Raw genomic sequence first — 288,358 nt, 5'->3', positions numbered from 1 at the left:
AAATAAAACATAACCCTTTTCTATTCAATCTATAAATAACCCCTCTATATTACACCCTTTTGTATGTAAAAAATGTATAAAAATTGTATTTTAAAAATACCTTTTTTTGAACCCACATGATACATACATATATTCATAAGTAACTTACCCGAGCTTGGAACAATATCTCTCATGCACCATCAACTACCATCAAAATGATTGGTTTGAGCTCTTGGCCTTTGTAGAGTTTTCTTATAATAATAGTATACATGCATCTACCAAGCAAACTCCTTTCTTTGAAAACTATGGCCAACATCCAAGAATGGATGTACATCTCTCTAATCAAGTAAAGAATCCTACTGCCAAAGATAAAGCTCAACACCTAGCAGATGCATACCAAGAACTCAATCAAGAAATCTAAAAAGCTTAAAATCGGTACAAACACTATGCGGACCACCATTGACTCCAACATCCAACATACAAAGTTAGTTATAAAGTATGATTACTCAAGCATAACCTCCAAACAACAAGGCTCTCCACCAAACTTATCATTATAGATTTGAACCCTTCACTATTGTAGACCAGATCAACTTAGTTGCTTACCAACTCCAACTCCCCAACACCATGAAGGTCCACCCAGTCTTCCATATTTCCTTGCTTGATCTATACCATAGTTGACCACTATGGAGGGAGATATCTAATTCCCCATCACCTGTCCAAATTGAATATCATGAAGAATCTGAGGTGAGCATGTCTTAGACTCAAGGATCTCCCAAGGTTGATTGGAATACCTTGTTCATTGGAAAGGATATGACATCAATAATCGCACTTGGGAACCTGTAGAATATCTCCAAAGAGCATCTCTCAAAGTCAAATAATTTCATTAGAGGAATCCAATGAAACTTGGACCAAACTATCAAGCCACTCCACATGGAAATCCCTAGAGGAGGGGGTGATGTCACGGTATTAGAGGGGTTTTAGTTGAAAGGTCCTATCCAGTGGGAATCAGAGAGAGAAGGAAGTAGAGAATAGGAAATATAAGAGAAGAAAAAGAATAGACAAGAGATACAAAAGATAAATACAAAGCTCAATGAATCAAAGCACTATGTATTGATAGAACCTTGAGAAGATAAACAAAATCCTTGTTTGGGACTACTCGGAAGCAATCTCCCAGCATTAGACCTCGTGGACCTTCCTAGTAGACCAAAAATGTGCATTAAAAACTAGCTTCTTCTCTACTACTCAGATGGAAAATCGAATGGTTCCATTGGCTTTGAAAGGGGGATAAAACCCCATGACACCTAGTAGGAATTCTTCAAGATCACTCCTTCTTATCCTCGTTTAGAGCGCTATTTGCTGCTTGTAAACTATGATCGTACATCATCCAAATTCGAAAGCCCCCTCTTTTTGCATGAGATCTTCTAAAATTGGCTGAAAAGCCACTTGCTTTTTGCATGTCACTCTATTTTAGAAAATTTCTATACATTTTTAGGATATTTACATGAAATAATATCCAAAATATCAAAAATAGACTAAACTTGTCCAAAAATCTCATGTTTTGAAACTAATCATACTATAGACACTAGTACTAATGACTAAGATGACATTGGCTCTCTAGATTCATAAGAAAATCGGATGATGATGCACTCCAAGTTTTTTCATAGTGTGTCAATGTATAGTGACACGACATCTACCCCCTCTAAACCTACACATCCTCCAATATATGCCACCGATGCACCACCCGGGTCAAATACCCATAGTGTCAACTTGTCACTCATCGTGCATATAAGAAGGCATCCCCCTAGATCATCGATCAAAATATCCGGCATTTGTACAACTCTTAAGCCACACCTAGTATCCCCTCTAGGGTTATAGGCCTTGGGTGCACACACTAGAGGTTGTGAAACCTCCATATACATGCTATCAATGCATCCATTAACAAATATATACTGACATCCTTGCTCTTTCAAAGTCCAACACATATTGGAAATCTACTTATACTAACAATTGTGTATCACATCAAACATAAACTAAGCCTCACTTGCATCCAACACATGATGTTGATCGTTACAAAAAATAGTGAAGAAGTCCATAACTTGAAGCATCTTTGAATTGCCTATCAAACCCTTTGACAAAGCATTTGAAACATTCTCCATTTGTGGAGCATCACATCTAACATCCTCTAAAGGCATATCCTTAAGCTCATGAATTGTCTTAGAACTAAGAACTCTATCATGAAAATCATGTGCACCCAACACTTCACCAATATCCAACTAAGTCCATGCATCAAGTAAAACATAAGCTTCATAAACCTCTTCAAATCCGTTAAGAAAATCTACAGATGCAATTCCTAACTCTTCCACTAACTCCAAGGCATTCGTGGTGGTTGTCTCAATACCAAACTGTAACTTATATCCCAACTATTTGTCCTTCGTTTTGGCCTCTTGTTTGCTATCTTGTTTCTGCTCTTGCCCAACCCCTTCCATAACATACTCAGGAGATAACTAATTTGCAACTTTAGGAGAATCCACACTTCTTCTTGTCACTCTCTTAGATATCCCTACATTATCTTCATCTCTTTTCTATTTCTCTTCCACAAGTTCATATGTGTCTTTCCCTTTTTCTAAATATGCATCCACTGAATATGCACCTACCAGTGATTCATAGCCAGTTATGTCACCAATGTCTTGCCTTACATGAGACATTTCACTATCAATAACTTTTCTCTTTTCAAGTGCATATAAAGCATGTGACCATATTGTAGCCTTCAGACCAACCATCACTTGGCTAGGCATTCTATCCAACTGTAGACCAAAAGTAGAAGCATGTACAACTGCATAAGCATTTCAGACTCTACGAAATCTTCTTGCAACTTTTGCATACCCACCTTTCCAAAATTCAAAGTAAGAGGTAATCCCATTTCTTATACGTGGATCTTGCCATCTTTTTAAAAAATGAGTTATCCTACCAAGGCCTCCTAATAAGCATCACAATCCTTCCTTTCATACTACAAACTATCACACCACATACATCTTTTTAGCTGCTCATCCCCTTTTCTCTTGTCCTTTTTCATCTGGTTTTGCAACCTTCAACTGAATATCCCGCATGCCTTTAACCAATTCACCTGATATATCTTCCTTAATAGTGGGAGCATTAGGTGTAACCATAGGGTTAGCCATAGAAGTGGGGGGCTTACTAGATACATCAACTATTTTTCCTATAATAGTGGGCAAGCTAGATACATGCAATCTTTATCTTCTTCAATGTTTTTTCACTAGTGCAATAATAACTTCCTTAACATGCCTCCACTCTTTTTTAAGCCCTCTCTCTGTAATATGATCCTCTAACAAATCATTAAGATTCTCTTGAAGCTCATGATCTACTGCTTGTAGAAACAATTCAATTTTCTGACTTGCAAGAGCTTGTTGTTCTGCAAGATCTAAGTGCTCAAACTGACTTTCAAATTCTCTTAATAACTCAGCAACCCTGGACCCTTATTGGGTTTTCGAACCCACTCCTAGAAAGTCTTGCGGGTAATCAAAGTAGTGTCTTGAGTGTAAAATTCTTCTTGGAGTATCTTCTTGGAAGCTACCTAGTCAGCATCCTACATGTACAATTTAGTAACTCCGGCTTTCAATTCATATACAATAACCTGTACGAAATACCACCGGCTCCATGCAAGTTGAGACACCCCAAAGAACTTCCATATTTTGAGCATAGGTATGTAAATATGCAAATACATTCCTCCCATTAAACAACTTCATCTCATACTCTATTGCCAACAGAGCATTTATCAATAGTTTCTATTTGAGTAAATGATTGCATCACCTATTATTTTTGTACCTGCATAAGCATGTTCATATTCTGCACTAACTATTACAAAACATCACTAGAAATTGTGCTTGAAGCTTCTCCCATCTTCTCTTTCCTTTCCACAACCTTTCACATTAGGTTCACCAATGTTGGAGGCATTTCAGTCGAAAGATCGTATCTACCGAGGATCAGATAGAGAAGGAAGTAGAGAATAGGAGATAGAAGAGAAGAAAAAGAATAGACAAGAAGTACACAAGATAAAGACAAAGCTCAATGAATCAAAGCACTATGTATTAATAGAATCTGAGAAGATAAACAAAATCCTTGTCTCGGACTACTCGGGAGCAATCTCCAAGTATTAGATCTCCTTGAGCTTCCATGTAGACAAAAAAGGCTCACCAAAAACTAGCTTCTTCTCTACTACTTAGACGACAAATCAGATAGTTTCGTTGGCTTCAAAGGGGGGGTCAAGCCACATGACACTTTCTCAGAAATCTTCTAGATCACTCCTCCTCCTCCCCATTCAGAGTGTTATTTGTTGCCTGTAAACTATGATTGCACACTGCATGAATTTGAAAGCCCCTTCTTTTTGTATGAGATCTCTCAAAATTGGCTAAATAGCCACTTTCTTTTTGCATGTCACTCTATTCTAGAAGGTTTTTTACACGTTTTAAAGATTTTTACAAGAAATAATATCCAAAATATCAAAAATAGGCTAAACTTATCCAAAAATCCCATATTTTGGAACTAACCATACTATGGACACCAGCACTAATGACTAAGATAACATTAACACTCTATATTCATAAGAAAGCCAGATGATGATGCACTCCAAGATTTTTCACGATGTGTTCGTGTGGTGATATGGCAATAGACATGTCATGATTAAGTGTATGGATTGATTCTTACTCATGCCATATGAATCCACACCCTATGCAAACACACAACCAACAATGTGAATCCACCCTTGCCATGTCATCAAAGAACCTTCTAGAATATGTGACCTATCGTTGCCTACATCATTGACGATGATATCATCATGGAACATTCTAGAAGACCTTTAGCCACTCTCCATTACATATAAAAGGAGGGGCTCACCATAGAGCTCCTCAATCTTACCTATGCCAATCTTGGGAGCTCAAGAAGTTGAGACATCCAAGTAAGTAACTTCGAGTTCCAGTTCTAGTTCTTATCTAGTCATGGTATCTAGTCTTGTCTTCTTTACCATTATACTCCTTTTATCTCATCATTTTGTCATCTCGTAGTACGAGATCTTGTCTAATACTATCTTGTATCTTGTTCATTCTCATTGAGGGATATCTTATGATTGTGATATCTTGTATCCATACCTATGGCCTCAGATTATGGGATTTTTCATATCTTGTTATCATTGTATGTTGTGCCTCCACATGGGATTATCTTGTAATTAGAATTCTTGTAACAAATCTTGCATCTAGTCCAGTCCCTCGAAAGTGCTCCCATAACAGAATGTTGATATAAAGGGTATACATATAGTGAACCCTCCAAGATATGTGGGCTTTATTATTGTGGGTGATCATGAGATAGAGATTAGAAGTGTAAAGTCTTCTCAAGGTCGATTTTGAAATGAAGGGTTTGCAAGAGATACACTATTTTCTCAGCATTGAGATAATTGAAACTCTAGAGGGGATATGACATGTCTCATATACACAATATGCTTTGGATATATTAAAAAGGTATGGTATGGCTAATTGCCAACATGTTCTGTCTTCATCAAATGTTATTGTTTAGTATACAAGGGTGATCTGATTGAGGGTGTCGCTACATATAGAAAGATTGTGAGGAGTGGCATCTATTTGATGATTATTAGGCTAAGGCTAAACTACGCAATTGGTTTGGAGAGTGGGTTTATGCAGCTTCCATGAAAGTCTCAGTTGGATTTACTAGGGTAAACATTGCACTATGTTAGGTCCACACTTATATGATAGTAAGGGTTTACATATATTAAACCCCCTACGTGGAGAATAAATAAGAATATGGAAGATAGGTGAAGCAACCACAGGCACCCACACACACAATAGAGACTTGAGCACATACATAAATACAACTAAAGACATCCTTTTTTCTTTTCCTTCCACAATAAAAGACCGAAAACATATGTACATGTGGTCTCTAATTGTGAACCTAATAAGAATAAATGATGTAGCATAAAGAACATGGTATAACCAAGAGTGGACTATGTGACTATGATCCAGGTATGGAATCACTAATATAACCTCTATGTTGATCACCTAATGTGCCAATAAATGAAGTTTTACCACATCACCAAAGTGTGCAGTGGGTACTAGCTCATGTGAAGCTTGATATCTTACCCCCCTCTCCCCCCCCCCCTTTTTTGTGCTCAACATGAGCTCATGGACTCCAAACATAGTCTACAATAGTCCTCAAGCTGCAAAGCTTCTCAACTCCCAATGCCTTGGTGAAAATATATGTAGTCTAATCCATTGCACTAAAACAAACCAAGTCGATATCACCTACCAGAACCCTCTCTCAAACAAAATGGTAGTGGACCTCTATGTGTATGCTCATGCATGATATATTAGTTTCCTAACTAACTAGATGCTAATCAAGGTGATCACTACAAATAATCTCTCGTTGCAAATCACCAAGAAGCTTGCATAGCAAAGCTACCTCTCATGCTGTTAGATCTCCTATGTCCAAAAAATACTTAATTTGCTAGTATAATCATACACTACATCATGAACCTTCATATCTTGCGTTTTATCAAATCTAGTAGTACGATTCATGAGCAACCCAAGACAAAAATTTAAGCAATATTAAATCCTTGGAATTTGAGATGAGTTTATTCTAGAGGAAACCTTTGTATACAACTGCTTGCATTTATTCCTTGGAATGAGCTCGTTGCAAAACTTATTTATGTTGTCATTATTACCACCGCCGCTGCCACCTTGCTATCACCTTGCCTCAGGACTATCTTCCACGGGGTCTTTATGACCCTAGAGAGATGGGATCAACAATGGACAATGCACCCAAAAAAGGACAGAATCACGGCCGCTTCTTTTTCAGCAAGTAAACCCATAAAGTATAGTAATCTCACTCCAATAAGTAAACCCAGCACGTTGAAAAATAGTGGATTTTTAGGAGTTACGCCGTGATTTTGGGGATAGTAAACCCAGTCAAGCTAGTAAACCCAACTAGCTGATGACCTCAAACTTTGTGGAACGGCCACATTTAAAATTTCATGGGCCCACATTGCCATTGAATGGTGTTGACGGTTGGGGTGTCCCTCTTAAAATCATAGATTCAGACCTTGACCAAAAGTAAACCCAACTTTTGTAGTAAACCCTACTTGCAAAGTGTGCAAATTCGATCAAGGATTGTGGGCGCCCTTTTTGCTCTCGGTATAACCAATAAAAATACCTTGCGAGCAAGGCATGCTAAGGGAACGACTCATGTTAAGATACAAGACCCATACTACAACAACACATTTGCTCGAGAAGTGGAAAATCCGCGGCCAAGGCAATGGAGGTTGCAACGTGGTTTAATGCAATACTTAAGAATGAAGGATCGGTGGATCATATCCATTATGAGGACAATGGTTTCTTCGAAGCCATATTCGCCAAGAAGGAAGCTGCATTGCCAAGGGTCTTGGGAAGCAACTATACATTTGCCCCCCTCGCTAGTCCATTTAGGATTTTTTTCTCCCTATTATGGGATACCAGTCTCTCAAGCAACAAAAATACATTAATATTGAGGTCCTATATGTGGGGGATGTCAGTTTCAAACCAACCCTTGTGGAACAAGGTCGCATGCTCCTACCACAGCTGTAGACTTTGGAGTCACCACTTCAAGGAATTCACAACCGCATGAAGAACAACCTCCTAGTGTTGCAAAGCCCTCGTGGGCAGAGGTAGCAAGACCAAGAAGACAGTCAGATGGGATACTTCCCCAAACTATCAAAGACAATGATACTCAGGAAGTTTGGCAAGTGGTCAAGAACTCTAGAGGAAAAGGCAAACAAGAGCTCGTCATCCCTAAGAGCACTTGGGCAAGGCCACCACAAAATTGCAACTTCTGGAATGGAGTAGTGATTCCTAAAGCAAGCTACAACAAAGTAAATGCATTTGCTAACATCAATAAAATTCCATTGGGTCAACTTCAAAAGAAATACCTAGGCATGGACACTAAATTCTGAATGCTTTCTTCTGGGTATGAGGATTCGAATATCCATAGCATCATGCGGGAGCATTGGTTCTCACCATAGACTATCTCCAACAAAACAGGAGAACTAGAGTGTCCCCAACTCATGGTTTAAGGATTAGGGCAGTATGGAAGCTAGCATGACAAGGGATTTGAATGTACTATAGATCACACGAATTAGTCTCCAAATTGTAATGGCATGATTCGGGTGGTATGGTCATTGCAAGAAGAGATAGGTCCCCTATGCTCAAGTTCAACTCACAGGATGGCAGGCTATTGCAAATCTCCATTAAATGGGAGGAAAATACTACATGCATTGTGAATATCCATGGCTACAATGAATTAAGTCTGAAGAAGAGACAATGGAGACAATTTTCCTATAAAGTGTTCACAGCCATGGGTTAATGCCCATCCTCCAAAGAACTATTCATTAGCGATAATATGGGCTCATTAAGGGAAGATCCTTGTTAGACAATGTGTTAAATATAATTGTGGCCACAAAAGGGGCTGTCACCTCCAAACAACAACTTGTCTTCTTATAGTTAGTAAGATTTAGAAAAGGTCTTTGATAGAGTCTCAAGGAGGTATATAGAAGAGGTCACGATCAGGATGGGTTTTGATAGGAGAGTTGCACACTTGCCAATCCTCTTAGGAGACTAAGCTGAAGCCCATATCTCTCTAAATGGTTCTTTGCTTGACCCTTCTGACTATCAAGAGGGGGGTTTGCCAAGGATTCCCTCTCAGCCCCTTATTGTTTGCACTGGCCACACATCCTCAATTTGTCTTATTAACTTGTGTGGAAAAAGGTCAACTTCAAGGGCTCAAGTATCATGATAAATATCTTATTGGGCAAGGTTTCACTGACAATTTGCTGATGATATTAAAAGTAGACCAAAGAAATCTAAAAAAGTGTGACAAAAGACTGTTTGAGAGGACTAGGATGGAAAGCAAAGACTGTTACCAAGGGCAATACTTTTATATATTTTGGCTTTTTAGTAGGACTAGGTTTTATGGAATCAAAACGTGTACGCTAGAAACTTGAGAAGGTAAGGAAAAAACTCACTTTTTGGTCTTCCAAGGCATGGCCTCTTCATGTCAGGCTTAAGATACTCAAGCTTTTTGTCTATCCTACACTAAATTTCTATTTGCCTCTAATTGCGTGGAGCTCCACTTCATAAAAAACTTGGGATTCCTTGATCAACAAATTCCTATGGAAAAAATCTCACAAGAACAAATACTTGGTGCCCATGGCTATGGAAAGCCTATAAAAAGAGCTTGAGCTAGGTGTTAAATCCATTATGGAGGCAAGATGCAATCAACTGTCTATTTCAACCACTGGCATCATGCAATACAAGCTAAGCAAAAAGCTCATCAAATCTGTGTTAACTCTTTACAAAGCATGGAAAGTCAAAATTTTAAAAAGGAAATTCAATGAAATCATGAGAGGAATATGGTCTTTGAAGCTACCATTGAAGGATAAAGTGCTAGCATGGAAAGTGCTGTTGGCATCTCTCATCACTGGGAGTAAACTCAAGAGTAGAGGCATGGGTCCTACTTTTGTCGTGAAGAGGACACTCTCAGGCATGCCTTATAGGATGGTTGTATTGCCAAAACCACCTAGCAAGACATCTTGCAAAGGCTTGGGATCCAAGGAAACAACCAAGATAGTTTGATGTTTTTGAGCTTGGTAACTTGGTGGCAAACCCACCATCTTTCGGCCACCAAATTGCGAGCTTTTTCACCCTCCAACTCATCTAAGAGGCCAGGTTAAGAGAGAGCTTGAAGCCAGTAATGCCAAAGTTCGATCAAAATGTGTCTTTTCCAAAGTAAAATGGTATCTTAGCATCTCATGTTCATTAGGAAAACTGGACAATAGAGACATGGCCAGAATCATGAATTCTATTGGCTAGTTCTCTTGTTTTGTAGGGAAGATATTTTTTACAATTTTTTGTTAATATTATAATATATTATTCAGTGTCTAATATCTTCTATATCTCCAAACTTGGTTATTCCCTTGCTTGGTGATGTGCCACGATGTCATTCACTTGAAACCTTCATTCTCTACCATTGGCTTTTGTTTGGTTTTTAACTTGTATGTGCCACGATGTTACTCACTTGAAACCTCGATTCTCTAATATTGGCTTTTGTTTGGTTTTTAACTTATATGACTTCGAACATTCATAGAAGAGTTTAAAGAGCATGTATAGTAACTCTTGTAATCTTAGTAGTAAATGTGTATTCATGCCATTGGCATTCCAAAGTGGACTATGTATAGATCTTGAGTTTGTTGTTCTACCTTGTAAACCTCTGAAGCATCTTAGAGGACATCAACATCACATGCGCAAGTATGCGCACACGCGCGCGCGCGCCCACACACACACACACACACACACACACACTCTCTCTCTCTCTCTCTCTCTCTCTCTCTCTCTCTCTCTCTCTCTCTCTCTCTCTCTCTCTCTCTCTCTCTCTCTCTCATATAAAAGCCAAGGCTATGCTTCTCATGTTCTACTAATAATACTATGTTTCACTCACACATTCCTAATACACACCTTTCCAATGCACTTTATGCCATCACTCTTTGATGAACTTCTAAAGCGAACAAAAGCTAGTGTATTCTGAGTGGTGAGAAAAATGCATGCTCCAATATGGCAAGAGTTCTGTACATGAAATAAACAAAATGATGTAACAAATATTCCAATACAAACTTGGTTCTTTGTAGTGCATACAAAGAGATGACTGTGCCATCAAGATCACCTAGAACTCATGTGGCCTTATCTCCAAGCAACTTGCAGCACAACTCCTTGATTATTCCTCAATAATATATGTGCATAACCTACTGGAGTCCTATTAATCAAGAGAAACCATTGTTACATGTAAGCAAAGAAATGGACTTTTTTCATGATCCCTTGCGAGACTAGCTACTAACAAAAACCACATGCCATCAAATCACCTATAACTTGCATTTTCCCTTCAATTACACAATATGGACCAAATTCATACTCTTTGCACAAGCACACCCACTTCAGAGTCGATCTCTTCCCAAGGCACTAGAAAGCCTGCCCCTCCTAAATGTGCATATGGAACCTTCTAATCCATCAACTCAACTCAGCAATCATAGTAGGCATGTTCACAATTATCCGCAGCAATGGTTTACCCACAATTTTGAGACTTGCACCTAAATTGGAGTCCCATAGCCTTACGTAGGTCATTTGCACCATTTTAGTTCTTCACTTGAGCAAACAATTTGAAATTTCAACAGAATCAAGGTTGCATAGCACATTACTATTCAAGCTAGTGCGGGCCTTGAAAAGCAACCCTTAATAAGCAACATACTATCTGATGTAGCTTTTTCTAATATCGACCTAGGTTGTACAATCTTGTCCAAAAAAAATTTAAGTGTCATCATAGAGTCTTGGAATAAGATTATATGCAAAGGCACAAACCTCCAAACAATGAGTAAAAGTCTGTAAAATGGTCCAATCAATTGCATTCTCAAAAACAAGTTACGACCAACATATGATTTCTAGTTCTACAAACAACAGCTTACTTAGATTAAAAGTAACTATAGCTCTCATTTAGGGAAAATTTGCTAATCAAATTGTTTCCCATGGAAGCTAGAGCAAATTTAGCTCAAACATTTTAGCTTCATGATTCCATTGACAAAACTCTTTATTACAAAGAATCAGCTCCATTTTACAACAAGATGGGACTTCCAAGGACAAACTAGCAATTGAGAACAAGTGCAGTATCTAATGTTAAGGGCAGTGGAATTTCATCCTGAAACCTTGATGTAATCAATGGCTTGGTTGCAAATTCTTGTCATGCTGGCCTCAAGACCATACACCTAAAATCAAGTCAACAAGAAATATATGAATTCAACTTCTTTAAAAGGTTGTGGAAAACACACGACATATTGAGATGCTAGTCACAAAGGCTTATACCTTGATGGGAACTTTTATTTCCTCACTCAAAGCCCGCATATTTGCCAAACCTTGCAAGTACACAAATTGAGTATGCATACCATCATCATGTAATGTATACCATCAACATGTAGCCCTTTCGGTTGAACGAGATGTACTTTGGTGAGGTAAAATTCAGTGGATTCAACCCAAAGCTACCACTTTCTCGTGGTGTTGTATCATTCTCTTCAACATAAGTATCATACATCTAATCCTCCTCGCTTGATGTTTCATTTAATGTTTCGTCATCGGTATTATCATCACCAATCTCAACATCGCTCTCTACTAGAATCCATTGCCATTGACTAAGCAAGCACACATCACCAATCTATTATCACAATATCACAATACATACATTATGAGCACAAGCGGAAGAGTGTGTGAAATGCACCTTGATGTAGAGGCCATCGTTGGAGAAATGCAAAGATTTTCACTTCTCGGGTAAATGTGTTATTGTAGTATGGGTCTTGTATCTTAACACGGGTCGTTCACTTAGCACGCCTTGCCCGTAAGGTATTTTTACTGGTTATACTGAGAGCAAAAAAAGCACCCACAATCCTTAATCGAATTTGCACACTTCGCAAGCAGGGTTTATTTTATTTTTTGGGTTTACTACAAAAGCTTGGTTTACTTCTCGTCAAGGTCTAAATCTACAATTTTGAGAGGGACCGACGCCAACACCATTCAATGGCAATGTAGGCCCACGAAATTTTAAATGCGACCTTTCACAAATCCCGAGGTCACTGACCAGTCGAGTTTACTAGCTTAACTAGATTTACTATTCCCAAAATCACGATGTAACTCCCAAAAATCCACTCTTTTCGGATGTGATGGGTTTAATAATTGGGTTGAGATTACTGTACTTTATTGGTTTACTTGCTGAAAAATGAGCGATCGAAATTCCATCCTTTTTTCGGATGCATCATCCACCGTCGATCCCATCTCTTTGGGGTCATAAAGACCCCGTGGGAGATAGTAATGAGGATCACCTTGTGACTATTCCAATTAATAGCATTTGTGATTACGATTTCATACCCAATATTTTCGTAAAAGCACGGCAGAGCTTCGTATGATGATGCGTGAAGACTAATCATCCTAAAAAAAAGAGACTCCGTAAAACCTTTCATTAAACGCCAAGACGAACACTATACCTGTACATTTCACAAGACGGGATTTGCCAAGGTTTTCTGTACATGCGTATACTAGTTGCCACAGTGGTAATGCATTGTAGACGTGTCTCAAGACGCAGTGCAGTGCTGGACCCAGGTCTACATGCGGTACCACCATCTAAAGTTTTGGGGGGAAAATAGATGTCAAATACACACATACATGTCACTTCTAAGTTCTATGCGCAAAAGCGCACGATCTTCATAGTGGGATTTAGCATATGGAACGGCGAGTGGTCACACTCCGAAGGGCCAAGTCTCAGGCAGCTCCCGATGAGGGTCATGGAAGTGATCGGCGCCGGCGAGGGGCTGCACAGCAGTGGATTCGTCTACGAACACAAACCAATCGTAGCGCCGAGCCAGAACAGTCGGCACGTAGTTGCCCCATCTCTCAAAAGCAGGGTCGTACACCACGCCGATAGCACGGTTCCCTCTCCACTCCTGCAAAGCCCCCGGTGCATCATCACCACCCTCATCAGATTGCACGTTTATATTAATACCGGCGCCATGCTTCTGCGTCTTCCGCATGAGCAAGTAGAACCCACGGTGAAGGCTACTATGCGGGCGGCGGCGATCAATGTCTGCTGCTGGCAGCTTGGGGACGAACCGCATAGCGTTGTGCAGAAGATCCTCATAGCTCCCTTCTTTTGCAGGGGGTACAGGCATGCGCTCCATGCGCGCCCCCCAAGCGTGAGCCGCAATCACGTGGCCCCTGTGCGTCCCGAACCCTACCAGCGACACACAGTCGTCCCCATACTTCTCCCGCGCCAGCCCGCCGATGTTCACACTCCCATCCCGGCCCATCTTGGTAAACCTGTAGTCCCCTATGTGCGTGTTGTGCGCCCACACTATCGCCTTACAGGATTCCACTCCCCCATAGTAACCCAAGAGCGTGTCCAGGGTCTCGATCATGTGCCTGTCTCTCACGTTCCAGGACTCCGAGCTCCGACCGAACATGACCTTGCGGTAGTAATTTTCCGCATCCACTGCGATCTTCGCATTCTGCTCTATGTCGAAAGCGATATCGTCGAAGTCCTCCTCGCCGTCCTCTCCTTCTCCCTTCCTCCGGCTGCGTAAATTGGACCTCCTCACATCCTGCAACACCTTGATGGCCTGCGTTTTGCACCCTTCCGGGCACTCCAGCAGCGCCTGCATGTATTCCTGCTCGCTCTTGTCATACGGATCGAAGCACGCGTAGTGCTTCTTGGCCCTCTCTGCCAGGGCCGGGTCGACCTTCTGAAGCTCTTCCAGAACCACCTCGATGGACTCGAACAGAGAATACAAGTCCAGGCCATAGAACCTCACAGGCTTCCAAGCAACAGCACTCACGCCGCCGGCCCTCTGCTTCTCGTTGAACCCCCGCACCCACTCGATGAATCCCTCGGCCTCGCGATTGGCCCACATCCAGGTAGGCCACCTGGTGAAAGCTTTCAGAAGGACGTGTCTGGAAGAGGGGGGCTTCCTGTTCTTGCTCGCAGGGAGGTTGAGGAGCTCTCGGTTTATGATCTGCGCGGCCGGCCAGTCGCCTTCCACAGCCACGAACTGGAAACCATGTTTGGCAATAAGCTGCTGCGAGATGAAGTTTCTCAGCTGGTAGAAATCGTGGGTGCCATGGGAGGCTTCACCCAGCATGACAATCCGGGCCTGGCTAACCTGCTCTATGAGGCCTGATAAGTTCTCCACATCATGCAAGGGCAGACCCCTCTTCCCCACTTCCTTGAGCACATTTATGCTTACTGCGCTTGGCATCTTCACTACACGCTAATCAGAAACAATGGCTTGCCTGTCAGCTGATAGACGCTGATCTCTGCTCTAGTCTCTGATAATATGTATATGGTATGAGCTTCTAGAGATACCCTCTGCTATATATATCAACTGCCATCTGGAGCAATCTAGATGCCACTTCTTTCCTTTTGGCGATTTCAAAGCCCGCGATTTCAAAGCCCGCGCCATGTCGGTTCAACATTTTGCATTAGATGTACAGTCTCTTTAGCCTAGCTGGCGCAATCTAGAATGTGAAGAGTACAAGTTTTGGAATAGTACACGCCACCTGCCTCGTTGTCTTTTACGAAAGGCGGTGAATATTTACTAAAGAAAAGGGTAATATGTCTTTCACAAAAGGCGGTAAAAATGTACTAAAGAAAAGGGTAATATGTAATAAAGAAAGGGCAACACTATTACAGTAGGCTTTTTAAGCATGGAAGCATAACCAAGTTCTGGGAGTTTAAGTACACGAGTTCCTTTTTTTTTTCAATGTGGAAATATATGTATTATCAAAATGCAAAATACTTACAAGTTACAAGCGTTGCTAAACAGCGCAATAGGAAAGACGCATTTTTCTTGAAAAAGGTCTAGAGGTCGACTAGGATCTACCTATTTGCTTTGCCAAGACTTTCTAGAGTCTCTAGTAATTCTTTCTTTCCATCCATTGGAGCACAGTTTGCTTCCATTCTAGTGACACTTCGTTTCTAATCTTCCAAATAAATCTAAGGACTACACCTCTAACGAAATTTACTAGCTTTAAAGTATGATCATCTAAGCATATGACATCACCAAGTAATGTAGTTTTAGGGTTAAGTGGTAGTCATTGAGATTAGTCATCTTCAAGCAGTGAGTGCTTCATAACTTTCCACATAGGACGGATTGCCATGCCATCCCAAAAAGATGCATCGGGGGTGGCAGGCCGGGGGGGGGGAAGGGGGGGGGTGTGGTGGGGTGGAGAGGCACCTTCAAAATCCTTGCTAGTTTTCTTCTAAGGTGGAGCTTATGATTTACAACCTTCCATAGGTGGAGGTTTAGCTTAGGTGACGTGGTAACCTTCTAAACATGGCATAGTCTCTTTTCTCATGTATTGATCCTTGCGGCCTAGGAAATTTGCTTCTTGCACTTACTCTAAACTGCCCTCACTCGAGGGCGTATAATGTATTTCTTTTTCTTGCAATTCCAATTTGTCTTCCCTCCTTCTAAAGCGAATATCAACAACTTCATATGAAGTTGCCAAGTTGGATTTGGCTTCAATTTGCACCAACTTCCTAATCCATATTGTTTCCTTTTCATTCAAGCTAAAGTGCTCCTAAATGGCTGCCAAATCCTCTCATATATTGGACATCCTTTTAGCTAACTTGGGACTCTTGGGTTGGAGCTTCTATGGGATCAAATGAAAAAGGCAAAAGCCAAATATGGGAAAGCAATGACGTGTCAAAATTCCAGCTCCGTTCCTTTGGCTTTTGTAGACATCAAAGTCTATGTGACTTTGAGATTGGCTTATTCTTATATTAGTTGAATTGACCAAGACAACTTGAAGTTGCACTTAACTTATGCTAATTTCTCAAACTAAGACTAAGGTAATTATGATGCATCACAAACCATCTTGACCTGAAAGTGTTTTGTTCTCAAAATAGATATATATATAGTATACAACGAAAGATCGTATTAATGTGGATCCATGTTGTGATCTTTACTGATCATATGCCATAAAAGAAACTCCTCAATGAACAAAAGTAGAGGTGAAGATAAAAATATGTAAATAGTCTATGCACTATTTGGGGGGGGGGGGGGGGGGGCTTCAACTAAAAGGCCTTACTCATAACGATTTGATTAGAAGAGTCACATTTAAAATTTCTATTTAAAAAATGCATTCTATAATTGAGAGAAAAGAAATATAAAAAACTAAGCTATATGAGATTCTTTGATTTAAATCTTATATAGCATATATGAACCCAATTTAGACAAGTTTGAGATGATAGCTCAACCTCAGATGATAGCTCAGAAATACTCTATATGCATTAATCTAATTGTTGTACACATGATCCAAAATCATGACATAGTCCCCTTTACCAATAATAAAACCTTGTATATGCATAGAGTTCATTCAAGACAAAGCAACTTGCATACATTCAAAAGCTTTGTGTTGGAGCTTTCAGAAGTGTGATTGTCAAAGCTATTGACTACAATATCCAACTTGTGTACCCTATACTATAGTAGTGATATGTTGTAGATTGGTCCATAAATGATCTCCAAGAAATCTCTCTCTTCAAGCTTTTCTCTCTCTTGGTGTTACCATATCATGAGCTTCTTCTCTTCTTGAACAAAGAGCATGAGATGTCTCTCTTTTCCTTCACATTTTGTTAATACATCTCCTAGAGATGGCGCCTTGCTCTCCTTGAAGTTGCATAAAATTCCTTTCCCTTACTCACGTCCAATTTCCACACAAAAAACCCCTTCCTAAAGTCCCCAAAATCCTACATTAAGGCTAGGTGGAACTCTTCATGTGTCAAGTGTCCTAGAGAGATCTAAACTTAAGCATGACCACATGAACTTGTCAAGTAACATACATACGACTAATGTTTCCACTAAGATTTTAAGACACTTATTAACTCTCCATGTCTGGTCATACTAAACTAAGTCCACTCCTCATGCAACAACCTAACAAGTGTTAGTAGGCATATAGGTAAACTCCCTGTAAATGTAAATTCTTATTGGACATGATACCACATAACATCCACCCACTCTAAACTTACACATCCTCCAACATCTATCACACTACTCAATCTCAAGGTTGGTTCTTTTCAATCAATGCCTTTCACCCACCATGATTAGTCACTCCATGCTCTCAAAAACTTGTGAATCAGGATAGCTCTATATAAAACTACTCATAACTTTTCAAACATAACTTAGAATCTTGCTTAGTTTTTTGAAGGAAACATTTAGTCCTAATTCAAAACTATATTTCTCTAAAGATACTAGAGTAAAATTTTGTAAGTTGCTACTTTGAAAAAACTCTTCACATCCTATCATCCTATTTTCTTACATATAATCTAATATAGACATCAACCTTCCAAACCATGTATCTTCCGCATGCTATCTATCCATATAAGATCCCTAATTAGCACCAATTTTTAGATCATTAAAACTATCTGAAAACTACTAATTGCAGTAATAGACTTTGTGACATGTATATATATTACTCATAGTATATTTCCATACCCATCCCCTAGGTTAACTGGCCCCACAATTTAATTCTCCATTTACATTCCATGAACTTAGGCAAATAAGATTTTGGCATTGGTAGCTTTTGGCATAGGTATCGGTCGTAAGTTCCACAAGTATTGATTGCAAGTTCCATGGTATATGCATGATAAAAAATATGACCATAGGGATCACAACCCCTAGATCTATGCAACCGGTTTTAGATTATTGAAATGCATTAGCTCTACACACCTAGATATAATCTCTTCAAAGCATTTCCTCTCTACATGTAAGAGAAACTCATTATAATCAATCTTCATCTCTTTAAGTGAATCCATAGTAAACTTGTGATGACCTATCTTCTTTGGATTACTTGAGCTTGACTGATGAGACACCAAATCATAAATTTCTTCACTATCTAGTGGCAATGGCATTGAAATTGGTTTTACTTTATTTTCCATAGTTTTATAAATTTTCTCAACTTTTATTTCAGCCCTTTCATTCAAGCATTATCCTTTTTGCTTTAGAAAATCCTCTAACATTGGATACATGTTTAACAAGCATACTCGTATCATGCTATTTTCAATTATAAGTTTAGATTTCATCATAGCTAAAATTTCAACTATTGTATCAACATAAATTAGTCCATCATATATGCCAAAGATGCTATCATCAACCAATAATCGATGCTTTTTCATGTCTTTGTTTAGCCGTTCAAACATAGTATCTTTCAACCCTAGTCTTGCCTTATAGTATTTCTTACTAAAAGCCCAATTCCCTAAGCTCTTTCAAATTTGGTGGCATTGGATACTCTTATCATGCCTCTATTTTTGGCTTGATTCACACATACAGTCAAGAAATTGATAACTTTATTTCCATGTCTATTTGATCTGACTCATGCATAGGTTGACCTATCATCCAACACCTTTGTTTTGGTGCAATTTCATATGACTAGACATCTAAGAGTTGAAATCATAAGAAGAGCCACTTCTTAAAGAACTCAGTGATATGCATGTGGGATATAGTGTATAGTAATTTATGAGGTACTTAATTTCTTCATGAAGTAATTTGTGTGTGGAAAATACAAGTGCTGAGCTTATCATGAAGAGGGCTAAGTATTAAGACATGCTAGAACTTGAGGTAAGTCAACTTTTCTTGTGACCTAGAGTATGAGACTTGAGTATTGACTTGAAGTGGCTTTGGAAATGCTTCATGGTGGCTAATTTGATTGTAAAGAAGAGAGTACATTGATGTGGAAATGGCAGGTGTAAATTGGATGATCTGGGGAGGCTTTCTTTGTGTGAAAAAAGGTTAGAGAAGGAAGGATATTGGAAGAAGAGACAAGAGGCACACACCAGGGGACCTTCTGTGACAAAAGGGTGAGCCATATCACTGATGTATATAGGGTTTTTGTGGGCTGAAAAATAGTAATCTACTATTGTAAATAGAATAAAATAGGGCAACATTACTGTTACCCACACTAATTCTAGAACTATAAGCTTTTCATGCTTGCTCTTAGGCAATTTTTGGTATCCAAGAAGAGAGTACGTTCATTTGGCTAGCAAGGAGTGTTGAGTGAGTCACATGCGAGTAGGTGTTTCAAAGGATTAGACAAGCATACCTTCTCAAAGAAAATGCCATGTGCTATGATCTACATAGTAGAAAGCACTCATAGAATGACCATCTGAGACCATTGGAATGCCCAAAAACATTGGAGAGCACTCAATGTTGGATATTAATGGCTAAGAAATAGGATAGACACCCTTGCAATTTGTGTGCCATACATAATCAATGATAGAAATCACTACTACATATTTCTTCACAAATTCAATAGCTCCAATATGACAAGATAATAAAAACACACAATTTTTCCTCATAAGTTAATGGACTTATGCATGCAACAAACATCACTTCCACTATCATTACAAAAGAGATAACAACAAACATATCACAAAAAGGTACAATATGAAGATAGAATATCATAGCATTATGATTATGTTTATACAAGATAGAAACTAAAGTGTCATCAAAATGTGTAAGAGGTATGCCTAATATGAAGGGGCACCATAACTACTATAGTTGGTGTGCAAATCCGATGCCGTATGCATATGTAGCAAGTGCCAGAAGGTCCCAAAGAACAAAGAACTCTTCTTTTTGCTCAAATTCCAAGAGAGAAGACTCGCACGACATGAAGCCCCTGGAGCTCACACACCCTTCTTTTTTGCTCACGTGATTTGTGTAGACATTTTCTATGTAGTAGTGATATCTTGCCATGATTGTACCAGTTACTTGCATTATGCGATCATGTATTTATTTCATGTATCAGTGCTATGATTTAAGTACACTTTGTCTTTATTTACACGAGCATTGTGCACAGTGCAAAAACTATTTTGTATGGCCCAAATAAAGCATATAGTGCTATATGCTACCCTGCCACAAAATTTTTTTTCCCTGTTACCGTCCTTATTAGCATCTCAAATTTACTGCACATGTAATTATTGACGTTGTTATTAGCATCACAAAGAGTCGTTATCAACGTCGTTATTTGCGTCGATATCAGCGTTGCATTTGTGATGCTGATACCGATGCAAATAGTGACGCTAATATCGACTGTTCTATGGCATCACCAATAACGACGCTTTTTGCGATGACGGGGGCAAATTTCTTTATTTACATTTTGGTCACTTTTAACGTCGGTATAAGGCCTATATCTTGTAATGAGCTTCTTTCCACATATGGGACCACCAAAAATCTCTTGGGCTCTAAGGTCTTATTGACTTTAAAGTGTCCTGATGTTGGATGCCATGGTGTTTTGTAGCGTTTTTGTGAGAAATGAAAACCCCTAGAAAAAATATAGATAAGTTCAAGTTTTGTTACCTCTTAGAGGTTTGTGTGACTCTTTGTGTCGTCATTTTGTAGTTAGACTTTTTGTGTTTGTCTAGCTTAGGAAAGGTTTTGCTATTTTGTTTGGATATTTTCATGTGGAAACTTGATAGCCTTGGTCTAGTTTGGTTTTTTTTTAAAAGCAGGTTGTAGCTAGAGATTACCGGTTAATTGTCAAACATCATGGAACAAGTATGTTTTCTTGTCTAGACTCTCACACATCACAGGGATAATGGGTTCACAAGCATTTCATGTTGCATTTATCTATGCACTGCACTCGGGGGCCATCTCCGAATTTTTTCAAATATTTCCATGCCAAGGGTTGGGTTGATGCACCATCATTGAGCACTTGCACGGCATGAGGCTAGCTGCAGCTATATACAATAAATTTTTATTGTATGCACACATGAGAGAGCACCTTCAATGAGCACACACTATTTCTTGCATGCACGAAGTTGGGAAATCCATCATCGAGTTAGGAACCTTTGTTGAATGGAAAAGGTGATTGAGTGAGTTAGAGTGCCTTGAAGCACACCACCAGTTGTGAGAATGGTTTTTTTTTTTGTCAACATCTTGAGGACCATCGTTTTTTTAGGTGACAGTGAGGTTCTGAATGGGAAGAGCGGAGTACAATGATTTCTTTGTTGAGTATTGAGGGGTAAGGTTAAGGACTAATTCTAATCAAGGAACTTTGTTTGCATTGTGCATGATGCATGAGCACATGTAGATAGGCTAGGCACAATTCTCCATAGTGTATCCATTATTTTCGTGTGAAAGCATCGTTTGGTTGATTGCATAGCATGGATTCAAATATGCATCTTTTCTCAAATTATGGATATTAGTTGAGCATGATATACATCTTTAATGGCATTTTCTTGCTAGGACACATTGTATTATGACAAACTAAGTATGCTTGAAGAGAAAAAAATGTTTTTGAAGGGCTACAAAATAAATGAAGGTCATATGTTCTTTAATGAAGTTATGGGGATTCCTAGAAGACCTCAATTGGAACATTTCGGTCTTTGTGTTGTTGAGGTACAAGCTAAAGAGCAGTTCACGAATTTTGGAGAGACATGAATGATAATAAATATTGATGATTGGACATAATAACAAGACTTATTTATCCAAAGGTCATGAAGGCACATCGAAGTTTGCCGCATACCTCAAAGATGAATGTGGAAATAGCTATGCTATAGAAGCAGCTCAATATCAACAATTTCAAGGCAAACACTCCTTGAAAAGAAAAGACAAGAGATCATTTGCAATGGAGTCAAGACAATGCTTGGAGACTTTAGTGGTTTTTGTGAGTTTAGCCTTGCTAATTCTAAGAGAAAAGGACTTGTAGTGGGGACATTCTATCATAAGGCTTCTACAAGTTTTCATGCAATGATGAGGAAGGTCTCATGTATGACTCTAAGAGGATATTGAAAAACTTTCAAATTCAGGTTGTCTTGGCAGATTATCTACTAAGCTCACAAGGATGGGTGATACTTATTGTTCATTCTATAAGGAGATGGTAAGAAGATCATGAAATCGGAAACACAGAAAAAGGTGGCTTGTTGGCATTTAAAAAAAACGGAAGTTTTAAGGATTAAATGGAGGCTTAGGATTTATATGCTTCTTGATGATCAGAAAGCAAATAAAATTGTTGCTACCACGGGTGTAACAGATGCATGGATATTTCTGATTATCTTTCTTCAAGATGAAATGACTGTTTGAGGCGTGGCGGACTCTACCATAAAGTATTTGTGACATAGATCAAAGACATTTCTGAAACATGAGCAAGTTGACGACAATCTGAACATAGAAGATTCAACGACAGTTTTGGATGAGTGGCGGGCAGATTCGGCGACTTCCTAATGACGCAGGAAAAGACGGCATCATTCAGAACGCAAGGTGGCATTTTAAAACGCAAAGAAATTAATAGCCTTTAAGGCTATTAGATTGGATTTGAAGCCCTTATGGTTTTTGTTTCTTGGCCAAAACGATAAAACGTTTTAGCTTAAGAAGAAAGCAAGAACATTAGAAGAAGCCTCTTATGCTTTTCAAAAAGTATCCTAAACATTTAAGCTTATGAGCATTTAGAAAGCAAAAGTTGTCAAAGAGCTCAACATATGTGTCAATAAAAAACTATATAAGGAAGGAGGGAGTGAGTGCTAGGGGCCCTATTCTTGAGAATACATGTTTGTAACTTGTGTAAGGAGAGTGGAGGGTAGCATATGCGAGAGTGGAGTCTTGATGTGTTGTATGAAGTGATGAAGAACTTGAATGCTAAAGAATCAAAGTGTTGTACAAGGTTTTATGAGGTATGAGAAATTAGTACAATTGCTTTTGTTTTCGAAGTTTGTGTTTTCGAACATTGCGCAAGGTATATGATGCTCCACCTGAATTGTGTTTTTGATATTTTTGAGCAACAAGAGGCACTCTGTGTTGTTTGGTTTTGTGTGTGGCTTGTGTGGTGTTTGTGAGACTTTAAAATTTTCTGTGTTGGGTTGTTCATCAATAAAGTCAATTACTCTAACCAGCACTCCTTAAAATCTCATTATCGGGTTGTGAATGAAGCTTGCTGATGCCAGGAGGCATATTTCACGGTGGATTCCGTGCCACGGTGGATTCTGTGAGGTTTTACGGTGGATTCCGTAAACTTAGATGACCGGGGCTCATACACAAAGAGGATTCTTTGTGCGAGAAGTTGATGGGGACACCTGTCCTTTTCGGGCGTTTCATTAATTTAGTGTGTACGTGGGTGATTCCATAGCGGGTGATTCCGCAAAATGCATATTAAATTAATAAACGTTTATGAGTTTAGAGTGCGCACTCGTAATAAATTAAGGTTAGGATTTATTTCTAACCAGTTGATTTATTTATGTAGCTGAAGACTGCTAGGTATTCACTTTTGTCGGTTTAATTGTATTATTTTACTAACAATTGTGAATGCTTCAGTTGATGTGTAGAGATAGCAGCAGTGGCGGAGGAAAGCATTGGAGTCTAGCGAGTATTCGACCTTTGGATTATATTTTGATAGGCACCACGCCTATATTTTGTTATGTCTATCGAGACATTGATTATTGATTATTATTTTGTATGCGCCTATGCGCACGGATATGTTATTTCTATTTGGGACATTGTGTTGGGCGTGCCAGATTCCATGGGCACCGTCCATTAGCTTTATTTCCTATTTTTGTAGAAAGCAAACTCAAAAGCTAAAAGCTTGTCATATTTTTGTAAATTGGGCTATTATTGAGCATGAAGATGGAAATATACATAAAATACATGCTTTGTGAAGCGCTCACACAAGGCATGGGGGGAGATTGAACCCAATTGGTCTCTTGCTTCTTGTCGTTCATGCTTTTACATTGTTTTTTGTGCAAAAAGGTAGAGTTCATTGTTCTTGGGGACCTTCCGGGATTCACTACGTGAGCATACTGCGACCGATCTGCGCACCACTTGCTCTCGATCATTGCTTATGTAACAATTTTATTGGGGAGTACCTGGAGTCTCGGCTCTCTTGGAGAGATGTAAAGTGGATCCTTATAGTGTAACAACCCATTAGTTTCGTAAAACTCACAAACTTCATTTCCTTTTTCCTCTTTATTTTGTCTATTGACATTGTTGGCCAAATCATCATGCGTTAGGGCTTTATGGATTAACGAGATTAAGGGAGGGTCATCTTGTTGACAACAACTGGAGATGGTTGCTAGCTAGAGGTGCTCTGGCTTGAGTAGTATTTCTCGTTGTTGATCAAAAGCTTTTTCACTCTTCTTAGGTGCCACGTAAAATCTTCTTGATAAAGCATCTTATTGGTATTATTGGCATCCTGGGCGATAGGTGATGATAAAGTTAAACCTAGATAAGAAGTTGCTCTAGTGGGATTGCCTTCGATTGAGGATGCATATTTTCATAAAGTATTCTAGATTTTTGTGATCTATATAGATGATAACTTTGTTGGCTACACCTCTAGATGATAATACCAAGTATCAAAGGAATCTACATGGCAAGAAGTTATGTGCCATGGATCTCATAGTTTATCTCTAGAGGGGAGAACTTCCTTGAGTGAAATGCCACTCCATGCATATGACCATCATCTCCGTGTTAGGAGAAAATGGCTCCGAAAGCATAGTCTAATGCATCGGTCTCCAAGAAAATTACTTGGTAGGATCTGGGTGGACTAGGATTGGGGCAATATTGAAAGTGATCTTTAGGGTTTGGAAGGCCTTCTCAGCTTCTAGGGTCCATAAGAACTTTGTGCTTCTTATGATTCTAGTGAGTGGTGTGACTATCTTTAAGTAATCCTTGATAAATATCCTAAAGAAGTTGGCAAAGCCAAGGAAACATTTGATATTGCACACACATGTGGGTTTCTGCTAGTCAAGAATAGTTTCGATCTTCCTGGGATCCATGAAGATTTCTCTTTGGGAGACATTGTATCCCAAGAATTTCACTACTGAAAAAACACTTCTCAAGTTTTGCATATAGTCCTTTTTCTCTGAGCTTTTGCAAAGCTAATTGTACATTGTGCTCATGCTCATTTGGATCTTTTGAGAATATCAAGATATCATCCAAGTATATAGCTACAAAATTTTCTAAATGCTCTTGGAAGATACCGTTCATTATATATTGAATCACTACAGGAGAGATGGTGAGATCAAATAACATAACAATATACTCAAATTGACCATACCTTGTGTGGAAGGCTATCTTCCATTCGTCTTATTCTTCGATCCATGCAAGATTGTAAGCCCCTCGTAGATCAATCTTCATGAAGATCTTGGCTTTTCCAAGGCATTCCAAGAGCTCTAGTATCAACGGCAAAGGGCATCAATTCTTGATTGTTATCTTCTTGAGTCCTTGATAATAAACACATTCGAAGTGACTAGTCTTTCTTCTTTATGAACAAAATTGGGGCTCTTGTACGAGACTTTGAGTGCCTAATGACATCTTTCAAGTGCCTAATCACGTTTGAAGTGACTTGAAAGAATGGGACCCCTTGGCTAAGTTTCGATCAATGTTCTTGCGTATTTCAGCAAGTTCATCAGGGACAAAAGGTGGTTGAGCCCCCTCATGAAGTTCTATAGTACACTCATATGTTTTGTGTTTGGGCAAGAGATGTGCATTATTTTTTTCAAAGATATATTGGAATTCTTGATACTAGCATGGTAGCTTGAGTCACTCATTCTTACTAGATTCTTGAGCTTGTATATGACATATCATGTAGGTTGGTTCTTTCCTTACAGTGTACACGAAGGTTTTAGCTACTAGATATACCAAGTTTCATGATGTGTAATCTTTCACTTAACCCAATCACTTTTCACGTTGTGTTTCTTTAGCCGAGGCATCCCAAGGATGATTTGATTTGTGGAACTTGATATCATATTAAAGCATACACAAGATTTGTGATCACTAAGAGTTATGAGCGGTCGGGTCTCCTTGGTAATATCTCCAAATGCTAGAGGTCTTCCATCCACAACTTTAGCTATTACACGATTGTCCTTTTGGAGTATTGGAACTAGTATCTACTTACAAAGCCATTATTAATGAAACATGTGGAGGCCCTTAAGTCAACTAGGGCTCAATTAGGGCTTTGAGAAAAAGGGTATTTCTTGATGATGGCAAGATCATTTTTGGACTATGACAAGGAAAGTTTCCATGGGTGTGGTTGGGATCAAGAGACCCTTTCTTATATCAAGGTCTAGTTCTACGGTCTCATTTACAACCGGACATCCTTGTTTTCTTGCTCGAGGATGGTTCGAACAACTCTTGAGATTCTTGCCCTCTTATTTGGGCAATTTAGGGTAATGTGTTGAGGGTTTCCACAATATAGGTATAGACAATTCTCTCTTCATCTTTTCTTTTCTTGTGGGGTCAAGGGGGGTTGAAATTTGATATTATCTATTTGCATTAGTTTGGGCTTGGTTTCTTCTTTGATTGGGTCTCTGATTGGGATTTGGTTCCGTTTTCAAGGCCTTAATTCTTCTTGCTTTTCTTGCTTCCTCTTGAACAATCTATTATCACACTAAATCACTTGCATGACATAATCATTGAGTGTTTTTGCCTCAGGTATAGTGAGCATGAGGTCCTTGATGTCAGCTTGAAGACCCCATTTGAATTAGCTAATAAAATACTCCTCATGCCAAGTGAGGTCATAGATTAATTGCCTAAATTCACATGTATAAGGAAAGGCATAGTAGTTACCTTGTTCTAGCTTCCAAAGTTTTGTTTTTTGCTACTCGACCAGTGTCTACATCTCCAAATGTGAAAGTGAACTTGCAAAGAAATGCCTCATAGTTATGAAATACTGGCATATTCTTTTCCAATATTGGGACCAACCAGGATAAATCTTGATCACAAAGTGAAGTCCCAATGAATCCCACCTTGCAAGCATCATCTCGATACCTATCCAGTTGCATGTATATATAGAGCTTTACTTGTTGCATGAATCCCCTAAACTGCGAACGGTCATCATCAAACCTCTCTAGCATGCTAATCTGCAAGTCTCCAATCTCATATTTCATCTCTTGAAGCAGGGGGCCTAGATGCATGGGGTGTTCTATTTGAAGTTTCACTTGTCGTTCATTCTAGTCTTGAGTTTGTTGTTAGAGTTCTTGAAGGGAGGCTAGGATTCTTTCAAGGGTTGCCTCCATGGTGCTCAGTAGAGCTAGAAAGTAGTCTTGCCAAACTATTATGGTAGTAGTAGATTGTGCTTGAGAGACTAGACTAGATCAAAGATATGTTATAAGAATTCTTATTATAAGATAATCCCATGTAGGGACACAATGCACAATGATAACTTAAAAATATATCGAAAATCACACAACCTAGGACCATAGGTATAGACAATATGACTCAATACGATATGAAGGATCCCACAACCCAGGATTGTAGGTATGGATATAAGATATTAGAATTACAAGTTCTTCCTCGATAGGGATGAACAAGATACAAGGCAATACTAGACAAGATCTCATACTACGAGACTACAAGGTGACAAGACAACAGGCCATAATGGAAGACAAGACAAGACTAGATACCATTACTAGACAAGAACCAGAAATAGAACTTGGAGGTCTTGACTCCTTGAGCTCCCAATACTGACATTGGCAAGATCGAGGAGCTCTAGGGCGAGCCCCTCCTTTTATAGGTGTGGAAGGACTGCTAAAGATCTTCTAGGATGTTCCATGATGGCATCATCGATGATACAAGTAATGACATCGCATATTTTCTAGAAGGTTCTATGATGACATGGAAAGGGTGGGTTTGCATTTTTGGCTCAAGGATGTCTTATTAAGGGTGCGTTCATATGGGGTGTGGATTCATATGGGATGAGCAAGAACTAATTTGTACACTTGATCATGGCATGTCCATGACTATATCATTATGACCCAATAAAGATACATCACGAATCAATGGAGTGTATCACACTTGAAAGCTTAATAATTTCTAAATCTATTTATGGAAAGGGATTCATCTAAAAATGTCTTGGAAAGATTTTGAAAGAACTACAAACAACATGTTCTCTCCACAAGTACAAGATATCTATTCAGAAGACATAGAGCATGAAAATGCAATATGTCCAATTGATGGGTATCAATATCCTTATTAGCATTAAGGCATAATTAAGGTACTTTTTTCTAATCATTATGAAAATGACAATGCACCACACTAAGTACCAAGCAAAATGAGCAGTCAATCTAACTGAAGGATCAATAGATTGATGATCTATCTGAGAAAACTACAAATAACTGATACGATTATGTAAGAGTCTTTCATTCCCCTGGAATGACATGGCAATTAAATCGGGGACCTGGCAACAATTTTGTATGATTCCATCCTTTGTGTCTAGGTGTCTATAAATCAAAAAGTGAGTGGCTACTAACCGAGGTGGATTAGAAAATGAAAGATATAGAAGAAGGAAGGGGAATGATCATTAAAGGATAAAGTGATGGATATGGAGAACTATGAAAATAAGAAAGACTTAAAGATAGAGATTCATGTAGTTTAATCGAATCTTAGAAGAAAGAAGTTAATAAGTATGCTAGAAAAGTAGAAAGAAGTTTAGCAGATGGTGAAGGACAAGGAGGAGGAGATGAAAAAATACAATTTAGGATGAAAGAATAATGAGTAAAAATAGGAATTTGGGGATCTAATTGAGGTTTAAAAAGAAGTGAAGGAATAACATGGGGAGTTGATCAAAGTATGGATAAATAAGAATCACATTTGTGAGCCATCTGTTTTGATAATAAACAAGTGAATGTACTAATGGGCCTAAAAAAGATAAATGATTGTAAGCTTCAAATTTGTAACATAATATCCTCCATATACCAAGACAAATACTCATCCTCTAGGATCACAAGATAACCTTGAATATATATGTAAGCCATCAACATGGTGTCAAGTGTAATAGAGGCTTCAAATACCACCCTCACCACTTCCATAAGGAGATAAGAGGGCCAAGCACCATTCCATCTATCCTTTGGAGAGGACACAAATCCATGTGGACAACTTCATATAAAAGGCTAGCTTTTAATGTTGTTGATGATGTACAAAAAAGGAATGATCTAGTAGGGTATATTCCATAAATTTCTCAAAATGGATCTAGATTGTAGCCTCTCTACCTTGTCTTGAAATTGAACCTATTTTAATATAATCTTCTATTATGAAGTGAACTAGGAGAGAGAATGATAGGAGAGAAAATATTACACTGAAGTAGAAAGAGAGAGAAAGAGTGACGAGGTTAGAGAAACACTAGGAGAAGAGAGAGAAACATAAGAAAATAAAGAAGTTAGTCATGAAAGTTGGAGGAGAGAGATGATTTAGGAAAGTGACTTGTATTGTTATTCAATTGGTAAAAAATGGCTGGTTTTTACACTTTTTATACCTACTATCTATTATTCCCTTTTTCATTATTTTCTACCCTATTTTCCATCCTTTACATTCCATCCTCATTCAAAAGAAATTTTCTTCCTAAAAAACAATTTGTGACTAAATCTAAAGACTAAAATGTAGGGAGTGTCCTTGGGAGGATCCACCTATAAGAAATACCCTTTCTTTCCATATTCATTATCGTTTTATCATTCTTCATATTGCTCTTCATACTACTCATTGTTCTCTTCTTAAATTTAATCAATAAAGAGTGTAGCATTGCATTTGTTTGATCCCCATAGACAAGCTATCAAAGTTTGTTGGAGTAATACTCTCCATCATGGCATGGTATAAAGTCTACATGCTTCCCACCCCTCTTCATACTACTCATTGTTCTCTTCTTAATCATCAATAAAGAGTTTAACATTCATCAATACCTTGAACAAATAAAGAGTTTAGCATTACATTTGTTTGATCCCCATAGACAGGTTGTCAAAGTGTGTTGGAGTAATACTCTCCATCATGACATGGTAGAAAGTATACATGCTTCCCACCCCTTTGCTCAAGTGTTTTTGGCCAAAATCCCTTGATATAATTGTAAAAAATTTCCAAAATCTATGTTATCAAACCCTCAACATAGGGCTCAAACCTTTGCTTTCTTTGTAGCGATTCCCATAATTTTAGTACAATGCCTTCTATAGAAAAATTCTTACAACGAACATGATCTATAATCTCTCCTTGAAAGACAGTAAGGATGGTGTGAGCACTAATAAACTAAGCATATTTGCACTTAGTTTCCAATAAGGCAAGCAATGGAGGTATGCATCCCCCAACTAGCACCTTCACTCTCCACTCATCTTCTTGACATACTATCGTTAATATGCTTGCGACATAAATTTTTTCTACCATTGTTCCTCACTTGAGTAATGTTATAATCAAAGTTATAGCTTGAGTGGTGTGAATACCAATGCCAATCCTAGCTTCCATTCCGATCCTTGTAAGCTCAAGAAGTTGCTTAGTGATAGATTCCTACTCATCAGGAGTTGATACATTTTCCCATAGTTTCCCAATACTTTGAACAAATTTTTTAATGGATTGATCTAGATCATCCAAATTTTTTGTTACACTCTAAAATCTAATTTTATTAGATTATGTCGGAAGTTGCTTTGGTTGTGATTCAATATCGATTATCCAAAAAGAGGTTGAAGAAGCACCTACAAATATTCTTCATTCTGATGCTTCATTGAATTTGTGAGCAATAAGTTGTGGTAATGGCATAAACACTACTCTACTCTTGTGCCTTGAACTAGAAAATCCAGCGAATGAATACTGTGGAATAGAAAATGATGTTTTGGATAAACCATTTTCAAAAAATGAGGTCTAAAATAAACCATCTTGAAGATTACTTTCATTGCATAATCGATCACTATATGTGCAATGGGCTTTGGAAAAAGTAGGTATTCAATTTCCATCACATTCAAGAGAAGTATGTAAACCATTTATCCTTCGAGACTGCATAGAATCCTCCAAGTCACATGCTTTTCTTCTGCTTATATTATAATTGCTAGTCATCTCCCTACTCATGATTAAGGGTGAAGAAACCTCATCATTTGCAGAATGGAAATTTTCTACTCCATCAAGTGTGTGTCAAGACCACATGATGCATTATATATAGGACTACATTATTGGTTGGATTGACAACTTATTACAAGCTACATAATGCATTGCATACCGCATTCACATCAATGCTTTAGTGAAATAAACTTAGACTATAGTTAATTAAAATACCAAGAAAATCAAGAAAACACAATATGAATCAACTACCCATAGCCATGCCATTGCTGAACATGTATTAACTATAGCACAAGGTATCCATAGCTAAGTTAAATCAATGTTCAATGAGAATAAAGATGAGAGGTTGCTGCAAGAAATCCACCCCTTGCAATGGTAGGTATTGAGTATCCACCCTCAATGTTGGTGGAGAAGGTAAGAAACCCCCAAGATCCAAGAAATGGAGAAGTTTACAAAATATGAAAAAGATGTGTTACACTAGTATCTTCTTACATTGTATCCTCCAGCCTAAAATATCTAACTGTCACAACTCTATAGAAACAGAATTTGTATCCTTTTTCATTAATTTGTCTATATAATGATTTATTAAATTTATTTCATTTGCACTAATTAGATATAAAGAAAAGTGCATTGGAGCTAGCCACTGATGAGTGGTCACAGGTTATGGTGGACCCACGCGGTGGGTTAGAGAAAAGATAGTTCACACTTCCACCTATATGACCCGATTGGGCGCCTGTGACTAGAACTCACGCATATCAGGGTTAGACTCGCACACAGAAAGGATTGATGCCTTGAAGTGTGGGCTAGATCCACCAGAACAAACAGTTACAATCAACAAGATGGCATGATCATGAAATGCTTGTATAATGTGCATGTGTGGGCTGAAAGCTTGAAATGCACATTTCTTTGCATAAGAAAGTCACATGAAGATTCGGATACCATTTTTGCGATGTACACGGAAAAAGCTTTCATATGACACCCATATTGGGGGGGTCCCTAAATTTTAGGAGGTCCCTAAAATTTAGGAGCCTCGAATTAGCCTAAAAATGCTAGTCCTAAAAAATAGGGATGTCATTCTAAAAATAGTAAGTTCTGTACTCTAACTGTGCTTACTAAATTTGGTTGTTTCTATTCTTGATAGTATTCAACCCAAAAAGGAAGGCCATAGAGAAGAGACAAGTGTCAAGACACTTGTCACACAAGTTTCCAAGTGTCCCACCACTTGTCACATCTCATGACATGTGGCTGGACACTTGTCTTGTGCTACTCCACTTTCCCCTTTTGTACTAGCTCTCCCCTCTCCTATAAATAAGAGCTCGTTTTTCTTCATTCAACATCATTTTTCTTTGCTGTAAACTCATGAACAGCACCCACAGATAGCCAGAAACTGGCCCCATCCATCCCCATCATCATCCCCCACTTCTCCATTATCAAATTCCTCCATATTCCCTCTTCTATCACTGTTTTTTTTACAAGACAGCAAGCCTGTAAATTCATTACAGCACCTCCTTCTTGAGCTCTTTCTTCCATTTTAGCTACAAGAAGCAAGCTCTATCCATGTACTGCTGATCAACGATGGAGAAAGGCTGAATTCCCCTTTTTCTTCTCTCATACTGTAAAGAAATTAGTTCTTATCATTGCATAATAGATAATGCATGTGTGTTTGTACATCTTTGCATGATCTTGTGAGAGTGAGAATTACTTCTTCTCACTCTCAGGTTGATTGTAACTGAGCTCTTCCCTAAGGGACTTGGGTTGAGCAGAAATACATTCCTTCGGGGGGGGGGGTTGCCCATCTTCAACCCTCAATCTTATCTCCATTACTTTTATATTTTCATGGCTGTAATTTTGTGAGTAATTTTCATTTTCAACTTTAAGTGTTCATTCTCTTTTATATTAAATCTCGAAAACAAGCAAATATCATAATTGTTAAGCATACTACGTTGTTCGGGGCGTTTACAGTGGTATCAGAGCTTTGGCTCGGTCCTCACCCCCAACACTGGTAGTGCTTACAACTATAAGTTTGTTTGTTTTCAGCCCTTGCATTGAGTGCTTGAGCATATTTTTTTTCTTTTTCTCAATGGATCAATCGAGTGCTATCCTTCAAGCCATTCAAAGTCTTAGAGAGGAGAATCGGCAAATTCGTGAGCAACTTCTCAAACTAGAAAAAGTTGAGAATCCCAAAGAATTCAAGGAAAGAAGCCCATCTACTTCAAGAAGACAAAGCCATACCAATGAAAGGAGCCGATCAAGAAGTCCAACTACTTCTAAGAGGCAGTCCCATTCTACTTCAAGACAAAGAAAGAGATCGCGTCGAAGCTCATCCTCTTCTTCAAAGTCATCTGGCGCCTATTCTGATGGATCCTCTTCTAGTAATGAAGAGTCACACCCTTCTCGTGGAAGACCTCATCATCGTCAAAGGCGTCGACATTCTTCACCCTCGTCTCCATCTTCATCCCCATCAAGCACTTCATCATCTTCAACCTCAAGATCCGAGCATGGACGAAAGAATAAGAAGAAGAAGAAGACTAAGTCACTATCTCAACTTGAAAAGAAGATCAAGTTCAGTATGTATGATGGTTCCCGAAATCCTGATCTTCTTCTGAAGTTTATTCGTCAATTTCAAATTTTGTATGGTCGTGACAAGTATAAAGAAAAAGAAAAGATTAAGTTTGCAGCTTTACATTTAACCGACTTAGCCCATACTTGGTGGATGGGGTTGGAATATGATCATGCTGCCCCAAAATCATGGCGGTCCTTTGTTCGCCTGATACAAAGCCAATTTCTTCCTGTTCATTTCAAAAGAGATGTAAAAATGGAATGGAATCGGCTTTGGCAAAGGAAAAATGAGTCACTTGGTGACTATACCAAGAGATTTTGGGAGCTACTTTTGAAGGTCCAACATTTCAAGAAGATCAGCAGTTCGGAAAAGCTTAGGAAGTTTCAAGGAGGTTTGCATTTTAAACTTCGTACTGCTCTTAATCATTATCATTGTTCTAGTCTCAGGGAACTCATTGACCATGCTGAGACATGGGAAATGGAGCACAATGGCAACAAATCATTCCAAAAGAATGATAAGAAGAGAGTAGCTGATGATGAGGAGTATTCAGCCCCAAATGAAGGACAAAAACAGTGGCAAAAGCAGCCACCATCAAATCAAAAGAAGATGAAGCCCTATGCACCTCCTAATGCTCCTCAATTTCGCTCCAATCTATACCCACAAGCAAAGCAACTTTCCGAAGAAGAAAAGCAACACTTCATGAAAGAAGGGAAGTGCTTTAAATGTGGACAAACAGGCCACATAGCGAAGCAATGTCCAAACAAGGGACAAAGCAAGGTTTCTGACAACAAGCCTAAGTCGCCAGTGAAAATCAATGCTATCAGTGATGTAGTTGCAAACACAACTCACACTCCAGAGACGCGCAAATTATTAAAATCTTGGGGACAGTTGCAAGGTAAGCAAGCACTATTCTTGATAGATCTTGGGGCGAATGAAAATATCATTTCCTTGCAATTAGCTAAAGAGCTTGGATTAAAGAACGAAGAGATGGACACTCCGGCAGAAGTTCGCCAAGCTTTAAATACTGATGAAGGTGACACAGTGAAGACTGTGACACCCTACATTGGCAAGCTCAAGTTTCAAATTCAAGGCTACAGTGACGAAGATACCTTCTGTATCGGAGACCTTGATGGTTGCGATGTGATTCTTGGCATGCCCTGGAATCATAGAGTAGATTCAACCATCTTCTCTCAGAAAAAGAAGGTAGAACTCACCAAAAAAGGCAAGAAGTACGAGATCCAAGCTGGAGTTTCTGGAGACACCATACCTATGGTAAGCCATATGCAAGTCTCTAGAGCAATTAAGGATTGTGTTCAATGTTGTCTGCTTTATGTCACTGATGTAAAAGATAATATGAATGCTGAAAACCAAGAGCAACTTCAGCTCTTGGAAAAGTATAAAGATTGTTTTTCGGAAGATCTTCCTTATCAGCTTCCCCCAGAAAGGCCAGAAGACCATCATATTGATATTATCCCGGGCAGTTCTCCTCCTAATATAGCACCATACCGTGTGAGCCGTCCTCAACAAGAAGAAATCAGAAAGCAAGTCGAAGACATACTCAATCGTGGGCTAATTAGGCCAAGTAGCTCACCATTTTGTTCACCGGTTCTTCTTGTTCAAAAGAAAGATGGCACATTCAGGATGTGCATTGATTATCGAGCCCTCAACAAAATCACCGTGAAGAATCGGTTTCCTATTCCCAGAATTGACGACATTTTGGATCGTCTAGGAGGCTCAAAGGTTTTCAGCCGCATTGATCTAAAGAGTGGTTATCATCAAATTAGGGTAATACCACAAGATGTACACAAAACTGCTTTCCGCACTTCATACGGTCTTTATGAATTCTTGGTGGTTCCTTTCGGATTAACCAATGCACCAGCCACCTTTAATCGAATGATGGAGCGCATCTTTAGAGAGCATCGACAATATGTCGATACTTTCTTTGATGATATTCTTGTCTTTAGCAAGAATGAAGAGGAGCATCATCAACACTTGGAAATTGTTCTACAATTACTACAACAAAATCAACTCTTGGAAAATGGTAAAAAGAGTGAATTTTTCATGCATAAAATAAATTACCTTGGGCATGTCATCTCTTCTGAAGGGATTCAGATGGATCCTGAAAAGATCAGGATAATCCAAGAATGGCCTCATCTTCGTGATGTACATGAGGTGCGATCATTTCTTGGCTTATGTTCTTATTACCGCCGCTTCATCAAGCATTTTGCACATATGGCTTCTCCACTTCATGACCTTACAAAGAAGAAGATCTCTTTCCAATGGAAGGAAAAAGAGAAGGCAGCCTTCACAAAGCTGAAAATAGCTCTTACTTCTGGACCTGTTCTTATCATTCCAGATCTGGTAAAACCATTTGTGGTGGAAGCAGATGCTTGTGGTGATTGTATTGGTGCAGTGCTAAATCAAGAAGGCCATGCCGTAGCCTTTGAAAGCCGCCGTCTAAATGATGTAGAGAAAAGGTATGACATTTATGAAAATGAGCTCTTAGCAGTGGTTCATGCTTTAAAGATATGGAAACATTATCTTTTAGGCAATGAATTCCTTATTAAAACCGATCATCAAAGCTTGAAGTATTTCAAGACTCAAAAGCATTTGCAGGAGAAACATGCAAGATGGGAAAATTTCTTGTCTATGTTTCATTTTCAAATTATGTACACTCCAGGAAAACAAAATGTAGTTGCTGATGCACTTTCTAGAGTGCCTCGCATTGCAACTATTACAGTGGCTCATCATGAAGATTTTCAAACGATGAAGAATACTTATGATGAAGATACTGATTTTGCAGCAGTTTGGTAAAATTTACAGCAAGGAGGTTCTCATCCAGATTATTCCATCAAAGACGGTTACCTTCTCATGAACAATCGCCTTTGTGTCACTCTTTCTGTTCGACAAAAGGTGCTTAAAGAAAGTCATGAACCCCCTTATGCAGGGCATAGAGGGAGGGCAGCCACTCTAAGTGCAATTGAGCGCTACTTTTATTGGCCAACATTACGAAAAGATACACATAACTTCATCGAGGCTTGTCTGGTATGCCAAAAATCCAAATATGATAGGCAGAAGATTCCAGGATTGTTGCAACCTCTTCCAGTTCCCAAAGATCCATGGGAATCTATCACAATGGATTTCATCTCAGGTATTCCAAGAACACCTCAAGGTCATGATATGATTTGGGTCATAATTAATAGATTCAGCAAACAATCACATTTTATTCCATGTCATAAAACATTGAAATCCGCACAAGCTGCAAGACTTTTCATTCAACATATCTTCAAATTACATGGTATGCCTTCTGAGATCATTTCAGATAGAGACTCCAAATTCACAAGTAACTTTTGGCGTGCTTTATTTGAGAATTTGGGAACCACTTTAAAGTTCTCCTCAGCTTTTCATCCTCAAATTGACGGCCAAACAGAGGTGATGAATCTCACTCTTTTGGATATGTTGAAAGCTTATGTTAGTGAACATAAGTCACAATGGGAGAAATATCTTCCATTATTGGAGTTTGCTTACAACAATACAATGCACTCATCCACAGGGAAAGCTCCAAATGAAATAGTACAGGGTAAAGTGATTCCTCCTCCAATTATTCGCACTAAAGATAAGATTTTTGCTGCCGATGAGTTTGCTTCAGATTTAAAAACCGCAATGGATCAAGTTCGAGCCACTATCAAAGTTGCCCAAGAGCGACAAAAGAAGCAAGCAGATAAACGAAGAAGACCTTTGGCTTTTGAAAAAGGTCAATATGTCTTGCTAAAGTTTGATAAAAGCAGGCTCAAACAAGGTTCTGGTCAAAATTCATCTTTTCCAAAGCTCTCCAGTAGATACTTTGGACCCTTCAAAGTGATTGAGAAAATAAATGAAGTTTCTTATCGACTTGAGCTTCCTACTCATTGGAAAATACACAATGCTTTTCATGTAAGTTTACTAAAACCTTACATAGGACCAGAACCAAAGGAACCCATTACTGAAGATCCCCCAGAAGTTGAAGAAACCAAGCAACTCTTGGAACCTGAAAAGATTTTGTTTCTCAAGGATCGAACCACGAGAAGTGGCCTTGTGACACGAAAATTCTTACTAAAATTCAAGAATCTACCCACAACAGATGCACAGTGGGTAGATGAAAAATTCATGAAGGATTACCCAAATATTCTACAGCAATATCAAGAAGCTTTTCAGCTGAGGACAGCTGAATAAAAGCCAGAGAGCTGTCACAACTCTATAGAAACAGAATTTGTATCCTTTTTCATTAATTTGTCTATATAATGATTTATTAAATTTATTTCATTTGCACTAATTAGATATAAAGAAAAGTGCATTGGAGCTGGCCATTGATGAGTGGTCACAGGTTATGGTGGACCCACGCGGTGGGTTAGAGAAAAGATAGTTCACACTTCCACCTATATGACCCGATTGGGCGCCTATGACTAGAACTCACGCATATCAGGGTTAGACTCGCACACAGAAAGGATTGATGCCTTGAAGTGTGGGCTAGATCCACCAGAACAAACAGTTACAATCAACAAGATGGCATGATCATGAAATGCTTGTATAATGTGCGTGTGGGCTGAAAGCTTGAAATGCACATTTCTTTGCATAAGAAAGTCACATGAAGATTCGGATACCATTTTTGCGATGTATACGGAAAAAGCTTTCATATGACACCCATATTGGGGGGGTCCCTAAATTTTAGGAGATCCCTAAATTTTAGGAGGTCCCTAAAATTTAGGAGCCTCGAATTAGCCTAAAAATGCTAGTCCTAAAAAATAGGGATGTCATTCTAAAAATAGTAAGTTCTGTACTCTAACTGTGCTTACTAAATTTGGTTGTTTCTATTCTTGACAGTATTCAACCCAAAAAGGAAGGCCATAGAGAAGAGACAAGTGTCAAGACACTTGTCACACAAGTTTCCAAGTGTCCCACCACTTGTCACATCTCATGACATGTGGCTGGACACTTGTCTTGTGCTACTCCACTTTCCCCTTTTGTACTAGCTCTCCCCTCTCCTATAAATAAGAGCTCGTTTTTCTTCATTCAACATCATTTTTCTTTGCTGTAAACTCATGAACAGCACCCACAGATAGCCAGAAACTGGCCCCATCCATCCCCATCATCATCCCCCACTTCTCCATTATCAAATTCCTCCATATTCCCTCTTCTATCACTGTTTTTTTTACAAGACAGCAAGCCTGTAAATTCATTACAGCACCTCCTTCTCGAGCTCTTTCTTCCATTTTAGCTACAAGAAGCAAGCTCTATCCATGTACTGCTGATCAACGATGGAGAAAGGCTGAATTCCCCTTTTTCTTCTCTCATACTGTAAAGAAATCAGTTCTTATCATTGCATAATAGATAATGCATGTGTGTTTGTACATCTTTGCATGATCTTGTGAGAGTGAGAATTACTTCTTCTCACTCTCAGGTTGATTGTAACTGAGCTCTTCCCTAAGGGACTTGGGTTGAGCAAAAATACATTCCTTCGGGGGGGGGGGGGGGGGGGGGTTGCCCATCTTCAACCCTCAATCTTGTCTCCATTACTTTTATATTTTCATGGCTGTAATTTTGTGAGTAATTTTCATTTTCAGCTTTAAGTGTTCATTCTCTTTTATATTAAATCTCGAAAACAAGCAAATATCATAATTGTTAAGCATACTACGTTGTTCGGGGCGTTTACACTAACTCCCTAAACTAAGGGTATGAAATTTTCTTTGTTATATAAATCAATTCCTATCCAACAAAAATTTCCTCAAAACTTTGAAGATTGAAATGGTAAATTGATGATAAAATGAAAAAATGAGAGGTCAAATGTGAAATAGGCTTGTAAAAGCATAATCAAGGATCAAACTATGGAAATCTAGCATGTTGTCATGAACAAGGTAGCTATAGAAAATGGCCCATAAATGTAGATACAAATGTTAGATTGATACATATGAGATACATAAATGAAGTATAATACTTCATAAGGCATAGATCCATAGCATCAAAAGTCAAATTTGATATCGATAGGCCTATTATTTTGAACATAAAAATTCAATATAGCAAGCTATCCATTTCTTAGTGAACTAAGTTCCTTCTCAAAGAAGCCATGGAAATTGTTCTAAATATGAAGCATGTTGCCAAGAAGACTCTTCCATGGGCAAATTGTCCTTCTATTTAACAAGTTATTCCATGACAATGCGATTCCTTAGAATGTTGAGCTTCTCTCTCTTGCAAACAATCCTTTCAGTCTCATAAATGATCAACATATCCTCATCAAGGGAAGATAATTCTTCAAGAAGTTGAATTTCAAGGACAATATACTTCTTGAGTTAGGTAACATAAAAAACATTGTGAATGCATATGGTTGAAGGAAAATAAAGTTGGTAAGTAAGATCTCAAATTTCCTTGTGATTTGATATGGACCATAATAGTAATGAGTAAGCTTATTATGTCCTTCCTTAAGAGATCAAAAGAGATTTAGGTACCTTCAAGAATATCCATCCTCCTTGTTCAAAGTCCACATGCCTTCATTTATCATAAACATATGATTTCATAGTCTCTTGACTTTTTAATATTTTCCTTTCATTGCTTCATTAAGGCTTTCATATTTTCTAACTCTTTCAATATTGAAGGTAGTTGGACCTTTTATCCATATAATGCCTTAAATGGTGACATGCCCATACCCATATGATTTGTATTATTGTAACAAAACTCTGTACTAAGATGAATACAATGATCCCGTGCATTTTATGTATCGCGGAAAAAGTGTCTCAAATAGACTTCTATGCATTTATTGACCCTTTTAGTTTGTCCATCTATTTGTGGATGATAGGTTGTGCTTGGAGTTAACTTCGGTTCCCATGGAAATGAAGAGACTTTTCAAAAATTTCCCTATTAATTTTGTATCCCTACCAGAAATACTATTCATCAGTAACCCATGAAGTCTCAAAATTCCTTCCATGAATCGATCTACCACTTGTTTGGCTAAATACGAAACTATGGTAGATATGAAATGGGTTGATCTCGTAAGATGACCAGCCACAAAAAAATTAGTACTCTAACCCTAATTAGTGGTAGGTAATCCTATAATAAAATCCATGCTTATATTAGTCCATTGACAATGTGGAATGGGTAATGGTTGAAGTAGACCACTAGGTAATAAATTGGAATCTTTATTCTGTTGACATAGTAAAAAGCAATGTATCACATAATCTTTGACATCTTTCCAAAGTCCTTTCTATTAAAAGTATTTATGGATCTTATCAAACTTCTTGAACAATATTATATGCAGTTCCACAAAGAAGAAGAGTGCATCTTCTATATAAGACACATTTCTTAATTAATATTTGAGGAGTCAAGTACACTCTCCCTTTGAATCAAAGAAGTCGATTTCGCCACATGAAATTGAAAAATTCAGATTCATTGCCTTGCTATAATTTCTTCATTAGATTAGCAATATGCTTATTCAAGACATATTTGTCATGAATATCTTAGATCCAATCTTTATGAATGGTAGAAATAGTAGAAATGGAATATGCCCACATCTTAGATAATTCATCTACCACCACATTATCCTTGCTTGCCATATAGGAAATCTCAAAGTTATAGCCTTGTAATGTAGCACATTCTTTACTTAGGAGAAAGATTAGGCTCTGTGAAATAAAATACATCACCACTTGGTGATCACTCTTGACTTTAAAATTGCTATCATAAAAATAGTGATGCCACTTCTTAATGGCATGATGGCTAACATTTCACGCTCATAAACATGGAGTTGTCTTTCTTTATCATTCATATTCCTACTTTCATAACGAATAATTGTTGAGAAATGACAAATGATGTATGCTCTAGGAAGAGAAGTCCTGAATCCCATACGCAGAGTTTGGAGAGTGGAAACAACCCAACTTCTATAAAGTATTGTACTTGACTATCACTTTCACAATGGAATGAGTGCAATATCATGATGCTTTTTACTTTCACTTAGTATCTTTGTCATTGTCAGTGTCCTACACAAGTTTGTTTTCATGAGTCCAAGCTAATCTATCTTGGAGCCTAATTCACTTGTGTAAATGTTGCTCTACATTGTTTATGTCAACATGAATCTAGCCTTCATCTTCCATCCTCCATAACTCTTGATGCCATGCTCTAGATCTGTACTTTTCACATGGTATCAGAGCCTAGTTGGGCATGGCCTAGCTCAAACTGGCTCTTCTCTTTGCTCTTCCAGATTCTTCTAGCCTGAGGTGAGCTAAAATCTAGCTTCTGGTTCCATTTCTCATTCCCATCTCCAGTTGACCTTGTGGTAGCCATAGCCAGGATTGCACCTACCTTGGATTGAGCTCCTAGATCTCCACATACATGCAATATCTTCTGAAGCTCTCTTCTAGGGAAACATTCCTCCACTCATGGCGCTCCCCCTTGACACCTTAATTGACAACGTTAACCCTTCTTTGATTCATCATTGCATTTTTTTGCAGTCGTTGTTGCCTGTTTACACATCCCTGTGTGGTCATACTGTTCATTCTCCTCCTATGCTACTCGAATCCATCATTGTTCATGGGTCAAATGAAGCCTATTACCAAATATTTATCCTCTCCAAATCTTGTTCAAAATAACTCACTATTTGCTGCAGCCGCAAAATCAGATGGACTAGAAAATTTAAACTTAGGACCTCCATAGCTAGCTTTCTTAAAGCTTACATATTACTTCATTTTCTTCATTTCCTCTCTCCTACCAATCAAATGCCACCTTGATTACACTGAATCTGAAGGTTTTAGCAAGGATTGGGGATATTTGAAGCCTTGAAGGCCTCAAGCCGTAGCATCAACACCAAATCTTCGTTCTTTGCTCTCTCCTGGCACTCAAATGCCATTGTGATTGCACTAAATGTGAAGGTTTTAGCAAGGATTTGCGATATTTTGAAGATTTTTTTTCAAGTCTTGAAGGTCTGAAGCGGTAGCATCAACACCAAAGCTTCTTTCTTTGCTTCATTCTTCCTCCATTTGGCAAGGCAAGTATTGTCACTCTCATCTGAGTGTTTACTCACTATTCAAAAAGATTTTACCAGCAAGGAGGGGACTCAAGTTGAAGGACAAGATAATCATCAAGAATCACCATCAAGCAAGAAGAAGATTCAAGCTTAAGATTGGACATAGTATCTCCTCTTGATACTATAGAGTGTGTCTTCACATTACTTGCACTTGTGTCACTTGACACATTGAAATACAACTCTTTTGCTGTTTAATTGAAGCTTATCAACATGCAAGAGCTTGAGCAAATAGCAAAGTTTAATGGAGAAGGTTTCCATGCCTCGAAGGAAAAGACCATGTACCACCTCATGAGGAATGACCTCTAGGATCTCTTTGAAGATGATGCAGATGATAGTGAAAAAGATTTAGAAAGTGGGATCCATGCACTAGCTCCACCAAGAACCAAAGAATGGAAGAAGATGAATAATAAGGCACTAGGTATCATTGCCTGGGGACTAAGTGATTATGTGATATATCATATCTCTAGCATTAGATATGCTAGAACTTCTTGGGAGGAACTTGACAGGATGTTTGGTACCCCAACATAGAATTCAAAGGTAAAATGACTCATGCAATTTTATAAACTAGATATAAAAGAGAGTGCTTCCATGACCATACACATTAACAAGTTCAAGAAACTAAAAACCTAGCTTGCAACTATTAACAAGAATATTGATGAAGATGAATCAATAGCCATACTACTTGCAAGTGTAAACAAGGATCCATATGAGAGTCTTGTGTCCACCCTAAGTAATGTTCCAAGTCTCTGACATAAAGATATTGAGCACTCTTTTCTTAATGAAGAGAAGAAATAGAAGAACAAGAATGCAAAAGATGGCATCCCATCATTTAGAAAAATTTCTTATACACCAAAGGAGCTATTGGACCCATAGGAAGAGGTCAAGGATTCAAAATTGACAAAAAAGATCGGATGACATGTCATTATTGTGGTAAGAATGGCCATATAGGCAGTGAATGTTTCCATTGTAAAAGAGCACAACAAATGCAGAATCCTAACCACTACAATCAGTTCATGAATGAAAGAGAAAAAGAAGAAGATGATGCTTCCACCATCAACAAAAACTCTAATAGATTATTTTGAAAAAATTATCTTTCCCATAGTGGATGTTTTTGTTTTCCTTACTAGATTTTCTTTGTAAAACAAAACTCTTACCAAATATGTAAAGTTTTGATCTTTAACTTGACTAGGTTGCCTATAAGCTAGTCTACCGGGCCATGTCATCATGAGGAGGGAAAAAAGCCATTAAGTTTAGGAACTCATCATTTGAGGGGGGGTGTTGAGAAATGAAAAATGATGTATGCTCGAAGAAGAGATGTCCTAAATTCCATACGTAGAGTGAGGAGAGTGGAAACAACCCAACTTCTATAAAGTATCGTACTTGATATCACTTTCACAATGGAATGAATGCAATATCATGATGCTTTGTACTTTCACTTAGTATCTTTGTCATTGTCAATGTCCTACAAAAGATTGTTTTCATGAGTCCAAGGTAATATATCTTGGAACCTAATTCACTTGCGTAAATAATGCTCTACATTTATATCAACATGAATCTAGCCTTCATCTTCCATCCTCTATAACTCTTGATGCCATGCTCTAGATCTGCACTTTTCACATGGTATCAGAGCCTAGTTGGGCATGGCCTAGCTCAAACTGGCTCTTCTCTTTGCTCTTCCAGCTTGTCCTAGATCTCCACATACATACAATATCTTCTGAAGCTCTCTTCTAGGGAAACATTCCTCCACTCATGGAGCTCTCCCTTGACACCTTAATTGACAACGTTAACCCTTCTCTGATTTAGCATTGCATTTTTTTGTATCGTTGTTGCCTATTTACACATCCCTATGTGGTCGCACTACTGTTCCGTTCTCCTCCTATGCTAGGTGAATCCGTCACTATTCACAGGGCAAATGAAGCCTATCACCCAATCTTTATCATTTTCAAATCTTCTTCAAAATAACTCACTATACGCTTTGGTGCAATTGCGAAATCAGATGGGCCAGAAACTTTTAAACTCAGAAGCTCCATAGGTAGCTTTCTTAAAGCTTACATATTACTATATTTTCTTCATTTTCTCTCTCTTGCCACTCAAATGCCACCTTGATTGCCCCAAATCTGAACATTTTAGCAAGGATTTGGATATTTTGAAGATGTTTTTTGAAGCATGAAGGCCTCAAGCAATAGCATCAACACGAGAGCTTCTTTCTTTGCTTCATTCTTCCTCCATTTGGCAAGGCAAGTACTGTCACTCTGATCTGAGTGTTTACTCACTGTTCAACAAGATTTTACAAGCAAGGAGGGGACTCAAGTTGAAGGACAAGATAATCATCAAGAATCACCATAAAGTAGAAAGAAGATTCGAGCTTAAGATCACACATAGTATCTCTTGATACTATAGAGTGTGTTTTCACATTACCTTGCACTTGCGTCACTTGACACATTCAAATACAACTCTTTTTCTGGTTAATTGAAGCTTATCAACATGATAGAGCTTGAGAAAATAGCAAAGTTTAATGGAGAAGGTTTTCATGCATGGAAGTAAAAGACCATGTACCACCTCATGAGGAATGACCTCTAGGATCTCTTTGAAGATGATGAAGGTGATGCAGATGATAGTGAAGAAGATTCAGAAAGTGGGATCCATGAACTAGCTCCACCAAAAACCAAAGAATGGAAGAAGATGAATAATAAGACACTAGGCATCATTGCCTGGGGACTAAGTGATGATGTGCCACATCATATCTCTAGCATTAGATATGCTAGAACTACTTGGGAAGAACTTGATAGGATGTTTGGTACCCAAGCATAGAATTCAAAGGTAAAATTACTCATGTAGTTTTATAAACTAGATATAAAAGAGAGTGCTTCCATGACCATACACATTAACAAGTTCAAGAGCGTAAAAACCTAGCTTGCAACTGTTAAGAAGAATATTGATGAAGATGAATCAATAGTCATACTACTTGCAAGTGTAAACACGGACCCATTTGAGAGTCTTATATCCACCCTAAGTGATGTTCCAAGTCTCTCACTTAAAGATATTGAGCACTCTCTTCTTGATGAAGAGAAAAAATAGAAGAACAAGAATCCAAAAGATGGTATCCCATCATCTAGAGAAAATATCTTATACACCAAAGGAGCTGCGGGACCCAAAGGAAGAGGTCGAGGATTCAACCTTGACAACAACCATTGGATGACATGTCATTATTGTGGTAAGACTGGCCATATAGGCAGTGAATGATTTCACCGTAAAAGAGCACAAAAAATGCAGAATCGTAACCACTATAATCATTTCATGAATGAAAGAGAAAAAGAAGAAGAGGATGCTTCCTCCATCAACAAAAACTCTAATAGATTGTTTTAAAGAAATTATCTTTCCTAAGAGAAAAGTGCAATTCTTAGGGTACAATGTCTCCTAGAGAGGAATCTTCATGGACCCCAAGAAGATTGAGATTATTCTTGACTAGAATACACCCACATGTATCCGCGATGTCCAATGTTTCCTTGGATTTGCCAACTTCTACATGATATTTATCAATGATTACTCAAAGATAGTCACACCACTCACCAGACTCACAAGAAACTCAAAGTTCTAATGGAGCCCAGCCCAAAAGCCGAGAAGGCCTTCCAAACCCTAAAAATTGCTTTCACCATGATCCCAATCCTAGTCCACCTAGATCCTACCAAGCCATTTTTCTTAAAGACTGATGCATCAAGCTATGCCTTAGGAGCCATCTTGTCCCAGCATGGAGATGATAGTCATATGCATCGAGTGGTATTCCACTCAAGGAAGTTCTCTCTGCTAGAGATAAACTATGAGACCCATGACAAATAACTCCTTGTTATTGTAGATACCTTTGATACTTGGCATCATCATCTAGAGGGTGCATCCTATAAAGTTATCATCTACACATATTACAAAAACATGGAATACTTTATGAAAACTTGGGTCCTCAATCAAAGATAATTCTGTTGGAGTAACTTCTTATTTAGGTTTGACTTTGTCATCAACTATAGCCTATGATGCCAAAAATGCCAATTAGATGCTTTTTCAAGAAGATCCTACCTGGCACCTAAGAAGGAAGAAGAAGCTTTTGATCAACAACAAGCAATACCACTCAAGCCAGAGCATCTCCAGCTAGTAGTCATCTCCAGTTGTGTCACCAAGAAAACCCTACCTTGATCCAATTAATCCATGAAGCCCTACGACATGATGATTTGGCCAACAATGTCAAGAGAAAAAATCAGGAGGGAAAAGGAAATAAATTTTGTGAGTTTCAGAAAACTAATGGATTATCATACTATAATGATCTACTTTACATCCCTCCAGGAAAGTCAAGACTCTAAGTACTCCAACAACACCATGACACCCCAACCAACAAGAGACTTAGGAGTTAATAAGACCTTAGAGCTTATTTCAAGAGATTTTTGGTGGCCCTAGATATGGAAAGAAATTAAGGAATATATAAAATCATGTGATACCTAGAATAGGGCCAATGTACCTTGTCAAACCACATGGCCTCCTGCAACCCTTGCCCATTCGAGTATGGCCATGGTCTTCTCTGTCATCCATGGATTTCACAATAGATGTTTCCAAATCAAAAAAATACGACTCTATTCTTGTTGTGGTAGATAGGTTCACAAAAATGGCACATTTCATATCTACCAGCAAGACCGTCACAAGCGCAGTTATTGCTAAACTCTTTCTCAAATACATTTTTCAGATTACATGAACTCCTAAATGACATAATTAGCAATTGGGGTTCCCAATTCATATCTAGTTTTTGGAAGATCCTCTGCAACCTACTCGGAGTCCAAGTTAAGTTATCCGCAGCCAATCATCCGGAGATTGATGATCAAACAGAATGAGTAAATCAAGTCTTGGAAAAATATATTTGCTACATCATCAACTACCATTAGAATGATTGGTTTGAGCTCTTTTCCTTTGTAGATTTTGCTTATAATAATAGTATCCATGCATCTATCAACAAAACTCATTTCTTGGAAAACTATGGACAACATCCAAGGATGGATGCACATATTTCCAATTAGTAAAGAACCGTGCCGCCCAAGATAAAGCTTAACACCTAGTAGATATACATGAAGAACTCAAGTAACAAATCGGAAAGGCTTAGAATCAGTACAAGCACTATGCAGACGAGCATCATCTCCAACATCCAACATACAAAGTTAGTGATAAAATATGGTTACTCAGACATTAACTCTAGATAATAAGGCCCACCACCAAGCTAGACCACTAGATATTTGGGCCCTTCACTATCATAGCCTAGATCAATCCAATTGCTTACCAATTCCAACTCCCAAGCACTATGGAAGATCCACCCAATCTTCCATGTTTCCTTGCTGAGCCATACCATAGCTCACCACTGATGTTGAGATGACAAGCTCAACACATGTGGACATGGATGATGGACCGCTTGGTTAGATGGGTCCACACGTCTACACTTAGCACGTCGGTGGTCATTATGACTCACACATGGCCACTGACTCGTTACTTATTATATTCAGGTTGTTACACCTATTTACAGCTAGCATAGTTATAGCGCCAGTTGACTAGTGTAGTCGGTTATGCATTGTTTGACTTAGTAGGCCACTTTCCTTTATGTTGTATCTTATCTATACTTTGTATACATTGTAAAGTGTGTGGAAGAAGAAGAAGAAACCAGCAAGAAAACGTTTTGGCCTCCATCTCTCTTCTTGTCTCTTGAGTGAGCTTCTCCTTATGCATTCTGTGTGTGTTCGGCGCATCATCTTGAGCAACTCCCTCGACCATGTGATTCTTGACATGATATCAGAGCTGCACCACTGAGAGAGGCTGATTTCGAAGGTTGAAGCAAAGGATAAGAAGTAAGGTTCGAGCAAGCAAGCCACGGGTAAGAAGCTCTCCCATCCTTCCACTCTTTCTCTTGGATAGTGCATGTGGAGGCACCGGAAGCAGGGTAGAGTAAAAATCTCAGATTGCAGTGAGATTTGGTGTGTGCGAAGAGCATTGTATATTCTGTAGATAAGCCCTTTAGAGCTATCCCGCGGTTATTTTGGGCATCTGAGGCCGTTTCAGGGCCCGTTTTAGAGCCGCAAGGTTGCGGACAACAGTTTCAGGGTACGCTGTGACTTCGGCTGTATTGGCCGAAAGTGGGTGCGCAGATTACAGATTTCAGATCTGTAAGTTTAAAGGTGTTTACCAGTGAGTAAACACAAGGTTTATCTGCAAACTGGTTGTAGATTGCATGTATTGTTGAGCAGACAGTGAAAAAGGTTGTCTGGTGTATTGCTATGCACTATAGGTCGAGGATTGCAGAAGATTTGCTTGCTGTTTGGTATTAGTTTTGTGATAATGGCAGAAAATAGTGGAAGCCCCATCATTGAGAAGCTTGACAAGAACAACTACCCTTCATGGAAGTTCCATGTCACGAATTTCCTTATTGGAAAAGGCCTCTACGAGTTTGTTTCAGGTGAAGAAAAGGAGCCAGAGGTGAGTGATCCTCCAACTGTAGAAGAGACAAAGGCACGGAAGGAATGGAATGCAAAAGACAAGAAGGTAATGTATTGGTTGTTTGCAGTAATTGACAATAATATGCTGGGATACATTAGGAATGCAGAGAATTCATATGCAGCTTGGACCATACTTGAAAGTATGTTTTCTGTAAATACAAAGGCATGAAAGATTCAACTCAAGCAAGAGTTGAATACATTGAAGAAAGGGAAGATGTCTATTAATGAGTATGCACTGAAGGTAAGAAGCATTGCATATGCATTGGCAGCGATTGATGCAATGCCCGATGATGATGATTTGGTGTCGTCTACCTTGGGTGGACTTAACAATGAAAGGGCTTGGAAGTCTTTTGTAACTTCTCTATATGTCAGAAAGCCATTTCTAGATTTCGATGAGTTGGTATCCCTTATGATCATTGAAGAGATCAACATGCAGAGTGAGACATCTGAAAGAAGTGGTGAACAGGTCCAGGCTTTCTACTCCAGTTCAGGAAGGGGACGTGGCAGGTTCTCTTCAAGAGGCCATGGTACAGGACGTGGTAGTGACAACCAGCAAAACAAATTGAATCACCAATTTGACGATATGCAGGTTTCAGGAGGTCGTGGTAACTTTAGAGGCAGGGGGAGCTTTAGAGGAAGAGGTGGATGAAAAAATAGAGGCTCTAACAATTCTGGTATTGTGTGTCACTACTGTAGCAAAACAGGTCATATTGCAGCCCAATGTTATGCTAAGAAAGATGATATTCGGAGTGGTAAGTTGCAGCAAGGAAACTATGCATCATCTTCACGAAATAATGAAGACAAAAATGAACGTTTGTTTGTTATGCAGCATATGCTGAATGCTGTTACAGGAAAGGAACACATGAAGATGTTTGGTATGTTGATTCAGGTGCATCCAATCATATGACCAGCCATGCAGAATGGTTTGGAGAGATGCAGGATTTGCAAAATGCAGGTTATGTGCAGACGGGTGATGATTCATGCCACCCAATTTCACACATTGGAAAAGTTCCCTTGTCCTTGCATGATGGTAAGACAAAGAGTCTTTCAGATGTATTACATGTGCCATCTATTACAAAGAACTTGGTGTCAGTGGGTCAGATGGTGGAGCAAGGGCTGCAAGTCATATTTAATGCAAAGGGCTGCTTTGTAGAAGACTTCAATGATAAGTGCAGGTTGGTAGCAAAGGGAAGTAGAGTTGGATGTATGTTTACTCTGGATGCTGGAATTCCTACTATGAATGCTGCTATGTATGCCAAAGGAAAAGGTGTTGTTGTAGACATTGAAATTTGGCACAAATGCATTGGACATGCAAATGTACAGAGGCTGAAATTAATGCAGTCCAAAGGGTTGGTTACAGGTTTGCCTACATTTAGAGTTGCAAAATTTCAGAAGATATGTGAAGCATGTTACTTTGGTAAGCAGGCAAGACAACCATTTTCACATGACAGAGATGTAAGCAGAAATATCCTTGATGTTGTGCATACAGACATTTGGGGGCCTACACAAAATATATCTCTTGGAGGTAGTTCATACTTTGTCACATTCATTGATGATTGTTCTAGAAAGCTGTGGGTATATTTTATGAAGGAAAAGAGTGAAGCTTTTGAGCACTTTAGAACTTTCAAGGCTGCAGTTGAAAGAGAAACAGGCTTGAAAGTAAAGTGCTTGAGGTCAGATGGAGGGGGAGAGTACCTCTCGAATGAGTTCAGTGATTTTCTGAGGTCTCATGGGATAAAGAGACAGTTCACATGCAGGTATACCCCACAGCAAAATGGGGTCGTAGAAAGGAAAAACAGGCATATTGCAGAGGTTGCACGTGCTTTGATGGCTGAAAAGAATATGCCTAAGCATTTTTGGTTTGAGGCTGTTCATACTACTATTTATATTATGAATAGAACTCCCACAGCTGCAGTTCATGGTATGACTCTCGAAGAATGTTTTACAGGTAAGAAGCCTGATGTTTCACACTTGAAAGTGTTTGGCTGCATTGCGTATGTTCATGTGCCAGATGAGTTGCGGAAGAAACTGGATCCAAAGGCTGAAAAGTGTGTCTTTATTGGATACTCTTTAGAGCAGAAAGGGTATCACTGTTACAACCCTGTCACATGTAAGTTCAGAGTGAGCAGGGATGTCATCTTTGATGAAATGAGTAGTTGGTATGCATCTAGTGGTGATGCATTGGATGATGATCATGATCATGACACTCATGTGCAAGCTGAAAAGCAAGAATCACGAACTCTTAGTGGACCAGAGACATCATCTGGTAGTCCTTGGTCTGGGAGACTAAGGAGTACCTCTACATCTTCAGGTGCATCTAGTAGCACTACAGGTAAAGACAAAGGAAAGAGTAAAGGGTCAGAAGGCATTGATGCAGTTCTTGATGGAGACTCCAGTGGCTCAGAGAGCTTGGATGATGAGCTTGGCATTCCTTCAGTGAGGACTCTAGGTGTGCAGAGAGCACGTGTTAATGCAAAGACTCCATTGAGTGATCCAGTGGTACGTAGGTCTAGCAGGGTGAGATACCATGTTAAAATATTTGGTTTTGAAGGTTATGCAGCTCACCATTATGCTTATATGGTGAAACTAGTTGAGGATGTTGAGCCCACATGTTTTGTGGAGGCTGTTGGTCATGGTCATTGGGATGCAGCAATGGATGAGGAGATGGCTGCATTAGAGGCCAATAAGACTTGGGATCTAGTATCATTGCCGAAGGGCAAGAAAGCTATTGGATGTAAGTGGGTTTATAAGATTAAGCACAATGCAGATGGTTCTATTAGTAGGTACAAAGCTAGGCTGGTTGCAAAAGGCTATGCCCAGACATATGGCATGGATTATGATGAAACCTTCGGTCCAGTTGCTAGGATGGTAACTGTCATATGTGTGATTGCTTTGGCAGAAGCCAAAGGTTGGAGGTTGTAGCAAATGGATGTGAAGAATGCCTTCTTGCATGGTGATTTGCAAGAAGAAGTGTATATGGATCAACCAGCAAGTTATGAAGATTTAGAGCATCCCACGTATGTGTGCAGGTTGAAGAAGGCACTCTATGGGCTCAAGCAAGCACCTAGAGCATGGTCTGACAAGATCAGAGAGTATCTTGTCAATATTGGCTTTTATGTTTCTGATGTTGATTACTCACTTTATGTCAGAAGGGGAGATGCAGGTTTGGTCATCATAGTCATCTATGTGGATGACTTGATTATTACAGGTGACAGTGATAGTGGGATTGCTGAAGTCAAGGATTTTTTGAAGAAGAAGTTTGAGATGAAGGATTTAGGTGAGCTAAGGTACTTCCTTGGCATTGAGGTGATTAGATGTGATGATGGTATATGGTTGTCCCAAAGACAGTATGGCTTGGATATGTTGTCCAAGTATGGTATGACAGCATGCAAACCACTTTCAGTCCCATTGGAGCAGAATGTAAAGTTGAGTGCTGATGTTGGGGATGAGATAGAAGACCCTACTATGTTCAGGAGGATAGTGGGGAGTTTGATCTACATGACCATTACAAGGCCAGACTTGAGCTACGTTGTTGGTCTTGTGAGTCAGTTTATGCAAGTACCTAGAAATCCACATTTGGATGCAGTCAGACGCATATTGAGATATGTGAAGTCCACATTACATTATGGACTTTTCTATGAGGCAGGTACAGATGTACAGGTGTTTGGATACACAGATGCAGATTGGGCTGGTAGTATGTCTGATAGAAGATCTACCAGCGGATACATGTTCTCTCTTGGTAGTGCAGCAGTTGCATGGAGCAGCAAAAAGCAATCTACAGTTGCTTTGTCGAGTACAGAGGCTGAATATAGAGGTGCTGCTATTACAGCATGTGAGGTAGTATGGCTACAAAAGTTAATGGCTGATTTGGATGTGTAGGTGGAAGGTCCAGTTGTCATTTATTGTGACAACATGAGCAGTATACAGTTGGCTAGGAACCCTGTGTTCCATGCCAGGACAAAACATATTGAGGTACACTACCACTTTGTGAGAGAGAAGGTACTAGCAGGTGAGATTGACTTGGTGTATGTCAACACATAGGATCAGATAGCTAACATCTTCACGAAGGCATTGGGTACAAAGAAGCTTCAAAAGTTTCGAAGCTTACTTGGAGTTGCAGAGATGCAGTTGAGCTTGAGGGGGAGTGTTGAGATGACAAGCTCAACACATGTGGACATGGATGATGGACCGCCTGGTTAGATGGGTCCACACATCTACAATTAGCACATCGGTGGTCATTATGACTCACACATGGCCACTGACTCGTTACTTATTATATTCAGGTTGTTGCACCTATTTACAACTGGCATAGTTATAGCGCCAGTCGACTAGTGTAGTCGGTTATGCATTGTTTGACTTAGTAGGCCACTTTCCTTTATGTTGTATCTTATCTATACTTTGTATACATTGTAAAGTGTGTGGAAGAAGAAGAAGAAACCAGCAAGAAAACGTTTTGGCCTCCATCTCTCTTTTTGTCTCTTGAGTGAGCTTCTCCTTGTGCATTCTGTGTGTGTTCGGCGCATCATCTTGAGCAACTCCCCCCACCATGCGATTCTTGACAACTGAGAGGGGAGAGATCTAACCCCCCACCACTTGTCCAAATTGAAGATCATAAAGAATTTGAGGTTGAGCATATCTTAGACTTGAGGATCTTCCGCGGTCGATTGGAATATCCTACTTGCTGGAAAGAAATGAGATCAATGATTGCACATAGGAACATGTAGAATATCTCCAAGTAGCACATCTTAAAGTTAAAGAATTTCACAAGAGAATACAACAAAACTTGGACGCAAACCACCAAGCCACTCCTTGTGAAACTTGTTCACGAGGAGGAGTGATGTCATGGATATGCCATGATCAAGTGTACAGATTAATTCTTGCTCATGCCATATGAATCCACATCCCATGTGAACGCACCCTTAACAGGGCATCCTCGAGCCAACCATGCAAATTGACTCTTGCCATGTCATCATTGAACCTTCTAGAAGATATGCCATGTTATCTCATGTATCATCGATGACATCATCATCATGAGACATTCTAGAATATCTTTAGCCACCCTCCAACACCTATAAAAGGAGGGGTTTGCCATAGAGCTCCTCAATCTTGCCAATGCTAATCTTGGGAGCTCAAGGAGTTGAAACTTCCAAGCAAGTAACTTTGAGTTCCAATTCTAGTTCTTGTCTAGTCATGGTATCTAGTGTTGTCTTATCTTCCATTATACTCATGTTATCTTGTCACCTTGTAATCTCGTAGTATGAGATCTTGTCTAGTACTACCTTGTATCGTGTTCATTCCCGTTGAGAGAGATCTTGTAATTCTCATATCTTGTATCCATGCCTAGGGTCCTAGGTTGTGGAATCCTTCATATCTTATCAAATCCTATTGTCTATAACTATGGTCCCAGGTTGTGGGATTTTCTGTATCTTGTTAAGTTATCGGTTTACCTTATGCCTCTAATGGGATTACCTTATAATTAGAATTCTTGCAACAAATCTTGCATCTAGTCTAGTTTCTCGAAGAAAATTTAATGCTCCCATACTAGATGCCATCGTCAATATTTCCCTCACCATCATTATTGCCACTTTCTTCATTCATAGAAGTGTCACTCTCATTGTTCTCTACTTATTTGTTGTCACATTCCACATCATCTCTTGCTTCTTTGACTTCAAAATGGTATTCTTGCTCTAAAGCTCTTTTCAAGGTCTTTAAGGTCGATGATCTAGGGAGTATTTTCAAGTCTTTGGATTGAGGGGGGAGGAAAGGATTGTAAGACAACAATATTATATTGCTGGTGGAGTTATTTTGCTAGCTAAAATTGGGATTCGTTTGCCTTGCCACAAAGAATATATGAATATTTTCCCTTGGCCTTGGCTTGGTAGTAGATGCCATTATGCAATTTGCTTGGTGAGGGCCATGAGGTGGATTAGAAGAGGAGAAGAAAAGACAACAATAGAAGTATGAAATAAAAAATAAACTAAAAGTTCTCTATTTATATAAAACTTAGTATTAGGTTGAAGGTTAGTTCACATATCCTTTTACATACGTGTCCATTTTGACACTTCCCTTCCCCTTATCATGTTGAGATGGAAAGCTCAACGTGTGCGGACATTGATGATAGATCACTTGGTTAGATGGGTCCACGCATCTACACTTAGCACGTTAGTGGTCATTATGATCCTCATATGACCATTGACTTATCACTTTTATATTAGTTTATTATATCTATCTACAACAGGCATAGTTATAGCACTAGTTGATTAGTAGTTCGTGAATGAGCTTCATCTTATGTGTATGATGTGTGTCTTTGGTGTAGAAGCTCAAGCAAGTACCCCCACCACGTGATTTGTGACATGGTATCAAAGCGACACCATTGAGAGAGGATGGTTTTGAAGGCTAAAGTGAAGAAGAAGATGCAAGGATTCGAGCAAGCAATTAGCAATAAGAAGCTCTCCCATTCTTCTGCTCTTTCTCTTGGATAGACCCTATGGAGGCATCGAAAGCAAGGCAAAGCAAAAATTTAGATTGCTATGAGATTTGATGTATGAGCAAGCATAATGTATTCTATAGATGAGTCCCTAAGGGATTATTCGCTACTTGTTTGGCCATATGAGGCCGTTTTCGGCCCCATTTTAGATCCACAAGGTTACGGACATGAATGTTAGGGTATAATACAATTTTAGCTCTATCAATTAAAAGTAGGTGCATAGGTTATAGATTTGAGATCTGTAAGTTTTGAGGTATTTTCTAGAAATCAAACACAAGTTTTATATATAAATAGGTTGCAAATTACATGTACTATTGAGCAGTTAGTGAACGATGCTATTCGGTGTGTTGATGTGTACTTATTGTAAAAGATTATAGAAGAATTATTATTTTACATCAATTTTGTGAAAATGGCAGAGAATAGTGTAAACCCCATCATTGAGAAACTAGACAAGAACAATTATCCATCATGGAAGTTTCATATGACAAACTTCCTTATTAGAAAATACCTTTACGAGTTCGTTTTAGGTAAAGAAAATGAGCTAGAGCTTAGTAATCCTATGACTACACAAGAATTAAAGGCATAGAAAGAATGTAATGCAAAAGATAAAAAGATGATGCATTTGGTATTTGCAGTCATTGACAACACTATGTTGGGACATGTCAAAAATGTAGAAACTTTACATGTAGGTTGGACACTCTTTGAGGATATATTTTCAGTAAATACAAAGGCACAAAAGATTCAAGTCAAGCAAGAGTTGAATACTTTGAAGAAAGGAAAGATGTCTATAAATGAGTTTTGAAAGTGAGAAGCATTGTACATGCCTTAAGAGCTATTGATACAGTGCTTGATGATGATGATTTAGTTTCATCTTCTTTGGGTTGCCTTAATAATGAGAAGGCCTTGAAATCATTTGTCACTTTTGTATATGTACGAAAGCCGTTTCCAGTTTTTTGATGAGTTAGTCTCTCTCATGATTACTAAAGAGATCAACATGGAGGGTGAATCATCTAAAAGAAGTGATGAATAGGTCCAAGCATTTTACTCAAGTTCAGGAAGGGGACATGGAAGACTCTCTTCAAGAGATTGTTGTATGGAACATATTGGTGATAACGAGCAAAAGATGTTAAATCAATAGTTTGGTGAAATGCACATTTTAGGTGGCCATGGAAACTTTAGAGGCAAGGAAAACTTTAGATGAAGAGGTGAATAACAAAACAGAGGTTCTAGCAATCCTAGTATTGTATGTCATTATTGTGGCAAGAAGGGTCATATTGCAGTCCATTGTAAACTATAGCAAGAAAACTATGCATAATCTTCATGACAGAATGAAGATAAAAATGAGTGTCTATTTGTTACGTAGTATATGATGAATACTATTACAAGAAAGGGGACATATGATGATGTATGGTATGTTGATTCAAGTGTATCTAATCATATAACCAACCATGTTGAATGCATTGGAGAGATGTAATATTTACGAAATCCAGGTTATATACAAATAGGTGATGATTCATGCCATCCAATTTCACACATTGAAAAAGTTCCCTTGTCCTTTATGATGGCTTGACAAAAGAGTCTTTGTCAGATTTATTACATGTGCCATCAATCACAAAGAATTTAGTGTTTGTTGGTCAAATAGTAGAGCAAGGATTACATGTTTAATTTAATGCAAAATGTTGCTTTATGAAAATTTTTAATAAGTAGAGGTTGGTCGCAAAAGGAAGTAGAGTTGGCCACATGTTCACTTTAGATATTGGCATTCCTATTATGAATGTTGCTATGTATGCTAAAGGTAAAGGAGTGGTTGTTGACATTGAAATATGACACAAGCCTATTGGACATGAAAATGTGCAAAGGCTAAAATTAATATAGTCCAAAGGGTTGGTTACAAGGTCGCTTGCTTTTAGACTTGTAGAATTTCATGAAGTGTGTAAACCATGTCAACTTGGTAAGCATGCAAGACAACCTTTTTCACATGATAGAGATGTGAGCAAAAATATACTTGATATTGTGCATACAAATGTTGGGGACCTACACAAGATATATCTCTTGTTGGCAGCAAAGATTTTATCACGTTTTTTTATGATTGTTCTAGAAAGTTGTGGATGTATTTCATGAAGAAAAATAGTGATGTGTTTGAGCACTTTAAAACTTTCAGAGCTGTTGTTGAAATAGAAATAGACTTGACAATTAAGTGCTTGAGGTCAGATGGAGGAAAAGAGTACCTCTCTTATGGTAAGTTCAAAGTGAGCAGAGATGTTGTTTTTTATGAGATGAGTAGTTGGTATGCATTGGATGATGATGATGATGATGATAGTTATATACAGAAAAAGAAGTAAGAATCACGGAGCCTTAGTGGACTAGAAACATAATCTAGTACTACATCTACAATTATGTTTGTGGTCTAGGAGACTTAGGAGCAACCCCACATCTTAAGGTGCATCTACTAGCATTGTAGGTAAAAACAAAGGAAACAAAAAGTATCAAATAGTAATGATACATCTGCTAGTCATTTGGGATTTGATAGAGATTTTAGTGGTTTTGAGAATTTGGATGATGCGCTTGGTATTCCTTTAGTCAAGACACTAGGTGTACAAAGAGCACATAGTAATGTAAATTGACATATGATTTTTTATGTTGAGAAGTGCTTAAAAATAGACAAAAAATCCAAATTTCAAGGAAAAAATAGACTTCGTTGAAGGCGGTAGCTGCAATCAGTACAATTTTAAGTGGCAAAGCCCCAAAAGTGCATTAAAGACCCACCGAGCGACAGTTGGGGTTTTTTCATAATTTCTTAGCATGTCAAATGAGACTCCAGGAGATGCATGATAGTGGGGGACTTTGAGACGGACGCCCATGAAATTTCGAAAGTCGATTTTTACGCCGGACAGTTGAATGGTAGTGCCCGGGAGGCCAAGCCTAGAAAATGCCAAGTATAAATGGACTTTGGTAATACCAAAGGGTGTGATCCTTGGGGGCTCCCTTTAGGGGGGGGGGGGGGGGGGAGGGGACTATTTTTTCGCCCGAAAAAAATGGCGATAGTATCCTCCTGTGCAGTCGACGATTTGGGAGGGGGGGCTAAGGAGCCTAAAAGCAATCCCTTGAACCAATTACATCCTTGACCTTGTGTTTCTCCACACTCTCCATCGTTAGTCTTCACACGCCAAATGGCTGCTTGGATGGCTTGATCATAATTTAGTCTTTCTCTCTCCTCCCTCTCTCTCTCCCCTTAAGGGATAGTTTATGCACAAGAAGAAGAATGAAGACCGGTTGAAGGATGCTTGTTCGACATGAACCGGATTGCTCCAAGATCAAGAGGAGCTAAGGGGAGATGTTCAGCATTGAAGATTTGCTATTGGTCGGTCTATTGACAACCCGAAAAAATAATCAAGAAACCCACAACACGCAAATAAGTGGTATGCGCTATTTTTACAAATGAATTTTTTTTGTTGTTGATATTTGATGGTTAAAATGGAATTCATATGAAATATAAAAAAATTAGGAGCTTGTTTGCATTATGATTGAAGGGTGTGTATTAAAAAATATAGATCTATTATAATAAATAGTTGCAATAATTAAATTATAGCCCGAAAAGCGTCTTTTTAGTGTAAAAATGAAGGTTTTATTGGTTTCGGGTGGGAAAAAGAGATGTGTGCGATGGGATAAAATTCTAAGAAAAAACATCTTTCAACTATCATAATCAGTCACTAATCATAAATTAAAAAATAATCTATTTTTATGTACAAATAAATAGAGAAAAATAGCTAAAAATGGAAAAAATAAGATTTTTGCATTATAAAAATCTAGAAAATTATGATTCGTGGTTGTGGTGATATAACAAAGCTGAGGCGTGAAGTTTGGCTTTGTTTATGTGTTATAGTTCATGTTTTTTTAATTTTATACGAAAAATACATACAAAATAACATCCTACACCTATGCAATGCAGCATAACCTAAACGTTAGAGAGAAAGGGTAAGGTTAAGAGATTAAGAGGGCTGAGAGGGTGTGAATATTTGGAATATTTGATTGTGCATTTCATTTAGAATTGTGATATTTCAGGTTAAGGGGCTAGTAGCACGAGGAATTGGTGCTAGTCTCCATACATTGAAGTATACGTTTATTGAAAATCATGAAAGGGCTGTTTTTTTCACATCACAAAAGGTTGATTTGATAAATATTGTTTGTGCACTAGGATCATATGCACTATGCATGACGCATGACATGGTATCAGTCCTGGATTGCATAGCAATTATCTTCCTAGGATATGACTTATACATTGAGTGGAAAGGAGCCTTTGCTGTAGGATAGTTGTACACTTTCTGTGGGTCTATTTGGTGAGGATCTATATATTTCTAGATCGTACAAAACAAGAAAAGAGTGGATTTTGTGCATTATGTTTTATATGTTGGAGCAACACATCTTGGGGCCAATCCCCAAGGTGTAGGAGAGTCACAATGGAGCCGTGACAATGAGCCAAGGGGAGCTTCTTGATGTTTGTGTTACGAGGCACTATGCCTATATGTTATGGGATCTCCATCTGAGGAGAAGGGAAGGTAAACATTGGACTACGTATCAGCTACAAATGCATAATTAAATCTATCTAGTATACATTGGTGTATTACAGACTCTCCTGGCCCGCGAGGCCGTGTGGGGTGGGGTTGTCTGTTTTGTGCATGAGATCGGGCCAATTCTATAGCCAGTGCCGGCCCATTTTAGGTCCCATCATAAATGCTCAATTGAGTGATCCAATGCTACGCAAGACTAGCAAGGTCACACACCATGTTAAAATATTGGTTTTGAAGATTATGCAACTCACCATTATGCTTACATGGTAAAGGTAGTTGAGGATGTTGAGTCCACTTGTATTAAAGATGCTGTTGGTCGTGCTCATTGGGATGCAACAATGGATAAGGAGATGGGTGCATTAGAACCCTATAAGATATGGGATCTAGTACCATTGCTTAAGGGCAAGAAAGGTATTGGTTGTAAGTGGGTTTACAAAATCAGGCATAAAGCAAATGATTCTATTTGTAGGTACAAGACTAGGCTTGTTACAAATGACTACGTTGAAGCATATGATATAGATTATGAAGAAATATTTATTCCAACTGCTGCTAGGATAGCAACTGTTAGATGTGTAATTTTTTGGCAGTAGCCAAAGATTGGAGTTTACAATAAATGGATATAAAGAATGCCTTCTTGCATGGCGAATTGTAGAAAGAGGTGTATATGGAGCAACCAACAGGTTACGAGGATTTAGAGTATCCCACATATGTGTGCAGATTAACACTAGTCTTGTAGCAACAAAGCCACATTTGTGGCAATGTGGACTCTCTATAAAAATTTGTATTTCTCATGAAGGAGAAAGACGAAGAAAAAATGGTTTTAGGAAAATGTGACTAACATAAGATAGTAGTTGAAAAAAATAGAAACAGTCAAAATAAGCTAGGAAGTATATCTATGTCCACCTTTGAGATTGTTTTTGTAAAAAATAAGAAAATTTTAGTATTTGTAATCAAACCATCTCAATATTATTTTAAACACACTAAAACTTTCATAAAAAATAATTTGCTATATATAGTATACATTCCCATTACAAGATTTGCAATTAGATGAAAACTCTCAACTTTTTAAAGAGCTCCAAATAGCATCATCGAGCTCCAAATGGCATTGTCGAGTGCTTTGCTATATATAGTATACATTCCCATTACAATATTTGCAATAAGGTGAAAACTCTCAACTTTTTAAATAGCTCCAAATAGCATCCTCGAGTGCTTTTTTGGCCCATTTTCAAATACTTTTTAAAACTTAAATTTTATAGAAAATTAAAATTCACTTGAAACTTGTTCCTAATATTTAATTCTACTATCTTACAATATTGATAAAGTCTCATCCAATTTTGGTATTATATGCACATGTTATTTCTAATATAATAAAATAGAACTTGAGTCACTAAAGTGGCTTGCTATCACTTTTGTAGCAAATTACAAGACTACTATTAAAGAAGGTGTTCTATGGGCTAAAGGAAGAACCTATAGTGTGGTCTAACAAGATTGGAGAGTATATTGTCAACATTGGCTTTTATGTTCGTGATACTAATCACTCACTTTATATGAGAAAGGGAGATACAAGTTTGGTTATCATAGTCATCTATGTGGATGACTTGATCATTATACGTAACAGTGATAGTGGAATTTCAAAAGTTAAGAACCATTTGAAGAAGAAGTTTGAAACGAAGGATTTGGGTGAGCTAAAGTACTTTCTTTGTATTGAGGTGATCAAATGTGATGATGGTATATGGCTGTCTCAAAGGCAGTATGACTTGGATATCTTGTCTAAGTATAGTATGATAGCATGTAAGCGTCTGTTAGTGCCATTGGAGAAAAATGTGAAGTTGAACACTAATATTGGGGATGAGATAAAAGTGTTAACCTATTTGATGCACATATATGGAAACTAATTCTAAGAGAATGGATAGATATTTGGATGGATTATGATGGATGAGTTGGTACCCAAAAGCGACTACCTACCCTGCATGGAATGTATCCCATAGGCAAAGAGAATAAAAAGTAGCATAGTTGAAAAGTTACAAAAAAATGTACTTGATTCACTAGCAAAAATCAAGTCTATTTGGTGGCATCATATTTCTTCAATTGTTCTTCTTCTTCCCCCCATAGCTCATCTTATCTTCTTGCTCAACCATGTTTTGTAACATGGTATTAGAACCTCTTTCCTTGAGGCTTTTGAGGTAGAAAGCATCCATTAGTGTGCACAAGGTAAAGAAGCTCACGACAAGGAGGTGGTACTTAAGAAATACAAGATTCAAGATTGAAGGTTTGCAAGGGTGTGGAATCCAATAAGTTTATGTGAAGAGGGCGTTGTTCAAATAAGATATCAAGGTATATCTATTTTATCTTGCTGATTTGTAGAGCTTAAATCCCATTGCTTGATGCTTAAGGGGTTAGCCTAAAGGCTATGGTTAAAGGGTTAGCCTAAAGACTATGGTTAAAGGGTTAGCCTAAAGGGTGTGCTCAAGTAGATCGGATTGGAAAGGGGTAGCTTGAGGAGAAAATCAAGAGGCATGCTTTCACAGAGAAGGGAAGGGAGATTGAAAGAGCTTAATGCTCTAAATTGCATCATGTAACACACTGACTGGTGCTGGCCTACAAATTGGCTACCTTGCTATTACTCTCTTTTTTAAGGCTTTACCTTAAGCCTTTCCAAGGCTCAAAAGGAAAAGTAAGCCCACTCAATATTTTCTTATCCATCATTCCAAATCAATCAACCAAAAGGGTGCTTCCACAATCCACCTCCATGCATACATCCTCTCCTTCCAAAGATCCAACAACGACTAGCAAACGGTCTGTTCTCGAGACTTGGAAAAAGTTATGGCATTCATTCCGAGTCATAGGTTGCAACATGTTAAGGATTGATAAGGTTTTTCAATAACCTTTGTTATTAAGGTTAAGACCTCTCTCTCAAATATCCTATGTTCACATCTCCTCTTCAAATGGGTTTACCTTTAGTTCTTTTATACACCTATCATTTCTAATTGGTTTAATCCATGTTCACATGGCTGTCAAAATTGATTATGAAGAGATTGTTTTGCACTTCTCTAAAGGGACTCCATTTATTTTATTAAGAAGCCTAAAGGGTTGTTTATATATGAGATCTCTATTGCCATTATCCATGAGAACCCAGTGTCATCACTCGAAAGCAAATCCAATGCCAATGTAATGGTAAGACTTTGTAATACCTCAAAAATCAATGAATCCTATGTATTTCATGTAGCCATTGAGCAATGCCCAAAGAAATGTAATGCCCATGTTGAACCAAAGTTCAAATTCCAAAATAAAAATATGAACCATGTAATGTTCCATCAACCTATATATGATATCAATAAGTGTTCATCAAGAAAAAGAAAAATATCATTATGTATCCAACTTATCAAGCAAAAACAAAAAATAAAAGAAGAAAAAAGGATTCAAGAATCAACAAAAGGAATGAGACCAAGACCCAGACAAAGGTAAAGACCATGAAGGAAAAGGACAAGCAAAAGCAAACAAAAGAAGAACCCAGGATTCAAGCATCAAGAAAATGAGACCAAGACCGAGACAAAGGTAAAGACCATGAAGGCATCCATGAAGACAAAATAAGCTAGAAGAGAAAAAGATTAGAGCCAAAGACAAGAGAAGAAGATTACCAAGACTAAGAGTCAAAGAATGATAAGCACCAAAGATGAAAAAGAAAGTTGTAAAGTCCACCATTGGTACCAATAATGTAGCCTAGGGAACAAACCTCTTATTCAATCAATGTCAATTGCTTCCATCTTGTTGTAGTCACACCACATACTTATGAGTGGGACCCAAGGGGGACAATCATGTTTTGTAACCACATCTTTGATGATCAGTAATGAGCAACCATGCATCAAGGGGGGGTATGAACATATTTCATGCACATATATGGAAACTAAGTCATCTAAGAGAATGGATAGATATTTGGATGGATAAGGATGGATGAGTTGGCACCCAACAGTAGCTACCTACCATGTATGGAATGCATCCCATAAGCAAAGAGAACAAAGAGTAGCATAGCTAAAAAGCTATAAAACTATGTACTTGATTCACTATAAAAAATCAAGTCTATTTAGTGGCAGAATGTTTCTTCACTTGTTCTTCTTCTTTCTCCCATAGCTCATATTATATTCTTTCTCAACCATACTTTGTAACAAGAACACCCTATATGTTTAGAAGGATAGTAGCGAGTATGATTTACATGACTATCACAAGGCCAAACTTGAGTTATGTTGTTGGCATTGTTAGTCAATTTATGCAGATACCTAGAGAGCCTCATTTGGATGCAGTTAGACATATATTGAGATATGTGAAGTCCACTTTGGATTATAGACTTTTTTGTTGGGGTTTTAGAAGGATATACAAGTGTTTCAATATATAGATGCAAATTGGGCTGGTAGCATGTCTAACAGAAGATCTACCCCCAGACTCATATTTTTCCTTGGTAGTGCAGTAGTTACATGGAGCAACAAAAAATAACTTATGGTTGCTTTATTGAGTACATAGATGTTGCTATGGTGGTAGCATGTGAGATAGTATGGCTGCAAAAGTTATTGGGTGATTTGGATGTGCAAGGAGATGGTCCAGTTGTCATTCATTGTGATAACATGAGCAATATACAATTAGTTAGGAACCTAATGCTCTATGCTAGGACAAAATGCATTGAGGTGCATTACCAGCACTATTTGACTTAGTAGGCTACTTTCCTTTATATTGTATCCTATCTATACTTTGTGTACATTGTATTGTATAAAAAAGAAAAAAAAATTAGTAAGAAAACATTTTGGCCTTCATCTCTCTTCATGTGTTCTTGAGTGAGCTTTCTCTCTCAAAATTCCAACCACATGCTTGCATAGAACACCTTCAAAAGCTCCATCTACTAACCTTCACCTTAGCATCTAGTATCATTTAAAAAAAAGATATATTTTTAGAAAATGTAGTAAATTTAGATTATATTTCAATAGGATATGATAAACTTAATGCTTGTATATGTCTTTTTTGTGATTCACCATTCAAGGATAGCGATACTATTGGTAAAAAGATATCTTTTTAGAAAATGTAGTAAATTTAGATTATATTTCAATAGGATATGACAAAATTAATGCTTGTATATGTCTTTTTTTTGCTTCACCATTCAAGGATAGTGATAGTATTGGTAGTAATTGACCTTTTTTTTTGTTATAACCCATGGGAGTTTTCTTGCACTTATAACTTTTCTTTTGTAATGTTCTTATCCTTTTCTATTTGCTCCGGTAGTGATTCTAATGAAGTGTTCTCCTCCTCCAATGTTTAATTTGTTTGTGTGTCCTCTACCATCTCTTCTCTCTTATCTTTACATTGCTTCAATTATTCTTCACGCTTCTACACTTTGATTTCTTGATCTTTATAGGGATTTTTGCAACACATTTAAATAACCTTACGATTGTAAGAAAGATAGACAAGTGCCATATAATATCGATTGATAATATTGACACATATGAATATTTTTATCTAAGCATTTACAATGATCTAGTAGACTATTTTCATAATCTCTAACAAAAGTGAGCAATGAAGAAGTGGAATTAAAAGGTGGATTTGACATAGTACTAGGGTCTTTAGAATACAAGAAATCATCTACCAAAATATTAATATTTTACTTTTTCTCTAAATGATATTGGGAAGTAGTTGTTGCATCTAGGCTACACTTGCTATAAGGAGACTTTATATAATCACATACTCTTTATCTACATGAACATGCAAATCCACCTTTCTCTTACAATTGCTTATGCCCTTAAGTGGTTCCATTAGGAAATGTAAGGTAGGAGAGAAGATGGAGTAGATTAAGTTTTTAGTATAATATTTATTTAGAGGGGTAATTAGAAGAAAAAAGAGAGCATGAAAAATACTTAGATGTATATATATAATATGGTTAAGCACCATTGGAGATGGAAGAGACCATGTTTTGAAAGTGGAGAAAACAAATCACTTTTTGGGATTATAATTAGTTCACTTTATTGATGTGGTATTTAGGAGAAGTAGTGGAGCATAAAATGGATATGTAACTACCTCTCCAAGTTCCCAAGCTTAAGGGGGTCATTCATGAATATATATGTATATCACGTAGATTCAAAATAAGAGATTTTAAAAATACTATATATATATATATATATATATATATATTTGTATATGTATTTTATTCAAAAAATCTCATAAATAAGGGTATTTATAAATAGGCATTGAATGCACATGATATAGAGGATATATGTATAGTAAACTCTCGATGCCACAAGTATCATGTCTATTTTTTTAAAAGTTTTTATTTAAATGGTATTTAATTTAAAAATATATTTAAAACGAGTATTTCAACTTGTAATATATTGGGTATCTTTTGAGAAAAATATATCTATTTTTAATGTGAAAATTAAAAAAGTTATTTATTAGTACAAAAATAGATTCGAGTTATAAATGTGGCACTTTTAGAAGGATGGTGGTCTCATCTTGAAGAATGAACTAATTTGGAGGATATTAATGCAAAAAAGTATATAAGAAATCAACATTTCAACTTGCAATATGATTGGATATCTTTTGAGAAAAAAAAAACCTATTTTTTGTGAAAATTTTAAAAGGTCATTTTTTGGGGAAAATTAAATCCCACTTGTTGATATGGCACTTTTGGAAGACTGGTGGTCCCATCTTCGAAGATAAAAAAGGCTAGTTACCAAGATAAAAAGAAAAGGAGACCCCTCTCCTTTCTACATAGGGTTTATCACAAGTAGAGTAGATCCTAAGAATGTATGGGGGTCAAGGGACAAAAAGGCATGCAATGATGACCACTGAAGAGAAATTCAAATTAAGGATTCCTAACCAATTTCTTACAAGGCCCTTTTTTAGTCCATATTCCCCCTTATGAAAAGGACATGAGTCTTGGTTATACCTTTGGAGCTACCAAAATAACTATTGGCTCTTAGAGAAATAACTTAAGAGAATCTTTAAATTATCCTTCTAACAGAGAGATGCAATCAATTCCAAAATCTAGTCTTTGCCATGGTTAATCCTTCATAAAGGACTCTAGACCAATGAGAGCCTTTAAGTTGAACATAAGAAATGGATTTCAGAGGACACCTTGAGAGACTCTCCCAATTATGAGATAATTTTTTTTTTTCTAAAGTAACATTGGAAATGGGATGTAAATCATTTCTAGAAGCACTATTCCACCTTTTCATAAGCTATTCAACCGTTTCATAAGCTATTCAACCAAAATTCTACATGGAATCTTTTGCACATACTCATATGTAAATGGAATGCATATCCAATATCTTGGAAAGAACTTTTACTTGTAGAAGCTAATACTATCGCCTCTTTATTTTAGAACTAGCACATGTGAATTCACTAAAGGAATGTTCTAAAAAGAGTATGATTTCCTATTTAAGTATCATAAATCTAATCTTTCTCCAAATTCAATTTGAGATTTTTTTCCAAGTATCATGACAAAAGGATACATTTGAGGTTGCAACAAAAAAAACCAACGAGAACATTCCAAAATAAAAAATCCTAACCTATTAATAGACCTCAACACTGCTTATGAAACAAACATGTAGTATTTGTGAGAGACGAAGGCCCAACGCATAGTTGAAGTTGATTTCTCTGATGCTAACTGCTCTACTAATCACTCTACTAGGTATTGTAATTGTTAATAAAGTTATTCCTCGATTATATACTATTTCTTTTTCTATATAAGCATGATACTTCCAAGCTATTATCTTCCTAGAACCTCATACATGGAACACATCCTTAGTCAATGGATAAAGCCTTACATTGCCTTTTTACTTTTCTTTTAGTACAATTAATGCTTTTCCTTTAAAAAAAGAAAACCTACCACTTTTCACAATCTTTGTGGGGTCTAGAGGAGCCCCTTATATTTAATTCCGAGCCTCCACTAGGGTCGCCTATGTGGGGTCTAGAGAAGCCCCTTATATTTGAATTTTGAGCCTCCACTAAGGCCAGTTACACGTAGGTCCTGATGGACAATTCGATGTGCAAACTCAAGGGGCATCAAGGTGACATGTTGGTGATTGGTTGGTTCCACATTACAAACGCAACGGATAGATCTCGGTAGGGAATCTGCCACACTCGAGGGTCAAATGCGCGCCCAAGCCAGAAGATGACAATACCCTTTTCGTTTTATTTGAAAATTTTCACAAAGTTTATGGCAAGTCTTAAACCCTTGACCTATCAGGTGGCATTATTGAGCCCTGACCAATGGGCCAGCCAACCACACCATTTTGATGGGATTTTTCGTACACATTATATAAGGAAATGCACGGACTCTGTATAACCAGCCTGACCCGTCGAATAGGAGTCGGGATGCCTATAAAATGTCTTGGGAAGAAAGGATGATGTAGGTGATGTCACGGTTCCGGGAGTTACGCTGATCGCCGCGCAGATATGAGAAGAAAGACGCCCCACAAACCAATCTCTCTCTCTCTCTCTCTCTCTCTCTCTCTCTCTCTCTCTCTCACGCGGCTGATGACAAATGAGGAGTCCAGTTGTAGGTACACCATGCCCGTTCCGGTGCCGATGCGTATCTTCCAGCCCAACCTCCCATCACATATGCAGCGTTGGAGCTTGCCTTTGCTACAACGACGCGGATCATGTGTGTGGCTGCCGCGCCAACATCTGCAGGCCGGGATGGGCACAACTCTCCCATGGAAATACGCACTGCATCAACAGGCCAACCAGCGCTTCAACCTGCGCTTCAACCTCATCTAGGTATGCTGCTAAATATTCCTCCGCCGAGGCGACTTCATGCACAGGTACTCGTGACACGAATATGCTAGAGTTCGCGAATCTGAACTTTGTTCTCAGAAGGCTTTCTCTGCTCAAGCAGAAGTTCGAGAGGGACAGAAGGTTGCAGGCCTTGGCAAGAGAGGAGTGTAATTCAGCTATGGAAGATTGCGCCAATAATGATCATGATGGCGACGACCACGACGACGATAAGTCTGATAATCATCGTGGAGATTATGATCATGCAGCCATGCAGGCAGCAGCCATGGCCGAGCTTGAGGAGATGAAGCTACCTATGTTCGACGAGCATATGCGGGGGTTTTGCACGTGCGAGAGAAAGCATGCGGCTCGCGCAGATAGTCGAAAGAAGGAGGACCAAGAAGAAGCTGGATATAGGCCAAGAAAGTATGCGGCTCATGGAGATGGTCGGGCCTCTAAGGAGGGCCAAGAAGACGGGGATTATTATGGGACCTCAATGGATGTTCAATCGAGGAGAGAGATGGATGAGCTGTGGGGCAGTTACAACTGCAGGATGCACCTCAAGAGGCTCGTCGAGAGGTCCCGAAAGGCTGTGGCATGCAGGGTGGTGGAGTCCACTGCGCACGTGCGGCTGACTACACACATGTGGGCCCACGTCCGGTCAACGGCTCAGGCCATCCCAGCTGGTGACCTGAGGACCAACTACCTCAGGACCTTTCACTGCATGAGCCGGAAGACACATGCAGGAACCAGAGCCGGCGACACGTGCGCGATGCTGGTGCTGCAGGAGCCGGCGACCTATGGTGACATGCTGAGGCTGCTGATGGCTGCGCAAAAGAGTTCAGAAGAGAGAGCAGGAGAGGAACAGGGGCACGAAGAGGATGAGGAGGACGTAGACGTGGAGGTGGAGGTGGTGGAGAAGGCCCTGGCCTCAGCTGAGGAGGGGCTCCTTGAGGAGGTTCGCTCGCTTGGCTTCCCTTCCTCTTCTCTTGGAGATATCCGACTGCAAATGAGCGCTCTTCTCTCGCAGCCACAAGTGAGCTCGCAAATCTCTCTCTCTCTCTCTCTCCACTACTTATAGTAACTTGAGAAATAGACATGATTGCATTCATACGTAGTATGAAAGAAAAAAAGCAAGCACGTTACACAATGTTCACGAAAAAACCAAGGTTTGATGTCGAATGGATTGCGAAAATTCGAAACGAGCCTTCAAAACTTACGAAAGAATGTACCTCAAAAGATGTATTTAACGAATATGGTTGCAGCTTGATGAGAGAAAGAGAAGAGGAACTGCCCATTAACGTTACATGTACTCTCATTAAGTAATCATTAAGGCGTAATCAAGAGGGGTAAGCCGAGAGATCGAGCCGGGTAGAAGATGATGTGCCAATGGAGGAAAGCTTTTAGGTCAATGAAGAGCTAATCAATGAGGATTGCTTATCTGCGACCATGCTTAAGAGAAAGACTGTGGAGTTGAGTCGAATGACTGAAAACAACGGAGTTTGTGGAAAAACAAGAGAGAAACCAGTCGATCGGTATCTCTGAAGACATCAAACTGCGTATGGAAGCCAATCTGCAGTTGGTTTCGGACCTGTTGGCAGAAATCATTCGTAGGAATATGGAAGATAAGAAGGTGTCGCTAAGAGACTGATATTGGACGCTGCTTAAGTCATTGTGAGCGTTCTTAGATTTAATGATAAGGTAGTATTTAATTTGGCGTTCTTGACAGGGAAGCCTCCCAAGGCAGTCGAAGTAGCAATATGGTTCAACATAACCTTGGGTGGAGCAGGATCTGTGGATCAGATCTCACTATGCGGGGAGAGGGTCCTTCAATATTTTCTCTAACAAAACTAAGGTAGCAAAGAATTTTTTGGATCAAAGAGTCTACTTCTAAGGGCTTGATCTGGTGTATATCATGCATTGGTAGTCAATTGGCAAAGATTGCCTCAAGAGGGAATACCTGCTATGGGTGGAGTTGCGTGAGCTACCCACATATTTGTGTCTTTTATGTGATATTGTGAAGGGGATTGGTAATTCTCTTTATGTTCCTCCTCTTGCTAGCCCTCATCACAATAAGGTGATCTTAAAATAGGATACTAATAAAGTCAAGCCTTAACTTATTGGACTTAGATATTCCCACTTTGGGCAATTTGCTAATCAGGCTAGTTTGGAGTAAATTCGTTGGTGCATGCTTTTAGTGGAGCCTATAGGGGCACTAATTGAGGGGTTTATATATGCAAGCTCTCTATATCATGAGCGCTCAAGGCCTATGTAAAAATACTATTATCTATGAATATTTCCAAAATAAAACACATCCCTTTATATGGTACAATGTTACATGTAAAAATTATATTTGAAATATCCTTTCTTTTGAACCCATGTGATACGCTTACATATTTATGAGTTCCACCCCCCCCCTCCCTGTTGGGCACTAGTACAATGCTTTTTCCTAATGAGCAAAGCAGTAGTAAGCTTATAGTTCTAATCAACACAAGGTCATAGGTAGAGGTCGTAGGGAATGCCATAGCTTAGATATCAATGGGCTGGTTAGAATAAATAAGCGACAAAGAAGTTGTTGATGGAGAATGGCAAGGGATAGGCCCCCAGTAAATGTGGAATTTCTAGAATAAGGCTACAATCTCAAATGCAATCGAAGGAAAGAGCTAGTGCATTCAACAATCTCAACAATTTCTCCATGGAGCAACTGGGTCAAGAGTATCTAGGATTGGATGCAAAGGATTTGAGAGCATGGAGAAAGATAATATATCCTCCAAGAATAATACAAGAGCAACTTAAGATGGTGACAAGTAATATTAAGGGTCTCAATGCTGAGCTCAAAAGACATTTTTTCTAGAATTACGTTTACACTAATAATTTTGATGTGGTCATGCTTCAAGAGCACAAACTCCACTCTTGAAGTGTATCAATATTCTCTTACAAAGAGTACACATGTAAAAATCAAGTATGGTCAATCTACATCCCTTTATATGGTACCATGTTATAATCAAGTACACATGCACTCTACTAATAGGAGCTTATGCTGAGCACTTTCATTCCATATATAAAGTGCATGGCTCTAATTAATGTAGATATACAAATATTCTAAAATAGTGTGTAGTCTACACCTAGTGTGGGCTCAAAATGGGGCATATCCCTCTAGTCTTCAATCAATTGGGCTTCTTAGAGGTGAGAAAACTTTTCCATGATAGGGGTTGAGCACCAAGGTGCTTCTTCCAAGGGCAAGCCCTGCCATTTGATGAGATATTTCTTGATAAATTGAGATCTCAAGTATTTATCTTGCTGCACAATGAATCCCTCATGAATATACTGAATGATACATTTCTTCATCTATGGGAGGAAGCTCTTCCACATAGTCTAGTGAGGTGCCAATGAAGGGCTTCAGCTGGCTGACATGAAACACATTGTGAATCTTGGTGGTGGGGGGAAGCTCTAAGTAGTAAGCCAAGTCACCGAATCTCTTGAAAATCTGGTAGGGACCATAGAAACAATGGGCCAACTTGTTACTGCTACCCTCCTTGAGAGTGGATTGATAGGACTTAGGCACTTTCAATGGAACCAAATCTTCATCTTGGAATTTCAAGTGCATTATTTTCTCATCAACATAAAGCTTCATGTGATCTTGTGCCTTCTAAAGATTCACTTTGCATTGTTGAAGCAAGGCATGTATGCACTCTAACTCCTCTTTACTTTAGGGACTGATCTTGTTATTTAATAGAACAATAGGGAGGGAAATCATATACCCATATAGTACATGAAAAGAAGACACTCCAATGCTAGAGTAGGTGGAGTTGTTATATGCAAATTCAACCAAGTGGAGCCACATATAACAATTGTGTTGTACATCATGGAAAAAGTACCTTAGATAGGTCTCAAGTCATTTATTTACCCTTTTGATTTGACCATCAATCTATAGGTGAAATGCCATGGATAGAGAAAGCTTGTTATCTATCCATAGGTGTGAAAATTGTCTACCAAAAATTACTCTTAAACTTGGCATTCCTATCATTCACTATGACTTGTGGTAATCCATGTAACTTAAACACATGCTCCATAAATTGGGTAGCAACTTGACATGCGGTATATTGAGTTTTAGTGGGAGTAAAGTGGATAACCTTAGTGAGGCAATCAACTATCACTTTCATACTATTATATCCTTTCTTAGTAATGGGCAAGCCAATTTTGGATTCCATGGTGATATTTGTCTATTTTCCTTTACAAATCGATAGGGCATATAAGAGACTAGGAGGTCTAAGAGTGCTATCCTTATTATGTTAGCATGGAACACAACTAACCACAAAATCCTTTGTATCCCTCCATAGTCCCTTTTAGTGAAAGCTCTTTGCAATCCTATCATATGTTTTGAAAACACCAAATAAGCAGCAATCAAGTAAGAATAAATCTCTTCCATGATCTTTTGTGTAAAGAGAGAAGTGTGGGGATGACAATCTTGTCATGGGACCATATAAGACCATTTTTAAGCTAATATTGAGAGTTTCAATCCATTGTAATTTCTAAAATATGTGGATAAAGTCCTCATTCAATAGATAGTCCTCTTGGAGCTCCTCAATCCAATCACTATGTAACTCTAAGATAAAGACACTTTGCATACCCACATCATTGATAGTGAATTAGCCACTACATGGTCTTTGCCCCTATTGTGAGAGATGTCAAAATCATAAATTTGAAAAGCTATCACCCAACTCCTCTACTTAGGAGTCAAAGTAGACCGAGTCAAGAAGTACTAGAGGACTCGATGATCACTCTTCACTCTAATCTGGTTGCCATACCAGTAATGGTGCCATTTCTTACATCATGAGGGATGGCTAATATCTCCTAGCCATAAACATTTATTTGCATCTCCTTTTCATTAAGCTTATAACCCTTAAAAGCAATCACACCATGCTCTTGTAACAAGATACCACCAAAACCTTGACCAGTAGTATCACACTAAATGGTAAACTCTTTTGAGAACTTAGGGCATACAAGGATGGGAACTAAATTAAGCATTTCCTTCAACTAGTTAAAGCTATGATTAGAAATACCATTCCAAAAGAATGATTCATTCTTTAACCGATTTGTCAAAGAGGCTGCTATGGTGGCATAATGCTTAATGAAACGTCTATAACATGAAGAGAGACCAAGGAAACCATGTAAAGGGTTCTGTTGGATAGTGTGGGCTAGTCCTTAACACATTGTATTTTTTTGGGATTAGATTGTATGCCATTTTCACTAACAATATGCCCCAAGTACTCTACTAATGTTTGCATGAAAAGACACTTGATTTCCTTAGCAAATAGCCTATACTTTCTCAAGACATCAAACCCCTTTTTGACATGTGCCAAGTGCTCCTTTTGTGATTTGCGGTAAATGAGAATGTCATCAAATGATACAATCAAAAACTTGAAAAGAAAGGGGTGTAAGATTTTATTTATGAGACTCTAAAATGTGGTGGAAGCGTTAGTCAATCCAAAAGGCATACCTAGAAAATAATAAAGCCGACAATCAATTCTAAAAGCCGTTTTGACCTCATCACTCTTCTGCATATATTTTTTATGATAGCTAGAGTGCAAATAAATCTTAGTGAAATATTGTGCCCCTTTCAATTCATCCAACAAGACATCAATCTGTGGGATAGGATACTGATTCTTGACTGTATTCTTATTTAAGTCCCTATAGTCAATGCACATGTGCAAAGAGCTATCTTTCTTTTTTACTAGCTAGTAGGATTGAAGATGCATAAGGTAAGAAACTCGATTTAATAAACCTCATATCAAGTAAGCTTTACAACTTTTTCATGTTCACACTTGGAGAGACTATAAGAGGACTTGTTCACTAGCTTAGAATGGGGCTCTAGATTGATTGGGTGGTCCACTTGCCTCTTATTAGAGAGAAGGGCTATATGCATCTGAAACAAATCATCATACTTCTCTAGTAAGGCTTTTAAGGCTAAATGTTTGGATACTTTGGAGGAATTATCTGAATTTTTAATATTCAAGTGCAAGAGGAAGATCTTTGAGCATTTCCTAAGCTTTTTTTTGAGTTTCTTTACTATAATTAGTTGAAAATTAACATATTCACGAACTCACTCGAAGCAAATGAGATGTCCATGCATCATAAACTCCATGTAAAGCTGAGAAAAGTCCATAGAAATTTTACCCATGCTACTTGAACTTTCAAGGGGTGCTGTAATTCCATAGGGGTGCATTTCAACCAATCAATGGATGATTTCAACATGGTATTAGTTGTCCATGCTACTTGAACTTTCAAGGGGTGCTATAATTCTATAGGGGTGCATTTCAACTGATCAATGGATGATTTATTAACAAAATTGTATATACTACCACTATCCACTAGGAGAAATATATGCTTTCCATTAATGCTTCCTTGAATATATAGTGTTGGGACTCCTAGAGCTAGTACATGAGTCCATTGAGATGGAGCAAAGGAAAGTGGTAGTTGGGGTGAGAGGGAAGTAATAAGGGTGATCAAACTAAGATCATGAGGTGGAAGCCACCAACATCAAAGGGAAACTAATCCTTTAGATCATAGGACTCCTCTTGGTCCAAGTCCTTCACATACTCCTCAATTTCAACATGTGTAAAGTTATTTACAATAAGCCATCTAATTCCTCATCATCATTATGTCAATCTTCCATTACATATATACTATAAATTTGACCTTGTCTTGTAGGGGTATTTTGAGGTATGGTCTACCATGTACTTATCACCATACTTAAAATATAGGCCTTTTCATTTTTTCTTCTTTACAACATCTAGAGAGAGGAAAATTTGAGCACTTAGATCACTCGGGACTATTGCAATTTAGAGTTTATTTTCAGCATATTTACCCTCACTAATAGAGCTAAGTACTATTCCAAAAGTACCTTGTTTTCTTTCAATATGAAAGGGGAGGTAAGTAGGTATTTGGAGATGTTAGTAGGCATGGGACTACCTAAAATAACATCCCCATAAGGGCCTAGACTTAATGGGGTGTGGGGCCGTCACAAACCTTGCTAAAAATTCTCATTTTTATAGTACTTCCTTGCATATCTTTCAGCCAATTTGATTGCATCAAATAAGGTAGAAGACTGTGAGCCATTATATCATCCAACAAGCTAGCCTCTCACCCATAGATGTACTTGTGTAATCTTGCATCATCACTAATAATTTCAACGTATATGGTTAAGTTCATGAAGTAATTTGTATACTCTTGCACTGTGAGATTACATTGGTTAATTTGATACCATACCATCGTCTTCCCAATCATTATTTTTTCACCAGGGATACAAAGACTTGAATCATGTGCATATTAAAGTACCGTGCCATTGACAAACAGATGATTCTCATGGCTAATTAGCACCACCATGTGTGGGCAAAACCTTGTAGATGGAGAGAGGTGAAGATAATTTTTTGATTATTAGTGTACTCATCATGACTGTGGGAGGGCCCACCAATCCTCAAATGTGGAAGGAGAGGGAATGCCTTTAGCTTCACAAATACCATGTGGACCATAATGTGGGTCCAATAGTGGAGGCCGTCGTGATTCACACTTGGAATCATTTGCCTTATCTTATGTTGAGGTCATGGCTCACTGGGATACAAGAGTGGTGAGGTGTTCCAAGGTCTATTATGTCCAAGAGTTATATAGGGCTATTTTCTTGATCGCAACATTGATTTTTTAGAGAATTTGACAATAATTGGAAACCATGTTTTTCTACCTTTCCATTGATAGATTTCATGCTGACAAAGGGTCCCAATATCGAGGTGTTCGTCATTCAACTGTCATGGAACAAAGAGTTCTAGAAGCACAAGATAAGAGATGAACAATGAAACTTCCAAGAATGAAAGAAGAAACCTAAGAACAATAAAATTTCTGTAAAAAAACAACATAAACTTGCTCAAGCGCTTATAATAAGCAGCTCAAGGCGCTCTAAACATGTAAAGAATTTGTTACAAAATCACTTTACGAGTGCCTTCCGGGCTAAGGCTCCCCATTTAGTAACTTCTCTTGTGTTCTTATTGCCAAGACACAAGATTACAATCACTCTAAATTTGCCCGTACTCATCCATTGATTCTCACTCTTTTTATAGAGATTGCAATCCTTTACTTAGATCTATTCTACCTATGGGATGCTTTTACTAAAAGCAAACACAAAACACACACTAGCTTTTGCTTTTCACTATTTTCGTTTTTTCTGCCCTGTGCATGTCTACAACTTGTTTGGATCATAACTTTGTTATATGAAATCGGAATATAATCATCCACATACTCAAAATAATCGGAATGAACGTAGTCAACAAGCCTACGCTAACAGAATTGTGAAAATCACGTCATTTTCTTCATCTTTTGTCTTGGATGACTTAGTCCCTTCAAAATAAGTAAGAGTATATATTTGGATCCATCTAAAGTAGGAATTAAGTCATCTAAACAAAGAGGGAATGCCCTTAGCTTTACAAATACCATGTGGACCATAATGTGGGTCCAATAGTGGAGGCCGTCGTGATTCACACTTGGAATCATTTGCCTTATCTTATATTGAGGTCATGGCTCACTGGGATACAAGAGTGGTGAGGTGTTCCAAGGTCTATTAAGTCCGAGAGTTAGATAGGGCAATTTTCTTGATCTCAAGATCGATTTTTTAGAGCATTTGACAATAATTGGCAACCATGTTTGTCTAGCTTTCCATTGACATATTTCATGCTGACAAAGGGTCCCAATGTTGAGGTGTTTGTCATTCAATTGTCGTGGAACAAGGAGTTCCAGAAGCACAAGACAAGAGATGAACAATGAAACTTCCAAGAATGAAAGAAGAAACCTAAGAATAATAAATTTTTTGTAAAACAACATAAAACTCCTCAAGCGCTTGTAATAAGCATCTCAAGGCACTCTCAAACATGCAAGGAATCTGTTACAAAATCACTTTACAGGTGCCTTCTGAGCTAAGGCTCCCCATTTAGTAACTTCTCTTGTGTTCTTATTGCCAAGACACAAGATTAAAATCACTCTAAAATTGCCCGTACTCATCCACTAATTCTCACTCCTTTTTATAGATATTACAATCCTTTACTTAGATCTATTCTACCTATGGGATGATTTTGCTAAAAGCAAACACAAAACACACACTAACTTTTGCTTTTCACTGCTTTTTACTATTTTCATTTTTTCTGCCTTGTGCATGTCTACAACTTGTTTGGATCATAACTTTGTTATATGAATTCAGAATATAATCATTTAGGTACTCAAAATAATTTGAATGAATCTGATCAACAACTCTACGTAAAAAGAATTGCAAAAATCACATCATTTTCTTCATCTTTTGTTTTAGATGACTTGTTCTCTTCAAAATAAGTCAGAGTATATATTTGGATCCATCTAAAGTAGGAACTAAGTAATATAAACATGATACTAGAGATTTCAGACTATTTTAGTAAACCAATCATGCTTCCTATAAATCTTGTAGAGATTTTGTAGTTTTTCCATGTGTGGACGTGCAACACCACAATATCTGCACCCTCCCAACTTGCACATCCTCTATCATGTGCCAACTTATTTACCACTCGCAACATTGTTCCCACTAGGATTATATGGGAAATCATCTGGGTAATATGACAAGTAGGTAAGTTGACATAGGATATCACAATATCCTCTTGGATCATATAGACAAATCAAAGCAGCTAAGTCTTTGTAGATCATCACAACATTTATTGGCTTGGTCTTCTCTCCTACAAAAATCTTCTACATAACATCTAGATCTTCTTTGGTTGGTTGAACTTTACAAAACTTTAGACAATTCCATGACTCCAAACTCTCTTTCCCCTTTCAATGGAACAAGTCTTGTTTGTGCCTTGTTCACATTGATGTTTATATCCATTTCCATCATAGACAAATCATCATCATTGTCCAAAGGTAATCTAACATTCTGGTCAACTGACTTATATTTTGTCTGTACTCTATCTTCTTTGCTATAACTTGCAAATTTCAGCTTTTGTTGTAAATACCCTAGTAAACACAAATTTTGTTGTGTATAAACAACATCCAACTATTTTTTCTACAAAATTTCAACAAAGAATACTTTTTGTTGAGAATTCTGAGCATCCAAATTTTCTTGCAGCATGAAATTAGCAATCTTGTAACTCTTTGCCAGAGAATTGACTTATAAGACATATGACAACTCTTGATTCTCAGTTTTCAGCAATGCTAAAAGATTCTTCATAGTGTTGGAGCATGATATCATGTCATAGAGATCATCAATAATCTTCTCATCAGAAGTATTCTCATTAATCTTCTTGAAGTCCATAGTCCTTTCAATGTCGAGAAGTAGCCTGAATCCAAGTTACTTTTCCGACTTTGGATCTTTTGTCTTCGAGGTTTTCTGATCTTTCCCTACTTTCGGCTTTTGAACATCAGTCATACTTTGCTCTAGTTCTGAAGAAGAAGTCTGGGAAATTGGATCATTATCTCTTTTACACTTTTCCTCAACAAGCACTTTGACTCCTTAAGAATTCGCCATCCTGGAAGAATTTGCAGGGATAGATAAAGTTGGGGCTGAAACTGGAGCTAGGTGTGCTGCTCTTTTCTAGCCATCTTGTTTTGTAGATCTTTTAAGTTCTTTAAAATCTCCTCCATCGTATCTTCAACAATTGGTTTTGTAGATGGTCTATTGACAACCGCAATAGGAATAGGCATAGGCATAGAAGTCGGCAAAGACATATGATAAGAAATAGGAGAAGTAGTGGATGGTGCAATAGGAGAAGTAGGAGAAATCGAGGTAGGAGAAGATATCGTTGGAGGTGATTGCAAGTCGTTCCACAAGCGAGACTTCCATCTCCACTTCTTTGTCAATGTAGAGCCCACATCAATAGTATCTTGCCCATCCGTCTTCAATCCCATAGGTTGCTGCATGCGGTCTTCAAAAACCTCTCCCAATGCATCCTGAACTGCAGGATTAACCGCATGAAATAATAACTCCACTTTCTCCCAATTCAAAGCTCTTCACTCTAGTGCATCCAGCTGGTTCTATCTCTCTTCAAACTCCTGCAACAACTCGGAAGTGACAAGTCCTTTGTTGGGCTGATAGATCCACTCTCTAAATGTCTTCCGTGTAGCAATACCATAATCCTCCAAAAAATATTCATCTTGGAGTGCTTTCTTGAAAACATTCAAGTTAGAGTCTTGCAAAAAAAAAATCAATCACTCTAATCGGTAAAGTAGGCATGACAAGTCGTAGAAAATAGTTGCTCCAATTGGACGAAACTCCGAAGAAGTGCATCTGGCTTTCAAAGGCTTTAAGATAGGTTGAAACATTCTAGCCATCAAATAATTTGTGCTCACTAATTATAGACTCGATCGCCTTGGTTAAACCATGCGTATGCTCTTGTTCTTGATGCACTGTTTATTGTTGATCCAATTGTTGCTAATGTAACTGCTCCTACTGCTGCATCGATAACTGTATCTGTTTATTTTGCATCATAATGGCTAAAGAAAGAGTTTGCAATAAAGTCTTCATCTCATTAATTGAAAAGGAAGAAGCAATTGATGAAGTGGGTGGATTATTCAAAGTGTCCTATCTCAACAATCAGAAGTGACACTTTCACGTTAGGTTCACTAGAAATGTGGAGGTATTCTTAATTCAACTGCCATGGAACATAGAATTCCAAAAGCACAAGACAAGAGACGAGAATAATGAAACTTCCAAGAATGAAATAAGAAACCTACGAATAATAATTTTTTGTAAAACAACAACACAAAACTCCTCAAGCGCTTGTAATAAGCAGCTCAAGGCGCTCTCAAACATGCAAGGAATCTGTTACAAAATCACTTTACGGGTGCCTTTTGGGCTAAAGCTCCCGATTTAGTAACTTCTCTCACGTTCTTGTTGCCAAGACACAAGATTACAATTACTCTAAATTTTCCTATACTCATCCATAGATTCTCACTCCTTTTTATAGAGATTACAATCCTTTACTTAGATCTATTCTATCTATGGGATGCTTTTGCTAAAAGCAAACACAAATCACAAAACACAAACTTTTACTTTTCACTGCCTTTCACTATTTTTGTTTTTTCTGCCCTATGCATGTCTGCAACTTTTTTGGATCATAACTTTGTCATATGCACTTTGAATACAGCATTCAGGTACTCAAATGATCGGAACACATCGAATCGATAAGCCAACGTAGATAAAATTATGAAAATCCATAAAAAATAGGAAAAAATAACAATTTTTGTAAATCACATTATTTTTCTCCATTTTTGTCTTGGAGCACTTATTCCCTTCAAAATAAGTCACAATATATGTTTGGATCTATCTTAAGTGGTAATTAATTCATCTAAAAATGATACTAGAAATTTCAAACTATTCTAGTAAACTAGTCATGCTTCCTATAAATCTTGTAGAGATTGTACAGTTTTTCCATATGTGGATGTGCAACACCATGACACCAGGTAATTCACTATATGTATATCCTCTATATCACCTGCATTCAAGGCTTATTTATAAATATCCTTATTTGTAAAATTTTCCTTAATAAAACATTATCCTTTTCTATTCAATATGTAAGTAATCCCTTTATATGTCCCTTCTGTATGTAAAAAATGTGTAAAAATTATACTTTAAAAATCCTTTATGTTGAACCCACGTGATACATACATATATTTATGACTGACCTCTCCAAGCAAAGGGTGTGATTGAACATCCTATAACGGTCCATATCGGTCACTTTCTCTTGTATATTACCATTATAATCCTATGGTGAGTTGGATTTTTCATTCATTGAGGCCGTGGAGTCTCTAATCTCCCTCTGAACCTCATCATGGGCCTTGCCTTTTCCTTTCTACCCTGCCATTTGAGTGTAGTCCATAGGATGCACTATGAGTAAAATGGGTGTAACTTCAAGTAGACTATCCACAGTGATAATGCACAAAAACGGCCATATTTGTTAGATCGTAACTCTGATTGGGGAGAATTTTTATTTAAATAAAAGGAAAATATACCCTATTCAAGATTAGCTATAGGATTCACTACAAGATGGGATGTAGAATTTATTATAGTAGATTTTCTATGACTTTCCCCACAATTAAAGTATTGCATGTCCCAGTACACATTCACACTGTATAAGTGGCTCAAGGACTGAGGAGCCTAAGCATCATAGTAATCAACATACATAGCATACTGAGTATGATTCCCAGTAGATTTAGCCATTAGTTTTCTATACCATTATTGCACGAGGAAGCCGCAATACCATACATCTTGCATTGACTACATACACATGAAGTGTCATATATGGATGACTTGATCAATGCAACTGCCTCATATCATAGGGTATTTTATAAAAAATGGACTATACTTACATCTACATACAAGTATTGAGCTCTGCATCACCAAGAGGTGGGCAAAGTTCCCCTTGGGCTAGGTTGTACACCCCTTGAGGGTCTTACGTGATAAGGGAGAGTCACCTCTCTTTAGGCTTGTCACCTCACTTGACATCATCCTTTACCTCATTCGGAGTATAGATGGTAGATATTTTTAAATATTCAACTAGCATGACATACAAGTGGAAAAATAAACATGAGCCCTTTTCATGAAATGCAAGAATTGGACGAGAGCTTGGGTAGGCCTTGGTAGTCCAATGACTCCCTAGCTATCTCTTATGGATAGAGTTATCATTGTGAATTGGAATATGGTTGGAAAGCAAGCAAGCCATTGATTCAATGTGGGCAATATGCATTCAATTAAGAACTCTACTTACAAGGTAATGTACATCCTTAATATCTCCAAAAAGAGGACTAGCACACAATATTAGTGAGTTTGGGAATATCCCAATTCCCATTTTTTGAATACTAAAACGGTGGCACACTGATAACATGCCCATAGGTTTCTCAAAACCATATGATATGACCTATCATTGGAAAGCACTTGGAAAATGGAATGTATTGAGCTATAGAGCACTTGATTTTGAGTTATAGTGTTCAAGTTATGATAAATCCAAAGATTTGACCACATATCCCAAACTTATGGGAAATTCCCATATTCCCCAATATGGTGTTCTAGGATCAATTGGATTAAAATGAGAGATTAAGATTGAATTAACATACATCTTCAATGTGCTTGAAGTAGATGGATGAAGCATGATCTAACAATGAATCAAAGCCTAATTCAGCTTGGGGTAAGCAAAATACATTCAATGGGTAGAATCTTCAAGATTTTGATGTTTTCTCTAATGGTGGGGGCTCCCGTGCTTGATCTCGAGCTTGCTCTTTAGGAGTTAAGCACTGAAAAATGTGGGGGTCTACTGAGAGGCCACACATTAGCTAAGGGACTTAAATCACTACTCAATGGTAAGCTTAGGATGCATAGAATCTACCTCTTATAGTCTTGGAAATCCTAAAGGAGTGGGGATGAAGATTTTGAGGATTCTTGGGGATGGTAGCCATGGTAATTTGTAAATGAAGAGAGAAGTTTTGAGCAAAAAGTAACTAGGGTTTTGCTCTCCTTTAACTCTTGAGCCTCCAAAATTTTCTTGAAATCCCTAAAAGTTTCATAAGAAAGAGTGATGAATTTCCAAATTAACCATTTTATCTCCAGATGTATTAAAAGCTCTAGTTATGGTCCCACTTGCCTTCAAGAAAGTTGCCACTAATTGTAGTCCTCCTTGCTATACTTGCACCTACTGCTTGAGTAACTAAGGTTTTCAAATTTGAAAAGGAAGCTAAATTTAGAAAAAGGAACGGAAAAAGGGACCAAATCTTGAAGCTCTAATGCCACTTGTAATGAATGAGGCTGAGAGGAGGGGGGGAGAATGAGCAAAAGAGATAGAAAGAGAGGAAGAAGAAGAGAGAAAACGACTAGGAGTGGAGAGAGAAATAAATGAAAGGAAGGAAGCCATGGAAGCTAAAGGAGAAGGTGAAGAGCCACTTCTTGATTATATCTGGATACCCTAAATTGGGTCTCTTATATCTTTTATACCTTGGTCAGTGTGACTAGGTCTCTAACCCCTGGTTCCCATGCACCTCATTCATTACAAATGATAAACCAGTAGTACTGGAAAAAAATTCATTACCTATCATGTGAGCAATGGCAAGGAAAATACCTCCAAATCTAGGGTCGACAGACCACAATTCAATGGTAAAAATGATTATTTAAAAATACATAAAGAAATTTCTAGATTGCAAGTTTAAAATTAGGTAGTATAAGTTTAGAGGAAAGGCCTACAACCATTGTCATGGCACACAAGTCATGATTCGGGCATTAATATGCTTGATGGATTTGTATCTTTATGTATATATATATGAGAATGGTGACACCATACCCATTCTACTAGATTTCATTGGAACCTTTACTTTAATTTTTAGGTTTCATTTTGGTACTTTGTCCTAGATCTATATGTGTCATTGGATGCCTAAACATGGCAATGATCTTGTTTGTTTGCATGTGTTGTGTTATAGCCTTTTGACACTATTTCCAATAGCTATCTGGTATATTATCATTTGATTATGCTTACTTGGTTTTACATCTTAAGTTGACTTTTTTATTGATCACTTTCCTACATATCAATGTTTGATTGTGTGCTAACTTGCTATGCTAATTACTGTGGATTTGGAACTCATTATTTGCATTTTTACTAGCATGGGTGATATCACCACTCAATCCTTTTCTCATCTGAAGCCAATTTCAAATTCGTTCACACATTGTGCCTATGTGATTTCTTCTAACCTTGCATTTGTCACATGCTTTGAGATCTTTACAAGTGATCACACTCCCTTTGCAATTATCTTCCTCCAAGGTAACTCTATGAATACTCTTTCTCTTTTCACATCATCATATCATCATGGCCTTGCATTAACAATGATGAAAACTCAAATGCCCTAATTATGCTCATTACAAGCTATGTATGAAGGCTTGGTTTGTGTCAAAAAGACCTTTCATAGGTTGTTGTTGGTTGTTTTGAGCCCAAGCCAGAGCATCCATCAAATCCCTTGGAGTGGATGAAGAGGAGCAATGAATATTTTCAAGAGGATCTTTCCAAATGGGAAGGTAAAGATGCCAAGCCCTTTACACCTTTGGTATGCTTGCTTCATCCAATAGTCTCTCCTACCATTCAAACCTTAGAGACATCTACCAAAGTTTGGGATAAGCCACAATAGCTTTATCAACAAAAAAATTCCACGAGGGCTATTGCTCTTCAAGGTCAATTCTATAACATCAAGTTTAACTATGGAGACTATACAAACATTTTTATTGAGGTTCAAGATTATCCATGAATAATTATTCACTTTGGGGGTAGCTTATACTTCCTTTTAGTTATTTACATTGGTTCTTATTGAGCTTCCTCCAGATTACGAGATATTGGCCCAAGCTATGAGGGTCTGAGTTTCCAATCTTTATCTTGACTTTGATGATTCCAATTCTCATTTTTAAAATGACGAATCTCTGCTAGAGGGATAAGGAAAGGTTCATGTAGATGGTGATAGTGTTGAGATAGGATTGGCATTATCTTCAAAGTCCATGAAGAAGCACATTTGTTATTATTATTGTGAAAAGACAATCATATGTCTAAAGAAGGATACCAAATCCAAAGAGAAGGATAGAGATAAGAATGACTCATCTTTGAGATTGATTCATAGAGGGCTAGTCCAACCATGGCAACCCACCCTCACATGCTCCAAGCCAGAAGGAGCAAGTGTAAGGATGGAGAGAGGGCATGCTTATGCTCTTTTGTTATTGGTGGATTTGATGTGTCATCAAGTTCATATGTTTTGGTGACCCAAATCTTGGACCAATGTTTCTAGCATCATTTTCATGATGGAACATGTGACATGATGCATTCATGTGGTCTCACATGAAGGGACTCAAAGGCCATGCATTTCCTCTATTAGAGGAAAGTTGGTATTATGGCGAGCTATCCATGGAACTTCTATCACTATAAAAGGTGGAAGTAGCTAGTTTGAGTACTTTGCTTTCAAAGATGAATCATAGCAGCATATGGAATTCTTCTTTGGAGTGCTTTCTTATCGAGGTGCATCGAGGGGGAGTACATGTTGCTTAAGCATCCATGATGTATCTAGGGTGTCCTTATTATTTGTGTGTCCACTTGTGGTCAGAGAGAGGACATTAGAACTTGTCATATTGTATGTTTAAAGAATCCCATGTCCTTATTTATGGATGGCCTATTTCTTTTTTATTTGATTATTAGCCAACCTATTTTATGGTTTTTCTTTATGAAAGGAGAGATTGTGATCACAATCATTCATTCATGTACTTGTAGATTCTTGGTGTTGTGAGAGGAAGAGCTTGTGGAGCATATGAGCTAGCCCTCACCCATTGTGATAGTGTTTCTTGGGGATTCCAAGTCTTGGTTACCTCTTGTGCATCATCTCTTTCATCGATGTTTTGTCATTTATTATGTTGCTTCTTTTTTGCTTTTCTAACACATACATCTTTATGGATGTGTGTGTGTGTGTGTATGTGTGCACGCATCTACACACTCACATATATATTTATTTTCAAATTTATAAGTACATGCACATGCATGCATGAATGTACACACATACACACACACACATAGTGTACATGTGTATACCCATGGATGTTTGCCTCTCTCTACTACTATATATCTGTGTCTATGTGTTTGTATGATAAGACTATACATAAAAGAAAAAGTGAAAATGAACCATATCTCCTTATTTGATAGTCATTTTATTTTCAAACTTTAATTATTGTAATTCAAGATATTCACCATTGGCTTTTGCATTTGCAGTCATGCATAGAGATTAAGGATGAAGAACTAACAACAGAGCTTGTCTTCGATATGATAAAAGGAATTGCTGAAGGAAAGCTAGAGAGTCTCCACCTTTCTCAGGAGCTTGTTAAGCTAGGATGTTTTATGTTTCTAAAGAAATTCAACTTGACAAACACTAACCAAATGATTAGCTTATAAATTAGTATGTGAAGTAGCTTACCTTTTATCAGTTGATTGGAAAAAAAATTAAAACAAGAATTAGATAAACAAGAATGGAATGTGTGGACCACAACTACACTTTCAATCTTGCCACAAACTATGGAAATTTGGATGTTACTAGTTTTTCTTTTACTATAAATAAAGCAATGTGTGGACCATAACTTCACTTTTAGTCTTAGCGTAAACTATGGAAATTTGGACATTACCAATTTGACTTTTACTATAAATGGACACAATAAATTCTCTCCAATTTTCTAATTAAATCCAAAGAATATTATTTTCTATATGAAATATTAATTACTTTAATTAGATGAAAGTTTATGCAACATTCATCAGCACGAGACTATCCTAGATTAGGTAGGAAATTTGGTTAAAGATCATGGATCTAGAGCATGGCAGTTATGGAGGTTGGAAGATGAAGACCAGATTCATAGTGACATGAACCAATTGTTACACACGTAAACTAGGTTCCAAGATGGAAGCTTGGACTCACAAACACAATCTTGTGTAAGACACTGACAATAACAATGACACTAACTGAAAGTACAAAGCATCATGATATTGCATTTCTCACCTTGTAAGTACAATGCTTTATAGTAGTTGGGTTGTTCTATTCCCCTCATTGTGCATATGGGATTTAGGAGATCTCTTCCTAGAGCATACATCATTTTCCATTTCTCAACACACCCCTCAAATGATGAGTTTGTACACTTGCTACCTTTTGCTCCCCCTACATAATGACATGGCTCAGGAAACTAGCTCATAGGCATCCTAGTCAAGTTAAAGCTTGAAACTTTACATATGTGGTAAGGGTTTTGTTTTACAAAACAAATCCACTCACTACAACATATACATGCTATAACGACGTTTATAACGACGTTTTCTTTATATATAAAAAATGTCCCCATCGTTGGTATTAGCGTCGGTATTAGCATCGCTAGAAAACCATCGCTATTTGCATCGCTATTTAGCGACGCACATACTGACGCTAATACCGATGAAAATACCGACGGTTACAATGAATTTCCGACACTAATACCGATGATTGCAGAATACTTTTTCGACGTGGATACCGACGGTTACAGAGAATAAAATTTTTTTGTGGCAGAGCTGCAGATGCAGCCCTGCCATAGTTAGAGCCACATAGGGCTAAGAGACAATTCCTGCTGTCAAACAAGTTAGACAATCGATCCCAAATAATTACAAGACTTTACAAACAAGTACTTTCATGACATTAATTAACAGAAATGTGCACTGCATTGATAAAGAAAATGACAGAACTTAAATTGAGAAGTGCTACTACGACAAAGCAAATATGGAGTCATGCTACAAGATAGAAGTCTAAATCATATATACTTTGCTATTACATATGGAGGATAGAGGCCATAATGCCATACATAATACAAGATGGGGAGTAATCCTATGTAGCCTAATCTGCTCTTTACGACTCATCCGCATTAGAAAACTCGTATCGCTATAGTGGCATATCGAAGGGAGTCTGCAACAGCAAATGCATATATAATTGTGAGTACCAAATACAAACTGACATATAATGATTGATTTCTCAAATTAGGAATGATATTTATTACTACTTACCGGTCCTCTGCGAGCATAGAGCTTCTCGATTAGGGCACTCAAACCATGCTTCTCCCCATATGTCACCTCCAGTGCAGTCGGGTCGCGATTCGTAAAACCTTCCTGTGGCACACAAACATTGAAAAAAAATGTACTTGAGATTCATGTTTAAAATACATACACCAACATGGATGTCATTAAATTAGAGTACTCTACCCTATTAATACTTACAAAATTTGCCATGAATGTTGCGTGGCCGCCGACCAAGGTGATGCATCGATCCTACGTCCAAGTGCGCCTTTGCTGCGTCCTTCTGCTGCTTCCACTTGTTTGGAGTGGATGTTGCCTCATCCTGGAGATTACTCTTGTCCTCTGTATCCAGCCACTCCGGCTTTGATTTGCCCTGCTTGACTACTTCGCGTGCATCAAACCGCCTATGCGACTGATAGTCACGCATACGCATCATCATCCACCCTCTCAAAAATCTATCATTGCTAGAGGGCTGAGGGAACTCTCGATACAATGTATCGATTATTTACTCCTTGCTGGCATCTAGGATCTCCTTCCACTTGTCTGTAATGTTGTGCCAAAATACTTGTTGGCACAACTCATGCATCCTAGAGATGACAACTTTTCCATCATCATTCATGTATAAATGGCCAGAGGCCTTATCTATGAGATATGAGTAACCTGCAAGATTTTGCAAACGGGTACTTTCAGGACATTAATACAAATGTGTCAAACACAATTTGAATTGATAAGTGCTACTGCGAAATTCTTCATGCGAAAATACATACCTGGAGGAGTGGGTTTTGTGTACTTCTTGTCAGCCCTGGGAGTGATCAGTGGGGTGCATGAAGGAGTGGGAGTGATCGGTGGGGTGCTTGAAGGAGTGGGAGCAGTAGACATCTGCCCACCACCGCCAGTGAAAGACGGTGTCAACTCCCTGGTGGCAGTGCGAGTGGGGGAGACTGCATCCGCGTCCCCACAATAGGAGCTACCTCCTCCTTGACCACGTGACTCTGAAGCAAAGCGAGGCCTGCGACTGCGTCTACTGGAGATCGACGCATCGGACCGTCTAGAGTCTGCCGATCGTGCTGAGGTGGAACGAAAAAGATGTGCATCGGCTCTATCTCCGACCCATGCTAGCTGCTTCGGTGAGAAACGCGCTAGCATCGCGTCGATGTCTTCATCTGTAAAATCTTAGCTCATCCTGCCGTCCATGCCCAAATCCTAAACTTGCACATACAAGGAAAAATAAGTCAATCTGATAATGAATTGCAAGACATAATAAAACTAAGACTTAATTTGCAAGACTTCATTTTAAAATAATTAAAAAATTAGATAATACAAAATACGATACTCCAAAAACATACAAACTGTCCTAACCGATTTGCAAAAAGTGGACATGATGTAGTGGGAGGAACGTTTTGATCGAGTCACTTTTGTTTAGGGTTCCACAATCTCATCTTGACATAGCTCAATATACACCGGAAGGTCTATACAAAATTCTCCATAAAATGAGGACTTTGCTTCATTTTCAAAAAACCCATCCTCTATCTCCATAGGTGAGATGTCTTGGTCCTCCAAGCATTTCATCCTAGTTTCTTGTATGCCTTCTGTCATTGCCGCTATTAAAGGTGTCTCTTCTACAATCGGTACGGGGGTTCTGGCAAACACTGGGATACTCCTAGATGTCATGGGAATGACATACCACCATTGAGGTTGTTGCGGATTAGGGAAAAAAACCGACCTGATCCATATTACGATTAGTATAAAAGTCCACTTTGAGATTGCTAAAGCGCATCAAGTATTAGGGACACTTACCTGCTCACAGTGATTTGGCAAAACAAATGTATCACTCAAATCGGTCCACTTCTTCGTTGAGTCAATCTCAACAAAGCCACTCGGCCCTCGCCGAACAATTGCACCTGCTCCTTCGAGAGTAACCTTGAACCATTGCACATCAAATATGGTAACGGAGAAACTTCGATAGTCCACTGCAAGGATACTCTGTAAACATCCGAAATACTCCATCTCTGCAACTACACGGTTTGGATCTATGGCACATCATCGGCTTTCCTACTCAAACATTGCCATCACTCCACAGTCCATTGTCGAGCGTAACTTGTCAATGTGCTCTACTCTGAAATGTCGTCCACGTGACCATGCTGCACTATGGACCTTATACTAGGAGAAGAACAAGTATATTAGTTGCGATTTGCAGTATAGATTGTAATTTCTTGGGATTGCATCCATACCTTGGGATTGCATCCATGTGAGAAGTCCCACTCTTCTTCAGTAACTATTTCTCCATCTTGAGATGCTTTGGTTAGGGCCTCATGTAGCCATCTAGTGGACATGAGTAGAGGCATCTCCTCTAAGCCCCTTTGGATATCGAATGGGCCGTTGCCACGTACTCCGTCGAAAGTCAGCCGTTGAAAGTCAGATCTTGCAGACTCTCACTCAGCGCGAGCATCCTCATACCGTTACAGCCACTTCTCCATCGTAGCGCTATGCAGCATACAAAATCAGTTCACCTTGGACTCTATGGATGCGTCCATCTTCTTCTCTATTCCGTTTCCCACTAGGACATCTCCATTCAGACGATCATGCTCCTTAAGTGACCATATCAAGCCTTTGTCTCGGTCCACAGTGGACAACCACTCAGAAATGTACACCAAGGCCTCCGACACTAACCAACCTTCAGCCATGCTACCCTCAAGATGAGCTCGTTGTCACACAAATCCCTTTAAGGTCTTCATGAACCGTTCAAGAAAAAACATCCATCAAGTATGGACTGGACCTGCAACCTGCAATTCATCTACAATATGCACTAGAAGATGGGTTTGTATCATGAGCATACTAGTGGGAAGATACTTCTCCAAAAGACAAGCAGTCTCTACTGCCATGAATTTTGCGGATTCAATCGATGATGTGTGAATATCTTTTTGGGAGACAAACTGAACCAACTCGGACAATTTGTAAATGGTTGTCCGTACCTCCCATGTCAGAGACCCCGCAATTGCAATCGGCAATAGGAACTGTGAAAACCATGATCTTAACATTGTGTATAAACAAATGGAGATTCTAAAATCTAATATGCAGAATCATGCCATATGCAGCCTCATACCGTACATACCTGACACATCTTATGCCAATCATGGGATTTGAGTCCTGTCAGTTGGTCATCCTTTGTGAATGCTGTCTTGAGAGAACGCATTAGGCCAGTCGGCCTGCGAAAGGACTTGATGTTTTCCTTTACTCGTCACACTTCATTGCCAGATAAAACCCAAAGGAGCGCGTGGCAATTGCACTCGATCGTAGACGCCACTTACAGGCCAATATGGTTCCATCTTTCCCACTGCTTTCAAATCCATCCTCTCTCCTAGTGTTTCTCGATGCCCAGTGAGGTGGTCCCATAGCAAGCTACCCACATTCTTAAAAATGTGCATGGGATCTAAAAGGTGGTTAATCTTCAATTTTTTCCAATAAGTCAGCTCATAGAAAATTGAGAAGTGTCGCATTCCACTAGGAAGCGAGTCTTGGTCCACCATCCTACGATCAAACTAGCTCAGTGCGTTCATTCTCGCAGGAGGGCGACCAAGAAATCTTTCTCTCATGACATGACCCTCTGGCAAAAAAGCCCGATGTCTCTCAAATACCATCTTCTTCATAGATTTTGACATACGAGAATCCAACCTTGGTCCACACAGAGGACATGCATAGTAATCTAATGTGACTAGCCATGCAGAACACACGTGTACAATGAGGCATGTCATAATACCAACATCGCTCAAAGAAAACTAGCAAAATAAGAAAACACTCTTTACCAGAGCATTCTCCATAACCTGGAAAGTCCTGCATGGTCCACATAAGAATTTCCCTTATAGTTGCAGATCACCTAGCAATATGTTTACTCATGTCCTCCACTACAATTCCCTCCCACAACTCCTTTAGCTCATCAATCAGTGGAGAGAGGTAGACATCCATATTCTTGACTTTGTATCATCCAGGCATAAGCAAGCTGAGCAAAAGATGTCCTTTCTTGGTGGAAAGCCATGGCAGTATATTGTAGTTAACAAGGACCACGGGCCATACACTATAGGAGGTGGAATGTAAACCAAAAGGATTTACCCCATCCATGGCAAGACCGAATCGTAGATTCCTCTCCTCCTTTGCAAAGTCAAAGAAATTCTCGTCAATGTGATGCCATGCTTCTGAGTCAGCTGGTGTACGTTGTACACCATCAGTGGATTGATTTTCTGCATGCCATGTAGTCAAATTTGCAAAAATATTGGTTCGAAAAATGTGACGAACACGCGGTATCAGCGGAAAGTGCCTCAAAACCTTCTACGGAACAGTCTGTCCTTGCAAGTCATTTTGATACTTGTCCGCACTACACTTGGGACATGTGGCCAACAATTCAAACTCTCCTCGAAAGAGAACACAATCATTGGGGCAAGCATGAATGCAATTATAATCCATGCCTAGCTTTCGCAACACTTGTCTTGCATCGTCACGAGGCTTGGCATTGTGTTTTGGATAGGCAAAATATAAGATTTCAACGTTCTACAAATTGCAATGAAGCACGTTATTAGAGTGCTATATAGCACATTTTAATGGCTTTCAATAAAGAATCATACACATCATAATATACCTGAATAGCTCTATCACACTTGCATGGCTCCATCCATACTTTGTTTGTATGCTCAACAATGCAAGAAGTGTCTTCAAACGGGATACTCGACTCCCATCATACAATGGAATGGCAGACTCCGCAATTAAAGGATCTTGGGATTCCGAGTCCGTCGAAAGAAATGATTTGATCATGTCCTCTAACTCGGGCTCCAAAAAAGCAGGAGGATTGTCCATGTCTCGAGCATTCTCACCCATAGAAGGGGGTTGAGAGTTATCACCTTCTATGAGACAGTTAGTTATCTCAGACGGCATTTGTATAGATCGCGGACGAACTCATCTTACTGGACGCAAGAGATCTGCGAACTGCAATGTATCGACATGGCCCTGACGCTGTAAAGGACATTAAGGAGCTAACTTCTAAGATAACCCCAAATTGTTATACTTAAATCAATTACATGTCATATAGTAATGATAGAGAACTTATTGCAATCTCGTAATTCAAGACTGCTTGGTCGATTATCTCAACTCGAAACTCTCCATACCATTGCACATGCTCTATGGACAAATGACGTTTCCGACAAATGGCCAATTTGCATTGCATGAATGGACAGGGGACACGTTGATTGAGCCAAGCCTCACAATCACCACCATGTTGGTCGTGAGTGCTAGACATCTTGACTGCGATGTAATGGAATGATAATTTAATAGCGATTCTATATTGTATATTGGGACCACTCCACTATATATATTTCACGTCTTTTTTTTTTAAATTTTCGTACCTATCTCTTTGAGTTCAGCTCTAAACTTATCTATCTCTGAGGTCGGCTCTAAACTTATCTATCTTTGAGGTCGGCTCTAAACTATGCTCACACATATACATTTTCGTACTACATTGTAGAGAATAAAAACCAACACAAGAAAATTTTTGAAAACACTCGCTTCCATTTCTCTCTCTTTTAATACTTCCTAACCTACATTGCAAAAAAACACAAAGCAACAAAAAGATCAAAGACAAACTAACACTTTCTAACCTACATTGCAAAGCAAAACAAAGATGGTAAAGAAACCAAAACAGGGCATACCATCGTGCTCTCTTCTTCCTCCACGACCTCTTCGTGCGGGCGACGCTCCTCTCCTCGTGTGCGGCTCGCAGCTTGCTTCCTTGCTCACCTACCTTGTTCACCTCTCTTGCTCACAATCCTTTCTTTCTCTCTGCCTTCGCGCGCTCAAATGATACAAATGTTCGGGTTTTGGCGAAATTTTGCCGCAGTAAGTCGTCGGTATCTGTGTCTTTAAAAACATCGGTATTTGCATTCGTCGGTATAATACCGACGTTTTTAAAGACGCAGATACCGACGCTAATACCGAGGCTAATACTGACGCTGAAAAAAAAAAACGTCGCAACTTAGCGTCGCTATATGTGTGTACCCTTGTAGTGACTAAGGGAAACAAAAATCCACTATGGGAAAACATAAGATCTTCAAAACAATCTATCAGAGTTGTTGTTGATGGAGGAAGCATCTTCTTCTCTTTCATTCATGAACTTATTCTAGCGATTGCCATTTTGCATCTATTGTGCTCTTTTACAGTGGAAACATTCACGGGCTATATGGCTAGTATAACCACAATAATGACATGTCATCCAATGTTTGTTGTTGATGTTGAATCGTCAACCTCTTCCTTTGGGTCTAGCAGCTCCTTTGGTGTATAAGAGATTTTCCCTAGATGATGGGACACCATCATTTGCATTCTTTTTATTCTGCTTATTCTCTTCATCAAGAAGAGAGTGCTCAATATCTTTAAGTGAGAGACTTGGAACATTACTTAGGGTGGATACAAGATTCTCATATGGATCCTTATTTATACTTGCAAGTAGTACATCTATTGCTTCATCTTCATCAATATTCTTCTTAAGAGTTGCAAGATCGATTTTTAGTGTTAATGTGTATGGTCATGGAAGTACTGTCTTTTATATCCAGTTTATAAAACTACATGAGTAATTTTACCTTTGATTTCTTTGCTTGGGTACCAAACATCCTGTCAAGTTCCTCCCAAGTAGTTCTAGCATCCCTTATGCCAGACATATGATGTAGCACATCATCACTTAGTCCCTAGGTAATGATTCCTAGAGCCTTGTTGTTCATCTTTTTCCACTCCTTTGTCTTGAGTTAGTCTTCTTCAACAAACCCGTCTTCATCATCTTTCTTTTTGCTAGCTGCATCATCCTAAAACAAGTCTCACAAATCCTTTCGCATAAGGTGGTACATGGTCTTCTCCTTCCAGGCATGAAATCCTTCTCCATTGAACTTGGATATTTTCTCAAGTTCAGACATTTTGAAGGAGGTATTACCACGAGTATATTCGGGCAGTGTTTATCCTTTTACAATGAGCTTGAGGCTTACAAGAAATTTAATCAATTGGGCATTCCACATTAAAAATATTCATGTTTTTCATTGCATAACTGAAGTAAAACCAGCAAATGAATTGTTCTTGGATGTGTCAAGAAACATAGGTGCCAAGAAACACTAGGTTAGTATCAAGAGATACTAGCTGGATTTCAGGCTGGATGTTGCCTAATTTCAGGTGGTCTTTTTGATCTTTAGGTGGACTGCTTGAGTTCATGCGAGATTGCTCTAGATCTTCTTCTTGAAGTTATACCTGCTGGAATTGATCAGATTTGAATGACAAGAACTCCAGTTGACTAAGAAGGATGAGAAATTGAAGAGAATTTTGAGTTTGAATTTCAAGGCTATGGAGTCTCTATTTTAGGGTTTCATGTAGATCTAATTTTTTTCTTGTAGTAGGAGCTACACTAAATCATTTGCTAGAATATTTATGTGGGATATATCTTATGTACAAGCCTTCAAAATCCCTATATGTGTAGGGTGAATCATGGCGCATAGAGGTAGATCAGGCTGTACGACAGGAATCTAGCATAGAATTACAGTGACAAAAAATCATGCAATGCTGGCTGCTCCATGCATCAATTGGTTCAATTTTTGTGATGAGATGAAGTGGCTTGAAGTGTAGAGAAACTTTCTAGAAGAAATTGAGTTGAGATATGGCCTATGGAGAGAGTTATAAATGATCTAAGTGTTGCAAGTCTAGTGTGGCTATGCTGCCAAACAATGAGTGTGAGATCCAAGTGAGGATTGAGGTCATGCTTTCAAACTGAGGCAACATGAGGTTGAGTAGAGTTGAGAGGAGAGTTGATCCATTCTTGACTAAGGTGTGATACCATGTTAAAGGTCATGGATCTAGAGCATGGCAACTTTGGAGGTTGGAAGATGAAGACTAGATTCATAGTGACATGAATAATGAATAGACCAACTATTACACAAGTGAATTAGGTTCCAAGATGGAAGCTTAGACTCATAAATACAATCTTTTGTAAGAGGTTGATAATAACAATGACAGTAACTAAAAGTACAAAGCATCATGATATTGCATTTCTCACCTTGCAAGTACAATGCTTTATAGTAGTTGGGTTGTTCCATTCTCCTCACTGTGTATATGGGATTCAAGAGATCTCTTCCTAGAGCATACATCATTTGTTATTTCTCAACAAATTTGCATTTCTATAATACACTTTTATATATTTAGGACATTCCTTATGCAAGTATATATACTTTGTAACATTTGAGAGTTATTTGATAATCATCTAATTTTTCTCTATTTTTTACTCCAAAATGAAAAGGACACATGTATATTTCTAGGTGGAGAATCAATCTATACCCATTCTATAGAAGGAAATAACGCAAGACTACCATTCAATAGTATCCTTGTACTACATATATTGAGATGTTCAGACTAGATTTATAATATTCTATCTTGGATGTTCTCTTTGACATATGTCCTAAAATTAATAAGCTAGTGAGAAAACTTGTGTAATGGGGAACTTTCTTGAACCATTGTACTAAACATACATAATATATTTAAGGAGAAGCTAAATCAAGAATAAAAGAATAGAGATGGAGGCCAAAATGTTTTTTGTTAGTTTTTTTTCTTTCTCATGTAATGTAATGCACATTAAGTATAGATAAGATACAACATAAAGAAAAGCAAGGTCTCCTAAGTCAAATAGTGCATAATTCACTATAGTAATCGATTGGCATTATGACTATGCTAGTTGTAAGTAGATGTGAGTAGTTAAACATAAGAAATGGTGAGTCAATGTCCATGTGAATGTCATGATAACCGCCAATATGCTAAAGTTTAGGCATGTAGATCCATCTAGCTAGGTCATCCATCAGCAATGTCCACATATGTTGAGCTTATAGCTCAAACTTTCACTCTCAATCTCAACATTAGACTAAAACATGTAAAAAATGACACTTTTCTTAATCATCACTAGATTAAAGAAATGGCCAACAAGAGTTTACCATGTGTCCAAGAATATGCTCTTGTTGTCTCCTTTGCTTTAGAGATAGTAGAGTCCATTTCATGGATTTTTCCTTCTTTTTAGCTTTTTACAAATATATAAAGGCAACGTAACTGTAGTGTAAATATACAAAAGAATAAATACAAGGCTATTCCTTGACTTTTGAATCTTTATTTTCTCCTTTCTTTGAACTTTTCCCTTCTTTGGTACAGTTTCAACTTCATCGCCCTCATTCATCATCACAAATTTCCTTACTAAAAGTTATTTTTTTCATTGCTAGAAGAATGATCTGAATTTCATAAGTACTCTCTTATCTTGAGGATTCAGAAGATATGGATCAAATTTCAAAGGAAAAAGCTTCTACATATCTTTCTTTGTAGAGGCAACATAAGCCTTTTTGGTGATTAACATGGTTGTACCTTTACACAAAGGAGAAAACTTCAACATACCTTTCTTTGTAGATGAAACATAAGTATGCCCTTGAAAGATTTAGGAGGAAGAGAGGAGTCAGCATCCCCTAGAGAAGACATCATTCACAAAGAAGTGTGGAAGGCAATTTTTTGTGGAAAACTTTTATGTATTAGATGTTGTGTGCTCTCTCTACCCAATAAAATATAGGCTTATGTTGAAGTTTGATGCATTCATTGTGAATATTCTTTTGAAGCATTCAATTAGATTTGATTGGCAATAGTTGGAGATAGTAAAATCATCTAGCTATTATCTACTCAAGGAGATGGAGGATAACAAGTATGTGGAGGACCAGGTTGACCATCAAATGAAGGCATCTATTGCAAAGAATCTAGATATTGCTCATTTCAAGGCTGAGACTATTATTGAAGAAAGCATTATTGAGGCCCTTGAAGTATTTGAGTCATCTTCAAGCTAAGGATATGTTGTTGGCATGGATGAAACTGATGAGCCTAATGTTTTTCTCAATGAGGATGCTATTGTGGATGAATTTCTTGGTTCTCTTACTAGTTTTGAGGAAGATTATGCAGCAAAGGAGTCAGATTTCACTGAAGAGGCTTTACAAGTACCTTAAATGCCACTAACTGTAGTACAAATCCATCATTTCAGGATGTATTTTTGCAAGATATATGTATTTACACCATGCTGACTACTATTCCGAGTCATCACTATTCAGCCTAAAGAAATTCAGCAAGTTACTGATCTTAACTCTCAACAAGTTAATTGCCTGTATGAGCAGTTTTCAAGACAACAAGCTTTAGGATAGGAAGTGATCAATTTTCAGCAAGTTTTTGGGTAGCAAATGAAAAGTTTTCAACAATGTCTAGGTTTACAACAACAGCCTAAAAGTCAAAAATTGCAGAGATCACTCAGTTTGTGTTGTTTCTATGATGATCTAAATGAGTTATGCTTTATGAATCAATCTTCAATTGAGATAATTCAATGGCTTTCTTCAGAGTTGGAAAATGAGAGGAATGCAACAAAAATTGTAGCAATTGATTATTCATCGATTTCAGGCAGAGAAAGCATTGCTTCAACAAGAGGTTTCTCATGTCAAGAATGCATTGGATTTGCAAGTTTCTCATTGTTCAGAGGTTATTGATGCTCTTGATAAAGTTGTTTTGCTTAAAGATAATGAAATTGCTAGCTTGTATACTCAGTTGGCTTATTCCCATATTCCAAGTTAAGATGTTATTCTTGGGGATCTGTATGCACAAATAGTCGATATGATTGATGAAATGGAACAAGATGAGGAATAATTATGCATGCAAGCAAATTTTTCTATAGTCCCTATCTTGGAGATAGATGTCGAGGGCATCATTCAAGAGAATCAGGGTTTTCCCATAATTGAAGGAAATGCAATTTTCCAATAGCAAACTATCCATTGTGCAGTCCAAAACCTATTAGGACAGCATACAAGCAATTGTCTTGAAGATCAGGAGTAGCCTGAATTTCAGTACATGTTAGGGAATGAGCAAAATGAATTAATTCATGACTCAAGAACAGGTTATCCTGAAAATAAACTCAATAGGAAACCTAAAAATTAGCATTTTACAGATTCTAAGTAGATGGATAACTTTGATATGCATGAAGAGGAAGGACAGAAGGTTATTCTTCAAGTTGAGCAGAGATATGAGCACACTATGAGAGGATCAGTAAGAGTAGTTGAAGATGAAGTTTGGAAGATAAACCTAAATGAGTAGAAAGAAGGCAAGCCTATTGCAATGAGTATTTATGAGAATGATTTTTTTCTTCAAGGAAATTTATCCATAGTGCTATTGTTTGGAGTGGATGTGGATATCATGATTCATAGGTATCATGAGCAACCCAACATGGTTGAAAATGAAGTTCCTACACAGCAAATTGCTCTTTCTACAATTTATGATGATTCAAGACAACATCTTGAAGACTTTCTGGTTGAGCAGGAGTTGTTTGAATTTCAGGGAAGTTTAGGGGCTGAATTGGATAAATTATTTCAGAATTTCGGACCTATACAACTTTATCGTGAGCAGTAAGCAAAATCTCCAGATTAGGATATGGAAGCATCTGAGTCTATAGTGAACAATGTAGATGTGAATGATCAAGATAAGAATCAGGTTGTTGATATCTCAATTCAATCTAATATTTTTGAAGTTTTTGAGTATTTTAATCAGTTTGGAGATGAGGTTGAAGTGAGTAGAATCATGCAAGTACCTACAATAGATGATATCTATGTAGTTGATGCTATAGAGGAAATGGTTGATATGGGTCATATTAATCGGTTTTTAAGCATGGCTACGAGGATATTGGATGAGTTAGATGACAATTTCAAAAGTATATTGTGGTTTTCTCCATCAGGAAGTGTTCAAATCCTTTACCCACAAGATTATTTTTTAGATTTGCTAAAATTTTCAGGTTTACTACAGATTTCAGCAACTTAGGATTATTCAAGTTTGCTAGTTATGGCAGAATTTCAATATGGGTTGCAGCAACCTGAATTCCTAGAACCTAAATTTTCACAACTTGAGTTCCTACACCAGCAACCTAATTTCCTACAATAAGAAATGGTATGGTAGAAGCCTAAAAAGCACGAAATGCAGAAGGAAGTGTTCTAGCAAGCTAGAAAATAGCAGGTACAGCAGCAACCTGAAGATCAAGTGTTTCAGAAACTTGAAAATCGAACTGAAAGTCAGGAGATATATGTTATATCAGTTAGGATTGATGCAAAGAAATATTGTTCAGATGATATAGTGCAAATTGAAGCTCTGAATGAGTATGATCTAGATGTAGATGCACTTCTATTTTGTTTTCTTTTACAAGTTTTCTTAGATTATCTTGCATATTTCTTTGGAGATGAAATGTCTTGTTTGAAATTCAAGTTGTGTGGTATATTGCCATACATTATTTATGATACAGATGCTGGAGTGCCATCGACATGTTTCTTGATTATTTTTTCTACTCTTTACCATTGGAGTAGTGATTTACCGATTTAGTCATGGTTCTATATCTTTATTCTCCATGATGTAGTATGGATGTCATTGTACTTAATGAGTTCTCTACCTTGGCATGCTTACTTAGTTGCTATTTTAATTTCACAGACACTTAGGACCAATTAGACAACTACACAAGAGGGCTATGAGAATCCTAGAGGGGCTCTACTCATGGTAGCTCAGTGTGGCTTGTTAAGAGGTGCAAGGCCTCTGGCAGGGTATAATTGTGTTCTTTGAGTTAGTTTTCATAATAGTTAGTTGTTTATCTTTTCTGTCGTTAGTTACATGCTTATGGGTTCAAGTCATGACTCTCGAGTCATTCACTGGGCTGTGCCCAGTGTTAGGGCTCCGATTCCACCATATATTTGCTATTTTATACCTTAGTATTTTTGTGCATGTAGGCTTGAAGGTTCAGGATATGTAAAACAGCCTTTAGCTTTCATATGATGTTTCACCTGAAAGTCAGGGCGCATGTCAAAAACGTCAGGCAGTTAGTTGTATTTGGACAATTGCTTTTTGATCATGAATGGAATATGAGGGAGAACATCACTAGATTCTTGGTTGCTTATGTCTGGTTCTATTATTGTGCACCTATTTCCTAAATATTGGTGGAGTCTACTTCAAGTTATTTGATTAGGAATGGCTGTGATGGTGTAAATTTGTGTGGTATCTTTCAAGACAACAATTCTATGCTGATGAATGTGATATGTATCTCATGTCTATGTATTTCTCTTGAATATTATGTGTATTTAATGGCCGTGAATTCGTTCAAGTAGTTTCCTGCAGCAATAGGATTGTTTTGGCGGACCGGTGTGTCTTGTGTTTTTGGTATGTCTCTGTGGAGGCATAATAGGACTGGCAGCAACCCTTAAACCATGGAAAAGATATATGTGGTGTGAAAGTTTGCAGCATGAAAAAAAGGATTGTATTTTTTTCAAAAGGTATTGGCACGACAACTCATCTTTTGGAAAGATGGCAAGATCCATGTATAAGAAACGAGATTGCCTCTTGCTTTGCATTTTGGAAAGGGAGGTATGCAAAAGTTGTTGGAAGACTTAGCTATCAAAAATGCTTATGCGGTTGTACATGCTTCTAATTTTGGTCTACAGCTAGATAGAATGATCGGTCAAGTGATCCAAAGGCTGCAATATGGACATATGCTTTGCATGCAACTGAAAAGACAAAAGTTAGTAATAGTGAAATGTCTTGTTCAGGGCAAGACATTCATGACATAATTGGCTGGGAATCACTAGTAGATGCATATTTAGTGTATGCATGTTTAACAAGACATTCGTGACATAATTGGCTGGGAATCACTAGTAGATGCATATTTAGTATATGCATGTTTAGCAAAGGTATAAAACACGAATGTACTTGTAGAAGAAAATGAAAGAGAGATGAAGATGATGTAGGGGCATCCAAGAGAGTGATAAGAAGAAGTGTGGATCAAGGAACTAATGGAGCTGGATATTCATCTGTTAACCCAATCTGTGAAAACATACAAGAAAGATGTATTGAAACCCACATGCACTTTATGGATAGAGCAAGAGAAATCTAGCAATTAAGTGGTAGGATGGTCAGCAAGATAGTCGACGATGATGAGATATTCACCACTAATTTAGAAAAAACTCAAAAGTTGGTCTAGTAGGTAAAGCATGGAGAAAAATCCTCTATAGTAGCAAAAGGATAATCAAGACAATAAAACCACATGAGAAATGAAAGAAAGCCATACTAAGATGAATTATCCACAATCTAGCTAGTAGGATGCACATACCCTATTGGCTTGGGGAATACAATAAGATAGGAAGATAAATCCACACCTCAAATGGAATCACCCAACCCCATAAATGGCTGGATATTCATGTGTTAACCCAATCTGCGAAAACATACAACAAAGATACATTGAAACTCACATGCACTTTATGGATAGAGCAAGAGAAAGCTAGCAATTGTGTGGTAGGATGGTCAGCAAGAGAGCCAACTGTGATGAGATATTCACGACTAATTTCGAAAAACTCAAGAGTTGGTCTAGTAGGTAAAGCATGGAGAAAAATCCTCTAAGTAGCAAAAGGATAATCAAGACAATAAAACCCCATGAGAAATGAAAGAAATCCATACTAAGATGAATTATCCACAATCTAGCTAGTAGTAGGATGCATATACCATATTGGCTTAGGAAATACAATACGATAGGAAGATAAATCCACACCTCAAATGGAATCACCCAGCCCCAAAAATGGATGGATATTCATGTGTTAACCCAATCTGTGAAAACATACAACAAAGATGCATTGAAACCCACATGCACTTTATGGATAGATAAAGAGAAAGCTGGCAATTAAGTGGTAGGATGGTTAGCAGGAGAGCTGACTGTGATGAGATATTCACCACTAATTTAGCAAAAACTCAAAAGTTGGTCTAGTAGGTAAAGCATGGAGTAAAATCCTCTACAGTAGCAAAATGATAAGCATGACAATAAAACCCATGAGAAACAAAAGAAATCCATACTAAGATGAATCATCCGTAATCTAGCTGGTAGTGGGATGCACATACCCTATTGGCTTAGGGAATACAATAAGATAGGAAGATAAATCCACACCTCAAATGGAATCACCCAATCCCAAAAACGGCTATAAGCCTAGAGTCTATGAAGTCAAAACCATAGCATGAATATGGATGGGAAGAACCAACCCCATAGGAAAGAGAAACAAGCAAGTTATGAGAGAGGGTCCGCAACCCAATGGAGTTAAGAACCTATATGGTCACCCTAGAATTCACAAAGGGAAGTTGCCAAAGGTTTATCATGGCAAATAGAAGAGTCATATACCAAATGATCATCTCGATGGGGAGCACAATAGGAATCTAAAAGATCACCTTGGATAGAGACATGGTAAAGACCCTAGGGGTTAATCTTGGAGGCACTAGAAGCAAAAAAAAAAGATAGTGAGCTTAGAGTACAAAAAGGAAACATGCTAGGAGTTGGCCATACTCTCTGTACTTCTGGAAATTGTTGCAATTCAATTCTTTGTTTCTTTAGTCAATGTGTTAATTATGGAGCATGTAAGTGAAGATTACTACCTACTATCTGGAAATCCTTGGGTCTACCAAGCAAGAGTAACCCATAATTGGGATAAAGACAAACTCACAATTCATAGGAATGAACATAAAGTGATTGTGTTGTTTAAAAATGTTATCCCTTCCTTACCACACTTTGTAGACCACAATAGTCTTGACATGGTAGAAGACTTGTGTGATGAGGAAGAGGAAGAATTTCCAAAGGCTAATGTAGATTTACAACCTTGGTGTGAAATTTATGTATTATAGATCAACAAATAGTATATGCAATCATAGAGCCTCCTTGATAAAACTTTGGAGAAGGAGGAGGAGAACATACTCCAAACTAATCTTGAATTTAGAACTCAAACTATGAGAAACAAGATGTTGATTCTGATGAGATTGCTTAAGCGGAGATAAACTAAGTATTGAGACATGAGCGAGAGTTTCATGTGCAAATAAAAAATGTCAAAAGAGTGAAGGAAGATGCATTATACACAATGTTTCTTGGTCCATACCAAATTACTAGAGATCAATGCCCAAACTAGAGCCACAATTCCACAAGAAACTCATCAATTTACTAACTGAGTTTAAAGATGTATTCACTTGGGAGAACTTAAATATAAAAGGAATGGATTTGAGATTCTACCAGCACCAAATTCCCTTGAAATTAGATGTTATTCCAATTTGGATGCATTGATACTAGATGAACCCTCACATGGACAAATAGGTCAAATAGTTCAAAGAGGAGTTAGAGTGACTATTATGAGTTGGCTTTATAGTCCTAGTAGATTGAGCAAAATGAATTTTCCTAATTGTCATCATTCCCAAGAAGAACATGAAGTGTGGATCTATGTTGACTGTATTGCAAGCTCAACGTAGCCACCGTTTTGGACTTGTTTAAAGTGGTTATCCATGATATTTACTCCTTTCTTGATGGCTTCATCAGTGGCTACAAACAAGTAGACTTACCTTAAAAAGTCAATCTAAAACAACTTTCATCAAAACATGGGATTTGTATGTCTATATGGTGATGTGATTTGGCCTAAAAAATGCTCCCATCTCTTTTTAAAGAGACATACAAGAGATATTTGGGCCTTATCTGAATGATGTTATAAGAGTATTTTTGGATGGCTTTAATGTGTTTGGAAAAGAAATGCTTCATTTGATGCACCTCTAGCTCTACATAACACACTGCCAAGAGGCAAGTTTAAATCCTTTGTAATATTTATTTGTTGTTCCTGGCAGTATGTAATTGGGCCACATTATTTCTCAAGATGGCATTGCTATTGACCTCATCGAGGTTGCAATAATCATGCAAATCATAGTGCTCGATTTGTTTAGATGGCAAGCTCAACATGCATAGACATTGATGATGGGCCACTTGGTTAGATGGATCTAGACATTTACACTATCACTTTAGTGATCATTATGATCCTCACATGGCCACAAACTTATCATTTATTATATTTAGTTTATTACACCTACCTAGAGCTGCCATAGTTATAGTGCTACTTTATTAGTATAGTTAGTTATACACTATTTGATGTAGTAGGCCACTTTTCTTTATGTTGTATTTTATCTATACTTTGTGTACATTGTACTATGTGTGGAATAAGAAGAAGAAACTAGTAAGAAAATGTTTTGGCCTACATTTGTCTTCTTATGTTCTTAAGTGAGCTTCCTCTTATGTGTATGGTGTGTGTTTAGTGCAGCAACTCAAGCAAGGTCTCCCACATGTGATTCTTGATAGGATATCAGAGTGGAGCCATTGAGAAAGGCTGGTTTTGAATATTGAAATCCTACCTCAAGTATTATAACTGTTGTTTTGTGGTGGATTTTCTTGCCATAATTCAATGTCAATTTGTGCTTGTGTTTTCCACGGTGTGTTGACTATGGGTGTCAAATGCTCTAGTCGGATCTCTCTCTCTTTCTCCTCTCTCTTCTCTCAACCCTTCTCTCCCTCAATCTTCCCTCTTTCTCTCTTCCTATACTCTCCCTAAATCCTTCTATCTCCCCCTATCTCTTTTCTCTCTCTATCTCTCTTTCTATTTCTACCTCTCTTACTTCTCTCCTCTTCTTCTCTAACTTTACTCTCTCCCTAACTCTTGTCTCTCTCTTCATCTCTATATAAGTAGTCGTAGTTGTAGTCATGGTCGTTGTCGTGGTCGTGGTCATGGTCATGGTTGTAGTCGTAGTCGTGGTCGTCGTGGTCGTGGTGTTCATTGTTGTGGTTGTGGTCGTGACATCGTGGTCGTGGTCATGGTTGTAGTCGTGATCGTGGTTGTCATAGTCATGGTCGTGGTCGTAGTCGTTGCCGTGCTGTTGCACATCCGAGCTGTAAACACCTCCATTTTTGTTGTGCATATGTGTTATCTTTTCGCGTGTGTTTCATTGTGTGTGATTGCTGCATTATCTTTCCGTCCTTTTCAGTACCCGCATCCAATGTGCATACTCCACTTGTGTGTTTGTGTGTGTTTCAGTTTGTATGCATGTTGTGTGTGTGTTAGAAAAATATGAAAAACTGATGCCAAATAATAATATTATGTTGTCAATTTCAATGATGAATTCCAACAAAAGTGCAGGATATCATGGAATCAAAGGAAGCTTTGTAGAAGCCGACATTTAAGCTATTAAGATAAAGGTTGCACGTGAACAAGGCCAACGTAATATGCGGGATAAAGTATTTTTGAAGAAGATACATTAGCACTACATGCCATGGAGAAGAAGGGTTCATATGCCTTTGCCTTTGATGGGAGGAATCACTGCAGCTGCTCCCATAGAACGTGTCAAGCTTCGACAAGGATGGCTATTGGGCCTAGTTTGCTGGTGTTATCTTCATGTGCAACAACCATACCAAGCAAGAGTGTTTTTGATATAAGGGTTTTGGTTTGCCACTTGCAAGAAGAGTCTGGTGGAGCAGGTTATCCCTAGCACGCTCTTGTTCTTATTCAATTTTGATACAAGGGAATTGTATGGAATCTACGAGGCTATTTCTCATGGTGGAATGGACCTTGAACCCAATGCATTTCGAAATTTCCAAGGGTCATATCCCACACAGGTTTAAAAACTTGTTCAATTATTTTGCCCGATGGAGCCACCACGAAAAAGGACGAGTTCAAAGACTTCCTAGGCTTTCTGCTTTCTCAGTGGATAGGGCTGGACATGCCTCTCTTCTTCCAAGAAAAGCGTATGTCTTTTTTAGAGTAGAGAAAGGAGGCTTAGCGCTTCGCCCTGTTCGGGGGGGGAGGGGATCCACTATTATTGGTGAAGTAGACGAAGATGCAAAATCTGACGGGTGGAGGAAGGAGGAAGGAGCCGATGTCGAGGGGTTCGACCTCCAGATGAAGTTGACAACTAGGAATATGAAATTGTGGTAGTAACGAGTCTTTGCAAGATGACGATAGGGGGGGCACGAATCCACAACCAAAAATAGATTGTGGACACCTCCGTTGAAGAGCTAATCGGATTCCATGAGAAGGATGTGATAAAGACCGCGTTAAAGCTACTGCAAAGTCGAGAATCTGAGGATGAAGCTGCTATTGAATGCAGGACAAAGATGAATGTTGTCTAGAGCTGCTGAAGGAGACGAATTTGACGAAGACACGATGAACGAGCTCTTCAGAAGATGAAGAAGGTGGAGTGTTGTGAAAACGGCAGACGGAGCTGAAGAGGTGGCGAACACTCTCTCTCTCGAATTCTGAGGACTTTGCCTCTGAATCTTCCACTGTTGCTGCCGCTTTTCATCCAGAGATTGGGATCACCATCATATTGCCTATCCTGGGAGCTTGCACCAGCTTGTTGTCCGAGTCCGACTATAGAAATGCAGTCTATGATTTATCGTTACATCATCTTCAAGATCAATCCTGCGGCACAGATCTTCACTGTGGAGAAGATTGGAGGCCCTGATGAGAGTTACAAGGATTTCTCCAGCTTCCTTAATTGATGAAACTTCTCAAAAGTACTTCCTAGTAGCTTAAACCAGGGAAAGTTTACAGGTTTTTAGAAGTTGATCTAAACTCAGAGCCACCATCTAACCTTCGTACTTCCATTTCAAATTACCCAAGGGAGGCTATAAATGTCACTTCAAGGCATGGAGCTTCTGGAGTTAGGAGGCACACTTCCTCAGAGACACTGTCAAGCTCCACGTCCAGCTCTAGAGTTTTTAGCTCCTCAGGCAGTTAGTCAAGGAGTAGTAAAACTTCAATCCTCTCATCTTCAGAAATTAGTATTGTAGACCACTCTTATTCAGCAAGCCAGTGTAATACAGCAACTCCAAACTTCCAGCGTAGGATTACCAAGAGCCCACTAAAACGGCAAATAAGGTCAACTGACACATCTACACATGTGGAAGCCCTCAAAAATGTGACTGCCAGGAAATCCTTGGAATTATCCATGGAACAAACTGTCAAATATGGCAGTTCAGAAGATATTCTGCAGCCAACTGCACATGATGGTCCTGAAAGCAGTGGTGGTACTGCAATGTCCCAGGCCAGTACTACTAGCACAGTGAGCAGTGCTGCCCGCAGAACTTCATTGTATTGACATTGTATGGATTTCTAAAAATTGTTCATAGGGATTGCTACCCAGCAAAACTTATCAAGTCTAAGTGCCAATGGCAGAACTGTCCTCGAACACCTGAATGCAAAACTGGTTGAGATACTACAGATTTTTCTGAACATGGACCTCATGTAATTTACTTGACAAGGAATATAGTAAACTTTGGTATCAAAAATTCGATTTCTTCTTGTTAGCTTCTTTCCTTGCTACAACTTGAACTCTGTGTTCAGCAGCTCTTACACGAAATCTACGACATTTCTGGTGAACCCGACGTGAAAGCGCTGCGTCAATTTTCAACAAGATGGGAGACTCGCAAGAAGAGATGACAAATGAGAATGTCATGAAGCATCTATTTCAATCATTTACAATGTATATGCAGCAGCAAGCTCACGCGAAATGTGATAGTGATGCCATGGATGCCTTGAAAGCTATCCAACAGGAGATGAAGCAGTTTAATGGCCAACAAGTTTCAACTTACCTGCATTTGTATGAAGAAAAGATGAAGTTTTTTGGGGTTTCTCAAGATGTTTGGAGCCACTACTTCTTGCGGATCGTGGTGCGCGCTCTTGAAGTCCGAATTTTAGAAATTCAAGGAACACATGCTAGTTGGACAGAGTTTAAGAAGGCATTAAAAGATGAATATTTCCTGGAGGATACAGGTCTTATGAATCGCAGGAATTTCTTAGCATGGGTTTCTATGCCTAATAAGGGACTTTCAGTTACCGCCCTTCTGCGAGAGTTTGAGAGCTGCTATGATCAGTTGGATGGAACTGAGCAGCAAGCTTTGGAGATGCAGAAAGTGGAATTATTTTTACAAGCTGCTGATGCTGATTTACAGGAAAAGTTGGATGATCTTTTGGAAGATCAAGCTACCGATTCAGGTTTAAAGACCGAATGGAGACATGTCATTGATGCTGTGAATGCGCTTGTTAAGAAGCAGCGCAGGAGGGTACGATTGCATCGTAATATAGGATCTGTTTCTGAAAAATCCTTGGAGACCTCTACTTCTACCCCCTGCTGCAAGTTCTATGCCTAAGCCTACTCCTCCTGTTGTAAATCCACCAGTTCCTGCTGCTCTAGTGTCCTTATCTGTAGATGATGTTATTAAAGGCTTGGCTGATTTGACGATAGAGGCAGTCAAAGCTAAAGTTGGGAAGTTAAAAGAGCAACTTATGTCAGTACCTGCTGTAGCACCTGCTCCAGTGTGACTGCTTTTCCAGCTGGCCAAAGAAAAGGGAGATGATGTATTTGGTGCGATAGTACAGAGCACCAACACTGCAGAGATTGTGATGCTTTTCAGGAAGCGCGTAAGAAGAACATAGTGTTTTGGGGACAAGATGGGAAGATATGGCTGACAGAGACTGGTGCTCCTCTTGACACGAACTTTGGTAAGGGAGGCATGAAGAAGCTTGTTGATGATATGGCTGTGCGATCAGCTTATGTAAGTGTTAGAGGAGATGCTTCAGCTTATGGAGTCCAGCTTGAGCAGAAATCAGATGGAGACTCAGCCTTATGGTCCTCTGCCTTGGAGATAGTGAGAAGAGGGAAAGTTCAGGCATCCACTATGACTTGTGTGGGCTCTAGCATCCGAGGAGAAATGGGATGGGATTCTCTTGTTGACAGGTATTCTATTTTTGCTTATATGGCAAAAACACAGGGTTTAGATGCCATGGTTGAGGAAAAGAGAAGAAGAGATGAGGAGGGTCTCAGCACCTCCAAAAAGACTAGAGGGGGTGACTTTGTTTCACCACCTGTTATAGCTCCACCTATGACGAGTTCTCCAGCTCAATTAGGTCCTGAACAACCTATGGCAGATAAGCATATGAAAGAAAAGAGACAGCCAAGAAAGGAGCCAGGATTCAAGCTCTTGTCAGACCTTGATATGCAGACTGATATGAGTAAGATTTTTCATGAAAGAATTTTGAATAGTGAAGTCACTTTTACTGTTGGAGAAGCTCTTGGGATTGCTAGAAGGGAAATACAGGATTAGATGCAAGATCTTTTGCAAAGGAAATGACATGCAATGGAAGGACTTGCTTTACAGGGGTTATGGCATGGAGCTCTTGGGGAAGAGCATGATGATGCAGTGATGGTTGAGAATGCTTCTGTCAATCCGCAGTTGGAGAAAATAGTTCAGCCTATGCAGTATGAAGATGATGATACCCCTACCCTCATTCCTTGCAGCCATTTTTCACGCAGTCATTGGGCTAGGCAACCACTGAGACGGTGGTAAGGATTGGAGAGAAACATATTCCTTTGGTTGCTTTAGTTGATCATGGTTCCGAGATTAATCTTATTGCTCGACGTGTTTATGAGAGTGGTAAGTGGCCTATGGATGCAGAGCATGGCTGGCGCATGAGAGCAGCCAATAATACTTCTGGTGATATGTATGCTGCTTGTCTGAGCATTAGAATTTCTATTGGTAATGTTGAAGAGGATTATCATTGCTTTGTTCAGGATTCTTGCTCTTATCCGATTATTCTTGGACAGCCTTTCATTACAGAAGCATGAATGGAGACGAAGGTGATGGATGATGGCTCAGCCTATGCACGGATACGCAGTAAGGATGGTATGCGAGCTGTTCAGTTTATGACTATTGGAGTGAATCATCCGAGAAACAGGGACTCCTTGCGTGAGGCACCACTACCTGCGAAGGAGTTGGATTTTCATTAGGTACCGCTGTCTTGCGAGACGCCAGTGGTACAAAGCGGAGAAAAGAGGAGATCTCGCCTCCTGGCAGCCAGTCTTTCTCCACTAACTTTGTTGGTTTTTCTTCAGATAGTTCAGTGAGTTATCAAAAAATTTTAGATTTGTCTAGAGCTGCCAGGCAGTACATTGGTCGTAAGGAGAAAGAGTTGAAGACTGCAGGTATTTTGCAAGCAGAAGAGCATGTGGATGGGCTGTATGAAGGAATGTCTTATGCAGATACATTGTCTGAGATGGAAAATATGCTGAAAACTGATGTACGTAAGGGTTCAAGGATTATACCTGTGCAAACCTTGGATATGTATCAGGAGATTTCTGATTTTATGCTGAAAACAGAGATAGAGGCTGAGAAAACTCAGCAAACAGAATCTATGGCTGATCTTGATCAGCTTTCAGAGTTGCAGAGGGCTGAAACCTTTCAGCCAGCAGAGTTAAATGCTGGAAAAATTCAGCATATAGAGTATGAGGCTGCATCATGGCAGTCCACAGAGCAGAGGGCTGAAACCATTCAGCCAACAGAGTTCAATGCTGAAAAATTTCAGCATACAGAGTTTCAAGCTGCAGCCGTGCAGTCCATAGAGCAAAGGGCTGAAATCTTTCAGCCAACAGAGTTGAGAGTTGCTGAAAAATTGCAGAAATTGTAGCAAAGAAGAGAGTGCCTGACTGATGCCAAGGTTGACACAAAGTATAAAACAGTTGATAAGAAGGTTAAGCCGGTTTGTAGGGCCGCTTCCTCCTGATAGTGATGAGCAGATAGAAAAAGCTATGAAGCAGCCTATGTTGAGAGATCCTGCAAATATTGGACATAAATTTACAGCTGAAACTCTTGCAGAATTGAAGATTGGAAATGATGATTTCTTGCTTCTAGTGGAAAAAGAATGTTTTAGAGAGATGCTTGGACGACATGGCAAGGCATTTGCTTTCTTTCCTCATGAAATTGGCTACATTAGTCCCGAATTGGTTGCATCTATGGTCATCTTCACTATCCCTCACGTGCCATGGAATATACGTCCTATACCTGTGCCTAGAGCACACTTGCCGAAGCTAATAGAGTTGCTGAATGAGAAGATTAAGATGGGAATTTTGGAACCCTCTTCTGCGCCCTATTCTAACAGGTGGTTTACTGTACCAAAGAAGAATGGAACCTTGAGATCTATTCAGGATATGCAGCCCATGAATAGAGTGACAATCAGGAATGTGGGAACATGTCCAGTTGTGGATGAGTTTGCCGAGGCTTTTGTAGGACGAGCCATCTATTCCCTAGGTGACTTGTATTCCGGTTATGACTAGTTTTAGCTTGCCTTGGAAAGCAGGGATATTACCACTATGCGGACACCTATTGTCTTGTGAGGATGTGTACCTTGCCTCAAGGTGCCACCAATTCAGTTGCTCATATGATGAATGCTATGCATAGAGTTTTGCGAGACTATATTCCGCAGTATACCATGCCTTTCTTAGATGATGTGCCTATTAAGGGTTGTGCAGAAGAAGAAAAGAATGAGAGTCTTGATTTGCGAGGATGTAGACAGTTTGTGGCTGAACACTTGGTTGCTTGTGAGAAAATATTGACACGATTAGAGGAGGTGAATTTGACTCTTTCAGGGCTGAAATCTGTCTTTGGTGTTAATGAAGTTATCATAGTTGGGCATATGGTTGGTTATTATGGCAGGAAGCCTTCACCTACAAAGGTGGATGCCATAAGCAGGATTGCAGAGTATTGCTCGATTACTTTAGAGGTGCAGAGATTTGTGGGAGCTTGTGTATTTTACATGATTTGGATTCCTCATTTTGCATTGCAAATGTTCTCTATCAGCTGCTTCGAAAGGGGCAGAAATTTCATTGGGATGAGAAGCATTCAAAAGCCATGCATAAACTTAAGAACCTGTTGCAGTCAGCTCCTACTCTTCGCAAGGCAGATTATCAGTGTGGACGGCCAATCATGTTGACAGTTGATACCAGCCCTATTGGCATAGGATGGGCAGTGGGACAGGATGATGGTGATGGAAACAGATATGCAATCCGCTTTGGAGCTAAAGTTCTTAATGAGCGACAGAGGAGATATCCGCAGATTAAAAGAGAGTTGTGGGGAGTAGTCACTGCACTGAAGTGTGATAAATGATATTTTATTGGTGCTTCAGTTGTCGTGGAAACAGATTGCTTGCCTTTGCTTGGCATGATTACTAGCTATTCGACTCCAGATATAGCGATGCTTCGGTGGATTGCTTACATCAAATCATTGAATCCAAAATTTCGACACATAGCAGGAAAAGATAATCCAGTTTGCTGACATGCTATCTAGAGCGAGATATGAGGATGAGGAGTCAATGCTTGCAGAAGATGATGAGACAGAGTTTGCAGCTTTTGTCCTTGTTCATGATTGTCATGTATCTACTGTTGAAGCCTTTACTGAAGAACTCTATGTTGGCGAGTGGCTGCAAATTGGTCAGTATCTGAGTTCATTGACTCGAAGAGCTGATTGGACAGATGATGTATTCAAGAAAATTAGAAGAAAGGCTTATGAGTATTTCTTGAAAGATGGTTTTCTTTGGAAGCACCCAAAGAAGAGAGGCGGCCTACCCTTGAGAGTAGTTTGTGAGGCAGCGATGTAGATACAGATTATGCAAGAGTTTCATGATAGTTCTTGGGCTGGACATAGAGGTGTGTGGGCTACCTATGAAAAAATCAAAGAAAGATACTAGTGGAAAGGGATATATAAAGATGTTTTCCACTTTGTGGAGACTTGCAGGGACTGTCAGCTTTACTCTTTAGTGCGGCCGACCTATCCACTATGTATGCATTATAACTGGGTGGTAGACTTGGTTACTTTGCTAGTGGGACTTTGGCAGATGAGATATCTTGTCTTGGCTAGGGAGGATCTTACAAACTATGTTGAAGGCAGATCTTTGCGGACGAAGACCACCACTACAGTATGTAAATTCTTGTTGGAAGAAATATTTTGCAGGTATGGATGTATAAGCAAGATTACAGCTGATCGTGGAGAGCTAGATGCAGATGAAGCTAGAGATTTTTTCTCATGGCTTGGGATTAAGTTGGCTCTTACTACTTCCTATAATCCAGAGGGGAATGGAAAGAGAGAAAGAGGACATCCGCTGATAGTTAAGGCATTGGCAAAAGCTTGTAGAGGTCGGATTGGAGATTGGCCAAGATTATTACCTTTTGCATTATGGGCAGATCGCTCTACACATAGCGTGACTACTGGATATATGCCTGCAGAGTTGATGTATGGGCAAAAACCTGTCATGCTGAAATTTGTGCTCTCACATGGAGTGCTCTTCCATGGCATGAGAATTTATCAAGAGAGGAGCTTCTAGCTCTTCGGATTCCTCAATTAGAGAGAAGGACAGAAGATGTGCAGTTAGAAATTGATCGTTTGAAGGCAGCCCGACTCAGAAACAAGGACAGGTTTGATTTCAGGCATCACTTGTGGCCTAAAGCCATAAAAGAGGGAGATTGGGTTCTAGTCTACGACAATAGCCTAGAGAATCAGCATAGCAGCATGAGAAAAATGGTTCAAAGATGGTTTGGACCATATGAGGTAAAACAAGTTTTTGACAATGCTACCTATGAGTTGGCTGAATTGGATGGGATGATATTGAGGGTGCCCATTGCTGGAAAATGAGTCAAGATTTTCAAGAGAAGAGAAGATGAAGAGTATGCACTTGAAGCATTGGCAGAAGAAGAGCAGTCAGAAGAAATTCTAGCAGAAGAAGCAGAGAATATGGATGATGAAGCTGATGGAGAAACAGGTCTACTGGAAACTGATGAAGGACTGGACCTGTTTGTGGACTTGGATGATCCTGGATAGTTGGCTCATCCGGAGGATGCGCAGGTTTAGAGGGGGTGGATGTCGTGCTGCTGCGCATCCAAGCCATAAACACCTCCATTTTTGTTGTGCATCTGTGTAATCTTTTCGCGTGTGTTTCATTGTGTGTGATTGCTGCATTATCTTTCCGTCCTTTTCAGTACCCGCATCCAATGTACATACTCCACTTGTGTGTTTGTGTGTGTTTTAGCTTGTATGCATGTTGTGTGTGTGTCACAAAAATATGAAAAACTGATGCCAAAGAGTAATATTATGTTGTCAATTTCAATGATGAATTCCAAGAAAAGTGCAGGATATCGTGGAATCAAAGGAAGCTTTGTAGAAGCCGACATTTAAGCTATGAAGATAAAGGTTGCATGTGAACAAGGCCAATGTAATATGCGGGATAAAGTATTTTTGAAGAAGATACATTGGCACTACATGCCATGGAGAAGAAGGGTTCATATGCCTTTGCCTTTGATGGGAGGAATCACTGCAGCTGCTCCCATAGAACGTGTCAAGCTTTGACAAGGATGGATATTGGGCCTGGTTTGCTGGTGTTATCTTCATGTGCAACAACCATACCAAGCAAGAGTGTTTTTGATATAAGGGTTTTGGTTTGCCACTTGCAAGAAGAGATCTGGTGGAGCAGTTATCCCTGGCACGCTCTTGTTCTTATTCAATTTTGATACAAGGGAATTGTATGGAATCTACGAGGCTATTTCTCATGGTGCAATGGACCTTGAACCCAATGCATTTCGAAATTTCCAAGGGTCATATCCCACACAGGTTTAAAAACTTGTTCAATTATTTTGCCCGATGGAGCCACCACGAAAAAGGACGAGTTCAAAGACTTCCTCGGCTTTCTGCTTTCTCAGTGGATAGGGCTGGACATGCCTCTCTTCTTCCAAGAAAAGCGTATGTTTTTTTTAGAGTAGAGAAAGGAGGCTTAGCGCTTCGCCCTGTTCGGGGGGGGAGGGGATCCACTATTATTGGTGAAGTAGACGAAGATGCAAAATCTGATGGGTGGAGGAAGGAGGAAGGAGCCGATGTCGAGGGGTTCGACCTCCAGATGAAGTTGACAACTAGGAAGATGAAATTGTGGTAGTAACGAGTCTTTGCAAGATGACGATAGGGGGGGCACGAATCCACAACCAAAAATAGATTGTGGACACCTCCGTTGAAGAGCTAATCGGATTCCATGAGAAGGATGTGATAAAGACCGCGTTAAAGCTACTGCAAAGTCGAGAATCGGAGGATGAAGCTGCTATTGAATGCAGGATGAAGATGAATGTTGTCTAGAGCTACTGAAGGAGACGAATTTGACGAAGACACGATGAACGAGCTCTTCAGAAGATGAAGAAGGTGGAGTGTTGTGAAAACGGCAGACGGAGCTGAAGAGGTGGCGAACACTTTCTCTCTCGAATTCTGAGGACTTTGCCTCTGAATCTTCCACTGTTGCTGCCACTTTTCATCCAGAGATTGGGATCACCATCATATTGCCTATCCTGGGAGCTTGCACCAGTTTGTTGTCCGAGTCCGACTATAGAAATGCAGTCTATGATCTATCGTTACATCATCTTCAAGATCAATCCTGCGGCACAGATATTCACTGTGGAGAAGATTGGAGGCCGTGATGAGAGTTACAAGGATTTCTCCAGCTTCCTTAATTGATGAAACTTCTCAAAAGTACTTCCTAGTAGCTTAAACCAGGGAAAGTTTACAGGTTTTTAGAAGTTGATCTGAACTCAGAGCCACCATCTAACCTTCGTACTTCCATTTCAAATTACCCAAGGGAGGCTATAAATGTCACTTCAAGGCATGGAGCTTCTGGAGTTAGGAGGCACACTTCCTCAGAGACACTGTCAAGCTCCACGTCCAGCTCTTGAGTTTTTAGCTCCTCATGCAGTCAGTCAAGGAGTAGTAAAACTTCAATCCTCTCATCTTCAGAAATTAGTATTGTAGACCACTCTTATTCAGCAAGTCAGCGTAATACAGCAACTCCAAACTTCCAGCGTAGGATTACCAAGAGCCCACTAAAACGGCAAATAAGGTCAACTGACACATCTACACATGTGGAAGCCCTCAGAAATGTGACTGCAAGGAAATCCTTGGAATTATCCATGGAACAAGCTGTCAAATATGGCAGTTCAGAAGATATTTTGCAGCCAACTACACATGATAGTCCTCAAAGCAGTGTTGGTACCGCAATGTCCCAGGCCAGTACTACTAGCACAGTGAGCAGTGCTGCCCACAGAACTTCATTGTATTGACATTGTATGGATTTCTGAAAATTGCTCATAGGGATTGCTACCCAGCAAAACTTATCAAGTCTATGTGCCAATGGCAAAACTGTCCTCGAACACCTGAATGCAAAACTGGTTATGAGATACTACAGATTTTTCTGAACATGGACCTCATGTAATTTACTTGACAAGGAATATAGTGAACTTTGACATCAAAAATTCGATTTATTCTTGTTAGCTTCTTTCCTTGCTACAACTTGAACTCCGTGTTCAGCAGCTCTTACACGAAATCTATGACATCGTGGTCGTGGTCATGGTCGTGGTCGTAGTCATGGTTGTGGTCATAGTCGTATTTGTAGTTGTAGTCATGGTCGTGGTCGTGGTCATGGTCGTGGTCGTGGTCATGGTCGTAGTCATAGTCGTAGTCGTGGTTGTGGTTATGGTCATGGTCATGGTTGTGATGTTCGTGGTTGTGGTCATGGTCGTGGTCGTGACATCTTGGTCGTGGTCATGGTCGTAGTCGTGATCACGGTCATCATGGTTGTGGTTATGGTTGTGGTCATAGTTGTAGTCATATTTGTAGTCGTAGCCGTGGTCGTCGTGGTCGTGGTCATGGTCATCGTAGTCATGGTCATGTCCGTGGGTCGTGGTCGTGGTCATCATAGTTGTAGTCATAGTCATAGTCATAGTCGTGGTCATGGTCATGGTCGTGGTCGTAGTCGTAGTCGTGGTCGTAGTCATGGTCATTGTGGTCGTGGTGGTTGTGGTCGTGGTCATCGTCATGGTCATAGTCATGGTCGTAGTCATGGTCGTGGTCGTAGTCGTGGTCATTGTGGTCGTGATGGTTGTGGTCGTGGTCATCGTCATGGTCGTAGTCATGATCGTGGTCGTGGTCGTGGTCGTGGTCGTGGTTGTGGTCGTGGTTGTGGTCATGGTCATAGTCGTGGTCATCATGGTCATGGTCGTGGTCGTGGTCGTGGTCGTGGTCGTGGTCGTGGTCGTGGTCGTGGTCGTGGTCATGGTCATGGTCATGGTCATGGTCGTGGTTGTGGTCATAGTCATAGTCATTGTCGGGTCATAGTCGTAACGTAGAAAAAGAGAGAGAGATGGAAGGAGAGGATAACAATTTAAGAAAGAAAAAAAAAGAGAGAGATGGAAGGAGAGGATAACAATTTAAGAAAGAAAAAAAAAGAGAGAGATGGAAGAAGAGGAGAACAATTTAAGAAAGAAAAAAAGAATGATAACAAAAACAAATTGTTTGTCGTAACGTAGACAAAATGGAAAACGATGAAGGTCTTGTTGTTCAAGATCGTGAGACGTATCTTAATCAGCATGTCCCGTGTCCTTGCTCTCAATGCAAGCTTGTAATTAGACGAAAACGTCGATTGTCTATAGAACAGGTACGACCATTTGGCAAGTTTCAATCTAAGATCATTGATTAGGTGATTGCGGATTTTCAGCAAACAGTAAGAAAAGTTAATATCAATCATTCATTGTACTCGCAAGCTAATTGAATACCATATACAATAAGATTGGGTCTGGCTAGCAAATTTTCTATCCAAGGAGGTGACGTCTCGTCCCAAGGAGGAGTGCACCCTTTGCGGCCAATTAGAAGAGTTCGTGGGTGTGCGATGGATGGAGTGCATGAGCCAATCCACCATTTGCAAGGCCAATCTATACTGTCAATGCCAAAGGAGACAGGCAGCCTCCTAAACCTACCTAAAATCTTGGAGCCTAAGATGGAGGCAATGATCGATGCATTGATTCCCATGGATGTTGAGACTTTTGATCCGCTTAGAGAGGAAGCATCCATACCATTATATGATGGGTGCCGAGTATCTCACCTGAAGACACTGCTTGCACTCTTATGTGTGCAAGCAAAATACGGGTGGAGAAATGCAAGTGTGACCGAGTTGTTCAAATACCTTGTACATACGCTTCGTTGATTTTTTTTTGCACTATTATTAAAAATATTTATCATTCTTCAAGGTGTTTTATGATTTTTTTTAGATTATTAAAATATCATATATTACCACCTGCAAATACCATACCTGAGTCTCGTGATGATGCATGACATGTTTTACGAAAGCTTGGCATGGACTACAACAACATCCATGCATGTATCAATGATCTCATACTGTTTCGAGGAGAATATGAGACTATGGAGACATGGACTACAACAATATCCATGCATGTATCAACTATTGCATACTGTTTCGAGGAGAATACGAGACTATGGAGACATGTCCAAAGTGTGGTGCTCACAGGTACCGACAGGACCTGCAAGGGCAAACCATCCCTCAAAAAGTTCTCAGACACTTTTCACTTATCCCTCGCATAAACCACTGTTTCATACGTCTGGCATGGCGAGCTTGACAACGTGGCATGTGCAGAATAGGTCCACGGATGGAGTTCAACGAATATCAGCAGATTCACGTGCATGGAGCCACATTGACTCTACCTTCCCAAGCTTTGCCCGAGAGCCAAAGAATCTTCAACTCGGTCTTGCAATGGATGGCGTGAACCCATTCAGTCCTTAGCTTACTTGTCCCGGGCCGCTACAAAGTAAAAAATATGGACTTGCATCTTCGTCCATTAGTGGATGAGCTTAAGATTTTGTGGGAGGAGGGGATCACCGTGCAAGATATGAGCAAGCGCGATGGTCAACGGTCTGCCAATATTCGAGCCATTCTCATGTGGACGATGCATGACTTTTCAGGATTCAGAGAGTGCTCAGGTAAATAGGCTTCCGTTCTTGTTGGTAATATCTATATTTTATCTCGTGCAAGCTTGTATTCATTGGGTCGTGGTGTTGGAACAGGTCTCGTTACCTCAGGTTATCATGCATGTCCATTGTGCGAGCCACAGTTAGACTCCCGAAGGTCACGAACCATGAAGAAGATGGTATATCAAGGACACACCGCTTTCTTGCTAGAGGGTCATGAACTCATGGAAGGTTTTCTTGGACGACCTCCAACATATATAAATGCCGCAAGCTGGTATGAGCTAAAAAAGGTCCACGCGGAGTCACATCCAAACGGAATGTGGTAGTTCTCATTTTTCTATGAGTTGCCATATTAGACCCACTTACAGGTGGATCCCATGCATATTTTCAAGAATGTGGGTAGCTTGCTATGGGACCACATCATAGGAAAGAGAGACACTATAGGGGCATGAATGGATTTGAAGGAGGTGCCAATATACTTTATTTTTGTTTACACGAGCATTGTACACAGTGCAGAAACTATTTTGTATGGCCCAAATAAAGCACACAGTGCTACAAATTTTTTTTCCCTATTACCGTCGCTATTAGCGTCGCAAATTTACTGCTCACATCATTATTGGCATCATTATTAGCATCGCAGAGTATTGATATCAATGTCGTTATTGGCATCGATAATCAGTATTTGCGAAGCTGATACCGATGCCAATAACGATGTGATACCGATGATGATACCAGCTGTTCTATGGCGTCACCAATAACGACGCATTTTGTGACGACGGGGGAAATTTTTATTATTTACATTTTCGTCGCTTTTAACATCGGCATAAGGCCTATATCTTGTAGTGAGTGATGTTTGACAAACTTCCTAATTGGAAAAGGCCTTTATGAGTTTGTTTCAAGTGAAGAAAAGGAGTTAGAGTTGAGTAACCCTATGATTGCAGATAAATTAAAGGGATGGAAAGAATGGAATACAAAGGACAAAAAGATGGTGTATTGGCTATCAACAATCATTGATAATACTATACTAGGGTATATTAGGAATGCAAAAACTTCACATGTAGCTTGGATAATTTTTACAAACATGTTTTTAGTAAATATAAAGGTACGAAAGATTCAACTAAAGCAATTGTTGAATACTTTGAAGAAAGGAAAAATGTCTATCAATGAGAATGTTTTGAAGGTGAGAGGCATTTCAGATGCTTTAGCAGCGATTGATGCAATGCTTGATAATGATGATCCGATCTTATCTACTTTGAATGGTCTTAATAATGATAAGACTTGAAAATCATTTGTAACTTCTATATATGTATGGAAGCCATTCCCAGATTTTGATAAGTTGGTTTGTCTCATTATTACTAAAAAGATCAATATGCAAGGTGACTCAGCTAAAAGAAATGGTGAACATATACAAGTATTTTACTCAAGTTCAGGAAAGGAATACGATAGATCCTTTTTGAGAAGCCATGGTATGGTACGTGCTATTAATAACCAGCCAAATCGGTTTAAATTGTAGGTTTCAAGAGGTCATCAAAACATTAGAGGTAGGGGGAGCTCTAGACAAAGAGATGGATGGTAGAATAGAGATTTTGGAAATTTTATTATTGTTTGCCATTATTATGGCAAAATACATCACATTGCAATAAGGATAATATATGCAGTCATAAATTATAGCAACGAATGTATGTATCATCTTCTAGATAGAATGAAAATAGAAATGAGTGTATGTTTGTTATGCACCATATGATGAATGTTGTTACAAGAAAAGAGACACATGATGATGTATGGTATGTTGATTTAGATGCATCTAATCATTTGATCAGTCATGCTGAATGCTTTGAAGAGATGTGGGATCTACAAAATCCAAGTTATGTGCAGATGAGTAATGATTGATGCGAACCAAATTCACACATTGGAAAGGTTTCCTTGTCATTTCATGATGGCTAAAAAAAGTCAGCAGTCAGATGTATTACATGTGCCATCACAATCACAAAGAATTTAGTGTCTATTGACCAAATGGTGGAGCAAGGGTTGCAGGTTTGATATATTACAAAATGCTATTTTCTAGAAGACTTTAATGATAAGTGTAGTGCCACTACATAGGCATAGTGTGAAAAACCCTGGAGTGCATCATCATGCAGCTTTCTTATTAATCTAAAGATTCAATGTCATCTTAGTCATTAGTGCTAGTATCCATAGTATGGCTAGTTCCAAAATACGAGATTTCTGAACAAGTTTAGCCTATTTTTTATATTATTTCTTATAAGTGTCCTAAAAAGCTATAGAAAAACTCTGGAATAGGGTGATATTTAAAAAAATCTATTTTTAAAACCAATTTTTGAAGATCTCATGCAAAAAGAAGGGGTTTCTGAAATCATGCAGGTGCGATCGTAGTTTATAAGCAGTAAATAACACTCCAAACTGGGAGAAGAAGGAGTGATCTAGGAGAGTTCTGAGTGGGTATCCTACAGTTTTACCCCATTTCACAATCAATGGAACCATATGATTTATGATCTGAGCAATGAGAAAGAAGTTAATGTTTGGTGCACTTTTTTGTCGACCAGGGAGCTCCAGGAGATCTAATGCTTGGAGAATGCTTCCGAGTGGTCCCAGACGTGGTCCTAGACAAGGATTTTGTTCGTCTTCTTAGGTATTGATTTGATTCATTAAGATTTGTCTTTATCTTGTTCATATCTTATCTATTCTTTTTCTTGTACTCTATTTCCTATTGTTTGCTTCCTTGTCTCTCTTATCCTTGGTGGATATGGCCTTTCGACTAAAACTCCTTTGACATTGGTGAAGCCCATGTGATAGGTCACTACAAGGAAAGAAAGAATGTGAGAACTTTCAAGCACAAATTCTAGTGATGTTTTGCAATGATTAGTGCAAATATATATAAACATGCTTATGTAAGTATGTCAACAACAAGTGATACAAGCTTTTGCTCAAACAAAATATATTGTGATGAATGCTCTACAAGCAACAATAGAGCATGAGATGAAGTTGTTTAACAATAGGAATGTGATGGGACCTAAAATGGGCTAGCACTAGCTATGGCACTAGCCAGACCTCATACACAAAATAGACAACCCCACCACATGGCCTCGCGGGCCAGGAGTGTCTATAATACACCGATGTATCCTAGATAGACTTAAATATGCATTTGTAGTGAATGTGTAGTCCAAATTTTACATTCCCTTCTCCTTAGAGGGAGATCCCATAACATGTAGGCATAGTGCCTCATCACACAAACATCAGGAAACCCCCCTCGGCTGATTGGCGCAGCTCCACTACGACTCTCTTACACCTCAGGGATTGGCCCCAAGATGGGTCACTCGAACACATAAAACATAATACAAAAACTCCCCTCTTTCCTTGCTTTGCACGATCCAAGAATATATAAATCCTCACCAAACAGTCCCAAGGAAAGCGTACAACTGACCTATAGCAAAGGCTCCTTTTCACTCAACATATAAGTCATGTCGTAGAAAGACAATTGCTATGCAGTCCAGGACAGAAACCATGCCATGCGTCATGCATAGTGCATATGATCCTAGTGCACAAACAATATTTATCAAATCAGCATTTTGTGATGCAGACAAAATAGCCCTTTCATGATTTTCACCAAATGTATGCTTCGATGTATGGAGACTAGCACCGATTTCTCATACTACTAGCCCCTTAAACTCAATTATTGCAATTCTAAATAGAATGCACAATCAAATGTTTCAAAAATTCAAACCCTCTCAGCCCTCTTAATCTCTTAATCTCACCCTTTCCCTCTAACGTTTAGGTTATGCTGCATTGGATAGGTGTAGGGTATTATTTTGTATGTATTTTTTGCATAAAACGGAAAAAACATGAACTATGATACATAAATAAAGCAAGTGACGCCAAAATTCATGCCTCAGCTTTGTTATATAGTCACAACCATGAATCATAATTTTCTAGATTTTTATAACATGAAAATCCTATTTTTTCCTATTTTTAGTATTTTTCTCTATTTATTTGTGTAAAAAATAGGTTATTTTTTATTTGTGACTATGGATTGATCATGACATCTGAAATATGTTTTGTCTCAAAATTTTATCCCATTCGCATCTCTTTTTTCCACCTGAAACCAATAAAATCTTCACTTTTACACTAAAAAGGTACTTCTCGAGCTATAATTTGATTATTGCGACTATTTATTATTATGGATCTACAACTTTTTTATGCATGGCCCTCAATCATAATGAAAAAAAGGTCCAATTTTTTTTGTTTCATATGAACTCCATTTCAACCATTAAACATCAACAAGAAGCAAATTTCGTTTATAAAAATGAGGCATACCACTTATTTGCGTGTTGTGGGTTTTGTAATTATTATTTTTGGGTTGCCAACAGATCGACCAGCAGCCAATCTTCAATGCTAAACATCTACCCTTAGCCTCCTCTTAATCTCGGAGCAATTCGGTTCATGCGAAGCAAGTATCCTTCAACTAGTCTTCATTCTTCTTCTTGTGCACAAAACTGCCCCTAAGGGGAGAGAGAGGGAGGAGAGAAAAATATTGAAATTGTATCTCCTCATTTGAGGAGCAAATTTCAAAGGAGAGGGTGGTGATAGGGAGCGTGGAGAACCAACATCAGCTTGATGTAATCGGTTAATATGGGTATATTGAGGTGGGAGATGGCCTATGCCTCCCCTCCTCCATTTTTGCATTGTTTTTTTGCCGCCATCTCTTTTTTTTCTCCCAACAAAAAAAATGCCCCCCCTCTCCCCCCCCCCATCTTGTGAGAATTTGGGGGGTGGGAGACCCCAAGGAGCACCCCCTTCGCCCCCCAAAGTCATTTTCACGCTACTTCTCTTTTGTCTTTGGCCTCGGGCACCCCCATTCGATCATCGGGCCTCCGATTCATGATTTGAAAAATCTTGGTCATCTATCTCGAAGTCCCCCACTACCGAGCATCTCTCAGAGTCTTATACGATAGTCAAAAAATCTATGAAAATTCTCCAACCGTCGCTCGGTGGGACTTTAAAGCACTTTTGGGGCTTTGCTGCTAAAAATCCTACTGACTGTAGCTATCGCCTTCGATGAAGTCTATTTTTCCCCTGAAATTCAAAAATTTTGGCTATTTTCAAGAACTTATCGACATAAAAAATTATATGTTATTGGTGACCATGGGATAGGGCGACTCAGCCCATCGAATCCCACAAATAAAGTTGCACATAAACACAACTACAAAGAGAATCAAGCTGATACAAAATAGATACATAACAAAACACACTAGAGCTCTCACCTTACCCTTGGACAAAACCAAGGCATGAAATCCACGAGGAGTAGGCCAAGCACAATCTGATAGAAAGCCTAAAGCTAATCGCTAACCGACTGCTCCAACACAGCTAAGCGAAAAAGAACTATCAGAGAGGTAATCCTAAGTGGTGGTCTAAACTACCTACCTAACGAAGGACAACTCAACTACGAGCTCCTACTAAGCGAAAACTCTTATAGCTTGATTAATAGATTGTGTCTTTTAGCACATCCCCCTTGTGGCCCCAAATTTTCCATAGGCATGTAAAAAGGAGGGAGCTGAGTGTAGTGACCCAAGGAGAACAAGGCATCCGTCTTAGGTCCTGTATTGGTACCCAAGAACCTACCAAGCCCACGCAAGGCGACACTTAATCCTTTTCTAACGCTCACTTTTATTTTTGCTCCAACCTTCTTTTATTTACCTTGTTGTTCTAGCTAGTTGCCACCCCCATGAAGACAAGGCATCAGCCCTAGGTCTTGGCTCATCCCCAAGAACCTACCAGGCCTTCGCAAGGTGATAAACGATTGCTTAAAGATTTTTCTTTCTTCTCTATTTTTATAGAGAATAGAACCCCTTTTTACACACCTCTGTATTTCATAGATTTTCTTTTAGAGATTTAGGTTTTTTCCTTTTGGTTATTTTTAGTAGGGTTCTCTAACTGCCCCACACTAACAAGACCTCCTAGAATAGCCGCCTAGCAGGTCAGCAAAACATGGCCACTAGAACTTTCATCTAAAATAGGCCTTTCAGTGCTTGACAATGCCTTTGCAGGAGGCAATCACTACTCAGACCTCCCCCCAGACATACATAACCTAAACCTGGGACTTCATGCCTTGATTGACAGTCCCGAAGAAACAGAAAGAAAGCACCCTTACACACACATGTATAATTATTTACTTAAGGGAAAAAGACTCAAAAGGGGGACAAAACCACCTGGAATGACCACAAGAAGCTTCTTCGTAGTAAGGCTCCCTCCAACAACTTTGTCAACCTGTATGGTGCAATCACTAAAAAAACAAACCATTAAATATACCTGCACCAAACAGACATAGGGCACTCTTGGCCTGAAGAAATTAGACATTAAAACCTTAAAGAAACTAGCCCTCTTGGCCTAAAGAAATCAAGCAAACCAGCTCGTATAGATCACTCCTTGGAAGAAGGCAAATATACAAAAATACGCTCTATTCCAAGGGGAAAAATAGGGCTTTCAGCCCTAGAATAAATGCATCAAGTTGTGACCCATCCCTACTGCATATATAGCAAGAGGCGTGTACATAACATGTCGTCTAACCAACCTTTAGGTCCAAGATAGTAGTGGTAGATGGGTCTCAACTACTCTTCGCATTACCCATATCAACCATCACATGTTATATAATGCATGATCTGATAAAACCCCCCACAAGCGACCAGGTCCCATCTCATTATCAATGAAAACATCCGGACTAGGACCACAATTGAAGAAGAGGTCCTCCTCATAAGAAAAATTTGTGAAGGAATCTGCAAACTGATTCCAATAACATGGGATCAGTTGAAGAGAGACACTCTCTAATTCATTAAGTAGGGTCATAGTAGCTCGATGATACATACAAAGGATAGGATTTCAAACCGGGTATGTCCTATTTAATTGATTTAAGATCAGCTGGGAATCCCCTTTTACTAATAACTGCCAAATACAACCTTTCTTGGAAATATTTAGTCCCACAATCAAGGCTTTATACTCTGCCATATTGTTAGTGAATCCTACCCCGAGATAAACAGCTAATTTCATTATAACTCTACATTGGGGATCTCAAATAACTACTCCAACACTCCCTTTTTTATTAAGGCCCCTAAACGCTCCATCAAAGTACAATGTGTACATCCACAATGGGTTTACAAAACTAGCCATCAAGAACTCCCCCTATTCGTAATGATGATAATCAATATTCAACATATTTAGAGGATGGACTGACGGCTCCATTCCACCTTCTTCATTAAACTCAACATGGATGCTTGTCAGGATTTGTAAATAGTGATGGGAAAAAACTTTAATCTCCCACACAAAGGTACCGTCTTCTTGCTCTATCACTTTGTATCCTTTGCTCCACCATATAAGATTCCCCTAGTGATACCTTTTCTTTAGATACATATAAGGGATTAACTACCCCATCAACTAATTTAAGATCTCTTGCAAGTCTCAAATCAACCCCAGCATGGACCTGAAATGCATTTAGCGCATTAGCATAATAAAAAATAATAAGGTTTAATCTTATTAAGATTAATCTTATTTTTAAATTCAAGTCCATGTAGATTAGCTAATAAAGCCATGGACTTATTTTTACATATCCTAACTATCTTGTAAGGGCCATTCCATCTAGGTTCCAGCTTTCCTGGGAATAGCTCCCTGCACGCATCATAATATAGAACTAACTATCCTTTCTTAAAGGTATATTGCTTCACTTTTAGATCATGCAACTGCTTCATCCGACACTTAGCTATCTTCTGGTGCAACAGACTATGTAATTTTATCTCGTCCAAGTGGATTATAGTCGTAAACTGCTCGAATAAGGCATCTTCATCACCCAAAGAATGATTGATTGTGAATCTTATGGTCAGAAACTTAATTTCCAAGGGCAAGACACACTCCTCTCCATAAACTAATTTAAATGGGGTGTGGCTAGTGGCTCGTTTAAACATTGTATTATACGCCCAAACTGCCACATATAATTTTGTATGCTAATCTCGTTTCTTTTTAGAGACTATCTTAGATAGGATACCCACAAGCTACTTGTTGGTACTTTCAACTTGTCCATTTACCTACGGATTATAGGGGATAGTCTTGTTATGCTTAATTTTCCAAGTTTTAGTCACCTTATTCAAAAAATGGGTTCCATGGTCCGATACTGCCTTGTAAAAGTTTTAGTCGTGTGACATGTAAAAATGAAGTTCGTTGAGGATACTTTCAGCTCAGGTAGGTCAGGCATGGGTGCATTTAATGTAGGCTCAAAATTGTTTGAAAATAGATGGCTGTCTACTCCAAGACATGCCCAAATCGAGTCGTCTTCATCCAAGGTTGCCTCTCAAGGTGAGGGGACTACACCGGGGGAGTGCTGATGTAGATAGAGCTTTCTTTCAACCCCCGGGATCAAATGGATAACTTGCATGGTAAAAATCACCAGCATACAGGTCATCCATGCAAGCGTGGGTCTCTGCACTACCACCGGGGTCAAATGGAAAGTGGTTATCCTTTCCATGCATTGGATTACCATCCACAAGTAAAGCTAGAATGGTCAGTACCACTAGCTATTGCATCGAGTCTGCCATAAGCATCATATGATGAAGCTTGATCTGTGCTTGCACGCTGTCAATAACACATGGGGTTGCATAAGCTGAGAAGTTTACTTCATCAATGCTTATATGTGACATGTGTACAGACTGAAGGGTCTCCTGAAAGGACATGTTTTATTGATCCGTAATATGAGCATGATCTTTAAGATCTATATGATCTTCTTTCTTGAATGAAAGTTCGTCTTGCTTTGGACCCACATCAAAATGGTCTTCAGCAAGATCTATCCTATCCTTGGCATAATGATATTCGAATACAAATAGGAGTTTTGCATTCTGTGCTCTACATTTTTCTTGATGATCACAAGATATCGGCTTAGCACATCGATAGCATAAGCCCGTAGCATGCAGTTCCTGTATCATATCACTAGTAAGGTGTCTAATGCATTTAGCCTTAGATAGCAATCTACACACATGCTCATCACAATTGGTTAGCTTAGTAATAGTTTTGACATGCTGTCATAGTCATCTTGCTACTCATGTACAACAGATGGCTGCCCATGACCATAATGCTCATACTATCCATATGAAGGGTCATGCCAATGTGGCTACTGCTCATAATGATACTCATGCTATCCACACATATGCTCATCACCATTGGTCAGCTCAGTAATAGTTCTGACATGCTGCTCATAGTCATCTTGCTACTCATGTACAATAGATGGTTGCCCATGACCATAATGCTCATGCTGTCCATATGGAGGGTCATACCAACATGGTTGCTGCTCATAATGATACTCATGTGGTTCATATTGCATATGGTGATAGCAGCCCTGCTGCTCATTTACATCTATTTGCTGTTGACTATTACCAAAACTTTGGCCATATTGTTGCCCATAAACATGCTGCCCAAGATTGCATGATGATTGTCCAACATGACTATAATGGTGTCCTTGCATCCTAGGCTGACCATAAATAGGATGAGTAGCAAGTCCACGAGCATAGGTATCGGCATGATGCTGGTCATAATCACTGGCTTGCTGCTCATGCATCGCATAAGAATCTTCATATGCATGCTGCTGACTAATGTTGTATGAGCTACAATATACATATCCATGATCATGACTTGCATAAGAACTATGTTGTTGCATAAAGGAGTGCTTGAAAGTGTAATCATGATGTCCATATTGGCCATATTGTTGATCAAATCCATTGGAGCATGATCCACCCTCATGACAAGGTACATAGCCTAGGTGTTGTCCAAAGTTGTATTGTACAATACTTTGGTTATCAAAATTGCCCATATGTGATTTAGCTTAGCACCGGCAATTGACCTATATTTTTTGCCACATTAGAGCATCAAAAGATCCCTAGTGTTACTACTGAAAATCAGATGTGCACACTGTTGTTCTCTATTATATGTTGCTCACTCTATCAAAACATCTCTGACAATAAGTATTTAGAATATTCTGCAATTGAGTTTTCACGACTGTACAGAAAGTTATTGATGTCTATCCCATAGGACCCTTGGTGACAAAAACGGTTGTGTGGAGATGGCCGCATTACTAGACCCTATAAGCCATTATATTATGATGGAATTTATTTGATGGAAGTTGAAGTGCAGTTTTGAATTCTCTGATTTCATCAAAATCTATTGTCCTCTGACATTAGAAGCCTTCTCAGAAGTTGCATTCAGCAGAAAGTCAAGTAGTTCTGTAATTATGCCAGTACAACAATTGCATGTAGTGCATCCTTAGTCAATGCAGTGTGATTCTAGACAAAGGCATCAGTCTCAGCACTCTTCTATAATTATGCCACACAACAATTTCCTGTAATGTATCCTTTGGCACCACTAGCTGAAGAATTGTTAGCCATGTAACTTGTACAATATGTTTCGTTAGCCAAGATACTTCAAACTGACAAAATCCACCAGCATGCTTGAGAGCTTGTTGCTTTAGACAGTAGGTAAGGATACAAGATACTATTAGGCACTTATGAATCCAAATGCTTTCCGTGGTTCTGATAGAAGGAATTATGCATGAAATTTTGCATGTCCTGTTCCTTTGTCTATTTTGTGTAAAAGTCCCTTCCAACTATGCTTTCGAATACCAAGAATTTGCTCAAAATCTTGTCAATCATCTGCACAGGAATAGCTTGATTTCTTGGCATAAGAAACTTTACTTATCTGCAGAGTTCTGAGGGAATTGTACTTCTAAATATCTACACATTCAGATTGTTCTTACACTTCAAACTTTTCAATAGTGTCCTCACCGAACTCATGATGGTTGGAAGTGGCTTGAACAACAGTCACTTTGTTGCCTTTTGAAGACTCAGGCCACAATCCACAATAGTATGAGGAATGTCCTTCCTTTAAGTAGGATTGCCTCCTATCTTTTGGAGATTATCTATGAGTTGAGCTATAGAATGCATGCATTACTGGAAAGCCCAGTGCCCAGTTGTTGGCGACTTCTTTAGCTAAGCTTTGAAGCTCCATCATTCAGTGTTGTAAAGCACATTGGAATCAGCTGCAGGCTTTGTATTCTCTTGAAGCACCTCGAAAGAACTTCTATCTTATGTGTCTTTGCTCTAGCTTTGTCATTGAGCCAACTACTACTACTTTCTGTTGGACAAAGGAAAAGGTCCAAATGTAGTGGTAGAGGATCTCCTCTTGACATCGGCCTTCACATTTTCTGATCCTAATGTACGATCAAGCTCATTCAGTGAATTGCATTGCATCACTTCTTGGCTAATTTTGTCATATCGTAGGAAGGCAGAGCTAAAGTCAGGTGTACATCCTTCCATCTTTATCATCTCCAACCTTCTCTCAACTTAGCATCATATTTGCAAAACAATGGATAGGATTTCATCCCCTGTATTCACATGAAAAATTTTAGTTATTGATGTGAGCCGAAGTGCATTTTTCTTGCTCCATTTCTACATCAGACATTTCCTTCCTAAGCTTAGCTACCTCGTCCTAGTGGCAAGCAGCAGCATAGATGTTAATAGAGAGCACGACGTGTGTCCCCAAACATTTCAAGTCTTGTTCAAAATCATGTCTCTACATGTCTATACTTTGATGCTTCCTACAAGCGCTAAGTAAGGAAAGCCACATTGAAGCACCATGCTGACCGCTTACTCCCATAACTTTGTCATTGGCTTCATTTAGAAGTCCTGCCCAACCCAAAAAGGTCAGCCATACAACAAAAATCTTGGGGTCTCAGTGTGGTGCGATGATCTCAGCACATTAGCACTGAAATAATGGTGACCTTATGATTAACCAAGGACATTGAATGCAGAGAGAACACACTTATTTGTCATTTAGTTTCAAGACACCACATAGCATTCCTTTGAAGAATTGGAGAACCTTGTTACAAGCCCTTGCTGAGAAGCCATTGTTGCAATTCCAAGTGGTGATGGTGTCTCATCAAAGGACTTGATTATAATTTTTTATGCAACCTCCATGTGCCGCATTTTGCATACATCCCAACCACTGCATTACACACATCAGTATATCAGAACCAAAAGCCATGCTTCATCATATCTGCGTGGATCCTTTTGCACTACTCAAGCGTTGTTGACTTTGCACAATCATTCAAGACACCATGTGCCACATTTCACATACATCCCAACCAGTGCAATTTCATTCCTTGTCTTCTTCTCTCTTCACATTCAGCTCAAGAAGCTCAGCCTTTTGGCTTCCATTTCAGAGTAGCTCTACTCGGAGGCTTTCATCAATAGGCTTTTCACAGTGATTTTCCAAGTTATGGATGGTCACATATAGGCTTCTATTTGAATGGAGAACAACATTAGTAGCTGTACCAACAATGGCTTCAAGACGTATATATTAAGCACCAACTTTGTGCCTTCTGACCGGACGGCGGGGCAGGGACTTGACCTGGCATTCTCAAATGGGGACTAACAAGGGGAAAGATGGCAAAGCCATGATGGATTGTAACAAGTACGCATGCTATACCTCGGAGCAGGTGGAGATTCTTGAGAGGGTGTACAATGACTGCCCCAAGCCCATCTCAACACATCGGCAGTAGCTCATCCGCGAATGCCCCATCCTTGCAAACATTGGTCAGAAGCAACTCAAAGAGTGTTTTCAAAATAGAAGATGCAGGGAGAAACAAAGAAAAGAGACAAACAGACTGTAGAATTGGAATTCCAAGCTGAATGCCATGAATCAAATCCTGTTGGAGGAGAATGAGCGGCTGCAAAAGCAAGCTGCTCAACTGAGCTCTGAAAATCAGTACCTGCGCCAATAGCTAATGCCTCACTCATCGTTTGCAAGACTTGTGGCAAGAAAGGAGATCACTGGACCTCCAAATGTCCCCTCAAGGATCTCATGGGACCAAGGGTTTCACACTTGATGAGAAGCCTCTAGAATATGATGGGCTTGGATTGGCTGCTCCTCGTGCTAGATCTACCACAACAGGCAAGAGCTCATACCTCCCTCCCAGCATGAGAGGCGGCACACTAGAAAGGATGGTGATAGCATGTGCAGAGGTAGAGTTCGGGTTATCACCAGCTTCTTTACAAAGCTCGGCTCCTATTGGAGGTCCTGGTATGCCCTTTTCTCCTACTATTGGTGCTCCATCACTATTTCTTACACATCCTGTGTGTCTTCCAAGAAAGCTGCCATCTCTGGCTGTGTACCTAAAAAGTAGGGTTTATTGTTGGAAAATGAGTCTAGATTTGAGGGAAAGGAGAGAGAAAGGAAGGATCTAAAAACTAAGCTATGATACCAACTATAATGAAGGAGACCTAGGAGAGAGAAGGAGAGAAGGGAGAGACTGCATAGAGGAGAGAGAAAGATGAAGAAGATGAGAGAAGAAGAGAGAGAAAGACTAGCAGAAGAGAGAGAAAGATAGAAAAAGAGAGCGAAAGAGGAGGGAAGCCATGAAAGCTAGGAGGAAGGAGAAAAGAGAGACTTGATTATTGATAACTAATGTCCTAATTGGGTCTCTCAACACCTTATATACCTTGTCAGTATAACTTGGTATTCCCATGCTAATCCGTGTCCTACCCATCTATCCCCACTCTTTTACAAGATGCCATATCAATCTTGAACAAAGTTTCCATATCACTTCCTTCAGTCAAGACCTCTCTTGGTTCTCCGAAATCCACAAGGCATTCTACAATGCCCTGTAGCCTCGGTGGCTTGCTCTTGATCTCGTAGTCAAACTCTTGCAAAGTGATTAACCACTTTGCTAAACGATCTGGCGGCTGTAACTTGTTTAGCAACAATCGAAGCCCTTCCTCCTTCATGTATAGAAAACCACCTTCTCATAGAGAATGTAGTGCTTGAACTTTTTGGTCGCAAATACCATCTCAAGGCACAACTTCTCCATATAGGTATAGTTAATTTCCAATATGCCCAACTTTCAACTAGCAAAAGCTATCGGATAGTACAACTTTTCCTCCCAAATTTGGGATAAGCAGAGTTATGTACTTCCTTTGGAGTACATGGAGGACTCATGGCGACTATGACCTTGATCTTTTTAGGGTCAGTCACAATCCGTACTGAACTGACCACATGGCCTAACAATAGCCCATAAGGTACTCTAAAGACACACTTCTGTGGGTTAAGAGCTATGCAGAATTGTCTGCAACGCTCAAAACACTTCCACAAAATGATCAATTTCCTTTCTCTTGCTGTGGTGGTTGCCCCTAGGTCATCAATGAATACTTTCAAATCCTCTAGGGAGATGTCACCAAAAGTTCTTGTCGGTTGATCTTTGCCACGAACTAGATGCATTACATAAACCAAATGCCAACACATGGTATGCAAAGGTACCAAAGACAGTAATAAATGTCGTTTTAAGCTTGTCTTGCTCACCAATTGCCATTTGATTGTATCCCACAAAGCAATCCATGAATGAATATACTTCCCTACCTGCTAATTGATCCAAAGTTTGGTCAATAAAGGTCGATGGATATTCGTCCTTGATTTTTTGCTTATTTAGCTCTCGAAAATCTACACAAAGTTGGATTTGATTGTTCTTCTTCTTTCTAATCACAAGTGGTGAACACCATTCAGTATGCTGAACATGGAAGATCAAACCCGCTTTTCGCAACTTCTATAGCTTCTCAAATAGCCCATCTCTTAATTCAAAAGGCATACGCCTTACTATTTGACGTAGAGGGCATGTACCTTCCTTTACAGGAATAGTATGCACAGCTAGACTGGGGGGGAATGCCCCTAAGTTTGTCATAGCTCCAAGCGAAGATGTGAGGGAACTCTTGAATCAAGGACACATGGTCCTCTCTCTCTTTTGAAGTGAGCATGGAACCTAATTTAATTAGCTGTGAATCATTAGGTGTACCAAGGTCCAACTCAATTATATCCGCGTCTCTTATTTCATCTCGAGGCTCTATTGGCTCATTCAATGTTATCTGATAAATGACCTCTATAGTGGACCCTTCTTTAGATCCATTGCTCAATGAAGTCTCACTACCAGATGGATCTTCTACTATTTCTAGTTGGATAGAAGATAAAGGAGACCTCTCACTCTGAGGCGACTCAAGGTAAGCATCCACTATTACACGATTGGCACCTCTACCTAGAATCACTTGACTAGTGGGTATATCGACTTGGCACTTTGTTCGTAAGATCCATGGCCTACCTAGCAAAACTCGATAGCTAGGATGTCCTACTACAAACCTTATCACCCTAAAGTCCAAATATCATTGCATGCTCGCAATTGTAACGTGGACTTTAGTGATGCAACCTTCTGGTTGTCTTAGACTTTCATCCGCCATTTTAAGAAGTATGGAGCTGTCTTTTTGAATTTCTAGACCTAGCCTTGGAGCCCCAAGAGGAACACCAAGGAAAAGGGAATTCTCTTGCAATAAAATCTATCTTGTAACATCAACAATCTTGTTTATTAGGTTTTATATGATCACAATGAAGAAAAGAACACCAGGCACAACAAATCTTCATGCAGCATCATGTAGATCTCCCACGGATTTGATACAATCAACCATATTCTTCAATATCTTCACAAAATCCATCAATATTACAAAGAAAGCAAAGGAATACACCATCTTTGAATGGAAATACATCACATAGTATTCATCTTCAATATCTTCATAGTCTTCTCTCTCAATCTCTCACATACAGCCACTCTGTTCAGTAGAATTGACTATCTCTGACTCTCTCTCTCTCTCTCTCTATCAATAGTACATATTATCCTAACTAGAATCTCTCATAATCACTCTCAATAATCCTTCTTAGGTCGTGGATACCGCTCCCAAGAGGTATGTCTGATATGAAGAGTCACCAGAGCACTACAATGTCTTTTCATAGCTCACTACTGTCACTTCACTCCACTCTTTACTTGAGTCTTCAGCAGCTACTTCTTTCACTTCTTTTAGCTCTTTTGCACTTGTATTCACCTCTTTCCAAGGCTAGAAAACTTTCCCAAGCTACACATACATTCTACAGAACACATACAGAAGGTCTACTGAACAGTCACAGTACAGTACCACAACAGCTACAATACAGTTACAGTACAGAGATAGAAGCTCTACAGAAGATCTACAGAAGGTTACAGAAGGTCATCAAAACCTCATAACTCATACTCAAACCATTCCAAACTCTCAAAAATCATTCAATAAGCTTTCACAATATCTCAATCTTCAGCAATCATCAATCCATGCTTCATACAGAAAGAAAACAGAACAAAACAGAAGGTATATAGAACCAATCATAACCTATCAGAACCTATCAGAACATCACATCTCCACTAATAAACATCATGAACTTCCAAACCATAATCAATATCATCCAAAATACTCTCAAACCACTTCCAAACCAATCAATCATCTCATAAAATCAACCATTCAGCTCTCAAAAACAACAAAAATCAGCCAAAAAACAAGTCATTTCAACACTCAACATATCCCCACACTTAATAAGGAAGCGTCCTCGCGACCCAGGAAAAAGGGAATACAAGTTCAGTCAAAAGCTCAACTTTGATCTTCAATAAATCTTCAAAAACAGTCCATCCAACCACAACCCCAACTTATCACCTGTATCTGATATAAAAAATACAATGAAAGGAAAACCCTTTATACATTAACACTTCATATCAAACTGGAAATCACAACAAACTTGTAAAGGATATAAGAGGTTTCTTCTTCTTCTGCATCAGCATCTTCAACTATCCAACCACGACCCCAACACCATAATTCTTCAAAATGTAGCTCGCACGAAAGTCACGAAAGTCAATCCAATAGGCAACCACCACAATCTTATTACATAAATTAACCCACAACACAAACACTACACACAACACAACCATCTGAATGACTCCTCCAAAAAGAGAGATTTTCATTAAAAATCATCCACCATACATTGGAAAAGGTATCAATGAAGATGATCCCTCTTGAAAGATTGATGATTTCGGAAACGATCCATAGACAAAGATTCATCTACAAATGTCTTGGGAGGATTCTGAAAAAATTGAAGGCAGTACATCCTTTCCAACAAGACAAGGTATCTGCTAGGCAAACAGAGGGCATGAAAGTACAATATATCCAGCTACTGGGAATCAATGCTCACATTGACATTCATACACAACTTTGGAATAGGCTTTGAATCATTATGAGAATGCCTATGAATGTACGCCAGATACCAAGCAAAATGAGCAGTTAATCTCACTAAAGGATCCAGAGACTGTGAATACTGCTGAGTAAAATGAATATAGTTCTGGTATGCTTGACTGACAGCTGTCCAATCTCCTGGGATTATTGGCCAGTTTATCTGAGGTCCTGTAAGGGAATCATTTGAGCTCCATCCCCTTCTTCTGGAAATCTGATGATCAAACCCGTTAGTCACTAACCAACTGAGGTGGATTAGGAATAGAAGTAGCAGGAGATGGAAGTGGAATAAGGAAAAGTGGATGAAGAGATGAATAGGCAAAATCATAAAAGGAGGAATAATTTAAAGAATGAGTGGCTGAAAATTTTAGGGAATCACTTAAGAAGGGTGTTAACTAATAAATAGGAAAGGTAGAAGGTACATGAATGGATAGAGAAGGACATGGTGGAGAAGGGGAAAATACTCTATCCTCGATAAAAGAACAGTATGTAAATATGGGAATTTGAGGAAAGGATTGAGATTGGAAATGAAGGGGTAAGATGGTTGTGGAATTGGTTTTATAGAGGGAAAGATATATATCATATCGGTGAGCCATTTGTTGGTAATAGAGTAGGGTAGGAACAGAAGGTCCTAAGAGAGATCTTCTCTGATAGGCATCAAAAAAGGTAGAATCAAATGGATTATGCTTGGAAAGATAAGCTAAGAGATCCACCCTCAGTTGATTAGTGCTCTGGGCATAGGTAGGGGTTGTGTTTTGTCTTTGATTCAGGACCACAGAATCAATCAAGGTATGCCAGGAATTATCAGGGCAAGTAGCCACTTTGGAGGAGTAACTCTGAAACATGTCATCTATGCGCAACTCCAAATGGTTGACATACAAAACTACTTGTAAAACCATGTCTCCCACATACCAAGCCATATCCATTTCATTTGGAATCAACAAGTCTCCTCGTAGATACATATATGACATCAACATGGTATTAGTCGTGACAGAATCTTCAAACACCATCCTTACCACCTCTATCAACAACTCAGCAGACCAAGCCCCACTCCAACCATCCTCTGGAAGAGGAAGATCCATCGTGGAAAGCTTCATGTAGAAGACCAACTTCTGTAATTGGTAGTGGACAAAGAAAGAATGGTCTGGAGGAACATATTCTTGGATTTGCTCAAATGTAGACCATAATAAATCCATTCTGGATTGTAATCTTTCCACCTTATCTTGGAAGAGAGGACACAAGGTAGCGTGTCTCTGAAGAGTTGCCAAGTCCTGCTGTGAGAGAGAAGAGATCAAGGGAACATGAGGGCTTGGAGGAACAGACCGTGACTTTGCCAGTTGATCTTGCAACTGCTTGATTTGGGAAGCTTGTGAGTCCATTGTATCATTAGCAGTCTGTAAGGCTGAAAGTTTGACATCTAAAAGAGTTTGGAACTCCTGCACTTCTTTGGACATCCTCTCCTTCTCCTCTGAAATTCTAGTGCTCTGATTAAGCCTCTATTAACTAGATCTTCAAAGAAGATATCTCATCTCTTTGGGTTGCAACTAGGTGGATTTGTTGCTCCATGTGCTTAAACAAATCTGCTTGGGTATCCTTTGCAAAGGCTAACTCGGATGTTGCCTTATGCAACTGGTCCTTAGACTGCATCAGTTCTTCATAAAAGGAAGCATACAGTTGTTGAACACAGGCTATCACTGACAATTCAATGGAACTTTGAATGTTTTTACATAGGAAAGGAATGGCATCTCCCGAGACTAGACTGTTCAGTGAGGAGACTGATATATCCAACGAACCTTCTCGATGTGCTCTGAACAGGTTATTACATGTGAGATAAGCAGGGAGATCACTGCCAGAGGTAGCAAGAATGGGCACTGAAGGAAGAACTGAAGGAGTATTATCCGCTACCCGCTTCAAGTGTTTGCGCTGTATGACCAGGGGAGGTGGAGAATCCAAATCCTCTATATCAATTGGTTCTGACTCATCTGAAGGTGGAGAAGGAGGTACTGGATCAGATGGAGCAGGTGGAGGCACACTCTTCCGTAAACCTGAGTAGGTCAAGAAGGTAGACAAGTACGATCCATAGGTGACATTGGTAACATTGCCCGTGGTGACTTTGACAAAATGTTGATCCATCTTAGTGAGTAGGTAAGTGCTCCAATCAATAGCTACTCCTTTCAACACCATCCTTGAAGTTGTAAAAAGCTCTTTGGACAAGTAATGGGATGGCGTTTTTGTAGGCATAAACCTGTCTTGGAGAAACTGACAGACCAACTTCCACACAGGATCAGTGATCATGGAAAAGGAAACTCCTGAAGAGTTGATCACCTTCTTAACATCCAGAATTTCCCTTGTCTGCTTTTGTAACAGCTTCAAAATCTCTTCATTAGAGAAAAGCTGGTGAGTGATAACAAAGGGTTCACCTTTGGAGGAAAAACACAGAGCCTTCCCGAGGCCTCGAGTTATCAAAGGCATGGAAGTGCCCTCGACAAGTCCCGACTTCTTACTGTAGGAGGCCAGAAACTCAACACACATCGATGGATCCTCTGGAAGCAATGGAAAGGAGGCAGCCACAAAAGCAGCGAGTCCCAGCTTCATGAGAGGCTCAAAACTGAGTAGGGAAGAGTAATCCCTCTACTGACTAGTGGGACATACTGGATAGGGGGAGGAGCGTGAGAAGGCGCCATTCAGATGGTTACACACACACCACAAACACAGACAAACAAGGAGAATGCCTGCAAAGCAACAGACAAAAACCAAGGACAAGATAGCAACCAAAACGAGAAAATGTGACTCGACCAACTATCCCCAAGCAAACCACAGCCTAGAAAAAATTCGACATGATCTCTAGACATATGCGACCGAAAGCTTCATGCTATGCATCATGCAAACACCCAAATCCCTGTATCAGGCAATAAAGAAACCTACACACCGTACCCTTAACCGTAACAAAGAAACTGAACCAAAACATAACAACAACCCACACATATCAAGACCACAACTTTGATAATCAGGTTTGACCATGGAGACAACTCCAAAGACTTCGCATACCCATCCCACGAAACGAGTTTATTAAAAAGGGAAATAAGTGTAGTGAGGGGGAATTAATTTAAATGAAAGGTTCATTTTAATAAATTATTAAGAAATGGGTGAATTTTTATTAAGTGATAAACCTTATCAATAAAACGGCGGTTCCTTCTTAAAATTTTAATTACCAATTATGAGGTTAAAGCGGTGCTTTAATCTGAATCCCGGACTTCGATACCCAGACTGGGTCTCTAAATGCAAGTTCATTTATTAAAAACTAAGGTGATGTGGAGCGCTTTTTTGCCAGCGCGTACTCTTGTGAGTGACGGCTGGTTCATTTTGAATTAAAAATATTAAAGTGCCTCCTAAGCGCACTTAGCGCGTGCTAAGTGAACAGCTAGTTTATTTTTATTAAAAAAAATTGGTGGGTTGAGCGTGAACGCGCGTGCCATGGTGGTGTTTAGGGTTCATTTTAATAATTAACTGTGAGTTTTGGGGTAGCGAGAAAAAAATTTAAAAATGAAAAATACCTGGTAGTGGGTGTATGTGAATGCAAAGAATGCGCTCTCCTCAATCCAAAAATGTATCTAGATTTGTTCTAGATATTTAGTTGGTGTTTGGATGAAAAATGATTATTTGTTTTTTTTTTATGAATTTAGGTATTTGATGTAGTAGTTTTACAGCTTAGAAAACAGTCCACAAATAAGTAAAAATGTTAATGGAATTTTTAGGAATTTTTTGGAAATTAATTTGGAATTGTTTAGTATTTTTTATGAATTATTTTTCATTTTTTGGGCATTTTTAAAAGAATTTTGAATTTTAAAATGGTCTGAATTTTTTTTTTAAATTGAAATTTTAGTTTAGAAAAATATGGCAATGGGTTGCAGAAATAGTGGGAATTTTCTGAAATTTTTTTGTATTTTTTTGTGAATTTTGAAGTGTCTTTTAATGATTTTTTTTAATTTTTCAATGTTTTTTTTAAAAGTGTTTGCGGGTTTTTGAATTAAAAATCTAGGAAAATGTCCAAAAAGAGACTACGTGGAAGCTGCGTGTTAGCAACCAGCTAACAATCTCCCGCACCCGCTCACGATCAATCACCAACAATCACCCACACGCTCATACGCACCCTTTGCGGGTGATCACGGATTGAAAATGGGGTGGCAGGTTGCTGCGGGTGTCGACGGGTGACAAGGGGGTATGAAGGGTGTCGACGGTTCAACGGTTCGGCAGGGTAGGACAGGGGGCTTACGGGGGGTAAGGGTGGTTTCTTGCGGTTCTGCTGGGGAACAAGGGCTGGGAAAGGGGGTACTTTTCGGCGATTCTGCTTGGGGGGAACATGGGTTAGGGAGGGGGGGTAGGGTTTTGTTGTGCTTGGGTGGGGGTAGGGAATAGGTGTGACTGTAGGGGGGGAAAGTGTGTTTTTGGGCCTTGGGGGGGGAAGGGGGGCTTAGAGAGAGGGGTTAGGTGTGTAATGGGAGGGAAGGGGGCCTTAGGGGGGTTAGTGGGAGGGGTTAGGTGTGTAATGGGGGGGAAGGGGGGCTTAGGGGGGTTAGTGACACGTGGAGGAGGGTAGGGCAACGGTGGATGGTGGCGGGAGCAGAGAACGACAGCGTGCAGGCGGGACGGCGGGCTTCACGAGTTGGAAGGCGGGCGTCAACGAGGACACGAGGGAAGCGTCAGGCGAGGGCAGGGTGGGCCACGAGGGCTGGAGGCGGGCGGCGAACAGGGCGGCACCCGGCTGTAGAGGCGCAGGCACCAGGCGCCAAAGGGCGGCGCGGCAGGAGTCGACGAGGAGGCACGTCAGGCGGCCGGCAGCGTGAGAGGTAGGGCGCAGGCGGCATCACGATGGCGCAGGCGTCACCCGCGCAGGGCGCTGTCGGGAGGGGAAGGAGGGTAGGAGAGGAGGAGAAGGGTAGGAGAGGGAGAAGAGCAGGCGATAGAGGAGGGAAGAGGAGGAGAAGAGGAGGGAAGGAGAAGAGATGGAGGGGAGGAAGAAGAAAATGGAGGTGGAGAAAATGGAGGAGGAGGGGAGGGGAGGGAGCATGCAGGGAAGGGAGAAGGAGAGGTAGTTGGGGGAGGGAAGGGATTCGGGAGAGAGAAGGGTAAGGGTAGGGGGATAGGAAAGGGCATGGGGGGAAAGGGTGGGAGGGTATGGGCAGGGGCCCATGGGATGGGGGGTGCCTAGGGAAGGGTTGGGTAGGGGAGCCCATGGGTTAGGGTGCCCAAGGGATGGGACGCCCAAGGGGAAAGAATCGGCGGGGGGGCCATGAGGGAAAGGCATACCCACGTCCAGCGCACGTGCGCAGGGCGGGGTAAAAAAAATTTGCCGTGATGGGATCGAAATAGCACCGGGAGGACGGTACGGGACACGCGAGCGCGACCGGGGCGTGTGGAGACTCGTAAAAGTGAAAACGAGCACGTTCACGCACGGGATGAGCCGCGCGAAAACACATAAAAATAAAGAAAAATTAATATCTCCCAATCCGGATGTCAAAATAAAATGTCGTAAAAACAAAAAGTGGGCAAGACGGTAGGGGGAAGACAGGGAAAACATGCAACGGGGGTTCCAGGGGGGTAAAGGGCGTTCACATGCAAAAAACGCAAAAAAAGGGTCCAAAAACGCAATTAAAAATTAATATCGAAAGATCCGTGCATCGGAACGAGGTGCTGGAAAAAGGAAAAATGTGCAGAAAGACGTGCCCGACAATCTTATCACATCAAAACGTAGTTCGGAATAAGATAAGACGCGTTCACGTGGGAAAAACCCAAAAAAACCCGAAAATGGGATAGGAAATTAATATTGGACGAACCGTTCGTCGGAATGTCATGCAGTAACAAGGAAAAATGTCCGCAAGAAGGGGTGGCATAGGGTTGTCATGTCAAAACGCAGTTCCAGCGGAAGTAGGAGGGGTTCATATGCGAAACACACCAAAAATACGTCCGAAAACACATTTAAAAATTAATAATTAAAAATCCAGAAGTCGAAAGAGGGTGAAGGAAAAAGGAAAAAGGTGGGGGAAGGCGCGGGGGACACGGCTCTAAAATAAAATTGGAATTTCGATGCAAACAAGGCAGGTTCACATGGAAAAATGTCAAAAAGACGCACGAAAAAGTCTCGAGAAACCGCAAAATTAATATTGGACAAACCGTGCATCGAAAGGACACGGAGTAAAAAGGAAAAATGCCAAGAGAAAGTTTTTGTCAGGGCTATGATGTCAGATCACGGTTCCGAAGCAAGCAAAGCGCGTTCACATGGAAAACTGGCTAATGTGCGCAAAATGCTTCAAAAATTAATAACTCAAAAACCGTGCACCGGAACAAAAGTAGGTAAAAAGGAAAAATGGTCAAGTCAAAGGGAGGAACAGGTTTGTAAAGTCAGATTGGAAGTCCCCTAAACATAGGGTGCGTTCACATAAAAACACAACAAAATAGGAGAAAAAGAGAAACGAAGGAGGAACAGTCCCAACGGAGGGGTGACAGTGGACGGGTGGGTGGGAAGGGACCCCAGCAGGGTAAAAGCAAGGCATGGCATAGAGGCATGAGTAGGTGGACACAGATGCAAAGGGATAGGCAATGTAGACGTGCAAGGACGCGTCCCCACACTTAAAACCTTAACAAATAGGGTGAACTGAGCAACAGAGACCTAGGACCACACAACAGACCATCCACTAACGTCCCCACACTTAAAACATGACCGTCACGGAGAAACAGAAGGTGTAGGGTTAGAAAAACTTGGATCATGTTGTTGAGAATCAAGGGTGATTGTCGATGGCACATCCGGTGTTGTTGTCGGCTGCAGGAGGTACTAAGGCATCTTCTCAGCACACATCCGTCATGGCACGGACCACGCGGTAGCAACCAGGGAGGTAGCTGGTTGAAGGAATCGCATCGAGTCGATGTCGAGGGATATTACACTCAACTCACAGTTACTCAAATGGAATGAAAGAACAGTCACTCGCTCCATGACTAATATCACTCGAGGAAGAATGATTGAAACCCATATCTCGTACCCGGTTTAGAAATCGACAGGGGAATGATACAGAGGGATTATGCCAGGGTGCACAGTTGATGGTGCATTAGTGTGCTCAACCCGTCTGGCATAAGTGCAAGGAGGAAGGCAAGGGAGCCTTACAGTGTAGTGTATAGAACAGGGTGACGTGTCCTGTGATGATGGCATAGACCCATCCCGTGGGTGCATAGGGAAACGGAAACATACCTGACTCCAAGTGTCGTAACGTCCCTCAATCTCACCTCTTGGTAATTGATTGAAGAAACTCCAGTCACACTCAGCCCACCCTCTGTCTCACGCTCTGCTGATAGATACAGGAGGGCAGCCCTTTCCTGAAACCCATTGATGTAATCCTCACGGTCACTTGTGTAAAGGTTGTATGCCTTGTGTGCATTTGATGGTGCAACTGTGCATCCCGCCCTGTGCCGGCATACGGTGCGAGAAGAAAGGCCAAGGAGCCTTATAGTGCAGTGCACAGAAACAAATTGTGCTTTGTGCATTGAGAGGCCCCTCCTGTGCGTGCAACACTTCATTCACACTTCTCACCTCTCATTTGATTTGAAGGGAAAGACTAGTCACTCGCCCCACCCTCTGTCTCACTCTCTGATAGATACAGAGGGCAACCATACGCACTTCCCCATCTGGTTAGGATGAAAGCTCGCATCACTCGATTGTTTGTCGATGAAGATCGCGTCATCAGTTGTTGAAGAGGCATACCCAGGGAGGTAGCCATCAAATCGAACGTTGTGTTATATAGAACATGCCGTCTGCTAGAGGACAGTTAGACGTTTTGCAGAAAGACCCAGGACACAGCATACCAAGAGAGGCAGCTTTGGAACGGGATCCTGGGGATTTCAATTGATGAATCCACTTTCTGGACTACTGGGTGTTGCCACCTTTTCCATAGCCAGCTTCTCACCCAAGGGTGTTTGCCACCTTTTCTTGGAGCGAGGCCTGCTATGACAGGGAATTGCTTCCTTTTCTCCCATAACAGTTTTGTTTTTTCTTCTTCTTTTTTCTTATTGTTTTTTTTTCTTTCTTTTTTTTTCTTGTTTTCCCCTATTCCCGAGGGTGTCTCCACCTTTTCTCGAAGAATAGATCGGTATGATAGGGACCTAAGTCCTTTTCTCCCATGATCGATATGTTTTTTTTTCTCTCTTTTTTTTGTTTCAAATTAAGCAAGGTAATGGTAGAAATGCCATTTGTCAGAACCCAGTGCGCCACTGCCGGCTGGTGGAAAATAGAGGATAAGATATCAAAGCTGGAGGATGAGGTTGAGGGGATAGAGGGTTGCGTCCACCTCATCAGGGGTGGCTGAAGAACGGCTATCAGAAGTAGCATGATAAGAGTAAGAGTGCCACGCCAACGAGGGAAAGGATCAAGTGACCGTGATTGTCAAGATCCCCAAGGAGGGAAGTACTTCTTCAGGCGATATCCATTGATCAGGAAGGGATCATCAGAGGCATCAACGGTCTGCACTTGGATAGAGCCATTAGGGTTGACAGGAAGTACCTTATATGGGCCCATCCACCGCTGTTGAAGCTTGCCAGGAAACTTGCCAAATCGTGAATCATAGGCTAGGACCAAATCACCTTCGTTGAACTCCTTGTGCTTGATGAAGCTGTTATTGTAAGCCTTGTGTCGAGCTTGCGTGGCTTTCATGCACTGTAGAGCCATCCTACGAGTTTCATCCAAACATTCCAGATGCAGGAGATAGCGTTGCAGTGAATCATCATCCCCCAAATGCTCTTTGATAGCCACTCGCAAAGAGGGCAATTCCAATTCAACAGGGAAAACAGCTTCTGTACCATACACCAGCTCGAAGGGTGTCTGTCCTGTTGCTGCTTTATGGGAGGTTCTGTACGCCCAGAGGGCCTCTGTAAGTCGATCATCCCAATCTCGACGATATGCGGCAATCGTTCTTGTCAAGATCAAGCAGAGGATGCGATTGGTAACTTCAACTTGGCCATTGGCTCTGGGGTAGCAAGGAGTGGACTTGCGATGGCGAATCTTATACAGCTCTGTTAACTCTTCCATGACTTTATTAATGAAATGAGTGCCTCTGTCACTTACCAGCTCTAAGGGACTGCCAAAACGGGTGATGATATTCTCGTACATGAACAGGGCCACGCTATTACCATCGTCCCGCTTTAGGGCTTTAGCTTCACACCACTTTGTGACATAATCCGTACATACGAGGATGTATCGATTTTGTTTCCTTCTGGTGGGAGGATTGATTGGGCCTACGAAGTCGATGCCCTACTTCTCGAACGGATTCAAAGGAAGGATAGGTTGCAGTGGCACGGCACTTGTCTTGGTAGGTTTCCCCATTCTCTGACAAGCATCACATCTTTTACAGTAATCATAGGCATCCTTGTGAATGGTAGGCCACCAGTATCCTTCTAGTAGAGCCTTCCTGGCTATGGCTTCTCCTACAAAGTGGCCTCCACATGGCTCATCATGGCAAGCCTTCAGAACAATCCCAATCTCATCTCATGCAACACATCTTCTGAGCACTTCATCTTTGCCTTTCTTGTACAGTGCACCGCCTAACAGGGTATAGGGGGTTGATTCTAACATAAGCTTCTTCCTTTCCCGACTAGAAATACCAGGAGGGTACTGTTGGGTTGCCAACAGATTGGCAATGTCTGCATACCAGGGGGTTACAGTTTCTACCAGGAATAGGGAAGCATCAGGGAGGTCTAGATCATCCTGCTCTTCGTTTGCAGTCTGTGGGATACGCGACAGATGATCAACCAGAACATGGGAACGACCAGGTTTGGTAATCACCTCAAATTCAAACTCCTGGAATAGAAGGAGCCATCTCATCATTCATCCTTTCATGTCTGCTTTGTTCATCAGGAAGGATAGGGCCTCGTGATCCACATAAAATTTAAAGTGGGTAGACAGCAGATAGTGGCGGAACTTCTCTAGGGCAAACACCATTGCCAAGCACTCCAGCTCTGTCAATGTATAGTTTCGTTCCCTATCAGTGACTTTTCGGCTTGCATAATAGATGGGTTGATCCAGCTTCGAGGAGCCCTTCTAGCATGGAACTACGCCTAAGCCTTCAATTGATGCATCAGTGTGTACATGAAACTCTTTCGTCCAATCAGGAGGTTGCAGAATGGGTGCCTCAATCAGACACTGCTTCAAAGTGTTGAAGGCTTTGTCACATTCTTCTGTCCAAGTAAACTCTGCATCTTTCCTTAGAAGCTTGTGCAAGGAGGTTTCCTTTGTTGCAAAATGGGCTATGAACCTTTTGGAGTGACCCACATGGCCTAGGAATCCCCTCAACTGTTTGAGGTTGGTGGGTGCTGTCAGAGCTGCAATCTTTTCGATCTTTGCAAGGTCTATTGATATCCCTTGTGGAGAGACAATGTGGCCCAACAGAACTCCAGAAGAGACCCCAAAGATGCATTTGTCAGGGTTGAGGGAAATCCCATACTCCCGACATCGATCAAAGCATTGTTCCAAATGTCCCCAATGTTCACAGATCAAACTATAGACACAGAAGTCATCCAAATATACCTCAATAAAGTCGTGCAGATGATTTTGGAATGCGGCCATCATGACTCGTTGAAAAGTAGCAGGGGCATTGCAGAGCCCAAACGGCATCACTCGGTAAGCGTAGGTCCCCCATTTTGTGGTGACGGTTGTTTTGGATTGGTCCTCCTCTGCTATCTGCACTTGGTTATATCCACTGAATCCATCTAGAAGGGAATAAAGCTCATGTCCTGCCACTGTGTTCAACAGTTGGTCTGTGAAAGGGATCGGAAAGTGATCCTTCTTCATCTTGGAATTCAACTTGCGGAAATCCACACATATTCGAAATTTGCCACTTCTTAGGTACCACCACGATGGGTGAAACCCATTCACTATTTGCCACTGGATAGATGAACTCGGCTTCCAGAAGCTTCAGCAGCTCTACTTTCACCAATGTGGAATAATTCCAGCTCATTCGCCTCTGTCATTGCCGTACTGGCTTGGCATCAGGCTCCAAGTCAATATGATGCTAACATATTGTGGGATCAATCCCCTTTAGGTCTTTGTAGGACCATGCAAACACGTCCAAATTCTCTTTCAACAAGTTATACAAGGTTGACAACTCCTCTTCTGGTATGTTTCTACCCACCTTCAAATGGCGTTCAGTGCCATCTGCATCCACAAAAGTTAACTGCCTTTCACCTTCTACTTCATGGATAAAGGTCTTGCGGACTGCTTTTGGGTACAGATCCGACTCCTTCGAGGGAGTGGTGTCCTCTTTCGATGTCCCACTAAAACGAAGTTTTTCTTTTGGTGGAGACTTAGGTTGCTCCTTGAGATGTTGAAATGGGATTAGAGCCGTTTCGGGTTTGGTTTCACGATAAATTACCTCTTGGCTTGAAGACTCATCTTCTGATGACGCATCCAGGAATGTCACATAACATGGACCCTCTGATGCTTGTTGGAATTGTGGGACTGGTGCTTGTTGGCATGGTGCATCATCATCATCTTTTCTTGGCAAAGGTGGTTGAGGACGGCATGAGCCACTGCTGAAAGACGGCTTGTTCTTCTTCAACCATTTCTTATAAAGATTTTGCATATGAGAAGATCCATTTACCAGACCAAATGGTACCATCGCCATTCTGTCCCACAGCATGAGCTCGTCTGCTTATGATGCTTTTGGAACTTCTTCTTCATATGTAACCTCTGCGGGTGGGATAGACTCTTCCATCTCGCTTTCATAACCTTCTTCTTCCATATCATCTTCATCCTCTTCTGTCTCTGTCTCTAGCTCTGTAGGAGCTCTGTAAGAGAAGAACAGGTTCTCTATTTCATCTTCTGCCTCTGTCTCTGGCTCTGCTATGGCCATGTAACAGGGAGAGCATTACATCCATGCTTCTATCTCACTATCAGAAGTGATTTTGAAAATCGTTTCTGGTTCAGGCAGGAAGTATTCACCCATTGACAATGGCTTTGCATCTTTTGGGAGTTGGCTTACAGTATCCACTGTTAAGGAACGTGCCACTGTTTTCTTGGGAAGGATCTGTTTGACAGCGTCTTCGTCTGCTAATGTTCCATCTATAGCCTCATTAGTGGGGTCAAAAGATAATTCCAAGAAGGTGGATCCATGTCCTTTTTGAAAGCCATATAGCTTTAGCACCACTTTATTAGGTCCTCTACCCAAGGTCAAGGTTCCTTTGAACCAATTCGTCCTGGCTTCAAAAAGCCATGGTCTGCCCAGTAACAGAGGGTAGTATGTACCGTAAGAGTTTGGCTTCACCACCAGATAGGTTAGCCAATAATCTTTTCCGGCTACTGTAGTCTTCACATATGGGAGAATGCCCAAAGGATTGATTCTACTCTGATCCGCCAGTCTGATGAGCCATTGGGTTGGTTGCACACCTTGTAGGCCTAGATCCTTCATTGTCACATCTATCATAATGTTCACTGATGAGCCACCATCAATCAGTGCATTTGCAATAAAGCAGCCTTCTATCCACATGCCAGTCTCTGGGGTACCCGGATCTAGGAAGGCGTTAGCCACATCCACTTCTTTTATTGGCTCTGAAGCTTTGTTGGACTTTGTTGCTGTTGAGGGAGCAATCCTTAAGCCACGTCTTCTTGTTAGTATACTTTTGAACCTTTTTCTGCAACTGGGAGACAACATCAATAATTGTCGGAATGTGAGGTTTGGTTTAAAGGTATCTAGATCTCTGACCAGATCGTATTCCTTAATAGGATCCACTGGCTTCTCTAACCGGTTAGGAAATGGGGCAACACCCATTTTCATTTTCCTTCTTTCTTCCAACAGGGGCATCATGGGGACTTCTTCTGCCACCTGTGGCACTTCCTCCTCTTCTATCTCTTGGACCTCTAGTCCTGTCTCTGGAACTGTCTCTGTGACTCTCTATGGCACTGTAGTGCTCTGTACGACACTGTTAGGCTCTGTTTTGTTCTGTTCTTCTGGTGGAAGATTGAACTTCACTGTTTTGGCAGGAGGATTATTTGCTTTTTGGATAGGTAGTTTCTTCTTCTTTGCACGCGTGATGGTAGCAACTTCCAATTCCACTAAATTGGAGGTAGGCTCTTGGGCCTTGGTCGGACTATCAGTAGCACTGTTTTTCACTTGGGCTAGGCTTGGACAGTCTTTTGCAGTGTGGCCTTCTCCTTTGCATCAACTGCATAAGGGCTTATAATCCACTGACCTTCTGGGATTTGGACAATTTGGTGAAATGTGTTTCTTTTCTCCTCATCTGTAACACTCCACTTTTGATCTCTGACCACCGCCAGACTGTCTTCCTCTGTAACTTTGTGATGGAAATCTTCTGGGTCCGAAATTAGGACCAAACTCTCTAGGCTTAGGTCCAATATCCTGTGTTGTCATTTTGGATTCCAGTAAGTTGAATCTTGCGTCTTCTTCCTTCCTTCTCCTATCATGCATCTCCTTCAGAGAGCAAATATCCTCTGTATGGTTCTTTCGCAAACAGTAGGAATAGAAAGCTCCAGGAATGGTTGGTTTTCGTGTCCATTCAGTGGCTAAATGGCCTGCTTGATGACACTTACCACACCAAGTATTTGACCGCATCACACCTCTTCCTGCTCCTGCCACATTAGATATGCTGGCAGTATTCACTTTCAGCATCTGTAGCTGCTCTGTAATCACATCCATCAACTCCTTTTTGATATTTGCAACTGAGTTGGATAAATAATCCTTCAAGCTTTGTCCTCCTGAGGTACTGGCAGTAGGGTTTTGAGGAGTCTCTGTAATCACTACACAAATAGGTTGGGCTGGTGCAGAGGAATCTCTGTTCTGATTCTGATTCAGAGCTCCTGTTTGAATTGTTGGCTGTTGGCTCCAGTTGGTAAGGTTCCACTGTTGCTGCTGATTTGGCATTGGGGAAATTGGTTGGCACCATTGTTGTTATGGTTGAACCATCATTTGAGGCATTGATTGTGGCCACTATGGATTTGGTGCATTGTATTGTGATATTGGAGGCATCTGTTGATAGGGGTAGGGGACTGTCCCTGGGACTGCATTTGGTGGGTACATCATTCCTAGAATCAGAGGAGGTAGGACTCCTCTTCCTAGATTCATCGTCAATCTAGCTTCCACTTCATCGTACAGTCTTGCACCTTCTGTTGCAGCTTGTAGTGTGGCTGGTCTTTACAGCTCCACAAACTTACGGACTTCTGGTTGTAATGCTCTGAGAAACACCCCCTTCTGAATGCCATCATCTAGATTATGGTTAGTCCATCCTTCAGGATGGATTCCATTTGTGAGACATAAGCTTCTACTCTTTCTCTAGAGGACTGACTTAAATTCATAAATTCCTCTCGCATTCGCTTTTAAAACCTTCACGCCTGAATTTAGTGAGAAAGGCCAACTTCAGGTCGTCCCATGTGCCAAAAGTTCCTGCTACTTGTCTCTCATACCACTCAAAACACCGCGCCCTTGAATGTTGCGAGGAATATTGCTAAGCAATGCTCAGGGGTTCTGGCATTGTTAGCCACACATGCTACCATAAACTCTGCTACATGAAGATCGGGGTCTTCATTGTACTCTCCCTTAAAAAATGGCAATGGGACTATATTCGCTGGCCTGTCATCAATATTTCCAAGACGGATCTGGCTTGGAAGTGGACCTCCAGCAGGAGGAGGAAGGGCTTGATGTACCATTGGGACTTCTGTAAAGAGTTCCGCAAGGGCGTCAAAGGCGGCTTCTGCTGCCAACTCGTTCTTAGCTTTGATTTTTGCTTTCTCTCTTCTCACGTACCTCTGGACTCGTTCTAACGCTTACCTCTTTATTGCGTCATTCATCAGGGGGTTGGCTCTACTATGTTGTTAGTGCTCCACAGAGGGATAACAGAAGGCTTCAGTCTCTGGAGGACTGTCTTGCCAACATTTCCTCTACTTGTTCCTTTTCAATGTCTTTGAATTCTGCTTTCATGCCACTGCACAGAGGAAGGTATTCGGTTCTGAAGGTGTCAAAATGCATACGTCTAAGCATTGCGGTGGTGCCATCATCATAGTAATGCCAGCTTCTGATGGTTTCAATAGTGTATGTTGTAAAGAACACGCTGTCTACCAACTTCCAGTGGGTTGCTAATTAAGCAAATAGAAGATTATCAGTGCACCAAGCATCCCACGTATCTTGCTGTTGAGCATCCACGAACAAATTCCAACTCTTTTCCTTCTTGTCTTTGTGAACCTCTACAAACCAAGACTCCTGAAGCTTCTTCGCAATCTCCCACTTGATGATGTCTGGAAACTTCTCAATGAATGCCAAATCTTCCATGTATGGTCATTCTCTCTGTTTCTGCTCTTCAGTTTGTTCCCAAACAGTTTGCCACCAAGATGCAAGTTTCTGCTGCTTCAACAGGAAGAGGAAACTGTCCACCACTTAGAGCATGCATCATGATGGTGATGTGTTTCCGTCATTGTGGGATGAACTTCTTGTGGAAAGTGGCTTTGATTATGAGAAATTCCAACTCTTCAGTGGAAGAATGAACTTTACAAGCATCCATTGAATTCTTATATTCTTGCCAATGCCATTTCCTTCATTTTCAGCCTCTTCTAGTGCTTGTTGATGGCAAGTTTCCTCGGCTATGCACCAAAAACATGGAGCCCCAAGAGGAACACCAAGGAAAAGGGAATTATCTTGCAATAAAATCTATCTTGTAACATCAACAAGCTTGTTTATTAGGTTTTATATGATCACAATGAAGATAAGAACACCAGGCACAACAAATCTTCATGCAGCATCATGTAGATCTCCCACGGATTTGATACAATCAACCATATTCTTCAATATCTTCACAAAATCCATCAATATAACAAAGAAAGCAAAGGAATACACCATCTTTGAATGGAAATACATCACATAGTATTCATCTTCAATATCTTCATAGTCTTCTCTCTCAATCTCTCACATACAATCACTCTGTTCAGTAGAATTGACTATCTTTGACTCTCTCTCTCTCTCTCTCTCCATCAATAGTACATCTTATCCTCACTAGAATCTCTCATAATCACTCTCAATAATCCTTTTTAGTTCATGGATACCCCTCCCAAGAGGTATGTCTGATATGAAGAGTCACCAAAGCCACTACAGTGTCTTTTCATAGCTCACTACTTTCACTTCACTCCACTCTTTACTTGAGTCTTCAGCAGCTACTTCTTTCACTTCTTTTAGCTCTTTTGCACTTGTATTCACCTCTTTCCAAGGCTAAAAAACTTTCCCAAGCTACATATACATTCTACAGAACACATACAAAAGGTCTACAGAACAGTCACAGTACAGTACCAGAACAGCTACAATACAGTTACAGTACAGAGACAAAAGTTCTACAGAAGATCTACAGAAGGTTATAGAAGGTCATCAAAACCTCATAACTCATACGCAAACCATTCCAAACTCTCAAAAATCATTCAATAAGCTTTTAAATATCTCAATCTTTAGCAATCATCAATCCATGCTTCATACAGAAAGAAAACAAAACAAAACAGAACAAAACAGAAGGTATACAGAACCAATCATAACCTATCAAAACCTATCCGAACATCACATCTCCATTAATAAACATCATGAACTTCCAAAAAATAATCAATATCATCCAAAACACTCTCAAACCACTTCCAAACCAATCAATCATCTCATAAAATCAATCATTCAGCTCTCAAAAACAACAAAAATTAGCTAAAAAACAAGTAATTTCAACACTCAACATATCCCCACACTTAATAAGGAAGCATCCTCGCGACCCAGGAAAAAGGGAATACAAGTTCAGTCAAAATCTCAACTTTGATCTTCAATAAATCTTCAAAAATAGTCCATCCAACCACGACCCCAACTTATCACCTGTATCTGATATAAAAAATACAATGAAAGGAAAACCCTTTATACAATAACACTTCGTATCAAATTGGAAATCACAACAAACTTGTAAAGGATATAAGAGCTTTCTTCTTCTTCTTTTGCATCAGCATCTTCAACTATCCAACCACGACTCCAACACCACAATTCTTCAAAATGTAGCTCGCACGAAAGCCAATCCAATAGGCAACCACCACAATCTTATTACATAAATTAACCCACAACACAAACACAAACACAACACAACCATCTGAATGACTCCTCCAAAAAGAGAGATTTTCATTAAAAATCATCCACCATACATTGGAAAAGGTATCAATGAAGATGATCCCTCTTGAAAGATTGATGATTTCGGAAACGATCCATAGACAAAGATTCATCTACAAATGTCTTGGGAGGATTCTGAAAAAACTGAAGGCAGCACATCCTTTCCAACAAGACAAGGTATCTGCTAGGCAAACAGAGGGCATGAAAGTACAATATATCGAGCTACTGGGAATCAATGCTCACATTGACATTCATACACAACTTTGGAATAGGCTTTGAATCATTATGATAATGCCTATGCATGTACGCCAGATACCAAGCAAAATGAGCAGTTAATCTCACTAAAGGATCCAGAGACTGTGAATACTGCTGAGCAAAATGAATATAGTTCTGGTATGCTTGACTGGCTACTGTCCAATCTCCTAGGATTATTGGCTAGTTTATCTGAGGTCGTGTAAGGGAATCATTCGAGCTCCATCCCCTTCTTCTAGAAATCTGATGATCAAACCTGTCATAGTCACTAACCAACTGAGGTGGATTAGAAATAGAAGTGGCAGGAGATGGAAGTGGAATAAGGAAAAGTGGATGAAGAGATGGATAGGCAAAATTATAAAAGGAGGAATAATTTAAAGAATGAGTGGCTGAAAATTTTAGGGAATCACTTAAGAAGGGTGTTAACTGATAAATAGGAAAGGTAGAAGATACATGAATGGATGGAGAAGGACATGGTGGAGAAGGGGAAAATACTCTATCCTTGATAAAAGAACAGTATGTAAATATGGGAATTTGAGGAAAGGATTGAGGTTGGAAAAGAAGGGGTAAGATGGTTGTGGAATTGGTTTTATAGAGGGAAAGATATATATCATATCGGTGAGCCATTTTTTGTAATAGAGTAAGGTAGAAACAGAAGGTCCTAAGAGAGATCTTCTCTGATAGGCATCAAAAAAGGTAGAATCAAATGGATTATGCTTGGAAAGATAAGCTAAGAGATCCACCCTCAGTTGATTAGTGCTTTGGGCATAGGTAGGGGTTGTGTTCTGTCTTTGATTCAGGACCACAGAATCAATTATGGTATGCCAAGAATTATCAGGGCAAGTAGCCACTTTGGAGGAGTAACTCTAAAACATGTCATCTATGTGCAACTCCAAATGGTTGACATACAAAACTTCTTGTAAAACCATGTCTCCTACATACCAAGCCATATCCACTTCATCTGGAATCAACAAGTCTCCTCATAGATACATATATGACATCAACATGGTATCGGTCGTAACAGAATCTTCAAACACCATCCTTACTACCTCTGTCAGCAACTCAGCAGACCAAGCCCCACTCCAACCATCCTCTGGAAGAGGAAGATCCATCGTGGAAATTTTCATGTAGAAGGCCAACTTCTGTAATTGGTAGTGGACAAAGAAAGAATGGTCTGGAGGAACATATTCCTGAAATTGCTCAAATGCAGACCATAACAAATCCATTCTGGATTGTAATCTTTTCACCTTATCTTGGAAGAGAGGACACAAGGTAGCATGTCTCTAAAGAGTTGCCAAGTCCTGCTGTGAGAGAGAAGAGATCAAGGGAACATGAGGGCTTGGAGGAACAGACCGTGACTTTGCCAGTTGATCTTGCAACTGCTTGATTTGGGAAGCTTGTGAGTCCATTGTGTCATTAGCAGTCTGTAAGGCTGAAAGTTTGACATCTAAAAGAGTTTGGAACTCTTGCGCTTCTTTGGACATCCTCTCCTTCTCCTCTGAAATTCTAGCGACCTCTGATTGAGCCTCTATTAACTGGATCTTCAAAGAAGATATCTCATCTCTTTGGGTTGCAACCAGGTGGGTTTGTTGCTCCATCTGCTTAAAAAATCTGCTAGGGTATCCTTAGCAAAGGTAACTCGGATGTTGCCTTATGCAACTGGTCCTTAGACTGCATCAATTCTTCATAAAAGGAAGCGTACAGCTGTTGAACACAGGTTGTCATTGACAATTCAATGGAACTCTGAATGTCTTTACATATGAAATGAATGGCATCCCCCGAGACTAGACTGTTCACAGGGGACTGATATATCCAAAGAACCTTCTCGATGTGCTCTGAATAGGTTATTACATGTGAGATAAGTAAGGAGATCACTGCTAGAGGTAGCAAGAATGGGCACTGAAGGAAGAACTGAAGGAGCTTTATCCGCTACCCGCTTCAAGCGTTTGTGATGTATGACCAGGGGAGGCAGAGAATCCAAATCCTCTGTATCAATTGGTTTTGACTCATCTGAAGGTGGAGGAGGAGGTACTGGATCAGATGGAGGAGGTGGAGGCACACTCTTCTGTAAACCTGAGTAGGTCAAGAAGGTAGACAAGTACGATCCATAGGTGACATTGGTAACATTGTCCCTGGTGACTTTGACGAAATGTTGATCCATCTTAGTGAGTAGGTAAGTGCTCCAATCAATAGCTACTCCTTTCAACACCATCCTTGAAGCTGTGAAAAGCTCTTTGGACAAGTAATGGGATGGCGTTTTTGCAGGCATAAACCTGTCTTGGAGAAACTGACAGACTAACTTCCACACAAGATCAGTGATCATGGAAAAGGAAACTCCTGAAGAGTTGATCACCTTCTTAACATCCATAATTTCCCTTGTCTGCTTTTGTAACAGCTTCAAAATCTCTTCATTAGAGAAAAGCTGGCGAGTGGTAATAAAGGGTTCACATTTGGAGGGAAAACACAGAGCCTTCCCGAGGCCTCGAGGTGTCAAAGGCATGGAAGTACCCTGGACCAATCCCGACTTCTTACTGTAGGAGGCCAGAAACTCATCACACATTGATGGATCCTCTGGAAGCAATGGAAAGGAGGCAGCCACAAAAGCAGCGAGTCCCGCCTTCGTGAGAGGCTCAAAAGTGAGTAGGGAAGAGTAATCCCTACTGACTAGTGGGACATACTGGATAGGGGGAGGAGCGTGAGAAGGTGCCATTCAGATGGTTACACACACACCACAAACACAGACAAACAAGGAGAATGCCTGCAAAGCAACAGACAAAAACCAAGGACAAGATAGCAACCAAAATGAGAAAACGTGACTCGATCAACTATCCCCAAGCAAACCACAGCCTAGAAAAAATTCGACATGATCTCTAGACATATGCGACCGAAAGCTTCATGCTATGCATCATGCAAACACCCAAATCCCCGTATCAGGCAATAAAGAAAACTACACACTGTACCCTTAACCGTAACAAAGAAACTGAACCAAAACATAACAACAATCCACACATAACAAGCCCACAACTTTGATAATCAGGTTTGACCATGGAGACAACACCGAAGACTTCGCGTACCCATCCCACGAAACGAGTTTATTAAAAAGGGAAATAAGTGTAGTGAGGGGGAATTAATTTAAATGAAAGGTTCATTTTAATAAATTATTAAGAAATGGGTGAGTTTTTATTAAGTGATAAACCTTATCAAGAAAATGGTGGTTCCTTCTTAAAATTTAAATTACCAATTATGAGGTTAAAGCGGTACTTTAATCTGAATCCCAGACTTCGATACCCAGACTGGGTCTCTAAATGCAAGTTCATTTATTAAAAATTAAGGTGATGTGGAGCGCTTTTTTGCCAATGCGTGCTCTTGTGACGACTGGTTTATTTTTAATTAAAAATATTAAAGTGCCTCTTAAGCGCACTTAGCACGTGCTAAGTGAATGGCTGGTTTATTTTTATTAAAAAAAATTGGTGGGTTGGGCGCGAACGCGCGTGCCATGGTGGTGTTTAGTGTTCATTTTAATAATTAACTGTGAGTTTTGGGGTAGTGAAAAAAAATAAAAAAAGAAAAAATACCTGGTAGTGGGTGTATGTTAATGCTAAGAATGCGCTCTCCTCAATCCAAAAAGGTATCTGGATTTGTTTTAGATGTTTAGTTGGTGTTTGGATGAAAAAGGATTGTTTGTTTTTTTTAATGAATTTAGGTGTTTAATGTAGTAGTTTTACAGCTTAGAAAATAGTCCACAAATAAGTAAAAATGTTAATGGAATTTTTAGGAATTTTTTGGAAATTAATTTGGAATTGTTTAGTATTTTTTATGAATTGTTTTTCATTTTTTGGGCATTTTAAAAAGAATATGGAATTTTAAAATGGTCTGAATTTTTTTCTTTTATTGAAATTTCAGTTTAGAAAAATATGGCAATTGGTTGCAGAAATAGTGGGAAATTTTCTAGATTTTTCTGTATTTTTTTGTGAATTTTGAAGTGTCTTATATTATTTTTTTTAAATTTTCAATGTTTTTTAAAAAAGGGTTTGCGGGTTTTTGAATTAAAAATCTGGGAAAATGCCCAAAAAGAGGCTGCGTGGCAGCTGCGTGTCAGCAACCAGCTAACAATCTCCCGCACGCGCTCACGATCAATCACGAACAATCACCCACACGCGCGTACACATTCTTTGTGGGTGATCACGGATTGAAAATGGGGCGGCAGGTTGCTGCGGGTGTCGACAGGTGACAAGGGCGTATGAAGGGTGTCGACGGTTCAGTGGTTCGGCAAGGTAGGACAGGGGGCTTATAGGGGGGGTAGGGTTGTTTCCTACGATTCTGCTGGGGAACAAGGGCTGGAAAAGGGGGTACTTTTCGGCGGTTCTGCTGGGGGGAACATGGGTTAGGGAGGGGGGGGTAGGGTTTTGCTGTGCTTGGGTGGGGGTAGGGGATAGGTGTGACTGTGGGGGGGAAAGTGTGTTTTTGGGCCTTGGGGGGGGAAGGGGGGCTTAGAGGGAGGGGTTAGGTTTGTAATGGGGGGGAAGGGGGGCTTAAGGGGGTTAGTGGGAGGGGTTAGGTGTGTAATGGGGGGGAAGGGGGGCTTAGGGGGGTTAGTGACACGTGGAGGAGGGTAGGGCAACGGTGGATGGCGGCGGGAGTAGAGAACGACGGCGTGCAGGCAGGGCGGCGGGCTTCACGGGTTGGAGGGCGGGTGTTAGCGAGGACAGGAGGGAAGCGTCAGGCGAGGGCAGGGTGGGCCACGAGGGCTGGAGGCGGGCGGCGAACAGGGCGGCACCCGGCTGTAGAGGCGCAGGAACCAGCCGCCAAAGGGCGGCGCGGCAGGCGTCGATGAGGAGGCACGTCAGGCGGCCGGCGGCGTGAGAGGTAGGGCGCGGGCGGTGTCACGATGGCCCATGCGTCACAGGCACAGGGCGCTGTCGGGAGGGGAAGGAGGGTAGGAGAGGAGGAGAAGGGTAGGAGAGGGAGAAGAGCAGGCGGTAGAGGAGGGAAGAAGAGGAGAAGAGGAGGGAAGGAGAAGAGATGGAGGGTAGGAAGAAGAAAATGGAGGTGGAGAAAATGGAGGAGGAGGGGAGGGGAGGGAGCACGCAGGGAAGGGAGAAGGAGAGGTAGTTGGGGGAGGGAAGGGATTCGGGAGAGAGAAGGGTAAGGGTAGGGGGATAGGAAAGGGCATGGGGTGAAAGGGTGGGAGGGTATGGGCAGGGGCCCATGGGATGGGGGGTTCCCAGGGAAGGGTAGGGGTAGGGTTGGGTAGGGGAGCCCATGGGTTAGGGTGCGCAAGGGATGGGGCGCCTAAGGGGAAAGAATGGGCGGGGGGCCCATGAGGGAAAGGCGTACCCCCAAATTTGCAGTGACGGGATCGAAATAGCACCGGGAGGGCGGTACGGGACACGCGGACGTGACCGGGGTGCGTGGAGATGCGTAAAAGTGAAAACGGGCACGTTTATGCGCGGGACGAGGCGCCCGAAAACACATAAAAATAAAGAAAAATTAATATCTCCCAATCCGGATGTCAAAATAAAATGTTGTAAAAATAAAAAGTGGGCAGGACGGTAGGGGAAAGACAAGGAAAACATGCAACGGGGGTTCCGGGGGGATAAAGGGCGTTCACATGCAAAAAACGCAAAAAAACGAGTCCAAAAATGTAATTAAAAATTAATATCAGAAGATCCGTGCATCGAAACTAGGTGTAGGAAAAAGAAAAAATGTGTAGAAAGACATGCCCGACCATCTTATCATATCAAAACATAGTTCCGACTAAGATAAGACGCGTTCACGTGGGAAAAACCCAAAAACAGACCCGAAAATGGGATCAAAAATTAATATTGGACGAACCGTTTGCCGGAATCTCATGCAGTAAGACGAAAAAATGTCCGCAGGAAGAAGTGGCACAGGGTTGTCATGTCAAAATGCAGTTTCGGTGGAATTCGGAGGGGTTCATATGCGAAACACACCAAAAAATACGTCCGAAAACACACTTAAAAATTAATAATTAAAAATCCAGAAGTCGAAAGAGGGTGGAGGAAAAAGAAAAAAGGTGGGGGAAGGCGCGGGGGACACGACTGTCAAATAAAATTGGAATTCTGATGCAAACAGGGCAGGTTCACATGGAAAAATGTCAAAAAGACGCTCGAAAAAGTCTTGAGAAACCGCAAAATTAATATTGGACAAACCGTGCATCGGAAGGACACGGAGTAAAAAGGAAAAATATTAGGGAGAAAGTTCTTGTTAGGGCTTTGACGTCAGATCACGGTTCCGAAGCAAGCAAAGCGCGTTCACATGAAAAACTGGCTACTATGCAAAATGCTTCAAAAATTAATAACTCGAAAATCGTGCACCGGAACATGGGTAGGTAAAAAGGAAAAATGGTCAGGTCAAAGGGAGGAACAGGTTTTGTAAAGTCAGATTGGAGGTCCGCTAAACGTAGGGTGCGTTCACATAAAAACACAACAAAATAGGAGAAAAAGAGAAACGGAGGAGGAACAGCCCCAAGGGAGGGGTGACAGTGGACGGGTGGGTGGGAAGGGACCCCAGCAGGGTAAAAGCAAGGCATGGCATAGAGGCATGAGCATGTGGAGGCATATGCAAAGGGATAGGCAATGTAGACGCAGGGATGCGTCCCCACACTTAAAACCTTAACGGATAGGGAGAACCGAGCAACAGAGACCTAGGACCACACAACAGACCATCCACTAATGTCCCCACACTTAAAACATGACCGTCACGGAGAAACAGAAGGTGTAGGGTTAGAAAAACTTGGACCATGTTGTTGAGGATCAAGGGTGATTGTCGATGGCACGTCCGGTGTTGTTGTCGGCTGCAGGAGGTACCAAGGCATCTTCTCAGCACACATCCTTCATGGCACGGACCACGCGGTAGCAGCCAAGGAGGTAGCTGGTTGAAGGAATCGCATCGAGTCGATGTCGAGGGATATTGCACTCAACTCACAGTCACTCAAATGGAATGAAAGAACAGTCACTCGCTCCATGACTAATATCACTCGAGGAAGAATGATTGAAACCCATATCTCGTACCCGGTTTAGAAATCGACAGGGGAATGGTGCAGAGGGATTATGCCAGGGTGCACAGTTGATGGTGCATTAGTGTGCTCAACCCGTCTGGCATAAGTGCAAGGAGGAAGGCAAGGGAGCCTTACAGTGTAGTGTACAGAATAGGGTGACGTGTCCTGTGATGATGGCATAGACCCATCCCGTGGGTGCATAGGGAAACGGAAACATACCTGACTCCAAGTGTCGTAACGTCCCTCAATCTCACCTCTTGGTAATTGATTGAAGAAACTCCAGTCACACTCAGCCCACCCTCTGTCTCACGCTCTGCTGATAGATACAGGAGGGCAGCCCTTTCCTGAAACCCATTGATGTAATCCTCACGGTCACTTGTGTAAAGGTTATATGCCTTGTGCGCATTTGATGGTGCAACTGTGCATCCCGCCCTGTGCCGGCATACGGTACGAGAAGAAAGGTAGGGAGCCTTATAGTGCAGTGCACAGAAACAAATTGTGCTTTGTGCATTGAGAGGCCCTCCCATGCATGCAACACTTCATTCACACTTCTCACCTCTCATTTGATTTGAAGGCAAAGACTGGTCGCTCGCCCCACCCTCTGTCTCACTCTCTGATAGATACAGAGGGCAACCATACGCACTTCCCCATCCGGTTAGGATGAAAGCTCGCATCACTCGATTGTTTGTCGATGAAGATCGCGTCGTCAGTTGTTGAAGAGGCATACCCAGGGAGGTAGCCATCAAATCGAACGTTGTGTTACATAGAACATGTCGCCTGCTAGAGGACAGTTAGATGTTCTGCAGAAAGACCCAGGACACAGCGTACCAAGGGAGGCAGCTTTGGAACGGGATCCTGGGGATTCCAATTGATGAATCCACTTTCTGGACTGCTGGGTGTTGCCACCTTTTCCACAGCCAGCTTCTAGCCCAAGGGTGTTTGCCACCTTTTCTTGGAGCGAGGCCTGCTATGACAGGGAATTACTTCCTTTTCTCCCATAAAAGTTTTGTTTTTTCTTCTTTTTTTTTCTTATTGTTTTTTTTTCTTTCTTTTTTTTCTTGTTTTCCCCTATTCCCGAGGGTGTCTCCACCTTTTCTCGAAGAATAGGTCGGTATGACAGGGACCTAAGTCCTTTTCTCCCATGACCGATATGTTTTTTTTTCTCTCTTTTTTTTTTGTTTCGAATTAAGCAAGGTAATGGTAGAAATGCCATTTGTCAGAACCTACCGCGCCATTGCCGCTGGTGGAAAATAGAGGATAAGAGATCAAAGCTGGAGGATGAGATTGAGGGGATAGAGGGTTGCGTCCACCTCATCAGGAGTGGCTGAAGAACGGCTATCAGAAGTAGCATGATAAGAGTAAGAGTGCCACGCCAACGAGGGAAAGGATCAAGTGACCGTGATTGTCAAGATCCCCAAGGAGGGAAGTACTTCTTCAGGCGATATCCATTGATCAGGAAGGGATCATCAGAGGCATCAACGGTCTGCACTTGGACAGAGCCATTAGGGTTGACAACAAGTACCTTATATGGGCCCATCCACTGCTATTGAAGCTTGCCACGAAACTTGCCAAATCGTGAATCATAGGCTAGGACCAAATCACCTTCGTTGAACTCCTTGTGCTTGATGAAGCTGTTATTGTAAGCCTTGTGTCGAGCTTGCGTGGCTTTCATGCACTGTAGAGCCATCCTACGAGTTTCATCCAAACATTCCAGGTGCAGGAGACGGCGTTGCAGTGAATCATCATCTCCCAAATGCTCTTTGATAGCCACTCGCAAAGAGGGCAATTCCAGTTCAATAGGGAAAACAACTTCTGTACCATACACCAGCTGGAAGGGTGTCTGTCCTGTTGCTGCTTTATGGGAGGTTCTATACGCCCAGAGGGCCTCTGTAAGTCGATCATCCCAGTCACGACGATGTGCGGCAATCGTTCTTGTCAAGATCGAGCAGAGGATGCGATTGGTAACTTTGACTTGGCCGTTGGCTCTGGAGTAGGAAGGAGTGGACTTGCGATAGCGGATCTTATACAGCTCTGTCAACTCTTCCATGACTTTATTAATGAAATGAGTGCCTTTGTCACTTACCAGCTCTAAGGGATTGCCAAAACGGGTGATGATATTCTCGTGCATGAACAGGGCCATGCTGTTACCATCGTCCCACTTTAGGGCTTTAACTTCACACCACTTTGTGACATAATCCGTACATACGAGGATGTATCGGTTCTCTTTCCTTCTGGTGGGAGGATCGATTGGGCCTACGAAGTGAATGCCCCACTTCTCAAACGGCTTTAAAGGAAGGATAGGTTGCAGTGGCATGGCACTTGTCTTGGTAGGTTTCCCCATTCTCTGACAAGCATCACATCTTTTACAGTAATCATAGGCATCCTTGTGAATGGTAGTCCACCAGTATCCTACTAGTAGAGCCTTCCTGGCTATGGCTTCTCCTACAAAGTGGCCTCCACATGGCTCATCATGGCAAGCCTTCAAAAAAATCCCAATCTCATCTCCTGCAACACATCTTCTGAGCACTTCATCTTTGCCTTTCTTGTACAGTGCACCGCCTAACAGGGTATAGGGGGCTGATTCTAACATAAGCTTCTTCCTTTCCCGACTAGAAATACCAGGAGGGTACTGTTGGGTTGCCAACAGATTGGCAATGTTTGCATACCAGGGGGTTACAGTTTCTACGAGGAATAGGGAAGCATCAGGGAGGTCTGGATCATCGTGCTCTTCGTCTACAGTCTGTGGGATATGCGACAGATGATGAACCAGAACATGGGAATGACCAAGTTTGGTAATCACCTCAAATTCAAACTCCTGGAATAGAAGGAGCCATCTCATCATTCGTACTTTCATGTCCGCTTTGTTCATCAGGAAGGATAGGGCCTCGTGATTCACATAAAATTTAAAGTGGGTAGACAGCAGATAGTGGCGAAACTTCTCTAGGGCAAACACCATTGCCAAGCACTCCAGCTTTGTCACTGTATAGTTTCGTACCCTATCAGTGACTTTTTGGCTTGCGTAATAGATGGGTTGATCCAGCTTCGAGGAGCCCTTCCGGCATAGAACTACGCCTAAGCCTTCAATTGATGCATCAGTGTGTACATGAAACTCTTTCGTCCAATCAGGAGGTTGCAGAATGGGTGCCTCAATCAGACACTGCTTCAGAGTGTTGAAGGCTTTGTCACATTCTTCTGTCCAAGTAAACTCTGCATCTTTCCTTAGAAGCTTGTGCAAGGAGGTTGCCTTTGTTGCAAAATGGGCTATGAACCTTCTGGAGTAACCCACATGGCCTAGAAATCCCCTCAACTATTTGAGGTTGGTGGGTGCTGTCAGAGCTGCAATCTTTTCGATCTTTGCAAGGTCTGTTGATATCCCTTGTGGAGAGACAATGTGGCCCAACAGAACTCCAGAAGAGACCCCAAAGATGCATTTGTCAGGGTTGAGGGAAATCCCATACTCCCGACATCGATCAAAGCATTGTTCCAAATGTCCCCAATGTTCACAGATCAAACTATAGACACAGAAGTCATCCAAATATACCTCAATAAAGTCGTGCAGATGATTTTGGAATGCGGCCATCATGACTCGCTGAAAAGTAGCAGCGGCATTGTAGAGCCCAAACGGCATCACTTGGTAAGCGTAGGTCCCCCATTCTGTGGTGAAGGTTGTTTTGGATTGGTCCTCTTCTGCTATCTGCACTTGGTTATATCCACTGAATCCATCTAGAAGGGAATAAAGCTCATGTCCTGCGACTGTGTCCAATAGTTGGTCTGTGAAAGGGATCGGAAAGTGATCCTTCTTCATCTTGGAATTCAACTTACGAAAATCCACACATATTTGAAATTTGCCACTTCTTAGGTACCACCACGATGGGTGAAACCCATTCACTATTTGCCACTGGATAGATGAACTCGGCTTCCAGAAGCTTCAGCAGCTCTGCTTTCACCAATGTGGAATAATTCGGGTTCATTCGCCTCTGTCATTTCCGTATTGGCTTGGCATCAGGCTCCAAGTCAATATGATGCTGACATATTGTGGGATCAATCCCCTTTAGGTCTTTGTAGGACCATGCAAACACGTCCAAATTCTCTTTCAACAAGTTATACAAGGTTGACAACTCCTCTTTTGGTAGGTTTCTACCCACCTTCAAATGGCGTTCAGTGCCATCTGCATCCACAAAAGTTAACTGCCTTTCACCTTCTACTTCATGGATAAAGGTCTTGCGGACTGCTTCTGGGTACAGATCCGACTCGTTCGAGGGAGCGGTGTCCTCTTTCGATGTCCCACTAAAACCAACTTCTTCTTTTGGTGGAGACTTAGGTTGCTCCTTAAGATGTTGAAATGGGATTAGAGCCGTTTCGGGTTTGGTTTCACAATAAATTACCTCTTGGCTTGAAGATTCATCTTCTGATGACGCATCCGGGAACGTCACATAACATGGACCCTCTGATGCCTGTTGGAATTGTGGGACTAGTGCTTGTTGGCACGGTGCATCATCATCATCTTTTCTTGGCAAAGGTGGTTGAGGACTGCATGAGCCATTGCTGAAAGACGGCTTGTTCTTCTTCAACCATTTCTTATAAAGATTTTGCATATGAGAAGATCCATTTACCAGACCAAATGGTACCATCGCCATTCTGTCCCACAGCATGAGCTCATCTGCTTCTGATGCTTTTGGAACTTCTTCTTCATATGTAACCTCTGCGGGTGGGATAAACTCTTCCATCTCGCTTTCATAACCTTCTTCTTCCATATCATCTTCATCCTCTTCTGTCTCTGTCTCTGGCTCTGTCTCTGTCTCTGGCTCTGTAGGAGCTCTGTAATAGAAGAACATGTTCTCTATTTCATCTTGTGCCTCTGTCTCTGGCTCTGCTATGGCCATGTAACAGGGAGAGCAGTACATCCATGCTTCTAGCTCACTGTCAGAAGTGATTTCGAAAATCGTTCCTGGTTCAGGCAAGAAGTATTCACGCATTGACAATGGCTTTGCATCTTTTGGGAGTTGGCTTACAGTGTTCACTGTTAAGGAACGTGCCACTGTTTTCTTGGGAAGGATCTGTTTGACAACGTCTTCGTCTGCTGATGTTCCATCTGTAGCCTCATTAGGGGAGTCAGAAGATAATTCCAAGGAGGTGGATCCATGTCCTTTTTGAGAGCCATATAGCTTTAGCACCACTTTATTAGGTCCTCTACCCAAGGTCAAGGTTCCTTTGAACCAATCCATCCTGTCTTCAAAAAGCCATGGTCTGCCCAGTAACAGAGGGTAGTATGTACCGTAAGAGTTTGGCTTCACCACCAGATAGGTTAGCCAATAATCTTTTCCAGCTACTGTAGTGTTCACATATGGGAGAATTCCCAAAGGCTTTATTCTACTCTGATCCACCAGTCTGATGAGCCATTGGGTTGGTTGCACACCTTGTAGGCCTAGATCCTTCATTGTCACATTTTTCATAATGTTCACTGATGAGCCACCATCAATCAGTGCATTTGCAATAAAGCAGCCTTCTATCCACACGCCAGTCTCTGGGGTACCCGGATCTAGGAAGGCGTTAGCCACATCCACTTCTTTTATAGGCTCTGAAGCTTTGTTGGACTTTGTTGCTGTTGAGGGAGCAATCCTTAAGCCACGTCTTCTTGTCAGTATACTTTTGAACATTTTTCTGCAACTGGGAGACAACATCAATAAATGTCATAATGTGAGGTTTGGTTTAAAGGTATCTAGATCTCTGACCAGATCGTATTCCTTAATAGGATCCACTCGCTTCTCTAACCGGTTAAGAAATGGGGCAACACCCATTTTCATTTTCCTTCTTTCTTCCAACAAGGGCATCATGGGGACTTCTTTTGCCACCTGTGGCACTTCCTCCTCTTCTATCTCTTGGACCTCTGGTCTTGTCTCTGGAACTGTCTCTGTGACTCTCTGTGGCACTGTAGTGCTCTGTACGGCACTGTCAGGCTCTGTTTTGTTCTGTTCTTCTGGTGGAAGATTGAACTTCACTGTTCTAGAAGGAGGATTATTTGCTTTCTGGATAGGTGGTTCCTTCTTCTTTGCACGCGTGATGGCAGCAACTTCCAATTCCACTAAATTGGAGGTAGGCTCTTGGGCCTGGGCCGGACTATCAGTAGCACTGTTTTTCATTGGGGCTGGGCTTGGACAGTCTTTTGCAGTGTGACCTTCTCCTTTGCATCGATTGCATAAGGGCTTATAATCCACTGACCTTCTGGGATTTGGACAATTTGGTGAAATGTGTCCCTTTTCTCCGCATCTGTAACACTCCATTTTTTATCTCTGACCACCGCTAGACTGTCTTCCTCTGTAACTTTGTGATGGAAATCTTATCGGTCCGAAATTAGGACCAAACTCTCTAGGCTTGGGTCCAATATCCTGTGTTGTCATTTTGGATTCCAACAAGTTGAATCTTGCGTCTTCTTCCTTCCTTCTCCTGTCATGCATCTCCTTCAGAGAGCAAATATCCTCTGTATGGTTCTTTCGCAAACAGTAGGAACAGAAAGCTCCAGGAATGGTTGGTTTTCGTGTACATTCAGTGGCTAAATGGCCTGCTTGATGACACTTACCACACCAAGTATTTGACCGCATCACATCTCTTCCTGCTCCTGCCACATTGGATATGCTGGCGGTATTCACTTTCAGCGTCTGTAGTTGCTCTGTAATCACATCCATCAACTCCTTTTTGATATTTGCAATTGAGTTGGATAAATAATCCTTCAAGCTTTGTCCTCCTGAGGTACTGGCAGTAGGGTTTTGAGGAGTCTCTGTAATCACTACATAAACAGGTTGGGCTGGTGCAGAGGAATCTCTGTTTTGATTCTGATTCAGAGCTCCTGTTTGAACTATTGGGTGTCAGCTCCAGTTGGTAGGGTTCCACTGTTGCTGCTGATTTGGCATTGGGGAAGTTGGTTGGGACCATTGTTGTGGTTGAACCATCATTTGAGGCATTGATTGTGGCCACTGTGGATTTGGTGTATTGTACTGTGATATTGGGGGCATCTGTTGGTAGGGGTAGGGGACTGTCCCTGGGACTGCATTTGGTGGGTACATCATTCCTGGCATCAGAGGAGGTAGGACTCCTCTTCCTGGATTCATCGCCAATCTAGCTTCCACTTCATCGTAGAGTCTTGCACCTTCTGTTGCAGCTTGCAGTGTGGCTGGTCTTTGCAGCTCCACAAACTTACGGACTTCTGGTTGTAATCCTCTGAGAAACACCCCCTTATGAATGCCATCATCTAGATGATGGTTAGTCCATCTCTTCAGGATGGATTCCATTCGTGAGACATAAGCTTCTACTCTTTCTCTAGAGGACTGATTTAAATTCATAAATTCCTCTCGCATCCGCTCTTCAAAATCTTCACACTTGAATTTAGTGAGGAAGGCCAACTTCAGGTCTCCCATATGCCTGAAGTTCCTGCTGCTTGTCTCTCATACCACTGAAACGCCGCGCCCTTGAAAGTGGCAGGGAATATTGCTAACCAATGCTCAGGGGTTCTGGCATTGTTAGCCACACATGCTACCATAAACTCTGCTACATGAAGATCGGGGTCTTCATTGTACTCTCCCTTAAAAACTGGCAATGGGACTACATTTGCTGGCCTGTCATCAATATTTCCAGGACGGATCTGGCTTGGAAGTGGACCTCCAGCAGGAGGAGGAAGGGCTTGATGTGCCATTGGGACTTCTGTAAAGAGTTCCGCAAGGGCGTCAAAGGCGGCTTCTGTTGCCAGGTCGTTCTCAGCTTTGATTTTTGTTTTCTCTCTTCTCACGTACCTCTGGACTCGTTCTAACGCTTGCCTCTTTATTGCGTCATTCATCAGGGCGTTGGCTCCACTATGTTGTTAGTGCTCCACAGAGGGATAACAGAAGGCTTCAGTCTCTGGAGGACTATCTTGCCAACATTTCTTCTACTTATTCATTTTCAACGTCTCTGAATTCTGCTTTCATGCCACTGCACAGAGGAAGGTATTCGGTTCTGAAGGTGTCAAAATGCATACGTCTAAGCATTGTGGTGGTGCCATCATTATAGTAATGCCAGCTTCTGATCGTTTCAACAGTGTATGTTGTAAAGAACACTCTGTCTACCAACTTCCAGTGGGTTGCTAATTGAACAAACAGAAGATTATCAGTGTACCAAGCATCCCACATATCTTGCTGTTGAGCATCCACAAACAAATTCCAACTCTTTTCCTTCTTGTCTTTGTGAACCTCTACAAACCAAGACTCCTGAAGCTTCTTCACAATCTCCCACTTGATGATGTCTGGAAACTTCTCAATGAATGCCAAATCTTCCATGTATGGTCATTCTCTCTGTTTCTGCTCTTCAGTTTGTTCCCAAACAGTTTGCCACCAAGATGCAAGTATCTGCTGCTTCAACAGCAAGAGGAAACTATCCACCACATAGAGCATGCATCATGATGGTGATGTGTTTCCGCCATTGTGGGATGAACTTCTTGTGGAAAGTGGCTTTGATTATGAGAAATTCCAACTCTTCAGTGGAAGAAGGAACTTTACAAGCATCCATTGAAATCTTCTCTTCTTGGCAATGCCATTTCCTTCATTTTCAGCCTCTTCTGGTGCTTGTTGATGGCAAGTTTCCCCGGCTGCGCACCAAAAACATGGAGCCCCAAGAGGAACACCAAGGAGAAGGGAATTCTCTTGCAATAAAATCTATCTTGTAACATCAACAAGCTTGTTTATTAGGTTTTATATGATCACAATGAAGAAAAGAACACCAGGCACAACAAATCTTCATGCAACATCATGTAGATCTCCCACGGATTTGATAGAATCAACCATATTCTTCAATATCTTCACAAAATCCATCAATATAACAAAGAAAGCAAAGGAATACACCATCTTTGAATGGAAATACATCACATAGTATTCATCTTCAATATCTTCATAGTCTTCTCTCTCAATCTCTCACATACAATCACTCTGTTTAGTAGAATTGACTATCTCTGACTCTCTCTCTCTCTCTCCATCAATAGTACATCTTATCCTCACTAAAATCTCTCATAATCACTCTCAATAATTCTTCTTAGGTCGTGAATACCTCTCCCAAGAGATATGTCTAATATGAAGAGTCACCAGAGCCACTACAGTGTCTTTTCATAGCTCACTACTGTCACTTCACTCCAGTCTTTACTTGAGTCTTCAGCAGCTACTTCTTCAACTTCTTTTAGCTCTTTTGCACTTGTATTCACCTCTTTCCAAGGCTAGAAAACTTTCTCAAGATACACATACATTCTACAGAACACATACAGAAGGTCTACAAGACAGTCACAGTACAGTACTAGAACAGCTACAATACAGTTATAGTACAGAGACAGAAGCTCTACAGAAGATCTACAGAAGGTTACAGAAGGTCATCAAAACCTCATAACTCATACTCAAACCATTCCAAACTCTCAAAAATCATTCAATAAGCTTTCACAATATCTCAATCTTCAGCAATCATCAATCCATGCTTCATACAGAAAGAAAACAGAACAAAACAGAGGGTATACAGAACCAATCATAACCTATCAGAACATCACATCTCCACTAATAAACATCATGAACTTCCAAAACATAATCAATATCATCCAAAAAACTCTCAAACCACTTCCAAACCAATCAATCATCTCATAAAATCAACCATTCAGCTCTCAAAAACAACAAAAATAAGCCAAAAAACAAGTCATTTCAACACTCAACAAGCCTCTCCGTCAAGTCTGAACTCATGATATTGACGGATGATCCAGTGTCCACGATAGCTTGCTCTACTAATATTCCATCCACGTATACTAGAACCCTAGTAAAATGCTTTTCAACATGATTGAGCCAATCTTCTCCCACTTGTGCGATGCCCAAAGGTTCTACGATATACCCAATATGTAGGATTTTCTTGAATTCTTTGCGTAATCCTGGAAAAAGTTAAATCAATTGCATGAGGTTCACGTCTAGTTTAACTTCGCAAAGAGAACTTTCTAGATTAAAGTCGTGTTAGTTAGCTAGTGTTCTCTTCTCATTCCAAACCATTCTCTCCTTTGGTCTTTGGACCCAACTTTAGTGCCTCTTTGTTAACTTTTACCTTCTTTCTTGGCAATCATTTATCCTTCTCAGGATCAACTTTTCTATCAACAGGCCTTAGAGGTCAACCTTTCATATTAGGATTCGGAACTTGCTTTCCCCTAGTATCTTGCTTAGGGTTTCCCTCCCTCCTTGACAGGTTTTCCAGTTCCTTTATCACCCTCTTTAATCTTTTGACTTCTTGTTATGGCTCGTAGGTTAGAAGTTTTAGCGTCATTGACATATACAACCTCAATAAGGCTGACTCCACCACCATGAGGCAACTCCTCTATAATAGTCTTTCCTTGTTGTAGTACTACTTGTCTTGGTCTCTCATCTTGCTGGAGATTATTCCCTTGTGCGCGATGGTTAATTGGACTGGTAGTTTACTCTCTTGTTGGAGAGAACTAATCTTACTCCAACAAGTAGCAGCTAAGTGGCCAGACTTTCTGCAAATATCACATTTGACATTTGAACAATTCCTAGGGAAATGTTGGCCACCCCACCATCCAAGGCTATTTTTCTATATTGTTCAAAAATCATATCGTTGTAGTGCTTCATCATATTCTTAACTTCACCAACGACATTAGAGGAACTGGACTCATAGCCGCGATCGTCTGTCTATCGTCCCATCAACCTAACCACTTGATTAGGAATTGGTCGCTGACCTACTGGGACAATATTTGGATTTATTTTTTGGCCTCCACCACTGAGGTGGCCTGTTTGACTAGCCATAGGCATAGTCATACTATTGGGAGGAGCTGGTAACATAGATAAATTCATCATAATACTTCCTCTTCCATTCACATTTGATACGGGATCCCCTTAACTCCCATTGGTCAGTGCCAAATTATTACCATTCCAATTTATCCTTGCTGCATAAGCCGCTTGCAAGTGCGACTCTACTCCTTTTGCTTGGGTGATAGCAATGTCAATGTCGGCCAAGGCGATACTATTGAGCTGCACCTGAATATTGAAATCCAATCCATGTAGGAAAAATTGCAACTGTGCAGCCGGTGGAATGGGGATATAAGCATTAAGTTTGCAAAGAACTTGTTTTAGATTCTTGGCATAGGCCTGGACATTCTCATTTGTCTCTTGGTGTGTTACATTCAAGACACACAATCAATACTATCCACCCCTCTAAGGAGCAAACTCTCTACGAAAGGCTGTGAAGAATTGGTGAGTGCTAGTTATGGTTGTGGCCTCTAGACCATGATACCATACTGTTGGCATTCCTTTTAACGTCATATTGAAGAATATCATTAGGTTTCCATCTTAGATTCGGTAGTTGAACATGAGCATTTGAAACTCCTTAATATCGAGTACTCCATCTTCTTCTTCTAACCCATGGAAAATGGGAAAAGGTGCTCCTAACATTGGTAAATCCAGTGCCCTTGCTAGAATTGTGATGTGTTGTGCCATGGCTACAACTAGATTGACCACTAGAGTTTGTGTAGGAAAAACTACATCCCCACTTGAAGTGGATTGATTGATTGGAAGTGGGAAAGTGCTAAGACTTCCACATGTACTGAAAGGGCTACTTATGACACTTAGGTTATTAGAACCACTGCCGCACACGCCTAGCGGGCTACTTCTTTGAGGGGAATAATGCCTTATAATCTCCAACCACCATCTAACCCTCTTAGCACGTTCAACTTTTTGTATTTCGGCTTGATAGTTCATGTCAAAGGACATAAACCAACTACTTGGTTTCTAGAAACCCTAGATTCGGATCCACCACTTGTTAGCGGTTCCCAGTAGACGCACGACTAATGGGACCTAAAATGGATCGGCACTAGCTATGGCACTAGCCGAATCTCATGAACAAAACAGGCAACCCACCACATAGCCTCGTAAGCCAGGAACGTCTCTAATACACCGATGTATCCTAGATGGACTTAATTATGTTTTTTTAGCTAATGTGTAGTCCAACGTTTAGCTTCCCTTCATCCCATAACATGTAGGCATGGTGCCTCATCACACAAACATCAAGAAGCTCCCCTGGGCTGATTGCCACAGCTTCACTATGACTCTTCTACACCTCGGGGATTGGATCCAACATGCGTCGCTCCAACATATAAAACATAACGCAAAAACTCCCATATTTCCTTGTTTTTCAAGATCCATGAATATATATATCCTCACCAAACAGTCCCAAGGAAAGCGTATAACTAACCTACAGCAAAGGCTCATTTCCACTCAACGTATAGGTCATGTCCTAAAAAGACAATTGTTATGCAATCCATGACTGATATCATGCCATGCTTCATGCATAGTGTATATGATCCTAGTGCACAAATAATATTTATCAAATCAGCATTTTGTGATGTGGACAAAACAAACCTTTTATGATTTTCACTAAACATATACTTCAATGTATGGAGACTAGCACCAAGTTCTCATGCTACTACCCCCTTAAACTAAAATATCGCAATTCTAAATGGAATGCACAATCAAATGTTTCAAAAACTGAAACCCTCTCAGCCCTCTTAATCTCTTAACCTTACCCTTTCCCTCTAACGTTTAGGTTATGCTATGTTGCATAGGTGTAGGGTATTATTTTGTATGTAATTTGCACATAAAATGGAAAAAACATGAACTATGACACATCAACAAAGCTGAACTAAAGCCAAACTTCATGTATCAGATTTTTTATACAGCCACAACCACGAATCATAATTTTTTAGATTTTTATAACGTGAAAATCTTATTTTTTCTACTTTTAGCTATTTTTCTCTATTTATTTGTGGATAAAAAAAAGTTATTTTTTTATTTATGACTATGGATTCATTATGAAAGTTGAAATATGTTTTGTCTTAGAATTTAATCCCATGCGCATCTCTTTTCCCCAGCCAAAACTAATAAAATCTTCATTTTTACACTAAAAAGTCGCTTCTCGGGCTATAATTTAATTATTGTGACTATTTATTATTATGGATCTACAAATTTTTTATGCACAATCCTCAATGATAATGAAAAAAAGATCCAAATAAATTTTTGTTCCATATGAATTTCATTTCAACCATCAAACATCAACAAGAAGCAAATTTCCTTTGTAAAAATGAGGCATACCACTTATTCGCGTGTTGCGGGTTTTATAATTAATTATTTCAAGTTGCCAATAGACCAACCAATAGCCAATTGTCAATGCATAACATCTCCCCTCAGCCTCCTCTTGATCTCGGAGCAATCTGGTTCATGCCCGATTTATGCCGGGTAAGCATCCTTCAACCGGTCTTCATTTTTCTTCTTGTGCATGAACTGCCCCTTAAGGGAAGAGAGAGGGAGGAGAGAGAAATGCTGAAACTTTATCTCCTCATTCGGGTAGCCAATTTCGAAGGTGAGGGTGGTGATAGGAAGCATGGAGAACCAGCATCAGCATGATCTAATCAATTAGTATGGGTATATTGAGGTGGGAGATGGCCTATGCCTCCCCTCCTCCATTTTTGCACCATTTTCTACCGCCATCTCCATTTTTTCCTCCCCCCAACCAAAAAAAATCCCCCCCCCCCATCGCGTGAGAATTTGGGGGGTGGGAGACCCCAAGGATCACCCGCCTTAGCCCCCCAAACTCCTCTTCACACTACTCTTTTGTCTTTGGCCTCGAGCAACCCCATTCAATCATTTGGCATCCAATTCATGATCTGACAATTCTTGGGCATCCATCTCAAAGTCCCCCACTATCGGGCATCTTGCAAAGTCTCATACGACCATCGAAAAAATTATGAAAATTCTCCAACTGTCGCTCGATGGGTCTTTAGAGCACTTTTGGGGCTTTACCACTTAAAATCGTACTAACTCTAGCTATTGCCTTTGACGAAGTCTATTTTTTCCCTAAAATTCAGATTTATTGGCTATTTTTAAGCACTTCTTGGCATAAAAAATCATATGTTAGAATGTATCTGCATATTTTTATACATATGCTCAAAAGATGGAGTTCTTTGGGGTGGCTCAACTTGCATGGAGCCAATATTTTGTACGGGTCACTTAACATGAATTGAAAGCCCAAGTTATTGAGTTGTACATTCAGGATGCTAACTGGATAGCTTTCAAGAATACACTCGAGGAATAATTTGACATTGAAGGCACCAGCTTGATTACCCACAAGACTTTCCAAGAGTGGGTTCTACAATATAATAAGGGTCTTGTGGCTTCAAAGCTATTGAGAAAATTTGAAAGTCAATTTGAGTAGTGATGGGACCTAAAATGGGCCGGCACTGGATCATGCACTAGCCGGACCTCTATTATGCGCTTAACAACCCCATGGCCTCACGGCTAGGAGCGTGGATGACACATACATCATCTTCCTAAACATCTTGCGTTTGTATCACGTCTCGTAGTCCAACTCTAACCCAATTAACACTCCTCAGAGGGAGTCCCAACACATTGCCAAATAGCACGAATTACAAACATAGGAGGTCCTCCCATGGCTAGCTACCGCTACCTCACTACGACTCTCCTACACCTTGGGGATTGGCCCCTCGATGCATCGCTCAACAAAAAATACAATATCGCGCATATTTCCACTCAAGGTACCAATTGATCATATCCAGGAATGTACCATTTTCCTCACTTTCTTTCCCCTAGACCCAATGCCTAGCCTACAGCTTGGACAACCAACCTCACTCAACGTTGGTCACGATCGAGAGAATACAGGTGCTATGCATCCAGGAGGTATTGTCTGATACCTTTTATCATTTTATGCTTCATGCAAATTGTAAATGTGCATGTGCTCAAAAAATTAAGAAAATCAGCATTTGTGCTTAGTGCAAAAACATTCTTTCAATGAATTTCTCTGATGCGTAATTGCCACGTTGCACAAACCTAGCACCGAGGAGACCTCGTGCTACTAGATCCTTATTTTAAATTAACAACCGATCTATATGATATGCACAAATCAAGACAATCAACCTTTTCTTTCTCTCAGCACTTAAACACCACTCTCATTCTCTTTACCCCCTCACCGTTTAGATTGTGCACGATGTATAGGTTTAGGGCAATATTTTCCATGTTTTTATTGTATGAAAAGCAATAAAAACTCACTAAAACATAAAGGTAAGGCTGAACTAAGGCTAAACCTCATACTTCAGACCCCCCATACATACACAAATATGAATCTTATTTTCCCTTAATTTTCGGCACTCAAAATCCATTTTTTCCCTATTTTTACTCATTTTCCCTATTTTTTTGTATTTTTTGCAATATTAAATAACTGAAAATACAAAATGAGTTGTGGGCTATGGCCCTTAGGTTCATTTGCAGCAAAAACACAAATTTAGTTAGTGTGTCCTATTATATTTTCCATTTATATATAAAAAACACCCAATTTTTCCATATTTCGCATGTTTTATAGGTTTTACACCATTATTTTGAGTCACAACACTTATGATTTTCTGATTTTCTGAGCATAAACTGATCAAACTTATAGCAAACAATAACATAATGCATAATCATCCCATGGGAAGAAATGTTCATGAAGCAAATTGCAAGAAACATCCATTTCCTTTGTAAAAATGAGATTACCGTTCTTTGCGGGTTGCGGGTTCTTATTTGCCATATCTCGGGACTGATTTCCAGTAGCCATTAATGTCCATGACAGTCCACAATTAGCAATCTTCATTCCTCTTGAACCACGGAGTAATCCGGTCTTCATTGGACAAGCATCCGTCATCCATTCTTCTTCTTCTTCTTCACCACATGAATCTGCCCTTAGAAGAGAGAGAGGGAGGAGAGAGAAAGACTGAAATCAGAAATCTTCATAGAGACCACCATTGGAGGAGCGAAGCACGGCGATATGACTAGCAGGCAGAGGGGATTGAAGGGCAATGATCAATTGGTATGGTTGTTCACAGGCAGCATGCTTGATCTCCCATCCTCTTAGCGCAAATTTCAGCACTCTCTGATGGCGCCCTCTCCTCACGTTTTGTGCCTCCAAAAGATGCCACGCTTTCATGTGGCATAAAATGCCCCAAGGCCCCCCCAAAGGTCACTTACATTTGGCCACTCTAATGTCCACCTTTTCGTATCTTGCCCGATTTCTTGGCTTCTTCCCCGTCCGGACTCTGAATTGAGCTCTGAAAAATCCTGGGCATTTGGCTTCACATCCCACATTGGCTGGTAACTCTTGTCAACCTGTATGATAGTTTCAAAAATTATGAAAAATCAACAAGTGTTGCTCGCACACCTTTAAAGCACTTTGACGCTTAAAATCGTCCTAGATCGAGCCGCCGCCTTCGATGTTGAATATTTTTCCCTTGATATTCGTAATTTTTAGCTATTTTTAAACACTTCTCAGCATCAAAATTCCGCTCTCATTGGCGACCACGGGATAGGGCGACTCAGCCCGTCGAATCCCACAATAGATCTACACAAAACAACCAAAGGAAGCGTCAAGCTGATACAAAATAGATACATACTAAACACAGCACAACGCTCTCCCTACCCCTTGACAAAACCAAGGCATGACATCCACAAGGAGTAGCCCTAGCATAATCTAATAGAAGGTCCCAAGCTAGTCATCAACCAACTGCTCCAACACAGCCAAACTAAAAAGAACTGTCAAAGAGGTTGCCCTAAGTGGTGGTCTGAACTACCTACCTGACTAAGGACAACACAACTAGGAGCTCCTACTAGGCGAGGACTCCGATAGCCTGATCAAGAAGTATTTTCTGTTAGCACACTTCTTCTTTTAGGGTTGTTATTTTTCCACACTCGGGCATGTAAAAAGGAGGGAGCTGAGCGTAGTGACCCAAGGAGAACAGGGCATCGGCGTCAGGTCCTGTCTCGGTACCCAAGAACCTACCAAGCCCTCGCAAGGCGACACTTAATCCTTTTCTGATGCTCACTTTTATTTTCGCTCCAACCTTCCTGATTTTCTTTTTTTCCAGCAAGATGCCACCCCTAGGAAGACAAGGCATCGGCCCCGGGTCTGACTCGTCCCTAGGAACCTACCAGGCCTTCGCAAGGCAATGATCCACTGCTTATAAATTCTTCTTTCTTTCCTTTTCTTTGATAGGGGTTAGAACCCCTTTTTACACACCTCTGTATATATTTATTATCTTTAAGATATTCAAGGTTTCTTTCCCTTTATCATCTTTATTTTCCTTCTGGCAGGCTTCTCTAATGGCCTCACAACTAACAAGAACTCCTAGAACAGCCGCCTAGCAGGCTAGCAGAATAGAGTCACTAGGACTCCCTTCTAAAACAGGTCTTTTAATGCTTGACAATGTCTTTACAGGAGGCAACAACTACTCAGACCTCCCTCAAACATGCTTAACCTAAACCTGGGACTTCATGCCTTGGACGCCGGTCTCCAACGAAAAATCCCCCAAACAAGTACACAAACACATAGAGCATAAAAACCACAGTACTCATAAAGAAGAGATATCACCAGGATAGGGCCACGAGAAGCTTCCATGCAACAAAAGGCTCCTTCCAAGCTCTTCTTCAAACCTGTCTAGCACAAAACTCAAACAAGAAACCATTAACCATACCTGCACTAAACAGAAAACTGGCCCTCTTGGCCTAACGGTAGATTGGTCTCGGCTACTCTTTGCATCACCCATATCAACCATCATCTGCCATATATTGCATGCTCTGATAACATACCCCACAAGCGACCGGGTCCTGTTCCATCATTGATCACAATATCCAAACTAGGACCACAATTAAAGAAGAGGTCTTCTTCATAAGCAAGATTTGCTAATGAATCCGCAAACTGATTCCAGTAACGTGGAATCAGCTGAAAAGACACTCTCTCAAACTCCTCAAGTAGGGTCATCGCAATCCGATGATACATACAGAGAATGGGATTCCACACTGTGTATGTCCCATCTAGTTGATTCAGGATCAACTGGGAATCCCCTTTTACTAACAACCGACGAATACCACCTTGTTTGGCAATATGCAGTCCCATAATCAAGGCTTTATACTCCGCCATATTGTTAGTGAATCCTACCCCGAGATAAGCAGCTAACTTCATCGTAACTCTACGTCCCGGATCTCGGATTACTACTCCAACACTCCCTTTTTTATTAGGGCCGCTGGACGCTCCGTCAAAATACCATGTGTATGCCATAATGGGTTTACACAACTGGCCATCATGAACTCCTCTATTCGTAGTTATGATAATCAAAGTTTAGCATGTTTAGAGGATGAACTGATGGCTCCATCCCACCTTCTTCATTGAACTCAACATGGATGATTGTCAACAGTCATAAGCAGTGATGGCAAAAGACTTTAATCTCCCACACAAAGGTTCTGTCTTCTTGCTCAATCACTTTTTATCCTTTGCTCCACCAGATAAGTTTCTCGTGATGGTATCTCTGCTCTAGATATGGGTGCTCCAAATAAGGGATTAACCGACCCATCAACCGACTTTTAAGCTCTTCCGTAGGTCTGAAATCATTCCTAGCATGGGCCTGCAATGCATTTCTCCATATTAGCATACTTAGAAATAATAAGGTTTAATCTTATTAAGATTAACCTTATTCTTAAACTCTACTCCCTGTAGATCAGCTAATAGGGCCGTAGACCTATTTTTCCCGAGCCTAACAATCTTGTAGGGACCATCCCATTTAGGTTCCAGCTTCCCTGGAAATAACTCCCTACGCACATCATAATAGAGGACTAATTGTCCTTTTTTAAAGGTATATTTCTTCGCTCTAAGATCATGCAACTGCTTCATCCGATGCTTAGCTACCTCCTGGTGTAATAAGCTCTGTAATTTTAGCTCATCTAGGTGGGCTATGGTCGTGAAACGTTCAAAAAGGGAATCCTTATCTCCCAAAGAATGGTTAATTGCAAACCGTATGGTTGGCAATTCGATCTCAAGGGGTAACACACACTCTTCCCCATAAACCAATTTGAATGGAGTATGGCCGGTAGCTCGCTTGAATGTGGTATTATATGCCCATACTACCACATACAGCTTCTTGTCCCAGTCTCGTTTCTTCTCAGAGACTATCTTAGACAAAATACCCACAAGCTGTTTATTAGTACTTTCCACCTGCCCGTTTACTTGTGGATTATAAGGAGTCGTTTTATTGTGCTTGATTTTCCAAGCCTCAGTTAAGCTTTTGATCACCTTATTCAGAAAATGGGTTCCACGGTCCGACACTAATTCTCTCGATGGAGCAAAGCGGCAGATAATCTGCTCTAACAGGAAACTTGCAGTCTCCTTTGCATTGTCCTCCCTCGTCACCCGCGCATCTGACCATTTTGTGAAATAATCAGTGGCTACTATAATATACCTCTTTTGGGTAGTAGGTGACGGGGTAATAGGACCCACAAAATCAATGCCCCACTTCTCAAATGGAAGGATAGCCATGATGGGCATAAGTGGATGTTTTCTATTTTCTCTTACTGTCATGTCTCTGACAGGTATCACATCTCTTAACATATTCAAAAGAATCTTGGAAGATAGACGGCCACCAATATCCTGCTCATAAATCTTTCTGCGCTGTCAACTGTCCCGCAAAGTGCCCTCCACATGCAGAGTCATGGCACTCTTCTAAGATAAAAGGAACCTCGTCAGGCATCACACATCGGCGATAAATATCATCAACACCTTGCCAATATAATGTCCCTGCGATCAAGGAAAACTTCAAAGCTTGTTGTTTGATTTTCCTCTTTTCAGACTTTGATAAACCAGCTCCAGTCTCTCCTGTTGATAAATAGTGTGTAATAGCAGCATACCAAGATGGAATAGAAGCTGTATCAATTTTAAACATTTTCTCAATATCACTTCCTTCAGCCAAAGTCTCTTTCGGCTCCCCGAAATCCACAAGGCATTCCACAATACCCTGCAACCTTGGTGGCTTACTCTTAATCTCATAATCGAACTCCTGCAAAGTGATTAACCACTTTGCCAAACGATCAGGCAGCTGCAGCTTGTTCATAAGCAATCTAAGGCCTTCCGCCTTCGTATAGAATACTACCTTTTCATAGAGGATGTAGTGCCTGAATTTCTTAGTCCCAAAGATTATCGCAAGACACAACTTCTCCATGTAGGTATAATTGATATCTGAAATGCCCAATTTCCGACTCGCAAAAGCTATTGGATGATATCACTTTTCCTCCCAGATTTGGGCTAAACAGCAGCTTATACTATGCATGGTGGCTGCTGAAAATATATAGAACACCTCACCTCTTTTAGGTGCTTTTAAAACGGGTGCTTTTACTATCTCCTGTTTCACATCCTCAAAAGCTACCTTACAAGGGTCGCTCCATTCAAATGAATAGCTAAAGGATAATAAATTTGTTAATGGCAACGTTCTTTCTGCCAAGGCATTGATAAACCTCCGATAGTACCCTATCGACGACATAAAGCTATGAACCTCTTTCGGAGTGTGTGGTGGACTCATAGCAACTATGACCTTGATCTTTTCAGGGTTAGTTGCTATCCCTACTGAATTGACCACATGGCCCAGCAATAACCCATAAGGTACTCCAAAAACATACTTCTGTGGGTTAAGAGCGATACAAAATTGTCTGCAACGCTCAAAGCACTTTCTCAGAATAACCAACATCCTTTCCCTTACAGTGGCTGCCCCCAGGTCATCAATAAATACTTTCAGCTCATCTGGGGAAATGTCACCAAAGGTCTTGTCTGCTGTTCATTGCTACGATCCAGGTGCATTGCATAAACCAAAGGCCATCACATGGTACACAAAAGTACTAAAGACAGTAATAAAAGTTGTTTTCAACTTGACTTCCTCTGCAATTGCCATCTGGTTATATTTTGCAAAGCAATCCATGAATGAATATATCTCCCTACCCGCTAATTGATCCAAAATCTGGTCAATAAATGGCAACGGGTAGTAATATTTAACCGTCTGCTTATTCAGCTCTCTAAAATCCACACATAATTGGATCTGGTTATTTTTCTTCTTCCTGATAACAAGTGGTGAACACCATTCTATGTGTTGTACAGGGAAGATTAAACCAGCTTTCCTTAACTTCTGTAACTCCTCAAATGGCCCGTCCCTCAATTCAAAAGGCATACGCCTTACCTTCTGACGCACAGGACGACTACCATCTTTTACAGGAATAGTATGAACAGCTAGGTTGGGAGGAATACCTCTCAACTCGTCATAACTCCAGGCAAAGATATCGCAGAATTCTTGAATTAGGGACACGTAGTCCTCCCTTTCTGCTAAACTGAGCATGGAACCTAATTTAATTGGCCGCGAATCAGTCGACGTGCCAAGGTCTAACTCAATCACATCCGCATCTCTTATCCTATCTTGAGGCTCTATCGGCTCATTTAGAGTTATCTGATAGATATCCTCTGTAGTGGACTCCTCTTTAGATTCATCACTGGATGATGTCTCACTACCAGATGGATCATCTGATGTCTCTAATTCAGTAGAAGATAAAGGAGCTCTCTCACTTTGAGGAGACTTAGGATAAGTATCGACTATTACTCGATTAGCACCTCGACCTAGAACCACTCGATTGGTGGGTATATTGACTTGACAGTCTGTTCGTAAGATCCAAGGCCTACCTAGCAACACTCGATAGCTAGGGCATCCTGCAAATCTTATCACCCTAAAGTCCAAGAAGCATTCTACACTTGCAACTGTAACATGGACTCTAGTAACGCAACCTTTTGTTGTCTTAGACTATCATCATCCATTATCATAAGGGTGGAGCTGTCTTTCTGAATGCCTAGACCCAACCTCTCCATCAATTCTAAACTCATGATGTTGACGAAGGATCCAGTGTCTACAATGGCATGTTCCACTAATATTCCATTTACATAAGCTGGAACCCTAGGGCAGTTCTTTTCAGCATGGTCAAACCAATCTTCCCCTACTCGTGCTATGCCCAGAGGTTCCACAATATACCCGATACGCATGATCTTCTTAAATTCCTTGCGTACTCCTAGAGATAATTTAATCAATTGCAAGAGGTTCACATCTGGTTTAACTTTGCAAAGAGAACTTGCTAAATCGAAGTCATGATAAGTAGCCAAAGCTCTCTTTTCTCGCTAAACCATCCTCTCTTTTGGTCTTTGGACCGGTTTTGGTACTTCTTTCTTGGCTCTTGCCTTCTTTCTGGGCCCTTCCTCATCCTTCTTAGGGTCAAATTTCTTGTCAACCGGCCTTAGCGGTCCCCCTTCTATGCTAGAATTCTGGACTTGCGTCTCCTTATCCCCTTGTCTAGGGTTTGCCTCAACCGGTTTTGCATTATCTTTGCCAACATCTTTAGCCTTTTGGCCTCTTGTCACGGCTCTTAAGTTAGAGGTTTTAGCATCATTAACTTTTACAGCCTCAATAAGGCTGACTCCGTTGCCTTGTGGCAACTCTTCTATAGTTGTTTTTCCCCTCTGTAATATTTGCCTAGGTGCATCATTTTGCTGCAAGTTATTTCCTTGCGCTCTATGATTCACTGGGCCTAGATGTTTACTCCCTTCTTGGAGAGAACTAATCTTACTCCAACAGGTAGCAGCTAAATGACCCGACTTCCCACAAATGTCACATTTCACATTTGGACAGTTTCTGGGGAAGTGCTGTCCACCACACCATTTACAACTGAATCTAGAGGGTCCACCCTCTTCAGGGTATCGACTCCCTATCAAATTTTGTTGCTTCTTCAAGAAATTAATGCCGATGGCTATTTGTCGATATTGTTTGGAAATCATATCGGTATAATGCTTCATCATGTCCTTAACTTCGCCAAGGACATTAGATGCACTCAACTCGTAGCCTCGATCGTCAACTCATCGTTCCATTGGCCTAACAATCTGATTTGGAATTGGCTGTTGACCCATAGGGACAACATTAGAATTTGAAACTTGGCCTCCAACATTTGATGGAGCCAACTGACTTGCCATGGGCATAGTCACATTGGGAGGAGCCGATAATAGAGGTACATTTTGAACCACACTCCCTCTCCCAATACGGTTAGTTATAGGCATCCCTTGACTTCCATTCGTCAATGCTGGATTGCCACTAGGTGCTAAACCCTGTTAACATTCATTCGAGAGGAGTAGGCAGTTTGTAATCGTGCTTCTACTCCCTCTGCCCACGTAGTAGCGGTATCTATATTTGCTAGGGCCACACTGCTCAATTGTACTTGGATATTAAAATCCAACCCATGCAAAAATTATTGCAATTGGGCAGCTGGTGGAATGGGAATGTAAGTTTGCAACTTACGGAATACTTCCTTCAACTTCTTAGCATATGCTTTCACATTCTCGTGAGGATCTTGACATGTTACATTCAAGACCCGCAACTAATATTGGCCACCTCTTTCAGGGGTATATTCCGATCGGAAAGCTGCATAGAATTGATCAATGGTGGTTATGGTTCCAGACTCTATGTTGTGATACCATACCGCAGCCCCTCCTTTTAACGTCATATTGAAGAACATCATGAGATGTCCCTCGTCCTGGATGCGATAGTTGAACATCAATCTTTGAAATTCACAAATGTGAAATTCTGCATCCTCTTCCGCTAACCCATTAAAAATGGGCAAGTGAACTCCTAAGGCTGGTAAATCCGGTGTCCCTTCAGGAATCGCAAAAGGCTGTGCCATGGTGACTATCGAATTAGCGATAGGAGCTTGAAATGATGGATTCACACCCCCACTTGAAGTGGGTGGACTTGGTGGAGAAGAGGAATAACTTATGCTTCCTCCTGCACCTAATGGAATAGGTGGAGCAGTTAGGTGACTAAGACCACTGCTTTGTATACGTACTGGACTACTCCTTTAAGGAGAATAATGGCTCACGATCTCTAACCGTGTGTCTAGCCCTCTCAGCACGTTCTGCTTTCTAGATTTTGGCTTGACGGTCCTTGTCAGAGGACATAAATCAACTTCCTTTTGGTCCCTAGAAACCCTATATCCAAAAACCACCACTTATAAGTGGCTCCCGGTAGATGCACCACTGATGGGACCTAAAATGGGCCGGCACTGGCTCATGCACTAGCCGGACCTCTATTATGCGCTCAACAACCCCATGGCCTCGCGGCCAGGAGCGTGGATGACACATACATCATCTTCCTAAACATCTTGTGTCTGTATCACGTCTCATAGTCCAACTCTAACCCGATTAACACTCCTCAGAGGGAGTCCCAACACATTGCCAAATAGCACGAAGTACAAACATAGGAGGTCCTCCCACGGCTGACTGTCGCTACCTCACTGCGACTCTCCTACACCTTGGGGATTGGCCCCTCGATGCATCGCTCAACATAAAACACAATATCGCACATATTTCCACTCAAGGTACCAATTGATCGTATCCAGGAATGTACCATTTTCCTCACTTTCTTTCCCCTAGACCCAACGCCTAGCCTACAGCTTGGGCAACCTTACTCACTCAACGTTGGTCACGATCTAGAGAATATAGGTGCTATGCATCCAGGAGGTATTGTCTGATACCTTTTATCATTTTATGCTTCATGCAAATTGTGAATGTCCATGTGCTCAAACAATTAAGAAATTCAGCATTTGTGCTTAGAGCAAAAGCATTCTTTCAATGAATTTCTCTGACGCGTAATTGCTACGTTGCATGAACCTAGCACCGAGGAAACCTCATGCTACTAGATCCTTATTTTAAATTAACGACCGATCTATATGATACGCACAAATGAAGACAATCAGCCTTTTATTTCTCTCAGCACTTAAACACCACTCTCATTCTCTTTACCCCCTCACCGTTTAGATTGTGCACGATGCATAGGTTTAGGGTAATATTTTCCATGTTTTTATTGTATGAAAAGCAATAAAAACTCACTAAAACATAAAGGTAGGGCTGAACTGAGGCTAAACCTCGTACTTCAGGCCCCCCATACATACACAAACATGAATTTTACTTTTCCTTAATTTTCGGCACTCAAAATCTATTTTTTCCCTATTTTTATCCATTTCTCCTATTTTTCTTGTATTTTTTGTAATATTAAATAACTAAAAATACAAAATGAGTTGTGGGCTGTGGCCCTTAGGTTCATTTTTAGCAAAAACACAAATTTAGTTAGTGTGTCCTATTATATTTTCCATTTATATATCAAAAACATCTAATTTCCCCATATTTCGCATGTTTTACACCATTAATTTCAGTCACAACACTTATGATTTTTTGATTTTTTGAGCATAAACTGATCAAGCTCATAGCAAATAACAACATAATGCATAATTCCCCCATGGGAAGAAATGTTCATGAAGCAAATTGCAAGAAACATCTATTTCCTTTGTAAAAATGAGATTACCGTTCTTTGCGGGCTGCGGGTTTTTATTTGCCATATCTCGGGACTGATTTCCAGCAGCCATTAATGTCCATGACAGTCCACAATCAGCAATCTTCATTCCTCTTGAACCACAGAGTAATCCGGTATTCATTGGACAAGCATCCGTCATCCATTCTTCTTCTTCTTCTTCACCACATGAATCTGCCCTTAGAAGAGAGAGAGGGAGGAAAGAGAAATACTGAAATCAGAAATCTTCATAGAGACCACCATTGGAGGAGCGAAGCACGGGGATATGACCAGCAGGCAGAGGGGATTGAAGGGCAATGATCAATTGGTATGGTTGTTCACAGGCAGCATGCTTGATCTCCCATCCTTTTAGCGCAAATTTTGGCGCTCTCTGATGGCGCCCTCTCCTCATGTTTTGTGCCTCCAAAAGATGCCACGCTTTTATGTGGCATAAAATGCCCCAAGGCCCCCCCAAAGGTCACTTACATTTGGCCACTCTAATGTCCACCTTTTCGTATCTTGCCCGATTTCTTGGCTCCTTCCCCGTCTGGACTCTGAATTGAGCTCTGAAAAATCTTGGGCATCCGACTCGGCATCCCACATTGCCTGGTAAGTCTTGTCAACCCTTACGACAATCTGAGAAATTATGAAAAATCAACAAGTGTCGCTCGGGCGCCTTTACAGCACTTTGACGCTTAAAATCGTCCTAGATCGAGCCGCCGCCTTCGACGTTGAATATTTTTCCCTTGATATTCGTAATTTTTTGCTATTTTTAAGCACTTCTCGGCATCAAAATTTCGCTCTCAAGTAGTTAGATCTTGCAGAATAGCAAGCTCTTGTAAGTTGGAAAGTTGAATTGTTTCTATAAGTAGCAGATCTTGAGCTCCAAGAGAAGCTTGATGATTTGTTAGAGAATCAAACTACAAAGGCAACACTTAAAATAGAGTGGAGACATGTTAAGGAAGTTGTCATTACACTAGTGAATAAGCATAGAAGAAGATAAAGATTGTTATGGGGAAAATAGTTGATGTATCTAGTAAGCCACCTACTTTTGTGCCTAACGCTATGTTGGCACGCGATTCCCACTGTTAGAGAATATATATGAGATGAATTTGTGAAAAGCATGTGGGATCTTTAGTTGAAGGTCACAAAATTAGATAAGAAAGGACGAGAGGAAAGGGGATGGGTAGTAGCCCCTAAACCATGGAAAAGATGTATGCAGTGTGATAGTTTGCAATATGAAAGGAAGGATTGTGTTGCTTTTCAAGAGGCCTTGGCATGACAACTTATCTTTTGGAAAGATGGCAAGATCCATGCATAAGAAACAATATTTCCTCTTGCTTTGAATTTCGGAAAGAGAGGTATGTAAAAGTTGTTGGAAGACTTAGCTACTGTTGAAAATGCTTATGCAGTTTACATGCTTCTAGTTTTGGTCTACGGTTGGATAGAATGCCCGGCCATGGTCCGAAGGCTGGAATATGGGCACATGATTTGCATGCAACTAAAAAGAGAAAATTTAGTAATAGTGAAATGTCTCATACAAGGCAAGACATTCATGACATAATTGGCTGGGAATCACCAATAGATGCATACTTAGTGTATGCATATTTAGCAAAGGTGGAAAATACGAATGTACTTGTGGAAGAAAATGAAAGAGAGATGAAGATAATGTAGGGACATCTAAGAGAGTGATAAGAAGAAGTGTGCCTCATCCTAAAGCTAAAAATTAGCCACCTCCCAAGCATGTTATGAAAGAGGTTGGGTAGGACATAAATATGATAGTAAACAAGAGGGAAAAAAGAAGGGCAAACAGCCAAGATATATGCTACACTAGCCTGATATTGAGAAAGCTGCGGATCTTAAGAAGGTTCTTAAAGAATGGATTTTAAACACTCGAGTGGAATTCACCTTGGAAGAGGTGCTTGGCATCTCCAAGCACAAATTTCATGACAAAATCATTGACATAATTAAGAGGAAGTGTCAGTTTCTTGATCATACCACTAGTCTATTGCCGCAATTTGAAGAGAAAACTAGTTTGTTAGGTATTCAGGCTAAATATGAGCATGATGTAAGTGCTAGTTTATCTATGCAGGATGCTACTAATCAGTGGACAACATGTGGAAGAAAGAAGAAAGTGGTTGGGAATGCATTGTCTTGTAGCAATATGCATCGTGGAGTAAGGTAGATGCAATAATATGGGGAAGAGACTCCATGACTTATTCCTCAAAGTCATTTTACAAGAAATTACTAGGCCACAGCTACCACTGAAATGGTAGTGAAAATAGGGGAGTGTGAAACTCCTTGTGTTGCTTGATCACTGGTTTGAGATTAATTTCATTGAGTGTGGATTGTATGAGAATGGTGTATGGCCTTTGGACAATGATCATGGTCGGCATATGAGGGCTGTAAATAATTCTTAGTGGGAGCTCTATGCTGCATATCCTAATGTAAAAGTGACAATTGGTGATGTAGAAGAAGAGCAACATTTCTTTGTGCAAGATAATTCTTCATATGCAGTGATTTTGGGACATCCCTATATTACAAGAGTGCATATGGAAACAAAGGTGCTTGATGATGGTTCTACTTATGCAAGAGTCAAAGGTAAGGATGGGAGGAAAGAAGTCCAATTTCTTACCATTTGTGTTAATCATCCTAGGAATCAAGATACGCTTCGAGAGTATCCTTTGCCTCCAAATGCAAGGGAATTCAAAGACCTAGATTTTCATTAAGCACTATTGTAATCTGCGGCTATAGTAGTGCTATTCATAGGACGTGCTCGCCTCTTAATGGAATGAAGCATGTATTTACTATTGGCTATTCTCAATTTACAGCAAATAGTTCATGTTGGTAAGCCTTCGAAAGATATATGCAATGCTAAACACATATCTATGAAACATGGTGCTAAGGAACAGAGAGCACTAGGGTTGTTAGGTTAAAATGAAGGCATTTTAGGCATATTTTATAGGCTAAATATTAATGACACTATGGAAAATTTTTAAGCAACTATACATGCATAAAATGAGGCTAAAAATGGAGTCTTGTCAGTATGTTCTTTGGACATGTATGATGTTATAGCACTGTTTGCTCAGCATGAAGGATTACAATGGGTTGAAGCAGTTATGGAGACAAAGTATAAGATGGTTGACAAAAAGGTGAAACCAATTGGTTTGCCACTTCCACTAGAAAATGAGGGTCTATATGAAAAAGTATCAGGGCAGTCAAGCTTATGGGTACAGTTGAAACAGTAGAGGAATTGAAATTTGGTGCATAAGGATTTCATTAGCCTACTAAAAGAGATTATTTTATGTAGATGTTGGCTAGGCATGGAAAATCATTTTCATTTTAGCCAATTGAAATAGGTTGTGTGGATAAGAATGTTATCTCTTCTATGGTAATATTTATTGTGTCACATGTACCATGGAACTTAAGACCTATTCTAGTGCCTAAAGCTTACTTGCCAAAGCTAATGGGTTTGCTAAATGAAAAGATTCATATGATGATCTTGGATCCCTCTTCAGCCCCATACTCAAATCATTGGTTTACTGTACCTAAAAAGAATGGGGCTTTGAGATTTATTCAAGACATGCATCCAACCAATAAAGTGACCATAAGAAATGTGGGTGCACATCCTGTGGTTGATGAATTTGTAGAGGCTTTTGCAGGTAGAGCAATCTATTCTTTGGGTGATACTTACTTGGGATATATTCAGTTTAAGCTTGTAGTTGAGAGCAGGGATATCACAACCATGAAGACTCTCTTGGGGTTAGTACAAATATGTAGTCTCTCATAGGGTGCAATGAACTCAGTGGCACACATGACAAATGCTATGAATAGGGTACTCAAGGATTTTATACCACAATTGACAATTCCCTTCTTAGATGACGTTTCAATCAAAGGGTGTGCGATGGATGAAAAGAATGAATAGATGGATGCTCATGGGTGTAAATAGTTTGTTGCAAACTATATTGTTGATTGTGAAAGGAATTGGACTCATCTAAAAGAGGTGCATTTAACTCTTTTTGGATAAAAGTTAGTCTTTGGAATTGAACAGGTTTTGATTATTGGGCATATGTGTGGGCCCTATGGGCAAAGACCATCACCAACAAAAATAGATGGGGTTGATAGAATGCAAGATGTATGTACGAATGCATCTAATATGCATATATTATTGGGTGTATGTGTGTTCTATTTGATATGGATCCCTCACTTTGAACATGTAGCTGATGCTCTATATCAGCTCTTGAGAAAATGTAAGAGGTTTCACTGGGAAAGGAAGCATTAGAATCAATGAATAAATTGAAGCAACTCTTGCAATGTGCTCCTACATTGAGAAAGGATGATTATTTACATGAAAAGCCCATCATTATTATTGTTGATACGAGTCCAATTAGGATTGGATGGGAAATTGGAAAAGATGATGAGGAAGGGCAAAGATATGCAGTTCAATTTGGTGCTAAAGTATTGACTGAAGGATAGAGAAGGTATCCACATGTAAAAAGAGAATTGTGGGGTTTGTGATAGCCCTTAAATATGATAAGGAGTATTTTATGGATGCTCGTGTAGTCATTGAGACTTATTGTTTGCTAGTATTGGGTATGATTACTAGTTTTTCTACCCCCCGACATTGCTACATTCCAATGGATTGCATACATAAAATCTTTGAACCTTGAATTTTAGCATATTGCAAGAAGAGATACCCGAGTCATAGACATGTTATCTCAAGCATGCTATGAGAACGAAGATGGGATGATGGATAAGGAGGAAGAAGATGACTTTATTGCAACTAAAAATGATGTGGTAAGAGTGAATTAGCAATGCAAAGAGTTTCTATAGCACTAACAAAAGCTTGGAAAACAAAGAGAAGACACTTTAGATGTTATGTATCTTGTGTAGAATATTTCTAGAAGAAAAATATGCAAGAGAGTGGTTGAGAATTAGCCAATACCTTAGTACATTAACAAAGAGAGACGAGCGGTTGGATGAGGAGTTTAAGAAGGAGGAAAGCCTATGGGTTTTTCTTAAAAGATGGATACTTGTGGAAACATGCTAAGAAGAAACAAGGTATGCCAGTGCGAGTTTTGGGTGACAAAACTTCATAAGAAAATGTTACTCACTCTGTGAAAACATGTACGACATGTCAAATGTATTCATCTATGAGATATTGAGATGGATTGTAGTCCACATATCCCTTATCTCCTCATTTTAAGCGGGTGGTGGATTTAGTCATGATGCCTATAGGTCTTTGGCAAAAGAGATATCTTGCTCGTGAAGACTTGACTAATCAAGTGGAAGGGAGAGCTCTACGTACCAAGACAACAAATGTAGTGTGTACTTTTCTCTTAGAAGAGATCCTTTGTCGATATGGTTGTGTGGAAAAAATTACAGCAGATAGGGGTGAACTAGATGCAGATGAAGCCCATGATTTCTTTCTACGATTGGGGATAAATAACTTTAGCTTATAACCTTAAAGGAAATGGCAAAAGTAAAAGAGGTCATCCATCTATTGTGAAGGCATTAGCAAAAGCATGTGGAGATAAGGTAAAAGAGTGGCCACGATTGCTCCCTCTTATGCCAATAGAAGAGATGATAGTCACACTCGGAGAGGTTACTATATGTATATCCTCTACATCATGTGCATTCAAGGACTATTTATAAATCAGTGAATTTTTCTTGAATAAACATAACCCTTTTCTATTCAATCTCTAAACAACCCCTTTATATTACATCCTTCTATCTGTAAATAATATATACTAATGGTATTTTAAAAATACCTTATTTTGAACCCACTTGATGCACACATATATCCATGAGTAGTGTACCCAAGTAGTCACATGGAGTGTGCTACCTTGGAAAGAGAAGTTGAACCGAGTGGAGTTATTGGCCTTACGTATTATATAGTTGGAAAGAAAGTTAGAAGATAGAGGTAGCAATTGCAAAGTTAAGGGCTCTGAGGTGTCTACTAAAGGAATACATTTTTGTAGTCCATCAATAGGTATTCCAAATGATGCTGTTGATACTCCCTCGGAGTATCACTGGGTTTTTCAGTTAGATCCTACTGAGTCTACATCACAATAGAAGAGTTCCGACTGAACCCATTAGGATAGAATTGGATTTCCAAGTTCCTAAAATCAGATGGGTCTCCTAATAGCCAGCTAGCATTAGTAATTTCAAGTTCTCATTTCCTACATGATTACTTGAACTAAAGCGGACTTGCCATTGCACTTGGTTCAAAGAGAATGGGAGATGAAGGGGAGTGTGGTACGTCAATCTTTCTCCCCATAGGCAAAATTTCATTCTAGTCCCCCCAAAACAATGCAAGTTCATTCTACTTAGCAACTAGTTGGTCTTCCTATTTCTATCGCCAATTTAGAAAAGCTCCCAACTAACTAGGAGTACCCTACCATTGGATGGACCGCCCGGGTTCACCCCCACCCACTTTCCATTGATCATGGTATCATCTTTAGTTTTCTTAATTACCTACAACACATTTATTGAAATATATACACCTACCTTTCTTAATTAGTCCATTGAATCACAAGTTCATTCATGTAATTTATCTCATGGACATGCATATAAATCAAACAAACCTTGAGTAAATATAAATTCCTTTACTATATTGAAATTTTATTACAATTTCCATCTTTTCGACCCTACGGAAGATATACAAAATTCCACCAGCATATTTTGCCCACCAAGATTTCTCCCTTGTAACTAGTATTAGGGTTCCAAGATCCCATCCTGGGTCACAAAGGGGCTTGTCGGATTCTAGGAGTAAAGCAAAATTTATGGCCAGAGCCCCCCTTAGTGTCAAGAATCGCGTGGTGGGGGGACTTGCTCAAGATGTTGCGCCGATCACACACAGAATGCACAAGGAGAAGCTCACTCAAGAGACAAGAAGAGAGATGGAGGCCAAAACGTTTTCTTGCTGATTTCTTCTTCTTCTTCCACACACTTTACAATGTACACCAAGTATAGATAAGATACAACATAAAAGGAAAGTGGCCTCCTAAGTCAAACAATGCATAACCGACTACACTAGTCGACTGGCGCTATAACTATGCTAGCTGTAAATAGGTGTAACAACCTGAATATAATAAGTAATGAGTCAGTGGCCATGTGTAAGTCATAATGACCACCGACGTGCTAAGTGTAGACGTGTGGACCCACCTAACCAGGCGGTCCATCATCAATGTCCACATGTGTTGAGCTTGTCATCTCAACACTTAGCATCCACATTTTCTACTGCTCGAGACTATCTCTACGAACAAACCTTTCTGCTACACGGAGTCGGTCTAAGCATCTCAAAGGGATAACCATGATCCCTTTGGAGTAGGGTCTCACAACTAGCTTGAGGGTAGCTTAGTTCAATGTTTTCTTTAATCATGTTTGTCAATATTTTTAAATCAGAGATCTAGATTCTAGCAAACACAAACAATCCTTTCAAATATATAATGATGCAATGACAATCACACCATCGTGGAGCTCAAAACTTCACATAGCCAAGGTAGATCTTAGAATAAGGTAACCTTACCATCTAATGAGTATCCTCCTCTCCTTAAAGAAATGATGAGTACCATTCTTTCAACTTTATTAAGCAAGACATGAATTTCTTGTTTAGGGCTAACTTACCCAACATAAGTGAATTTCCTTTAGTTGGTACTTAGAAAAATATCGTGACAATAACTTAATGAGATGTTTTACAAGAACTTCAAATAGACTTTTACTTTTTAAGCGTTAAGAAACTCTTAACCATTGTCGTATTTGATAATAAATATATCCAATTATTTTACTAATCTTGAGTGCACATAAAGTCCTTTACTCATATCGTGTAATAACCTTCTACAACTATTCTCATCATGATTCTACGAATTATAATCTTGATTAATCTAACTACAAATCATAGGTAGTAGTTAATCGTTTATGCGTGTATTAATACACTCTCTAGATAAAATTGTCATTTCATGTAAGAACACCATATTGGGGAATATGGAAAATTTCCATAAGTTTGGGAGACATGGTCAAATCTTTGGATTTCTCATAACTTGAAAACTATAACTCCAAATCGAGTGCTCTATAGCTCAATAGATTCATTTTTTCAAGCACTTTCCAATGATAGGTCACATCATATGGTTTTGAGAAACTTATGGGTATGTTATCCATATGCCACCTTTTTAGTATTCAAAAAATGGGAATTGGGAGATTCCCAAACTCACTAATATTGTGTTTAAGTGTAAATATGGAAGCTTTTATGTACTTAATTTTTATATAGATGTTCTCCATGTACTCTAATAAGTAGTTTTTGTACCATTTAATATAAAAGCTAACATTTTATGTAAAAATGTGGCAAAAACCATACTATTTTACGTGAAAATATGAAAATAATAGCCTATTTTTTAGTTGTGAATAACCTGGTTTGGCATGACGATATTGGGAATTTCGTATTTTCTTGCAATTGTGTTTGTCACACTTGATGTTCCAATGGTGGTGGCAACTCCTGTAACCTGAGGCACTTCAATGTCTCTAGCAGTACCCGTTCTTTGACCAATTGTAGTGGATCTCATGGTCTTTCTGCCTTGTTGCTTTGGAGCCATTGATCGCGAGCATATTCGAGAAATAGAGAAGGTGGAATGAATTCGGGATGGGAGAGCATGAGAGAAGATTGCCGAGTTGAAGACCAAGATAGGGGGAGGTTGAGTTAATTCTTTTCCTCTCTAGTCCTCTCTCACATTCCCTCTCTCGCAGCCTCGTGGGATCTTCTTTCATCTCTCTCTCTCTCTCTCTCTCTCTCTCTCTCTCTCTCTCTCTCTCTCTCTCTCTCTCTCTCTCTCTCTCTAACTCTCTCCCTCTCCAGCTCCCTCTCGTAGTGACTCAGAGCAGGGGGAAATCCTTCTACCTCTCTCTCTCTCTACCTCCCTCTTGTAGCCTCTCGGAATCTCCTTGCGCCTCTCTCCAAACTGTGTAAAGGGCATGCATTTATATAGGCACAAGGGAGTGCATGCTATGTCTCCCTTCCCCTCTCTTTTCTCTCTCTTTGTGTAAGGACATCTCCTCCACTCAAAGTGGGGAACTTCTTTCTCCTTTATTTTATTATTTTATTTAATTTTCTTAAGACAAGGGGGGTCGTGAGTCTTTTGATGCCTATTTTGGTGCTAAAGAAGATATTTATGGTAAAGAAGATGATAATGATGATGGTGATGATGAAGAAAATGACAATGATGTGATGATGACGACGAACAAGATTGGCAATGTTGTTGTTGATGATGAGGCGACTTTTATGGCAGCGATTAATCATCGTCTTCATTTTTTTAAACGTCAATTACTAGTTATTTTTTTAACGTTAGTTTTTTAGTTAGTAACCTTACTAACTAACTTATGAAATAACTCACTAACTTATATTTGCACTGGAATATTACATCCTCCCCTCTTAGAGAAATCGACATGTCCTCATCTCGAGAGAAACCATGGGTATTGTTGATATAGAACATTCTCGTCTATCCATGTAGCATCTTCTTCAAGATAATCTGTCCACTGGACAAGGTATTCTTTAAGGGTTCTACTTCTCAATTTTCTCTCTCTTATATCAATAACTCTATTAGATTGTAGTTCAAGGACTCCTTGGCTAGGTATTACAACTTGTTGATCATCAAGGATATGGTTAGGGTTAGCCATGTATGCTTTCAATAAGCTAACATGAAATACATTGTGGATTTCTAAATTCTAAGGGAGTTGTATCTTGTAAGCACTTAGTCTTAAGCACTTGAGAACCTTGTAGGGTCCACAATATCTTGGACTTACCTTCTTGAATTCTCCTAAATACAAGTAACTCTTCTGGACACAAATGAAGGCTATGTCTCCTTCTTTGAAGATTCATTCTTGCCTTTTTATATTAGCATACACTTTCTTTGATAGTCCTTGGCTACTTGAATATCTTGTCTAATAATCTTGATTTGATCATCCATTTCTTCTAACATTTTTCTCAAAGCTTCTACCCTTAGAGTAGGAGCGGAAAAATTAAGTGGCATACGACAATCTTGACCATATAGTGCCTGAAATGGAGTCATCTGAATATTTTGATGATAGGAGGCATTATAAACAAATAACACCATATTGGGGAATATGGGAATTTCCCATAAGTTTGGGACACCTGGTCAAATCTTTGGATTTGTCATAACTTGAATACTATAACTCCAAATAAAGCGCTCTATAGCTCAATAGATTCCATTTTTCAAGCTCTTTCCAATGATAGGTCACATCATATGGTTTTCGCAAACTTATGGGTATCCTATCCGGGTGCCAAAAACGAGGTTGGTAGGGAGGTGTATATACCTATAAATTTTCTTCTTTATTGTAGATGCAAGATGTTGCAATTAAAGAGAAATGTGAGAATCAAGATATATTCACAAGGGGCCAATGTGGACAACAACCAAGTAGATAGGAAGGGAGGCAATCAATTAGTAAAAGACTACAATACTTGGAGTCCTTGTGAAGCCAAGGACTAAATTTAGGGATGATGATTCATAGAGCACAAGGGAGACTAAAAAATCACAAGGGTGTCAACTTTAGAATAGGATTGTTGGTGGAGATTGAATATCTTTTTAGTATTCAAAAAATGGAAATTGGGAGATTCCCAAACTCATTAATATTATGTTAAATTCCACTAAGGGTAGGTACTGAATCTACTTTTTAGGTTCCCTTACTGCAATATTCCTGTAGAATATCCTCAATCACCTAGTTAACTCGTTCTGTCTGCCCACCATTTTGTGGATGATAAGCAGTATTGAAAAAAATTTGGGATCCAATGGCTTCAAATAAACTTTTCAAGAAATGTGATGTGAAAAGAGAATCATGATCACTGATGATCCTTTTAGGTAACCCATGTAACCTAAAAATCTCTTTTACAAAAATTATTGCAATATCTGAAGCTTTGTAATTGGTTTTTGTTGGAATAAGATGAGTGACCTTTGTTAGTATGTCTACTATTACCATTATTGAGTTATATTCCCCTTACACATAAGGTAAACTAGCTATAAAGTCCATGCTAATAACCTCCCATTTCATCTGGAGAATATCAAGTGGCTGGAGTTTTCCTTGTAACTTGACACATTCATATTTTACCCTTTGGAAATTTAGACATTCAGTGACATACTTAAGTACATCACCCTTGAGTCTTTGATAGTAATAGATTTTCCTAACAACATTAAGAGTTTTTGCATACCTCGGGTGTCCTGAAAAAGGAAAGTCATGTGCTTCCCAAAGTATCCTTCTCTTGAGATTCCAACTTGAAGGAATGCATAGCCTCATTCTGAAATAAACAAGTCCTTTGTTCTTATCAACTAAGAGTTTTTGATACTTAGTCTTGAATTTGGGATCTTGTTCCTTATTTTGAACTTTCCAAAACAATTGTTGATAGGTTGGGTCCTTATTTGCTTCATCCTTAGTTAACTCAATGATAGAATTAATGGGCATTAATACCACTGTAGCTAGAGTTTTTGTCCTAGATGGTTCTTCAGTGATAAGATCATTAAGGAAGGATTTAAGACTAAGGGTATATGCTACTACATTTTCTTTACCAGGATGCTTAAACTTAATTTTAAATTCATACTCCTGCAAAATTTCAATCCACAGTTGTTGTCTCATATTAAGATCAAGTTGAGTAAAAATCCACTTGAGACTTTTATGATTTGTGACTAAGTAAAATTGATTTCCAAGTAAGTAATGTCTTCATAACTTGAGAGCGTGAATCACAACTAACAACTCCAAGTCTTGAGTAGCATATCTCTTTTCATGGGCTTTCAATTTTCTCAAAGAGTAAGCTATAGGATGACCTTCGTGCATTAGTACGCATCCCAATGCAAGAAAATTGGCATCTATGACAACTTCAAATTCCTTGCTTAAGTTTGATAGCCATAAGATAGGAGCAATTATCAAACTATGCTTTAGTTTCTCAAAGCTGGATTGTTCAATTGGTGTCTAGATAATGGCAACTTGCTTTTTGAGATTTATAAGAGGTGTTGCAAATTGGGCATAGTTTCTGATGAATATCCTATACCATCCTATTAGACCTAGAAAACTTCACACTTCCTTGATAGTAATTGGGGGTGACCAATCTTAAACGGCTTTGACCTTGGTAGGATCTACTGATATACCTTGAGTAGACACTATGAATCCCAAGTATTCAATCTTCCTTTTGAAGATGGCACACTTATTCTTCTTCTTGGCATACAACTTGTGTGTTCTCATCGTCTCCAAGACAATGCAAAGGTGTGGTTCATGATCTTATTCCTCCTTAGAATATGTTAATATGTCATCAAAGAATACAAAAAAAAAATCATTGAGATGGAGTTTGAAAATGTCCTACACTAACCTATTAAAGGTGAATGGGACATTAATCAACCCAAATGACATCGCAATGAATTTGAAACGATTATATCTTATGTTGCAAGCAGTTTTAGAAATATCTTCATTCTTGATTTTGATCTAACAATATCTTGATCGAAGATCGATCTTAGAAAAGATCATTGCTTCTTGTACATGATCAAGAAGCTCGCCAATCCTCAAAACAAGGTACTTATTCTTCACTGTTACCCAATTTAGCCCTTAGTAGTCGATATAAAGATAGAGAGTTCCATATTTTTTCTTTTGGAATAATATTGGGGCTCCCCATGGTAAACTACTTGGCCAAATACACCCTTTTTTTAGTAGTTGTTTGAGTTTCTATTTTAGTTTGATGGCTTCAAGAATAGACATTTTGTAAGGTATTTTTGCAACTAGAGCTGCTCCTGGAATAAGTATGATCTCATGATCGACTTCTCTTTCCAGAGGTAACTTAGTTAGCTCTTTAGGAAATACATCAATGTATTCTTTTAACCAGGATGGTTCTTCTTCTATCTGACCATCTTGATTTACCTTGTAAAGCTTGATTATGTAAACAAGTAATCCTTTCTTCAGGCCTTTAATTCACACAATTAAAGAAGCTTTTGCTATTTGAACCTTAGGTTTCTGTGTTTCACCTTGTGTAGTTGCTATTTCATTATTTAAATCATGAAATGTGACTTGAACTTTTCCACAATGGATATGAACATCATTGGGAATGGATTATGAGTGTCTTGAACATTTCCCATTAGGTAGGAAGAAAATTTTCAATTGCATTGGATTTTGCCTTTTTCTTCAAACCTTGGTGAAATTGACCTTTACTTGACCTTTGAATCCTCCTTTTTTCTAGTTATTGTAGCTCCAAAAATTATTATTTTTAGGTTTTGATTGTGCTTTCCGCACAATAGGACCAGCTTGGATCTCAAATCAAAGCATCTTGGGCACATTGATTCCAAACAAGTGTTCAAAGGAGGCCCATTGCATAACTTGGACACTTTGCTAAGTAGTTTCCATGGAGGGTGCATATTTATGAAGCGAAACAAACTTGGAATAATATGTTTCAAATTAAAGAACACATTCATCTTCTGGGTGCAATAAGATAGAGGTAAATATCTTCCTCTTACAACTTCTTTCAGCAAATCCCAAGTTACAATGGTATTTTTAGGGATAGCTTGATCTTAGCACCACTGCTTCCATCAGAGTCGAGCTTTACCAATTAATTTTAGATTAGCTATCATGGCTTCGTTGGCTAGGATAATCCCAGTAGCAGTAAAATAATCTTTCATGGATTTGATCCAAATTTCTATCTCGGCTTCCAGATTCTTACCTCTCCCATCAAATTCCGGAGGTTTGACTTACTTCAAAAGATTCATTTTCTCTTGGGCTTCATTAGGAATTATTGTGGGTGCAAAATTCTATGAAATTTTCAACAATTCTCAACTTAAACTTTATGAAATTTGTATAGTGTTAATATTAGAGTTTGATACTCAAATTATTTCTCACTTAATTTATTAAAAAAATCAAATAAAATTATTCTCCCATTGCTAGAGTTAAATTGCAATTATTAAGGTTCCAAGGAAAAAAAGGGTCTCATTATTTCTCTCATTGATAAAGTATTAATCAATCTTTATTACAAGGGATATACAAGGTAATCAAATGGGAATAAATACATTATTAAGATAGCTCATAGGCTCATATTATTTTTTTAGAAAATGATTCCCTACTACGATCTAAGCGTGAGAGTTTGATACATCCTTTATAAAGTAACTTGGATTTTGAGAGTAGATATCTAGGAATCTATATTTTTTAGGGAGATTAGGAAATTCATCCTTTTTATAGTTGAGGTGGCTAGAGCGACCTACAACTTTTATTTTGTTGGTTGGAAGGATCTTTATAACTTCCTCATAGATATACGGGTTTAGTTTGATCTTCTTGCCCCTAGTATACAGGGTTGAGTTTACACTCCCTTCACAAAATAGAGAGATCTTGACAACTATAAGATCTTCCATCCATTTCTCCCTTTTCAGATTATTTTGAAGATAAGCTAGACAGCTTGCATCGAACCGTCTTTCATGATATAGAGGCAAGGGGTTCTACAACTGATCTTATATCTGCATCATCTGATTCCTCTAGGAAAGACTGGATGAATGCATAGCTGACATGAACATTATTCGAAAGATTAAGAATCATTTCCAAGATTTGTTACTTTGCTATAATTCAAAAACATACATTAATGAAGAGAAGAAAATATATCCTAGGCTGTATTTATAAATTTTTAAAAAAATCTTAAGCTTACCTCATATTCTATTCTAATGAGCGCTCTGATACCAACTATGAGGTGTTCACCAAGCTCATTCCAAGGCGCACCTTTTTGTAGTCTATTAGTAGGTTTTTCGAATAATGCGGCCCAGTACTCCCTTGGAGTATCACACGGTTTGTCCCTTAGACCCTACAGTGTCTACTGTCAAGATTGTGGGAGAGAAGGAAGGAGTCTCACTTGTAGCTTTCTTGCTTGCACAATGGGGGAATACACTCACAGGTGGAGGTTGAAAACATATTTTCTCTTCTTAGTTGTGTAAGCCAAAAAGAACTCTAGTACAAAGAAATAGAAGAACCCTATATATGGGTCTCAAACCAAACTCAACTAACTAAGGTGGCATACTAACTGAGCCACGAACTAGAGTAGATAAGGATAGATGTCATCTAGCTATTATTCATGGGCGGTGTACCAACCCCATCTGCAGTTAACAAGTCAGTGACATAAATGCACAATGGTCACCTTGGCATATCACGAGTGGAGTTCGATATCTCAACACTCCCCCTCGAGCTTAATCCCAATTCCTGCACACCAAGCCGGTCTCTGAACTTATGCAGCTTCTCTGTGCCCAATGCCTTCGTAAATATGTTAGCTACTTGATCCTCTATGCTGACATAAACTAGATCAATAAGACCTAGTAAAACCCTTTCCCGCACATAGTGATAATGCACCTCAATGTGCTTTGTTCTAGCATGATAGACTGGGTTATTTGCCAAGAGTATACTACTCATGTTGTCACAATAAATGACAATTGGCCCATCTATAGGCTGATGCATATCATAAAGTAGCTTATGCAACCAAGCTACCTCACATGCAGCCATTGTTGCGCCCCTGTACTCAGCCTCTGTGCTCGACAAGGCAATTGTAGGCTGTTTCTTGCTACTCCAAGTGACTGCAGCACTCCCAAAAGAGAACACATATCCACTGGTAGATCGTCTATCAGAAATACTACAAGCCCAATCAGCATCAGTGTATCCATGCAACTGTATCTGAACCCCAATCTCATAAAGTAGTCCATACTGCAATGTGGACTTCACATACCTGCGTATGCGTCTAGCCGCATCCAAATGCGGTTTCCTTGGAGCCTGCATAAACTGACTTACCAATCCAACAACATAGCTCAAATCTGGCCCGGTAATAGTCATATAAATCAAACTTCCTACTATGCGTCTATACATAGTAGGTCTTTCAGAACCTCACCTGCATCTACACTTAGCTTCACATTCTGCTCCAAAGGAACTGAAATAGGCTTACAGCCTATCATCCCATATTTGGACAACATGTCCAATCCATACTGCCTCTGCAAGAGCCGTATCCCACTTGGTGATCTAATGGAAGAACTCAATGCCCAAGAAATAACACAGCTCTCCCAAATCCTTCATCTCAAACTTCTGCTTCAATAGCATTTTCACATGAAGGATATCTTCATCACTGTCACCTGTCATAATCAAATCATCAACATAAATGACAAGTAGCATAATACCTTTCTCTGTTTTTCTCACATAAAGTGAGAAATCTGCCTTGGAAATCTGAAAGCCAATAGTGACAAGATAATGTCCTATCTTGTCACACCATGCTCTAGGTGCTTGCTTCAAGCCATACAAGGCTTTCTTCAACCTGCAAACAAACTCAGGATGAACAGCATGCACATAACCTGATGGCTACTCCATATAGACCTCTTCTTGCAAATCACCATGCAAGAAGGCATTCTTTACATCCATCTGATGTAAAGACCATCTCTTTGATGCAGCCATAGCAATGACTGCTCTTACGATTGCCATCCTTGCAACCGGGCTGAATGTTTCTTCATAATCAATGCCATATGTTTGTGCATATCCCTTGACTACTAATCTTGCCTTGTATCTATTCACAGAACCATCTGCATTGTATTTCACCTTATAAACCCACTTACAACCAATTGCATTCTTATCTTTAGGCAAAGGTACCAATTCCCATGTAGCATTTGCTTCCAAGGCATCCATTTCTTCATCCATGGCTTTCTCCCATTTTTCTTTTCCCATGACTTGCTCAAAAGAAGTGGGTTCTGGTTCCTGTATCACTTTGACCATATAGGCATAGTGAATGGCTGTAAATCCATCATATTTCAGTCTATCCACAGGATATCTAGGTCTGGTAGACGTGCGCAAAGTAGGTTCACTCCCAGGTGCTCTCAAAACATCCTTGGTATTCCTTACTCCATGTGTAACAATAGAAGGAATACCCAACTCATCATCAATGCTCTGTTCTGAGCCACTGGATTCACCATCCACATAAGAGTGACCTGTATTCACATCAAACATGGGCTGATCTACCTTCTCTTTTCCTTTTCGTGATACCTGCATACCACTATCTGCATTGCTTTGAGAAGATTCTCCTGATCTCAATCTGCCTATCCATGGCGAAGAATGTGAACCACTACTAGAGGACACTCCAGGTCCACTAATATCTTGTGATATTAATCACATTTACTGGTTTATACCAGCTACTCATCTCATCAAAAACAACATCTCTGCTCACTGTAAACTTACAAGAGTAGAAGGGTTATAGCATCTATACCCTTTTTACTGCAGAGAGTAACCAATAAAGATTCACTTCTCAGCTTTTGGATCAAACTTGGATCTCAACTCATCTGGCACATGAACATAGGCAATGCAACCAAAAATTTTCAAATGAGAAATATTTGGTTTCCTACCTGTATACCTCTACTCTGGAGTCATGCCATGTATTGCCGCAGTGGGAGTCCTGTTCATTATGTAGACTACTGTAGCAACTGCTTCAGCCCAGTAAAAATCTGGCAAGTCTTTTTCATTGAGCATGGCACGAGATACCTCTCTAATATGCCTATTTTTTCTTTCTGCAATTCCATTTTGCTGTGGGGTATGACTACATGAATATTGTTGCTTTATGCCATGCTCCTGCAAGAACCTTGCAAATTCATTTGAGAGGTACTCTCCCCTTCCATCTAACCTTAGGCATTTTATTTGCATGCCTGTTTCTTTTTCAACCATAGCTTTAAGAGTTTTGAAATGCCCAAAAACTTCATTTTTCTTTTTCATAAAATACACCCAAACTTTTCTGCTATAGCCATCAATAAAAGTGACAAAATAATGACAGCCTCCAATAGATGTAGCTTTAGTAGTCCACACATCAGAGTGGATTAATTCCAATGGCTTCTTACTCTCTTGAACATGTTTAGGAAATGGTTTCCTTGCCTGTTTTCCAAATTGACAGGTTTCACATACCTTATGCATTTCTGCAACCTTGAATCTAGGCAATCCTGCAACAATATTTTGGGCTTGCATTGATTTAAGTCGTTGTACATTAACATGACCAATGCGTTTATGCCATATATCAATATCTGCAACTACACCGATCCCATGTGCAAACATTGCTGCACTCAATTCAGGCATGTCTGCATCCAACGTAAACATTCTGCCCTCCTTCTTTTCTTTTGCTATCAAGCGACCTTTATTTTTCATATCCTCAACAAAGCATCCATGAGAATTAAATCTAACCTGCAAGCCCTGCTCAACCATTTGACCAACAGAAACCAGGTTCTTGGTGATATTCGAGACATGAAATACATCGGACAGGTATTTCTTTTTCCCATCCTGCATAGACAAATGAATTTTTCCAATCTGCACAATAGGATGTGCAGTAGCATCACCAATCTCCACAAATCCTGGTTTTTCCATTTTCCTTGCATCCTGCATCCATTCTGCATGACATGTCATGTGGTTTGATGCACTTGAGTCAACATACCACACATCGTTGCTTTCTTCTGCATTTGTCACAGAATTGGTCATGTGCTGCACCATAAACAAATGCTCATTTCTGTCATTGCTCTGTCTACTAGAAGATGCATAATTCCCTTGTTCCAATTTTCCATTCATTATGTCATTCTACTTTTTATAGCAGTCTTTAGCCATATGACCCATTTTACCACAGTAGTAGCATTCAACATTGTTGTTTGCATTTTGGCCTCTTTGCCATCCACCATGACCTCTTTGGCTCCCCCTGCCTCTAGAGTTACCACGTCCTCCTCCATAGGATTGGTTTTTCTTGAGTTTGCTGCATATTCTGATTTCTACCACGGCCTCCAGATCGGCCTCCTCTACCTCTTCCAGCATTTGAGTAGAAGACAGTTTCTTTTGAAGTTCCTCCTGAAGAAGATGCATCACCATTTCTCTGCTCCTCAAAAATTAGAAGAGCAATCAACTCCTCAAAATTAGGAAATCTTTCACGGACGGAAATGGATGTTCGGAACTGTGCATAATCCTTTCCTAGACCATTCAAGGTCACGAAAACTATATCATCATCTTCCACTGGCGACCCAATGGAAGCAAGCGCATCTGCAATCTTCTTCACCTTTATGTGGTAGTCATTGATGCTCATACTTTCTCTTTGCACATTGTGCAACTCTTGCTTGAGCTGCATTTTCCTGGCTTGCGTATTTGTGCTATACATTTTTGACAAAGTATCCCATGCCTCCTTTGGCATACTTGCATCTTGAATATGCACAATCATAGAGTCTGAAATACTGATAGAGAGCCAATACATAACTTTTCTGGCTCTCTCATGCCATCCTTTAAATGCTTGCATTTGCTATTGATTGGGAACATCAGGAAGAACTGGTTCTTCTTCATTTCTTGCAACGAATTCCCAATATCCTTTTCCCATAAGGAAATTCGTCATTCTAAACTTCCATGCTTGGAAGTTATTCTTGTTAAGCTTTTCAGTGACAATCTGTGAAAGAGAATCAGACGCCATTATAGAACACTGCAAAAAATTCTATCACTGCAAAAAACACAGATTCAGCCTCACAAGGGAAATCTGCAAAACTGACGAAAGTGGTATTTGACCACACAGTCACTTCCTAGTGATGATTTTGCATCAACAAGAAACAAGGATGATTCTGTAACTCCCAATGTCTTTGTGCACAGGCATACGATGCAATTTCTATGGTAACTTTTCACCGACCTGTAGAACAGTGGTCGCACAACATAAATAGGGCCTTTTCCTGAGTGTGCGGAAAACTTCTGCCTCCAAAATAGGCCTCGAAATGGCCTCGAATCAAAAAAACAGGGCAACCAAGGGCTAAAGCCCTTACCCGCAGCATATACTGCCCTCTTGCTACACCACAAAGGGCGTCTCAATCTGAGACAATGCACTCTTGCACTTTTGGGTTGTGCTACCTGCAGAGACTTGCTCCCAAAACAGAAAAATAAAAGCAACACTAGTCCTCTTACCAGAACACCGCGAACTTGGTTTGCTTTCTTGAGATCCTTACCACGAACAAGGCTCTGATACCATGTCAAGATTGTGGGAGAGAAGGAAGGAGTCTCACTTGTAGCTTTCTTGCTTGCACAATGGGGGAATACACTCACAGGTGGAGGCTGAAAATAGTTTTCCTCTTCTTAGTTGTGTAAGCCAAAAAGAACTCTAGTACAAAGAAATAGAAGAACCCTATATATGGGTCTCAAACCAAACTCAACTAACTAAGGTGGCATACTAACTGAACCACGAACTAGAGTAGATAAGGATAGCTGTCATCTAGCTATTATTCATGGGTGGTGTACCAACCGCATCTGCAGCTAACAAGTCGGTGACATAAATGCACAACAGTCACCCTGGCATATCACGAGTAGAGCTCGATATCTCAACATCTACATCCCAACAAAAGAGTTCCAGCCGAATCCACTAGGATCGACTTTGATTTCCAGGTTCCAAAAATCAAACGGGTCTCCTAAAAGCCAGCTAGCATCAATAATTTCAAGTCTTCATTTCCTACATGATTACTCGAACTAAAATGACTTGCCATTACACTTGGTTCAAAGAGAATGGGAGATGAAGGGGAGTGCAATATGTCAACCCTCCTGCCCATAAGGAAAAATCCCATTGCGACCCCCTAAAACAATTCAAGTCGGTTCTACCTAGTGACTAGAAAGATAAATTTATCGTCTTCCTATTTCTATCACCGATTTAGAAAAGCTCCCAACTAACTGAGACCATCCTAGCATTGGACGGACCCGTGAAGAGTCACACCCACCTACTTCCCACCATTGATGGCGATATCATCTTTAGTTTCTTTAATTACCTGCAACACATTTATTGAAATATATACAACTAGCTTTCTTAATTAGTCCATTGAATCACACATTCCTTCACCTAATTGATCTCATGGACATGCATACAAATCAAACAAACCTTGGGTAAAAATAGATTTATTTATTATATTAAAAGTTTATTACAATTTCCATCTTTTCGACCCTGCAGAAGATATGCAGAATTCCATGAGGATATTCTACCCACCAAGATTCCTCCCTTGTAACTAGTATTAGGGTTCCAAGAATCCATCCTAGGTCACAAAGGAGCTCGTTAGATTCTAGGAGTAATGCAGAATTTACGGTCAAAGCCCCCCTTGGCATCCACATTTCTTATTGCTCGAGACTATCCCTATGGACATACCTTTCCACTACATAGAGCTGATCTAAGCCTCTCGAAGTGATAACCATGATCCCCTTGGAGTAGGGTCTCACAACTAGCTTGCGATTAACTTGGTTTGATATTTACTTTTATCACGTTTATCAATATTTTTAAATCAAAGATCTAGATTCTAGAAAATACAAACAATGCTTTCAAACATATAATGATACAATGACAATCACACCATCATATAGCTCACAACTTCACAAAACCAAGGTAGATCTTAGCCTAAGATAGCCTTACCATCTAATTAGTATCCTCCTCCCCTTAAAGAAGTCATGAGTACAATTCTTTCAACGTTGTTAAGCAAGACATGAATTTTCCATTTAGATCTAACTTACCCAACATAATTTTTTTTCCTTTAGTCGGTACTTAGAAAAATATTGCGATAATAACTTAGTGAGATGATTTACAAGACCTTTAAATAGACTTTCACTTTGTAAGTGTTAAATCTTAATCATTTTTGCATTTGACAATAAATATATCTAGTTATTTTACTAATCTCCAATGTGCATAAAGTGCTTTAGTCATTTTGTGCAATAACATCTTGCAATTATTTCCATTATGATTCTACGAATTATAATCGCAATTAAACTAACTACAAATGATAGGCAACAGTCAACTAGTTATGCGTGTATTAATACGCTCTCTAGATGAAACTATCATTTCATGTAAGTGTAAATATGGAAGCTTATATACTTAATTTTTATCACTACAAGGGAAGGGAGGAATAGCAACATTGAGTTCCAACGCAAATTAGCAACATCACTATTTGCGTTGCAAAATGTGACACAAATGCGGTCAAAACCCGAGCAGTGCATTTTACAAAAGAGGGAGGAAAAGGGAGAGAAAGAGAAGAAATGAGAGCTTCTCCCCGCCGTTGCCGCTGCCGCCGCCACTATTTGCGAAGAAGAGGACAAAGTGTAATAAGGGCGAAGAGGAGCTGTTGCAAAGAGGAGACAAAGAATCCAGCTTTTACATTGATCCCTCTTGCTTTGTTCTTGTTTTTTTCCATTTCTTTTTTTTTTTTTGTTAGAATGAGGTGCATTGAGGGAGAAAGAGAGGAAATGAGAGAGGGAGAGGAAGAAAGAAAAAGGAAGAAAGAACGAGAGAGAGAGGGAATAAACATGAAGCATAATAAAAAAAGAGAGAAAGTGAGAGAGAGAGAGGGAGGGAGGGAGAGAGGTGAATGAATGAGAAAACACGAGGGGATATAGAAAACAATGAGAGACTGTAGTCATGCAAGAGGACATTTCATGGTTAAAAGCTTGGTGAAAGAAACTCCCTACACCTTGACACATCACAAGGGACTGCACTTGAGAAGGAGTAACCAAGTGTTCACTAGTAATGGGAAGCTCAACTCAACTCACTTGTTTGGACACCTTTAACAGTGTTTTCAGAGTACTAGATAGAGGAAAAAGAGATTATGCTAACACTTCTAATACACTCACTTCCAAAGTAAGTGCTAAAGGCTCACTTCATACTTTGAGAAGTGAACTTCCACGTAGTCAACCTATAACTACTCTTAAGCTCACCTGGAACCATTTGGTGAGAACAACTTGAGTGGAGGTAGCATTAATTGTGATAGTCAAGCCCTTGGACCTCATGCATCTAGGTCATCAAAAGTAACTACATCTAAGAGATAACAACCCTAAGAAGACTAGGATCTCACCTTAATTAACCTAGCATAAGACACATCGAACATATGGCAAATTTGGAGAGCGAGAGGTGTCTTCCTCAGAAGCCACCACTTTTTTTCCTAAACCAATCACTTATTAATACTGTAGTCATGTGGGGGTAGAGAAAAAAAATAGAGGGGAGAGAGGAGGGAGAGAGAAGAATAAGTGAGAAAACCTAAAGGGGTGGATAGAAATAAAGAGAGAGGCAACAAAGAAAGAGAGAGAGAGAGTAAGAAGATAGAAAATGAGAGAGGGAGAAGAATAAAGAAAAACGAAGAGAGAACGAGAGAGAGAGAGAGAGAGAGAGAGAGAGAGAGAGAGAGAAAACTTAAAAGACAACAAAGAAATGGGGAAAGAGAGAGAGAGAGAAACGGAGGGAGGGAGATAGGAGACTGAGTGAGAAAACATAAGGGGATGGAGAGAAACAAAGAGAGGGGAAACAAAGAAAGAGAGAGAGATAAAGAAAGAGAAATGGGAGAGAACATAAAATGAAGAGCATAAAAAAATGTGCAAAGAATGTGGGAGAATCACAGAAACGAGGACAAAACCAAGATGACAGTTGACGTTATTTTTATTGAGTTACAATAGAAGAAACCCCTTCTCAAATAAATTCAAAAAAGAAAAAGAAAATGAGAACAGAAACAAATTGTTTGTCGTAACGTAAAAAAAAAGAAAAATGATGAAGGTTATGATGTTCAAGATCGCAAGGCATATCTTAATCAGTGTGTCCCATGTCCTTGCTCCCAATGCAAGCTGGCAATCAGACGAAAGCGTCATTTGTCTATAGAACACGTACGACACTTCGGCGAGTTTCAATTGGAGATAATTGATCAAGCAATTTTAGACTTTGAGAAAATGGTAAGAAAAGTGTGTATGAATCATGCATTATATTTGCAAACTAATTGAATGTCATATACAACAACAATGGATGTGACCGTAAAATTTATACAAGGAGGTGACATCTCATCCCAAGGAGGAGTGCAACTATTGTAGCCAATTAGAAGAGTTTTTGGGTGTGCGATGGATGGATTTCCTGAGCCAATCCACCACTTGGAAGGCACTATACAGTCTATACCATCAATATCAAAGGAGACAAGCAGCCTTTCAGACTTTCCTACAATCTTAGAGCTTGAGATGGAGGCAATGATCGATGCATTGATGCCCATGGATACTAATACATCTAATATACTTAGAGAGGAAGCATCCATACCATTATATAATTGATGCCGAGTATCTCGCCTTAAGATGCTACTTGCACTTCTAAGTATGCAAGCAAAATACGGGTGGAGGGATGCGAGTGTGACCGAGTTGTTCAGGTACCTTCTACGTATGCTTTGTTGATTTATTTTCGGCACCATTATAAAAAAAAAGTGTGCTTTTACAAGGTATTTTATGATTTATTTTGAGGGTGCTAAAGTATCATATATTTTCACTTGGAAATACCATGCCTGAGTCTCGTGATGATGCACGACATGCTTTACGAAAGCTTGGCATGGACTACAATAGCATCCATGCATGTGTCAAACAACAATTATGTGTTGTTTTGAGGACACTAGGAGACTATGGAGACATGTCAAAAGTGTGGTTATCACAAGTATCGATAGGACTTGCAAGGGCAAACCATCCCTCAGAAAGTTCTTAGACACTTTCCACTTATCCGCTGTATACTTCACATGTTTTATACATCGAGCGTGGCAAGCTTGACAACATTGTCATGATGCTATGCAAACATAGTGTGAGAAAGCATGGAATGCATCATCATCCAACTTCTTTATTGATCTAGAGAGTCAATGTGATCTGAGTCATTAGTACTAGTGTGAGTTGCATGGATTATCCAAAATACTAGATTTTTGGATGATTTTAGCCTATTTTTTATATTATTTATTGTAAAAATTTGAAAATTTTAAAAAAGCTTATAGATTAGGATGACATGCAAAAAGCAAGTTACTTTTTCAGCCAATTTTCGGATTTTTTATAAAAAAGACAGATTGGCAAAATCGCGCGCATCGCGATTGTTGCTGATAGGATGAAAACTGCAGTTTGAACTGGAAGAGGAAGAAGTGATTTGGGAGATCTGTGAGTAGGTGTCCTAGGGTTTTATCCCCCTTTCGGAGCCAACGGAGTTATCAGATCTGGGTTCCGAGCAGCAGAGAAGGAGCTGTAATTTTTATGCACATTTTGTTCTACAAGGAAGCTCCAGGAGATCTAATGCCTGGAGAGTGCTTCTGAGTAGTGCTAGACAAAGGATTTTAGGTTCTGTCAATACATATTGATTTGATTCATAGTTCTTTGTCATTATCGTGTTTACCTCTTGTGTATTCTTTATCTTCTCTTCAATCTCCTATCTCTACTTCCTACTATCTCTAATCCTCGGTGGATTCGACCTTTCGACAAAAACCCCTCCGACAACGTGGCATACACATAATATATCCACAGATAGAGTCCAACAAATTTCAACAGATTTACACGCATGGAGCCACATTGACTCTACTTTTCTAGGCTTTGCAGGAGAAACAAGGAATCTTCGACTTAGTCTTGCTATGGATGGCATGAATCCATTTGGTCTCCGCTCAACATCTTACAGTGTGTGGCATATAGTCCTTATTAACTACAACATCCCACCATGGCTTTCTACGAAAAAAGGACACTTGATCCTTAGCTTGCTCATTCTTGGCCGCTAAAAAATCAAGAATATGGATGTCTATCTCCGTTTGTTAGTCGATGAGCTTAAGATTCTATGGGAGAAGGGGGTCATCGTGAAAGATATGAGCAAGTGCAATGGTCGACGGTCCGCCAATATACGAGCCATTCTCATGTGGACCATGCATAACTTTTCGGGATTCTTCGAGTGCTCAGGTAAGTAGGCTTCCATTCTTGCTGGTCATATCTATCATAGCTTGTTCAAGTTTGTGTTCACTAAATAGAGGTGTTAGGACAGGTCTGGTTACCTCAGGTTATGATGCATGTCCATTATGTAGGCCACAGTCCATTGTGTGGGCCACAGTTAGACTCCCAAAGGTCACGAACCATGAAGAAGATGGTATATCAAGGACACACTACTTTCTTGTTGGAGGATCATGAATTGAGGGAAGGTTTTCTTGGATGACCTCCAACACGAATGAATGCCCAAAGTTGGTACAAGTTGAAAATGGTCCACATAGAGTCGTATCCAAATAGAATACGACGATTCTCAATTTTCTACAAGTTTCCGTATTAGACCCACTCACATATCAACTGGATCCCATGCATATTTTCAAGAATCTTGTGTATCCCCTGGGTACACTAGATGTACATGGGTCTCTTGGATATGCCCAGGAGCTTGTAAGTGGGAGAGGACACATCTTAGATATATCCCAGAGGGATATGGATACCTTATAGATGATAGGACATGAGCCATCATCATGAATAATGAGGGGAGGAGGGCGATGGCTCGTATGAGAGAGTTGTGCCAACAAGTTTTTTGGCACAATGTCTTGGATCATTGGAAGAATATACCAAAGGGGAGCAAGAACCACATGGTAGCATCCTTGCATGAGGAGTTTTTGGCACCCACCGTAGTAGATAGGTTCTCCATAGGTTGGATGATGGAGTATATGTGTGCATACATGTCACATAGACGATCAGATGCACGCAATGCACTTAAGTGTGGGGCCTCAAAGCTTGAGTGGCTAGATGTAGATGATTGGTGCCAACTCAAGGAGGAGGCTACAAATTCTCCAGGATGTTGGAGATAGCAGTGTGAGGCTTCGAAGGCAAGAGTGGTCCATCATCTTAGAAGTGGCAGCCATAGGACTTGTCTGGAGGAATTTGTAAGTTTTTCTTTTGGTCTTATCACTTATTTTTTTGCAATATCATGCGTACTTACAATCATGTTTCTAACAATTGTATTTTTTTTTCTTTGCAGCACTCCATTACAAATTGCGATCCCACCAGCCTAGAGACTCAATATATAGAGAGACATGGTCTCACCACATTGATTGATAAATTGTATGTACATGGCGGCCCAGTAAGTCACTCATCTTTCTTTTTCATAGTTACTAATTTTAATCAAAATGCATTATTGTATGGTGGATTGATATGTAGTTATTTCTTTTTTTGTAGACGGTCTATTCGATGCTCCTTTGCGGTGGGATGGAGCTTTCAGATGGAGAGGATCTATAGCCCGTGCTTATATCTGTGGAGTAAACATCCTTTTCTTTTTTGGTCTTGTGATTTATGTAGGTCTTTTTTATGCACTATATTATTATCATCCTTTGTATCTTTCCATGATTCCATGAGTGCTTTCACTAAGCGATCTTATATCTATTTTATATATCAGTCTAGTTGTGGATCCAGATATACTTTGCCTTCATTTTGACGACCATTGGTCTGGTTATTGTAGCCCTTTTTTATAGCCCAAATATAGCACATAGTGCTACATGTGGCAGGGCAGCTTACCATTGTGCCACAAATTTTTTTTTCTTTGTAACCCTCACTATTAGCATCACAAAATTACTACACATGTCGCTATTAGCATTGCAAAGTTTGCACTGCAAAATGTCGCTATTTGCAATGCTATTGGCATCGCCATAGTGATGTCCGTAGGGGTGCGGATAGCAACAGTTCTATGGTGTTGCTAATACCGATATGTCTGGTGATAATAGGGGTAATTTTTTTTGTGAACATTTTTGTCACTTTGAACGTCGGTATGAGGCTTGTATGTTGTAGTGTATATGGATGATGTCCATATACCCTAATAATTACATATTGTACCATTTAATGTAGAAGCTAACATTTTATGTAAAATATTAACAAAAACCTTATTATTTTATGTGGGGATATGAAAATAATAGCATATTTTTGAGTTGTGAATAACTTGGTTTGGCACGATGACATTGGAAATTCCATCTTTGCTTGCACTTGCTTTTGCCACACCTGATGTTCAGTTGGTAGTGGAAACTTTGGCAACCTTGGGCACTCCTATATCTTTGGCAATACCCATTCTTTGACCAATTACAATGGATCTCATGGTCTTTCTTCCTTATTACTTTGGAGCCATCATTTGCAAGTGGGTTCAAGAGATAGGGAAGTTGGAATGAATTCGAGATAGGGGAGTGCGAGAGAAGATTGCCGAGTTGAAGACTAAGACATGAGTTAATTCTTTTCCTCTCTAACCCTCTCTTTCTACCTTCCTCTCGTAACCTCTCCAAATCTCCTTGTGCCTCTCTCCAAATTGAGTAAAGGGCATGCTTTTATATAGGCAGAAGGGAGTGTATACTACCTTTCTCTTCCCCTCTCTTTTTACTCTCTTTGTGTAAAGACATCTCCTCCACTCATAGTGGTAGTGGGGAGCTTTTTTCTCTTTTATTTCATTACTGTATTTAATTTTTTAAAGAAAAGGGAGGTTCGTGAGGCTGTTGACGCCTATTTTGGTGGTAAAGAAGATATTTATAGTAAAGAAGATAAATATGATGATGGTGATGATGAAGAAGATGAAGATGCTAACAATGATGATAGTGATGATGACGACAAATAAGATTGACGATATTGATGACAATGATGATGACAACCATGATGATGAGGTGACCTTTATGGTCGTGATTAGTGGTCGTAATTTTCTTTTTTTTTTAAATGTTAGTTATTAGTTATTTTTTAGCGTTCGTTTTTGAGGTAGTAACTTTACTACTTATTAACTTACTAGCTAGTATATAAACTAATGTACTAACTAACTAGCTTATAAACTAACTCACTAAATTATATTTGTGCGGGAGTATTACAAGTAGAAAGGATACATAACAAGAAACATTTTGATAAGAGACATGATAGATTAAATCCAAGAACCATACAAGATGGGAATTAGGTACTAGTTTATGACAATAGATTAGACAACTAGCATAGTGCCATGTGTAAATTGTCCAAACAATGGTTTAAATCCTATGTGTTAAGACATGTGTTTAATAATGCTACTTATGCATTCAATGAACAATGGGACATCCATAAAACTTCCGATAGCAGCGAAAAGAATCAAAATATTCAACAGGTGAGATTCTACTACCTATCAGTTGTCGGAACTAGAAGAAAATAGTGGCCATGATACAAGGGCTAGCTAGGAAGATATGGAAGATGAAGATGCAAAGGATATGGTTGTAGAGGATGAGGAGGACTTAGAATCTAGTGGCAACTAGGACTTTGGCACATATTGGAGGATGTGTAGATTGAAAGGGGGTGGATGTCATGGCACTATGTGGACAGAGTGTGAAAACCCTTGGAGTACATCATCATCCAACTTTCTTATTAATCTAGAGGGTCAATGTCATCTTAATCATTAGTGCTAGTGTCCATAGTATGGCTAGTTCCAAAATATGGGATTTTTGGACAAGTTTAGCCTATTTTTGATATTATTTCTTATAAATATCCTAAAAAGTTGTACAAAACCTCTAGAATAGGGTGACATTAACAAAAGCAAGTTGCTTTTTCAACCAATTTTGGGAGATCTCATGAAAAAATAAGGAGCTTCCAAAATTGCATGGGCACGATTGCAGTTTACAGGCAACAAACAACACTTTCAAATTGGGAGAAGAAGAAGGAGTAATTTGTAAAAATTCTAAGAAAGTATCTTGGGGTTTTATCCCCCTTTTGGAGTGAATGGAACCATTAGATTTGTGGTCTAAGCAGCAAAGAAGAAGTCAATGTTTGGTGCATGTTTTTGGTCTATCACGGAGCTCTAGGAGATCTAATGGTTAAAGATTGCTTCCAAGTAGTCCCAGACAAGAATTTTGTTCATCTTCTCAGATTCTATCAATACATAATACTTTGATTCATTGAGCATTGTCTATATCTTTTGCAACTCTTGTTTATTATTTTTCTTCTCTCCTATATCATATTCTCTACTTCCTTCTTTCTTTGATCCTTGGTGGATACGACCTTTTGACTAAAACCCCTCTGACACCATATTTTCACCTAAAATGTTCAAATGCTTGCTATATATTCTGCTATGTATGCTAAAGGGAAAGGAGTAGTCATAGATATTGAAATATGGCATAAACCTATTAGATATACAAATGTGCAAAGGTTTAAATTAATCTAATCTAAAGGATTAGTTACATGGTTGCTTGCTTTCAGAGTTGTGGAATTTCACAAAGTGTGTGAAGGATATTTGTTTGATAAGCAAGCAAGGCAACCTTTTTTGTATGACAGAGATGTGAGAAGAAATATACCTAATGTTATGCATACAAATGTTTGGGGACCTATATAGTATGTCTTGGTGGCAACAAATAGTTTGTCACATTTATTGATGATTGTTCAATGAAGCTATGGATATATTTCATGAAGAAAAGAAGTGATGTATTTGAGCACTTCAAAACTTTCAAGGCTACTTGTTGAAACAAAAACAGACTTGAAAGTTAAGTGCTTGAGATCAAATGGAGGGAGAGAGCACCTCTCTAGTGAGTTTAGTATCTTTTTGAGGTCTCATGGAATAAAGAGACAATTTACTTGCAGGTATACCCCACAACAAAATGGGATCATAGAAAGAAAAAATAAGCGTATTGCAAAAGTTGCACAAGCATTGATGGCTGAAAATAATATGCTAGAACATTTTTTGTCTAAAGCTACTCATACTACTATCTAAATTATGAACAAAACTCCATAGGTGTAGTTCATGAGATGACCCGCAAAGAATGCTTTATATACAAGAATCTTGATGTGTCACACTTTAAACTCTTTGCTTGTATGGCGTATGATTATGTGCTAGATGAACTCCAAAAGAAGCTTGATCGAAAGGCCAAAAAATGTATTTTTATTGGATACTCTTTAGAACAGAAAGGGTATTGTTGATATAACCCTATTATAGGTGAGTTTAGAGTGAGAAAGAATGTTATGTTTTAGGAGATGACGAGTTGGCATGCATCTAGTGGTGATGCATTAGATGATGATGACGATCATGATGGTTATGTGCAAAAAGAAAAGAAAGAATCATGAAGCCTTAATGGACTAAAAATATCATTGGTACTACATCTACAGTTAGCCCTTGGTTTAGGAGACTAAAGAGTAGCCCCGCATCAGCAGGTGAATCTACAAGCATTGTAGGTGAAGACAAAGGGAAGAAAACAGTACCAGATGGTAATGATACATCCAGTAGTCATTTGGGATTTGATGGAGATTCTAGTGATTTAGAGAATTTTTATGATGAGCTTGGTATTGCTTCAGTCAAGACACCAGATTCAGAAAGAGTAATGATAATGTAAAGGCGATCCATTAACTGATCGAGTGGTACATAGGTCTAGTAGGATTAGAAACCCTATTAAAAGATTTTATTTTGAAGGTTATGTAGATACTTCATAGCAAGCACCTAGAGCATGGTCCTAACAACATCAAAGAGCATATTGTCAACATCAATAGCGACGCTAATAGCAACGGTTTGTGACGTGCATAGCAATGCCAATAGCGATGCGAGCAGTAAAATTTGCGATGCTAATAGCAACGGTAACAGGGATAATTTTTTTTTTGCACTGTGTGCTTTATGAGAGCCATACAAAATAGTTTATGCACTACTGTGTACAAAGCGCTTGCAAACAAAAAGAATGTATACTGAAATCATAAAACAGATACATGAAATAAATACATGATCGCATAAAAAGCGATTGTTACAGTCATGACAGGATATCACTAATACATAGTACATGTCTACATAGATCATGCGACTCAAAAATAAAGGTGTGTGAGCTCTAGGGATCCAAGGGCAAGCTACGCATCCTCATCCCCGAAAAGCTCGTCCCACCGCAAAGGAGCATCGAACGGACTCTGCAGAAAAAGAAACAACACATCAGTCCAGCATATAATAATGCATTCAAATATCTCATGGTAACTACGACTAAGAAAGATGAGTGACTAACAGGGCCGCCGCGTCTATACAATCGGTCGATCAATGCATTGAGACCGTGTCTCTTTGCATATCAAGTCTCAAGGCTAGTCGGATCGCGATTTGTAATGGAGTGCTGCAAAGAAAACAAAATGCTAACTGTTAGAAACATGATTGTCTGTACAAAGAATATTTCACAAAAACAAACAAGCAAAACAAAAGAAAAACTTACAAAGTCCTCCAAATATGTCCTATGGCCGCCACTCCTAAGATGATGGACCACTCCGGCCTCGAGTCGTGCCCTCGCCACCTCGCGCTGCTAACTCCAACGTCCAGGAGAATCTGTAGCCTCCTCCCTAAGTCGACGCCAGTCGTTTGCATCTAACCACTCGGGCTTTGCAGCCCCACTCTTGATTGCCTTGCATGCGTCAGATTGTCTATGTGACATGTATGCACACATGCAATCCATCATCCAGCCCGTAGAGAATCTATCTACTATGGTTGGCATCGAAAACTCCTCGTGCAAGGATGCTACTATGTAGTCCTTGCTCCCCTCCAGTATGTTCTTCCAATTATCCAAGACATTGTGCCGAAAAACTTGTTGGCACAACTCTCTCATGCGAGCCATCACCCTCCTCCCCTCATCATTCATGATGATCGCTCCTGACCTACTATTGACCAGATATCCATAACCCCTAGGAGTCTGCCTAAGATGGGTCCTCTCCCATCTGCGTCCATGCTCCTGGGCATATCCAGGAGACCCCTCTACATCCGGTGTATCGACGGGGGTAATATCTCTCAGAGTGGCACCCCTTGCTGACGGCTGCGCAAAAGCCGAAGTAACTTGAGTAGACGTCCCCACATGTGTGACAAATCCTAGAGGTGACGTAGCTCCAGTTGAATGACGAGACAGAGACACCACATCCGTGTCTCCATAGCAGCATCCCCCTGATCCCAATGCACTCCCTGCCTCTGGCACAAGTGAGAGGGGGATTTTTGGTGACAGAAAGTGCTTAAAAATAGCAAAAAATTATGAATATTAAGGGAAAAATATTCACTATCAAAGGCGGCGGCTCGATCTAGGACGATTTTAAGCGTCAAAGTGCTTTAAAGGTGCCCGAGCGACACTTGTTGATTTTTCATAAATTTTCAGAGAGTCGTGCGGGCTAGCAAGAGCTACTAGCCAATGTGGGATGCTAAGTCGGACGCCCAGGATTTTTCAGAGCTCGATTCCGAGTCCGGACGGGGAAATGGCCAAGAAATCGGTCAAGATGCGAAGGGGTGGACAAAATTTGGCCAAAGTGGGCAAGTGACCTTTGGGAGCCCAAGATTAAAAGTCACATGAAATGAAACATGCAAAATCATGGTGAGAGAAAGAGGAGGATGAAGGCGCCATCACGTCCGAAAAATGCGCCATCATGCTTAATGATCAAGCATGCAGCCTGCAAACAACCCCTGCCAATCATCATTGCCCCTCATTCCCTCCTGGATGCCAATCATTTCGCCGCCCTTCGCCCGTCAAATGATTCTCTCTTTGAGGATTTTTGATTTCAGTCTTTCTCTCTCCTCCCTCTCTCTCTTCTAAAGGCAAGTTCATGTGGGAAGAAGAAGCAAGAAGAAAGAATGATGGAGGCTTGTCCGCATGGATCGGATTGCTCCATGGGCTGGAAATGGTGATTGGTGATTGTGTTGGACATGAAGTGCTGCTGATTTTCCGATTTGCAGCCATGGACATGAAACCTAAAACACGCAAATAAGCGGTAATTCAAAATTTTCAAAGGAAATTTGAGATTTTATGGCTTTTGATTGATGAAATGTTGTTCATGTGGGCTAAAAATTGTTTATGTTGCTGTTTTCCATGAGTTCTTGCTGGTCATAATCAGAAAATCAGAAAAATATGCATCTTGTGGTTCAAAATAACATGCTAAAACACGTAAAATATGAAAAATCAAGGGAAAATGATGGTTTTTGGCATAAAAATGGAAAAGTGAATAGGAACATCAACCAAACTTTCAATTTTTTGCAAGAATGAACTAAGGGCCACAACCCATAACCTGTTTTGAATTTTCAGTAGTTAAATAATGCAGAAAATAAGAAAAAATACAAGAAAAGGGTGGAAAAACCTTAAAAAATAGGGGAAAAATATATTTTGGGTTTCGAAAAATAAGAATAAATAAGAGCAATGTTTGTGAATGTTTGTGGGGACTGAAGCATGAGGATTTGCCTCAGTTCAACCCCACCATCTTGTTCTAGTGTGTCTTTTTCCGTTTTTTTCACATAAAATGATGTCAAAATACCCTAAAAACCTATCCAACGATGCAATATTTAAACGGGGAAGGGTAGAGGAGTTGAAATATGTCTAAATGCCGTGTGAGATGATGAGAAAGTTGCTGATTTCTATGCATAGCATTTAGGATGGATGATAATTAAAATTAAGAGCTTAGTAGCACGAGGATCACCTCGGTGCTAGGCCCATGCAACGAAGCACGAACGGTAGTTGGAAACCATTAAAAGAATGGTTTTGCACTTGTGCACGATACTGTTTGCTAAATGTTTGAGCACTAGGCATCCACCAAATGCATAGAGCATGAAAAGAATTTAGAAAATATCAATGACTAGCTCTTGGACATGCATTGCAATTGGTTTATTAGAACATGACCTACGATGAGAGGCAGTGAGGTACCCATGCTGTAGGTGGACGCGGATCCTAAAGGGGAAAGTACGTGAGGAAGAAATGGTACACTCCTGGACACGCTTATTTGGTACCTTGAGCGACTTTTGTGCGAAATGTTTAGATGTTGAGCAACGCATCGAGGGGCCAATCCCCAAGGTGTAGGAGAGTCGCAGAGGGTTGACGGCATTCAGCCGTAGGAGGAACCCCATGTGTATGTGATTCGAGCCTTTTGGCTATGTGAAAGGGACTCCCTCTGAGGAGTAATATTGGGTTAGGATCAGTTGGACTACAACGTATTATAAACGCAATGTTTAGGAAGGCAGAGATTTTGATAGATGCTCCTGGCCGCGAGGCCGAGGGGTTGTCTTGTGCGTAGTGACGAGGCCCGTCTAGTGCATGAGCCAGTGCCGGCCCGTTTTTAGGTCCATCAGTGGTGCGTCTGCCGGGAGCCGCTTAAAAGTGGCGGTTCTCGAATCCTGGTTGTTTAGGGACCAACTAGCAGTTTATGCCAAAGGATACTGAGATTGATCTGTTATTTATTGATAAGCATCGTCTAGCACAAATCCAAAAGCAAGAAAGAGACGAAAGAGCTAGGCGACGTGCTGAAATTTTTAGGAGATATTCCCCTAAGCGTAGCGGTGCTGAACCCTTACGAGGGAGTGGATCTAGTGGTCTTGGGGCCACAAGCAGTAAGCTAGGAGAAGGTGGAAGCTCTAGTGCTCCCCTTCCTTCTATAAGCTAGTCCACGTCAAGTGCGGGAGGTGTTACCCCACCGTCCCTTATTCCTAGTGCAAATCCAATCCTCGTCATGGCGCAGCCTATTGCAATTCCAGCAGGAACGACGGATTTACCGGCTCTAGGTTACCCGCTACCCATTTTTAATAGGCTAGTTGAGGAAGATGCGGAACTCCACATTAGGGAGTTTCAAAAGTTGATGTTTAACTATCGCATTCAAGAAGAAGGACATTTAATGATGTTCTTCAATATGACTCTCAAAGGAAGAGCTGCTATATGGTATCATGGTTTAGAAGCCGGAACCATATTGAACATTGATGCATTTTATGGAGCTTTTCGAAGGGAGATTGCCCCCGAAAGGGGTGGGCAATATTGGTTGCGTGTACTTAACGTGACCCGCCAAGAACCACACGAGGATATTCGTGCTTATGCGAAGAAAATAAAAGAGGTTTTTCGTAAGTCGGACAGCTCTATTCCTATCCCCGCAGCTGCCCAATTGCAATATTTTCTACATGGTTTGGACTTTAATATCCAATTGCAGTTGAGTAGTGTCCCCTTGGGGGATATAGATACTGCCATTACACGAGCACAAGAGGTGGAATCCCGACTACAAGCAGCCTATGCTTCTCGAGGCAATTCAAATATGGGTTTAGTATTGGGAAACAATATGGCAATGGCCAATGGCAGTAGTGGTCAAGCGATAGCGATGGCTAACCCTAATGGGAGAGGGAACATGATACAGAATGTGCCTTTATTACCAGCTCCCCCTAGCATATCGATGCCTACGGGCAGTCAAATGGCTCCAAGTGGAGGAGGCCAAGCGGTCAATTCTAACACCATGCCTGTGGCTCAAAAACCAGTGCCTAATCGAATTGTTAGGCCGATGGAACGACATGGTAATGACCAAGGCTATGAGTCGAGTTCTTCCAATGTTCTTGGTGAGGTTAAGGACATGATGAAGCATTATACCGACATGATTACGGAGCAGTATCGACAAATAGCCATGGATGTCAACTTCCTTAAAAAACAACAAAATTTGATAGGAAGTAGATACCCAGATGAGGGCGCACCTTCGAGGTTTAGTTGCAAATGGTGTGGTGGACAACATTATCCAAGAAACTGCCCAAATGTTAAGTGCGACATTTGCGAAAAATCTGGCCATTTAGCAGCTACTTGCTGGAGTAAGATCAGTTCCCTCCAGCGAGGTAGTCGGCAACCAAGGCCTGTTAATCATCGCGTGCAAGGAAATGATTCCCAGCGAGAAGACGGGCCTAAACAAATACTTCAACGACCAAAGACTACATTGGAGGAGCTACCAAGTGGTAGTGGGGTTAGTTTGATTGAGGCTGTACGCGTGAACGATGCTGAAACCTCTAATCTACGAGCTGTTCTTACAAGAGGTCAACAGGGTAGAGAAGCCAACAAGGATAAGCCTGTCGACGAAAACCCTAAACAAGGCGACAAAGGAACGCAAGTTTTGGATCCTTCCATGGAAGGGGGACCTTTGAAGCCCATAGAAAGTAAAGCTGATAAGGAACCACCAAAGAAGAAGGTGAAAGTTAAAAAGGAGGCATTAAAGCCGGTTCAGCGACCTAAAGAGCGGATGGTTTGGCGTGAAAAGCGAGCTCTATCAAACTATCATGAATTCGATTTGGCGAGCTCTCTTTGCGAAGTCAAGCCGAATGTGAATCTTTTACAGCTTATTAAGCTTTCCCCAGGAGTACGCAAGGAATTTAGAAAGATTTTACGTACCGGGTATATCGTAGAACCTTTGGGTATTGCTCGAGTTGGTGATGACTGGTTCGAGCATGCTGAGAAGCATTGCCCAAGGGTTGCAGCCTATGTCGATGGGATATTAGTAGATTATGCCATTGTCGACACGGGATCATCTGTTAATATTATGAGTTCTGAACTGATGGAAAGGTTGGGTCTTGAGATCCAGAAAGATACCTCCACAATTCTCAGAATGGCAGATGATAGTTTGAGACAGCCGGAAGGCTGCATTACTAAGGTCCATGTCACTGTTGCAAATGTAGAATGCCTGTTGGACTTTAGGGTTATTCGTTTTGCAGGCCGTCCAAGTTACCAAGTATTACTCGGACGACCTTGGATCTTGCAAGCGGACTACCAAGTGGATATACCCACCGGTCGGCTCATATTCGGCAGAGGTGCCCAGCGTGTGGTGGTTGATGCTTATCCTGAGTCCCCGCAAAGTGAGAGAGCTCCTCTATCTTCTACATAATTGGAGACATTAGAAGATTTATCTGCCAGTGAGACATCATCGAGTGATGAGTCCAAAGAGGGATCCACCACGGAAGACATCTATCAGATCACTTTGAATGAGCTGATAGAGGGCCAAGATCATATAAGAGATGTAGATGTTATCGAGCTAGACCTTGGTACGCCTGATGATTCGCGGCCAATCAAATTAGGTTCTATCCTCAGCTCAGTAGAAAGGGAGGACTATGTGGCCTTGATCTAGGAATTCCGTGATATCTTTGCCTGGAGTTATGATGAGTTGAGAGGCATCCCTCCTAGTCTTGCTGTGCATACAATTCCGTTGAAGGAGGGCAGTTGTCCTATACGGCAGAAAGTAAGGCGTATGCCTTTCGAATTGAGGGACGGCCTGTTTGAAGAGTTACAGAAGCTTCGAAAAGCTGGTTTGATTTTTCCTGTGCAACACACGGAATGGTGTTCGCCACTTGTGATTAGAAAGAAGAATAATAATCAAATCCGTTTATGTGTAGACTTTAGGGAGCTGAATAAGCAGACAGTTAAGGACTACTACCCGTTGCCATTTATTGACCAGATTTTGGATCAATTAGCAGGTAGGGAGATATATTCATTTATGGATTGCTTTGCAGGATACAACCAAATGGCAATTGCAGAAGAGGATAAGTTGAAAACAACTTTTATCACTGTATTTGGTACTTTTGCATACCATGTGATGGCCTTTGGTTTATGCAATGCGCCTAGTTCATGGCAACGAACACCAGATAAGACATTCGGTGACATATCCCCTGAAGAGTTGAAGGTGTTTATTGATGACTTAGGGGCTGCCACCGTGAGAGAAAGGCAGTTGATCATTCTAAGAAAATGCTTTGAGCGCTGTAGACAATTTTGCATCGCCCTAAACCCACGGAAGTGTGTTTTTGGAGTACCTTATGGGCTATTGCTGGGTCATGTGGTCAGTTCGGTAGGAATTGCGACAGACCCCGAGAAGGTCAAAGTTATAGTTGCCATGGGTCCACCACGCACTCCGAAGGAAGTTCATAGCTTTCTGTCTTCGGTTGGTTACTACCGTAGATTCATCAACGCCTTAGCAGAAAGAACGTTGCCGCTTACAAATTTATTGTCCTTTAGCTGTTCGTTTGTATGGGGTGACCCTTGTAAGGTAGCATTCGAGGATGTGAAACAGGAGCTAGCAAGCGCGCCCATTTTAAAAGCACCTAAAAGAGGTGAGGTGTTCTATATATTTTCGGCAGCCACCATGTATAGTATCAGCTGTTGTTTAGCCCAAATTTGGGAAGAGAAGTGGTACCACCCGATTGCTTTTGCTAGTCGGAAGCTAGGGGTATCCGAAATCAATTATACTTACATGGAGAAATTGTGTCTAGCGATGGTCTTTGGGACCAAGAAATTCAGGCATTACATTCTCTATGAGAAAGTCGTGCTTTATACGAAGGCGGAGGGACTTTGACTATTGATGAATAAGCTACAGCCGCCTGATCGTCTAGCAAAGTGGTTGATCACTTTGCAGGAATTTGATTATGAAATCAAGAGTAAGCCACCAAGGTTGCAAGGCATCGTGGAATGTCTAGTGGACTTTGGGGAGCCGAAAGAATCTATGGCTGAAGGTAGTGACATGGAGTTGTTATTTAAAATATATACGGCATCTATTCCCTCCTGGTATGCTGCAATAACGCATTATTTATCAACAGGAGAGGCGAGATCCGAATTATCTAAAGCTGAGAGAAGGAAAATTAAGCAGCAAGCGTTAAAGTTTACTTTGATCGCAGGTACACTATATTGGCAAGGGGTTGATGACATCTATCGCCGGTGTGTGATGCCTGACGAGGTGCCATTCATTTTGGAAGAATGCCATGATTCTGCTTGCAGTGGCCATTTTGCTGGACGGCTTACAGCACAAAAGGCTTTAAGAGCAGGTTATTGGTGGCCTGCCATCTTCCAGGATGCGTTTGTGTATGTTAAGCGATGGGATATTTGCCAACGACATGATAGTCGAGAGAATAGGAAACGACCACTCACCCCTATTATGGCGATACTTCCATTTGAGAAGTGGGAAATAGACTTTGTGGGTCCTATTACTCCGTCGTCGACTACGCAAAAGAGGTACATCATTGTCGCAACTGACTACTTCAGAAAGTGGTCAGAAGCACGTGCAACAAGGAAAGATGATGCTAAAGAAACTGCTAGTTTCCTTTTAGAGCAGATAATATGCCGGTTTGGTCCGCTGAAAGAATTAGTGTCGGACCGCGGAACCCATTTCCTGAATAGGGTGATCAAAGGTTTGACAGAGATGTGGCAAATCAAGCATAACAAGACAACCCCATATAATCCGCAAGCCAATGGGCAAGTTGAAAGCACCAACAAGCAGCTTGTGAGCATCCTGTCCAAAATTGTGTCGGAAAAGAAACGGGATTGGGATAAAAAGTTATACGTGGCAGTGTGGGCCTATAATACGACCTTCAAACGAGCCACTGGCCATACCCCGTTCAAGTTAGTATATGGGGAGGAGTGTGTCTTGCCTTTAGAAATTGAGCTGCCGACTATTCGGTTTGCCATCAATCATTCTTTGAGCGATGAAGACGCACTTTTTGAGCGCTTGAAGACACTGGCACATTTAGATGAGCTTAAGTTGCAGAGCTTATTGCACCAAGAAGTGGCGAAGTGCCGAATGAAGCAGCTACACAACCTCAAAGCCAAGAAATACACCTTCAAGAGAGGACAGCTTGTTCTGTATTATGACGCACGACGTGAATTATTTCCAGGCAAGCTAGAGCCCAAATGGGACGGGCCCTATAGGATCGTTAGAATAGGAAAGAATAAATCCACAGTCTTGTTAGCTGACCTTGAGGGGATAGAATTTAAAAATAAGGTTAATCTTAATAAGATTAAACCTTATTATTTCTGATTGCACTAATGCTATGACTGCCTTGCAGGTCTAGGCGAGATCGATAAAACATCTGCAAGGAAATCGTGATAGAGGTTGATGGGTCGTCTGATCCCTTATTTAGAACACCCATATTTGGAACAGAGCTATCATCAGGGAAAGCTCATTTGGTGGAGCAAAGGATACAAGGTGATTGAGCAAGAAGGTGGGACATTTATTTGGGAGATCAAGGTCTTCTGCCATCACTGCCTACAAATTTTGACGAGCATCCCTGTTGAATTCAATGACGATGGAGCCTACAATCCACCCATTGAATATGCTGAATTTCGATTACCATAATTACGAGTAGAGTTCAGGATGGCGGGATATGTAAACCCTTTATGGACGTACACCTTGTACTTTGATGGTGCGTCTAGGGGTGCATGCAAAAAAGGAAGTGTAGGAGTTGTCATCCGAGACCCCCGACGACGCATTGTCATGAAGTTAGCTGCTTAGCTCGGGGTGAATTTTACCAATAATATGGCAGAATACAAAGCCCTAATTATGGGTTTGAATATTGCAAAGAAGGGTGGTATCCGCCAATTGTTGGTGAAAGGGGACTCTCAGTTGGTTTTAAATCAACTCAATGGGACGTACATGGTACGAAACCCCATCCTTGGCATGTACCATCATATTGCCATAGCCCTGCTAGACGGATTTGATAGAGTGTCTTTCCAGCTGATTCCACGAAATTGGAATCAGTTTGCGGATTCTTTGGCTAATTTTGCATATGAAGAAGACCTCTTCTTTAATTGTGGCCCTTGTCTCGATATATCTATTGATGGTGAGACAGGACCCGGTCGTTTGTGGGGTATGCTTTCTGAACATGCCCTCTTTGGCAGACGATGGTTGATCTGGGTGATGCAGAGGGTAAGCGAGACTCATCTGCCTTTATTATCTTGGACCCATAGACTGATTAGACGACATGTGATGCGAACACCTCTTGCAATATACGCAGGAGGGATAGGTCATAATTTAATGCACCTAGTTTAGGGCTACAAGCCCTGTTCCCCTGGGAATGGTATGCTTTGATGTCTATCATGGTTGTTTCTAGGAGGATGTTATGCATAGTATTGTTTGATTTCATTAGGCCAAGAGGGCCGATTCAGTTTTGTAGCAAAGTCATGTTTGGTTTTATTAGGCCAAGAGGGCCATTTGCCTGTCTAGTGCAGGTGTGTTTAATTGGGTTTTTGTTTTAAGTGCTGTGCTAGACAGGTTTGAAGGCAAGCTTGGAGGGAGCCTTTGTCGTGGCATCGATGGAAGCTTCTTGTGGCCAATCGAGGTGATACCTCTCCTTTACGAGTACCTTTCTTTCCTGTTATATGTGTATTTGTACTTGTCGAGGGGATACATTTTTGTTGGGGACCGGCAACCAAGGCATGAAGTCCCAGGTTGAGGTTGAGTATGTTTGAGGGAGGTTGGAGTAGTCATTGCCTCCTGCAAAGACATTGTTAGACATTGAAAGACCTGTTTTGGAAGGAAGTTCTAGTGGCCCTGTCCTACTAGCCTGCTAGGCAGCCGTTCTAGGAGTTCTTGTTAGTAGTGAGGCTGTTAGAGAAGCCTGCCAGAAGATAATAATGATGATGCCCAGAAACTCTGTACATCCTAAAAGATGAATATAAATACGAAGGTGTGTAAAAAGGGGTTCTAACCCCTCTCAAAGAAAAGAAATGAAAATATATAAGCAGTTGATCATTGCCTTGCGAAGGCCTGGTAGGTTCTTGGGGACGAATCAGACCCGGGGCCGATACCTTGTCTTCCTAGGGGTGGCTTCTTGCCAAATATAATACCAAAACAAGGAAGGCTGGAGCGAAAATAAAAGTGAGCGTTAGAAAAGGATTACGTGTCGCCTTGCGAGGGCTTGGTAGGTTCTTGGGTGCCCAGACAGGTCCTGAGGCCGATGCCCTGTTTGTCAAGATTGTGGGAGAGAAGGAAGGAGTCTCACTTGTAGCTTTCTTGCTTGCATAATGGGGGAATACACACAAGGGTGGAGGCTAAAAACAGTTTTCCTCTTCTTAGTTGTGTAAGCCAAAAGAACTCTCATACAAAGAAATAGAAGAACCCTATATATGGGTCTCAAACCAAACTCAACTAACTAAGGTGGCATACTAACTGAGCCACGAACTAGAGTAGATAAGGATAGCTATCATGTAGTTATTATTCATGGGCGGTGTACCAACCGCGTCTGCAACTGACAAGTCGGTGACATAAATACACAATGGTCACCCTGGCGTATCATGAGTGGAGCTCGATATCTGGCGTATCACGAGTGGAGCTCGATATCTCAACACTCCCCCTCGAGCTCAATCCCAATTCTTGCACACCAAGCAGGTCTCTAAACTTGCGCAGCTTCTCTGCGCCCAATGCCTTCGTAAATATGTCAGCTACCTGATCCTCTGTGCTGACATAAACTAGATCAATAAGACCTAGTAAAACCCTCTCCCGCACATAGTGATAATGCACCTCAATGTGCTTTGTTCTAGCATGATAGACTGGGTTATTTGCCAAGTGTATACTACTCATGTTGTCACAATAAATGACAACTGGCCCATCTGTAGACTGATGCATATCATAAAGTAGCTTATGCAACCAAGCTACCTCACATGCAGCCATTGCTGCACCCCTGTACTCACCTCTGTGCTCGACAAGGCAACTGTAGGCTGTTTCTTGCTGCTCCAAGTGACCGCAGCACTCCCAAAAGAGAACACATATCCACTAGTAGATCGTCTATCAGAAATACTACTAGCCCAATCAGCATCAGTGTATCCATGCAACTGTATCTGAACCCCAGTCTCATAAAATGGTCCATACTGCAATGTGGACTTCACATACCTGAGTATGCGTCTAGCTGCCTCCAAATGTGATTTCCTTGGAGCCTGCATAAACTGACTTACCAATCCAATAGCATAGCTCAAATCTGGCCTAGTAATAGTCATATAAATCAAGCTTCCTACTATGCGTCTGTACATAGTAGGGTCTTCCAGAAGCTCACCTGCATCTGCGCTCAGCTTCACATTCTGCTCCAAAGGAACTGAAATAGGCTTACAGCCTGTCATCCCATATTTGGACAGCATGTCCAATCCATACTGCCTCTGCAAGAGCTGTATCCCACTTGGTGATCTAATCACCTCAATGCCCAAGAAATAACGCAGCTCTCCCAAATCCTTCATCTCAAACTTCTGCTTCAATAGCATTTTCACATGAAGGATATCTTCATCACTGTCACCTGTCATAATCAAATCATCAACATAAATGACAAGTAGCATAATACCTTTCTCTGTTTTTCTCACATAAAGTGAGAAATCTGCCTTGGAAATCTGAAAGCCAATAGTGACAAGATACTGTCCTATCTTGTCAGACCATGCTCTAGGTGCTTGCTTCAAGCCATACAAAGCTTTCTTCAACCTGCAAACAAACTCAGGATGAACAGCATGCACATAACCTGGTGGCTGCTCCATATAGACCTCTTCTTGCAAATCACCATGCAAGAAGGCATTCTTTACATCCATCTGATGTAAAGACCATCCCTTTGATGCAGCCATAGTAATGACTGCTCTTACGGTTGCCATCCTTGCAACCGGACTTAATGTTTCTTCATAGTCAATGCCATATGTTTATGCATACCCCTTGACTACTAATCTTGCCTTGTATCTGTTCACATAACCATTTGCATTGTGCTTCACCTTATAAACCCACTTACAGCCAATTGCATTTTTACCTTTAGGCAAAGGTACCAATTCCCATGTAGCATTTGCTTCCAAGGCATCCATTTCTTCATCCATGGCTTTCTCCCATTTTTCTTTTTCCATGGCTTGCTCAAAAGAAGTGGGTTCTGGTTCCTGTATCACCTTGACCATATATGCATAGTGAATGGCTGTAAATCCATCATATTTCAGCCTATCCACAGGATACCTAACTCTGGTAGACCTGCGCAAAGTGGGTTCACTCCCAGGTGCTCTCAAAACATCCCTAGTCTTCCTTACTCCAGGTGTAACAATAGAAGGAATACCCAACTCATCATCAATGCTGTGTTTTGAGCCACTGGATTCACCATCCACATAAGAGTGACCTGCATTCACATCAAACATGGGCTGATCAACCTTCTCTTTTTCTTTTCATGATACCTGCATACCACTATCTGCATTACTTTGAGAAGATTCTCTTGATCTCAATCTGCCTGTCCATGGCGAAGAATGTGAACCACTGCTAGAGGACGCTCCAGGTCCACTAATATTTTGTGACTGCTGCTGTGAATTCTGTGCAGCATTACCATTTTGTGCATCTACATCATCAATCACATTTACTGGTTTATACTAGCTACTCATCTCATTAAAAACAACATCTCTGCTCACTGTAAACTTACGAGTAGAAGGGTTATAGCATCTATACCCTTTTTGCTGCAGAGAGTAACCAATAAAGATGCACTTCTCAGCTTTTGGATCCAACTTGGATCTCAACTCATCTAGCACATGTACATAGGCAATGCAACCAAAAATTTTCAAATGAGAAATATCTGGTTTCCTACCAGTATACCTCTCCTCTGGAGTCATTCCATGTATTGCTGTAGTGGGAGTCCTGTTCATTATGTAGACTACTGTAGCAACTGCTTCAGCCCAATAAAAATCTGGCAGGTCTTTTTCATTGAGCATGGCACGAGACACCTCTCCAATATGTCTGTTTTTTCTTTCTGCAATTCCATTTTGCTGTGGGGTATGACTGCATGAATATTGCTGCTTTATGCCATGCTCCTGCAAGAACCTTGCAAACTCATTTGAGAGGTACTCTCCCCCTCCATCTGACCTTAGGCATTTTATTTGCAGGCCTGTTTCTTTTTCAACCATAGCTTTAAGAGTTTTGAAATGCCCAAAAACTTCACTTTTCTTTTTCATAAAATACACCCAAATTTTTCTGCTATAGTCATCAATAAAAGTAACAAAATAATGACAGCCTCCAAGAGATGCAGCTTTAGTAGTCCACATATCAGAGTGGATTAATTCCAATGGCTTCTTACTCTCTTGAACATGTCTAGGAAATGGTTTCCTTGCCTGTTTTCCAAACTGACAGGATTCACATACCTTATGCATTTCTACAACCTTGAATCTAGGCAATCGTGTAACAATATTTTGGGCTTGCATTGATTTAAGTCGGTGTACATTAACATGACCAATGCGTTTATGCTAGATATCAATATCTGCAACTACACCGGTCCCATGTGCAAACATTGCTGCACTCAATTCAGACATGTCTGCATCCAACGTAAACATTCTGCCCTTCTTCTTTCCTTTTGCTATCAAGCGACCTTTATTTTTCATATCCTCAACAAAGCATCCATGAGGATTAAATCTGACCTGCAAGCCCTGTTCAACCATTTGACCAATAGAAACCAGATTCTTGGTGATATTCGGGACATGAAATACATCGGACAGGTATTTCTTTTTCCCATCCTGCATAGACAAAGGAATTTTTCCAATCTGCACAATCGGATGTGCAGTATCATCACCAGTCTCCACAAATCCTGGTTTTTCCATTTTCCTTGCATCCTCCATCCATTCTGCATGACCTGTCATGTGGTTTGATGCACCTGAGTCAACATACCACACATTGTTGCTTTCTTCTGCACTTGTCACAGAATTGTTCATGTGCTACACCATAAACAAATGCTCATTTCTGTCATCACCCTGTCTACTAGAAGATGCATAATTTCCTTGTTGCAGTTTTCCATTCATGATGTCATTCTGCTTTTTATAGCAGTCTTTAGCCATATGACCCATTTTACCACAATAGTAGCATTCAACATTACTGTTTGTATTTTGGCCTCTTTGCCATCCACCACGACCTCTTTGGCTCCCCCTGCCTCTAGAGTTACCACGTCCTCCTCCATAGGACTGGTTTTCTTGAGTTTGCTGCATATTCTGATTTCTACCACGGCCTCCAAATCGGCCTCCTCTACCTCTGCCTCTACCTCTTCCAGCATTTGAGTAGAAGACAACTTCTTTTGAAGTTCCTCCTGAAGAAGATGCACCACCATTTCTCTGCTCCTCAGAAATTAGAAGAGCAATCAACTCCTCAAAATCAGGAAATCTTTCACGGACGGAAACGGATGTCCGAAACTGCGCATAATCCTTTCCTAGACCATTCAAGGCCACAGAAACTAAATCATCATCTTCCACTGGCGACCCAATGGAAGCAAGTGCATCTGCAATCTTCTTCACCTTCATGTGGTAGTCATTGATGCTCATATTTTCTCTTTGCACATTGTGCAACTCTTGCTTGAGCTGCATTTTCCTGGCTTACGTATTTGTGCTATACATCTTTGACAGAGTATCCCATGCCTCCTTTGGCGTACTTTCATCCTGAATATGCACAATCATAGAGTCTGAAATACTGATAGACAGCCAGTACATAACTTTTCTTGCTCTCTCATGCCATGCTTTGAATGCATGCATTTGCTGTTGATTGGGAACATCAGGAAGAACTGGTTCTTCTTCATTTCCTGCAACAAATTCCCAATATCCTTTTCCCATAAGGAAATTCGTCATTCTAAACTTCCATGCCTGGAAGTTGTTCTTGTCAAGCTTTTCAGTTACAATCTGTGAAAGAGAATTAGACGCCATTACAGAACACTGCGAAAAATTCTGTCACTGCAAAAACTCAGCTTCACCCTCACAAGGGCAAATCTGCAAAACTGGCGAAAGTGGTATTTGACCACACAGTCACTTCCTAGTGACGATTTTGCATATACAGGAACCAAGGATGATTCTGAAACTCCCAATGTCTCTGCGCACAAGCATACGATGCAATTTCTACAATAACTTTTCACCGACTTGTAGAACAGTGGTCGCACAGCATAAAACAGGGCCTTTTCCTGAGTGCGTGCAGAAAACATCCGCCTCCAAAACAGGCCCCGAAATGGCCTCAAATAAAAAAAACAGGGTTGCCAAGGGCTAAAGCCCTATCCTGCACCATATACTGCCCACTTGCTTCACCGCGAAGGGCGTCTCAACCTGAGACAATGCACTCCTGCAATTTTCGGCTGTGCTACCTGTAGAGGTCTGCTCCCAAAACAGAAAATGAAAGCAACACTACTCCTCTTACCAGACCACCGCGAGCTTGGCTTGCTTTCTTGAGCTCCTTACCACGAACAAGGCTCTGATACCATGTCAAGATTGTGGGAGAGAAGGAAGGAGTCTCACTTGTAGCTTTCTTGCTTGCACAATGGGGGAATACACACAAGGGTGGAGGCTGAAAATAGTTTTCCTCTTCTTAGTTGTGTAAGCCAAAAGAACTCTCATACAAAGAAATAGAAGAACCCTATATATGGGTCTCAAACCAAACTCAACTAACTAAGGTGGCATACTAACTGAGCCACGAACTAGAGTAGATAAGGATAGCTATCATGTAGCTATTATTCATGGGCGGTGTACCAACCTCTGCAACTGACAAGTCGGTGACATAAATACACAACGATCACCCTGGCATATCACGAGTGGAGCTCGATATCTGGCGTATCACGAGTGGAGCTCGATATATCAACACTATTCTCCTTGGGTCACTATGCTCAGCTTCCTCCTTTTTACATGCCCAAGTCTGTTCATCCAATACAAACCCTAAAAGAAGACATGTACTGAAAGAAAATACTCTTTGATCAGGCTATAGGAGTCCTCGCCTTGTAGGAGCTCCTAGTTGTGTTGTCTTTAGTTGGTAAGTAGTGCAGACTACCACTTAGGGCAACCTCTTTGATAGGTTTTTTTAGTTTGGCTGTGTTGGCGCAGCTGGTTAGTGACTCACTTCGGATCTTCTATTAGATGATGCTAGGCCTTCTCCTTGTGGATGTCATGCCTTGGTTCTGTCCAGGGGTAGGGGGAGCATTGTGCTGAGTTTTATTATATATTTGTTTTGTATCTGTTTAATGCTTCTTTGGTTGTTTATGTGCAAATATGTTTGTGGATTCGACGAGCTGAGTCGCCCTATCCTGTGCTCGCCAATGAGAGCGGAATTTAGGTGACGGAAAGTGCTTAAAAATAGCAAAAATTTATGAATATTAAGGGAAAAATATTCACTGTCAAAGGCGGCGGCTCGATCTAGGACGATTTTCAGCGTCAAAGTGCTTTAAAGGTGCCCGAGCGACACTTGTTGATTTTTCATAATTTTTCAGACAGTCGTGTGGGTTAGCAAGAGCTACTAGCCAATGCGAGATGCTAAGCCGGACGCCCAGGATTTTTCAGAGCTCGATTCCGAGTCCGGACGGGGAAATGGCCAAGAAACCGGTCAAGATGAGAAGGGGTGGACAAAATTTGGCCAAAGTGGGCAAGTGACCTTTGGGAGCCCAAGATTAAAAGTCACATGAAATGAAACATGCAAAATCATGGTGAGAGAAAGAGGAGGATGAAGGCGCCATCACGTCCGAAAAATGCGCCATCATGCTTGATGATCAAGCACGCAGTCTGCAAACAACCCCTGCCAATCATCATTGCCCCTCATTCCCTCCTGGATGCCAATCATTTCGCCGCCCTTCACCCATCAAATGATGCTCTCTTTGAGGATTTCTGATTTCAGTCTTTCTCTCTCCTCCCTCTATCTCTTCTAAAGGCAAGTTCATGTGGGAAGAAGAAGCAAGAAGAAAGAATGATGGAGGCTTGTCCGGCATGGATCGGATTGCTCCACGGGCTGGAAATGGTGATTGGTGATTGTGCTGGACATGAAGTGCTGCTGATTTTCAGATTTGCAGCCATGGACATGAAACCCGAAACACGCAAATAAGCGGTAATTCAAAATTTTCAAAGGAAATTTGAGATTTTATGGCTTTTGATTGATGAAATGTTGTTCATGTGGGCTAAAAATTGTTTATGTTGCTATTTTCCATGAGTTCTTGCTGGTCATAATCAGAAAATCAGAAAAATATGCATCTTGTGGTTCAAAATAACATGCTAAAACACGTAAAATATGAAAAATCAAGGGAAAATGATGGTTTTTGGCATAAAAATGAAAAAGTGAATAGGAACATCAACCAAAATTTCATTTTTCTGCAAGAATGAACTAAGGGCCACAGCCCATAACCTGTTTTGAATTTTTAGTAGTTAAATAATGCAAAAAATAAGGAAAAATACAAGAAAAGGGTGGAAAAACCTTAAAAAATAGGGAAAAAATATATTTTGGGTTTCAAAAAATAAGGATAAATAAGAGAAATGTTTGTGAATGTTTGTGGGGACTGAAGGATGAGGATTTGCCTCAGTTCAACCCCACCATCTTGTTCTAGTGTGTCTTTTTCCGTTTTTTTCACATAAAATGATGTCAAAATACCCTATAAACCTATCCAACGATGCAATATTTAAACGGGGAAGGGTAGAGGAGTTGAAATATGTCTAAATGCCGTGTGAGATGATGGGAAAGTTGCTGATTTCTATGCATAGCATTTAGGACGGATGATAATTAAAATTAAGAGCTTAGTAGCACGAGGATCACCTCGGTGCTAGGCCCATGCAACGAAGCACGAACAGTAGTTGGAAACCATTAAAAGAATGGTTTTGCACTTGTGCACGATACTGTTTGCTAAATGTTTGAGCACTAGGCATCCACCAAATGCATAGAGCATGAAAAGAATTTAGAAAATATCAGTGACCAGCTCCTGGACATGCATTGCAATTGGTTTATTAGAACATGACCTACGATGAGAGGCAGTGAGGTACCCATGCTGTAGGTAGACGCGGATCCTAAAGGGGAAAGTACGTGAGGAAGAAATGGTACACTCCTGGACACGCTTATTTGGTACCTTGAGCGACTTTTGTGCGAAATGTTTAGATGTTGAGCGACGCATCGAGGGGCCAATCCCCAAGGTGTAGGAGAGTCGCAGAGGGTTGACGGCATTCAGCCGTAGGAGGAACCCCATGTGTATGTGATTCGAGCCTTTTGGCTATGTGAAAGGGACTCCCTCTGAGGAGTAATATTGGGTTAGGATCAGTTGGACTACAACGTATTACAAACGCAATGTTTAGGAAGGCAGAGATTTTGATAGACGCTCCTGGTCGCGAGGCCGAGGGGTTGTCTTGTGCGTAGTGAGGAGGCCCGGCTAGTGCATGAGCCAGTGCCGGCCCATTTTTAGGTCTATCACCAAGTCATGAGCGTCGAGATCGTCTGCTCGAAGCCGAAGCATCCGATCGCGTTGAAGCAAATCTAGCAGAGCACCCTGACAAAGAACGAGACAACTCCTGGTCTGCCATCTCTTTGAATCCTGCGAGCTGGTCTAGAGACATGCGTGCGAAGATGTCCTGTAACTCCTCATCGCTCATCCCTCGACTCATCCTGAAAATGTCACTTGTACAGATAAAAAATGATGTTAGAATAATCAATTTAAATCATACAAAGCACAATAATATAAATCACTTTAAAAAAATCTCACTTAAAATGCATATCTTATGTACCTTTATAAGAGATTGGTCAATGAATTGAGTAAGTGGATGCTCCAAGTATGAAGTATCCTATGGTCCCATGTTAATCTCCTGACACAACTCTGCATACAATGGAAGGTCGATAGACATGTCACCACAAAAGAATGAGTCCGCCTCATTCTCAAAAAATTCTTGGACTCCTGTATTTCCATCATTATTAGCCGATGTTGGCTCCAAGCTTTCGACGGCCTCCACCCCTTGCAATATCGACACCTCTATTTGCATATTATCTTCATCTATGCTCGGAACATCGCTTTGATCATATACTCTTGCACTTCGAGGAGTTGAATGTATAACATACCACCATCGAGGTTGTCGGGGGTTTGGATAGAAGATTACCTGTTCACAAACATGTACAAGAGAGTTCAAACCATTGTGACATAAACCATGTCGTAATACAATTAGCAAGCAAATGACTCCATGCACCTGTTTACAATGGGCCGACAACACAAAGGTGTCATGCAAATCCGTCCATTTTTTTTCAGAATCTATATTGAGAAATCCAGATGGACCTCGTCGAACTATTGCTCCAGCTCCTCCAAGTACCATTTTGAACCATTGCACATCGAATAGTATCATGGAGAAGCTACCGTAATCCACCGTAATAATACTTTGCAAGTTTCCAAAATATTCCATCTCATCCACAACCGTGTTTGGATCCATTGCTCTTCGCCGGCTCTCTTGCTTGAACCTTGCCTTGACACCACAGTCCATTGTGGAGCGCATTTTGTCAATACGCTCCACGTGAAAATGCCGTCCGCGCGACCATACTGCACTATATATTTTGTATTGTACATTGAAACACTCAGATTAGATGTCGCATATAAAATTTAGATACGACAGATTCGAAACCCCTCATTACCTTTGGACTATATCCCCTCGAGAATTCCGACTCCTCCATTGAGACCTCTGTCCCTTCACGAGATGCTACGATCAAGGCTCCATGCAACCATCGCGTTGACATAAACGGTGGCATCTCCTCCATGCCTTTGGGATATCGAATCGATCGATGACGCATACTACGTCTGATGGACCTAAAAATGGGCCGGCACTGGCTCATGCACTAGCCGGGCCTCGTCACTACGCACAAGACAACCCCCCGGCCTCGCAGCCAGGAGCGTCTATCGAAATCTCTGCCTTCCTAAACATTGCGTTTGTAATACGTTGTAGTCCAACTGATCCTAACCCAATATTACTCCTCAAAGGGAGTCCCTTTCACATAGCCAAAAGGCTCGAATCACATACACATGGGGTTCCTCCTACGGCTGAATGCCGTCAACCCTCTGCGACTCTCCTACACCTTGGGGATTGGCCCCTCAGTGCGTCGCTCAACAAATAAACACATTGCACAAAAGTCACTCAAGGTACCAAATAAACGTGTCCAGGAATGTACCATTTCTTCCTCACGTACTTTTTCCTTGACCCCCACGACTAGCCTACAGCATGGGTACCTCACTGCCTCTCAACATAGGTCATGTCCTAATAAACCAATTGCAATGCATGTCCAGGAGCTGATCACTGATACTTTTAAATTCTTTTTCATGCTCCATGCATTTGGTGGATGCCTAGTGCTCAAACATTTAGCAAAACAGTATCGTGCACAAGTGCAAAAACATTCTTTTAATGGTTTCCAACTACCGTTCGTGCTTCGCTGCATGGGCCTAGCACCGAGGTGATCCTCGTGCTACTAAGCTCTTAATTTTAATTATCATCCGTCCTAAATGCTATGCATAGAAATCAGCCACTTTCCCATCATCTCACATGGCATTTAGACATATTTCAACTCCTCTACCCTTCCCCGTTTAAGTATTGCATCGTTGGATAGATTTATAGGGTATTTTGACATCATTTTATGTGTAGAAAGCGGAAAAAGACACACTAGAACAAGAAGGTGGGGTTGAACTGAGGCAAATCCTCATGCTTCAATCCCCACAAACATTCACAAACATTGCTCTTATTTATCCTTATTTTTCGGTACCCAAAATGTATTTTTCCCCTATTTTTAAAGGTTTTTCCACCCTTTTCTTGTATTTTCTCTTATTTTTTGCATTATTTAATTACTAAAAATTCAAAACAGGTTATGGGATGTGGCCCTTAGTTCATTCTTACAGAAAAATGAAAGTTTAGTTGGTGTTCCTATTTACTTTCCCACTTTTATGCCAAAAACCCATCATTTTTCCTTGATTTTTTATGTTTTACGTGTTTTAATGTATTATTTTGAACCACAAGATGCATATTTTTCTGATTTTCTGATTATGACTAGCAAGAACTCATGAAAAACAGCAACATAAACAATTTTTAGCCCACATGAACAACATTTCATCAATCAAAAGCTATAGAATCTCAAATTTCCTTTGAAAATTTTAAATTACCGCTTATTTGCGTGTTTCGGGTTTCATGTCCATGGCTGCAAATCTAGAAATCAGCAGCACTTCATGTCCAGCACAATCACCAATCACCATTTCCAACCCGTGGAGCAATCCGATCCATGCCGGAAAAGCCTCCATCATTCTTTCTTCTTCCTTCTTCTCCCCACATGAACTTGCCTTTAGAAGAGAGAGAGGGAGGAGAGAGAAAGACTGATTTTCTCTCTCCCTCTACAGCTGCCATTGAATGCGTGGAGAGGAGCGATACGGAGCGTAGAAAGGATGTAGTTCCCTGCTGTAGTTGGTTCCATAGCTTACTTGCAAGCTCTCATCACGATTTGGGGGGGGGGGGGCTTTTTTTTCGGCGGCTGCCTGCACGCCACTTCCTTCCCCTTCACGAAAAAAATTGGGGGGGTTGAGAAGCCAAAGGGCACCCCCCACTAATCACACCCTTTGAAATTTCAAATTTGGCCCCCTTTTTGGGCACCCCGGCCGGTTTCGGGCCAATTTCCGCATACGAGCTCCGATTGACGTGCTGTAAATTTCTGGGCGTCCGCCTCAGCATCCCGGACAAGCCTGCAGCTCCCACATCCTATCTTGACTGACAAAAAAATTACCAAAAATCCGGAGGTGTCACTTGGGCGCCCGTCGTGCTTATGCTTAAAATCGTCCTAGATCGAGCCGCTGCCTTTGACGGTGAATATTTTTCCCTTGATATTCATAATTTTTAGCTATTTTTAAGCACTTCTCGTCACCTAAATTCCGCTCTCATTGGTGAGCACGGGATAGGGCGACTCAGCCCGTCGAATCCACGAACATATCTGCACATAAACAACCAAAGAAGCATCAAACTGATACAAAACAATTATAAAATAAAACTCAGCACAATGCTCCCCCTACCCCTGGACAGAATCAAGGCATGACATCCATAAGGAGTAGGCCTAGCATCATCTAATAAAAGATCCGAAGTGAGTCACTGACCAGCTGCTCCAACACAGCCAAACTAAAAAACCTATCAAAGAGGTTGCCCTAAGTGGTAGTCTGCACTACGTACCAACTAAAAGACAACACAACTAGGAGCTCCTACAAGGCGAGGTCTCCTATAGCCTGATCAAAGAGTATTTGCTTTCAGTACATTTCTTCTTGTAGGGTTGTTATTGGATGAACATACTTGGGCATGTAAAAAGGAGGGAGCTTAGCGTAGTGACCCAAGGAGAACAGGGCATCGTCCTCAGGACCTGTCTCGGCACCCCAAGAACCTACCAAGCCCTCGCAAGGCGACACTGAATCCTTTTCTAATGCTCACTTTTATTTTCGCTCCAACCTTCCTTGTTTTGTCATCATTTTTTCTTCAACAAGAAGCCACCCCTAGGAAGACAAGGTATCAGCCCCAGGTCTGACTCGTCCCCAGGAACCTACCAGGCCTTCGCAAGGCAATGATCAACTGCTTATATATTTTCATTCATTTTCTTTTCTTTGATAGGGGTTAGAACCCCTTTTTACACACCTTCGTATTTATATTCATGTTTTAGGATGTCTAGGGTTTCTTGGCATCATCATTATTAGCTTCTGGCAGGCTTCTCTAACTGCCTCACTACTAACAAGAACTCCTAGAACGGCTACCTAGCAGGCTAGCAGAACATGGCCACTAGGACTTCCTTCTAAAACAGGTCTTTCGGTGTCTGACAATGTCTTCACAGGAGGCAATGACTACTCCGACCTCCCTCAAACATACTCAACCTAAACCTGAGACTTCATGCCTTGGTGGCCGGTCCCCAACAAGAATGTGTCCCCTCGACAAGTACAAATACACATATAACAGGAAAGAAAGGTACTCGTAAAGGAGAGGTCACACCTGGATTGGCCACAAGAAGCTTCCATCGCAGCAAAGGCTCCTCCAGGCTCCACAAAATTCCACGAACCGCGAGACCTGTCCGGCACAACACTTAAAACAAAAAACCCGATTAAACGCACCCACACTAGACAGGGGAATGGCCCTCTTGGCCTAATGAAATGAAACACTTCACTACAAAACTGAATTGGCCCTCTTGGCCTAATGAAATGAAACAATACTACATAATATCCTCCTGGAAACAACTATGATAGACATCAAAGCATACCATTCCCAGGGGAACAAAGGCTCGTAGCCCCTAGACTAGGTGCATTAGATTATGACCTATCCCTCCTGCGTATATTGCAAGAGGTGTTCGCATCACATGTCGTCGAATCAGTCTGTGGGTCCAAGATAATAAAGGCAGATGAGTCTCGCTTACCCTCTACATCACCCAGATCAACCATCGTCTGCCAAAGAGGGCATGTTCAGAAAGCATACCCCACAAACGACCAGGTCCTGTCTCAGCATCAATAGATATATCGGGACAAGGGCCACAATTAAAGAAGAGGTCTTCTTCATACGCAAAATTAGCCAAAGAATCGACAAACTGATTCCAATTTCGTGGAATCAGCTGAAAAGACACTCTATCGAATTCGTCTAGCAGGGCTATGGCAGTATGATGGTACATACAAAGGATGGGATTCCGTACCATGTATGTCCCATTGAGTTGATTTAAAACCAACTGAGAGTCCCCTTTCACCAACAACTGGCAGATACCACCCTTCTTTGCAATATTCAAACCCATAATCAGGGCTTTGTATTCTGCCATATTATTGGTAAAATTCACCCCGAGATAAGCAGCTAACTTCATGACAATGCGTCGTCGGGGGTCTTGGATGACAACTCCTACACTTCCTTTTTTGCATGGACCCCTGGACGCCCCATCAAAGTACAAGGTGTACGTCCATAAAGGGTTTACATATCCCGCCATCCGGAACTCTACTCCTAATTATGGTAATCGAAATTCAGCATATTCAATGGGTGGACTGTAGGCTCCATCCCTCCATCATCATTGAATTCAACAGGGATGCTCGTCAAAATTTGTAGGCAGTGATGGTAGAAGACCTTGATCTCCCAAATAAATGTCCTGCCTTCTTGCTCAATCACCTTGTATCCTTTGCTCCACCAAATGAGCTTTCCCTTATGATACCTCTGTTCTAAATATGGGTGCTCTAAATAAGGGATCAGACGACCCATCAACCTCTATCACGATTTCCTTGCAGATGTTTGATCGATCTCTCCTAGACCTGCAAGGCAGTCATAGTATTAGTGCAATCAGAAGTAATAAGGTTTAATCTTATTAAGATTAACCTTATTTTTAAATTCTATCCCCTCAAGGTCAGCTAACAAAACTGTGGATTTATTCTTTCCTATTCTAACGATCCTATAGGGCCCATCCCATTTGGGCTCTAGCTTGCCTGGAAATAATTCTCGTCGTGCGTCATAATATAGAACAAGATGTCCTTTCTTGAAGGTGTATTTCTTGGCTTTGAGGTCGTGTAGCTACTTCATTCGGCACTTCGCCACTTCTTGGTGCAATAAGCTCTACATCTTAAGCTCATCTAAATGTGCCAATGTCGTCAAACGCTCAAAAAGTGCGTCTTCATCACTCAAAGAATGATTGATGGCAAACCGAATAGTTGGCAGCTCAACTTCTGAAGGCAAGACACACTCCTCCCCATATGCTAACTTGAACGGGGTATGGCCAGTGGCTTGTTTGAAGGTCGTATTATAAGCCCACACTGCCACGTATAACTTTTTATCCCAATCCCGTTTCTTTTCCGACACAATTTTGGACAGGATGCCCACAAGCTGCTTGTTGGTGCTTTCAACTTGCCCATTAGCTTGCGGATTATATGGGGTTGTCTTGTTATGCTTGATTTGCCACATCTCTGTCAAACCTTTAATTACCTTATTCAGGAAATGGGTTCCGCGGTCCGACACTAATTCTTTCGGCGGACCAAACCGGCATATTATCTGCTCTAAAAGGAAACTAGCAGTTTCTTTAGCATCATCTTTCCTTGTTGCACGTGCTTCTGACCACTTCGTGAAGTAGTCGGTTGCTACAATGATGTACCTCTTTTGCGTAGTCGATGACGGAGTAATAGGACCCACAAAGTCTATTCTCCACTTCTCAAATGGAAGTATCGCCATAATAGGGGTGAGTGGTCATTTCCTATTCTCTCGACTATCATGTCGTTGACAAATATCGCATCTCTTAACATACGCAAACGCATCCTGGAAGATGGCAGGCCACCAATAACCTGCTCTTAAAGCCTTTTGTGCTGTAAGCCGTCCAACAAAATGGCCACCGCAAGTAGAATCATGGCACTCTTCCAAAATGAATGGCACCTCGTCAGGCATCACACATCGGCGATAGATGTCGTCAATCCCTTGCCGATATAATGTACCTGCGATCAAAGCAAACTTTAACGCTTGCTGCTTAATTTTCCTTCTCTCAGCTTTAGATAGTTCAAATCCCGCCTCTCCCGTTGATAAATAATGCGTTATTGCAGCATACCAGGAGGGAATAGATGCCGTATCTATTTTAAACAACAACTCCATGTCACTACCTTCAGCCACAGATTCTTTCGGCTCCCCAAAGTCCACAAGACATTCCACGATGCCTTGCAACCTTGGTGGCTTACTCCTGATTTCGTAATCAAATTCCTGCAAGGTGATCAACCACTTTGCTAGACGATCGGGCGGTTGTAGCTTATTCATCAATAATCAAAGCCCCTCCGCCTTCGTATAAAGCACGACTTTCTCATAGAGAATATAATGCCTGAATTTCTTGGTCCCAAAGACCATCGCTAGACACAATTTCTCCATGTAAGTATAATTGATTTCGGATACCCCTAGCTTCCGACTAGCAAAAGCAATCGGGTGGTACCACTTCTCTTCCCAAATTTGGGCTAAACAGCAGCTGATACTATACATCGTGGCTATTGAAAATATATAAAACACCTCACCTCTTTTAGGTGCTTTTAAAACGGGTGCTCTTGCTAGCTCTTGTTTGACATCCTCGAATGCTACCTTACAAGGGTCACCCCATACAAACGAACAGCTAAAGGACAATAAATTTGTAAGCGGCAACGTTCTTTCTGCTAAGGCGTTGATGAATCTACGATAGTAACCAACTGAAGACAGAAAGCTATGAACCTCTTTCGGAGTGCGTGGTGGACCCATGGCAACTATAACTTTAACCTTCTCGGGGTCTGTCGCAATTCCTACCGAACTCACCACATGACCCAGCAATAGTCCATAAGGTACTCCAAAAACACACTTTCGTGGGTTTAAGGCGATGCAAAATTGTCTACAGTGCTCAAAGCATTTTCTTAGAATGATCAACTGCCTTTCTCTCACGGTGGCAGCCCCTAAGTCATCAATAAACACCTTCAACTCTTCAGGGGATATGTCACCGAATGTCTTATCTGCTGTTCGTTGCCACGAACTAGGCGCATTGCATAAACCAAAGGCCATCACATGGTACGCAAAAGTACCAAATACAGTGATAAAAGTTGTTTTCAACTTATCCTCTTCTGCAATTGCCATTTGGTTGTATCCTGCAAAGCAATCCATAAACGAATATATCTCCCTACCCGCTAATTGATCCAAAATCAGGTCAATAAATGGCAACGGGTAGTAGTCCTTAACTGTCTGCTTATTCAGCTCCCTAAAATCTACACATAAACAGATTTGATTATTCTTCTTCTTTCTAATCACAACTGGCGAACACCATTCTGTGTGTTGCACAGGAAAAATCAAACCCGCTTTTCAAAGCTTCTGTAACTCTTCAAACAACCCGTCCCTTAGTTCGAAAGGCATACGCCTTACTTTCTGCCGTACAGGACGACTGCCCTCTTTCAACGGAATTGTATGCACAGCAAGACTAGGAGGGATGCCTCTCAACTCATCATAACTCCAGGCAAAGATATCACGGAATTCCTGGATCAAGGCCACATAGTCCTCCCTTTCTGCTGAGCTAAGCATAGAACCTAATTTTATCGGCCGCGAATCATCAGGCATACCAACGTCTAGCTCGATAACATCTGCATCTCTTATACGATCTTGGCCCTCTATCGGCTCATTCAAAGTGATCTGATAGATGTCCTCCGTGGTGGATCCCTCTTTGGACTCATCACTCGATGATGTCTCACTGGCAGATAAATCTTCTAATGTCTCCAATTCTGTAGAAGATAGAGGAGCTCTCTCACTCTACGGGGACTCAGGATAAGCATCAACCACCACACGCTGGGCACCTCTGCCGAATATCAGTCGACCGGCAGGTATATCTACTTGGCAATCCGCTTGCAAGATCCAAGGTCGTCCGAGTAATACTTGGTAACTTGGACGGCCTGCAAAACGAATCACCCTAAAGTCCAACAGGCATTCTACATTTGCAACAGTGACATGGACCTTAGTAATGCAGCCTTCTGGCTGTCTCAAACTATCATCTGCCATTCTGAGAATTGTGGAGGTATCTTTCTGGATCGCAAGACCCAACCTTTCCATTAGTTCAGAACTCATAATGTTAACAGATGATCTGTGTCGACAATGGCATAATCTACTAATATCCCATCGACATAGGCTGCAACCCTTGGGCAATGCTTCTCAGCATGCTCGAACCAGTCATCACCAACTCGCGCAATACCCAAAGGTTCTACGATATACCCGGTACGTAGAATCTTTCTAAATTCCTTACGTACTCCTGGGGAAATCTTAATAAGCTGTAACAGATTCACATCCGGCTTGACTTCGCAAAGAGAGCTCGCCAAATTGAATTCATGATAGTTTGATAGAGCTCACTTTTCACGCCAAACCATTCGCTCTTTAGGTCGCTGAACTGGCTTTATTGCCTCTTTCTTAACTTTCACCTTCTTCTTTGGTGGTTCCTTATCGCCTTTACTTTCTACGGGCTTCAAAGGTCCCCCTTCCATGGAAGGGTCCAAAACTTGCGTTCCTTTGTCACCTTGTTTAGGGTTTCCGTTGACAGGCTTATCCTTGTCGGCCTCTCTACCCTTTTGACCTCTTGTAAGAACAGCTCGCAGATTAGAGGTTTCAGCATCATTAACGCGTACAGCCTCAATCAAACTAACCCCACTACCACTTGGTAGCTCCTCCACTGTAGTCTTTGGTCGTTGAAGTATTTGTTTAGGCCCGTCCTCTCGCTGGGAATCATTTCCTTGGGCACGATGATTAATAGGCCCTGGTTGCCGACTTCCTCGCTGGAGGGAACTGATCTTACTCCAGCAAGTAGCTGCTAAATGGCCGGATTTTCCACAGATGTTGCACTTAACATTTGGGCAATTTCTTGGATAGTGCTGCCCACCACACCATTTGCAACTAAACCTCGAAGGTGCACCCTCCTCTGGGTATCTACTTCCTATCAAATTTTGTTGTTTTTTAAGGAAGTTGACATCAAAGGCTATTTGCCGATACTGCTCCGTAATCATGTCGGTATAATGCTTCATCATGTCCTTAACCTCGCCAAGAACATTGGAAGAACTCGACTCGTAGCCTTGGTCATTACCATGTCGTTCCATTGGCCTAACAATTCGATTAGGCACTGGTTGTTGAGCCACAGGCATGGTGTTAGAATTGACCGCCTGGCCTCCACCACTTGGAGCCATTTGACTGCCCGTAGGCATCGATATGCTAGGGGGAGCTGGTAATAAAGGCACATTCTGTATCATGTTCCCTCTCCCATTAGGGTTAGCCATTGCTATCCCTTGGCCACTACTACCATTGGCCATTGCCATATTGTTTCCCAATACTAAACCCATATTCGAATTGCCTCGAGAAGCATAGGCTACTTGTAGTCGGGATTCCACCTCTTGTGCTCGTGTAATGGCAGTATCTATATCCCCCAAGGGGACACTACTCAACTGCAATTGGATATTAAAGTCCAAACCATGTAGGAAATATTGCAATTGGGCAGCTGCGGGGATAGGAATAGAGGTGTCCAACTTACGGAAAACCTCTTTTATCTTCTTCGCATAAGCACGAATATCCTCGTGTGGTTCTTGGCGAGTCACGTTGAGTACACGCAACCAATATTGCCCACCCCTTTCAGGGGCAAACTCCCTTTGAAAAGCTCCACGAAATGCATCAATGTTCAATATGGTTCCGGCTTCTAAACCATGATACCATATAGCGGCTCTTCCTTTGAGAGTCATATTGAAGAACATCATTAAATGTCCTTCTTCTTGAATGCGGCAGTTGAACATCAGCTTTTGAAACTCCCTAATGTGGAGTTCCGCATCTTCCTCAACTAACCCATTAAAAATGGGTAGTGGGTAACCTAGAGCCGGCAAATCCGTCGTTCCTGCTGGAATTGCAATAGGCTGCGCCATGACGCGGATTGGATTTGCACTAAGAATAGGGGACGGTGGGGTTACACCTCCCGTAATTGATGTAGACTGACTTATAGAAGGAAGGGGAGCACTAGAGCTTCCACCTTCTCCTAACTTGCTGCTTGTGGCCCCAAGACCACTAGATCCACTCCCTAGTAACGGTTCAGCACCGCTACGCTTAGGGGAATATCTCCTAAAAATTTCAGCACGTCGCCTAGCTCTTTCGTCTCTTTCTTGCTTTTGGATTTCTGCTAGACGATGCTTATCAATAAATAACGGATCAATCTCAGTATCCTTTGGCATAAACTGCTAGTTGGTCCCTAAACAACCAGAATTCAAGAACCGCCACTTTTAAGCGGCTCCCGGCAAACGCACCATTGATGGACCTAAAAACGGGCCGGCACTGGCTCATGCACTAGCCGGGCCTCGTCACTACGCACAAGACAACCCCCCGGCCTCGCGGCCAGGAGCGTCTATCAAAATCTCTGCCTTCCTAAACATTGCGTTTGTAATACGTTGTAGTCTAACTGATCCTAACCCAATATTACTCCTCAGAGGGAGTCCCTTTCACATAGCCAAAAGGCTCGAATCACATACACATGGGGTTCCTCCTACGGCTGAATGCCGTCAACCCTCTGCGACTCTCCTACACCTTGGGAATTGGCCCCTCAGTGCGTCGCTCAACAAATAAACACATCGCATAAAAGTCGCTCAAGGTACCAAATAAACGTGTCCAGGAATGTACCATTGCTTCCTCACGTACTTTCCCCTTAACCCCCACGACTAGCCTACAGCATGGGTACCTCACTGCCTCTCAACGTAGGTCATGTCCTAATAAACTAATTACAATGCATGTCCAAGAGCTGATCACTGATACTTTTAAATTCTTTTTCATGCTCCATGCATTTGGTGGATGCCTAGTGCTCAAACATTTAGCAAAACAGTATCGTGCACAAGTGCAAAAACATTCTTTTAATGGTTTCCAACTACCGTTCGTGCTTCGCTGCATGGGCCTAGCACAGAGGTGATCCTCGTGCTACTAAGCTCTTAATTTTAATTATCATCCGTTCTAAATGCTATGCATAGAAATCAGCCACTTTCCCATAATCTCACATGGCATTTAGACATATTTCAACTTCTCTACCCTTCCCCGTTTAAGTATTGCATCGTTGGATAGATTTATAGGGTATTTTGACATCATTTTATGTGTAGAAAGTGGAAAAAGACACACTAGAACAAGAAGGTGGGGTTGAACTGAGGCAAATCCTCATGCTTCAGTCTCCACAAACATTCACAAACATTGCTCTTATTTATCCTTATTTTTCGGAACCCAAAATGTATTTTTTCCCTATTTTTTAAGGTTTTTCCACCCTTTTCTTGTATTTTTCCTTATTTTTTGTATTATTTAATTACTAAAAATTCAAAACAAGTTATGGGCTGTGGCCCTTAGTTCATTCTTGCAGAAAAATGAAAGTTTAGTTGGTGTTCCTATTTACTTCCACTTTTATGCCAAAAACCCATCATTTTTCCTTGATTTTTTATGTTTTACGTGTTTTAATGTATTATTTTGAACCACAAGATGCATATTTTTCTGATTTTCTGATTATGACTAGCAAGAACTCATGAAAAACAGCAACATGAACAATTTTTAGCCCACATGAACAACATTTCATCAATCAAAAGCTATAGAATCTCAAATTTCCTTTGAAATTTTTAAATTACCGCTTATTTGCGTGTTTCGGGTTTCATGTCCATGGCTGCAAATCTGGAAATCAGCAGCACTTCATGTCCAGCACAATCACCAATCACCATTTCCAGCCCGTGGAGCAATTCGATCCATGCCGGACAAGCCTCCATCATTCTTTCTTCTTCCTTCTTCTCCCCACATGAACTTGCCTTTAGAAGAGAGAGAGGGAGGAGAGAGAAAGACTGATTTTCTCTCTCCCTCTACAAGCTGCCATTGAATGTGTGGAGCGGAGCGATACGGAGCGTAGAAAGAATGTAGTTCCCTGCTGTAGTTGGTTCCATAGCTTACTTGCAAGCTCTCATCACGATTTGGGAGGGGGGGCGCGTTTTTTTCGGCGGCTGCCTGCACGCCACTTCCTTCCCCTTCATGAAAAAAATTGGGGGGGTTGAGAAGCCAAAGGGCACCCCCCACTAATCACACCCTTTGAAATTTCAAATTTGGCCCCCTTTTTGGGCACCCTGGCTGGTTTCTAGCCAACTTCCGCATACGAGCTCCGATTGACGTGCTGTAAATTTCTGGGCGTCCGCCTCGGCATCCTGGACAAGCATGCAGCTCCCACATCCTGTCCTGACTGACAAGAAAATTACTAAAAATCTGGAGGTGTCACTTGGGCGCCCGTCGACTACTTATGCTTAAAATCGTCCTAGATCGAGCCGCTGCCTTTGACGGTGAATATTTTTCCCTTGATATTCATAATTTTTAGCTATTTTTAAGCACTTCTCGTCACCTAAATTCCAGACATGCATGGTAACCTGAGGTAACCAGACCTGTTCCAACACCACGACCTAGTGAATACTTAATTGAATGAGATAATATATATATATTACCAGCGAGAACGGAGGCCTGCTCACCTGAGCACTCTCCCAATCCCGAAAAGTCATGCATCGTCCACATGAGAATGGCTCGAATATTGGCTGACCACCGACCATCGCGCCTGCTCATATCTTGCATAATGACCCCCTCCTCCCACAAAATCTTAGGCTCATCGACTAATGAACAAAGATACACGTCCATATTTTTTACTTTGTAGCGGCCTGGGAAGAGCAAGCTAAGGATGAGATGTCCTTTCTTCGTAGAAAGCCATGGAGGGATATTGTAGTTGACAAGGACTATAGGCCACACACTGTAAGAAGTTGAGCGCAGACCGAATGGGTTCACGCCATCCATTGCGAGACCAAGCCAAAGATTCCTTGGCTCTCGCGTAAAGCTTGGAAAGGTAGAGTCAATGTGGCTCCATGCACGCGAATCTGCTAATATTCGTTGAACTCCATCCGTGGACCTATTCTGCGCATGCCACGTTGTCAAGCTCGCCATGCCAGACGTACGAAACATGTGGTTTATGCGGGGGATGAGGGGAAAGTGTCTGAGACCTTTTTGAGGGATGGTTACCTGTGAGCACCACACTTTGGACATGTCTCCATAGTCTCGTATTCTCCTCGAAACGGTATGCAATCGTTGATACATGCATGGATGTTATTGTCGTCCATGCCAAGCTTTCGTAAAACATGTCGTGCATCATCACGTAATTAGGCATGGTATTTGCAGGTGGTAATATATGATATTTCAATAACCTTTAAAAAATCATAAAACACCTTGAAAAAGCACAAATGTTTGTAATAATAGTGTCAAAAAAAAAAATCAATGAAGCCTATGTACAAGGTACCTGAACAACTCGGTCACACTCGTATCGCTCCACCCGTATTTTGCTTACACACTTGAGAGTGCAAGCAGTGTCTTCAATCGAGATACTCGGCACCCATCATATAATGGTATGGATGCTTCCTCTCTAAGCGGATCAGAAGTCTCAACGTCCATGGGAATCAATGCATCGATCATTGCCTCCATCTCAGACTCTAGGATTGTAGGTAGGTCTAGAAGGTTGTCTGTCTCCTCTGGCATTGATGGTATAGATTGGCCTTGCGAGTGGTGGATTGGCTCTTCCACTCCATCCATCGCACATCCACGAACTCTTCTAATTGTCGCAAAGGGTGCACTCCCCCTTGGGACGAGACATCACCTCCTTGGATAGAAAATTTGCCAGTAAGACCCAATCTTATTGTATATGGTATTCAATTAGCTTGCGAGTACAATGCATGATTGATATTAACTTCAAATTAGCGATTGCTAAAAATCTGCAATCGCTTGATCAATGATCTTAGATTGAAACTCGCCAAATCGTCGTACGTGTTCTATAGACAATCGGCGTTTTCGTCTAATTGCCAACTTGAATTGAGAGCAAGGACATGGGACACGCTGATTAAGTTACGCCTCGCGATCTTGAACAACAAGACCTTCTTCGTTTTCCATCTTGTCTACGTTACAACAAAAAATTTAATGACTTGTAATACAATTTGGGAAAACGAGGCTCAAATGGATAGCTTTATGGAGATATATGTCAAGTTGCAAGTTGACCATAAGCTCTTGCTTGAGAGGTTTTAGCCTCTGTAAGAGGTTGAGAAGCAAATTTTGAAAAACATTGAGGTTGATATTGATGCATCCATGGTATTGAAATCTAAACTTCAAGATATAAGAAATGCTTTACTGATTGATGTAAAAAATGCATGGGACATATTAGTTGAGAGATTTATTGATGTTTTATCTCGGCCATATACCATGCTCAAGGATTTGTTTGTCCCGGTAGATAATTATTCATTATTGTAGAAAAAAAAGGCATTGGTTCATAAGGTTCATGAGTTGAAGACTAAATGTTTGGACTTGACTAAAAGATTGGATAATACCTTAGATGCTAAAAGGAAAAGTGATGAATATGTTACTTCATCATTGCAACAAAAAGATTGGTGACAAGGATGCTATGATTAATGAAGTTCTTCACGAGGTGAATATAGAGTTGAAGGGGATGGAATACGATTCTTCTTTGGGATTTAGTGGTGATCAGTCAATTATTGAGGTGCCTTCTTGTATGGCCATTATACCTTATATACCTAGCTACGGTCTCTAGGTTATGTACTTTGAGTATCTTAGAGGGGCTCTACTAGGATTACTTATACAATTGCACTAGAGGGCTTTGAGTATAAGTAATCCTAGTCAACAAAATTTATGAGTATCATTGAGGATCTCTTAGTCTAATAATAAATCAATCTCAACAAAAAGCATCTTAGTAATGTGGTTTTTTTGTCCTAGGTCCATGTATAAAAATTAATGCCATCTATGAAATTTATCAACTTTTATTGTAATGATTGGAAGACATCAAATGCAACAATGTAATACAAGGTTACCATGTCAAAGACAATATCAAATAGTAAAAATGTTTGTGCCTGTGTGGGGGTGTGTGTGTGTGTACCATGGCTATAAAATTTGTTCCAATCAATTATACTCATAGTCATAACCTTTGAAGAAAATATCCTATGCTCAATTTAAGGGATTCTTCTTCTATGGCAATACTTTTGGGTTCATTTTGATGAAGTACCATAATGACCATTAGCTAGGGGAACATTTTCTTTTAGTCCTTCCATTGACTAGTTGGCATGATTACTAATTTGTTATGCCTATAAAGTTAATACAAAAATAAGGAATTATGCATATCACAATTAGATCTCCTACTTGGACATTATGAAGGATATGACCAATTTTGAGCTATCTTAAACAGTCACCAATGTACGTGGCCCATGGTAAAGCACATTGCATACCATTATCAATAAGTCTATTATCCTACATCTTAAATATCCTAATTAGAGTTTATAAAGTGTATGACCAATTTTTAGCCCTCTTAAGGGGTCGATGTAATGGTACCCATAAAAAAAGCAAAGTGCATACCATTACCATAATCATGGATATGTTATCGTTCCAATATATACACACACAGGTGGATCACATCTTGAGTAGACAAAAGCTATCCATTTGAGTAGACATACATCTCCATAAAGATATCCATTTTAGTATACATCTCTTTCTCTTTCTCTCCCTCTCTCATTTCCTCCCCCTCTCTCTCCCTCTCCCTCTCTTTCTCTCTCATTTCCTCTCCCTCTCACAATATATCCTAACACTCTCCAAAAGCAAAAGGGAGAGGGAGAGAGAGAATGCACTCTCCCTCCCTCTCCCTCTCCCTCTCCCTCTCTTTCTCTTTCTCTTTCTCTTTATCTTTCTCTCCCTCTCTCTCTCTCTTTCTCTCCCTCCCACTCCCTCTCCCTCTCTTTCTCTCACATTTCCTCTCCCTCTCACAATATATCCTAATACTCTCCAAAATCAAAAGGGAGAGGGAGAGAGAGAATGCACTCTCCCTCCCTCTCCCTCTCCCTGTCCCTCTCTTTCTCTTTCTCTCCCTCTCTCATTTCCTCCCCCTCCCCCTCCCTCTCCTTCTCCCTCTCTTTCTCTTTCTCTTTCTCTCTCTCTCTCTCTCTCTCTCTCTTTCTCTCCCTCCCTCTCCCTCTCCCTCTCTTTCTCTCTCATTTCCTCTCCTAAACAAGCAAAAGAGAAAGTGATTTAAACCTTAAACAAGCAAAAGAAGGAGAGAGAGAGACTCACCAATGAGATATGGCGACTGTGGGGTGGCTTCTCTTCGCGATGAAGGCTCCTCCTCTCCTTTGCGAACAACGGCGGCGGCGGTGGTGGCAGCAAGTCTTCTTCCTCTCCTTCTCTCACAATGGTCGCTCTCTCTCTCGCTCTCACTCTCAAAACACAAAATGCAAAAATGTGAAATAAAGCCGCGCTTGGTTTCGACCTATTTTTTTTCCCTGTGGAGCGTCGCTATTTGCATCGCAAAAGCGACGCAAATAGCAACGCCAATAGTGACACCGCTACCCGCCGTCGCTATAAGCTTAAATCCTTGTACTCTACCTCAATTTCTCTGCAACATTCAACATTTTACTACTATCAATGTAATAACATATCTAACATTTTCCTTCTTAGTAATTGGTTTAAATATCTTCATAATATATGCCATACGTTTAAGCATAGACTTTTATAACCAGCCTAACTTGATACCTACTAATAGAACCATTCACATTATGCTTAATTTTGTAGACCCACTTATAGCCAATAGCTTTCTTTCCCTTAGGCAATGGTAGTAGATCCCAAGTCTTATTGGCCTCTAGTGCAACCATCTCCTCATCCATTGCTACATCCTAAAGAACACAATCAACAACATCCTCAAAACAAGTGGGCTCAATATCCTCAACAACATTTACCATATAATCATAATGGTGAGTTACATAATCTTCAAAAATAAATCTATTAATAGGCTATCTAATCCTTTTAGATATATGCACCAGCGGGTCACCTAGTGCAGCCTTTATATTACCATGTGCTGCCTATACACCTAGTTTCTTGTTTAAAGGAATACTAAGCTCATTATTCAAACTCTATAAATCACTAGAATCTCCATCAAATCTCACATGACTGGTAAATGAATCATTACCATTTGACACTTTTTTTTCCCTTTTTCTTTACTTGCAACACTAGTAGATGTACCTTAAGATGTGGGACTACTCCTTAGTCTCCCAAACCAACGGCTAACTATAAATATAGTACTAGATGATATTTTTGGTTCATTTAGCCTTCTTGATTCTTGCTTCTCTTTTTGCACATAACTATCATGATTATAATTATCATCTAATGCATCACCACTAAATTTGTAGCAAACTCCTCACCTTATAAAAAATAGCATCCTTGCTCACTCTTAACTCACTTGTAATGGGGTTATAACAGTGATACCCTTTTAGCTCTAAAGAGTATCCAATAAAAATACATTTTTAGCCTTTGGTTCAACCTTCTTTTGTAGGTCATTTGGCACCACATGAACATATGCAATACAACCAAACACTTTCAACTGTGACAAGTAGGGCTTCTTGTTTGTAAAGTATTATTTGGGGATCATTCCATGAGCTACAACTGTGGAAGTTAGTGTTCATAATATAATCACCAATATAAAGAGTTTCAAACAAAAAAAATGTAATTTTTTAAAAGCCATCAATGCTCATACAACTTCCACAATATGCCTATTTTTCCTTTCTACAACCTCGTTTTGTTGTGGGATATACCTACAAGTAAACAGTCTCTTTATCCCAAGAGAACTCAAGAAGTCATTGAACTCATTAGAGAGATACTCTCTCCCTCCATTTGACCTCAAGTACTTAACTTTCAAACCTATTTCTATTTCAACACTAGCCTTGAAAGTTTCGAAATGCTTAAGTACATCACTCTTTTCCTCATGAAATATACCCATAGCTTTCTTACACAATCATCAATAAACATGACAAAATATTTACTACCACAAATAGATATGTTCTACGTAGACCCCAAAATATCTACTTGCACAACATTAATTATATTTATACTCACATCTCTATCGTGTAAAAGGATTGCCTTTTCTACTTACCAAACTGACATGCTTCACACACTTTATGAAATTCTACAACTCTAAAAGCAAGCAACCCTTTGGACTACATTAATTTCGGCATTTGCATATTTGCATATTAAATACGTTTATGCCATATTTCAATGTTTACGATCACTCATTTTTCTTTAGCATACATAACAACATTCACAACAAAAATTCTAGCATCTAAAGTAAACATATGGCTAGCTCTACTTATTTTTGTGACCAATTTGCACTTAGAATTAAAATATTTCATGAAGCATCAGACTTGTAGTCCTTTTTGGTCTATCATTTGATCAATAGATACTAAACTCTTTATAATGGATGACACATGTAGAATATATTATAGATTCTTTGTCTAACCATTATACAAGGACAAGGAAACCTTTCTAATGTGTAAAATTGGGTGGCATGAATTGCCACCTATTCTATATATAGCTTAGATTTTATAAATCTTGCATCTCTCCAAACCATTCAGCATGACTAGTCATATGATTCAATGCACCTAAATCAATATATTATACATCATCATGTGTCCCCTTTTTTGTAATAGTTTTCATTATATATCTCATAAGAAATAGATACTCGTTTTTTTTTCATTCTATTATAAAAATTATGCATAATTTTCTTACTATAATTTACCATTATAGATATCATCCTTTCATAGCATAAGATTGGGCTGAAATATGACATGTTTTGCCACAACAATGGTAAACAATACTAGAATTGTTAGAACCTTTGTTCTACCATCCATCTCTTCCTCTATCTCTAAAGTTGCCAAGAGTCTCCTAAAATATGTATTTAACTAAATTATTTATTTAATTTATTTTTCTTGTTATCACTAGTATATCCCATACCATGGCCTCTTAAAGAGGATGTGCCATGTCCCCTTCCTAAAATTGAGTCAAATTATTGGATATATTTACAACTTCTTTTAGAAAATTCACCTTGCATGTTGATCTCTTCAGTGATCAAGGAGAGACCAACTCATCAAAATTTGAAAGCACATCTATACATACACAAAAGTAACAAATGATTTTCAAGACTTTTCATTATTATTAACGCTATCCAAAGTAGATGAAATCAAATCATCGTCATCAAGCATTGCACCAATAATTGCTAAAACATGTGCAATGCTTCTCTTTCAAAACATACTCATTTGAAGACATATATTCTTTCTTCATAGTATTCAACTTTTTCTTGTGAGTTGAATATTCCGTACAAAGGTATTTACTAAAAATGTGTTCTCAAAATTTATTTAAGCTATACATGAAGTTTTTGTATTTCTAACATGTCTCAGCATAGCATTATCAATGAGTGTAGATAGCCAATACATTGTGTTTTTGTCTTTTGCATTCTATTCTTTTCACGTCTTTAATTCTTTTGTACTCATAGAATTACTTAGCTCTGGCTCCTTTTCTCCACTTAAAACAAGCTTATAGAGGCCTTTTTCAATAAGAAAGTTTGTTAGACAAAATTTTAATGATGGATTGTTGTTCTTATCTAGCTTCTCAATGATGGGTTTTCTATTTTTCTTTGCCATTATTATGAAATTGATACAAAATAGTAAGCAATTCTTCAATAACATTTTACAACAAGTATATCACAACACACCAAGAAGCCTCTTTCATTTTGACTGCTCAACACTATAGGTATTTTGTAATCTATTTATAAATAAAACTTGTGTTTTCTTCTTGGCAAATAGCTCAAAACTTTTAGATTAAAAATCTATAACATGTGCCTGCACTTTCACTCGATACTACTGAAATTATTGTATGCTTTTTAAGTATTGTGTATAGCCTTGCATGTTTGAAACGGGGTCTCAAAACATTCTCAAATGGCCAAGAAAATCACCAAGAAAGTCCACAAGGGTAAATTTTCAAAATATACAATGCTCTACTTGCACACCAAATCCCACAGCAATGTCACATCTTTGCTCTACCTCCTTGCTTCTAGTGCCTCCACATGCACTATCCAAGAGAAAGAGTGGAAGAATGGGAGAGCTTCTTACCCTTGCTTACTTGCTTGAATCCTTGCTTCTTATCTTTCACTTTAGCCTTCAAACTAGCCTCTATCAATGGCACCACTCTGATACCATGTCACGAATGATGTGATGAAAGGGCTTGCTTGAGTTGCTATGCCAAACGCATACCATACACACAAGAGGAAGCTCAATCAAGAATAGAAGAACAGAGATCGAGAACAAAAAGTTTTCTTGCTAGTTTTTTCTTCTTTTTTTATACACAATACAATGTACACAAAGTATAGACAATATACAATATAAAGGAAAGTGGTCTACTAAGTCACAAATAGTGTATAATTGACTATAGTAATCAATCAACACTATAACTATGTCGACTATAAGTAGGTGTAATAAACCAAATATAATAAGTGATAAGTCATTGGCCATGCAAGGATCCTAATGGCCATTGACATGCTAAGTGTACATGTGTGGACCCATCTAACTTGGAGATCCATCACATCAATGTCCACATGTGTTGAGCTTGCTATCTCAACAAAAAGAAGCTAGAGATTATTGACAAAAATGAGACTTGAACCTTGACCGTGGATCATTTGAAACACAATAAAGTCATTGGAAAAAATTAGATTTGTAGGACTAAGCTCAAGGCTGATAGGACTTGAGTGGGACTTTTGATAAGTACAAGTCTTACCTTGTGGTACAAGGATTGTGACAGAAGTAAGGTATTGACTATGAAGAAACCTTTGCTCCTACTATGCAATCAACTTCATTTTATCTATTGGTTGTACTAATTACTCACTATGGTTGGTCAATCTATCAAATTGATATCAAAAGTGCATTTCTAGGCAATTATCTAGAGGAGAAGTCTATGTGGAGCAACCTCCTAGATTGTCTTTTGCTAACAAAAAAGATAAGATATTTTACTTGGAAAAAAGCTCCTAATGGGCTAAAACAAGAACTACAATCTTAGTTCTAGAGGATGGATGAGTTCCTTAGGACTCACAAATACCATTCTATTCCCTATAGTCCAAAATTATATGTCCATTGTGTCAGAGGGGTTTTAGTGAAAGGGTTGTACCCATCAGATATCAAAGAGAGAAGGAAGTAGAGAATAGGAGATAGGAGAGAAGAAAAAGAATAGAAAAGAGATACACAAGATAAAGACAAAGCTCAATGATTGAAAGTAGTATGTATTGATAGAACCTAAGAAGATAAACAAAATCATTATTTGAGACTACTTGGAAGTAATATACAAGCATTAGCTCCTAGTAGATTAAAAGCATGCACCAAACATTATCTTCTTCTATGGTGCTCAAATGAAAAATTTGATGGTTGTGTTACCTTTGAAATGGAGGTAAAACTCCATGACATCTACTCAAAATTCGCCCAGATGGATCCCTCTTCTTCTTCTTGTCTGAAATGCTCTCTACTGCCTAAAAATTGTGATCACGTGTTGTGTGAATTCAAAAGCCTCTCATTTTTACATAAGATCTCCCAAACTGGCTGAAAATATTTTATTTTTTTTGCATGCCACCCTGTTCTAGAAATTTTCTACATTTTTAAAGGATATTTACAACAAATAATATCTAAAATATCAACAATAGGCTAAACTTGTCCAAAAATTGTGTATTTTGAAACTATCTATACTATGGACAATCACACTAATGACTAATATGGCATCAATTCTCTAGATCAATAAGAAGCCCAAATGATGATGCACTCCATTGTTTTTTACACTGTGTTTGGCTAGCAACACGAAATCCACCCCCTCTAAATCTGCACATAAATATCTGCCATTAATGCACCACCTGAGTCAAACATCCATAGCATCAACTTGTCACTTATCATGCACATAAGAAGGCATCCTCTTGGATTAAAGATCAAAATGATTAGCATTTTCACAACTCTAATACCATACCAAGCATCCACTCTAGGGTCATTAGGCCTTGGGTGCACATCATGTACTATAGAGGCTGTCAAATCTCCATATACAAGTTATCAATTCACCCATCAACAAATACATGGCAACATGCCTACTCTTTTAGAATCCATCACCTAGAATGATACTTCTGATAACCTTTTTGCTCTTCATTCAACATAATTAATGCATCCAACACAAATCAGACAGTCCCGAAAAGCATGTAAACATTCCAAATTGTAAAGCATCTCTACATTTCCTAGCAAGGCATCAGACAAAGTATCCAAAACATTCTAGATTTGTGGAGCATCACATCTAACATCCTTTAAAGGCATATCCTTAAGCTCATGAACTATCTCAAAAACAATAATTATATGCTACAAATCATGTTCATCCAACAAGTTAGCAATCTCCCTCTGAGTCCCTGCATCAAGTAAAACATAAGCTTCATGAAACTCTTCGAATTCATTAAGAAAATCTACATATGCAAATGGTTGAATCTTCCACTATAGGATCTTCCAAGACATCTATGGTTGTCTCAATATTAGACTCCAACTTATATCCTGACTCTTTGCCCTTCTTTTTGCCCTCTTTCTTGTTATCTTATTTTTATTCTTGCCCAACCTATTCCCTAACATGCTCAAGAGGTGGCTCATTTGCATCTTTAAGCTGATCCACACTTTTTCTTGTCACTCTCTTAGATGTCTCTACATGATCTTCATCTCTCTTCCATTTCTCTTTCACAAGTGTATCCATATTTTGCACTTTTACGATGATTTCCAGCCAATCATGTCACGAATTCTTTGCCCTATGTGAGACATTTCACTATCAATAGCTTTCCTCTTTTCACTTGCATGCAAAGCATGTGTCCATATTGTAGCCTTCGGACCAACTATCACTTGGCCAATCATTCTATCCAACTGTAGATCAAAAGTAGCAACATGTATAGCCGGATAAGCATTTCAAATAGTCAAGTCTTTTAACAACTTTTGCATACCTCCCTTTCCAAAATTCAAACCAAGAGGCAATCATCTTTCTTTTGCATGGATCATGCTATCTTTCCAAAAGATGAGACATCATGCTAAGGCCTCTTGATAAGTAGCACAATCATTTCTTGCATGTTGCAAACTATCACACCACATACATATTTTCCCTTTGTTTAGGGGATGCTACCCATCCCCTTTCCTCTTGTCCTTTCTCATCCAATTTTATGATTTTCAATTGAAGATCCCACATGCCTTTAACCAATTCATCTAATACATCTTCCCAAACAATGGCAACAGTAGGTGCAACCATAATGTTCATCACAAAAGAAGTAGGTGGCTTAGTGGATATATCCAATCAACATCTTGCATGTACATAACTTGGGCTTTTAATTCGTGTAAAATGACCCGTACAAAATAACAACTCCATGCAAGTTGAGCCGCTGCAAATAAGTTCATCTTTTGAGAATATGCAAATCTACAGATACATTCATGCCATTAAACAATTTTATCTCATGCTCTATTACTAGCACAACATTTATCACTATAGTTTATGTTTGAGCAAAAGCTTGCATCACCTATTCTTGTTGTTGTACCTGCATAAGCATTTTCATATTCTCCACTAACTACTACAAAACATCACTAGAAACTATGGTTGAAGGTTCTCCAATCCTACCTTTCCTTTTGATGAACTTTCATGTAAGGCTCACCAATATTGAAGGGATTTTATTGGAAATGTCCTATATTCTAGGGAGATTAAAGAGAGAAGAAAGTAGAGAATATGAGATAGAAGAGAAGACAAAGAATGGATAGGAGGTGTTACAACTATATATATCATCTCTCACTTGACTTGGGTCTCACCTATATATACTAACTCTACATCAATATGAATCATTCTTTGGGAGCATGTCTTGTGTATCTCTCTCGTACTCTCTCTCTCTCTCTCAACATAGATGATGAAGGATGTCCCAAATCTGCAAGTAGTTGTTGAAGCCAAACTAGCTCACGAGTTGCTAATGATGCAGCAACATATTCGGCCTCAGTTGTAGAAACTGCAACACATCATTGTTTCTTGCTGGACCAAGAAACCAAACATCCATTTACAAAGAAACAATTCCCACTTGTAGATCGCATGGATAAGTGTGAACTTGCCCAATCAATATCTGTATATCCAATAAGGTCAAGAGAAGTTGAAGAAGATAAAGAAGAATCCTCTCGACGATGATAAATAAGACCAAATTCCTTAGTACCCTTGAGGTACTTAAGAATATGTTTTGTAGCACTCCAATGGATAGTGGAATGGGAAGAAAGTGTCAAGATTGTGGGAGAGAAGGAAGGAGTCTCACTTGTAGCTTTCTTGCTTGCACAATGGGGGAATACACACAAAGGTGGAGGCTGAAAACAGTTTTCCTCTTCTTAGTTGTGTAAGCCCAAAAAGAACTCTAGTACATAGAAATAGAAGAACCCTATATATGGGTCTCAAGCCAAACTCAACTAACTAAGGTGGCATACTAGAGTAACTGAGCCACAAACTAGAGTAGATAAGGATAGCTGCCATGTAGCTATTATTCATGGGCGGTGTACCAACCGCATCTGCAACTGACAAGTCGGTGACATAAATGCACAACGGTCACCCTGGCATATCACGAGTGGAGCTCGATATCTCAACACTCCCCCTCAAGCTCAATCCCAATTCCTGCCCACCAGGCAGGTCTTTGAACTTGTGCAGCTTCTCTGTGCCCAATGCCTTCGTGAATATGTCAGCTACCTGATCCTCTGTGATGACATAAACTAGATCAATAAGACCTAGTAAAACCCTCTCCCGCATATAGTGATAATGCACCTCAATGTGCTTTGTTCTAGCATGATAGACTGGGTTATTTTCTAAGTGTATACTACTCATGTTGTCACAATAAATGACAACTGGCCCATCTGTAGACTGATGCATATCATAAAGTAGCTTATGCAACCAAGCTACCTCACATGCAGCCATTGCTGTGCCCCTATACTCAGCCTCTGTGCTCAACAAGGCAACTGTAGATTGTTTCTTGCTGCTCCAAGTGACTGCAGCACTCCCAAAAGAGAACACATATCCACTGGTAGATCGTCTATCAGAAATACTACCAGCCCAATCAGCATCAGTGTATCCATGCAATTGTATCTGAACCCCAGTCTCATAAAGTAGTCCATACTGCAATGTGGACTTCACATACCTGAGTATGTGTCTAGCTGCATCCAAATGCGGTTTCCTTGGAGCCTGCATAAACTGACTTACCAATCCAACAGCATAGCTCAAATCTGGCCTGGTAATAGTCATATAAATCAAACTTCCTACTATGCGTCTGCACATAGTAGGGTCTTCCAGAAGCTCACCTGCATCTGTGCTTAGCTTCACATTCTTCTCCAAAGGAACTGAAATAGGCTTACAGCCTGTCATCCCATATTTGGACAGCATGTCCAATCCATACTGCCTCTGCAAGAGCCATATCCCACTTGGTGATCTAATCACCTCAATGCCCAAGAAATAACGCAGCTCTCCCAAATCCTTCATCTCAAACTTCTGCTTCAATAGCATTTTCACATGAAGGATATCTTCATCACTGTCGCCTATCATAATCAAATCATCAACATAAATGACAAGTAGCATAATACCTTTCTCTGTTTTTCTCACATAAAGTGAGAAATCTGCCTTGGAAATCTGAAAGCCAATAGTGACAAGATACTGTCCTATCTTGTCACACCATGCTCTAGGTGCTTGCTTCAAGCCATACAAGGCTTTCTTCAACCTGCAAACAAACTCAGGATGAAGAGCATGCACATAACCTGGTGGCTGCTCCATATAGACCTCTTCTTGCAAATCACCATGCAAGAAGGCATTCTTTACATCCATTTCATGTAAAGACCATTCCTTTGATGTAGCCATAGCAATGACTGCTCTTACGATTGCTATCCTTGCAGCGGGACTGAATGTTTCTTCATAATCAATGCCATATGTTTGTGCATACCCCTTGACTACTAATATTGCCTTGTATCTGTTCACAGAACCATCTGCATTGTGCTTCATCTTATAAACCCACTTACAACCAATTTTATTCTTATCTTTAGGCAAAGGTACCAATTCCCATGTAGCATTTGCTTCCAAGGCATCCATTTCTTCATCCATGGCTTTCTCCCATTTTTCTTTTCCCATGGCTTGCTCAAAAGAAGTGGGTTCTGGTTCCTGTATCATTTTGACCATATATGTATAGTGAATGGTTGTAAATCCATCATATTTCAGCCTATCTACAGGATACCTAGCTCTGGTAGACCTGCGCAAAGTAGGTTCACTCCCAGGTGCTCTCAAAACATCCCTGGTCTTCCTTACTCCAGGTGTAACAATAGAAGGAATACCCAACTCATCATCAATACTCTGTTCTGAGCCAGTGGATTCACCATCCACATAAGAGTGACCTGCATTCACATCAAACATGGGCTGATCTACCTTCTCTTTTCCTTTTCGTGATACTTGCATACCACTATCTGCATTGCTTTGAGAAGATTCTCCTGATCTCAATTTTCCTGTCCATGGCAAAGAATGTGAACCACTGCTAGAGGACGCTCCAAGTCCACTAATATATTGTGACTGCTACTGTGAATTTTGTGCAGCATTACCATTTTGTGCATTTACATTATCAATCACATTTATTGGTTTATAGCAGCTTCTCATCTCATCAAAAACAACATCTTTGCTCATTGTAAACTTACGAGTAGAAGGGTTATAGCATCTATACCCTTTCTGCTACAAAGAGTAACCAATAAAGATACACTTCTCAGCTTTTGGATCCAAGTTGGATCTCAACTCATCTAGCACATGAACATAGGCAATGCAACAAAAAATTTTCAAATGAGAAATATCTGGTTTCCTACCAGTATACCTCTCCTCTGGAGTCATCCCATGTATTGCTGCAGGGGGAGTCCTGTTCATTATGTAGACTGCTGTAGCAACTGCCTCAGCCCAATAAAAATCTGGCAGGTTTTTTTCATTGAGCATGGAACGAGATACCTCTCCAATATGCTTGTTTTTCCTTTCTGCAATTCCATTTTGTTGTGGGGTATGACTGCATGAATATTGCTGCTTTACGCCATGCTCCTGTAGGAACCTTGCAAACTCATTTGAGAGGTACTCTCCCCCTCCATCTGACCTTAGGCATTTTATTTGCAGGCCTGTTTCTTTTTCAACCATAGCTTTAAGAGTTTTGAAATGCCCAAAAACTTCACTTTTCTTTTTCATAAAATACACCCAAACTTTTCTGCTATAGTCATCAATAAAAGTGACAAAATAATGACAGCCTCCAAGAGATGCAGCTTTAGTAGTCCACACATCAGAGTGGATTAATTCCAATGGCTTCTTACTCTCTTGAACATGTCTAGGAAATGGTTTCCTTGCCTATTTTTCAAATTGGCAGGCTTCACATACCTTATGCATTTCTGCAACCTTGAATTTAGGCAATCCTGCAATAATATTTTGGGCCTGCATTGATTTAAGTCGCTGTACATTAACATGACCAATGCGTTTATGCCAGATATCAATATCTGCAACTACACTGGTCCCATGTGCAAACATTGCTGCACTCAATTCAGACATGTCTGCATCCAACGTAAACATTCTGCCCTTCTTCTTTCCTTTTGCTATCAAGTGACCTTTATTTTTCATATCCTCAACAAAGCATCCATGAGAGTTAAATCTGACCTGCAAGCCCTGCTCAACCATTTGACCAACAGAAACTAGGTTCTTGGTGATATTTGGGACATGAAATACATTCGATAGGTATTTCTTTTTCCCATCCTGCATAGACAAAGGAATTTTTCCAATCTGCACAATAGGATGTGCAGTATCATCACCAATCTCCACAAATCCTGGTTTTTTCATTTTCCTTGCATCTTGCATCCATTTTGCATGACCTGTCATGTGGTTTGATGCACCTGAGTCAACATACCACACATCGTTTCTTTCTTCTGCACTTGTCACAGAATTGGTCATGTGCTGCACCATAGACAAATGCTCATTTCTGTCATCACCCTGTCTACTAGAAGATCATAATTCCCTTGTTGCAATTTTCCATTCATGATGTCATTCTGCTTTTTATAGTAGTCCTTAGCCATATGACCCATTTTACCACAGTAGTAGCATTCAACATTGTTGTTTGCATTTTGGCCTCTTTGGCATCCACCACGACCTCTTTGGCTCCCTCTGCCTCTAGAGTTACCACGTCCTCCTCTATAGGACTGGTTTTCTTGAGTTTGTTGCATATTCTGATTTCTACCACGGCCTCCAGATCGGCCTCCTCTACCTCTGCCTCTACCTCCTCCAGCATTTGAGTAGAAGACAACTTCTTTTGAAGTTTCTCCTGAAGAAGATGCACCATCATTTCTCTGCTCCTCAAAAATTAGAAGAGCAATCAACTCCTCAAAATCAAAAAATATTTCACGGACGGAAATGGATGTTCAGAACTGTGCATAATCCTTTACTAGACCATTCAAGGTCACAGAAACTAAATCATCATCTTCCATTGGCGACCCAATGGAAGCAAGTGCATCTGCAATCTTCTTCACCTTCATGTGGTAGTCATTGATACTCATATTTTCTCTTTGCACATTATGCAACTCTTGCTTGAGCTGCATTTTCCTGGCTTGAGTATTTGTGCTATACATCTTTGACAAAGTATCCCATGCCTCCTTTGGCGTACTTGCATCCTGAATATGCACAATCATAGAGTCTGAAATACTGATAGACAGCCAGTACATAACTTTTCTGGCTCTCTCATGCCATGCTTTAAATGCCTGCATTTGTTGTTGATTGGGAACATCAGGAAGAACTGGTTCTTCTTCATTTCCTACAACAAATTCCCAATATCCTTTTCCCATAAGGAAATTCGTCATTCTAAACTTCCATGCTTGGAAGTTTGAGAGCGGAATTTAGGTGACGGGAAGTGCTTAAAAATAGCAAAAAATTATGAATGTCAAGGGAAAAATATTCACTGTCAAAGGCGGCGGCTCGATCTAGGACGATTTTAAGCGGCAAAGTGCTTTAAAGGCACCTGAGCGACACTTGTTGATTTTTCATAATTTTTCAGACAGTCGTGCGCGTTGACACGAGCTACTGGCCAATGCGGGATGCTAAGCCGGACGCCCAAGATTTTTCAGAGCTCAATTTGGAGTCCGGACGGGGGAATGGCCAAGAAACAGGTCAAGATACGAAGGGGTGGACAAAATTTGTCCAAAATGGGCAAGTGACCCTTGGGAGCCCAAATTTAAAATGTAGCATGAAACTTTGGAGGAGAGAGAAGATGCAAATCGTGGAGGAAGATGGCGCCTTCATCACGCCGATTTTTGCGCCCACATGTTGATGCCTCAATCCTCAGCCTGCAAACAACCCCCCCCCAATGATCATGGGCATTGATTCCCCTCTGTATGCTGACTCTATCGCCGCCCTTCACTCGCGCAATGATACCCTCTTTGAAGATCTCTGATTTCAGTCTTTCTCTCTCCTCCCTCTCTCTCTTCTAAAGGCAATTTCATGTGGGAAGAAGAAGGAAGAAGAAAGAATGATGGAGGCTTGTCCGGCATGGATCGGATTGCTCCACGTGCTGGAAATGGTGATTGGTGATTGTGCTGGACATGAAGTGCTGCTGATTTCCAAATTTACAGCTATGGACATGAAACCCGAAACACGCAAATAAGCGGTAATTTAAAATTTTCAAAGGAAATTTGAGATTCTATAGCTTTTAATTGATGAAATGTTGTTCATGTGGGATAAAAATTGTTCATGTTGCTGTTTTCTATGAGTTCTTGCTGGTCCTAATCAAAAAATCAGAAAATTATGCATCTTACGGTTCAAAATAATACATTAAAACACGAAAAACATGAAAAATCAAGGGAAAATGGTGGTTTTTTTGCATAAAAATGGGGAAGTAAATAGGAACATCAACTAAACTTTCATTTTTCTGCAAGAAGGAACTAAGGGCCACAGCCCATAACCTGTTTTGAATTTTTAGTAATTAAATAATGCAGAAAAATAAGGCAAAATACAAGAAAATGGTGAAAAAACCCTAAAAAATAGGAAAAAAATACATTTTGGGTTCCGAAAAATAAGGATAAATAAGAGCAATGTTTGTGAATGTTTGTGGGGACTGAAGCATGAGGATTTGCCTCAGTTCAACCCCACTTTCTTGTGCTAGTGTGGTTTTTTCCCGCTTTTTATACATAAAATGGTGTCAAAATACCGTATAAATCTATGCAACGACGCAATATTTAAACGGGGAAGGATAGAGAAGTTGAAATATGTCTAAATGCCGTGTGAAGTGATAGAAAATTTGCTGATTTCTATGCATAGCATTTTAGGACGGACGATAATTAAAATTAAGAGCTTAGTAGCACGAGGATCACCTTGGTGCTAGGCCCATGCAACGAAGCACGAACGGTAGTTGGAAACCATTAAAAAAATGCTTTGCACTTGTGCACGATACTGTTTTGCTAAATGTTTGAGCACTAGGCATCCACCAAATGCATAGAGCATGAAAATAATTTTAAAAAGTATCAGTGATCAGCTCCTGGACATGCATTGCAATTGGTTTATTAGAGCATGACCTACGATGAGAGGCAGTGAGGTACCCATGCTGTAGATAGACGCGGGTCCCAAAGGGGAAAGAGAAGTAAGGACAATGGTACATTCTTGGACACGCTTATTTGGTACCTTGAGCGACTTTTGTGCGATGTGTCTATTTGTTGAGCGACGCACTGAGGGGCCAATCCCCAAGGTGTAGGAGAGTCGCAGAGGGTTGACAACATTCAGCCGTAGGAGGAACCCCATGTGTATGTGATTCGAGCCTTTTGGCTATGTGAAAGGGACTCCCTCTGAGGAGTAATATTGGGTTAAGATCAGTTGAACTACAACGTATTACAAACGCAATGTTTAGGAAGGCAGAGATTTTGATAGACGCTCCTGGCCGCGAGGCCGAGGGGTTGTCTTGTGCGTAGTGACGAGGCCCAGCTAGTGCATGAGCCAGTGCCGGCCCGTTTTTAGGTCCATCAAAGTTGTTCTTGTCAAGTTTTTCAATGACAATCTGTGAAAGAGAATCAGACGCCATTACAGAACACTGCAAAAAGTTCTGTCACTGTAAAACACACAGCTTCAGCCTCCCAAGGGCAAATCTGCAAAACTAACGAAAGTGGTATTTGACCACACAGTCACTTTCTAGTGACGATTTTGCATCAATGGGCAACAAGGATGATTCTGTAACTCCCAATGTCTCTGCGCACAGGCATACAATGCAATTTCTACAGTAACTTTTCACCAACCTGTAGAACAGTGGTCGCACAGCATAAAACAGGGCCTTTTCTTGAGTGCGTGCAGAAAACTTTCACCTCCAAAACAGGCCCCGAAATGGCCTCAAATAAAAAAAATAAAAATACCAAGAGCTAAAGCCCTCTCCCACAGCATATACTGCCCTCTTGCTACACCGTGAAGGGCGTCTCAATCTGAGACAATGCACTCTTGCACTTTTTGGCTATGCTACCTGCAGAGACTTGCTTCCAAACAGAAAAATGAAAGCAACACTGGTCCTCTTACCACAACACCGCAAACTTGGCTTGCTTTCTTGAGCTCCTTACCACGAACAAGGCTCTGATACCATGTCAAGTTTGTGGGAGAGAAGGAAGGAGTCTCACTTGTAGCTTTCTTACTTGCACAATGGGGGAATACATACAAAGGTGGATGCTGAAAACAGTTTTCCTCTTCTTAGTTGTGTAAGCCCAAAAAGAACTCTAGTACATAGAAATAGAAGAACCCTATATATGGGTCTCAAGCCAAACTCAACTAACTAAGGTGGCATACTAGAGTAACTGAGCCACGAACTAGAGTAGATAAGGATAGCTGTCATCTAGCTATTATTCATGGGCAGTGTACCAACCGCATCTGCAACAACTGACAAGTTGGTGACATAAATGCACAATGGTCACCCTGGCATATCACGAGTGGAGCTCGATATCTCAACAGAAAGATACTGTCCCAAAAAATTAGCTACAAATAAAATATCCGGTCTTGTGTTTAAACCAATAAATTGAAGACAACCAACAAGATTAGCAAAAGGTTGATGAATGGTTGATTCTTCATTGCGTGTTGTAGATGTACCCTTGGTAGAGCTTGAAAAAATGGGAGTGTTGGCAGAGTGCGCATTTTTCAAACCAAACTTCTTAACAATATCATTAATAAAATTTGTCTGGCGAAGAAGAAGAATGCCTTGTTGTCGATGTCGTTGAACTTGAATACCCAAACAAGAATGTATCTCACCAAGATCCATCATTTCAAATGCAGTCGATAAAAGCTTCTTCATAGCATCCAAAAAAGCAATATTATTTGACACAAGAATAGTATCATCAACATATAGAGCAAGAATAATAAAATATTTGTCCTCCCTTTTGATGTAAAGATTTGGGTCAGAAAAACATGCAACAAAACCTTTAGATGTGAGAAACTGATCAATCTTAATATACCAAGCATGAGAGGCTTGCTTCAATCCATATAATGCACGATGAAGTTGGCATACAAGATGCTCATTTCCTGCAATCATAAAACCTTTAGGTTGCTCCATATAGATTTCTTCTTCAAGATCTCCATTGAGAAAAGCCGTTTTAACATCCATTTGGTGAATTTCTAGATCAAATAGTGTTGCAAAAGCCAAAATCATACGAACAGTTGTGGAGCGCACAAGGAGAGAAAATGTTTCTTGATAATCTACTCCTGCAATTTGTGAGTAACCTTTTGCAACAAGTCGTTCTTTGAACTTATCAAATGAGCCATCAACTTTGGTCTTGGTTTTATAAACCCATTTACATTTGATAGGAACACGATTTGGGGGGAGTTCAGTAAGAATCCATGTACCTTTGGAGATTAAAGAATCGTACTCAACTTGCATAGCTTCTTGCCATTGATCCCTTTGAGACGAATTGATAGGTTCCATATACAATATTGGATCCTTTTGGACAGACATAGCATCATCAAAGACATCATATTCAATAGAATATAATCCATGCTCTATCTCAATAGGAAGATCGATATAGATCTCCAAATTTTCATCAATCTTCTTTGGAGGTGAAGGAGGTTTATGATCATCAGAATTAGTAGAATCACAAAGCAAGTAAGGAAATGCACTAAGCAAAGACTGTGTATCATCTGAAACATCTGACAACCATGTGCCACCCATAGTCTTCTCATCAAATATAGCATCACGACTAATGATAACCTTTTGAGTAGAAGGATCATAAAATTTGTAACCTTTGGAATGATCTGAATAACCAAGAAAAATAACCTTCAAACTTGGAGGATCGAACTTATGTCAAGTGTCCTTGGGCACATGAATATAAGCAATGCAACCAAATGTGCAAAAGTGAGATACTGAAGGTGTCTTCCCTGTCCAGATTGTTATAGGAATTTTACCAACAGGTGCAGTAGTTGGAAGATGATTTTGAATCAAAACGGCTGTTAGAAGTGTTTCAGTCCAAAACTTTCGAGACAAACCAGAGTGTATAAGCATGCAACGTATAGCATTAAGAATAGTGCGATTTTTGCGCTCAGCAACACCATTTTGCTGAGGAGAATAAGGAACTGTAAACTCATGATGAATACCTTGATCCTTACAAAAGTCATCAAATAGATTGGATACATATTCACCGCCATTGTCACTGCGAAGCGTCTTTATAGAAAATCTAGTTTGAAGCTTCACACTTATATTGTATTGCTTAAATATAGATAAAGCCTCAGACTTATGTCGAAGAAGATAGACATGTGTGTACTGTGAGAAATCATCAATGAAAGTTATAAAATATCGATATTGAGACTTTGAGGCAGGAAAAGGACCGCAAATATCGGTATGAACCAAATCCAAGAGAGCATAGGAATGCGATGAAGTAGAAGTGTGAAAAGGCAAACGATGGTGTTTTCCAAGTGCACAGTACTCACATATTCCCATACGTGGATGAGTTTTAAGATCCATACCTTGCACAAGACCATGACGATGAAGATCAAGAATTTTGGCAAAATTGGAGTGTGCAAATCGTTGATGCCATAATTTGCAATCTGCATCTCCAGGGGCAGTAACAACATTTGCAACTGTATCGTTCAATGATAGCTCAAATAGATTACCATGTCGAGGAGCCACTGCTATAGTATGCCCGTCTTTCTCTATACGACATTGATTATGATCAAAGCCAACAAACAAACCAAGATCAACTAGACGAGCAATAGAAAGAAGATTTCTTTGCAAATCTGGAACATGAAGAACTCCTCTTGATATTCTAGTGGATGAAACAGTCCCCAGATATAAATCACCCACTCCTTTGACTTGACAAGTCGTATCATTCGCAAGGTAAACAAACTTCTTGATAGGAAGAGAATGATAATTGTGAAGCCACTGTGATTGGTATGTCATGTTTCCAGTGGCACCTGAATCATCGATGAATAGAGAACCATCATGAACATGAAGTACCTTTTCTGGATAGTTGAGACGCATGACAATCAAAATAGGGATATGCACGTAAGAATGACGAAAAGTATTGAGTGACTAAAAAGAAAGCCCAAAATAGAGAGGCGTAACGTGCAAGACGAGATGACGCATATAAGAAAAATACTATTTCGATCGAGCAAAGAACGTGAACGATAATAAAACATCGCTAAAAATAGCAAGATGTTTGCTTGTCGTAATCAATATCATTAACGAAGACGAGCAATTAACAAACTGTAATTGGGGATTAACTAACTATAATTAGAATTACAGTTTTAAATAAAGAATCGCAGATTCGAGCAGAATTGCTACCTTGAATCCTGAACTATCATAACTTTTGATCCAGAACTCCGATTGACAAGCGGTTTTGACAGGATTTGAGAGCACGACGAGAGCTATGCACCTAGACCTGATTTTGTTTTTAAAGACAAAATTAACTAATACTTCTAATTTGAACAATTTCATGTATCAAATCATCACTTGTGCAAAGAATTCAATCAAGTATAAACAATGAAACAACTTATCTTCCTTGTTGTTGCTACGCATCCATAGCTCTGATACCATGTTGAGAGAGAGAGAGAGTACGAGAGAGATACAAAAGACATGCTCCCAAAGAATGATTCATATTGATGTAGAGTTAGTATATATAAGTGAGACCCAAGTCAAGTGAGAGATGATATTTATAGTTGTAACAGGAGGTACATAAGATAAAGACAAAGCTCAATGCTTCAAAGTGCTAGGTATTGATAAAACCTAAGAAGATAAATAAAATCCTTATCTGGGAGGACTTCTCAAAAGCAATCTCCAAGCATTAGATCTCATGGAGCTCTCTCGTAGACCAAAAATACACACAAAAAACTAGCTTTTTCTCTACTACTCACATGACAAATTTGATGGTTCCATTAGCTTCGAAAGGGGGGTAAAAATCTAGATCCCTTGCTCAGAATTCTACTAGATCTCTCTTTCTTCTTCTTCCCATTTGGAGTGTTGTTTGCTGCTTGAAAATTGTGATCACCTACCGTGTGAATTCGAAAGCTTCTCTTTTTTGCATGAGATCTCTCAAAATGGCTGAAAAGTAACTTGTTTTTTTGCATGTCACCCTATTCTAGAAGTTTTCTACACCTTTTTAGGGTACTTACAAGAAATAATATCCAAAATATCAAAAATAGACTAAACTTGTCCAAAAATCCTTTATATTAGAACTACCCATACTATGGGCATAGACACTAATGGCTAATATGTCACTCACTCTCTAGATCAATAAGAAACCCAGAGTATGATGCACTCCACGGTTTCTCACAATGTGTTTGCATAGCAACATGATACTGTACTACTTTAGTGAGGGTTTGCTATATCTTAATGTACATAGATGATATACTTATTAGCAGCTCACATTTTGCTAGTATAGCATAGATTGAGGTCCATCTTTATTCTACCTTTGAGATGACATACCTTGGTTTTTTGTCTTACTTTTTTGAGATGGAGGTAGTTTGATTTGGAGACAGTATTTTTGTGTCATAGAAAAAGTATGCACTTCAATTAATAAACTAGTATTGCATGGATCAACCACTACTTATGGTTAAACCTCTTTATCCTAGTGTCCATGTTTCTAAGGATACCTAGGTCACACCTAAAGATCAGTAGTCAAGAAGCTTCTTTGGTTGATTTATATTAGGTAAAATTTGTCGTACTCAATTAGTTTGTTAACTTAGTATTTCAATGCACCTAGGATATCACATTGGATTGCATGTCTTTGCATATTGAGATATTCATAGTGTATCTACTCTTATGGCCTTACTTATGGATCACATTTATGTTTCTAGGGTATACTAAATCTAACTATGGGCAAGAGATCTTGACACATGACATTCCCATGGCAACTACCTCTTTACCTTGGCACGACAACCATCTATTGGACCAACCACAAGTAGGACATGGTGTCGGCTTTCACAACTAAGGCTAAGTATTGGGTTGTTTTCAATGGTACCACAAAGTCTATCTATTTGCAAAGCTTGCTGGTAGCACTTCTATTTCCATGTGACTCTCCCACAACTATCTACTATGATGACTAGAGTGTCATTTCCCTTGTGGTAAATCTAATTATTACACCACACATGTGGCCATGATAGTTGGATGAGCTAGGCACCATATACCTACAATTTGTGCCTTAATCTAAAAACTTTGTAGACATATTAACCAAGGTGGTGAATCGAGCAACGTTTAGTATATTCTACCTAGGATGGTGGTGACAGGATGTTGTTTATAGTTTCTTTTCTAGATATTTCTATATATTTTACTTTGTATCTTCATCCACATCATCAAGATAACATGATTATAAAAGGATGCTTAGGCAAGTGAACAATTCCTCTACAATGCCACTATCCAAGTGGCACCATTGCATTACATTTTGCATAAGCATGATCACATATGCATTACCTCTTATATAACTCTAGTGCATTAGCATTATGTTCTATAAACATGTATCTTTGTGTATTTATTCCTTTTTGGTCTTTCTGAGTGATTGATTCTAGATCCATATTTGTAGCATTGCATATGGCAATCTTCAAAGTAGTCTCTCTTTCTTGCTTAGCTTCATTAGCTTATGCTCAGACATCTTTTCTTCCTCTCCACATACTCACTACATTTGCTTCATACACCATAATTAAATTAAGGTTAGGATAGAGTTCCATCCTATTTATTTATTTTGTAGCTGAAGACTACTAGGTATTCACTTTTGTCAGTTTAATTTTATTATTGTCTAACAATTGTGAATGCTTCAGTTGATGTGTAGAGTAGGCGGCGGTGGTGTTGGGAAGTGCTGGGCAATAGCGTGTATTCAAATTACCTAGAAGAAATTATCATTTTTAATGGGCACGCGTCTTATCATTAAAGGCATGGCATTAATATTTATTTAGATGCACTTATTTATTGAATGGTTGATAAATATTTATTATTTTGTATGCGCATGGGTGTAGAGTTTAAATATTTCATTATTAGACATTGTATTTGGGCACAACCCAACTTTTGGGCCGCCCAACCACTTTATTCTTTATTCAGACAAAAGCAAACACAAAAGTAAAAGCATGTTTATTGTAAAATTGAGTTATTTTTCAGCTTTGAGATAAATAAATGTATAAATACATGCCTTGCGAAGCACTCCCACAAGGTATGGGGGGAGACTGTACCCAATTTGTCTTTTTACCTCATGTCGTGTAAATCTTCTTTCTTGTCACTCTGAGATCAAGGGCTTCCAATCTCTTACCATCTCACACGATGGCAAAGCTCCTGGAATGAATAGCCTCTATAGTCAGTCTCGCGATGAACCATCAATACGAGCGTGTTCTTAGTGGTGAAGAACCCCCTGCTATGCTATTGAATCATGAAGGACCACTCTCTGTCAATGGAGGACTACTCGAAAAGTTCCTTTGCAAAACATTTTCCTCTCATAGAAAAAAATAAGGAAATTTCAATTAGTTTGAACTTAGAAGCTTAATAAAAGCTTAAGAAGGAGCTAAGGTTCCTAAATCCAATCGTGTGCGGCGTAAGGATGTACTGCACGGGACGTCGGTGTCTTCCAAGATATGCCACCGTCGTGTCGTCAGAAAAATCAATTCCTTTAAGCTTTTTAACTAAATCTTAAGTTTATTTTTAAGCTTTACTAAGGCTTAAAATTTTCAAACTTAATTCTCCTCCTTAGCGGGCATTCACACCAAGCTTACCTCGAACTACCATCGAAAGCCTCAACAAGCCCCTGTTTGTACCTACACTCTGATCGAGACAATTTCCAGCAAGCAAACTAACAGACTTAGTCTATTTCTTGCTTGAAAAAGACATTTATCAATTACCTTACCTGCAAAAGAAGAAAGATGGCAAAAAGTCATTAAAAGAAGAAGAAGAAACAAGCCTTGTAAATCCAACCTTGAGCTATGCTCATCCTGCTAACAAGATTTTGAGTGTGTGAGGTTGTTTGAAACTTTGCAGGGTGTCCGATCAAAATATGGAAAAATTTATGGCCGAAGGTGATTTACCAAAACCAATGTTGGAGCAAAAATTGGACCTAATTATGATGTAGCTTCAAGAGGAACAAAGAGCATGTCCAACTTTGCAAGCTCAATTGGGTACTCTTCAACAATCTACTGTCGATCAAGATGGACTGCAACCCGAAGATGTTATATGACGTACGATTGACGTAACACTCGAAGCACAATCTATCAGGAAAGAAGCAAAGATAAGTAAAAGAAATTTTAAAATCTGTACTTTTAATGGGCTACGTGATGGAAAAATTGTTCTCACTTTTATCAGTCAGTTTGATGATTATTTCCATAAAGAACAGTATGCTGAAAAAGATAAACTCAAGTGTGTTACTAACCATTTAGTGGACAGAGCATCGTTATGGTCGACTATTGTTCGCAAAAGTATTGATTGTCCTACTACTTGGGAGGCTTTTCAAAAGAAATTTTTGAAAAAATTTCTTCCACCTCAATTCCATGAAAAAGTAATCAAATAGTGGGATCTTCTACAACAAAGAGATCGTGAGTCTATTTCGCAATACATTGACCGTTTTTGGAATGCCTTATTGCAACTTTGAATGCTTGAAGATGTACCTGAGGCGATCCACAAGCACAAGCTAATGTCTTGTTTGCTTAGTCACTTCTATGCAGAGGTGAACATGTTCAAGCCAACAACTCTGGAGGATGCGATTTCTTTAGCCAATGGTGCTGAAGACAAAATTCAAGGACGAGAGAAGTGACCACAATAATTTCCAACTAACTGTAACTTTGGTAAAAACCAATTCAATTCTAACTTTTGAAGATTCAATCAAAATCGCTTTGTTCCTTCTTCTTTCCGTAAATCCTGGACATGACCCCTACTTTACCATCAAACATGTATCCAAATCCTAAGCCATCTTTCCAGCCAAATCACAACATACCCAAACTCCCAACCATTACTAATAATGTTTCCAAAGCCAAGCCTATAGTCTACTACAAGTGCCACCAACCTAGACACCTAGTAGTGAATTGTTGATCCAAAAAGCCAAGAGTTCACAACAACTACTTGGGAGTGACTAAAGATGAAGACCATGAAGAAATGAAAAATTTCATGGAAGATGATGATGATATCGGTTCAGATACTTTACCAGTTATGCCAAATCCTCATTCATTATTAACGATGAAATATATTGTGCATGGTAAAGAAAAGTTTGTTTTGCACGATGATGGGAGCACACATGATTTTATTTTTGCAAAATTAGTCAAAGAATTAAAGTTACCTACTGTTCCAACTCATTATTGTATAAAGGCTGTATTTGTAGGCACTAAATACAATGGTACACAAGAAGTTCATGATTTAGAAATTAAAATTGGTGATTTTGTTGAGTGCAGAAATTTCTTGGTTGTGTCTTTGCAATCAAGTGACATTATTTTGGGAATGCCTTGGTGCCATAAATATAATCCTGATATAGATTATTCCATGCATTCAATGACGACTCATTCTAATGGAAAACAAATCATATTACATGGTATGAACACTTTAGACAATTTTCCATTGCTTAGTCGCACAGGCTAAATGTGCATTAAGAAAAGGTAGCAAAACATATTTAGTATGGATGAATGAAATTGAAGGTAAGGAAAATTAGATGCATCCTAGGCACACACAATTTCTTTCATAATTTAAAGATTGTTTTGCTGCTGACTTACCACCTAGTTTACCACCAACACATCTTGAAGATCATAAAATAGACTTAATTCCTAGTTCTCAACCACCATGTAAAGCAATGTATAGACACAATCAAATTGGACAAAAAGAAATCCAAGCACAACTTGAAGAATTGTTAACTCGAGGACTCATTAGGCCCAGTAGTTGTCCTTTTGGTGCACCTGTCCTGTTAGTCAAGAAGAAAAATAACACCTATAGGATGTGCATTGATTATTGTGTCCTAAACAAGATCACTGTCAAGAATAGATATCCGATCCCTAGGAGGGTAGATGATCTCATGAATAAACTACAAGGGGCCACAATATTTAGCAAGATAGATCTTAAATTTGAATATCATCAAGTACAATTGGATACACCTGAAATTTTCAAAACTGCATTTAGAACTCAATTTGGTCATTATGAATTCCTTGTTATGCCTTTTGGTTTGACTAATGCACCAGCCACATTCAGTCGTATGATGAATCGCATACTTTTGAAGCATCAACATTGTTTTCTTTTATGACATATTGGTTTTTAGTAAGAATGAGATATTGTTTTCTTTTATGACATATTGGTTTTCAGTAAGAATGAGAATGAGCATTATGAACATTTATCTTTGGTTTTCAAATTATTGAAGAGAATCAATTGTATGCTAACCTTGAAACGAGTGAATTTTTTCAAACCTACATTGAATACTTAGGACATATTGTTTCTTCTAATGGTATTCAAGTTGATTCCAAAAAGATAGAAGCAATTTTGAATTGGTTGATCCCTAGAAATGTGCATGAATTATGTTCTTTCTTAGGTCTTGCTACCTTTTACATAAAATTTGTGAGAAATTTTTTATTACTTGTATTGCCTTTGACAAAAATTTTAAAGAAATGTATTGTACATCATTGGTCTGATAATCAGCAAATGTCTTTTGAGTTATTGAAACATGCTTTAACCCATGCCCCTGTTTTGCAATTACCTGACTTTAATAGACCATTCTTTCTAGTAGTCAATGATGCTAGTGGTTCTGGCATAGGAGCTGTCCTTATGCAAGATTCATATCCCATAGCCTACTCTAGCTACAAACTTAAACCATCTGAACTCAAGTATTCTACTGATGATAATGAATTGCTATAGCTGTAGTACAAGCTTTACATCAATGGAAACACTCTTTAATGGGATTTGAATTCATGATCAAAATTGACCAAAAAGTATCAAACATCTCCTTAGTTAGCCAGAAATCTCTGACCGTCATATTAAATGGGCTGCTGTTATTCAAACTTTTCATCCACTTATCCAATATCAACCCAGAAACGAGAATGTTGTTGCTGATTCCTTACGTAAAAGACCAAGTATCCATAATATCTCCATTATATCTTTTGATTCCCTTATTCCTATGAAAGATACCTATGACCAAGACTCTAGTTTCCAAGATGATTGGACTAAATTAGGTCCAAATAAGTGGATTCCAATAGCTTTATTGTCTTATTCTAATGGATTTATATTTTATGAGAAAAGGTTGTGTGTAACTGTTCCATTTAGATCATTTGTGTTGCATGAAATTCATTCTCCTCCATATCCAGGCCATAAAGGTATTATTTCTACTTTATGTACATTGGTTGAAGATTTTTATTGGGCACAGATGGAATTTAATGTTTCTAACTTTTTATTTGAGTGTTTAATTTGTCAAAGAGTTAAGCCACACCACGGTAAGCAATATGGTTTATTAATGCCTTTACCAATTCCTGAACAACCATGGGAATATATTTCAATGGATTTTATAACTAGTTTTCCTAACACCCAAGCTAATCATGATATGATTTGGACTGTTGTAGATTGATTTAGCAAACAAGAATATTTCATTTCATGCAAGAAAACATTAACTGCATCTCAAACTACACAATTGTTTTTTAAGACTGTTTTCAGCAACCATACTTTGCCAATAGTTATTATTTTAGATCGTGATTCTAAATTTTGCAATAATTTTTGGATTGCTTTGTTTGCTAATTTAGGTACAAATATTTATTTCTCATTTTTATTTCATCCTGAAACTAATGGGCAAACATTAGCTACTAACAATACAATTTTAGATCTTTTATGTGCATACACAATTTCAAAACCACAAACATGGGATACATATTTGCATTTACTTGATCAATTTGCATATAATAATACACCACATACAACTATACATAAAGCACATTTTGAAATCATTTATGGATATAGATTGCCTACACCTGTTACATCATTGTCAAATAAAGTTAAAGCTGCTGATGATATTGCCCATATGCATGCTACTATTTTTGTTGAAGTCAAAGACATGATTGCGAAAGCCGAGCAATCATACATGAAACAAGCTAACAAGAAAAGAAAAGCTATAAGTTTCAAAGTTGATGATTATGTTTGGTTATGCATTGAAAAGATAAGATTACAAAGTATTGAGAAACGCCCTGTTGTTACGTTAGCCCCTAGATTTTATGGACCTTTCAAGATCATTCACAAAATCAATGACAATGCATTCAAATTAGAACTACCCCCACATTGGAAAATCCACAATACTTTTCATATGAGTTTGCTATGACCTTTTAGAGGCCAATTACCTGTCCATTCTATCTATGAAAACCCTCCTTTGTTAGAAGAAGAAACTAAAATCCTTGAACCTGAAACTATTTTAGATACTGACTTTATGACCACTAGAACTGGCCGAGATACTCTAGATATTTGGTTAAGTTTAAAAATCATCTTGTTGAAGAGGCTCAATGGATGCACGCCCGTGACCTAAGTCCTTACTCCTCACTGCTCGCTCCACATTGAACTAATAACAATTGAGGACAATTGCTATCCCACCCCGGGGATATGATTCCAAGAGGTATATTCGAGGGTGGATTTCGTGAAACCACAGTAGATTCCCTGAGGTATATTCCACAATGGATTCTGTGAGATTTTGTGGTGGATTCCATGAAACTATATTTATTTGTCAAGGCTCGTATACAAGGTGGATTCCTTATGTGAGAAGTTGACGGAAATGCAAGTCCTTTTTGGGTATCATGTTAATTTAATGTACACGTGGGTGATTCCATGGTGGGTGATTCCACAAAATACATATTTTAATTGTTAACTCGAGGATTCATTAGGCCCAATAGTTATTCTTTTGGTACACCTGTCCTGTTAGTCAATAAGAAAAATAACACCTATAGGATGTGCATTCATTATTGTGTCCTAAACAAGATCATTGACAAGAATAAATATCCGATCCCTAGGAGGGTAGACTACCTCATGGATAAACTACAAGGGACCACAATATTTAGTAAGATAGATCTTAAATCTGAATATCATCAAGTATGATTGGATACACCTGAAATTTTTAAAACTGCATTTAGAACTCAATTTGGTCATTATGAATTCCTTGTTATGCCTTTTGGTTTGACTAATGCACCAACCACATTCAGTCGTATGATGAATCGCATACTTTTGAAGCATCAGCATTGTTTTCTTTTATGACATATTAGTTTTCAGTAAGAATGAGATATTGTTTTCTTTTATGACATATTGGTTTTCAGTAAGAATGAGAATGAGCATTATGAACATTTATCTTTGGTTTTCAAATTATTGAAGAGAATCAATTATATGCTAACCTTGAAATGAGTGAATTTTTTCAAACCTACATTGAATACCTAGGACATATTGTCTCTTCTAATGGTATTCAAGTTGATTCCGAAAAGACAGAAGCAATTTTGAATTGGCCGATGCCTAGAAATGTGCATGAATTATGTTCTTTCTTAGGTCTTGCTAGATTTTACATAAAATTTGTGAGAAATTTTTCATTGCTTGTATTACCTTTGACAAAAAATTTAAAGAAAGGTATTGTATATCATTGTTCTGATAATTAGCAAATGTCTTTTGAGTTATTGAAACATGCTTTAACCCATGCCCTTGTTTTGCAATTACCTGACTTTAATAGACCATTCTTTCTAGTAGTCAGTGATACTAGTGGTTCTAGCATAGGAGGTGTCCTTATGCAAGATTCATATCCCATAGCCTACTCTAGCTACAAACTTAAACCATCTGAAATCAAGTATTCTACTGATGATAATGAATTGCTAGCTATAGTACAAGATTTACGTCAATGGGAACACTCTTTAATGGAATCTGAATTCATGATCAAAATTGGCCAAAAAAGTATCAAACATCTCCTTAGTTAGCCATAAATCTTTGACCGTCATATTAAATGCGCTGCTTTTATTCAAACTTTTCATCCACTTATCGAATATCAACCCTGAAAAGAGAATGTTGTTGTTGATTCCTTACGTTGAAGACCAAGTATCCATAATATCTCCATTATATCTTTTGATTCGCTTATTCCTATGAAAGATACCTAAGACCAAGACTCTAGTTTCCAAGCTGATTGGACTAAATTAGGTCCAAATAAGTGGATTCCAATAGATTCATTGTCTTATTCTAATGGATTTATGTTTTATGAGAAAAGGTTGTGTGTAACTGTTCCATTTAGATAATTTGTGTTGCACGAAATTCATTCTCCTCCATATCCAGGCCATAAAGGTATTATTTCTACTTTACGTACATTGGTTGAAGATTTTTATTGGGCACAGATAGAATCTAATGTTTCTAACTTTGTATTTGAGTGTTTAATTTGTCAAAGAGTTAAGCGACACCTTGGTAAGTAATATGGTTTATTAATGCATTTACCAATTCCTGAAGGACCATGGGAACATATTTCAATGGATTTTATAACTAGTTTTCCTAACACCCACCAAGCTAATCATGATATGATTTGGACTGTTGTAGATTGATTTAGCAAACAAGAATATTTCATTCCATGCAAGAAAACATTAACTGCATCTCAACCTGCACAATTGTTTTTCAAGACTGTTTTCAGCAACCATACTTTGCCAATAGTTATTATTTTAGATCGTGATTCTAAATTTTGCAATAATTTTAGGATTGCTTTGTTTGCTAATTTAGGTACAAAGATTGATTTCTCATTTGTATTTCATCCTAAAACTAATGGGCAAACATAAGCTATTAACAATAAAATTTTAGATCTTTTACGTGTATACACAATTTCAAAGCCACAAACATGGGATACATATTTACATTTACTTGATCAATTTGCATATAATAATACACCACATACAACTACACAGAAAGCACCTTTTGAAATCATTTATGGACATAGATTGCCTACACCTGTTACATCATTGTCAAATAAAGTTAAAGTTGTTGATGATATTGCCAATATGCATGCTACTATTTTTGTTGAAGTCAAAGACATGATTGCGAAAGCCGAGCAATCATACATGAAACAAGCTAACAAGAAAAGAAAAGCTATAAGTTTCAAAGTTGATGATTATGTTTGGTTACGCATTGAAAAGAGAAGATTACAAAGTGTTGAGAAACACCCTGTTGTTAAGATAGCCCCTAGATTTTATGGACCTTTCAAGATCATTCACAAAATCAACGACAATGCATTCAGATTAGAACTACCCCCACATTGAAAAATCCACAATACTTTTCATATGAGTTTGCTATGAGCTTTTAGAGGCCAATTACCTATCCATCCTATCTATGAAAACCCTCCTTTGTTAGAAGAAGAAACTAAAATCCTTGAACCTGAAACTGTTTTAGATACTGACTTTATGACCACTAGAACTGGCCGTAGATACTCTAGATATTTGGTTAAGTTTAAAAATCATCCTGTTGAAGAGGCTCAATGGATGCACGCCCGCGACCTAAGTCCTTACCCCTCACTGCTCGCTCCACATTGAGCTAATAACAATTGAGGACAATTGCTATCTCACCCCGAGGGTATGGTTCCAGGAGGTATATTCCAGGGTGGATTTCGTGAGACCACGGTAGATTTTGTGAGGTATAATCCACAATGGATTCCGTGAGATTTTGTGGTTGATTCCATGAAACTATATTTATTTGTCAAGGCTCGTATACAAGGTGGATTCCTTGTGCGAGAAGTTGACGGGGATGCGTGTCCTTTTTGGGTGTCATGTTAATTTAATGTACACGTGGGTGATTCAATGGTGGGTGATTCCACAAAATACATATTTAAATTAATTGACATTTATGAGTTTAGAGTGCACTCGTATTAAATTAAGGTTAGGACGCCACAGTTCCAATATTTTTATTTATTTTGTAGCTGATGATTGCTAGGTATTCACTTTTTTCAGTTTAATTTTATCATTTTCTAACAATTGTAAATGCTTCAATTGATGTGTAGAGCAAGCGGCAGTGGCATTGGGAAGCAATGGGCGATAGCGTGTATTCAAATTACCTAGAAGAAATTATCATTTTTTATGGGTGATCGCCTTATGGTTAAAGGCGTGGTGTTAGTATTTATTTAGGCATGCTTATTTATTGAAGCGTGCAATATTAATGTTGAAAAAATATTACTAGCCCGCATGAGTCTCATGAAAATGACAATGCCGGCATTGAAGTTACTGACGGTGCAATCTTTAAACTATACACGAGGTATCATGACTCTCCAATGGCAAATCAAAACCAAGGTTAAAAAACCCACATAACTACAGGTGAACTCCCTCTTGGGAGGAGGTCAAGAGGATAATGATAGATTTATTGTAAACTTTTTTAATTACCTTCCCCCAGCCGAAGCGTGGCTAAGGGAAGGGGATGGGCTGAAATGGGAAACTATAGAGGTGGAAGGGAGGATAGCATGCAGGGGCCATGCGGGGGAGGGAGCCGCCTCCCCCCTTATCCTATAAAAACCCCCTTTGGGGGGGGAGTAAGGTAGCATGAGGGGAGAGAAGAAGGATGTGACAACTGTGGAAGACCATTGTGTGGAGGAAGGAAGAGAGTGATCGACGTGCTACTGCGCCATGTGGAGGGCAGGAAAAGAGAGTTGTGCTGCGACAGCTTCCGCCGAGTCCAGAACGCCACCTGCTGTCCTGAATTGTGGCCGCCATCAAGCTCCCATCCTCTATCTCCATGCCACGTGCTGCAGCCCAGAAGCTTCTTAGAAGCTTGTTGGAAGCCTCTAAGGGGGCTCTCTAAGCCCCCTTTTCCATTACAACTCCCACAAGCCTTTTTACCCCCGGTTTTTCATTTAAGCCCCCTTTCCCCTTGCATCCCCTAAAATCCATTTTACCTCGTGGATTTTCATAAAGACCTTTTTACCCCCCGATTTTCTTTTGAAACCCCTTCCCATTGCAACTCCCACAAGTCCATATTAGCCGGTTTTAAAGCCCCCCACCTGTGGAGACCCTATAAAGTCCGTTGTAACCCGGGATTTTAAAGACCCTTCCCTTTTGAACCCTCCGAGAGCCCAAATCTTTTTTCTTCCCTCTTAAGCTTCGTAGGGGAAGCCTATAAGGTCTTCCCATTAGTTTCCTAATACACCTTTCTAGGGCCTTGAAGGAGAGGGAGCTACAAAGCCCTTCCCACTTGATTTTCCCCATAAGGCCATTGGAGAGGATTTCCTTAAACTCCCGAGATTTTTAAAGAAAGAAGGCCCAAGCTCCGAACCCTAAGGCCTTCCAAAGCCCAATTCCGCAAGTCGATACTTTGGTCAAGGAAGGCGTACCGCAAAGGGAATTTCGTGTATGAGGGAGACGAGCCAAGATCATAAGACAGCGGCCAAGGCAAGAAGGTCAAATTCATGATGGCCCATAAAAAGGCACAAGGCACAACTGCAGGAGGATCATCTCCTAACATTCATGTGGACATTTCACAGAACCCACAAGTCTTGGTTTTCTTCTTATTTTTTAGTTACGTCGAAGTATTGCAATCATGCAGGATTAATTCATGGAATTAGAAAGCACTTATGCTTGTCAAATCCACGTAGCTTGATGAGAACGAATTACATTGGCTATTTTTAAAAGAAATAACTCACGATTGAAGATTGGTCATTTGTATTTTTTTCAATGGAATGAATGAAAGATGTCTATGCATTTTTAGCAAGTTGCTTCTATTCATTACAAAGTAATGAATCTAGAATAACTAATGACTATCATTACAAAGTTGAGATTATTATTGTACACCTTCGATTGGGCATGGAAAGATTAAAATTTCATGTCGCATTATTAGACAAATCTTTTATCGTAATGATTCATTAAGAAAGTTGCTAACATTTGTAGGAAATTGCAAGGCATGGAAATGATTCTAGGGATGCATAAAGTAGGTTAACTCTAGTCAATCGGCAAAAATCTCATTCAACTACGTAGTAGTTTAGGAAAGATTGTGTAATGCTCAATCAGTGTACGAATATTTCATTCTGAAATGAAGTTAGGGAAAGGCTGCATGGTTTGTTTAACATAAAACCCTAAAAGCTTAGTAGCATGAGTCATGAATGCATGTCCTAGTAGGACCAATGGAAGTTATGCAAAATTTAACATGTGCTTGGTCTTAACAATAAAAGTTAGGGATTTCGAATCTAGAGAAAATGAATCGCATGCTTACATAAATTATGACATAATACTACTAGTTTTTCCCCTCTTTGATTAAGACAATATCTTTAGTAGTACTTCATCCTTGTAGTAAGACAAGTAAACTAGATTACCCAAACACCTAACCCGCAAAGGATTTTCTTAGGATGGTTAAATCAATACAATATACTTCAAGTACTAACTAGGGTTTAGAACATTAAGGACTTGGCCTAAACGCACTAAATTGCCAAGTCGAAACTCTCATAACCCTAAGTCCTGCCCACATTCACAGAATGTAGGGACAATAGGCCGTACTTGCAGGAACAATTTAGGGTTTCTACCCTAAGGATCGCTCTTTAAAAAGATGAAACTCTAATTGAGTTGGAACCCTAGGACCGATGATGTTGGCCTAGTGCAATCAGGAATGGATTGGATATGAAGACACCCTAAAACCTGTTTCCTATCTAGTCATGATTCTGTGATTAGAAGGCGACGTTCGATGGGTAAAATAGTCCCATGGATTAGATGCGACACTTGTGCAACAAGTTGCAAAGTCGCATGATCTTGTGATTTGATCACAAGAGAATGGCCAATTCCTCGGAATGAGATTGGAAGATTCTTGTGCAATTTTGTCTTGCAAGAGGATGAGTAGTCATCCTGATATAGCACCTTTCTTGGGAAAAGTGACTAAGATAAGGGGATTAGATATTTTCTTGGAAGCAAAGGACCAATCAATAATTTGGAGTAACATATTTATTGCTAATAGAACTTAAGGTATTGGTTAAGTTGGGTTAATAGGGTACGGCCCTAACCTAAGGACATAAGGGTTAACAAACAAACCCTTGGGTGTAATGTGTCCACTAATATTATCCAGGACACGTCTTAGCAGTCCATCAGAAAGGATGTCTAGAAAGCTCCGCCCGGCACTCCCATGGAATGTTACGGGTTTTGCGATCTAGGGCTTCCCGCATCTGCCACGTAGCAGAAGTATTCTGGCCGTTCCCACACAGGATCGACCGGAATTAGGGTTTTCCTCATTGGTCATTACCTAACAGCAACTAGCGTCGGCCCCAAGCGAACTACTTTACGCAAAAATGCCAGGTCCAAAGC

At 40.0% G+C, this 288,358-nt stretch overlaps 1 protein-coding gene across 4 annotated transcripts; it reads left to right on the top strand.

Moving 5' to 3' along the window:
* The first annotated feature begins 68,975 nt into the window (after positions 1-68,975).
* Positions 68,976-214,399, top strand: LOC148026152 (uncharacterized). Of its 4 annotated transcripts, none has more exons than XM_087692195.1 (3): positions 68,976-70,362; positions 214,075-214,176; positions 214,272-214,399. In XM_087692195.1, exons 1-3 carry the CDS (start codon positions 69,097-69,099, stop codon positions 214,329-214,331), a joined length of 1,428 nt encoding a protein of 475 aa, XP_087548321.1. In that variant the 5' UTR covers positions 68,976-69,096; the 3' UTR covers positions 214,332-214,399. The 4 variants fall into 4 exon arrangements, with proteins under 4 accessions (XP_087548321.1, XP_087548323.1, XP_087548320.1 ...); XM_087692197.1 differs by lacking the exons at positions 214,075-214,176; positions 214,272-214,399 and adding an exon at positions 87,104-87,455 and having other exon boundaries at positions 68,976-69,332; positions 69,451-70,362; XM_087692194.1 differs by lacking the exons at positions 214,075-214,176; positions 214,272-214,399 and adding an exon at positions 87,104-87,455.
* The last annotated feature ends 73,959 nt before the right edge of the window (positions 214,400-288,358 follow it).

This window comes from Lygodium microphyllum, chromosome 14 (genome assembly GCF_053477565.2).
Source record: "Lygodium microphyllum isolate KBCC chromosome 14, Lygodium_microphyllum_v1.1.10, whole genome shotgun sequence".
Taxonomy (NCBI): Eukaryota; Viridiplantae; Streptophyta; class Polypodiopsida; order Schizaeales; family Lygodiaceae; genus Lygodium; species Lygodium microphyllum.
This window is presented reverse-complemented; position numbering and strand designations above follow the sequence as displayed.

Excerpts from the sequence above, each read along its gene's own strand:
- LOC148026152 (XM_087692194.1), top strand. The coding sequence starts at position 69,097 with ATGAGGAGTCCAGTTGTAGGTACACCATGCCCGTTCCGGTGCCGATGC. Across the intron at positions 70,363-87,103 it reads CTCTTCTCTCGCAGCCACAA|TCATGCATAGAGATTAAGGA; the intron begins GTGAGCTCGCAA and ends TTGCATTTGCAG.